At 42.7% G+C, this 288,358-nt stretch overlaps 6 protein-coding genes and 2 long non-coding RNA genes across 12 annotated transcripts; 3 read left to right on the top strand and 5 right to left on the bottom strand.

Moving 5' to 3' along the window:
* The first annotated feature begins 18,310 nt into the window (after positions 1-18,310).
* On the top strand, positions 18,311-27,313 carry adgra1a (adhesion G protein-coupled receptor A1a). The gene is made up of 6 exons (XM_080872451.1): positions 18,311-18,402; positions 20,518-20,645; positions 21,946-22,069; positions 23,111-23,262; positions 25,562-25,657; positions 25,735-27,313. The coding sequence occupies exons 1-6, from the start codon at positions 18,385-18,387 to the stop codon at positions 27,215-27,217; spliced, it is 2,001 nt and encodes a 666-aa protein (XP_080728577.1). The 5' UTR covers positions 18,311-18,384; the 3' UTR covers positions 27,218-27,313.
* On the bottom strand, positions 24,209-26,751 carry LOC308390451. The gene is made up of 3 exons (XR_013970446.1): positions 26,642-26,751; positions 26,448-26,534; positions 24,209-24,428 (listed from the first exon to the last, which is right to left on the bottom strand). It is a non-coding gene; the product is annotated as an uncharacterized lncRNA (long non-coding RNA).
* Positions 27,314-68,436: 41,123 nt separating the features above from the next.
* On the bottom strand, positions 68,437-96,599 carry LOC308390386 (zinc finger protein 518A). The gene is made up of 3 exons (XM_080872332.1): positions 96,244-96,599; positions 77,068-77,135; positions 68,437-73,201 (listed from the first exon to the last, which is right to left on the bottom strand). Exon 3 carries the CDS (start codon positions 73,179-73,181, stop codon positions 69,138-69,140), a length of 4,044 nt encoding a protein of 1,347 aa, XP_080728458.1. The 5' UTR covers positions 73,182-73,201; positions 77,068-77,135; positions 96,244-96,599; the 3' UTR covers positions 68,437-69,137.
* On the top strand, positions 82,705-89,581 carry LOC308391109 (uncharacterized protein; the record flags this gene model as incomplete). The annotated part of the gene is made up of 5 exons (XM_080873575.1): positions 82,705-83,413; positions 86,995-88,017; positions 88,260-88,415; positions 88,733-88,825; positions 89,258-89,581. The coding sequence occupies exons 2-5, from the start codon at positions 87,001-87,003 to the stop codon at positions 89,579-89,581; spliced, it is 1,590 nt and encodes a 529-aa protein (XP_080729701.1). The 5' UTR covers positions 82,705-83,413; positions 86,995-87,000.
* Positions 96,600-138,604: 42,005 nt separating the features above from the next.
* On the bottom strand, positions 138,605-220,384 carry fmn2b (formin 2b). Of its 5 annotated transcripts, XM_080872618.1 has the most exons (23): positions 218,457-220,384; positions 216,284-216,534; positions 213,416-213,594; positions 211,782-211,932; positions 208,089-208,138; positions 205,250-206,265; positions 204,579-204,723; positions 197,566-197,653; positions 195,362-195,423; positions 194,401-194,492; positions 189,079-189,208; positions 188,523-188,669; positions 186,711-186,770; positions 160,285-160,405; positions 159,912-160,004; positions 156,647-156,698; positions 148,320-148,469; positions 148,127-148,208; positions 143,258-147,684; positions 143,038-143,095; positions 141,271-141,388; positions 141,125-141,183; positions 140,618-140,960 (listed from the first exon to the last, which is right to left on the bottom strand). In XM_080872618.1, the coding sequence occupies exons 1-19, from the start codon at positions 220,055-220,057 to the stop codon at positions 147,658-147,660; spliced, it is 4,497 nt and encodes a 1,498-aa protein (XP_080728744.1). In that variant the 5' UTR covers positions 220,058-220,384; the 3' UTR covers positions 140,618-140,960; positions 141,125-141,183; positions 141,271-141,388; positions 143,038-143,095; positions 143,258-147,657. The 5 variants fall into 5 exon arrangements, with proteins under 5 accessions (XP_080728745.1, XP_080728744.1, XP_080728743.1 ...); XM_080872617.1 differs by having other exon boundaries at positions 141,125-141,388; XM_080872619.1 differs by lacking the exons at positions 140,618-140,960; positions 141,125-141,183; positions 141,271-141,388 and adding an exon at positions 138,605-139,050.
* A 16,454-nt stretch (positions 220,385-236,838) lies between these two features.
* On the bottom strand, positions 236,839-240,889 carry chrm3b (cholinergic receptor, muscarinic 3b; the record flags this gene model as incomplete). The annotated part of the gene is made up of 5 exons (XM_080872901.1): positions 236,839-237,353; positions 237,470-238,173; positions 239,458-239,753; positions 240,282-240,379; positions 240,784-240,889. 5 exons carry the CDS (start codon positions 240,887-240,889, stop codon positions 236,839-236,841), a joined length of 1,719 nt encoding a protein of 572 aa, XP_080729027.1.
* A 5,129-nt stretch (positions 240,890-246,018) lies between these two features.
* LOC308391108 (ryanodine receptor 2-like) lies at positions 246,019-265,860 on the bottom strand (the record flags this gene model as incomplete). The annotated part of the gene is made up of 6 exons (XM_080873574.1): positions 246,019-246,213; positions 257,411-257,462; positions 258,046-258,146; positions 258,330-258,394; positions 260,832-260,988; positions 265,789-265,860. The coding sequence occupies 6 exons, from the start codon at positions 265,858-265,860 to the stop codon at positions 246,019-246,021; spliced, it is 642 nt and encodes a 213-aa protein (XP_080729700.1).
* Positions 265,861-282,650: 16,790 nt separating this feature from the next.
* LOC308390761 lies at positions 282,651-287,540 on the top strand. Its single transcript, XR_013970484.1, has 4 exons — positions 282,651-283,463; positions 283,978-284,708; positions 285,692-285,910; positions 286,518-287,540. It is a non-coding gene; the product is annotated as an uncharacterized lncRNA (long non-coding RNA).
* The last annotated feature ends 818 nt before the right edge of the window (positions 287,541-288,358 follow it).

Genomic DNA, 288,358 nt, shown 5'->3' with positions numbered 1-288,358 from the left:
AGAACCAGCGCATCAATGAAAACCAGATCTAATATATCTGGCTCCTCCAGGCATACCAGGAGCTCAGCTGCAAGTAAGGCAGCCGCTGCACAAGCACGTGCAGAAGCTGAGGCGGCTAAGGCTGAAGCAGCATTTGTGGATAAAGAGAACGATCTGAAGCTGCAGCAAGCGGAACTGGAAGCTTCTATGCAGCTTCGAAAAATACGTCTTGAAGCGTCATTAGATAAAATACGCATGGAAAAAAGGGCTGCAGCTGCAGAAGCAAAAGCAGAAGTTTTGGAGGCTGCAGCGATCCAAGATGATGGCGAGGGTCTTAGTGAGATAGATGTTCCTGCTGACGACCCAGTAACGCGCACAAGAGAATATGTGAAGGGTGCCTCACACGGCAGCCAAACCACGCCCATTCTAGAAACCTCCAATGATAACACGGAGACGAAACTCCTTCAGCATTCACCGACCATAGACTCCTACTCCAAGATCTTTACGCCAGGATCTGATGTACATTTTCGACCAAGCCTCAAGCCAGTTGCGACACCACACATCCAAACCCAAACCACACCCATAATAGCAAATCTAAAGGATCATTTCCCAGGCAAAGCTGATCAAAGTGAGACCTACACCCCTAAACAAGAACCAACGGTCAATTATGCACGACAGCCTCTGGACAGCGGCTACACCGGCGCGGCGTATATCACAACCCCAGACAACTCCGGTCACCCACATGAGACCACATGCCGGGAAAGGGGCCCACTGTACACTCCACTAGAAATGGAGCAGAACATGTCAGACCTTGTTAGATTTATGGCTCGACGTGAACTGGTGACTACAGGGCTCCTTCACTTCAACGACCGTCCCGAATGCTACAGAGCCTGGAAAGCATCGTTTATGAATGCCATCAGAGGTCTCAACCTCTCACCAAGTGAACAGCTTGACCTCCTCGTGAAATGGCTAGGTAAGGACTCAGCTGAACATGCCAGACGAATACGATCCGTGTATGCGAACCAACCAGCTAACGGACTCAGAGCTATGTGGGACAGGCTTAATGAGTGCTACGGTGCACCAGAGGTCATCGAGGGTGCCTTTTTGAAAAGATTAGACAACTTTCCCAAGATTCCAAACAGAGATGGTCGTAAACTAAGAGAGCTGGGAGACTTGCTGTCGGAGATACAGGCTGCCAAAGAAGATGGTGACTTGCTTGGGCTTAGTTATCTGGATACCCCTCGTGGTGTTACCCCTGTCGTCCAGAAGCTGCCATTTTATCTCCAGGAAAAATGGCTTTCTTTAGGCTTTAAGTACAAAGAAGATCGCGGGGCTCCCTATCCCCCATTCGGTTTCTTTGTAGACTTTGTGTGTCGGGAAGCACGGATGCGCAACGACCCTGGCCTCACACAGACAGCATACAGTAGTGAGTTATTAGGCAGTAAGCAATCGTCTAAAGCCGAAGGTCACAAAGCTGTGGCAGTTTTTAAAACGAGGGTCTCGCCGGATCCTCGGCCCCTTTTCAACGGTACAAGGACTGCATCGTTTCGCACCCAATCTGGAAGCGAGTCATCCACTAGAGATGATCCAGCAGAGCGCTGCCCGCTACACAACAAACCCCACCCCTTACCCAGGTGTCGCGGGTTTAGAGAGAAGCCAATGGAAGAAAGGAAAGCACTCTTAAAAAGGTACGCAATATGTTACAGGTGCTGCAGAGCCACACATTTGGCAAGGAATTGTGAAGACGACATCTCCTGCTCAGAGTGTGGAAGCAAGAGCCACATTGCAGCCCTCCACCCTGGATCTGCCCCATGGTCCACCAACACAGCACATTCCGCACCAGATCAGGGCGGGGAGGGAAATTCCAACCTGAATGAAGGTGATGTTTCCACAGCATGTACTGAGGTCTGCGGAAATTATCCCGCAGGGCGTTCCTGCTCAAAAATATGTCTGACCAGGGTGTACCCAACCGACTGCCCTGAAGCTGCAGTTACGGTATACACAATATTAGATGATCAGAGCAACAGATCACTTGCACGTACCGAGTTTTTCGACCTATTCAACATTGCAGGGCCTCCTTCACCATACACTTTGAAGACATGTGCCGGAACACAAGAGACAGAAGGCAGACAAGCACGTGGCTTTGTGATCGAACCCATTAACGGGAGTGTCACACTCTCTTTGCCGTCACTGATTGAATGCAACGAGATCCCAAATAACCGCGCAGAAATACCAACACCAGAGGTAGCATTAAACCACAGTCATTTGAAGGCCCTTGCAAAACACATTCCAAAGCTGGACTCCCAAGCTTCCATCCTGCTCTTGCTAGGCAGAGATATCATCAGAGTTCATAAGGTCAGAAGACAAGTGAATGGCCCACAAAACGCACCCTATGCCCAGAAGTTGGATCTGGGTTGGGTTATTGTAGGAGATGTGTGCATTGGAGATGTCCACAGACCTACGGTTATCAGCTCTTGCTACACTAACGTACTGAAAAATGGACGTCCTTCTCTCTTTCAGCCATGCCCAAACGATTACTATGTAAAAGAGAAGTATAGTAGTGGTAGCTCCCCCTCATTTCCCCTAACATGCAAACATCTCCCTGCTAGTGAGAAATGGGCCACCTTAGACTGTAATGTGTTCCAGACAACAAAGGACGACGACAAAGAAGCTCCTTCAATCGAGGACGGACAGTTCATCCACATCATGGAGCAAGAGGTCTATAAGGACCAAGAAAACAGGTGGGTGGCTCCCCTGCCTTTCAGATCTCTACGACCAAAGCTCCCTCATAACCACGAGCAAGCACTTGAACGTCTCAAATCTCTACAGCGGTCCTTCAGAAGGAAGCCTAAAATGAAGGAAGAGTTTGTCTCGTTCATGGCAAAGATCTTTCAGAATGGGCACGCTGAAGAAGCCCCACCTCTGAAGCCTAATGAGGAGCATTGGTACCTACCTTGTTTTGGGGTTTACCATCCCAAGAAGCCCTCCCAAATAAGAGTCGTCTTCGACTCCAGTGCCCAGCACAAAGGTTTGTCTCTGAACCAAGTACTCCTAACGGGACCAGACCTCAACAACACCCTGGTAGGAGTCCTCCTTCGGTTTCGGAAAGAACAGATCGCCTTCACTGTGGACGTGCAACAGATGTTTCATTGTTTCAAGGTGCGTCCTGAAGACCGGAACTTCCTCAGGTTCCTCTGGTTTAAAGAGAACAACCCAGAGAAAGAGATTATGGAGTTCCGTATGAACGTGCACGTCTTTGGAAATAGTCCTTCGCCGGCTGTGGCTATCTACTGTCTTAGACGTGCAGCACAGGAAGGCCGGAAGGAGTATGGGGAGGACGTAGAACAGTTTGTCACTCGTGACTTTTACGTAGATGACGGGTTAAAGTCCTTGCCCACAACAGACGCAGCTATCGACCTGCTCAAAAGAACTCAAAAAATGCTGGCTCGCTCTAACCTTAGGCTGCATAAGCTGGCTTCGAACAGCAAGGAGGTCATGAAGGCCTTTCCCAGTGAAGATCATGCCACAGACCTGAAAGATTTGGACCTTACTGCTGACACTCTACCAATGCAGCGTAGCCTTGGGCTGTACTGGGACTTGGATTCAGACTGTTTTACTTACCGCGTCCAGGACGAGAGAAAGGCATTCACTCAACGAGGAGTTCTCTCAACGGTGAACAGCCTGTACGATCCTCTAGGATTCGTCTCCCCCGTGACAATTCAAGGGAAACTGCTGCTTCGAGAACTGGCCTCACAATCTTCAGATTGGGACACCCCATTACCAGCAGAAAAGGAAAAGGTGTGGGAAAGTTGGAGAGATTCTCTGCAGGAGTTAAGACATCTGAGGATCCCCCGACCATACTCAAACATGTCACCATCTACTGTCAAGTTAACAGAACTCTGTGTCTTCTCAGATGCCTCAGAGAAATCAGTAGCTGCCGTTGCCTACTTGAAGACTGTGGATGCAGATGGGGGATGCTGCACTAGATTGGTTGCAAGTAAAGCCAAACTGGCCCCACGTCCAGAGCATACTATACCTCGGTTGGAGCTTTGTGCAGCAGTCATGGCAGTAACTCTGTCTGAGGTCATCACCTCCGAAATAGACATTGTATTTGACGCAGTCACCTACTACACAGACAGTAAGGTGGTGCTCGGATATATCTACAATGAGAAGAGAAGGTTTTATGTATACGTGAGCAACCGAGTCCAGAGGATCAGACGAAGCACTACGCCACAGCAGTGGCGATATGTCTGCTCAGAAGACAACCCCGCAGACATCGCCTCACGGTCTATCACAGCAGACCACCTTGAGAACACAATATGGTTCTCTGGACCGGCATTCTTGTCTCGACTTGAAGGGGCGTCACCGGTGGTACAGAGGTTTGACCTTTTGGAACCAGATCAAGACAGTGAAATCAGGCCTCAAGTCACAACACTGTCGGTCACTGTCCTCAAACATCTCGGCTCTGGGCGGTTCAATCGCTTCTCATGCTGGGGTTCCCTCATAAGGGCTCTTGGTACCCTTATTCACATTGTTCAGAGCTTCAAAAAAGGAACGGAGTGTGTCGCTCAGAAATGTGAGGGTTGGCACCAGTGCAGCACACCCCCAACCAGGGATATTCTTGAACAGAGTAAGCTAGTCATTATCAAAGCAGTTCAACAAGAGGTCTATAGGAAAGAACTGGAGTGTCTTGCATCAAACGCCAACATTCCCAAGAGCAGCCCACTCGTTGCCCTGGATCCTTTCATTGACTCAGACGGGCTGTTAAGGATCGGGGGTCGCCTCATTGAGGCAAAAATAGGATTCCACGAGAAACGGCCACTGGTCCTGCCTGGACGGCATCACGTAACCACTCTCATAGTGCGTCACCTTCATGAGCAGGTACGTCACCAAGGACGTCTTTTCACTGAAGGGGCTGTCCGAGCTGCAGGTTACTGGATCGTTGGTGGCAGGAGATGCATTAATAGACTCGTTTTCGAGTGTGTCACTTGTCGAAGGCTGAGAGGGAGGTGTGAAGTCCAAAAGATGGCAGACTTGCCACCTGACAGGCTCAGCATGGAACCACCCTTTAGCAACGTCGGCATTGATGTGTTCGGGCCCTGGTCTGTATCAGCCCGTCGCACGAGAGGAGGCCACGCCGAAAGTAAGAGGTGGGCTGTCCTCTTTACCTGTCTGTGTGTCAGAGCTATACACATTGAGGTAATTGAGTCATTGGATGCCTCCAGTTTCATAAACTCATTCAGAAGGTTTATGGCGATTCAAGGACCTTTGAAAAGCATACGCTCCGACCAGGGTACTAATTTCACCAGAGCTTGCAAGGATATGGGGATTCCCTCGAATCTTGATGGGAAACACATGGAGAGGTTTCTGTCAGAACACGGATGTACGTGGACCTTCAACACACCACATTCCTCTCATATGGGAGGAGCGTGGGAAAGGATGATCGGCATCACACGTCGTATCCTGGACTCGATGCTTCTTCAGATGGGCTCCTCCAAACTCACGCATGAGGTACTCACAACATTCATGGCTGAGGTCTCGGCCATAGTGAACAGTCGACCATTGGTGCCCGTGTCAAATGATCCTACAGATCCTTTCATTCTTACACCGGCTTCATTGCTTACTCAGAAAGTAGGTCCATGCCCAGTACCAGAAGGAGATTTTGGACATAAAGACCTATTGAAGCAACAGTGGCGCAGGGTCCAAAGCTTGTCTAACACATTTTGGGACAGGTGGCGGAAACAGTATCTGTCAACACTACAGTGTCGAACAAAGTGGACTTCTGACCGGCCAAACCTTAAGCAAGGAAGTGTGGTGCTTCTTAAGAACAGTCAGTGTAGCAGGAACGACTGGCCCTTAGGTATCATCGTCGATGTGTATCCCAGTAAAGACGGAAGGGTGCGCAAAGTGCAAGTGAAGGTCATTAAGAAAGAGGGACCAAAGCTTTACGTCCGACCCGTGAATGAGATGATCTTGCTCATTCCTCCAGATGACTGAAATGTGTTTGACCTTGTCATATTAATAGGTGAAACCTGCTGAGTTTCAGACGGGGAGTGTTCTGTCACCATGTAACCGTATTCTGTTTAAATAGATTTTCCCTGAGAAAGTTACTCTTTAGTGCCCCCTTTTGGCATGACCTGGTGTAACATGCTCAAATCCGTCTCTGTTCTATGATGTCATCAGAAAGCGCATGTTATTGTTTGGGGAAAGGACTTCTCCCGTTCTCCCGTCCGCTGCTGTAGTGGCATTTGTCTCCCTTAAGACGGTCTTTAAGGGCATTGTCGGTATGTAATTCTGTTCCATCTTTACTAATGAACAATCTACTTGAAGAAATGTGATTGCAGTGTTTGCTTAATAGAAACGTTTGTAAAGAGGGAATTAGCTAACGCTTTCGGCTAAACAAGTCATTGTACTGTTATTGTGTATTTCTCCTCATCTATGATTTCTAAGAGCATTTCATGTCATGTTGTTTCTCAGTTTTATCCTACTTCAACTGGCCTAAGTAAAGGGAGTGAAGTCAAACCCTCTTGTCTGCGTGGTCATTTTGAAGAGGAGTTTAGTCTGAATGTCGACTCTAGCAAGGCGTTAGAGGCAGAGGACATTACAAAGTCAGTCAAAACTTTAGTCCACATCGTCACTCCATCACAGTCCAGTCACACGCATTCATTCACACACATCCATACCAGATATTGCTGATAGTGGAGTCTCACGTGCAACCAACCTATTCCAGTCTCCATCAACAGCAAGATGATGTCATAATTTTTAAAAGGAAAACAATTCTTTATCATTTTGGACTGGATTGACTCGCTGCAATCCTTTTAGACTCAGGACTTACCATCTAATGTGGTCAGTGTCCCATATAAGTGAATTTCTCCAAAGCCCATTATAATCATGGAAAAGCACTTTGCACACCGGTGGGTCACACCTGTCAGATTTCTTATCTCAGTGCACTGTAACAAAAGCAAAAACAAAAGTAAACCATAAAATAATAATAAAATAACAAATACTAGGGCCAGTTCCAGACAAGTCCAAGCATAAAACCGTCTCTCTCTCTCTCATAGAGGAAGAAAACAACCCAAACCTCACTGATAAAATCAACCTACTGTTAAGAAAAATCAACAGATAACTCACAGGAGTTCCTCATGAAACAATATTGTTTGGGAATTAGAACCTCAGGTGCCGTAGCATGCAGAGTTGCATTCACTGCTCCTGGCTTTAATTAGTTATTAATTAGTTTCTGATACTTTCTTGGTCTGAACTCAGACTTAAGTGTCACTCCGTGACTCTCCAATTGCGAGCTCTGTTACAATCGTCCACAAATCTGCCCAGGTCTTTCCACCTGCTGTCACTAGACCTATCAAGGGGAAATGCACCTTCTTTTGTTCCTCCAGGAATTAAATCTCAATCATAGAAAATGCAGTGCCCCGAATTAAACACTACACAGTTAGTTTATCTTTTTCACTCTGTACCACTGCTCCTCATATCTCTCACCAGGCTGTGTGAGGCACAGTGAACAATTCAGTCCAGGCCTTAAGCAGCCATAAACATCCTGAGGCATGCAGTCACGTGCAAGAAACTCCACTCTCTCACTACACACAGACAGACACAGCAGAGAATTATAGACCTTGTTTGTTAAATGTACTCTCTGGATGTATATGTGCTCTCTGGATGGCATAAAATATATTATATTATATTAATATTATATTTATTCCCAACAGTTTACATTTTTGCAAAAACTCAAATCCTCGATTTACAATTCAATTCAATTCAATTCAATTTTATTCATATAGCGCCAAATCACAACATAAGTCGCCTCAAGGCGCTTCATAGATACAGAGAAAAACCCAACAATCATATGACCCCCTATGAGCAAGCACTTTGGCAACAGTGGGAAGGAAAAACTCCCTTTTAACAGGAAGAAACCTCCGGCAGAACCAGGCTCAGGGAGGGGCGGGGCCATCTGCTGCGACCGGTTGGGGTGAGAGAAGGAAGACAGGATAAAGACATGCTGTGGAAGAGAGACAGAGGTTAATAACAGATATGATTCAATGCAGAGAGGTCTGTTAATACATAGTGAGTGAGAAAGGTGACTGGAAAGGAAAAACTCAATGCATCATGGGAATCCCCCGGCAGCCTATGTCTATTGCAGCATAACTAAGGGAGGATTCAGGGTCACCTGGTCCAGCCCTAACTATATGCTTTAGCAAAAAGGAAAGTTTGAAGCCTAATCTTGAAAGTAGAGATAGTGTCTGTCTCCCGAATCCAAACTGGAAGCTGGTTCCACAGAAGAGGGGCCTGAAAACTGAAGGCTCTGCCTCCCATTCTACTTTTAAATACTCTAGGAACAACAAGTAGGCCTGCAGAGCAAGAGCGAAGTGCTCTAATAGGGTGATATGGTACTACAAGGTCATTACGATAAGATGGGGCCTGATTATTTAAGACCTTGTATGTGAGGAGCAGGATTTTGAATTCTGGATTTAACAGGAAGCCAATGAAGGGAAGCCAAAACAGGAGAAATCTGCTCTCTCTTTCTAGTCCCTGTCAGGACTCTTGCTGCAGCATTTTGGATTAGCTGAAGGCTTTTCAGTGAGTTTTTTGGACATCCTGATAATAATGAATTACAGTAGTCCAGCCTGGAAGTAATAAATGCATGAACTAGTTTTTCAGCGTCACTCTGAGACAGGATATTTCTAATTTTAGAGATGTTGCGCAAATGGAAGAACGCAGTCTTACATATTTGTTTAATATGTGCATTGAAGGACATGTCCTGGTCAAAAATGACTCCAAGGTTCCTCACAGCGTTACTGGAGGCCAATGTAATGCCATCCAGAGTAGGAATCTGGTTAGATACCATATTTCTAGGCTTTTCAGGGCCGAGTACAATAACCTCAGTTTTATCTGAATTAAGAAGCAGAAAGTTAGCGGCCATCCAGGTCTTTATGTCTTTAAGACATTCCTGCAGTTTAACTAATTGGTGTGTGTTATCTGGCTTCATGGACAGATAGAGCTGGGTGTCATCTGCAAAGCAGTGAAAATGTATGCTATGTCTTCTAATGATGCTGCCTAAGGGAAGCATGTATAATGTAAACAGAATTGGTCCTAGCACTGAACCCTGTGGAACTCCATAATTAACCTCAGTGTGTGAAGAGGACTCTCCATTTACATGAACAAACTGGAGTCTATTAGATAGATATGATACAAACCACTGCAGCACAGTACCTGTAATACCTACAGCATGTTCTAATCGCTCTAATAGGATATTATGGTCGACAGTATTGAACGCTGCACTGAGGTCTAGCAGGACAAGCACAGAGATGAGTCCACTGTCAGAGGCCATAAGAAGATCATTTGTAACCTTCACTAAAGCTGTTTCTGTGCTGTGCTGAGCTCTGAAACCTGACTGAAACTCTTCAAATAAACCATTCCTCTGCAGATGATCTGTTAGCTGTTTGACAACTACTCTTTCAAGGATGTTTGATATGAAAGGAAGGTTGGAGATTGGCCTATAATTAGCTAAGACTGCTGGGTCTAGAGATGCTTTTTGAGTAAAGGTTTAACTACAGCCAGCTTGAAGGCCTGTGGTACATAGCCGATCATTAGAGATAGGTTGATCATATTTAAGATCGAAGAATTAATTAATGGCAGGACTTCTTTGAGCAGTTTTGTAGGAATGGGGTCTAAAAGACACGTTGATGGCTTGGAGGAAGTAATTATTGAAGTTAACTCAGAAAGATCAATTGGAGAAAAAGAGTCTAACATAACATGAATGGTACTAAGAGTAGCTGTAGATAATATTACATCTGTGGGATGATTATTGGTAATTTTTTCTCTAATGATTAAAATTTTATTTGTGAAGAAGTTCATGAAGTCATTACTAGTTAACGTTAAAGGGATTGTTGGCTCAAAAGAGCTCTGACTGTTTGTCAGCCTGGCTACAGTGCTGAAGAGAAACCTGGGGTTGTTCTTATTTTCTTCAATCAGTGATGAATAGTAAGATGTTCTGGCTTTGCGGAGGGCTTTCTTATAAAGCAGCAAACTATTTCTCCAGGCTAAATGATGATCCTCTAAATTTGTGACACGCCATTTCCTCTCCAGCTTACGAGTCATCTGCTTTAGGCTACGTGTTTGAGAATTATACCACGGAGTCAGGTACTTCTGATTAGAGACCTTAGTTTTCACAGGAGCTACAGTATCCAGAGTCGTACGTAGTGAGGAGGTGAAATTATTAACAAGATAATCGACTTCTGTTGGGGTAGCGTTCAGATAGCTGCTCTGCTCTATGTTGGTACAGGGCATTGAAGATGATAACAGTGGGTGGATTATATTCTTAAACTTAGTTACAGCGCTTTCAGAAAGACATCTACTTTGATAAAGTCTACTCTCCACCGCTGTGTAATCAATTATTGTAAATGTAAATGTTATCAGGAAATGATCAGACAGGAGAGGGTTTTCAGGAAACACTGTTAAATGTTCAGTTTCTATGCCATATGTTAAAACAAGATCTAGAGTGTGATTAAAGTGGTGGGTGGGTTCTTTTACATTTTGAGAGAAACCAATTGAGTCTAATAACAGATTAAATGCCATGTTGAGGCTGTCATTTTTAGCGTCTACATGGATGTTAAAATCACCCACAATAATTATTTTATCTGAGCTGAGAACTAAATCAGATAAAAAGTCTGAGAAATCAGACAGAAACTCTGTGTAAGGCCCAGGTGGACGATAGATGATAACAAGTAAAACTGGTTTCTGAGTTTTACAGCTGGGGTGGACGAGGCTAAGCATCAGGCTTTCAAATGAATTAAAAGTCTGTCTTGGTCTTTCATTAATTAATAGGCTGGTGTGAAAAATTGCTGCCACACCTCCCCCTCGGCCTGTGCTTCAAGATTTCTGGTAGTTAGAATGACTCGGGGGTGTTGATTCATTTAAACTAACATAATCATCCTGCTGCAACCAGGTTTCTGTAAGGCAGAGTAAATCAATTTGTTGATCAATTATTAAGTCATGTACTAACAGAGACTTGGAGGAGAGAGACCTAATATTTAATAATCCACATTTCACTGTGTTACTCTTTGGTTCAGATGTGGATACTGTATTGTTCTTTCTTTGTAATTGTTTATGTTTAAGTTGTTTGTTGCTGGTTTTTAGTTTGTTATTTGTCTTTTTGGAAGCTGACACAGTCTCTATGGAGATGGGTTTTTGGGGGGGTAGCAGGAGGAGAGAAGCTGCAGAGAGGCGTGTAAGACTGCAACTCTGCTTCCTGGTCCCAACTCTGGATAGTCATATTTTGGGGGGTTTAATAAATTTGTCCATATTTCTAGAAATGAGAGCTGCTCCATCCAAAGTGGGATGGATGCCGTCTCTCCTAACAAGACCAGGTTTCCTCCAGAAGGTTTGCCAATTATCTATGAAGCCCACATCGTTTCTGGGACACCACTCAGACAGCCAGCAATTTAAGGAGAACATGCGGCTAAACATGTCACTCCTGGTCTGATTGGGGAGGGGACCAGAGAAAACTACAGAGTCCGACATTGTTTTGGCAAAGTTGCACACCGATTCAATATTGATTTTAGTGACCTCCGATTGGCGTAACCGGGTGTCATTACTGCCGACGTGAATTATGATCTTACTGAATTTACGTTTACCCTTAGCCAGCAGTTTTAAATTTCCTTCAATGTCGCCTGCTCTGGCCCCTGGAAGACAATTGACTATGGTTGCCGGTGTCTCTAGCTTCACATGTCTGAGAACAGAATCACCAATTACCAGAGTTTGACCCCCGGCGGGTGTGTTGCCGAGTGGGGAAAAACGGTTAGACACATGAACGGGTTGGTGGTGTACCTGGGGCTTCTGTTTAGGACTATGCTTCCTCCTCCAGCCGCCCTCTTTCCCCAGCTGCTTGGGGTCTGCCGGGGAACAGCTAGCGAGGCCTACGCTATCTTCGGCTGCACCAGCTACAGGGGCCTGGCTAGCTACGGGTGAACGAAGGGTGCGAAGCCGAGTCTCCAATTCAGTAATCCTGGCCTCCAGCGCTGTAAATATGCTACATTTGTTACAGATATCATTACTGCTAAAGGAGGCCGAGGAGTAACTAAACATCTGACACAATGAGCAAGAAAGTGCAGGAGGGACAGGTGAAGTAGCCATGGTGCTAACGAGTCGGCTACGAGATAAGCTAAGCTAGCGAAACAGTACAGAGACAGTGAGTGAATACTTTGGCTATAAATTAGGTAGTGAGTACACAGAAAGTGTGCTTCGGATGAAGCACGTGAAGATTATACTATGAAAGAAGAATGTATTTAAAAGTTGTTAATTAAATTGCTAAGCAAATAAGCTACTCAGAAACACCACTGTGTTTGAGCAGGAACAGGAAGTGATACTCTACCGCAGAGCGAGCGAACACCAAGTGACATTACTTTGCTTTGTGTAGGTTGAAGATGTGTAAAGTGTGAAGGTTGATCTATAGGCTCTGTAATCAGCAAACTGTGTCGTTGGCCACTTGCACAGCAAGATACAGATTCAGACCGGATCATATCCAGATCCAAAACTGTACTGAAGTATCCAAAATCTCTGAAAGTTGAGACATTTGTAATATATTCACCTTTTCCTGTGGTTGTCAGGAAGCCATTATCTACCATTGAATGCTAATATTAAATATAATTATAAATGCGTATGTGGCGCCCTGAGTATTTTGCGCATTAAGAACAAGTCTCAGATGTGTTCCTTATGTGTTCGTGCCCACCCCCCATCATCATTTTTTGCTATTTGTTGTGACAATAGTTTGCATCATAACACAGAGCGAAAAGCTCATTTGCTCCCACCTGATGTGATGTTAGGGCGATATTTAGTTTCGCCAGTAGGTGGCAGTGGCGGCTCAGCCAAACGGGTAACTGGCAAAATAATCCTTCACAAAAGTAACGCAGGCCAGTTATTACAATGGAAGCCGCCAGTAACACTGAATTGTTTTGCTGTGTTTCAGGTGAGAGCAATATACGAGAACTACATACATTTATGTAAAGTTGATGCTTATTTAACATGTTTGGAGTGTAATTCTTGTTTATATGGTGTTTAATGTGAGCGAATAAGGGAGTTGTTTCACGTTATCTGTGGGTAAGGCTAGTAACATTTGTGCGTTAGCTAAGTCATGTTAGCCTCCTGCATTAATCTCTGTAACCGTGTTGTCCCATCAGTAAGGTGAAAGGAAACTATTAGCTGGTTTCAGTTAAAGTTATAGGAGATAGACCAGCCAGTACATGTTATGTTGTCTATTGTTACTGGTCATTTTCTCTGTGTGTTAAGGGCTGATTAATACGTGGCCATTACACGTAATGCCACAAAAGTAACGCAGGCCAGTTATTACAATGGAAGCCGCCAGTAACACTGAATTGTTTTGCTGTGTTTCAGCGCAATAAATCTTCATGTGCACCTGAATGAACCCTGTCGTCCTTCAGTGTGTAACACGTACAATGGGAACATTATATACGTAAACATTTTTAACCAATAATGGCAGAAATTATGGAATTTTTCATTATTTCTCATTATTTTTTATTTCTTTATTATTATGATTACTGGAATTGTAGAAAAAATGAAATGAGCAGTAGGAAACAGTTTTTTTATTTAATAAAAAACAGAGTTGAGGGAAAGTGTTGCTATCTGGGTAACTAATGTCAGAGGTCCATCTGTAACTGCATCTAAACTGTTTCTCCAGATTTTTTCACTTTCTGTCACTGACGTTTTGTCCCTTTCAGGTTACAGCTAAATAATTAATACTTATTTAAATCAAATAATGAATTTAAAATAAAATTAGGATTCAAGCTTCATTTAACGATAATGATAAATTCTAATTTATCATCTAATGATAAACTCAACTAATTCATGATAGCAGACACTGTAATAAAATATATATTTGATGACAAACCTGTGATCCAACTTTTTTTGGTGGATGTTGCTTGGAAAACATGGCTCTGTCCCGACTGTTTTCAGAGATGTGCTGCTGCCCTCAAATTCAAACAGTAAACATTTGATATGATTTCTATTTCTATGGTGAATAAAGTATGAGTTTATTAGTTTATCAAATCATTGCACTCTGTTTTTATTTACACTCAGTTTAAAGTCAGAGTTTTCAATGACACAAAGTTGATTTCCTTTTTAAAGATGGCTACATCATCAAGTTATGCTGAAAAGACATAACCAAGACCAAGTTATTTCTTACTTGCAGCACCAGTGTTGCTTTTTATTGTTTTATTTATCATATTCTATCTCTATCACCTGTTCCTCTCATGTCTGTGGCTGCAGTATGACACACCCATTTTATGTGGAAAAGGAGTCAAATGATGTGCTAAATGACACATTTATGTGAGCATGCACAGAGTCTGAAGCGGAGAGCATGGGTTAACAAAGAAAGTTGCCAAGCATCATTGTAATACCTGTTCTCTGTGAATGGGCTTTTAGGGTTGACAGTATCGCCGAGGCAAAGAAAGCCTGGCTGTTTTGAGCTTGCTTCCTATTAAGTTCTTCATATTTACTCTGCTCTATTTGCAATGTTGCGTCAGTGAAGCACGCAGTCAGAGTGGCCTTGTCATCCTAACAGACCAGCACATAGTTATGTACCATGAACGTGACATGAATAAAAGTGCAGTTTGCTATTGATGAAAAAATAATGTCTTTGTGTTAATTCGTTTTCATTTTTCAAAAGATACTGTTGCCATGTTGTACATGTTTCATGATGTTCACTGAGTTATTTTAAGGTAGTGATGTCAGTGCAGTCAGGCAGCACTGCAGCTACAGCAAGGAGCTGTGCGATGACTTAGAGACTTATAGTTGTTTCACATCTTATTGAATCAAAAAATAATAAACAAACTAGAACTCACAGAATCGTTTTTAATTAGTTTTGGTCAGGCTAAAAGAATTAGCATTAAATTAAAGACTAATTAATGTTCACAGCTTGACTCTGGATTTACTTAGTATTGAAACCAGCTCTACAGAGGTCACACACCTCAAATTCTTTAAGCAGTTAAACATACAAAATTTTCATTATTGATGAATATTAATCGTGTCGAATCAATCAATCATTTTTAATCTTTTATAAAAAATTTTGATCTGCAGAAGGTCCTTTTTCACAGATATGAGTTAATTGAGCTGTTAGAAGAATGATGGGTAAGACAGTCTATTCCATGTAAATGATGTTATTTATTTGAAAGACTCAAATTAGTCTTATAATCTCAATATTTCTAACTCTGACTTTGTGGACAATAATTCTCTCAGTCAGTTTCCTTGCTTCTGTCAGGACAAGCAGGGCCAAAGTAAAGTGATCTCCCTCCTTTCATCTCAGACAATGCTGTCATGAAGCTCATCACCTGTCAATTAATATCCTTGTGGTCACAGTTAGCTAGTCCGCTATTGTCACTCTGTGCTTATTTCGGTCCCATACGAAGCTGCAGATACTCTGTTTTGTGGGCGTATCAAGCTCCTGTTAACAATGACTGGAGCTGGGCAAGCAACTGCAAAAGATGAGTCTGAATGCTGTGTTTCGCATACATGTATAAAGTTTGGCACACGCCTATAACTTCCCAAGATGCACAGATCTTTGAATGATGCCAAAAATCAGTGAGGAAGGCAGATGTTTTGAATTGAAAATGACATTTTGGTGCAGATTTGACCATTTACCAGATGTTATACTTTTGCAAACTCCTCCTACGGATTTTCTCAATTGTGATAATGTTCCGCCCCAGAACACATTTCGGTTGGAATATTTACACACAGTGTGACCTAGCAGGAAAACGGAATTACATATTTTACACTTTGAGGTATAGTTTCAAGGTGGCTGATCCGAGCAACCTTAAATTTCTGAATCCTGAAGGAGTTGTTCTTACTTTATCTTCAAAACTGTGAGTTTTCACCAAACGGTGTGAACCTGGCAACATAGTGAATTTAGATTTTTCACCATGAAGCAGGAAATTTCTACATAGTGGCTTGCAAAAGTATTCGGCCCCTTGAACTTTTCCACATTTTGTCACATTACAGCCACAAACATGAATCAATTTTATTGGAATTCCACGTGAAAGACCAACACAAAGTGGTGCACACGTGAGAAGTGGAACGAAAATCATTCATGATTCCAAACATGTTTTACAAATAAATAACTGAAAAGTGGGGTGTGTGTAATTATTCAGCCCCCTGAGTCAACACTTTGTAGAACCACCTTTTGCTGCAGTTACAGCTGCCAGTCTTTTAGGGTCTGTCTCTACCAGCTTTGCACATCTACAGACTGAAATCTTTGCCCATTCTTCTTTGAAACAGCTCCAGCTCAGTCAGATTAGATGGACAGCGTTTGTGAACAGCAGTTTTCAGATCTTGCCACAGATTCTCGATTGGATTTAGATCTGGACTTTGACTGGGCCATTCTAACACATGGATATGTTTTGTTTTAAACCATTCCATTGTTGCTCTGGCTTTATGTTTAGGGTCATTATCCTGCTGGAAGGTGAACCTCCGCCCCAGTCTCAAGTCTTTTTTAGACTTTTGCAATCTTTCTTCCAAGATTGCCCTGTATTTGGCTCCATGGTTTTCTGTTAACAATGGCTTTCTTCTTGCCACTCTTCCATAAAGGCCAACTTTGTGCAGTGCACGACTAATAGTTGTCCTATGGACAGATTCCCCCACCTGAGCTGTAGATCTCTGCAGCTCGTCCAGAGTCACCATGGGCCTCTTGGCTGCATTTCTGATCAGTGCTCTCCTTGTTCGGCCTGTGAGTTTAGGTGGACGGCCTTGTCTTGGTAGGTTTACAGTTGTGCCATACTCCTTCCATTTCTGAATGATGGCTTGAACAGTGCTCCGTGGATGTTCAAGGCTTGGGAAATCTTTTTGTAGCCTAAGCCTGCTTTAAATTTCTCAATAACTTTATCCCTGACCTGTCTGGTGTGTTCTTTGGACTTCATGGTGTTGTTGCTCCCAGTATTCGCTTAGACAACCTCTGAGGCCGTCACAGAGCAGCTGTATTTGTACTGACGTTAGATTACACACAGGTGCACTCTATTTAGTCATTAGCACTCATCAGGCAACGTCTATGAGTGACTGACTGCACTCAGACCAATGGGGGCTGAATAATTACGCACACCCCACTTTGCAGTTATTTATTTGTAAAAAATGATTGGAGTCATGTATGATTTTGTTCCACTTCTCACGTGTGCACCACTTTGTGTTGGTCTTTCACGTGGAATTCCAATAAAACTGATTCATGTTTGTGGCTGTAATGTGACAAAATGTGGGAAAGTTCAAGGGGGCCGAATACTTTTGCAAGCCACTGTAAGTCAAAGACACCTTGTCCAATCTCTCCCAAACTTCACAGTCCTGATGAGAGTGCTTGACAAATTGATATGCCAATTGTCAGCATTAGTTAATACCAAGTAGTGGGAACCAGAAATGTCATTTTTTAAATGGTTGACAACATCCACCTCAAAATCAATCTGAAAGAACATCAGACCTTGATGAGTTTAGTGGGAATTAAAAAAAAAAAAAGAGGTCTCTGTTCTGCCTGAGCCCGAGCCTGGTTTGTTCCAGCCAAAGGTCTCTATGCCGTCTGGTCCTGCTTCGTCCGCACCAGGATTCCTCCGCCACCAGCCTTCAGCCAAGCTGCAAACGGTGGTCACGCAGCCAGCCCCCTGACTTCCACCATCTCCATTGCTGTCCACGCGGGCAGCCCCCTGAGCTCCACCGTCGCTGCTGCTGGCTTCAGAACCTCAGAGTCTCTCCCTGTGGCCGAGTAGTCCCCTGGAACAGTTTTTTGAACCTTTGCTCCTTGTTATATTGTTTTGAACTTACTCTGATAAGCTCATCAGGAACAGGAAACTTGTTGCAGATCTCAGAGTTAGTAAACCCAGAGTTTATTTTCAAAGTGATTGGCCCTGATTTCAATTACTTTGTTTAGTTGTAGTTGCTGTTTTTAGATGTGTCCTTGATCCATCACAGCTGATTCAGATGGATAAATGACCTCCTCAACATGTCCTGAAGTTCTCCAGAGACCTGGTAATGAACTAATCATGTGATTCAGGTGTGTTGACCCAGGGTGAGATCTAAAACCTGCAGGGACACCGGCCCTTGTGGACTGGGATTGGGGACTCCTGATCTAAGACATCGAGATGGGGTGGTGATCTGAACCAGATCAGAGAGATATGGAGGAGAGAGATGATGAATAGCCTTAAATGTGTACAAGAATATTTTGAAATTGATGCGATATTTGACTGGGAGCCAATGAAGCTGCTGCAGGTGATGTGGTGGACAGAAGGGGTCCTGGTGATAATGCGGGCAGCAGAGTTCTGGATGCGTTGGAGCTTGTGGATGGATTTTTGAGTAAGACCAAAAAGAAGTGAATTACAATAATCAATCCAGGAAGTAACAAGGCTATGGACAAGAATGGCAGCGGCATGTGGGGTGAGAAAAGGACGGAGACGATTAATGTTGTGCAATTGAAAATATGCAGACCGAGTAACATTATTAATGTGTGAATTGAAAGATAGAGTACTGTCAAGGATAGCACCCAAGCTTTTCACAGAGGAAGAAACGAAGATAGTAAGTTATTGATAGTAACAGAGAAACTGTTGGTTCTGGATAATGTTGATTTAGTACCTACCAAGAGAAGCTCGGATTTATTACTATTGAGTTTGAGAAAATTAGAAGAGAACCATGAATTTAGTTCGGCTAAACAGAGGGTGAGGGAGGAGGGGGGAAGAGCAGAATCAGATTTTAGCTTGCACAGGTTGCAGGTTAAGGCAACTTGTGACCTACATCTACCATTTATATTATCAGAATCAGAATACTTTATTAATCCCGAAAGAAATTAGGAAATTATCTACCGTTTATATAGCGCTTTTCTAGTCACATGGCCACATAGTGCATTAGAATACAATAATAATACATTTTATTTAAAAGCGCCTTGCAAAACACTCAAGGTCGCTGTACGGGTCAGCCCCCGACTATGAGCATGTCAGAGCTTCTCCTCCAGCTCCGCGAGAACCACCTGCTCCCGTTCAGCGACGTCCCGAACAGTGATCTCTGGGGACATTTCCTCAGAGCCACAAAACACTGCAGACACGGACTCAGAGACAGCTTCGGCCAGCGGTTCCAGCCCAGGCAACTGCTCTGACGATACTCCGGACTCTGGCTGTGCCGACGTGCGTCGGCGACGAGGGCGCCACTTTTTCCTAGCAGCGGCTGTTAATGCGACATTGATAGCTGTGACGGCTGGCTCCTCATCCTCCGACCACATCCTCACCAGAAATGAGGCTGGAGAAGCGAAGTCCGAACGGAATGGTGAGGGTGAGCAGCTTGTGCATGATGGAATTGATGGAGGCAGCTCAGTGAGCCAACCCTAATCGCCTCGGAGCCCCAAGACTGTGGAAACGGCGATGGGGAAGTTGCGTGACAGCGGGACGGTGGTGACACAGCGGCTGCTGCTGAGGACGGGGTTTGGAGGATGGTGCGGAGGTAATCAGAAATCGGGGGGGTAACGCCTCCCATAACCAGGGAAACACAGTGATGCTCACCCGCAATGGGTGGAGTAACTCCTCCGTATCCTCCTCCCCGGAACGCTGCATCCACTTACAGCATAGCGCTTCCACTGTCTGAATAATCTCTCTTCTCTGTGTTGCTGGGTCCATACTGGTTGTGTCGTACTGTCACGATCTGAGGAGACAGACCGTGCGGTGGTGCGTGTGGTGAACCCAGGTGCGAACACAAGAGAGTAGACCGAAGTAACTTAAACTGAAAGCGAGCCTTTATTATGGCTGAAGACAGGTCTCAAACAAAGCAGAAATACCGTGACTAAACTGAACTAAACTAAACTGGGGAACGGATACTGATAAACTATGAAGACTCAGAAAGCTATGGCTAAGAATACGAAAGACTGGGCATGAAAACATGGAGGGTGGGAAACACAGATGACGCGACACAGACTGCATGAAACACAGAGACTAAATACACATGAGGGATGATCAGGATCACATCAGGGGAAGTGGCCACACATGGAGCACAGCTGACACACATGAACCTAACGACAGGACAGGAGAGGTGAAACTAAATACACTGACATTGAATACAGACTTTCAAAGTAAAACAGGAAACATGGAGATTAGACATGACATGAACTAAACATAACCACGCAGACATGACGCATGAACCAGGGAGACTTAGTACAGGGGGAGATGACATAAACAACTAAGAAACAAAGGGCTAAACAGCACCCTAGAAATTAACTAGACAAACTAAGCTAAAGCATAAATGAATACAAAAGATACATAAAACTCAACACTGGGTCACACGACCCAGGACCATGACACCACCGTTTGAGAAAGACTGTTGTAGAAGATCCTTTTTCTTCAAGGTCCTTTAATATGCTGATAGGGTGATACTGAATAAAACATTCAGCACCTTCCTATTCAAAGGATACTTTTTATGTAACGTCACTCTCACTTAGTATGTGCAAAACAGAAGCAATTTAACTTTTTTTGCCATCTTTGACAAAACATAGATTGTGCACTTCTTTTTCAGGATCTAAAGAGAGTGCTATCCTTCCCCCCATACCCCGGGGATTACCTACATCCAGTGGTGTATGCCTGCACCGCAGTTATGCTGCTCTGTCTGCTTGTCTCCATCATGACTTACATTGTCCACCACAGGTGAGACCTTATTACAAGATAATTTCACACTTTTCATTGCACAAAATATTCACATGCCTATATGTATGTTGTGACTTTATATCATAAAGGTGTCTGTATATCTCATAATGTTTCTTTATCCTCATCTTGTGTCTGTTAAAAACACCCACCTTCATCCAGAATGAATGTGCAGAAGCAGACAGGTTTCAAGTACAAAGTAGAACTGTCCACTTCAATTTAAACCTCCCAAAACTTTTGTGTTGCTCTGCAAAAACAGCATATTAATTAAGATCAAGGAGCTGAAGCTGAAGGACAATCCATCTGCTCTGATACAAGGCTGGATTTTTCCGTTAGAAATTGATAGGGACTTTTAGAGATATTGAGTTATTTTATGAATGAACTGCACAGCCCATCCTGTTACAAAGGAGAAATTTATTACAAACACGTTTGGTTTATAAAACTAGTATTTGGTGCATTTGGTTCTGTCCTCATGACAGAAATGACTTTATTTTATATAAACATGTGCCATTACCTAATTCTAAAAGCTTGTGTTACACAATTAACATTTTTCTACCATAGAAAGCAATTATATGTGTCAAAAAAATTTATTCATTACAATAATTACTGATTTTTCTTTTTTCTTTCTTTTTTTTTTTTTTAGCACTAAAGCGCTAAATTACTTAAAATGTCATGTCCCAGGTCAGCTACCAATATCAAAAAATCAAAAAACTTTTTATGTTGTTTCTTACTATTGCATGTGTTTACTTATAATATTATGCACATGTTATTTTTTCCTCCCCAAATTTTGTCCCAGGTCAAAAAATAAATACATAAAAAAAAACCTCTAACTGACACCATTCAGTTCATCTTTAACACAATAAATCCCAACAGTACAGTCTCTTAATACCTAAAGAGGGTTTTGTGCTGGTACAGAATGTTGAAGGACCAGATTTACTAATAAAACTGAGAACTTGAGATATCAAATGGTCTTTGATGCAGTCTGCAAGCAGCCAAAGCAATGAAAAGGTGCTGTTTAGTACAATGTTTTGTGATTGATTTCTCCTAATGACAGTCAGCAAAGAAGAAAATACATTTTTCCCTATTGACCAGATGTTATGTGGTGCTCACTGACCGGTCTTCAGACCTGTGAGATTGAAGCCTTAGTTAACATATTCTTTTATATGTGGATTTAATACTTTAATACTTCTAAATTATAGTCCAAAGGTGACAGTGTGACTCCTGTGTTCATTCCCACAACCTTCTACCTAATTTAAGCTAAGACACTATCTTTCTGATGTTTAAATTTTCTCCTTGTTTACAGTGTGATCAGAATCAGCAGGAATGGCTGGCACACACTCCTCAACTTCCTCTTTCACACAGGACTGACATTTGGTATTTTTGCTGGTGGAATCAATCAAATCAACTTACCTTTTGTGTGTCAGATTGTAAGTGTTGTGTTCTTGGTTTCTTACTGTGGTGATGTTTCAAAGTTCTGTTAAGGGCACTTAACTCTTAAAAGAATGTTAGCTTTTATTATTTTTTGGAATCTGAAGATATTGGTTATTTTATATTAGACTGGCTTCCAAATTGTGTGACTGAGTATAACATGAAAAGCCCTCTAGTCGGTTAAAGTCAGGTTAAATGTAAACACTTCACTTTATTAGGTACACATTGCTAGCACTGGCTTGGATCCCCATTTTACCCTGGGAACTTCCTTAATTCTTCATGATTTCACAAAGTACTGTAATTATTCCTCAGAAATATTGGTCTCCATAGACATGTCAGCAATACACAGTTGCTGCAGACTTCTTGGCTACACAACCGTAATGTAAATCTCCTGTGTTCAGAGATGCTCTTCTGTATAACGTGGATGTAATGAAAATAATTGTACTGGTTTTTGCGTTACTGTACTTGGAGCTGATAGGAAGGCACACCTGTTCTATAAACCTCAGGGATGGTTTTATGGAAAAATAGACACATTGGCTGTAGCTTGCCAAGTGTTACGATCATCTCTCCAAAACTTTTATGGTTGAAAGATACAATAAAAGAGCGGCTTTATAGTTCCACCTCTGGTACTGAATATTTTTTACATTCAATATGAATGTAACTTTTTTTGAATAAGTAGCATAATTTAAAAGATTGTAGCTGATATAACAATGCCTCCCATTTAACGGCACACACACATAAACAAAGTTATTTTTAGATCATATGTTTTCATGAACCTTCAAAGGTTCTGCTTCTGCACCGTTTTGCTGTTTTATCACCAAAGTGAATCATGAATTAATTATAATCACAATATGACTGAAGCTCAGTGCACGCTTTTGGAGCTTTTAATTTATTCAGTCCTTAGACATTGGAACTGTTCAGTGTGCAGCATATTGAACACCTAATAGAGTGCATTTTTGTTCTGTGATGATTCCCAACTACACTCTTAAACTTACTCCAGTTCACTCAATTTTTATGATGTCTATTTCAACCTGTGTTAGGTTGGCATTGTGCTCCACTATGCTTCTCTGTCTACCATGCTGTGGCTGACCTTCACTGCTAGAAACATCTGTAAAGATGTTTCCAAAGACCCACTTCAGGCACAGGAGAGGAATAGGGCTTCCCAGACTCGTACCAAACCAGCCATCCTCAGGTAAGCTGTAAACAGGTGCCTGCGGGTACAAGCAGGGCTGAGCAGTGTTCATCAGTCATCAGTATGTGAATGAATCATGACTGTCCTTGGGTCATTTTCTCACTTTTATATTTTTCTGACTTTTATCATAGCTAATTACTAATTTTTACAGTGTTGAGTCAATTGCTTCTTATCTGCTCTTGCATATTTGAGAATACTGTTGACAGCAAGAGCACTCAGAGAGTGCAACTCCCCCCAAAGGGCAAAGGCTTTACTAAAACTTCTATGTCTTATGATGTTTTTATTACAACATGCTGCCTGTTATGGCATCGCTGTGACATCACAGGGTGTCGTATTGAAAAAAGCTCTCTTTCACTTGATACATTATTCAAAAAATTTCTTGAAATTTTTCTTGAAATTTTGACCTGATTAAAATAAAAAAAATAAATAAAAATTAAATAAGCTCTAGTTGTTAGTGGTATCTAGCTTCACACAGTATTTGAGGATACCAGCAGCACAGAATATTTGAAAATGATATTTTCTACCCCTCAATTTTATCTGCACCTCAGACATTGAGGGTTTTGTCCAGCAGTTAGGTGCTCGTGTCACATATGTGACATGCTCGCCTGCACTATGGAGAGGGGATCGATATGTGTGCATCTGTGACTTTGTTAGTGGGTGGGTATGAATGAGTGAATGGCCTGTGTGTGTGTGTGTGTGTGTGTGTGTGTGTGTGTGTGTGTGTGTGTGTGTGTGTGTGTGTGTGTGTGTACCAGGCCCAGACACACACACACACACACACACACACACACACACACACACACACACACACACACACACACACAATTATAAACATATATAATTTCTCTCTCTCTCTCTTGCTCTGTCTTTATAGAATACATATACATATTCAATTCACTTCAGTTTTATTCATACAGCACTAAATCACAACAATAGTGGCCTCAAAGTGCAAATATTGTTGATCCTACAATAATACATGCAGAGAAAAACCCAACAATCATCAACAATCAATATGACCCCCTATGAGCAAGCACTTTGGCGACAGTGGGAAGGAAAAACTCCTTTTTAACAGGAAGAAACCTCCAGCAGAACCAGGCTCAGGGAGGGGCGGGGCCATCTGCTGCGACCGGTTGGGGTGAGAGAAGGAAGACAGGATGAAAGACATGCTGTGGAAGAGAGACAGAGGTTACAGTTTTTTACAGCCGCTAGGACACATGTCTCAATACTTAGGTCACTTTTGCAAAACTCTTCACACAATCCTCCTAACTGACCGTCAGCTTGGCAAAGCAGTTCATTTTACATTCAAAATGCACTACAACTACCAAAACACTTCATTCAGGTCTCAAATAAACTCATTCTTCCAGAACACTAGCAAAGGTTGACAGCCGACAAACACACTTTGTCACCCACAAAACAATGACCTAAAAAACACTAACAACATGTAGCATTACACAGTGTTTTCTTGTGTAAAACAAGGACACATCTCGGTTTATAATTTCAATATATGTTACTGGAATGAATCAGACATCATGCAGAATTCGTTAATATTTGTTTATGTATTTTTATTTTTTTGCACTAAGTAATCCCAAAATACAAGAATTTGTATACACACCATCCACTGATACACATACAATAGTAATGCTAATCTACTCGGTCTTCTCCATTTGGCCACAGGTTCTCATCCACATCAGATCTTATGTCATCTAGGGCAACACACCTAGGAAAGAATCTTCTGGCTGCCAGAATTGAAGGAGTTGAAAAATTGAAGGAGTAACACCTGTGCAGATGTTCATCTACAATGAGAATCAGCTGTGGCTGGTTAAACTGCATTTTTAGATTTAAAATATGTTTCAATAAAATATTGCTGTTGCATTTTGCTGTCTTTTTAAGTTTTGCATTGTGTTATTGTTTTGGCCATAAGTTTAACAGTTTTGAAAACAGTATGTAAGCACATGCAAAATGTCCTGTACGTACAAAGATTTTTGGCAGTTGTTGTGTCTGAGTGAGAAGATAATTCATGAAATTTGAGAGATGTAGTCATTGAATGCATTTTGTGCCAAAACAATGATAACTGGTTCTCAGTTTAGCCCACATAGACTTCTGTTGTGCTCACTGTGTGAGGAGTTTTGCAAACGTGACCTAAGTATTGAGACATGTGTCCTAGCATCTGTAAAAAACTGTAATAACAAGTGCGATTTAATGCAGAGAGGTCTGTTAACACATAGTGAGTGAGAAATGTTCAGTTTCTATGCCATATGTTAAAACAAGCTCTAATTCTTCATGGTGAAATTTTTTTCAGATTTTATCTTGTAAGTGATGGAATCCCTATCATAATAGTTGGAGTTACAGCAGCATTTGGTATGGATAACTATGGCAGCAGAGATGATGCACTGTAGTAAGTATACTCAGATTATTATTTGTTGTTAAATATAGAACATTAAAAAAAAAAACTTTCTTTTTTCATTTTTTTAGTTGCTGGATGGCATGGGAACCAAGTCTGGGTGGTTTCTATGCTCCCATGAGTCTTCTGGTCTTAGTCATGTGTGTGTACTTCTTGTGGACTTACGTCCAGCTGAAGCGCCACCCAGAAAGGAAGTATGAGCTGCGGGTTTTAAGTGAAGAGCAGCAACAGCTGTCATCAAATGAGTCGCACCATCACTGCCACACGGACACTGGGTCTGCTGGGGACTGCCAGCCCTTTGCTGCTGGCGTGTCAGTTCTGGCCAATGAGCACTCTTTTAAATCTCAACTCCGGGCCACAGTCTTCACCCTCTTCCTGTTCCTGGCTACCTGGACTTTGGGAGCATTGGCTGTTTCACTGGGACATTTCCTGGACATGATATTCAGTTGTCTCTATGGTGCTTTTTGTGTCACTCTGGGACTCTTCCTTCTCATCCAGCACTGTGCTAAGCGTGATGACGTGTGGCACCGTTGGTGGGCTTGTTGCCCATCCAGATCAAAGACAGAGGATGGGCCTGGAGAAGGACAGAGCCAGAGGCAGGAAGTCCATCAGCCACACTGCCATTTGAATTCCCCACTCTCAGTGAAGCAGCAGATGCTTTCTCCTTACCCTATTCAGAGTTCTCACCACAGAACAACACCACCTCCCCAAAGCCCAACATTAAATCACACAGGTCCATGCTGTGTGGCTGTAATGACTCCTGTTAGCCCTTCCCCCATCTCACCTCATGCTGACCAAATGCCTTCACCACGTCCACAGTCACTTCCTGATGAGCTCCCTCATCCAGCTCTTCCCCTGCAGAGTTGCATTGCTGATAGGACAAAGACACGCTCTTTCAACCGTCCACGCCAATGCTTCCAGGATTACCGGTCTCATATCACTTCCACCAGTATGGATGGGAGTGTGCACAGTACTCACCTGGACAGTCCTCATAATGTGCACCACATTGAAGCCTCACCACTGGTTTCTAATAGTCCACACCCAGATCTCCAGCTTCCGTACATCAGCCCTCATTTAGATAGCCAACTTGTAGTGTCCTGTCACAGCTTGGAACGCCAGACCTCCTGCCACAGTGTGCAAGACTCGGTTGCTTCCTGTCACAGTCATGCCCACAACATGCATGACAGTATCTCTTCCTGCCACAGCCTTCTTATGCCTTCTCATGGGGTCGACACCAGCCAGTGGCACATGTACTGCTCAGTCGATGACTCTTCCAGCACAAACTGTTGTGAGAGAGCTGATCCCGTCACCTTGCAGTATGAACAAGACCCTGACAATTTGAGCTGGATGTCAAAGACGGCAGACAAAGAAAAGATCTGTCTAGAGCTGGAACAGAAAGGTTTCCCAAGGAACACCCTACCTCGGCAGCATGGCACTGTGAACCGACGGGGACCCATTGGTAGAAACAGGAGTCTGCAGGAAGATAGCCTGTTTGGTTCAGATGCCACAGGAAACATACGGACAGGCCCCTGGAAGAATGAAACCACCGTATAGTCTTGAAATCCTTGGAGCAGTCAAACCTACCAGCAAATGACTTTTTGTTTGGGTCCCTTTGCCTTCCAGGCCCTAAGACCACAGGTTGAGTTTTTACATCCCAGTAACATTTCAGATCTCTTTATGTCAAAGTTAACATTTTATTGTTTCAAAAATCAGATCTGAATAAACACACACACACACACACACACACACACACACACACACACACACACACACACACACACACACACACACACACACACACACACACACACACAAAATGATCAGTTAATGTTAAATATTTTTTCTGCTCCATGAAATTTAAATTGCAATCAGTATTATATATTGATCCTAAGGAGCAGCCTGAAAACATATCAGTGTTACTGAAAGAAGTTCACATTCCTCCTATAGTCCAAGGATATGCAGACAGGCAAGAAAAACTCAGAAAGGCCAGTGACAGTCATGCATCGACTAGACGTGATCAAAAAAGAACTGAAGGGTTATTTTTTGAATGAAACAGACCCAAACTTTGATACAAGACAGCGGTGATAGTAAGATTTATTGGATAAGTTCATTTACCACAGATATTAATTAAGAGAACTGATACAAGCAAAAATTTAAAAAGTGAAAATCCTTAGAATTCTTACCACTCAACAGATACTGTGAAATGTTTCAGAGCATAAAAACTTACTTTTCTTAAAAAACAAACTCTGGAAGGTGTACATCTCTCAGTAACTTTACTGTTTGAGAATTCAACAATCTTGTTATCTTGTTATCGTGTATGCCCTGCCCTTCCCAGGCGCCTCTAATCCTCCTATTGCTCTTGAACAGTTCAACTTTATTTATACAGTGCCAATTCACAACAACAGCTGGCTTAAGTCACTTTATATTGTTGTGTCTTACAATACAGATGTTTTTAATATTTTCCTTGTGATTGCTTTGGTTGCTACCAGATTGCTGTGGTCGCCTGTAGTTTGCATGCATCAGAGGTGAATTGTCTCCATTTCCAACGTGTGTTGCACTTTTCACAGTTTTACTACCACTTATATCAAGTACTTAGCAAGTGTTGTCAGACAGGTCTGGCTGTTTGGCGACTGTGGCAATCTGTTACTGAATAAAACATTTGCAAGGAGGCTTTTTTGTGCAGCACTGTATACCTCTTTGTGACCAATTTTAGCTTGTGAGAGCAAATTAGTTCCCGCATTTGCCAAGTGGTCGGGCAATACACGACTGCGAATAACCTCTACTGGGAAATTTTGTCTAACAACCAAGGGATGAAAGGCAGCTTCCAATCATTCACTAGTGGTGTGTGACAGGGGCCTAAAGATGTGCAGGTTTGCATGGACACAGATATTAGTGCATATTGTGTTAGAAGGAGCTTGTTTTTCAGAGTGCAAAGTGTTGTGAGAAAATATTTATTTGAATTAAGGTTGACTTGCAGAATTCTATTAATTTCATTCTAAAAAAGCACATAGTATTTCACTACTGATGTGGTGAAATAAACTCAATAATAATAATAATAATACTAATAATGATAATAATGAATAATGATAATGTGTCTGTGAGTGTTCATTCCTTTGGAATAGAGTATAACTTCCCTGAAATGAAATGTCTTTTCTCAGCAGTGCGCTTGCACAAAACCCTTTTTTCACTTTTCAATTAGGATATTTTGGATTCATATATCCAATACCAGACAGAAGTTGTTGTTTTTTTAAGTACAGCTGTTACTGAGACTTTGTTGAGACTGTCTAATGTTCTTCTAATTAGTGTTCTTCTAATACAGGTCAGCTCTTACGCACAGATTTCAGGTTTGCAGGATGGAATATGGTTTGCAGTTTTATAAATCCTGGGATTCACCCAAGTCTTAACCTATAGGACCACACGCAGTCCTCAGCAATTTCCATCAGAAAAGTTATTCCTTATATTATAAACATCCTTCAGCAGCTGTGGCTCACGAGGTAGGGTAGGTCATCTACCAATCAGAAGGTCAGTACCTTAATCGTCAGCTCCTCCTGTCTGCATGTTGAAGTAGGCAAAATAAGGAACTTCAAGATGTCCCCTATACATCTGTGCGAGTGTGTGCGTGAATGTTAGACAGATTCTGGGTTACAATCCCTGGATCTCCATGCATTCTGCATGGGGTTTCTCCCACAGTCGAAAAAACATGCTGTTTCCCTTGGCTTGCCTAATACAGTCCCAGTGTGGGGAGTTCATAAGGAAAGCCAAAGCCCTCAGTGTTTGTGGGGGCAAATGTTATTATAAAACCAAACTAAAGAAACTCTTTAAGATTCTTACCATTCTAAATTCTTTACAGGCAAATCACTCTGGAATTTGGAGAGGCTATCATCCACATCTTCAAACAAAGTGCAATATACAGTTTTATGCAAAAAGGCAGTAGATGGTCAGTGATTGCACCTTTAAATACTTGGATCACTGGACAATTTTTTAAAGTTATATATTTGTTAATGTTATATTTCTTATTGCATTTACAAGATATTTACACGTGGAAACCCATGGAATCAGAGTGAGCATGTGTGTTTTCATGTGTGCAACAGTGCATGAGTAGGTACATAGAAATTTAGTGTGTTTTTGCTACATCTGTTTATAGGACCACCCTTGCAGAATGAGTTTAGTGAATATCTTGGTGAAGATTCATTTATAAAGTCTATGGGTTTTTTATTGAGACATTTTATTTATACTGCCAAACAGAGTCAAACAGACTCTGGCCTGACAAGTATTGCACTAATGTGTGACCCTCACATTGTGAGATAATGATTCCAAAAAGTACAATGTGCTACAAAGCACAAACTTTGTGCCAGAATTATGTGCCAATTTTCACTGTGATGATAAACTACACACAACACCTTCTCAAAGAGTGATTACATAGTTTGTAGCACCATATCAACTCAGGTTTTAAAAGATCATCAGCAATCCTTTAAAGCAGAACACAGACTTCTTTCTATATGATTCCCCAGTGAGGTGTTTCATAAAGTAGTGTTGGCAGTTGAGCAAAGCCTTCTTCAGTAATTCAGGTTCCGTTTGAGTTTCACAGAACAGATAAAATAACCCTCCAGAACAGTCCAGTTCTGGCAAAATAAGTTTTAACCCCTAATTCACCACTGGTGCTGTGTAAATACCTTATTAAGAGGTATGATTCTACAATATGACCGAGAACATTCCAAAAATCAGGAAGTCCACTTGGTGACACTTGGTGAAACTAGATTCAGAGTGGGGCACTAGTCATCTGCATGACCGATTTGGAGTGAGGGGGAAAGGAAAAGAATGAACAATTTGGACACTGCAATGGGAAAAGAAAAGAGAGAGAGAGAGCATACAGACCATGAATTAAATAAATGAAAAAACACAAACTATGGGTGGCAGTACCTGAGACAACCAGGTGGGGTTACATGAGTGTTCTCCAGAAGTACAGCTGATTTCTTTCTGAGTAAGAGTTGAAAAGATAGTTTTAACCCAATGTCCATATTAAATATGAGCTAGAGTCCAGATGATTTACAGCCTTGGTTAGAATTTGTAATGACTGTCATTTTTGTCTATCAAGGGACAGAAATGACAATATATGTAATAGCCTGTGTTTCCTTGACTCATTACTGAGTGGTGAGAGGTGTGTCTTTTAGAATTTAGACTGCATATAAAAGGTGGACTTGAAGCCTCAAGGTTAGTTTTGGTGCAGCAGCCATCTTTGTTTTTTGGAGCGAAAATAACTATTTGTAAGAGAGGGCAGAGTGCCAAGTTGACAGTGACAACATTTTGTGTCCTTTGTGTATACTTGGTTTCATTTTTTAGTTTGCACTTGCACTTTTACTGTTTCAGTGTGTTTTAGTTTATTTTAGTATTCCATTATATTTTTTTGTCGTCTTCTTTCTCTCTGTTAGTTACTTGCTTTTCTATTTTGATAGCATTTTCTCTCTGTTGCTTTGTAGTTTTACGTGCTTTGTCTCGTTGTTCCTTTTCCTACTGCATTCCCCACCTGTTTCTTCTCCCCTCATTATCTTCATATTGTGTCACTCTCCCCTTGTCCTCTGTTGCATTGTGTATATAGCTGTGTCTTCCTAGTGTTCCTGGATGTTTGGATATCCTGGCTTAGTGCCTTACAGATCCCAAGATTTCTGGACTTTTTCATTCCTGGGCTTAGAAGCTTAATGTTTTTCCTGTCTTCTGCATTTGGGTTTGTAAATTTTCAAGACACACAATGGGTCATGATTAAAAAAAAGCCATAAGGCCTGCTTTTTTAAAACCAAATTTTTATCTATGAAACACCTCTCTGGCTTGTGTTATTTAGGATGTGGCACATTGTGTAGAAATTAGAGTGCATAGATCTTTTCAGTTTTATCCAGTGAAGATCATTTCACTCATATTCTGGTTTTGGGGTGAAACTGGTGTTGATTTGAAGAATTTGAGTCATACCACTCATAATGTCACATGTTGAAGGTTAAACACATTTTCACTTTTATGGCACCATATCCCACTCTGATCGAGTGACACTAACTTTTAGCCTGATGTCGATCACTGTGCATGTGTTGTGTTGTCCTGTCCCAGTGTTTCAACAGCTTTAAGTGTCTTCCCGGGTGGGGTAGGAGGATAGTCAATGTTAAAATGCCACTGACACCAGCTGTCAAATGTGAGATCCTTTTAATGTCACATGAAATAAAAAATAAACAAATGGATAAAAGGGGATGCCAATCTGAGCACTGAGTGTTGCCTGAAATAAAGATTTACTGTGACATGCCTTACGAGTAATTGTTCTTATTTTGTGCAGGGTTCTCCCACTGAGGATCCTGTGCTCATCTTCTCATTATTTTGTATTAACTTTTAAAGGTTAAAAAAAAAGACATGACACATGAGGGATGCTTCAGACAAAGCTGACTTGATAAAACAACTGATGCTAGATCCATGTTGCACAACCAAGCTATCCAGCTCATTGCCCCATATTGGCTTTTACTGCAGAAAACAAATGCAATACAATGTGCTTTGTGTAGTTAAATTATTATGGCACAAAAACACTACCGTCTCAAACTATACATAATTTACAATGGTGAGTCAGATTATCTAATGAAGTAGTCTGACAAGTCAGCTTGTTTGCATCTCCACTAAGTTATGAGTTTGCTAAAATATGGTTGCATGTTGTAACCATGAATTTTATCACTGTATCTTGATTTTGGTCACTACATCTCAAACACATTTCTGGATGTAGAAAAGCATAAGACAGGTGTGGACCCATCAATGTGTGTCTGAATACAGCAATGTTTTACAATAATGTCTGAATATAATAATGATTTTCTTTTTAAAAGCACTTATTTAGGTCTGTGAATAAGCTGTAAGTTTTATATTTAGCACAAGAGTTAGGAGAAAAGGAGATAGCAATAGTGTTCTTCAATATTTAGGGGGCACTGCTTGTCAAATCAAATGCACAGCAATAATTATTTATTAATTATTATAAAATATTTATATTGTGAAGAAATATCTTATTTATGATGTTGCGTTGTAAATGACAATCAGTTGAGATTTTTTAAAAAGCCCTCACCTAACTCCTGTGTTTGTCTCAGCATCTCTGATACATAATGTATCATCATCGTCTTCATCCATCACATCCCCCACACAGAGCGCTCCTCTACAGCCGTAGCTGGACTGGACTGACCCACTCCAGCAGCAGAGAAGTCAAAAAAAATTATGCGCATGTCTCTGATGTGAACATGACCTATTTTGATGTCCTACTGAGATCTGCAGACATGGCTTTCTTCCTGCTACCCTGTTCTACTACCTACACCTGCCTGGACAGCCTGGTATGTGTACAGCAGCTCTTTCTGGGTGTGATGCGGCTTATAAGCATACATTTTTAGCTAATTCTAACAAATCTGCTGGACAAATGTCCAGTCTTTCTGTTGCCAGCTTGGAAAATAAAGCAGTCCTAGTATCATCAGAGCTGGGGTTAATTGTCTCTAGGGTGAAAGCCACAGCTTTAACAGACTCTGGGATAGCTGATACGGGGTTAACAGGCTCAGAGAGAGTTAATCCAGGCTCAGAAGAAGCAGAAGAAACGCAGCCCTTTGTTTTGTCAGAAGTCTTAAAAATACCAACCTGGGAGAGGCCAGTTACGACAAAGCTAGATAAGCTACGCGTATTAGCTCTCATCGACACACCCTGAACAACCCCAGAAGAAAAAGTCTCAAAGTTCAAACCAGTAATATTGTCCTTTTTACTCACCACAGTCGGCCGCTCTGATATCCCGAGGTCCGACTGTGGTGAGGGGCGTTGACGGCGTGAGCGCCATTTCCCTTTCGAAGGCTGGGCAGAACAGCCTCCGTCGGGCCAGGCAGCGAAGCATTAGTTGCTGGGTGGGTGGTACCAGCTGGGGGGTGAATGCGAAGCTCGTTCAGAATGACATTCTGTGCGGGTGAAGAGAGCTGAAAAGCCAGGGGAGACCGGAAACCAATCGCTGTAGCCAGTTAGCCACAGCTTGGCGAAATTCTTTCTCCTCATGCTCCAGCCACAAATTAATCAATTTGTCCACAGAGTACACAATATCCTCACGGATCTCCTTGGGCGGGTCGAATGCTGCTTGGTCCATGGATGGCTGGTTCATACTGTCAAGGCCAGCGGGGCAAGCCGTTTGTAAATGATTAAAGGACCCAAAATGCAAGCACTGTTTCTGATGAGAGTGAGCTTTATTGACTGGGGCTCGGTCACTCAGGCACGGCTGGCTGCCGGCGGAGCTCACGGGCGCGTCACTGCAACTCCCCCTGGCTTCTGCTCCGCGGCTGCTGAGTGAGCCCTCATCTGGGACTCTCCTCAGCTCTTACTGGGACAGTGGCGCGTCCATGCTCACAGGTGTACACACGGGTGATCACACCCACAAACTACACCCTTTTTGGCTCCTACCTCAAAGCACACTGTGTTCTGTTGATCTTATGTGCTGCACAATAATGTTTAATATTTAGTATTTACTGTCATATTCCCATATATCATTGTGATGCTGTTTATTCTATTACTCTTGTTCTCTTCTGCTTGTTTTCTTTTTTCTTTCTCAGCAGGTGATCCAGGTGATTGATATATGCATTTTTTTTTTTGCTGCCCATTCTGTTGGTTTTTGTTTTTTGCCCTTCTCCCCCGTCCCTCTTCTCAGCTGTTTCTCTTTCCCTCTTTCTTTCTCCCCTTCTTTCCCCCAGTCAAGTCTGTCCCGTATTCAGTAAGTGAAAATAAAATAAACAATAAAAGGTGAATCAAATGGACCATTACGGCAAGGCTGGGATGGTCAATTTGGTAAAGTAAATCCGTTGGGCATCTTTCTTTGCCTTTAGACAACAATTCTGATGGTAAAAGAGCCAAACGGGACAGGCAAAAAAAAAAAAAAAAAAGACAACAAAAAAAGGGTGAGGGTGGCGAGAACAGAACTGACAAACCTAAACTGGGAAAACTAACAAAACTAACCCGAAACCGGAACAGAGATGACACAGACCAGAGAACAAAACACCATATAACACAGACAAACCAGCAACTAACAGAGGCAGACACAAGGCTTAAATACACAGAAGGATAACGAGGGAATGAGACACAGAAGGAGGGCACAGCTGGGAGTAATTAGACATGACGGGACAGGGGAAACGAAAACTGAACACACTGACATCAGACACGGACCTTCAAAGTAAAACAGGAAAACACACACAAGCAAAGACACAGACTCAGAGACGCGGGCTTAACACAGAGACCTGACTACACTAGAAGGGATATACAGGCAGGGATGACACAAAACAGAGGGAGCAAAGAATAAACACTGGGAAACCAAAACACAAACAGTCATAATTCATAATAAAATCAAAAGTAAAATTACAAAACCAAAAACACATGGTCACCGACCCAGGACCGTGACAAAACCTATTATCCTGATTGGATCACATCCTGTTACTCCTGTTTGCCCAGTGATCCATTGACCACCTGGAGGGCCTGTAGAAGTCTGTACTGAGTTGTGGGTGTGGGTGCTGCAGGGACCCGTCAAAAGTCTACCACATCCAGCTGATGGAGAGGCATGCTTACACTCGTCTTTCATTACACAGACACCAGAGCTCTACAAAAAAGCTAAACAGCTCCTGTACAAAATGAGACAACTACGAGCTACTGGAGGATTTGAGATACAGCAGTGGGCCAGTAATGTGCCGGAGGTGGTGTCCCACCTGCCTAGTACCACCGGGTCTGACAGTTGTGAGCTCTGGCTGACTTTTAACCAAGCTGATCCACAAGAGTTGATGTTTGGGTTACGTTGGCATTGCCCTACTAATACCTTGGGGTAGAAGCATTGCCCAGTCTTCTGCATGGCACCAACTCTCCGCAATGTGTACAAGGTGCTTGCTAGCCAATATGACTCTCTAGGGTTTATCATTTCCTATACCACGAGAGGGAAGATTCTTGTACAGTCTATGTGGCAAAAGGAGATAGGGTTGGGATGAACCTGTCACCGGTGTCCTTCTTCTCACCTCGTTAGAATGGGAGAAGGGACTACCTTACCTGCAGAACATTACCTTACCAAGATGCTATATCCCCCCTGCTACAGACTCTCAAAGTTTCACCTTTGAGCTGCATCTGTTCTGTGACGCCTCAGAGAAAGCATATGTATCTGTAGCTTATCTGAGGACCACAGATTGCCACAGAAATGTCAGCACTTCCTTTCTGATGGTGAGATCCCGAGTCGCTCCTTGGAACAGATTGCCCATGCCCCATCTGGAGCTCAGTGGTGCTCTCACTGGAGCGCAGCTTGCTAAGACTCCCCAAACCAAGCTTACTCTACCACTGCAGAACACCATCTTGTGGACGGACTCTACTATGGTGCTGACTTGGTTACAGTTTCAGTCTTGCCATTACAAGGTCTTTGCTGGGACTCAAATTGCTGAAATCCAGGAGCTCACCAGTTTTCACCAATGAAGGTAGGTCACGTCAGTGGAAAACCTGGCTTATGACATCTCAAGGGAGAAGGAAACCAAAGTACAGAGGTAAGCTCTCAAAAGATGGCGCCGGTGTGTATGGCTGGCCGTCTTCCTCCTCCCTGCTTTAGACTCCTTTTTCTCGACTTTTGCATAGTACTACTCATTCTTTTAACATTATGTTCATCTGGGGTTTTTTTCTGCTCTTGCTCTTGACGAAGGCGGACGCACTTTTCTCCTCTCCTCCTCTCCCTTAGCTTCCCTGTTTAGCCTCTTATGTCCTTGTCTAGTCTCGTGTTTTTTTGTATTACTTTTCCCTGGAACACTCTCTCACAGTCTGTTCTCTAAAACCTAAAAGAGGAATTATGGATTTGATCAACTGGTCCCTAAATGCAATTGACACCCCTTTCTCAAGCTTGGGTGAGCCTGAGTGCTGAAGATATCTACCTATTCGGAACCATGATAACAGGGTCCTTGCTGATCGGAGCTGGCTTGGCCCTGACTTATCGAAGAATTAAGAAAGCGGAACCGGCTGTTCAAACCCCCACAAGGCTGCCTGCTGGGATTGAAACGATGGGAAGAGGCGTGAGTTTCTCAAAATGGGCTCATTGAGTGCAGCACGGATAAGATCTTGGAGAGGCTCCGGCTGCCATGAATACTCAGAATAAGATCTCTGAGTGCAGACTGGATTACATCTTGGAGGGGCTTGCTCGGAATAACATCTCTGAGCGCAAATTGGATGACATCTTGGGGAGGCACACTGTCGTGAGTTCTCAGAATTGGCTCTTTGAGCACAAGAATGACAACATCACAGAGCGTAAGTTTGATAACATCATGGCGAAGCTCGCGGTGTTGGACTGTTAGAACTGTTTTGAAATTCATATGAGTTGTTCACACTAAAGTAAAAAGCACCATCACTTCATGCGGATACCCTTTCGGCGCCAGTTGCGGTTGCAAGGCTGGAGCCGAACAAAAAAACACCCTGATAACGACTGTGTTTAGTCTGTTCCTTCCCATTTCATGCAAGGCCACCTGGGTTGGCTAAAAGACTGTTTACTTAGCCTAGCAGGGCGAAGGACACTGTCTCAGCTGAATTCTGGACACGCACACACATACATATACACTAATATGCACACACTCATCCCCCCTCCCTTTCCAAACGCCTTCGATGCTTGTTCCCTCCTGGGAACACGGCGGGTCTGAGCCCGCGCTGGAATGGTAGCACTGGGCAGGATGGCTGCTGTGTTTGCTTCGGATTACTCCTCACCCCCCACCCGACCCTGTGGCTTGTGTCATGTAATTAATATCCTTAGTATCCTTATTTTCTTATTATATTGTTTTATGTACTTTAATAATGAAGGCTTGTAGAGCAAGGCCACTTTTGACTCACAAACTAAGTGCTCAGCCAGACTGAAAAACAGGAAGTTTTAGTGCACAGCCATATTAATAGATAAGACACAGAAAAAAGGAACTTTGCCATATAAGCAATGTTTGAAACTGTGTGACGTGTAAAGTACCAAAATAAACCTATATGAGGCACAGTTTATGATTCTAATGTCAGAGATCCTGCAACTGGCGTTTGGGCTGTGCAGGGGTCTCTCTCTTCCGGAAGATAATTGAATAAAAAGAAATATAAAATGTTTTGACCACTATGACTCGGGTTTTCTCTGTTCTATCATGGGGACAAAAGAATCGGGGTTTAATACTTGTCACGTGTTCCATAATGTTGTGTTGTGTGCCTTGATTGATTGATTGATTGATTGATTGAAACGCACTAATTACCTATGACCGGCAAATGCTTTTGGACCTTCGTTTTTCTCAATCTCATGACTCGGACCCACGATGGACCTTGGGAGGCGCCAGATTGATGCGCTCGGTCTCCTCCACCAGCATATCCTGCCTGCCTTTACCCACCCTACACAAGAAACGCTAAAAGAAGCGGGGTAAACGGAGCGGCATTTGTGTCCGCCTTAAGGCTTATTTTCGAGCTCAGGCTATGGCTGATCCATATGCTACCACGGACCTTCTACCTACCTCTTCCTGCTCCCGGCACCGGCTTTCTGTTCGATCACTCAGCCGTTGGTGGATTTCGTCGGGCAGCAAGACTACCCTGCCCTCCCATTGGCATGCCTACCCGTTCGGACCTGGATATCGTCTTCCAGAGGTGGTGTGTGCCGCAACAATCTAAGTCATCTGCGCCGCGCTATGAGCAGAGACGCAACTATGACGCGGATGGCTCTGCTGAATATAAAGTCACTCGTGAACAAGACTTTTATTTTAAATGACTTCTTCCTCTCTTCGGGGCTTGATATCTTGTTCCTGACAGAGACATGGATTCCCCCTGATGATTCCTTCTCCTTCTTGGAGCTTCTTCCCCCTGACTGTTCCTTCTTTAGCTCACCAAGGCTTACGGGTAGAGGTGGTGGCTTAGCCTCAGTTTTTAAAAATATACATAAAGCTCGGCAGCTACCTTCTCCTACCTATGGTAGCTTTGAAGTTCAATTGGTGGAACTGGTCAATTCTTCTAAAACCTTGTGTGCCCTGGTTTATCGACCGCTGAAGTATAATACATTTTTTATTCATGATTTTACTGATCTGTTAGGATCTATTTTTGTTGACTATGACTGTGTTCTTATTACTGGTGATTTTAACATTCATATTTGCTGTAAGGATGACCTTTTAGCCACAAACTTTCTTACCTTAACTGACTCTTTTAACCTTGTTCAGTGGGTTAATGAGCCAACCCACTTCAAAGGCCATACCCTCGATTTGGTTTTCTCATATGGCTTGGATTTGTATTAAGCATATTGATAACGTTGGGATCTCTGATCACTTCCCAGTTATCTTTGATATTGATTTGTGTAAGATTGAACTGTATCCTGAGAATCCCCGACGCCCTATGCGTATTATTAATCATGAATCTGTGACAAATTTTTCTTTGGCTTTCCTCAACTCTGCCTCTACTTAACCAGCTTTGACTGCTCCAAACATGCTACGATTGACGACATCGCTAATTCTTTGCTGTCCATGTGTTCTTCCATCCTTGATACTGTAGCTCCGATCAAAATGAAATCTCCTAGAACTAATTCTCAACATTGGTTTAATGATTCTACGCGTGCCCTGCGGCGTGTATGCCACCGAGCCGAGAGGAAATGGAAGAAAGATAATCTCCAGGTATCTTTTGATACTTTGCGTTCTAGCCGCCTGGAGTTTCAAAATGCTGCTAAACGTGCTAAAGCGGCCTTTTTCTCTGATATTATTGTGACCAATGGCCATAACCCTCGATTGCTATTTAAAATCTTTAATTCAATTAATTCAATTAATCCCTGCCTTGATATGCCGATGGTCCCATCCTCAGCAATTTCTAAAATACTTTACTGATAAAATTCTATCTCTCAAATCCTCGCTCCCCCTAGTGGTGAGCCCTGCTCTCACTTGAGAATGTGCTTCAACTTTTCATCAGTTTGAGCCAGTGTCACTCTGTACAGTTTCCTGTCAGCCTGTGACCTAGTCTCAAAGCTGCCCTTGTTCTATACATAAAACAATCTAATGAGCAGATACGCATTAAAACATATTTTTCTATTTCATAACATAGTGCAGGTGGAGCCCTGATGACTTTGGCTAAGAAAATTGTCAGGAGGTGGAAGGATTACTTCGAGGACATTCTTAATCCCAGTGGCACGTCTTGGGTAATGATGAATTAATGATGAGTTTTTATGGACAGAATTTCTAGGTGCAGCCAAGTGGTGGAAGGCTTTCACTTAGGTGTCTCAGAATCTCATCTCTGCTTTTCGCAGATGATGTGGTCCTGTTGGCTTCATCAGGTGGTGGCCTCCAGCTCGCATTGGAACGGTTTGCAGCCAAGTGTGAAGCGGCGGGAATGAGGATCAGCACTGCCAAATCTGAGGCCACGGTTGTCAGCCGGAAAAGGGTGGAGTGTCCACTCTGGGTCGGGGAGGAGTTCTTGACCCAAGTGGAGGAGTTTAAATATCTCGGGGTCTTGTTCATGAGTGACGGGAGAAGGGAGCCGGAGATTGACAGACGGATTGGTGCTGTGGCTGCAATGATGTGGATGCTATACTGGTCCGTCGTGGTGAAGATAGAGCTGAGCGTAAAAGTGCAGCTGTCAATTTAATGGTGAACCTACGTCCTTACCCTAACCTATGGTTAAGAGCTGTGGGTAGTGACCGAAAGAACGAGGTCGTGGATACAAGCAGTAAAAATGGCTTCCTGCGAAGGGTGGCGGGCCTCTCCCTTAGAGATAGGGTGTGAAGTTCAGCCATCTGGGAGGGGCTCAGAGTAGAGCAGCTGCTGCTCCATATCGAAAGGAGCCAGTTGAGGTGGTTCGGGCATCTAACAAGGATGCCTCCTGGGCGCCTCCTGGCTGAGGTGTTCTGGGCCTGTCCCACTGGGAGGAGGCCCCGGGGCAGACCCAGGACACGCTGGAGAGATTATATCTCTTGGCTGGCCTGGGAACGCCTTGGTGTTCCCCTGGACAAGCTGGAGGAGGTGGCTGTGGAGAGGGAGGCCAGGGCTTCTCTCCGTAACCCAGCCCCAGATAAGCAGAAGAAAATGGATGGATGGATGGATATCAGAAAAAGAGAATTGCACATGGACTGACTGATTCTTATATAGCCCGTTTCTTCTCTCCTGGAGTACTGAAAGCGCTTTATACAACACGTAGCATTCACCCATTCACACAAGCACTGTTTTCTATACTTTTCAGTGCTTTCTAACTAACATTAGACATTCATACACATATATACTCCAATCGATGCTTCGGAGAGCAAGTCCGGGGTTAGGGGATTAATTATTTCACATGTGTGTGTTTGGTCAGCTATGAAGTCCTTTTTGTGGAGTCTGACAGCAGTAGGAAGGAAAGACCTGCGGAATCTCTCTGTCCCACATCGTGGGTACCGCAGCCTGCCACTGAAGGAGCTGTTAAGTGCTGTCGGGGTATCCTGTATGGGATGGGAAATGTTGTCAAACAGGGATGACAGTTTAGCCACCATTCTCCTGTCACTGACCACCTCCACTGGGTCCAGAGAGCATCCTAGAACAGAGCTGCCCCTCTGGGTCATTCTGTTCAGTCTCTTCCTGTCCCCAGCAGAGAAGCTGCCACCCCAGCAGACCACACCGTAAAAGGTGGCTGAGGCCACCACAGAGTCATAGAGGGTCTTCAGGAGTGGGCCCTTCACTCAAAAAGACCTGCGTCTAGAGGGTTTCTGAATTGTGAGTCCAGTCCACTTCAGATAAACACCAAGGTACCTGTAGCTATCCACAGCCTCAACGTCCATACCTTGAATGTTCAGTGGAGGATGTTTGTGTCTGCGGAGGTCTACCACCAGCTCCTTGGTTTTTCTAGTTTTTATCTGGAGGTAATTTAGCTGGCACTAGTCCACAAAGTCTTGGGTCAGTTCTCTGTACTCCCTGTCCTCCCCATCAGTGATGAGGTTGACTATTGAAGAGTCATCAGAGAACTTCTGAAGGAAGCACTAGATGGAGTTGTGGGAGAAGTCTGCAGTGTAGATGGTGAAGAGGAACGGAGCCAGAACCGTTCCTTGTGGGGCCCCTGTACTGCAGACGACCCTGTCCGACACACAGCCATGAGTTCTAATGTACTGTGGTCAGTCGGTGAGGTAGTCCAGTATCCATGTTGTGAGGTGATGGTCCACTCCTGAGTTTCCAGCTTGTCCTTCAGGCCTGGAGAAATCAAAGAACATGATTCTCACAGTGCTCCCAGCGGTCTCCAGGTGAGAGAGGGAACGATGTATTAGGTGAATGACGGCATCATACACTAAATGCCAGGTTGGTAGGTAAAGTGAAGTGGGTCCAGTGCTGAGCTCACCAGGGGCCATAGCTGAGCCAGGACCAGCCACTCCAGGGTCTTCATCAGGTGGGATGTCAGAGCCACCGGCCTGTAGCTGTTGAGGTCCTTGGGGCGTGAAGTCTTTGGCACTGGTGCAACACAGGAGATTTTCCAGAGCTGTGGAACTTTCCCCAGCCTCAGGCTCAGGTTGAAGATGTGCTCCGTTACCCCATGGATGATAGACTAAAGGCAGTGAGTGTTAGAAGTAACACATGTGGACTGTGGTAGCAGGTCACTCAGACTTGGTAGTAGTAAAACAGATTCATTTACAGTTCAAATAATGCAACCACAATACAAGGACGAGGGAGCATGTTGACAGAGACAATCAAGTGTTCTTTGGGGACGGAGAGACTTAGAAGAAGTTAATATAAAGGCAACAGTCAAAGAGGAGATGAGAGTTACACGAGGAATTAAATCGCAGACCTTCCTTGTCACATTTACTGAGGACTCAGACTGGGTGCGTGTAGCTGGTGGCTACTGAATATGGGGTTGGCGCAGGTTAGTGAAGGTGTAATCGGGCAGGGTAACTGAAATCCAAGGGAGGTAAATCAAAGAACCACAGTAAGGCAAACTGGCATGCGTGCTTCTCAGGCTGTGGATGGCCGGGTTAAGTGCAAAGCAAGCTGGCAGGGAAACACGTGAGAATGACTCCCATAAACACTTTAATTACCGCAGATTTTATACATGAAACATGACTGACTTGTTACCACCTGTGCCTGAGACCATATTCCGACACCAGACATCTGCCATGCTGCTCCTTAAATAGCCTAGCTCATGACGCCTGATGCACCACAGTTGTGTGAGTGCAACTTCGATCGTACGATTACAGTTTATGACAAAATGGATGACAAAAGGACCTAGGGAGCATGGGGCCAGTTTTTTGGACATGCACTTGAGAGGAATATTCATTGTTGATAACCAAACCTGTTGACCGATGGTGTAGTGTGGAGACAGGGTTCTTCTCCGATCTCCGAGATGACGGGTTCTTTTCATAGTCCAGAGCAGTGCCAGAGTAGCCTGAAGACAGATTTACTTTAGCTCCCAAGGCAATGCAGAATGCCTTCCAAATGTCAGAAACTAACTGGGGACCTCTGTCAGACACAATGTCCAGGGGGATCCTGTGCTGTCTAAAAACGTGATTAACAAGCAGAGTGGTGGTTTCTAGGGCCGATGGAAGCTTAGAGAGAGGCACGAAGAACCTGTCGACTATAGTTAATATGACTGAATGATTTAAGGAGAGTCTAAAGCTATGTGTGACCATGAACAACTTAGAACCAGAAAGTAATGTAAAAAACCAGGAGGCACTTGATTAAGGCTCTTGTAGCGTGCAAAGGTCTCACGTTGAGGTTAGTGTTGCATAAGCCGGGCTGGTAGGATATAAAGAGTGGAAAATATATTATTAGATAATAGGGCTTTTATCAGCAGTGTTGGGGAGTAACGGAATACATGTACCGCCGTTACGTATTTAAAATACAAAATATGAGTAACTGTATTCCGTTACAGTTACCGTTTAAAAAGGTGGTATTTAGAATACAGTTACTTTGTTGAAATAAATGGAATACACTGCGGTACTTTCCTGTTTCATTTTGTTGCGGGTCAGCACTGTTTGGGTTTTGTTTGACAGCTACGTTCTTTTGTTCCAGGCGGCAGCGTTACGGTTGCCATGGTTACAGGGCGACGCTCTCTCTCTCTCTGCGACTGTGTGTTTCCTGGGTGAGAGAGCGCCTTTTCGTTGTTGTTGTTGTTGTGCTAAGCTAACAGGCAGAATGCTACAAGCATAGCTCTAAAGAATGTAGCATCATGGGCAGTGTAGTCCGTGTTGCAGGGAGAATGCACTGCCATACACGTTATGTGTCTGTGAGCGAGGAGGGAGGAAAAGGGGAGTGGAAAGGTACGAGTTGTCATCGAGCAAAAACGGGAGCTGGAAGCATGTAAATATAATAATAACCACTGCAGCCAAGAAGAGTGCCTGACGAGCCCAGTTGTAAGTAAGCTATTAAGACTCGACTGTACGCTGTGTTCATGTTTTCCTCCGAAAACAATAAGTTCCGTTGGAGCAGCCTTTCAACGCCTCTCTCTGTCTCTGCTAGCAAAGTTGACCCACACAACAAAGTAAAGCTATTTTTCGGCTACAAGCCGACAGGGACCCCGCCGTATTAGTCAGAGGTCCCTTTACTACAGTTCGGAGTCGCGGACCTTCAGTAATAGTAATAAATCACACAGCAATAGTACATTCACATTGTTGTAAAAAGCATGATAATATATTAAGTAATCCAAAGTATTCAGAATATGTTACTGTCATTGAGTAACGTAACGGAATACGTTACAGAATACATTTTGGGGCATGTATTCTGTATTCTGTAATGGAATACATTTCAAAAGTAACCTTCCCAACACTGTTTATCAGTTAATCTAGAAGCTATTGGATGTGCAGGGCCTTAGAAAAAGTATTCTGCTTGTAACTTGTAGATGTGCCTGCTTAGCTGTAGTTAAGTACAAGATGTGCTCCAGATGGGCCCCAGACGGGTACGAAAAGAATAGAGCAACAGGAAACATTTGCAGTCTAAGACGACTGAAATAGTTCTTTAAGCGGGCGATCGTGGCTCAAGAGTTGGGAGTTCGTCTTGTAATCGGAAGGTTGCCGGTTCGAGCCCCGGCTTGGACAGTCTCGGTCGTTGTGTCCTTGGGCAAGACGCTTCACCCGTTGCCTACTGGTGGTGGTCAGAGGGCCCGGTGGCGCCAGTGTCCGGCAGCCTCGCCTCTGTCAGTGCACCCCAGGGTGGCTGTGGCTACAATGTAGCTGCCATCACCAGTGTGTGAATGGGTGGATGACTGGATGTGTAAAGCGCTTTGGTGTCCTTAGGGACTAGTAAAGCGCTATATAAATACAGGCCATTTACCATTTAAGACATACAGACAGGAAGTGTCTAAAGGTCACTAACTGTAATAGGCATATGATATGATAGGTTATTTGCTTACGCACAAAGAGGCTGAACCTAATATACAAAAGCAGTGTGGTGTGTTTTTTAGTTGAGATCTATGCAGACGGTGACGTTGTGTACTTCTCCCACACGTGTTTAATAAATCATTTTTGACTTTACTTGGCTGGTGTATTGGTGGTTTTGTTCTCAACCCCACATCAAAGAATCAGAACAGAAGTTAAACCGGTGGAAAAACAACTGCAACCCAGTCTCCCTGGAGTTCAGTCCCTTGGCTGTAAGGGTAAGGGTTATTGTGATCAGTCCAGACTATAAATGGCTGTTCAGATCTCCCCAACCAATGCCTCCACTCTTATAGGTCTTATTAAATTGCTAGGAGTTCCCGGATACCTGTGTCTCCAAAATAAACTGCTTGAAGGTGTCGGGATGGATAAGAATAGGAGAGGTGCTGAAAAGCTCTTTTAATTTTGAAAATGCTTGATGGGCCTCAGGTGATCACTGGAAGGTTTCCCCCTCTAGGGGCAAGGGTACCTAGACCTGGGGTATAGAGTACGCCTGGGGAATGTGATTGTGTGTACAGTGTCTATTTATGTCTGTCTCCACATTGGGTGAGTGTTGAGTATTTGCAAATGAGAGCATGAGGGTGTGAATGGATGTTCGTATCTGTGTGTGCTTGTTTGTCTATGTCTATATGTCAGGTCGGGTATCAGACGCCACCTCTCTGGGGACATCTCAGGACCTCCAAGGTATGGAGGCCTATCTCCCCCCACCACTCCCCCTGCTGGTCGCAGACGCCCTCAGACATCAGTGCATTGGTGGTTCTTGGTGTCCGGGGATGGGTGTTCAGATACGCACCGGCTCACTCCTGGTGGCTGCTTGTCGGGGTCTGGAGAACTGGGCCTCGCTGGGGCCCCTTCGGGGGGTGGGGTACCCTCGTCCTCTGGCCCTGGGGCTTGGTCCACTCTGGCAACACTTGGTGGGGACAACACTCGGTGTATAAATGCTCAATCAACAATCATTTTAATCCATACAATTCTCATTATTCCATACAACACTGTTGCGCACAAACCATCTGGATGGGGAGATATGCATGAAGAGGGTCACAGCAAATCTCAAAAGCATTACTCAGACTCTTATAGCCTCTGGTGGCCCCCACCTAGTCATAAAAGCCTAAACATCCACATACTTTCTAACTCTCAGTGAGCCTAAGTTATGACCTTGGCTTCCTGTGCAGTATGTTCTGTTCTTTCTTATCATAAATGATATATGATTAAAATTTCGATTATTAAATTTAAGTACCTGGGACACTTTATGTGACTCTTAAAGGATAGTATTGGGTCTAGAATGACCCCAAGATATTTAAATTCTGGAGCTAATTCAAGCTCTACTCCATCCAGAAATATGTTTGATTGCTTCAAATTTAAGGGACATTTTGTGAAGTACATGCAAACAGTTTTTGAGGTGTTCAACATTAGGCATGAGTTCTCCAGCCAGCTATGCATTAATGCCAAAGCAGCAGTAAGGTCCTTTGCCACCTGCTGGACACTTTTGGCTTGCGTATATATAACTGCATCAAGCCCCACAAGCCGACACTGACCGTGCACTCAGGGAACTGTACAGCGCGATCAGCAGCGAGGAAACCGCACACCCAGAGGCAGCGTTTATCACAGCCGGAGACTTTAATAAGGGAAACCTGAAGAAAGTCTCACCAAAACTCCATCAACACACGTGGAAACCGGCTACTCGACCACTGCTACACCTCTTTCCGGGATGCGTACAAAGCCCTCCCCCGCGCCCCATTCGGCCAATCAGATCACTGCTCCATCCTGCTCCTGCCCTACAGGCAGAAGCTGAAACAGGAAGCTCCAACCCGGAGGGCGGTGCACTGTTGGACGGACCAATCGGAGTCTGCGCTGCGGGACTGTTTTGATCACGCGGACTGGGAAATGTTTCACGTGGCCGCCAGAGACATTGATGAGTACACAGACAGTCTGTGGATTTATCAGGAAATGCGTGGAAGATGTCGTCCCATCCAGAACAGTTAAATCCTTCCCAAATCAAAAACCCTGGATTAACGGAGATGTTCGCGCGGCACTGGCGGCACGGAACACCGCCTTTGCCTCCGCGAACACATCGGACTACAAACACGCACATTACCAACTCCGGAAGACGATCAAAGCAGCCAAACGTGAGTACAGGGACAGGGTGGAGCAACAGTTTGACAACCCTCGGAGTATGTGGCAGGGACTAAACACGATCACAGACTTTAGAGGGAAAACCAGCACACCGCAGACCACGGCCTCTCTGTGTGAGGATCTAAACGTATTCTACGCTAGATTCGACACAGCGAACACCATGAGACCGGACAGTGTGCGCACCGCGGATGACGTCAGTGCGCACACTGTGTCTGAGGAGGATGTGTGGAAGTGCTTCAGGAAGGTGAACGCACGCAAAGCTACTGGTCCGGACGGGATTCCCGGCCGCGTCCTCAGGTCATGCGCGGCTCAGCTGGCTGGAGTGTTCACGCACATCTTCAACCTTTCCCTCTCTCTGTCTGTAGTCCCAGCCTGCTTCAAAATGGCCACCATCGTCCCTGTACCCAAATCCTCCACCATCTCCTCATTGAACGACTGGCGACCTGTAGCCCTGACCCCCATCGTAAGCAAATGCTTCGAGAAGCTGGTCAGGGACTTCATCTGCTCTGCACTACCCGACTCACTGGACCCTCTAAAGTTCGCATACCGTCACAACAGGTCCACTGATGATGCCATAGCCCTGACACTACACACTGCCCTGTCACACCTGGAGAAGAGAGACACGTATGTGAGGATGCTGTTTGTAGATTACAGCTCAGCATTCAATACCATCGTTCCCTCGAAGCTGGACAGGAAACTGCAGGATCTAGGACTGAGCAGCTCCCTCTGCAGCTGGATCCTTAGCTTCCTGTCTGATAGACGCCAGGTGGTCAGACTGGGCAGCATCACCTCATCCCCCATCACACTGAACACTGGTGCTCCACAGGGGTGTGTACTGAGCCCTCTCCTGTACTCACTCTACACCTACGACTGCACAGCCACTAACAGCTCCAACATCATTGTGAAGTTTGCGGACGACACTACAGTGGTGGGTCTTATCACCAACGGTGATGAGACGGCTTACAGGGAGGAGGTCAGCGCCCTGACCCACTGGTGTCAAGACAACCATCTCACCCTCAACGTCGCAAAGACAAAGGAGTTGATAGTGGACTTCCGGAGGTGCAGAGAAGTACACACCCCCATCACCATCAACGGCGCTGCTGTGGAGAGAGTGAGCAGCTTCCGGTTCCTTGGAGTACATCTGGCTGAGGATCTTACGTGGTCAGTACACACAAACAAAACAGTGAAGAAGGCGCAGCAGCGCCTCTTCTTTCTCAGGAGACTGAAAAGATTCGGCATGAGCCCCCGCATCCTCAGGACCTTCTATCACTGTGCCATTGAGAGCATCCTCACTGGATGCATCACCACCTGGTATGGCAACAGCACCGCCTACAACTGCAAAGCTCTCCAGCGAGTAGTGCGGTGCTCTGAACGGATAATTGGAGGTGAGCTTCCCTCCCTCCAAGACATCTACAGGAAGCGCTGCCTGAGGAAAGCGGGGAGGATCATCAAGGACTCCAGTCACCCCAGCCATAAACTGTTCAGACTGCTTCCATCAGGAAGGAGGTTCTGCAGCATCCGGTCCCGTACCAGCAGACTGAGAGGCAGCTTTTTCCATCAGGCCATCAGACTGCTGAACACGTCATAGACACCTCAGCTTCACTACTGGAACTTCAACATTATGCACTCCACACTGTATATAAATGCCACTTGTTTTGCACATATTCAACTCTGTATATTTTATATATTTTATTATTATTATTATTATTTTTTTACTATTTAATTTGTAAAAATGTGTACACACACACACACACACACACACACACACACACACACACACACACGTAGGAAAATATTTAGTATACACATCCAGAAATGCATACACTATTATATATTGTACATATATTTATTAGTTTCAGGTTGGCCATTCTTGTATTTTGCTCGTTTGTGTTGTTGTGTTTGCACATCTCTGTTGCTTGTGGGGCTCGCACACAAGAATTTCACTCGCATGTGCTGTGCCAGTGTGCCTGCACATGTGATGTGACAATAAAAGTGATTTGATTTGATCATCCGCATACATTTGAGCAAATATATTTGGACAAACTTCAGGTAAGTTATTGATGAAAAGAGAAAACAAAGGCCCAAGAACGGATCCTTGAGGGACCCCTGTATCGCAGTCTGAATATGGAGATTTAACCCCGTCCAACACTACACACTGTTTCCGCTGTGAGAGATATGAGGCAAACCACTGAAGAGCCTGACTGGAGATATTAAACTGAGTCAATCTGGAGAACAATATCTGATGGTTTACAGAGTTGAAAGCCTTCTTCAGATCTAAAAATACAGCTCCAACACAGGGACTCTTGTCCAGCAAGCTCTTCAAGTTCTCCACTAACAGACACAGGGAACTATCTGTGGAGTGATGGGCCCGAAAGCTGAACTGCAATGGATGTAATGAGGGTTGGGTGTTTTCTAGGTGAGCAGTGAGACCACTTTTCAGCTATTTTAGATATAACCGGAGTATGCTTATGGGGCGATAATTAGACATATTCAAAACATGAGTTGTTGGACGTACAAGCAGATCCATATGTTCCTTTAGGAAATTTGTATTAATACCAAATGCATCAAGTGCTTTGGAATTTTTTAAACCTGTAATTAGTTTAACAACTTCAGTGTCTGAAATATGAGTGATGGTGAACAAATTTTGACCAGCATCATTCACATTATCAGAGCATATGACTGGGTCTCCTTAGCAGATGAGATAAAGAAAGTGTTTAAGTTACTGGCAATAGATAGAGGCTCTCTAACAATGGAGTTATTTACATAAAGTTCAATTGTATTTTTGTTTTTGTTTGAATGATGGCCAAGTAATTTATTTAGATGTTGCCAGCTAACTTTACAATTACCTTTGCCTCTTTAAATTGTATTTATAAAAAAATTAGCTTTGGCCTGTCTCAAAGTTGTTGTTACCTTATTCCGCATTGAAGTAAATCTCTGTCTATCCAGAGTTAGACCTGTTTTCAGAACTGTTTTAGTAATTGATCTCTTGTTTTCATTAGATTCTTGCACTCTTTGTTTAACCAGGGCAAATTAAATGTTTTCTTTATTTTTTTGTCGACCTCTAGTGGAGGATGTTGATATAACATCCTTGACAATGTCAGTAAAATGACTGCTACAGAATTGTGGATCATCACTACTCAATAAAGGCTCCCAGTTAACTGATGCTAATGCTTCTGCTACATTTTGTCGCTGACTTCTTGGTATAAATTCATAAAAGGATCTCCTATTAGATGAACTATAAAAATGATGATTCTTAACCCGTGATTTTATAAGTTTTCTAGAAAATAATATGAAATTGTGATCTGAAATACCAGTGATGAGATTATAAGATTTAATAATTCGCTCTGGCTTATTACTGAAGACCAAGTCTATTTTAGTTTTAGAGTGTCTCGTTATTCTTGTGGGTTGTTCAATGTGTTGAGTATAGTTTAAAGTCTCCATTATATCCGTGAGTGTTTTTCTGTCCTTTTCACAGTCCCAGTTGACATTAAAATCTCCCATTATATTTAAGTAATATCTGTAGTTGTTCATAAAAATTATTTTTTGCTGAAGGAGGGTGATATAAACAAATCAGCGTAAATGACATTTCTGCAGAAAGAGTGATTTTAACAGAAATGTGTTCTATGTCAACATCTTTTGGTGAACCAAGTAAAGAAGAATCCAGATGTTTTTTTATATACACAAGTATTCCTCCTCCTCTTGTTCCAATTCTATCCCTTCTGAATACTGTGTACTCTGGAAAGACAACCGCAGACTCTGGAGAAGAACTTGTGAGCCAAGATTCAGAAATACCCAAAATGGAAATATTGGAATTGCTTAGAATATGTTCCAGTTGCTCATGCTTTGGTATCAAACTGCGGATGTTAAAATGTCCACATAGAAGCCCCTTTGGTTTATTTTTAATGTCCCAAATTACTTTAGCCTGATTAAAAGTCTTGCAGACCTTTGTTCCTCTGTAACTTTTAATAGCAGGATTTCTTGCCTATTTACTGACAATGCCATGAGCATTTAATAATGGAAAACCCTTTACCGGAGACTGTGGTTGAGGCACAGCAACTGAAGTGGAGACCCAGGCAGCCAAAGTGGAAGCCCAGGCAGTTAAGGTGGAGGCCCAAGCAGCTGAAACGAAGGCCAAAGCAGCTGAGGTGGAAACCCAAATGGCAGAAGCGGAGGCCCGGAAAACAGGGGCGCATACTCTATATCACCAGCCAAAAGTAGCATAAAAGCAAGTTTCAGAATCTCCAGGGACAATTGTGATGTATTTAATTGTTCATGTTTACCTGGGGGTGGTCAAGCATGACCAAAATCCAAGAATCTTGTGAACAAAAGATGTTGACTCCATTTGGCTGGGAAAACGATATTATTGTCCAATTTTCTTGGATATGTCGAACTCCATAGAAGATAAAAATGTATAAAAACAAAAAGACAAGTTGATGTCAAGATCCAGGGGTTTTTAGATGTTTTTTCGGTGATTTTTTTGGCAAAAGCTTAGGGCCTACCAAGCTGCGTGTCTGCACCCTAGCTGCCATCTTTGGAAAGATGTAAGCTCATGAATTAAAATACATATTACTTTGCATCTTTTTCTGCCTCACAACACCAATGAATCCTGAACATGATTTGGTTTCTATCACTTTCACATCTGGTCTGTCACATGTGTTACGTTCTTAGTCTAGGCGAGTAATTAAACGCAACAAGACGTTGGCCCACTCACACACCACCCAAGCAAGAACACCAACAACGATACCTTTTAAAGTGCTAAGCAGCCATTTATTTTCTTCAGCAGTGAGCAGTGCCAAAAACAACAAACAAAACTCCCTAGTGGTCCCTACGCTTTCCTACACAAAATGAAAACCAAACAAAAAACAATTCACTTACCTAACTTTCTAAATGAAAAACAGGAGAAAGCTTAGTCAACAAAAATGGCTTCTCACGCCTACTAAGCTGCTGCAGTGAAGGATATATACAAGGTGAACAAAACGTACGATCGCTACTTGACAAATCTATTTACAGCTATTTACAAAATTGACATAATAACGCCAGACACACACACACACACACGAGGTTATACTGGCTAACCACTTTGTCAAAGAAAACTCTACACTGCAACAAATCAACACACAGGTTCTTGGTTGAGTGGTGGAGGTTAGGAGAGAGGGGGGCCAGGTGGCTGTCATCCGGTAGTTAAGTACTGGAGGTGATCAACCAATTATCCAATCCGAGGATAGGCAGAGACTCCACCCAGATACCTAGCAGGCACGCCCAGGTGTCCACCTCCTAAGAGAGAAAAGGGGAAAAAACCCACAGCCATTCTCTGGTGGGAGGAGTAACACAAAACAAACACAACACTGGATCATAACACATGATTGTCTCCTCAAAACACTTCCGGTGTGTTTGATCGGATCATGGCCAAGCTTGAAACCTGGACCCCCTGTAGCCAGTTACCAAAATTACATGAAGTACCCTCAGAAGGTCTGCTAGATGATGTTAATGCAGCACTACGGATGATACCTACAGCTACAATTCCTGACACTAACAAGCTGATCTATATCTACAATACGGCAGCAGTGATCAGTGAGATGTTTGGCTACAAGTTGAACAGCCACAAGGGGCAGTACCCTCCATGGAGAAGGAGGCTAGAGGGCAAGATCAAAGTAGCACGGAGGGAGGTTAGCCAACTATCGGAGTTGCAGAAAGGCGCGATGAGGAAGGTGCCTAAGAAGTACAGGAAGCTGTCCATACCTGAGGCCTTGGAAACTGCCAAGCAACGACTCACAGCCTTGGCCAGCCGCTTGAGGAGGTACAGATTGCCAAGATGGCGCCGAGTATGGCAGCCTCGTCGTGAGCTCCCCCAAGCAACAGCTTTTTTCTGTGTTTAATTTTACTTTTCCTTCATTTTTTCGCGAGTAGCACATGTCTCCTTGTGTACGACCGACAAACCTTACTGGACATAAAAGACGGTTTTTCTTATAACTTTCCGGAGTTCAAGTTTTGCAACACGGACCCTCCGTTCGCAGACCCCCCATTCATCTCACCTGAGACGCCTTTGTTCTCTGGCCCTGGAAGCCGCAAACGCCGACGCAGAGGGAGAAGATCTGGCGTTCTGGTTCGACTGAGACGGCACACTAACAGACCACCGTTACCCAGTTTATTACTGGCTAATGTGCAGTCTCTGGAGAACAAGCTGTGCGATCTTCGGGCACGGATCTCATTCCAGCGAGAGATGCGGGACTGCTGCGTGATCTGCCTCACAGAAACCTGGCTATCGGACAAGGTACCGGACTCCGCAATACAACTACCGGGGTTCTCCGTGCATTAATCGGAGCACTAGGTGCGGTGACTCCCAAGCTAGGCGAGTGGCTCCAGCAGATCCCGGGAATAACATCGGAGATCTCTGTCCAGAGGAGCGCCGTCCTGGGAACAGCTAAGATACTGCGCAGGACCCTCAAGCTCCCAGGCCTCTGGTAGAGGACCGAGCTTGAAGGATAAACTGCCCGCAGGGGACGAGCGTTGATTTTTAAAAAAATATGTACATTTGTATATATATATTTATATATAAAGAAAAATGTGGTATTACTTTGAATTAAGACTCACTTTATTTAGAACAGAGCTAAAGTGTTTTTTTAAGGTCCTTTGCTGCCCTCCAGTGACTTATAGAAAATACTGGGAGACTGATGTTGTCAAGCATTTTTGCTGAAGTCAAATTCAATATAACCATAAAAAACCCCAAAACAACAAAAGCTAATATGTTTTTTATACTCTATTATAGATACAATATAGGTTCATGAGATTTACTAATCATTGCATTCTGTTATCATTTATGTTTTACACAGTATCCAAGCTTTGTTGGAACTGGGGTTGTAATTTAAAGACCAGGACCAAATGCTCAGAAAAACCATAATATGAATACTGAAAATCTGTGTGATCTATGCTATTAAAATTATTAGTAATATAATAAGCAAGTCAACCTATAAAGCCACAACTGACACTTCAGTGGATATATGCCACGATTGCTTTCTGTTTATATGGGCATTTTTTTCATTGAGTTAACACTTGTTCTGCTACCTGATGTGTTTTGAGTATGTCAAACCAGAAGGACTAAATCATGGCCGGCTGGACAGATTGTGTCTTTTGGTTGGCTTAGAAATGCCTCATGCTGCAAAAATAAATATGCACTTAAAGGTGCAAGTCATGTCAGAAGTATGGGGACAATTTCACAGCACACAACTGGGGGAACCATTGATCCAGCATGATTTAAATTCATATAAAAGCAATAAAATACCATCTGCAGTGTCTGTTCAGAATGTAATAATTTCTGTTAATTGAGGAAAAGTTTGTTAATCAAACACAGTAAATCACAGGGAACATTGCCATCATCTTAACAGCTGAAAGACTGCAGTAGCTGGTTACAGTTAGATGCTGTTTTAGACTTCTTGTCTTGATGCATGCACAATCATCCAGGTATGGAAATCCCAAAAAGTTAATTCTGTTCATCTGTACGTAGCGTTTTAGTGGGAGAAAGCTTTCCTGACTCATCCAAGTGACTTCTTCAGTCTCAGCTGACCACAGGTTTCCCCAACCTTTAGACAGTACATTTACATAATGACTGAAGTCAAGTTATCTTTATTTATATAGCACATTTAAAAGACATCAAGTGTCGGCCAAAGTGCTCAACAGAGGGATAATATAATAAAAAGAATTAAAATAAGTAAAAGGAAAACATTATAGAAAACACTGTAAGACATCCATATGTTTGTAAAAAATATGTGTACATGCAAATATGAACATACATATACAAAAATGTACACATTCACACACAATGACACATACGTGAACATAAAATACATGTATAACAATGGGCTGTGAGCTTTCCGCTCTTCAGGAACTCTCTCTGCAGGAGGGGGAGATACAGGAGAGGTGGAGGAAGATCTCAGCCTGGGCGTCCATTCAGAATCAGAGAATCAGAATCAGAAACTTTATTGTCATTGTCACGAGAACAACGAAATGAAGAATGGTCCCCGATCATTGCATCATCCCTAGCAATATCAAAATATAAATAAAATAATAATAATAATAAATAAAATTTATAATAAATAAAACAATAAAATTCAATAAATAAAATAGATAGAATACTTAAAATACTAATAAGATGTAACAGTAAAACATTTACATACGTTCCCACACACATGCTTCAGACCGTGCATAGATTAACACCAGAGTGGTGTGATGGACATTTTTTTGTAGTATTCAGATGTGTTATTGCAGTTGGATAACAGCTGTGTTTGAGTCTATTAGTCCTTGCTCTGATTGCCCTGTACCGTCTGCCTGAGGGCAACAGTTCGAACAGGGAGTGGCCAGGATGTGAGGTGTCTTTTATGATGTTTTGGGCCTTTTTAAAACAGTGGGCGTTGTGTAGAACTTCCAGTGTGGGGAGAGGGCAGCCAGTGATCTTTTGGGCGGTGTTAATGATCCCTTGGAGTGCTTTCCTCTGAGCCCCTGTGCAGCTAGTGTACCAAATACATATGCAGTAAGTTAGAACACTCTCAATGGTGGCTCTGTAGAAGGACACCAGCAGTCTCTGTGTGATGTTATTCCTCCTGAGAATTCTCAGGAAGTACAGTCTCTGTTGGGCCTTTTTCAGCAGCTCGGAGGTGTTCACACTCCAGGAAAGGTTCTCCTCTATATTGACTCCCAGGAAGCGGAAGCTTGCCACCCTTTCTACACAGTCCCCATTTATGAATAGTGGTTGGATCTCTGCCTTTTTCCTTCTGAAATCTATTATGAGTTCTTTGGTTTTTGAAGTGTTGAGGAGGAGGTTATTGGCCTTACACCATGACGTCAGCTGCTCCACCTCGTCTCTGTACGTAGACTCGTCTCCCTTGGAAATGAGCCCCACCACTGTGGTGTCATCTGCAAATTTCACAAAGATGTTGCTGTGGTGGTGAGGAGTGCAGTTGTGTGTGTAGAGAGAGTAGAGCAGTGGACTGAGCACACAGCCCTGGGGTGAGCCAGTGCTGAGACTCAGGGCTGAGGATGTGTGATGGCCAACTCTGACTCTCTGTCTACGGCCCGAGAGGAAGCTATTGATCCACATGCAGGTGCTGTATGGAAGCCCCAGGTCTTGTAGCTTGGCCACCAGTTTGTGTGGAAGGATGGTGTTAAAAGCTGAGCAGTAATCCACGAAGAGCATCCGCACATAGCTACCATGCTCTTCCAGGTGAGTTAATGCAGCATGGAGTGCTGTGGCTACAGCGTCTTCCGTGGACCGGTTTGCTCTGTAGGCAAACTGGTGTGGATCCAGGCTGCGGGGCAGGGCTGCTGTGATGTGTCTGCGGACCAGCTTCTCAAAGCATTTCATTACCACTGGGGTGAGTGCCACCGGTCTGTAGTCATTCAGGCCAGTGATGTGGGGCTTCTTACACAGCAAATTCAAAAGTGTTAAATGTTTGGTGTTAATAGTCTTCTTGCAAAAGTAGAGTTAATTTTACTCTAAGAGACGAGGTGGAGCAGCTGACGTCATGGTGTAAGGCCAATAACCTCCTCCTCAACACTTCAAAAACCAAAGAACTCATAATAGACTTCAGAAGGAAAAAGGCAGAGATCCAACCACTATTCATAAATGGGGACTGTGTAGAAAGGGTGGCAAGCTTCCGCTTCCTGGGAGTCAATATAGAGGAGAACCTTTCCTGGAGTGTGAACACCTCCGAGCTGCTGAAAAAGGCCCAACAGAGACTGTACTTCCTGAGAATTCTCAGGAGGAATAACATCACACAGAGACTGCTGGTGTCCTTCTACAGAGCCACCATTGAGAGTGTTCTAACTTACTGCATATGCATCTGGTACACTAGCTGCACAGGGGCTCAGAGGAAAGCACTCCAAGGGATCATTAACACCGCCCAAAAGATCACTGGCTGCCCTCTCCCCACACTGGAAGTTCTACACAACGCCCACTGTTTTAAAAAGGCCCAAAACATCATAAAAGACACCTCACATCCTGGCCACTCCCTGTTCGAACTGTTGCCCTCAGGCAGACGGTACAGGGCAATCAGAGCAAGGACTAATAGACTCAAACACAGCTGTTATCCAACTGCAATAACACATCTGAATACTACAAAAAAATGTCCATCACGCCACTCTTGTGTTAATCTATGCACGGTCTGAAGCATGTGTGTGGGAATGTATGTGAATGTTTTACTGTTACATCTTATTAGTATTTTAAGTATTCTATCTATTTTATTTATTGAATTTTATTGTTTTATTTATATTTTGATATTGCTAGGGATGATGCAATGATCGGGGACCATTCTTAATTTCGTTGTTCTCATGACAATGACAATAAAGTTTCTGATTCTGATGATTCTAAGCAGAGTCACATTCTTTTAATGTAACTCTGAGGTGTAAAATGATAGTAGTTAAAATCGAGTGTTAAAAATGAGTGTTTCTCTGTCAAATCTGGAGGTGTTACAATGGAAACATTAACTCTTGACCTCTTAACTCTGAACTCCTAGAGGGGCTATGACACCAACAGAGTAAATTCACAGACTCCGCCCCCAGCACGGCTCCAATCGAAGCTGAAGTGAAGCCGTTTCAGAACATTTTGCTCTACATATTCGAGTTGTTTGCCATGCTTGGTAAGTCATTTTTTCAAATATTGTTTCAATTATTATTATGAGCTTTTACTTCTGTGGCTCTTTGGAGTTGAGACAAAGCTGTGTGGAAGGCAGTAGCCATGTTGCTCGGTGATAGCATAATATTCTGTTTTAGCTAGCTGAAAGGTATTGTTTGCAGGCAAATACCACAGCCTTGAAAAAAAGCTTGCATGTGAATTTTCAGTCAAACTTTTGGTCAAATACACCTAAAACAATGTCTAGAATGTGAAATGTTGGTATAATGGTGCTACTTGAAGCCTGAAAACGATCGCCCATAAAAAAAAAACGAGCAAACAGCAGTAGCAGACGTCCTGACTGGATTCTACGTTAGCATAGATCCCTCCAGAGTTTTGTGCACACGGTTTAGGTAAAAATGAAAAAGGTTGAGGTTTTACATTTAGTTCAGTATTACCTGTTGCCTGTGTCCTTGTCTTTTGGGAAAATACTTTACACAAGTAATGGCTCAAAGAGGATTCCTTTTTTTTTTTTTTTACTGTGCTGCAATTGTTTACTGGATTATTTGTGCCGTTAATTAGTGTCAACTAATTTGTATTCAATCTCCGCACAGGATATGCTTGTGAAGATGGAATATGAGGGAGAGCAGAAGTGCGTTGAAGTTCCACAAAGGGATGAATGAAGGACATGCATATTGTATTGAAGAAATAAGTGATGAGAATGCTGTTATTTGCATTTACCATGTCAGACCTTTTGATAAACAAAATTCTAATGAAAGTGAGAACATGTATACTGTTACATCTTTCAGAAAATGTTTTGAAATTGTGGTGCACAGTTCAGAATAAATGTTTTTCAAAAACCATTGCATCTTTTTAGTAAATGTTTATTTCCAAAAGAAATTTCTAGAAGTTCAGAACAGTAAAATTCCTGCTTTTTAGAATGAATTAGAAGATAACTCTTACGTAGTTAAACTAAAATACTCTTTGAGAGTTAATATATAAACTCTTAACACCCAGTGTTAAATTATCAACTCCAGACAGATTTGGTGTTTAACACTAAATCAGAGTTAACGTACCAACTCTCCAAAAAGAGTTAAATTAACACTCTCTGGTGTGGACCCATATAGACACTTTAATAGTGTTGAAATCAAATCCGACAGTGTTAATTTGGACATGCTGGATTTGCTGTGTAGGCAAGGGGACTATGGTGGAGGACTTCAGGCAGAGTGGGACAGTCGCCTGTGCGAGGGATTTGTTGAAGATCCTGGTGAAGATCCCAGCCAGCTGTTCTGCACAATCCCTCAATATTCGACCTGGCACACCATCAGGACCTGCCGCCTTCCTCGGGTTAACAGCCTGCAGCATGCGCCTCACCTCGTGCTCTTCCAGGGTGAGGGTGGTGCTGCTATGGGTGGCGTGTTGCTGCTGTGGCTCCAATACCTCCGGTACCCTGGTCTCAAAGCGGGCGAAGAAGATATTCAGCTCCTCTGCCAGCTCCAGGTCACCGTCCGCAGCTCCGAGATTGATCTCATAATTATATAGTGTCTTATGTAGTCTGGAAGATGAGTGGATGGTGGGGTGGGTGCAGTTTTCTCTGTGGTGGGGTTGGGTGGACTGTCCCGGGCTCTGTGGGGCCGGGCGGCGCTGCTGCACTGGGCCCCGGTCTGGATGGGCCTGGGCCCCCTTTCCCTGGCGGGTCGCGGAGTATGGGGGTGCCTACTGGGGTCAGCGGGGGAGCTGGCCCCAGGGAAGGGTCACTTGCCCCTCCCTTCCTTCCCTCCCTATCTCCAGCTGCCTCCCTCTTCCCGCTCCACCACAACCACCCACACATGCAGGGCCTTGGAGTAGGGGTGTGTCACCAGGGTGCAGAGGAGGCTACCCCCCCTCTGTCCCCTTCTGGCTGCCCCTGCCTCAATTTTATCCCACAACTTAGACATTCACATTACTCACACTCTCATTACACATACATATAGGATCTTGGGGGTGGGCACGATGCACGGAGTCCAAAGTACCATCAGGGTGTACACGTCACCCCTGGCGTCGTTGCCCACCTCTCAATTTTAAATACATGTAGACATTGAGGGCTAGCAGGAGGGACCATGCGCTTACCTGCTGCTCTCTGGCAGGTAGCTCCATGCCCTCCTGGGTTTAAATGCACCTTAGAACACACATGCATCAACACTACATATGAGCGGGTGGAGGGAGGTTTGGAGTCTTCTCTCACCCCCGTTCTCTGCAGCCTGTTGGAGTGGGGGTGCTAGGAGGAGGAGTTGGCTGTCAGATTGGGGTCTGGAGTGTGGGGCCTCCCTGCTGCTGCGGAGTCGGGGCGGTCTGCCTCCCCCCACCGCAGGGAAAAGGGTAACACCACCTGGGTCTGGGTGCAGTTCCCCCCTCCAGGGGCAAGGGTACCTAGACCCGGTTCGTAGAGTACGCTTGGGGAGTGTGATCGTGTGTACAGCGTCTCTTCATGTCTGTCTCCACGTTGGTTGAGTGTGGAGTAAGTGCATATGAGAGCATGAGGGTGGGAATGGATGTTTGTGTCTGTGTGTGCCTGTATGTCTGTGTCTATATGTCAAGTTGGGTATCAGACGCCACCTCTCTGGGGACATCTCAGGCCCTCCAAGGTTTGGAGGCCTATCTCCCACCACCACCACTCCCCCTGCCAGTGGCGGACTCCCTCAGACATCGGTGCGTTGGTGGTTCTTTGTGTCCGGGGATGGGCGTCCAGGTACACACCGGCTCACTCCTTGGTGGCTGCTTGTTGGGGCCTGGAGCCTGGGGCTCGCTCGGGCCACTTCGGAGGTGGGGTGACCCCGGCCTCTCGGCCTGGGGCTCGGTCACTCAGGCACAGCTGGCTGCCGGCGGAGCTCACGGGCGCGTCACTGCAACTCCCCCTGGCTTCTGCTCCGCGGCTGCTGAGTGAGCCCTCATCTGGGACTCTCCTCAGCTCTTTCTGGGACAGTGGCGCGGCTGCCCCTCTGTTGGTCTTCCTTGGTCTCTTGTGTTCTGGGGGCCTCTGGATGTCTGGAGTTTTGATCTCCTCCATACCTGCTTCATGCCCTGGAGGACGGGGCTGTGGCCCCCCCACACCCTCTATCAGATCATTACATGAAGGAACCTTTTATTTATTTATTTATTTATTTATTTTACCTTTTAAAAACAAGCGCGTCCATGCTCACAGGTGTACACACGGGTGATGACACCCACAAACTACACCCTTTTTGGCTCCTACCTCAAAGCACACTGTGTTCTGTTGATCTTATGTGCTGCAACAGTGATCACAAAACGGTGTATAACTGAACACAATAGTGCAATTTTTAACCAGGTCTTCCCATTAACACCTGACCTGCCCAGAGGGTCAGTCAATGAGCTCGTCAATAGCTTCAATGCTAACATGTTAAATGTAATGGACACTATTGCTCCCATTAAGGTGAAGGTTATCTCTGGAAGGAAAAAGTCTCCATGGAGAAACTCCACACTGGTGAAAAATGAAAAAAGAGAGTGTAGGAAAGCTGAGCGCAGATGGAGAAAAACAAACCTCCAGGTTCATTATGACATTTATAAAGAGAAACTTCACAATTATAATTTACAACTGAGGAATGCAAGGAGGTCCTACTTCTCTGACATCATCACTAAAAACAGCCATAATGCTCGGGTCTTATTTTCTACAGTTGACAGGCTAACAAACCCTCCTGTGTCAGTGGCAGCTGAACTTCATTCGACCATGGCCTGCAATGACTTTGCCAAATTCTTCACTGAAAAAATCCAAAAAATTAGACAAGCAATTGGTACATCAACAGCAGATCCAGGATATGTACTGTGTCCACCAAAAAACTGTTTAAACACCATGAAACAGTTTCAACCTATTAACAGCAAAGACCTGGAGGACATCTTAGGTCAACTGAACTCCTCCTCCTGCTGTTTAGATGTCCTGCCAACAAGTTTTTTCAAAAAGGTCTCAAAGACTTTAGAGTCAGACCTGTTACAGATCGTCAACTTTTCTTTATTATCAGGTGTGTTTCCAGAATCACTAAAAACTGCTGTAATCAAACCTATACTGAAAAAGGACAATCTTGACAAGACACAAATGAACAACTACAGGCCGATCTCAAATCTCCCATTTTTAAGTAAGATCATTGAAAAAGCAGTTTCCCAACAGCTCAGTTACTTCTTAAAACAGAATAATTGCTACGATGCCTTCCAGTCAGGTTTTAGACAGAACCACAGCACTGAAACCGCTCTGACCAAAGTGTTTAATGACATATGTCTGAATACAGACAGTGGAAAAATGTCAGTCCTAGTTTTACTGGATCTCAGTGCAGCATTTGATACAGTTGACCACAACATATTACTCAAACGACTGGAGAACTGGACAGGTCTTTCAGGAACTGTACTAAACTGGTTCAAAACATACGTAGAAAACAGGAAATACTTTGTATCAATAGGTAACTTCACATCTGAGCAGACAAGTATCACATGTGGAGTTCCCCAAGGTTCCATCTTGGGACCCCTTCTGTTTAACATCTACATGCTCCCACTGGCACAGATTATAAACAACAACAAAATAAACTATCACAGCTATGCAGATGACACACAAATATATATCACAATGTCACCAGGAGACCGAGGCCCTGTACAGGCTCTTGGTAAATGCATTGAGGAAATCAATGACTGGTTGTGCCACAATTTTCTCCAGCTAAACAAAAACAAAACTGAGGTAATAGTCTTTGGCGCCAAAGAAAAACGATTACAGGTCACCAGAGAACTTCAATCTATACATCTAAAAACCACAAACCAGGCGAGAAATTTGGGTGTAGTGATGGATGCAGACCTAAACTTAGAAAAACACATTAAGACAATAACAAAGTCAGCTTACTATCACCTCAAGAATATATCAAGGATAAAAGATCTGATGTCTCAACAGGACCTGGAAAAACTAGTCCATGCATTCATCTTTAGTAGGCTTGATTACTGTAACAGCATCTTTACAGGTCTACCTAAAAAATCAGTCAGACAACTACAGCTCATTCAGAACTCTGCTGCTCGAGTCCTCACTAAGACCAAAAAAGTGGACCACATCAGTCCAGCTCTGAGGTCCTTACACTGGCTGCCTGTCCGTCAGAGGATAGACTTTAAAGTTCTGATGCTGGCCTATAAAGCTCTGAATGGTTTAGGACCAAAATACATCAATGACCTCCTGACCCAGTATGAACCATCCAGATCCCTCAGGTCATCTGGATCCGGTCTTTTATCAGTTCCCAGAGTCAGAACCAGACACGGAGAAGCTGCATTCAGCTTTTATGCTCCTTATATCTGGAACAAACTCCCAGAAAACCTCAGATCAGCTGAAACACTCAGTTTATTTAAATCCAGGTTGAAGACTCACCTGTTCTCAGCTGCATTTGAATAAAGCACCAAATCCACACTTTAAGCTTAAATTTCAAAACTTACATTTAACTACTGATTTTATCTACTGCTCTGATTTTATCTGTTTTGATTTTATATACTGTTGTTTGTTTGTTTGTTAATTAGTTAGTTAGTTTATTTGCTTGTTTTATTCAATTTTAAATCATGCTTTTTATTTGTTCTTGTTTCTAATGTCTCTGTAAAGCACTTTGAATCACCTTGTTGTTGAATTGTGCTATACAAATAAACTTGCCTTGCCTTGCCTTGCACAATAATGTTTAATATTTAGTATTTACTGTCATATTCCCATATATCATTGTGATGTTTATTCTATTACTCTTGTTCTCTTCTGCTTGTTCTCTTTTTTCTTTCTCAACAGGTGATCGATATATGCATTTTTTTTCTCTGCTTATTCTGTTGGTTTATGTTTTTTGCCCTTCTCCCCCGTCCCTCTTCTCAGCTGTTTCTCTTTCCCTCTTTCTTTCTCCCCTTCTTTCCCCCAGTCAAGTCTGTCCCGTATTCAGCAAGTGAAAATAAAATAAACAATAAAAGGTGAATCAAATGGACCATTACGGCAAGGCTGGGATGGTCAATTTGGTAAAGTAAATCCGTTGGGCATCTTTCTTTGCCTTTAGACAACAATTCTGATGGCAAAAGAGCCAAACGGGACAGGTGCAAGAAAAAAAAAAAAGGGCTGTGAGGTCAGTTTCTTGATCAACAACCACTGATTAAAGACCACCTTTACAACCAATTGTCTGTATGATCAACTCAGTCACCTATAACATCTCAAAATGTCGGGCTTCGATCCTCAGTCTGTTAGTAGGCAGGTCTAAACACCACATCCAGAACACCTTGGATTTTGTTGAGAAGGTGAGAAATGTTATTATGGAGACAGATGAAACAATGGTCTTGTATGAGATTACATCTCTCTTCACTTGTGTTCCAGTCACTGAAGTAGTGGAGGAAGTTCGTAAGGGTCTTGAGTCATGCTCAATCATCCAGTAACTAAATTCCAAAACGTTGATTCTGTTCATCTGGATGTAGTGTTTTCAGTGGGAGAAACGTTTTGTCCAGATGAACAGAACCAACTTTTTGGGATAGTTTGTAAGAGATTACAGAATTACCCAGACCTCAGCAACAGGACCACTCTCAGTACTGACCAAGTGTTTTTTCTCTTGTGAACTGTTGTCAGAACTGTTCCCATACAAGGGTCAGTACTACAGGCAGAAATATGGGTGTACAATAGTTTCCCCAGTTTCACCCATTGTGGCCAACTTGTACATGGAAGAAGTGGAAATGTTTGTTCTGTTATCCTGAAACACCACCAAGTCATTATTTCAGGTCTGTGGATGACATACCTGGATGGAAATCAAATCTCAGGACGTACCATAATTCAATAATCACAATAACGCGGCAGACCAATACATCAACTTCACCAAGGAGGATATGTAAAATGACAGGTTAGTCTGCGACTGTCAGATCTCCATCAGTAATGTGAGACATTTAAAAATGATGTGTACTGTAAACTAACACATACGGAGGAGTATTTAAGGTTTGACTGTCATCACAAACTGGGTGTCATCAGGACACTACAACACAGAGCAAACACCATCCCCACAGACACTGTGGCCAGGGAAGCAGAATAAGATCATATCAAAAAGACCCAGAGTAAATGTGGTTATCCAAGCTGGATATTTGTCAAAGCTGGGAAGGCACCAAAAGAATGCTCTTGGCGATCCAGGAAAGAAGGAAAACTTCTGTACAGCCTTTAGTGATCCCTTATGTGTCAGGAGTATTGGAACAACTGAGACACATTTTCTCTCAACGCCACATCTCTGTGGTTTTCAAACCCCAAAACAGGCTGCACCAAAAATGAGTCCCAAGGATCAGGTGGGGCACCCTGTGGCTCCTTGTCAAAAACGGCAAAAATATTCTCTGCTCAGGGAATTGAAGGGGAATGATAAAACAGGAAATGCTAACACTGTGGTACACTCAAACCCAGGCCTGGTCACCTGTTTGCCTGTCGGTGACCTAAAGTAACATAGTCAATTCTGATAGTTGAGAAGGAGACTGACCATCACTCAGCTCGCTGCAAAACATTCCCATCAGTAGCCAGCAAGCTGCAATATATGGATATCAAGAAATGTTGAAATTAAATGGTCCAGAAATGAGCCACCCCACATCCTAGATGCTATCTAGAATGCGGATACGCCCCTCCTCCTTTCTTCACTTCCCCTTAGTGCTGCCCAATTCTTGGCCTCTAGTCTCCTTTTTCATGGAGGGTACTGCTCCTTGTGGCTGCTCATCTTGTAGCCAAGCATCTCAGGGATCACTGCTGCCATGGTGTAAATCAGCTCCGGGGTTTTGGTGACGATCGCAGCAGTATCAACTCAATTTATTTTGAGTTGTTGCCCATCTTAAGGGCGATCATACCAAAGCCAGTTACTGCGGTCACAAACATGACCTTTGTTCAAAATCTCGTCAGAACAGTGCATGAGACCAGGGGATTTGCTAGGAAGCCCTGAAAACCCTTATAGATAGACAAACAAAATGCATGGTATTTGATAGGTGCGGGCAGTATGACAGATGTTCTGATAGTTAAACATAATTCACATGCTAGAGAGAGTTCATTAAAAGTGAAGCATAATACTGAGTTCTGGTTATACCTTGGGGGTATTAATTTAGAGTCATTTAGATTAATGTAGTTAATCCACCACAGGTAGCATAAATAGAGCTAATTAGCCTGGAGGTTGTTATCATGTAATCTTTATTTTGTACTTATTTGATATTAATTCAAGGTATCTGTGTACTTTTGCATGGGCATATTTTAGGTCATCGCATATGTAGTTGAGGAATTTAGGATTAATAGTTGCAGAGTAAGGTGAAAGGACTAAGACAAAATAGTGAAAAACACAAACAAGGGGGAACTGTTGGGGTTATTGTTCTTTACCTTTTATTCTAGATAAACAAACACACACATACACACCTAAACACAAATATAACCTCATATAGGCACGAGCACACAGACAGAGATATGCACCCCCACCTATACACACTGCCACACATCACCTCATATCAGCATAGAACACACAGGATTGACACAGGCGTCAACATACTGTTAGACATATAAAGAACTTTCATCTTTGGGCATGTTTGAGGTTCAATGTAGAGTTCTGGTTTCTGTAATCATAAAGTTGTTATAAGAGGTGAGCATACATCATATTACATGTGGACTTGCAATGTCTCTGTAATGGCACCAGCAGGTCAGGTCAGGAAGCACCCACCAAAGAGTAGTGATGCCCTATCTTAGAGATAACTTTATGTGTTATCAGATGTATGGAGGTATAAATGTGCAGAGGCTTTTTTAATTAATAAATAAATTTTTTAATCAGTGGTGCCATAAGGGTTAGGATGCGTGTTTTAGGGTTAGCACCTTGTATCTTTTTTTATGTACCATGTGGACACTCCAGAATGTTATATTCAGATTGGACAATCTGCAAAGTGCCTGAAAATAGGTGGATGGATCTTTGTTGGGAAAAAAAAAATCAAAGTATTTGATATATGAAGCTAAAATTCCAAAGCAATCATGCATGTTCAAGAATCAAGCTAGTTTAGAAAACATTCTAAAAACATGATGATTGGAAATGGTGATCCAGATGTTGAAAATGAAAAATATGCATTTTTTTACAAAAAAAAATTTCTGAGTTATCAGTACTATCTCGAATCCTCTGATATTTGTTCCATTTGCCAAAAAAAATTTAAGTGGGTTGAAAATCATTTCTTGAAAAGTTGATATTTGAAGCTTTAGAAAACTTTTTTTTTTGCAAATCTGAGACCGTCAAACAGAAGGCCCATGCTGATTTGATATTGACCCTGCTGTCATTTTCTATTTTTATCTATTTTAGTCTGATGTTACTTACAGTAAAAGTAGGTTTTAGGCATACATTTGTACAACCTTTTCTTTCACGAAATGCTTTTCATGTGATATCAGCCCAGGGTGTTAACTTAAAGAAGCTTATCATGAATGAGGAAAAACCCCCAAATAAAATAAGGATAAGTAAGAAGGATCAGAGCTTTATTCCATTACTATTTGAAGCTTATTTTATTCCAATTTGCCACTTTAAAGTAATACGTAAACCATCCATATAAAACACTATTTTTAAATTCCTTGAAATTTTATGTGGAAAGATTACTGAACTAGATCTAAAACAACCGGGGGTATAATTGATAAAATGTTTTAAAAAAAAAACCCTCCTGAAAAAACACAAACAGGGCGAACAACAACATGAATAAAACAGGTTTTGGTCTGCATCTTGGACCCATTACCTCCATCACTAATGAACTAACAGACTATATTAAAGAGGCCAGTCATTTTGGAATTTTTGGAAGTGAATGTCAAACTTGACTGTCAAACCACGCAACACTTGACTGACATTTTTAGCTTTTTTGGTAGCAACATAGTGCACCAAAAGCTTCATTGGCTACGTTCACACTGCAGGTCTTAATGCTCAATTCCGATTTTTTGATCAAATCCGATTTTGTTGTCTGCTTGTTCACACTACAAATAAAATGTGACAGCAAACGCGCTCTAGTGTGAACCCTCAAAGCGGCCACATGCGCAAAAGAAGACGTCACACACAATGCGCTCTGTTTAGACCCAGACCAATAAGTATTATTTGACTGATGGACCTTAATATAAAGACTTGTTTCGGACTTTACGTTTCCCAATTTTGCTTTACGTTATAAAGTTATTTTGTTATTTACATATGGCCTAATAATTACACTTATTGCTGTTTTAGAGAGGAGCGGTGGTTCTAGCTGCAGATTTCTGTCAGAATCTGCAGATTATACAGTACAAATAAAATGTTCACATTTCTCCAACGTTGTCTTCCCAACAATTTCACTAACATCTACACAGGATGGCCAGGAAGCGTTCACAATGTCTTCTCGGGTGCTTCTCCAGCGCTGATAATTGGCGTCTTGTCTTGTGTCAGTGACGTAAAAGACGGATTTAATGCGACGTGACCATCAAACAGCAGTCGCTTTCTAAAACATCAGATATGTATCGGATTCAGTACCATATACGAAAGTGACCCAGGTTGGATTTGAAAATATCGGATTTGCACTGTTCACACTGTCATACCATGATCGGATATGGGTCGCATAGGCTCAAAAAAGTCAGATTTGATGCGCTTTCGCCCGCAGTGTGAACGTAGCCTTTGAAAGACCGAAGAAATAAATGCATAGGCTGAAAGAAAAATCATCCTAATGATTTGTCATTAAATTTAGACTCAAACAATGACTCACAACAATTTATTCTCTTGGGTGTTTTAGACAGGTAACTATGAAAAGGTGCAGCTCATGTTATGGTACAGGGAAATCCTGATAAAACTGTAAACATTATAGTATAGAATGATACACTTTTCAATTATAACTATATTTTTTGGGCGGGGGGGGGAATCATTCAGACCAAGATCTTTTCCCCCTTCCTTCACAAACATAAAATAATGTAGGTCGTTTATAAGGTTTATTGTTAACTATACAAATAACAGCTTCATGTCCTTGAGTACAGAATAATAAAAAATACAAAAGTCCCTTAAACTAGAACTATGATTTACAAAAATGACACATGACAAGCCAAATGAATTCTAAAATTACCTGAGGAATTCAATCCAACTCGACATACAACCTTTGCTTATGTTTTTTTTGTTCAGCCAGTGCTCTTAACACAACCCTAATTACAGTGTACCATTTTCACAGTTCAATTAGACATCTGCATGTATGACAAATCATGCATGCAGTGCATCATTTACCAGAATATGCACCTATTAAAAGAAACTATGACTCAAGAATATATATTTAAATTTACAGAGAACATACAGAGAACAAACTAATAGTGGAAGGCTGTTAATGCACAAATATACAATATACAACCAGCAGCAGAACAACAGTTCCACTCAGGAGAACATGTCCACCCATCTTAATGTGGTAGAAAAATTTCAGAATAGTTTATTCCAGTCTCTAGTTGCCTCCATGAGATGCCTCTGACCGTGGCCAATCCAATCCTCTTGACTGCTGAAGAGCCGACCACAAAACCAGCAGTCAAACATTACTTGCTCTTCTCTACAACCTGATAACGTTTTTACAACCTCATACTTCTTTTTGCTTTTTTTTTTGAGTTTCAATTTAAGGAGGAATCGCTCCCGGACAGAACTTTGAACCGGTCGAGATTTTGGATTGTCGAAATGAGATGCGTCTTTGGTTGAGGAATTCTTCCCTTGGGTGCCAAGCTCTAAGAGTGCTTGGACTGTTTTTTGAGACAGAGAGACCTTCGTGACAGCACCTTTGTACCTATTTACTACCTTCATGATGTTGGCCACTTCAGGAATGTCAGCATCTGGATGATTGAGCACCACTACAGGCTGGTTTCTACTAGGGCATTTGATCTGCTGTAGAGAATTCAATGGGGCAAGTCTAAGTGTCCGTTCTACCTCTTTGGCTACAGGTTTCCATAACAGAGTCTCTTTCTCAGTTGGTGGTTTACTCAGGAATCTTCTTGCCTTGTGCACTGCTCCTGGAAGTTCGTCAAATAATGCTTTCCTGCGCCTTTTCCTTTGGCTTGGAGGCCGAATTGGCCTTGGGGCGAGGACAGGTTTCTCTGAGTCACACAGTTGTTGTGCCTTTATAGTTGTCTGAGAAGGTGCACTGCAGGAATCAATGACATCTTTTTGTTTGGTATTGTGAATGGTGATCAACTTTTTTATTCCAGTGGAAGCAGCTGCATTAGTTTTGTTTGTCGACACCAGGAAACACTGAGTCTGGGGTCTGGTGGCCAAAAACAAAGGTTGATTATTTGAGGTGGGAGTGCCATTTGTAAGAAGGCTACTAGTGGGTGTGACAATTTTAAATATAACTTTGTTTCCAGAGCCCTCATTCGTCTGGCTGCAATGAGTTCCATTGTTTGGCTCTTGGTTGTTCAAAAGTAGGCTTGATTTGGGTTGAGAAATGTACCGCAGCAAGAAGGCTTGCCGACCAGTCTGCAGTGCGCTGGGTTTGTCTGCACTACTCACTGGCATCGCTAGCACTGGCCGTGAGTTAAGTGGGAGCTGGGCACTTGCCAGTCTGAGGGCAGGAGTATTAGCGGCCTGGACAAAAGGAACAGACCTTTGTACTAAGTAGCACGTTGACTGAGACTTTGCAGTTTTGTCTGAAGTTGTATTTTGTGATGTGCTTGAAAAGAGTACAGGGCATTTTAAACCTGCACTGTTAATAAGGTAGTGATTTAAACCAGTACCAAAACCTGGTTGAACACCAGAAAGAAGAGCGGTCCCTTTTTCAGCAGTTCCAGGTTTTATTGCTTGTACACCTATCCTTTTGCTGTCTGGATTTAGACCTGTGGTTTTACTTGAACTTTCAACGTAAGACACATTGATTTGAGGCTTTGCAGAATTTGCTATGAGTTTAAAGCCTGGGGTAGCCTTGACCTGCACTGGCATTGCAAATTGGTTCTCACTAGCCTTAGTCAGGAGTACTGGCTGATTAGCCTCTGGTAGCTGAAGAATTCGCACAGTTCTTTTTGTTGGTTTTAAAGAATCATTGTTTGCACTTGAAGAACCCGTTCTTTCCTTGTTAAGCTGTTGAGTAATGATTGCATCAGAATGTTCTTCCACAAAATTGCCAAGGGATGTTAAACTACTCGTAGGCTGTCTTTTAGATATCGGAATGGTCTCTTCCTCAATTTTGACAATATTGAAGTCTTGGAGCACTACATCGGGATTTTCTTCTGTCAGAGGACCATCAACATTAGATATACACTCATCAACTTCAGTGTCACTATTTGCACTTTCTGTGCATTGTTCTGGTAATCCTGCTGATGTCAAGTTGAAGTGTGATGATTTAGAGGTATGTCTTTTATTTGCAGAGTTATCATCCGAATTATTCTCCAAGTTTGGGGTGATGTTTGATGAAATGTTGAAAGCATCCTTCGAATAATTGTGAAAAGTAAATACTTCTTGGTTTGGTGAGTCCTGAATACATTTCTCCGAGCCAATGGCATTTTCTCTGCAGCTAACTGAATTTGGTGGAGACAGCTGTGATGGGCAACACGATGTATGTTTTGCATTTTCCTGTCTGTTTTTATGTACAATCTCAGTTCTAAACCTATCATTTTTATCTGATGAAATGTGGAATGACTGATGTCCATTTTCCATAGTGTTAAAAGCAGAATTCCCTTTGTGCTCATCAGTTAGGCTGCAAATGCTGTCAGGTGTGGATAGCTCATTTACTGCTTTAGGCTCCTCGTCGATTTTTCTAAAGATGGGTTTGGGAAGCAGTGTATCTTGAGCAAACTTTGAAGGTGAAGATAAACCACTGACCTTAACAGAACACACTGTTGCAGGGTGGCTGGAAACACCATGGCAGTTACAAGGACTGGGAGTTTGGGTAACTGACTTACTTTTCAAGTTCATTTCTTCCATAGAGCTTGTTTCATTTGGATGATGTGCCTGATCCAACTCATTTCTTGTGGGACATGAGACATCTGCACAATTTAATGATGTATCTAATATAGCATTTGTTTGTTCTCCAACACTTTCAATATGTGGAGTTGAACTTAGGGCCCCAACTGATGTTTCCTCCTCCTCAATTTTTACTTTAACTGCCAAAATATCCTCTTGATCTATCTGTATGCAAGATCCACTTCTTGGTGAAACAGCTAAGCACTGTGATGTTAAGCTCCTGCTATCAGAGCAAAGCTCATTCTCAGAGTTTTTACTTTTATCAAACACAGAATTTAGTGTGGAGAACCCCCCTTCAGCAACGGAATGATTCTGATCTTGCTTTGTTGTTGGGATTACTTTGAGAACTAAATGTTTTTTTCCATCGACCATCTTGAATCCCATAACTTTAGTTGTACAGTTAGGGGGGAGGGAGATTTTGTTCTTAACCATTAGAACAGTCAGTCCGTTAGCATTGTTGTGACTTCCACTATCAGAGGCTGGACAATTGTCACATTCCTCCAACGTGATTGGTGTTGACTGTTCTGTATTATGGGAAACTTTGCTCAAAGTTTTGTCCTTTTTTGCTACAGTCCCATCAACAAAGTGCTGGGTGTCCTCTAAGGATTTGTCTGGCTTAATTGCTTTGCCACTTTGATATTGTTTCGATATCCTTTGAGTCTCCTGTGACTCACTATTCTTTTTAAGCATCAATTTCAAGTTCACAGATGAATTTGCTGGTGAGCCATTGTCTTCTATCGCCTTCCATGCATTTTTTCTTTCTGTCACCTCTTTGTGAACAGCTGCCATGTGTTTTTTAAGGTACTCACTTCTTGCTGCACCATATCCACAGACTTGACATGTGAAAGGAAATGTACCTGTGTGAGCTTTCATGTGCTTCTGGTGATCCTCTTCATTCAAGCTAATATGTTTGCATTTCAAACACTTCCAATGACTTTCATTATGATGATGGATATGCTGGACAAATGTCCCTGCATCCACAGTTGTAAACTCACACCAGTCACAGCTGAACTGTCCATTTACACTGTGGCACATGATGTAGTGTCTAGTAAGCAAAAGAAGAGAGTACTGCACATCATCATTACAAAGTTCACATGTAACCAAAGTATTTCTGTGCTCAATCCGATGGCGCTGAAGAGCAGGAAACTCATTTGTGACAAAATCACATAAATCACAAGGGTATGTAGGAAGGGTTCCTCTGTGAACTGCTCTAAAATGTTTGAGAAGGTCATTGGGGCTAAAAGTACAGTTATCTTTACAAACTGAGCATCCAAAACTCAAAATTTTGCCAGAGAATACAGCCCCTTGTTGAATTTTACAATGGGCTTTGTTAAGAGGGTTTTTATCTTTCCTAGTGGAAGTCCCATTATCCTTAATGGCAGATTCTTCTGAATTGCTGAAGAGCGACCCATCTGTTACATCTCTGAAATGTTTATACAGAAAGTCTTTTACTTTTTCCTTTTCATCCTCTATTACAGATCTGTTGCAGTTTTTTGGAGAGTCATATGGTAATCCATCTTCTTCCATTGTTGCAAGTATGAAGGTTTCTGTAAGACATCAAATATATTCTTGATTAATACAAGTGGAGAGATGCACCAACACACACACATACACACACGCTAATCTGGGACTGGGTAATGGCAGCTTTGCTAACTGCTGCAACCACATTTAAAAGAAACTTTGAACTTTATATTTATACCTGCTGTTATGGCAGAGGAAGCCAGAAGTCGTCAAAAACCATAAGCCAAGACTTGATTTTTTCCACAAACAGTTTTCAAAGTGTTCCAAAGTCTCCCCCTGTATATCTGTATGTCTTTGAGGTCCTGAGGTGGAATATCATTTAAATCCCAGTATGAAATCAACATCATCATACACATGTCTTCAATCCACATGCAGTAGATCTGGTGTGACATGCCAAGTTACAAAAATTGAGAGGTGCACGACTGGCTGACACACCACAAAGTGTTGTGTGTTCTATGCCCGCTGAGATATATGTAATCTCTCCACTGTGTCCTAGGCCAACCCCAGGGCCTCTAGAACACCTCACCCAGAGGAGTACCGGTTCTACTCTGAGGTCCTCACCCTTTCTCTAAGAGCGCGAGGAGCTCAGCCAACCGAAAGAGCCCAGCGAACCTTCAGAGAAAGCCAATTTCTGCTGCTTGTAACCAGTAAATTCACAGCTTCACTTTCACACTAAGCTCTCTTTTCACCACGACAGACTGGTGCCATGACCACATCACTGCAGCTGCAGCCCCAATTCGTAATCTCCTGTTACCCTCTTCCCTCACTTGTGAACAAGATCCCAAGATACTTCTCCTCCACTTGGGGGCAGGAACTTGTCCCTGACCAGGAGTGGGCACTCCACCCTAATCCAGCTGAGGACCATGGCCTCAGACTTGGAGGTCTTTCACATTTACCTGTAAACCACTCTAGTGTGATCTGGAGGCCAGTACCAAACTATATCATCCACAAAAAGTAAAGATGAGGTTCGGAGGTTACCAAGGCGGAAGCCTGCCACCACTTGGCTATGCTTAGATATTCTATCCAAACAATTTATAAACAAACTAATGACAAAGGGCAGCCCTGGAGGAGTTCAGCACCCACTGGAAATGAGTCAGACTTTTTGCAGTCAATGTGGACCGAGCTCTAGCTGTGGTTGTACAGAGATTGAATGGCTTGTAACAATCAGCCAGACACCTCATACTCCCATAAAACTCCCCACAGGATACCCTGAGGGATGCAGTTGAATCCAAATCTAAAAAACAAAACAAAAAAAAACAAACACATGTAGACTGGCTGGACAGACTCCCAAGAAAAGCCCAGCCACTCGCCTAAATGACTAGACCAGTTGCACTCACTCCAATCATTACAAAGTGCTTCGAGAGAGTGGTGCTGGCCTACATCCAGAGCAACATCCCAGACACTCTCCCCTGCAGTATGCCCACTGGCCCAATAGGTCCACGTCAGACACCATTGCTGCTGCCCTTCACTATTCCCTCACCCACCTGGAAAACAAAGGCTCATACCATCAAGGTACTTTCTGTTGATTACAGATCTGCCTTCAATACTGTCATTCCACACAAACTCACTCACAATCTGGCAACACTCGGCCTACACCCCACCCCTATGTGACTGGCTACAGGACTTTTTGACTGGCAGGCCCCAGTCCATCAGGATTGGCAACAGGACTTCAGCCAGCATTATTACTAACACTGGAGTTCCACAGGGTTGCGTCCTCAGTCCCATCCTCTACACCCTGTACACCCACGACTGTGTCGCCTCCAATAGGGATAACACCATACTGAAGTTGGCGGATGACACTGCAGTGATTGGTCGCATCACTGGAGGAGACGAAGTGCCTTATAGGAGAAAGGTGGCCGATATGGTGTCATGGTGTGAGGACAACAACCTCACCCTCAAAACTGATAAGAGTGAAGTGGAGAGGGTGAGCAGCTTTAGATACCTAGGCATCTACATCACTGAGGACCTCACCTGGACACTGAACACCACACAGCTGGTCAAGAAGGCTCAGCAGTGGCTGTATTTCCTGAGGAGGGTGAGGAAATTTGGTATGTCAGCCAAGATCCTCAGCAGGTTCTAAGGCTGCACTGTGGAGAGCACACTGACCAGCTGCATCACTGCATGGTACAGCAGCACTGCTGCCATGGACTGCAAATGCCTGCAGAGAGTGATATCAACTGCGGGGAGAAGATCATCAGGACCCCGCTGCCGTCTCTGCAGAGCATCTACCATCGCAGAGTCCAGAGGAGACCTACCTCCATCCTCAAAGACCCCACACACCCTCAGCACGGACTGTTCACACTTCTGCCCTCGGGACGAAGGTTTAGAAGTGTGAAATCTACAACATCCCGACTCAACAACTCCTTCTTCCCCACTGCTATCAGAGTCTTGAACAGCTGACCTATTTTAACAGTAATAATTATTTTTGCACATCAGGTCATCTCACATAACCAGCATATTAAGCTCTTTTGCACATAAATCTATTTGACACTTATTTTTTGTCTCCACTTATTTATTCCTGGTATTTGTATTTAATCTATGTGTACATATTAACCGGCATCTGCATATGGACAGCAGAGAAAGAATTTCACTGTACAGAGAAATGCTTTTTCTTTGCACACATGACAATAAACCCTTTCAATCTTGATCACTCGAATATCCTCAAGAGGATAAAGAGTGTTGTCATTAGTGTTGGGCAATATGAGGAAAATCCAATATTGCAATATTTTGGGATATATCGCGATACACAATTAATATTGTGATGTGTCTTGAGCCCCAGCACCCTCGGATCATGAATATTTGAATCTCTTAATTTTTAGTCTTCTCCCCACACAGTTATATCCTCGAATTTTATACTCTTAGTGTGGTTATATTTATTTCAGGATGGCATCAAATAGCAGTTTTTTTAAAGTACTGGTATACAAAGAGCAAATAAATCCAATACTGTGACATCACTGTGACCGGGGCGACCGTGGCTCAGGGAATTGGGAAGCTCATCTGTAACCGGAAGGTTGCCGGTTCGATCCCCCTGCTGTCCTGGTCGTTGTGTCCTTGGACAAGACACTTTACCCTACCGCCTACTGGTGTTGGCCAGAGGGGCCGATGGCGCGATACGGCAGCCTCGCTTCTGTCAGTCTGCCCCAGGGCAGCTGTGGCTACACCTGTAGCTGCCTCCACCAGTGTGTGAATGTGAGAGTGAATGAATAGTGGAATTGTAAAGCACTTTGGGTGCCTAGAAAAGTGCTAAATAAATGAAATCCATTATTATTATTATTATTATTATTATTATTATCATCATCATCACTATCACACAATGTGTCTCAAAGCTTATTAATGACATTAAACCTATATTTCTTTGGACATTTGCTGCGTTTTCACTTATTTTTCCACTTACCTATGAATAATCATCGGCATGATATACTGCCCTGAAATTCATGTTAAGAAATATTTTAGAGTTTACGTGGTGTAAGTAAAATACAGCTATATAACTAGCAAATTCCTTACATTTTTGATGCATCAATTCCAATTACAGATACCATTTGTTTTGTTTTTTGAGCAGAAAATGCATTCAAAAGCATTTCAAGAGCCTGGACATCATCAACATTTATGAAGCACTGTGGGATTGTCCAGGATGACTCAGATCTTAGACAGACAAACCATCTAAATTCACATTATGCTATTTGCATCTCCATTATATAGTCTGTGGATCGCAATAACGATTACTCCAAAAATATTCTTTTGCAAATGAGAAAATTATTTCAACAAAAACTGATAGTCAATTCATTAAGCACTGGGAGACAAACACAAACCAACAAATAAAACATGTCATGCCTGAAGTTAACAGCATTACTCAGGTAAGAATTAATGACATTATATAACCAGTTATTGTTACCTGTGCTCCTTTGGGAAAACCTTAACCAGTGTTCTGAAGAAAAGGAGTTTGTAGTGTGATCCCAATGTCTGGAAGACAGAGGCATACAATCACAAAAACAATTTCAACAACAATCCTTACTATTAACTGTAATAGTGTTATTAATAACCATGCATGCTCTGTATATCACAAGTATACATCAGTTGTTAAAGGTTTTTTTGGGACTTCTTCACATTAAAAAAATATTTTATAAGAAAAAACAATTGTCCTACTGACCATGAACTGCTGTTTGTATTCTTCTACATGGCATACAGTACAGGCAAACATGACACCCCACAGGTAGTCAAAGTGAAACACAAATCTAATCTCTCTCTTTAGACCTACGTCTATGCTTGTGCATGCATTATTCTGCATTACCCCACCGCCAACTCTAATTCATCTTCACATCCTCCCTCTTGTCATTGTTCATACAGCCCCAGGGTGGTGGACATCAGGTGAAGACCCCCAAAAAACAACAAAAAACCCCAAAAACAAACAGCTGCTACAATCAGAAATCTACTGAACTGCTTTGTCCAGGAGTGTTGTCTATTGATTGAATCCTGGCTCCCGTCAAAAATCTCAGATAACTCAGTGGAGCTACTGGGCCGGACATTACAACCCCAGGACTGCAATAATGTCTCCAGTAAGGGAAGGGGCGGTGGACTCTGTGCTTATATGCTTCAGGGCTGGTACCATAACAGCAGAATTATAGACAGTCACTGCTCACCGGACTTAAAACACCCTGATAACGACTGTGTTTAGTCTGTTCCTTCCCATTCCATGCAAGGCCACCTGGGTTGGCTGGAAGACTGTTTACTTAGCCTAGCAGGGCGAAGGACACTGTCTCAGCTGAATTCTGGACACGCACACACATACATATACACTAATATGCACACATTCATCCCCCCTCCCTTTCCAAACGCCTTCGATGCTTGTTCCCTCCTGGGAACACGGCGGGTCTGAGCCCACGCTGGAATGGTAGCACTGGGCAGGATGGCTGCTGTGTTTGCTTCGGATTACTCCTCACCCCCCACCCGACCCTGTGGCTTGTCACGTGCTCCATAACGTTGTGCTGTGGACATTTATGTGCTTTTTTGTGCAGAGGAGTTTGTTTCCTGTTCTCATGCTGTCCTCCCAGGAACCCAGCATGAGTGGAGGTCTCTTTTTTCCTCTTGTACTTTCCCATTGTAGTGGGGGGGGGGGTTCCTATTTCACTGCAGGGCAACCTGCACGTGCCGATTAAAGCCTTGATTGATTGATTGATGGATAGATTGATAGACATGAGGAAACAAACTTCTCCAAGCACCTGGGTCATTAAGACATGGCCAGATGATGCTCTTCTCCAGCAATAGAACTGTTTTGATCTGACAGACTGGTACATCTTCGAACAGCACGACCTGGAGACCTTCACTCAGTTCTCTATACAGCACTGCCAGAGCCAGGCTGAGGAGGGGCATAAAACAGGCCAAATAGGCCTACATGAGGAGTATTCCTAACTGACAACCCCCACCATGTGTGGAGAGGCATCCAAGCCCTCACCAACTGCAAAAGTCAGAGACTCCAACTGCCAACAGCATCCTCATGATCATAGAAGTGTTCAACACCCCCCTGGATTATGATGTCAGGAGGACACAGAGTGCTGAACCCTAGGAGAGCTTTCAGCCAGCCCAACACTGTGGGAAAAACCTGTGCGGACCAAATGACAAGGATCCTCATCAGGTTGTTTAACCTTCCTGACCCTATGCCACCATTTCCACCTGTCTGAAGGCCTCCACTATCATTCCCATCACCAAAAAGACTGGTATAGACAGCGTCAATGCCTACAGATCTATAGCCCTCACGTCTGTAGTCATAAAGTGTTTAGAGCTGGTAGTTCTCAGCACATCAGAGGCAGTCTTGCCCGTCCATTTCTTCATGTGTTCAATAATTCTTTTCCTGTGTCATGTAATTGGGTGTATTATTATACATAATTTATGGACATTGCATGGGTGGATTGGATGGTAAGAAAAAAAAAAATATATATATATATATATATATACACAAAATTGGTGACATATTCAATACTTATTAAGTTGTGGGCAAAATACAACCCGGGAGCCACATATGCCTAGGCTGATTATGTCACAGCAAGGAGACAAAGGCTGTCCAAATTCGTAGGCTGCTCCAAATGCAGCCCACAAATGCGTCCTCCTTTTCCCCAGATTTGAAGGACGGGTCTGTGTATACTTCATGGTCCACCCTATTCCAGGATTCATTGTGAATCAAGGGTTGAAGAAATTTTTGGGGAAAAATGGCGGATGGTCGAAGAAGCGCGGTCCAGAAATAAACTTTTAAAAGTAAATACTAGGTTTTATCTCACCAAAATATCCAGCCAACCAAATGTTAGCATAGCAAAGAATCTTAAACAGTTATATTCAACTAACCTTCGGCTAAGTTACGTGATGTTAGTGATATCACCACTTAATGCGGCTTGGGTCATATGAGCTTTGGTTGGTTAATCAGTTCAGTTTTCTACTGAAGCTGCGTCTGTTTGGCAGTGTGGAGACAAACGTACTTAAAAATTAATAAAACGAGCAGACGGTTCACTCTTTAAGCTAAGTGTATTTACAGGGATCAAACATCTAATCCGTGAACTGTATTAAGGAAACAGACTAAACCATGCTGTGCTGAAGTTTAGAGTTAAAAGAGGTCTCATCCTGTATAAACCACTAATAATAAGACAGTACATGGAGAGGTCCTCCTTCTGTTCCTGTGCCATTTTTGTCATGCTTATATCATACAACCTGAGCCTGTCACCTTTGTTATAAGCCCAATATTTCTGCAGGATTTTATGTCCTTTATCCAAAATATATTTAGTTAAAATATTTCTTTTTTAGTTGGATTGTACTTGTGGAGCTCTTTTAAATAAAAAGCTGAAAGAATTGTGAAAAGTTGTAAATTCAGAAAGGGTCTAAGTATTTTTTTAAGGATGTCATGTTTCTGTATCATCTCCTGTTAGACCCTCTTACCCAAAAATCAGCATATTTAATGCTCTGATACCTTCAACATCTTAAATTATATTGAACATTTTCTCTTCCAATAAATATTCACTGCAAAAGTTTGTCTTCCATTTTATCTGAAACATATAATGTTTAAATCTTTTTAGTTTATTTTCGGGATATGGGATATTGTCCTTAAATATAACTAAAGCCTTCAGACAATGGTCGCTGTATATTAATATTTGTCTGTTAGACAGTCACACAGGTATAAATGACAGAAGCTGGACGTCGTAGGCTAGCCCCTTCAATTTAATGGCCTTGCATTTCTGGTCTTCGCGGCCTACCTGGTCTACGTAGGCCGGGTTTTTCGAAGGATTTGGACACAGCGCATGTGTTCATCTTTTTTTGTTGCATAAAGAAACGGCGGGTGGAACCATCAGACCAAAGCACAGATTTCCACTGGTCTAATGCCATTCCTTGTTTTTCTTGGCCCAAAACAAATCTCTTCTGCTTGTTGCTTTTCCTTAATCTTGGTTTCTTAGCAGCTATTTGACCATAAAGGCCTGATTTGCACAATCTCCTCTGAACAGTTGATGTAGAGATGTGTCTGGTGACTGAAACTATCCTCAGCAGCAGAGGTAACTCTTGGTCTTCTTTTCCTGTGAGCTAGTTTTGCTGTAGCGCCTGTTTTTCGTCTGCACTTGGGGACACATTTAAAGTTTTATCAATTTTCTGCACCGACTAACCCTTCAGTTCTTAAAGTAATGATGGACTGGTGTTTTTCTTTACTTAGCTGACAGAATTCATATTATGGCAAGAACCAAAGAGTTGTCAGATACGGCTGTCATCTGTGTACCAACCCGACTTCTGCACAACATAGTTGATGGTCTGAACCCTGATAGTTCCAACCTCATTAAGAAGGCAAGAAATTCCACAAATGAACACTGGCAAGGCACATCTGTGAAAACCATTTCAGGTGACGACATCATGAAGCACAGTACGTATTACTCCACGAGGCTCCAGACTACGGTAGCCGTAATGCTCCGACAATCCATCAAGCGCTGCAGCTCCGTAGCTTACCAAAGTCGTACTAAAACATTTTAAGGCACACTGTCAATTTTTGAGAAAATGAAAGGAATTTAGGCGCTGCATGTCGTTAGCGCGGTTAGCTCGTTAGCACGGTTAGCTCGCTAACACATTAACGCCGTCCAGCCCCACGCACGGGGCGATCCGCGGTAACTCGTTAACGGAGATTTGCCGTGTCCATCTTGTCGCTGCCTGCAGGTGAAGCTATGGGGGAGTTGTGTTCAGTGAACGAGAGGCGACAAAAGTGGACGAAAGTGAGGCAAACTTGGGGGTACACAAGTATAATTATAACGTAACAGACTATATCGATATAAACGATATTGTCACATCTTATATCTCGTATAAAAATATATTGATATTTTTAAAAAAAAACTCGATATATCGCCCAGCTCTAACAATGACACATCTGGATCACTAGTATGTACAGCCTGGGGGCACTCTGTGTGATGTGATGGTTAGTAATACTGGAGCAGCAGAGGAGACAGTCCTATCGCCATTCCTGATTACCTTGTACACCCTCAGATTTCAAATTTGAAACAGTGAAACATGCCACCTGCAGAAGTTCTCTGATGATACTGTAGTGCTTTGGTGTATTAAGGGTGGGCAGGAGTCGGAGTACAGGGAGTTGGTGAGAAACTTTGTGGAGTGGTCTGGAAGAAATCACCTCACTTGAGAATGTTAGCAAGCCAAAAGGTTGACTTCCGGTGGGGGAAAAAAAAAAACAAAAAAACAAAATGCTGCGTCTAGGCCAATCAAGATCATGGGTGAAGAGGTGCAAACAATGACAGCTACAGGCACTTTGGCGTTCACCTGAATGACAGACTGGATTGGAGGACCGACAGTGATGCTGTGCACAAGAAGGTGATGAGCAGACTTTATTTTCTAAGATCGCTTAGATCCTTTAACGCAGGGGTCGGCAACCTTGGGCACGCGTGCCAGGGTTAACTGATGGCACGACCAAATGCCCAATGGTGATTTTTCGTTTTTATGGGCTGATGAATTCTATTTTTTTTGGTAACGGTATAAACAATGAAAGGTGGTGGATTGGCCAGATGCTGGCAGATGTGTAAAAATAACTAAAATAGAAAAATAGAAACCACCACCAAAGTTGTTTGGTGGTGGTTTCTATGGCGGAGCTTCCACAGAGGCCAGCAGGTGGATCAGGGAGAGGGGAGGCAGGAGGAGCAGAGACCCGAGGCGGCCGCCGGTCCGAGTGTCAGGTGAACTGAACTTCAGGTAAGAAGTTACGACCTGCAGTCTATCTGGGTCAGATATAAACCAAGTTTAGGTGGAGTTTATTTTCGTTGTGCTGACTTTTTACAGTCAGTTACAATAACTCGTACTGCGTGCTAGCTAGCATGACGGAGTTTATATACAGCTGGGCGGGTGCTATGATGTTACTGATAGTGAACTTCATTTTATTCATAAGGTCAGTTAGTAGAGTTGCCATCCGTTCTGTAAAAAATGGAAACGTCCCGTATTCAGAGAAAATATCACGCAATATTAGCACATTATAGCGGCAAGCTGGGCCGCGGTTCTCTTCAGAATACGTTACTTCGGGCGCGCGCATTTATACACGAGTGGTTGTTCGCAGTATGCCTGTCGGCGCGAATAGTTCACGCGGTCACGGCCACGGGTGATGTAGGAGGTAAAGTTTAGCTGTGGTGGCTCCAGGAAGCATGCATTTACTGCCGCTTGCATTGCTTTCAATGTACATAACGTTAAGAAGGCGAGGAGAAAGGGTGCGTGCAGCGCTCGTACACGCACGGATCAGCCGTGTGAGAGGGAGATGGTGTGCGGCAGAAAATCAAAATTAGAAATCATAGAAGAAAGTATTACGCTATTGAACACAGAAAATACAGCCATCAGATTTCTTGTAGACCTAGCACACTTCTGGTCTGTGTCTGAATACATATATAAGTACATAGATGCAGATGAACACTGTAAACATGATGAAAGATCGACAGACTAACTCGAACATATCTTTAATCTTTAGGACTTTGGGTAGCGCTTCCTTTCCTTCCTGTCAACCTCTCCAGAGGGGTGTCTGCTGATGGCAGAAAGATTACATCACCTCTGGTTGGAACCCTGGACAGTGCCACAACCTTTGGCTTGGTGTCCAATGTGATGCCCCATCGCCACCTTCTGACCTAACTTCTTCTCAGCTCTGTGACTACTTCAAGAGGGGCATTCCTGTGTGGAGGCGTGCCAGGCAGCTCGTTTTACCTGTGAACTTGCGTACTTTCAGTTTATCAACAACAAAGGTATGCAAGTTCAAAATAGTAATGTCTCATTTAAACTTAATTCAGTTTTACACTGAACAGGAATCGGCTTTATATATAAAACAATTGCAAAAAAAAAAAATGTACCTATGGGCATTTGGGTTTTGTTTTTAAACTTTTGTTTTGAACTTATCCCTTTAAAATCTAATTAGAGAGGGCTGGCTACATTTGATGAATACATTTTGTGTTTAAATGATTCGCTTTGTGTTGGGCAATGTGGCAAAAAGCTGAGATGAGATCTAGTCTCATATCACCATATTGATATATTGTAATATTGCCCAACTCTCCCTCTGTGTTTTCTCAAATTATTTATATACACCCAGTAAAGCGTGTCTCTTTGTTCCTCCAGTGCTATGCTTCATGTGGAGATGCAAGGACTGTGGGACAACATTAACAAAAAGATCTGAATTGCTCAAACACTACAAACTGATTCATAGGCATTACGGACGAGGCCACTCATATCCATGCACTTATTTAAATTGTGCATGTAGGTTCAAGACTTGGAACGCCCTACTGAGCCATCTATCAAGAAATCACCCTGCCCAACAAGCAGTCTCCAAAGCTGCGTCCACATTCACTTGCCATATTTGTGGCCATAATCAACTCTCCACAGAAAGAGAATATTTTCAACATATCTATCAGCATCTTAAAAATAAGGAGACTGTAACATGTGTGTTCCAAAACTGTGAATATAAAACCAATGTCTATGAGAACTTCAAAAGTCATAAATACAGAAAACACTCTGGTACAGTGAACACATTTAAGCCTGGAATAAGTTCTGTTGATGAATCTTTTGCCAGTGTTGCCAGTGATATTTCAGATGTGGAAATTATAGAGAGTGATGTAAATTTAAATTCTGCTTTTGACAATGGGTATTCTGAAAACTTAGAGAAGGATATTGAGCTTAAAATTGCTTCAGTGCTCCTTAAGTTGGAACACATCTTTCTTGTGTCTAATGCAGCTGTAGATGAGCTTTTGCAGGAGTTAAACTATTTGATTGGTTCTGTTTCTGTGGCGATTACCCAAAAGACTATTAGCCAAGTATTACAAGACAACGGATGCCAATTTGACCAGTCAGTTGTTGAAAAGCTAGCCAGTGTACTCTGTGAGACAAACCCTGTAAAAAAAGCAATTGGAGATAAAGGTCCACTTTCCAGTCCTTGGAGACGAAAAGCATACTATAAGAGCCACTTTAAAGTAGTGGAACCAGTGGAATATATACTTGACCGAAAAAATAACAAGTCATTCCAATATATTTCAATTTTAAAGTCTTTGCAGCATATTCTTGACTGCCAGACAATCTTGGATCAGGCTGTTAATTTGAATACTGTAGATAATCAGCCTCAAAAAACTTATGTGCACTACAAAACTATCTTCGATGGTGACTTCTTCCATGAAAATGGACTGTTGTCCAAGCAGGAAAGCATTTCATTGATATTATACATTGATGAATTCGAAATATGTAATCCCCTTGGTACATCACGGAGGAAGCATAAAATTTGTGGATTGTACTGGGTTTTGGGTAATTTGCCACCAGGCTGTAATTCTGCTTTAACCTCAATCTATTTGGCTGCTTTAATCAAAAGTAATGATCTGAAGTGCTATGGGTATGAGAAAGTGTTAAAACCTGTAATTAATGATCTTGTAATTTTGGAACAGAGTGGGATATTTCTGTCAAAGTTGGGCAGAACAGTAAAAGGCACTGTTCAGTGTGTTGTTGCCGACAACCTTGGTGCACACAGTATTGCTGGATTCTTTGAAAATTTCTCAGGGACATACGTATGTAGATTTTGCACTGCAGAAACATCAGAGTTCCAGACTATTGAAGTCAGAAGTGAAGTCTTTACTTTAAGAACAAAAGACATTCATGCAGATCATTTACGAATTATCGAGGAAAACAAATGGCCCAGTTATTATGGTGTGAAATCAAAGTGTATTTTGTCAAAGCACCTCTCACATTTTGATGTTACCACTGGGTTTCCACCTGATGTTGTACATGATCTTTTTGAGGGAATTGTTCCTTTTGAACTTGCGCTTTGCCTCAATTTGTTAATCAAAAAAAAAGTATTTCACATTATGTACATTGAATGAAGCAATATCATCTTTCAACTTTAAGTGGGCTGACAAAACAAATCGACCTCATCCTGTGGCTCTCAGTTTTGCATCCAAAAAAAGTGTAGGAGGGAATGCACACGAGAACTGGAGTCTTATCAGATTTTTGCCTTTGTTCGTTGGGCAGAGTGTACCCTGTGAGGAGCCTGCTTGGCACATCTTAACAGACTTGAAGGACATTGTTGATCTTGTTGTCAGTCCTGTTCATACTGAGGACTCCATTGCATATCTTGGTTTTAAGATCTCCGAGCACAGAATCAAGTTTCAAGAGGTTTTCCCAGATGTTAATCTTAAACCAAAGCACCACTACTTGGAACATTATCCATACTTGATCCGTAAGTTTGGGCCACTGGTTGCACTATGGACTATGCGATTCGAAGCAAAGCATAGTTTTTTTAAAAGAGTTGCAAGGAACATCAGATGCTTCAAAAATGTACTTCTTTCCCTTTCACAGAGACATCAGTATCAGATTGCATATCATTTGCATGCAATTAGCTTTGCCAAACCCCCACTGGAAGTAACAGATGTTTCCACTGTTCACATTGATGTTCTTAACAAGGACATCTCAAATGCACTGAGACAGAAGTCTCCAGATATGGACAATGTGTGCTTGGCTAAAAGTGTAGCATATAATGGAATAATCTACAAGTGTGGGATGATCTTGATCCACGGCTCACTGGGAGGACTGCCAGAGTTTGGTGAAATCATCCAAATGGTGATACTGCAGGACAAACTAATCTTCATTCTGAAAAAGCTTAGCGGATGGTATATGGAACACTACAGAGCTTATGATCTCAAAACATCACCAAGCAAAGAAGTGGAACTTGTTGAGCCACAAGAACTGCATGATACCTACCCACTGGCAGACTACAATATTAGAGGGATGCGTCTTGTCACCTTGAAAAGATATGTCCATGTTTAAATGGTGAGGCCTCAAAATATGATAAAGTATTTTCTTAAGTGGGAAAACAAAACCCAGACCCATACAATACTAATGTGTTCTCAGAACATATTTATTTTATACTGCAAGCCAAAGTGGTGTGATGATGTCATTGGCAATTCATCAGTTATGTCATTTTTTTTAATGCAGGTCACTGGATTCCAGTCAGTGAATGCTAATCCTATGCTCTCCCCCCTTCTGCTTCTCTTCTCTTTTTCTTCTTTCCTCTCCTTATTGTCTCCTATATTCTCCTCACCTCCTCTCCTTCTCTCTTCTCTTCAATGTCTCCCATATTCTCGCCATCTCTCTTCTCCTCCCTTCTCCTCTTCGGTTTGCCTTCTCTCCTCGCTGCCTCAGCTGATCTCCACCTCTCCTCTTCATTTTCTCCTCCCCTTTCCTCCTCTCTTTGCCTTCTCTCTTTTCCTCAAGTTTGACATTAAATTCTCCTAATTGGAAATGTCAGTGGTTTACATGTTGATCCTCACTAACTGTGCTTGTGCTTTGTTCTCAGACCACCATGGCTGGTTCAACACCTGCAAGACTGAAGGTGATTTTAGGAGAGAACAACATTGAAAAGCTGACTCTTCCAAATGGCATCCCAGAGTCACTTGAAGACCTTCTCAGCACGATAAAGACTACCTTTGGGTTAAAAGGTAACTTCAGACTGCAATACATGGACCAAGACTTTGGCAACGACTTCTTTAATCTGAATTCTACCACCGAACTTCGGAATTTGGGGACAATCAAAGTGATCCACCAGCAAACAAATCCACCTTTGATCAGTGCCGATCAGTCCACTTCATCTCTGTCTCTTTCATTTGAGTCTGATGACGGTATTTCGGTGGCATCAAATGACACAATTATCCTCTCATCCCCTGAATCTATGTCATCTCGAACACAACAGTGGCCAGAAGACTTTGCAATTCCCCAATTTTCATATGACACAGAGCTACAGCTAGAGAGGGGGAATACTGAGTACCGTGTGAGCCAAAAAATGTTGACTTTAAGCGCCCGAATGCTGTCTGATATCCTGAAAAGAGTTGCAGAAGAAATTTACCGTTACAAGGCCTATCCAGAGGATGCACATTTCTGCGCAGCTGCAGAGGCCCTTATCAAAAAGCACCCATGTTTGAAAGAACCTGGATCATTCAATGGCTGCTACGGTTGGAAACAACGACTGAAGTACAAAATGGCAAACTACAGGACCCAGCTCAAATTACAGGGGTGTCCAGAGCTGTGTGTAAACTCACTGAAATCTAAAGCTACTACAGATGCTTTCCCTGCTAAAAAAGTGAAGAAGCCAAAACGTTCTGAAGCTAACTTTTATCCATCCTTTCCTACTGGTGAGACTCTGGACAGCATGGAAAAAGTGAGACTAGAACTTCTGACAGAGATCGGGATAAGGGACAATGAAAGGGTCATCGCAGACAAAATGGCTAACACGTTTGCCTACAGACGACATGAGGTGGTAAACCAAGAACCAAGCATTCAGGAACTGAAGGACAGATGGCCTGCACTCTTCACACAGAAAGAGGTAAGAATGGAACTGAAGTGATCGAAGTCTGTATGCTTCGGGATTTATTGCAGTTAACTTTCATGAATCGGTCATAACTTGATTTGGTTGAGATTTTATAACACTGAACTTAATGAAAGAATTTACATTTTGAATTCCCATATATGTTATACTTTTTGGGATATAGACATTTTGGCATACAATCAGTTTCAGCATTTTGTTCCATAATACAATATCTACTGTCATTTGTGTTTTGTTTTTAGATAAATACAGAGTTCCAGAGGCTCATGGCTGTTCCTCTTGAGTGGAAGCTCATGGCCCAGTTAGACATGCACTCAAGTCAGCTGATCAAAGTCATACGTGCCAAAGGAGGAGCAACACGCCAAAAGATTGCGAACATCTTGGACACATTGGACCAGGTAAATCTGTACCATCAAACAAGATGCTTCGTAACTAAGAGGGCTGTCAAAATATATCTGAATCCAAAAAAATATATATATATTTAACTGAATCTTTCATAAAGACAATATGGGCAGGCCAATGCTAATCATGGCTTTCATATGCATGAATGTTTTTAGCGACTCCACTGAACTCATCCCCTTTTCTTTCTGTAATGAATCTCTGGGCTTGTGAATTACTGTTTTTAAATAAAGTACATGTAAGTTAAGCAATAAGAGTAAGGATGTCTGTCTTATGAAATTTAGAGTTTAAAATTACTCAACATTTGTTGTTCTAGACTGTGGACATTAATCATCGGAGGGAATGTGTGCTGAAAGCCCTCACCATCTTCCTGGGAGAAGATGCAGATGGCCTGATCAAGGAATACCTTGTAAGTTTCAACAGTTTGTCAGCACATCTTGTCAAAGGGACACAAAAAAGTTAACTGTTAGAACAAACATAACACGTGAACCCTAGTTGGATTGCTGACATGTATTTATTATCATGACCATATTGGACATTATGTAATTCCCAGCAACAACACATTACATATCGGATTGACTTTGTTTTAAGTAAGACGGGCTTACTTGATTATTTAAGTTCAAAGGAATAGTTTGACATGTTGGGAAATCTTATCTTTCTTGCTTACAATTTGATTAGAGTCAGATTGATACACCTCTCTCTGCTGTTTCTGGTGTGTGATGACACCCAGCCAAGAAATAGCCCAGCACATATCACATATTGGTACATCACCCAAACACTTAATCACAGTAAGAAGTGAGGCTAATGATGATTTGTGTTTGTGTCTTGTACCCCTCTGTAGGACTGTGGAGCAGATGATGTTCAGAGGGACCTGGAGGAGGTCACCATGGCAGTGTATGTGATTCGGAAGGAGGGGGAGGGACTGCAGGAGCCACCTGAAGACATTGGCATTGTCATTGAGGGTGTGGAAGTGTTGCATGAACTAATTTCAGTTGCCTCAGCTTGTGCCCTGCTTCTAGGTTTGATCTATGCACTCAACCTAGCTTATCCAAAACCCTTTCGCTTCACTTTTGAAGTGCTCCAAAAAATCTTCATGCAGCTTGATCAGCACAAGATGTCCCCCAAAGTCCAAAATCTGTATATCAAACTTCAAAGCTCCCAGTAATGGCACAGAACAATGACCAACAAATGGCCCTGTGCCATAATGCGAAGGAACAACTGTGTTTGGACATATAGCATGTAAAATATGTAGTCTCTTTTGGATGTTGGGCCTTTTTTATGCTCCAAGAGACCTCAAACCCCAATTTAATGTGCTTTTATGGTATTTTTATTTATTTTTTAATTTTTTTTCAGACATATTTGCCTTCGTTTCAAGGGAAAGGTTGCATTTCAGGTTTGATGTGCTCAGTTATACAACAAACTGTTGTGACATTCTAAAACTCTAGAGGAGTGTTTATATTTTTTCATCCCCATTGGTCAGCTACACTGTTCAGATATTTATTCATTGGCTATAGCTGAAGAGAAGTTTCTGTATACTCTTGGGGCACTTTTTCATAGTTGACACTGTATGTGTTAAGATTGATATTTGTGTAATACTGTGTTGCACTTTACACTTTGTTGACAACTTTGTGGTCCTACTAAGCATTACTTGCATTTTGTGCATATGTGTTTCAAAAAGGACAAATGTGTAATGTATTTGACCAAAAGCTGTGTTGGTTGCCATAAAGGTAATACTTTATTACATTTATACAATAAAGCATTTAAAAAAAAAAACATTGGATTTTGAATTTTTGAAAAATATTTTCAGGCAACTTAAAATTTTGATTTAAGCTTTATTATACAAACTAAAATTTCATTTTAGAGTCACTACAAAAAGTAATTTACACTAAACCACATTATTAGGTTAGCAAAGAGCAATATTTTACTTTTGGGTTATGCAAATTATTGGGTTGGAAAAACTGAAAACTAAGTTGAAATGTCTTAATTTTAAGTTGGATTAATGCAAAATGTTTATTTGACAGCAATTAATTTATTAAGTACATGTAACTTAAATCAGTTGTGTTAATTTAATGTATTAACTTAATTTCAAAGAACTTAATTAAATTTGGTGTTACCAATTGAAATAATTCAATTAAGTTGGTTCAACTATTTTCTTTTTTCAGTGTAGCAAAGTTTTGCCAGGGGGGCCAGGTAGGGCATTAACAGGGAAAGGGGGGCACAAAGAAATACTTTTCTTCCCTATTCTCATTTAAAATGTCTCACTTTTAATAAATAATTATCTGAATCTTCCAACCAAAGTTTTTATCTGATGTAAAATGTATAGAAATCATACATATACCAACAAGACGGCGTACATCACTGTCACAACAGCATCTGTTTTAATTCAAAGGCTTTATGGCTTTTCCCATACCTGGTGGGCCGGTCTCTAGTCAAAATGCCTGGGCCCGTTTTTTGTCCCAGTCCAGCCTTGGGCACGGCATGCAGTGAGTTAATCTGAGAAGGTGCATTAAAAAAAATAAATGGCCGGGCCAGCGGTGCACATTGCAAATGAGCTCGAATAGACACATTAGTTGTGCTGCTTCTTAATGACGGTATCTTAGCTAACAACCCCAACTACCAGATTCAATTTGTAATTGGCTAAAAATAACTTTGCCTACTGGTGAGAGGGACGTTGTTAGCTGTCAGTTTTTTCAAGCGATGTTGAAATTTCCACATTCAGACACTTCAAATGCTTCAGGAGCTGTCCGCTCAGCGCAGCATCAGCACCACGGAAATACACGGATACATTTGTACTCGAGACAGTATGAATGCTGGACACTCGGAGACCTGTGTCTCTGAGTGGGAGACCAAAGATCACATTAACATGTGTGTCTCTGTATTAACAAACATGCCATATTGGCCCAGTTTATTTTTCTTATCATTGTTGTGAGGAGACCATAAATAGCATTTGCACTCTCTGTTGTATTTGCTGTTATGGATAAAAAGTGTATTTTTTTGTTTCAAAATAGCTGATAACTATTCGCTGATAGCTGCCAACATCTGCAAACAAATATAATTCTATAAAGTTGTTCTATATTGTGTGTAACTGTTCATATAGAGCGTTATTAAATTTATTGCTAATGCAATCATATGGCACATTGACTTATGAGGAAATTTTAGATGGCACTCATCAGAAAGGTTGCCTACCCCTGCTTTAATGGGGGGGGGGGGGGGGGGGGGGGGGGGGGTCAGCAATGCCATCAGAATAAAGAAGGCTGGAAGCATCATTGGTCAGAATTTGGAGATGTCCGAGTCAGTTTGGGACAGGGAGGTCATTCAACTAACTGCACTCCATCATGGACAACCCATTACACCCACTCCACTTCATACTTCTGAAGTGGAGCAGCAGAACTCCTTCTCGCTCAAACTGACTGAAAATAACGGCCACGCTCTGCATGGACAAGCACCAACATACATCTGTGATCTTTTACATCCCCAGCAGGTCCCTGAGGTCATGTGATCAGGACTTGCTAGTTGTCCAAAAGGTGACAGAGCTTTTTGTAACTGTGGCCCCAGACTTTGGAACTCCCTCACATTGAGTTTTAGATTTGTGGACTCAGTCATGTCTTTCAAAAACACACCTAAAAACTCATCTTTTTAAACTTGCTTTTGGTTGATTTTTGTTTTTATGTTTTAGCTTCTGTGAAGCACTTTATGATTTTATCTTGAAAGGTGTTGTATAAATAAATTTTACTTACTTATAGAACACTTCGGGAAATTATTTGTACCATTCTCTAAAAAGCTTTATAACTTAATTTTGTGACAGGTGAGGACATCGGTTAGGCATGAGATCCCAAATATATTTTTGTTTTATACGTTCATGCAGCTGTTTTTCTTAGATTTATTGTTTACATGTTATTTATTAATGAAATTTGCACTTCCCTCTTGTAAAATGTCAGTCTTAGTTTTATTGTTTTTAAACCATTTCATTTTTACTTCCCTGTTTTCAATTACTAAAATTCCTGCACAATCTTAGTATAAGGCCCTTACCAGGTGCCTGTGAGACTTAAACTGTGTTGCTTCTTTGTTGTATGTAGTAGACTGTACAGAGATTAAAAACACATCATGTTTTAAAAAAAAAGTTAACTCAAAAGCTGACAGTCCAGGCAGGCAGAGATTGGAGCGTGTGTTATGCTAGTAGCAGCTAACGCAGCCTATAAAAGAGAAGTTGCATCCAACAATTTACTTTTTTGCACAGTGCAACTGTTAAAACGAATGCATTCTTCAACATTTGTAATGAACTCTTTTAAAATCCAACAGAATTCTTCTTCACTTATTCCTGATATACACTACCAATCAAAAATTTGGACACCTTCTCATTCAATGTTTTTTCTTTATTCTTACATTTCTTTATTATTTTTTTTCTTCTTATGTAGCAAAGAAGGAAAAAAAAAAGTATAAATAACTCTAAATACATCTTCTATTTTAGATTCCTCAAAGTAGCAACCCTTTGCATTGTTGACAGTACTGCAAAACCCTTGATGTTCTCTCGATGAGCTTCATGATGTCGTCACCTGAAAATGGTTTCATTTCACAGGTGTGCCTGTCAGGGTTCATTTGTTGAATTTCTTGCCTTCTTAATGAGGCTGGAACTATCAGGTGTGTTGTGCAGAAGTCAGGTTGGTACACAGCTAGCAGCCCAATTTGGCAACTGTTAGAATTCACATTATGGGAAGAACCAATCAGCTACTGTAAGTAAAGAGAAACCTCAGCCCATCATTACTTTAAGAACTGAAGGGCAGCCAGTCTGGAAAACTGCTAAAACTTTAAATGTCTGTGAAGGTTCTCAGTCATCCAGGTCATCGTAGTCAAAGGAGCTTGCAAAGAAAAGCGTCTGGACTTCTTTAAGTTGCTTGAAGACGTTTCACCTCTCATCCGAGAAGCTTCTTCAGTTCTGAAGAACTTAATGATAACTTAATTTTGTGACAGGTGAGGACATCGGTTAGGCATGAGATCCCAAATATATTTTTGTTTTATACGATCATGCAGCTGTTTTTCTTAGATTTATTGTTTACATGTTATTTATTAATGCAATTTGCACTTCCCTCTTGTAAAATGTCAGTCTTAGTTTTATTGTTTTTAAACCAGAACTGAAGAAGCTTCTCGGATGAGAGGTGAAAGGTCTTCAAGCAACTTAAAGAAGTCCAGACGCTTTTCTTTGCAAGCTCCTTTGACTAAAACTTTAAATCTGTCTCCAAATGCAGTCACAGAAACCATCAAGCGCTACGATGAAACTGACTCACATGAGGACCGCCCCAGGAAAGGAAGCCCACCTCTGCTGCTGAGGGTTAATTCATACAAGACACCAGCCTCAGAAATCACAAGTTAACAGCACCTCAGATTAGAGCCCAGATAGATGCCACACAGAGCTCCAGTAGCAGACACATTTCTACATCAACTGTTCAAAGGAGACTGTGTGAATCAGGCCTTTATGGTCAAATAGCTGCTAAGAAACCATAACTAAGGAAAAGCAACAAGCAGAAGAGATTTGTTTGGGCCAAATTTCTATGTTGTAGATACATATAAAAGATATAAAATATATGAAGCAAGATACATGGAATTATGTAGCAAAAAAAGTTGATAAACATGTCTTTATTATTTATTTTTTTGACACCACTGGAAACCCGTGGCCTTCTCTCAATGAACATCATGATGTAGTCACCTGAAATGGTTTTCACTTCACAGATGTGCCTCGTCAGGGTTCATTTGTGGAATTTCTTTACTTCTGAATCGGTTCGAATCATCAACTATGTTGTGCAGAAGTCTAATTGGTACACAGATGACAGCCGTATCTGACAACTCTTTGGTTCTTGCCATAATATGAATTCTGTCAACTAACTAAAGAACTTTGAATGTCCCCAAGTGCAGACAAAAAACAGGCGCTACAGCAAAACTAGCTCACAGGAAAAGAAGACGAAGAATCACCTCTGCTGCTGAGGATAGTTTCAGCACAGTCACCAGACTCAGAAATTGAAAGTGAATAGCACCTCAGATTAGAGCCCAGATAGATGCAACACATCTCTACATGAACTGTTCAGAGTAGACTGTGCAAATCAGGCCTTTATGGTCAATCAGCTGCTAAGAAACCACGACTAAGGAAAAGCAACAAGCAGAAGAGATTTGTTTGGGCCAAGAAACACAAGGAGTGGACATTAGACCAGTGGAAATCTGTGCTTTGGTCTGATGAGTCCAAATTTGAGATCTTTGGTTCCACCAACTGTCTTTGGCGACGCAGAAAAGGTGATTGGATGGTCTCTACATGCATGGTTCCCACTGTGAAGAATGGAGGAGGAGGTGTGATGGTGCTTTGGTGGTGACACCATTGTGGATTTAGTCAAAACTCAGGGCACACTTAACTAGGATGGCAACCACAGCATCCTGCAGCAACATGCCATTCCATCTGCTTTGCGTTTAGTTCGACCATCATTTATTTTTCAACAGGACAGTGACCCCAAACACACCTCCAGGCTATCTGACCAATAAGGAAAGTGATGCGCCAGATTGCCTGGCCTCCACAGTCACCTGACCTAAACCCAATTGACATGGATTGGGATGAGATGGATCAAAAAAGGAAGCCAAAAGAGCCAACAAGTGCTCAGCATCTCTGGGAACTGCTTCAAGACTGTTGTAAAACCATTTCTGGTGACTACCTCATGAAGGTTATTGAGAGAATGCCAAGAGTGCGCAAAGCAGTAATCAAAGCAAAGGGTCGCTATTTTGAAAAATCTAAAACCTAAAACATCTTTTGAGTTATTTCACACAGTTTGGTTTACTACATAATTCAATATGTATTCATTCATAGTTTTGATTGCTTCAGTTAGAATCTACAATGTAAATAGTCATAAAATAAAGAAAATCCATTGGATGAGAAGGTGTGTCTAAACTTTTGACTTTTACTGTATGGGCAGTGGTCTAGGGAAAATAATACAAATTAATGTAACCTTGTTACTGCCACTACAGCGTTACATCAGTGTGCAGCTGACCAGGTCTCACTCAACCTTGTGGATGAGGAAGCCATGTTGGGAGGAAAAATGGCTGCCGTGATTTTATGACTTAGTTACTTCAGTCAAAAAAAGGAGAAAAAAAGAAAACCTTTTTGTATTAACACTATACTGTCACATACTTTAAAAAAACGTGTATATAGCCCTAGCATAGAGCATGGAAAAAATAGTATCAAAACATAATATGCTATACATATAAACCTAGTCAATTTTAATTAAGCATTATAAAGTGGACACATGAAAGTAATTCTAATGCCATTTAAAGTGACCAGGATTTCGTTCAACATCATGAATGCAGAGAGGTAGGCTGCTCTATGCTCACAACCCCTTGATGGGCAGATATAAAAGAAGCTTGGGCATGAGAAAAAAAGTTGCACCGTGTCAAAACTATATAACATAGGTAATATAACACGCCGATATGTACAAAATATGAAGCTGTACCACAGCTAGAAAGTTCGACATCTTAATATAATTTCCGCGTACTTTTCCGGGTAACTTGCTCTATAGTCGTTTAAGTTTAGGAAACGCGAGGGAGAGCTGCACCAGTGGGAGAATTAAAGGCTGCAAGACGAACAACAACAAAGGAGTCTGCGGTGTACGCGGTGACAGTTCAGCGTACTGTGCCCGATTTTTTTAAATTATTTTTTCCCATTTAGTCGGAAATATACGAGCCACTTCACGACAGGGTTAGTGTCGGTGGAGTTTAATAAGCAGTTATTTTACACCAAAATAAAGCCCCCACCCACGCAAAGACATTCAAAGTTACGGGAAACCAGTTATTTCTTACTATGAACTCGATGGAAGTTCAGGCGGCGTCCCGTCTACGTCCAGCATCATAAAGACAATGTTCAGCTTGAAAAAATACACAACAGAAACATTTTCCTTCTTCCTCTCCTCTCTGTGGATCCACAGCGACGGCGGCCATGACAGTCCATCCGGGTACTGCTGTGTTCTTGACACTCACGTAGAAGCGGATGAATATGTATTGCTTGTAAAGACAGAACTAGTGCCATAAGGGAGGATTTTTTTTTATTCGTATAAAACCGTGTTCAATAAAATGGAAATGTATTCCACTATACGAGACGCCCGTAGAGGAACCTGCAGCATGAGCCTTACGTCATCTTTGGCCTCAGTGTGTGTGTGTGTGTGAACCAGATAGGGGGAAGAAGAAGCAACGAGCAGCAATGGCGGATACACGCCATTTCCTGTTCAGTGTGTTGCTTGTTGCTTGAATGCCTTTATTTTCTCCGACACGAGAATGTTTTATGTATAATTCTAAATCTGCAGATGAATCCGTCTCTTTATGATCTCAGTATGATGCACAGATTCCATGTAGGTTATTGACACAGCAGCCCATACAGACATGCAGTAATGGATGAAGCTGAGAAGCTTACAAATGGTTACTTCATTGCCCCCCTGGCACAGGAGCACGGAGCACTGTGTACCGAGCATGTTTCAGATATTACTGTACAGAAGCTCAGTGTGAGGGGTGTAAGTGTGTGGGACTAACTTGTGTCAGCAGAAATAGGTGGATTATTTATTTGTTGATAATTTATGTATGTATGATGCACACTAGCTACATGTATGAGAATATAAACAATTTATCAAATAAGACCACATTATTATCAGCATTAATATACAGTATATAATATATATACATATAATATAGCTTTAAGGTGTTAAGGAGGATGACTGTTGTTTATAATTTTTAAAGGGTTTTCTTTAGTTAGAGGGCTCTGTGACATTTCAGATAGTCTTCTTAATCTCACACTTGATTCTGTCAGACTGTAAGCTTTTCTGTAAATTAGTTTCTTGGAAAACAAAAAGTTACAAATTAACCACAAGCTTAGTAGTTTTTGTTTGTTTTAAGCCATTTAACACTGACCTATTAATCATTTCAGCAAGAATCTTATTTTAAAACTTGTTTCTGTCTTGTTTCTTTAAATAACAAATAACTTTCATTTAGTTGAATATACAAAAAAGAAGCCAAGAATAACAATTTGAAAGACCAATATAATGATTCCCAAAGAGTTATTTCTAAAAATGTATTTATGAAATTTATTAAAATTTATTTTACTAGGAACTTTGGAAATATGTGTAGAGAGTTTTTGAAACACGAAAAAGGCCTGATCACCCATTCTTCAGGAATAGTTCTTTATTCTTCCTGAAGGACATTCTGCCTCGTTGGTGTCTGACCTTCTCTGATGAAGGGTCAAGGGTAACCACGTTTTAAGGGCTGTGTTTTCCTTTTCCTTCCCTTTGCCTTGGAATGTGTTCTACCCAGTGTTGAAGAGTCCTGATTACCTTAAGTTTGTATTTTAGAGTGTGGTGGGAGTCAAAGAATAGGTACTGGTCTTTGTGTGGGCTTCAAATAAACTTTAATGTTGAGGCTTCCGTCCTCCTCGATGCCCACAGCACAGTCTAGAAATGGTAAACTATTAGCTTTTGCATTTTCACTGGTAAAATGTATTTTTCTGTCCACATAGAAACATGAACACTGAGAAGCAGAGAAAAACAGAATGACAAAAGGAAAAACATTGTCATCCTTTATGCATCAGGTTTATCCATAAGACCCACCACGACAGGACAAAATTCAGCTGTACATCTGCACCTGAAGTGTAAAGGCCATGCTTTTGAGGTTGCTGGTGTTTGCATTTAAGACAGATGTTTTGAAGGAGAAGTCCGCTATGAGTGGCCATCATTGAACAGAGTGGGTGGCCATCTACTGTCTGCCATCTACAATGCAGTCTTGATGTAATTAGGTCACATGACAGGGTGAGGCAAGGGCTCCCAGTGGTTTCACCCAAAACCCCTGGTGGTAATGTCCCATGACTCTTTTCACACCTTGGCTCGTGTGATGAGGCACATGACTAACAGTGAATCAACAACCCTCTTAAAGGACAACCCTCGCTAGGGTTGAAATAGCTGGGACTCTCCCCCAATTTGCTTTAAGTACTGAAGAATCATCTTAGATGAGAGGTGAAATGTCTTCAAAAAGAAGTCAAGTTGCTTTCTTTCCAAACTCCTTAGAATCTTCTTTGGATGTTGACCTCCTTTTGTTCTGATGAGCAGTTCATAAAGATAGCCTCATAGGTAACCTAAACATTTAAAACAAAATGTTATTCTATATTTAGGACAGTACTTTCATACAGGGTAGAAAATTGGGAAGTTGAGAGCAGGCTGGTCAGGTTAGTATGAGATTAGGGTAAACCTTATAAAATAAAATAAAAAATAATTCAATTCTAGTCTTTGTAATTAATTTATGGGATTTAAATAGAAGCCCTGCGACAAACTGGCGACCTGTCCAGGGTGTATCCTGCCTCTCGCCCTATGGCAGCTGGGATAGGCTCCAGCACCCCCCGCGACCCTGAAAAGGATAAGCGGAAGCAAATGGATGGATGGATTTAAATAGATATGTCTTTTTAGCTTTTATCAGCTGTCTCAGTTTACTCCATTTACTTTCATATTGTTAACAAAACTGAATGTGGAACAAGCGTTGAAACATATCATACAAGTATTGTACAAAATCAGCACAAACATTGCCTAAATAACTAAACCTCTAACTGGACCTGGAATTATTCTAAATATACACTAGGACGCCGGGCATTAAAAAAACAATTTATGGGGAATCCATGCAGAGCCCTCGAACACAAAGTTGTGTTTGCTTCAATGGAGTATTGTTTTTTTTTTTACATCAATGACAGATCACAGAACCCGGAAATAATTAGAAGATGTAGCTGGATGTTTTTGTCAGTGCCACCATCTAAAAACCATATGTCATAGGATAGTACTGAAGGCTCTGTAGAAAAGAGGAGTGAAAGTGAATAAAGGCAAGGCAGAATGCAATGAATGCGTGAATGACAACGATGAAATTGTAATGGACGATAGAAGGAATAAAGGTAATGAATGTGGATGAGTTTTAATATCTGAGGCCAACCATCCAAAGTTGTCACGGCTGCGCTGTGTGTGTGTTCCTCCTCCAAGGGTGTGGCCAGCCTCCCAACGGGACACACCCACCAAGCCTGGTGGCCCAGGAAAACCAGGACTCCACACACATGCACACTCACAGGAGAAAGGGAACCCAGAGATACAAGCACAACAGATAATCATATTACACACCAACAAGCCCAAAACTGCCCATGGGCCCTGGGTCATCAGGACCAGGTTCCTGACAGTACCCCCCTCTAAGGGCCGGCTCCTGAAGGCCCAAAACCAACAAAAAAATATATAGGACAACCAACCCAGGGTGGGTGGTGTGAGGTCCAGGACGGAGGTCCAGAAAAACAACTCCGCCAAAACAAAAGCAGTCTGAGCCCAATAGCCCCCCCCCCCCCCCCCAAAAAAAAGAAGAAACCAACCACAGTCCCAGTGGGCAGAAAATAGTTCTGGCAACCCGCCATGGGTCCAGTGGCAGCGAAACAGCAACATAGCGGCTCAGGTGGCCGACCACAGGTCCGGTGGCAGCATCGCAGCTCTGAAGACGTGCCACGGGTGCGATGGCGACGTTGAGACAGTTCTGGCAGCCTTCCAAGGGTCCAGGGGCGGCAACGAAACAGTTCAGGTACCCGCCCATGACGGGGAAGCTCCTTCGCTGATGGCTGGGGGGTGGTTGCTGGATATGGACATGCTGGACGTGGATGTGCAAGGCAAGGCAAGGCAAGGCAAATTTATTTGTATAACACAATTCAACAACAAGGTGATTCAAAGTGCTTTACAGAGACATTAGAAACAAAAACAAATAAAAAGCATGATTTAAAATTGATTAAAACAAGCAAACAAACAAACTAACTAAACACACACATTTCACACCTGTTCGCGCGATCTGAACCCTTATCGTAAGGGGAGCTACCAGTCCTTCTGTGGACGAGCTACTTTCTATTTTAAATTCCCTGAATTTAAAATACTCTCTAGACCCAGTCTAGACCCAGCTGGGGAGCTACCCAGAGCTCTAAACCCACTTAACAAACAAACAAACAAACAAACAAACAAACAAACAAACAAACAAACAAACAAACAAACAAACAAACAAACAAACAAACAAACAAACAAACAAACAAACAAACAAACAAACAAAACAGTATATAAAATCAAAACAGATAAAATCAGAACAGTAGATAAAATCAGTAGTTAATGTAAGTTTTGAAATTTAAGCTTAACAAACAAACAAAACAGTATATAAAATCAAAACAGATAAAATCAGAAATAGATAAGATCAGTAGTTAGTGTAAGTTTTGAAATTTAAGCTTAAAAGTGTGGATTTGGTGCTTTATTCAAATGCAGCTGAGAATAGGTGAGTCTTCAACCTGGATTTAAATAAACTGAGTGTTTCAGCTGATCTGAGGCTTTCTGGGAGTTTGTTCCAGATATAAGGAGCATAAAAGCTGAATGCAGCTTGTCCGTGTCTGGTTCTGACTCTGGGAACTGATAAAAGACCGGATCCAGATGACCTGAGGGATCTGGAAGGTTCATACTGGGTCAGGAGGTCACTGATGTATTTTGGTCCTAAACCATTCAGAGCTTTATAGGCCAGCATCAGAACTTTAAAGTCTATCCTCTGACGGACAGGCAGCCAGTGTAAAGACCTCAGAGCTGGACTGATGTGGTCCACTTTTTTGGTCTTAGTGAGGACTCGAGCAGCAGAGTTCTGAATGAGCTGTAGTTGTCTGACTGATTTTTTAGGTAGACCTGTAAAGATGCTGTTACAGTAATCAAGCCTACTAAAAATGAATGCATGGACTAGTTTTTCCAGGTCCTGTTGAGACATCAGATCTTTTATCCTTGATATATTCTTGAGGTGATAGTAAGCTGACTTTGTTATTGTCTTAATGTGTTTTTCTAAGTTTAGGTCTGCATCCATCACTACACCCAAATTTCTCGCCTGGTTTGTGGTTTTTAGATGTATAGATTGAAGTTCTCTGGTGACCTGTAATCGTTTTTCTTTGGCGCCAAAGACTATTACCTCAGTTTTGTTTTTGTTTAGTTGGAGAAAATTGTGGCACAACCAGTCATTAATTTCCTCAATGCATTTACCAAGAGCCTGTACAGGGCCTCGGTCTCCTGGTGACATTGTGATATATATTTGTGTGTCATCTGCATAGCTGTGGTAGTTTATTTTGTTGTTCTTTATAATCTGTGCCAGTGGGAGCATGTTAAACAGAGGGGGTCCCAAGATGGAACCTTGGGGAACTCCACATGTGATACTTGTCTGCTCGGATGTGAAGTTACCTATTGATACAAAGTATTTCCTGTTTTCTAAGTATGTTTTGAACCAGTTTAGTACAGTTCCTGAAAAACTGCAGGCCGTGGATGTGCAGGCCCCTCTGGTGCGCTGAACTCCAGCTCGGACTGAGTGGGTCCCTTCGGTGCTGACCTCCCGCTCAAACTGAACGGGTCCCACCGGCATGCCCACCTCCGACTCGGGCTGAGCGGGTTCCAGGCGGCATAGCGACTGCTGGCGGCGGAGATGACGATGATGAAGCAGGCAGGTTAGGTGATGGTGACGTAGGAGCTGCAGACGGACGAGCAGAAGATGGCAGCGTTGCTGCCACAGGCATTTTTGATGGTGGTCGAGAGGCAGCTTCAGGCGTTTGAACAGATAATGGGGGAGCAGCAGTTGCAGATGGTAAAGCAGAGAGCGGTGTGGCAGCTGCAGACAGTGGAGCAGACGGTGGAGTTGATAGCTGGACGAGCTCCTCAGACCCTCCAGCGTGAGCAGACACAGGACCAGAAGGTGCGGAGTCCTCTGGCTGAAGCGACGCTAACTGCAACTGCACAGGGCACACAGCTCGCTCAGGGATGCTGTGGCTGGGGCTGTGCAGTGCAGACCGTCTGTTCAAGTAATGGCAGTGATATGCAGTCCTCAATTGGCTGAATGAGCTCTTCAGAGCATCCAGCAGAGGATGAAAGTGGCTGAACCGGTGACTGAGCTACTGACTGAGCTACAGGCTGGGCTACAGCAGGCTGAGCTACAGCAGACTTTACTACCTCCAGGGGTCCTGAGTGCTTTGGCTCTGAGTCAACATTTTCACAGTCCACCAACTCTGGAGTATCCTTCAAAAATAGTCCACTCACACTTCAGTTATTAACTGTTTCTGACACTCCCCACTGGAAGGAGGCTGTGGTCCATCAGAACCAGCATGCATAAGAATACTTTCTTTCCCCAAGATGTCAGACTACTTAGTTAATGTGTTACAATACCACTTTACTTAAGCTATAAAAACTTTGCACACAGAACTCAGTAAAAGCCCTTTCCACATCATGTCCTATCTATATTTTCTACTACCCCCGCTCATAATTGTACATATTTTTTATTTTCTAATTGTATTCCATATCTGTAGTTAGTTATATTCCTTGTGTGTGTGTGTGTATTTTTTAATTATTTTAATATGTATATACACACGACATACTCTGTTACTGTACCACAGTTTTTTTTGGCTTTGTTTCTTTTTTGTACCATGAGAGTGCAACAAATTCATTGTTTCTGTTCAAAATTGGCAATAAAAGTGAATCGGATTCTGATTCAACAGCCAACATACACGTGCACACATCTAGAAGGAAGGAAAAAGAGCTCCACACACCTATACACTCGAGTGTGAGAAGCCAAAAATATAAGCAAATATGGATAATTTCTACCCAATCAAAAATAAAAAAAGTTGGTCCCCTAAAAGAATGACAGAGGCACAGTCACGATGTTTTCTAATCCTTCCTTATAGCAAACTTTAGAGTTGAAATCGTAGAGTAACAAAGACCAACGCATGCTCAAAAGATGGCGCCTGTGTGTTTGGCACGCCGTCTACCGCTCTTTTTTATCTGTCTGTTTTTATTGTTTTGTAATAATAATTATTGTGCAACATGTCAGTTCAATACTGTCTTATGATCGTCAGACATTATTGAAAATAGGCTCATCCACCAAAGTTTCAGTTCGGTTTGGTAAAGTTAGCCAAGGTTCTCTGCGTCCCTACCTGGAAGCAATGCCATTGTGCTGGCATCCCCCACCACCGCCATCAGATATGCAGAAGCGACGCAGGAGACGGGGTACCCGTGGAAGTCGCCTCGTTAAGCTGTGAATCCCGATTTCTTAACTTCTTCACAATCTCCGCTCCGTTTGTCAATCTTTTCCACGACTCTTGGTACCATCGCATGCTCTGGCTCCTGTGGATTCCTGGTCGGTTCCCGTTGTCGGCTCTATCGGGAGTAGCCCTGTGAAATCCTTCCTTCTTCGGCATCTGCTTTGGAGGGGAATAGACCGATCAAACCTTCGACCGGTGGATCTGGTTGTCACTGCTGCGGAGGTCTCCGAACCAGCTCTCCTCAGGTTGGGTTTAATAAATGCCAGATCGGTGGCAAATAAGACCTTCATTTTGAAGGATTTCTTTTCTTCCTATGCATTGGATTTCCTGTTTGACTGAAACCTGGACTTCACCCGGTGAGTTAAGTGCCTTTTCTGAACTACTGCCCGCTGGCTGTGCTTATTTTAGCGCTCCGAGAGCTTCTGGTCATGGCGGGGGGATAGCAGTTGTTTTTAAAGCACACTTTGAGTTTAAGCAACTATCCTCATTGACACACCATACCAGCTTTGAACTTTGTTTGTGTGACAGCAATGAAGACCACTCGCTTTCGTTGCTGTGTGCAATAGTTTATCGGCCTCCTAAATATAACAAGGAGTTTTTATCGGAGTTTTACTCACTAGTTCGCTTAGGAGATTAAATGGCGAACATGTCCAGGCTTCAAGGGGATTCTCTGTCTCTTTTAGATATGCGTGGATCCATTCATGTATAACATACACGACATGACCAGTTATACAGCAAAATGTTAGGAAAGGCAAGACCCCCTTTATCTTTGGGCAGCTGTAACGTTTTCATACTTAATCTGGGTTTCTTACCCCTCCAAATAAACCTTGACAGATCTTTTTCAATTTCTTTTACAATTTTTTTTGGTAAGAGTTAATGGGAGCATTTGTAAGGGATATAAAAGCTGTGTCAACACATTCATTTTAATTAAGTTTATTCTTCCCATCCAAGAAACCGGGCGATCCATCCATCTAGAAAGATCTTTTTTGACTCTTTGATGAACTATGTCTATGTTCTGTTTCAATATACTTCTTATATTAGGTGAAATGTGTATCCCCAAGTCCTTAAATCCCAAACCCGACCAGATAAATGGAATATTGCATGTCATAGGCAGATTTCCCAGTGGCATAGCAATAGTTTTGTTCATATTAACCTTATACCCGGACAAATATCCAAAAGTTTCTATAATAGATAATACAGAGGGTATAGAATCCTGGGGATTGGTGACAAACAGCAGATCATCGTCTGCGTATAGTAAAATTTTAAATTCAAATCCTTGAATTTGGTATCCAGATATACTTTGATTATTTCTAACGGCCTTTGCCAGTGGTTCAATTACTAAAGCGAAAATTAATGGGGAAATCGGGTCCCCCTGTCTTGTTGATCTCTGTAAACAGAATTCTGATGATCTAATACCATTTACTAAAACACATGCTCTTGGGGTGACATATAACAGTCTGATCATGTCTATAAACCCCCTGCCCAAGCCAAATTTCTCCATCACAGCAAACATATAAGTCCACTCAACGTGGTCAAAAGCTTTTTCTGCATAAAGTGACACAAGTCCTTGTGTTTTGGTTACATTGGAGTGCTCTATAATATTCAGTAATTTTCTCATGTTTGTAATTGATTCTCTATTCTTGATAAAGCCCGTCTGATCTGCCTTAATAAGCTTGGGTATATAATTTTCTAGTCTGCTAGACAATATTTTGGACAAGATTTTGCTGTCAACATTTATTAAACTAATTGGGCGATAGGAAGCACATTGATCAGCTGGTTTGTCCTTCTTATGGAAGAGCGATATGTTCGCAGAGTACAATGTATCTGCACTTCCCAATACATAGAGTGCAGATACATATTTAAGAGGGGTATAGCTACTTGATCCTGGAAAACTTTATAGAAGTCTGGACCAAAACCATCTGGGCCAGGGGCTTTCCCTCCTTGAAGAGATTTAATTGCTGTCAGCACCTCTTCTTGTATTATTTGTTCACCAAGACGAGCTCGATCGCCTTCAGACAAAGTTGGTAAATTGAGTTTATGTAAAAAATTTTGGCTATCACTTAATGTGGCTGTATTTTCAGATATATATAATTGTTTATAGTAATTTTCCATTAATTTAACCAGTTTATTATTTTCATATTGATTCTCTTTCATCTTTTAGTGATGTTATAGCATGAGATTCTAGTTTCCCAGCAGCCAAACATGCCAATAACCGTCCAGGTTTATCTGCCAACTCAAACAGCCTATGCTTAGCATAGAATATACTGGCCTCTGCTTTTTCAGTCAGAAATTGATTCAGAGCTGATCTAGTGGCTTCTATTTTTTTCAGTACGTCAGGTGAAAAATGTATTTTGAGGGAGTGTTCTAGATCTGCTTATTTTTTTTCCAGGTCCATTTGATGTTTTAAAGATTCTTTCTTTTTCGCTATACTGTATGAAATTACAGTGCCACGTAAGTATGCCTTCATTGTCTCCCAAAGGACAGAAGGATTTGTGTTTTCATTATCATTTGTCCATAAAAAAAGATCCACTTGTTCTTTTATATAACTCCGAAGCATAGAATTATTTAAAAGTGATGGATTTAATCGCCAACTATGTAGAGTTGGGTGAGCTTCAGGAGGTGAAATATTTAAATGAACATCTGCATGATCAGAGAGTATACACGTGCCAATATCACAAATGCTAATTCTGTTGAGGACCTCCCTCGAGACAAGGAAATAATCAATACGGGAATAACTCTTATGTGGATTAGAATAAAAAGTATAATCTTTTTCACCTGGATGAAGAGTTCTCCAAACGTCTATCAGCTGCAAGTCAGAACACAGTCCCTTGATAGCTTCTTGCTTTTTGGATACTGAATTGTTGGGTGGTGGATTTTGATCCATTTCTGGGTCTATGCAACAATTAAAATCTCCTGCCAGAACAGTAAATGTTGTCAAATTGACAGATATTTCTTTTATAAGTTCTGAGTATAAGTTTTCCAGATATACATTCGGAGCATAAATACGGCCTATCAGAACAGATTCCCCATATAAACGTCCTATTACAATAACAAATCTACCCTGATCATCTTTAATACACTTTGTAAGAACAAATAGGGTATTTTTATGAATTGAAATTGCAACCCCTCTCTTACTTGATGAAAAAGAAGAAAAGTACACCTGCCCCACCCATTCTCTCTTTAGTTTTAGGTGTTCCACATCTGAGAGGTGAGTTTCTTGCAGGAGAGCAATGTTAGTTTTCTCCTTCTTAAACCAGGTCAAAATTTTCTTATGTTTAATAACATTGTTTATCCCTTTAACATTCAGGGAAACATACTTTAGATCACTCATTGCAGGATCAGTTTACTTAGATTATGTATTGTGCTAGCGACAACAGAAGTATCAGCCTTGTAGTTTAACTTATAAAACAGATTATGCTCAGATCTGCTCAAACACCAACAAAATATAGACAAAAACAAAAATCTGGGTACTGAAAAATAATATTCCTACAATAAACATTTATATCGTCCCAAGAACAGGGTTAGACCAGTCCCAGAAAATGTTCCTTGCTCCCGAAGATTGGGAGGAAACTTCACCCGTTGCGGGCGCACCTTGTGGAGAGATGATACACCTCGCATCCACGTATGCGCCTAGCAAAACCCCAACAAGACTTCCAATGTACCAATAGGTGTTGCCACATTTCTTCTACTTCTTTTCTTCCCAGAATATCATAATACAACATAGTCACTGAGTGTAATAGTCAACTGTTCGTCAGACCACTTGAAACAAGGGACAGTTATTATTTTCTGGGTAAACCTCATGATTACTCACGTAATGCTCCTATTGCTGATGCCACTTTCAATGCCTCTTCTGCAGAGTCAAAGGAAAATCTTCTGTTTTCGTATGTGAAACGCAGGGTTGCAGGAAACAGCATCCTAAATCGTATTCCTTTGGTAATCAGCATCTGGCAGACGTCGTTGAAGCTTCTCCTCTGCTGTCGCACATTTTGTGGAACATCCTGACGAATGGTTATCAGTGCTCCTTCAAAGAAAATCTGTTTGTTCTTGCCACTTAAGGCTAACACTTCCCTTTTATCGGTCAGGTAATGGAGTTTCATTATAACAGCTCTTGGGGAACCTGATGTTGGTTCCCCCAAGCTTCTGTGGCAGCGGTCCAGTCGGATCTTTGTCTTCATATTAAGAAGAGAGGGAAGCCACTTTTCAAAATATGTAATAGCATTCGTCCCTTCCACACCTTCCTTGACACCAAATATGCGGAGATTATCTCTTCTGCTCCGAGCTTCTTGATCATCTAACCGGTTCGTGAACGTGCACATCTTACTTTTGTGAGTGTGGACCTTTTGTGAGTGTGGACGCTTCATCTCTTTGCTTTTTAAATGCTTTGCTTCTTTTATTGATTTTTATGCTGATTTTTTCCCTTTTTTCCGTGTGAGCTTACCTGCGATAGCTTCTGGACACTTATAGATCATTAGGACTAAAGTGTTCTTAACAGAAACAGCAACATTTTTATAGTTACCTTATCCTCAGCGCTCCGTGTGTCTGTGGCCTAGACACAGCTGAAGCCTGATTACAGCGTCTGGGCACCGAACAGCCTCAATAGCCTGGAAAGGTGCTAACCACTAGGCTAACTAGCAACAAGATGCCTTCCCTCTCAACAGATGACTACCACAGCCTCCTACAGAAGATTGCAGTACTGGAGACAAAAATTCATCGCTTAGAAGTAAACGTGGAGCTAAATGGACTGTGTGGAAATGAAACAACCTTGCCTTTGATTCAAAACAATGGCGATGAGCAAGCTAGTACACAGCTAAGGAGCACAGATAACATGACCAAGAAAGTAGTCTCTGTGCATTATTATAAATCCTCAAGCGATAATCCCCCCTTGGACTGTCTTGGTGCAAAACCAAGACATAAATCATGTCTCCTGGAAGGGGGAGGACGTATCACGGGCAGAGCACAGCGAGCTGAAATCTCTGAAACCGACTGGCCTTCACTTCCTACGAGACAGAGAAGCTCTTCTACCCCTGTATACGAGAGGAAACAGGACTCGACAACCGTGAACAGGAAGGTTAACAACAAACCTTCAAAACAACTGAATGTGAAACTGCAGAACAGATTTGCTCCACTATCAAAGGACCCTGGATCTATATCGGACAACCATCCATCTAAAAGTAGTGAAGTAAGGTCTGAAAATCTGTTGAAAAGTAAAAGGCCACAGGGAAAGCTAAAGGCTAGGCCTGAAACTCTGATTGTGGGTGACTCTGCCGTAAAGGATGTACAAAGGATGTGCGGTAAGAACACTAAAGTCCTCTGCTTTCCTAAGGATATGGTCAACAACCTGAAGGAGAGAATTCTTCAAATTGCAGATGAATATCCAACTGTGACAAACATTGTTCTGCATATAGGGTCAAACGATGTGTGGATTATGCTTCTGCAACCATGGGAAACCGAGGATTACTGGCGCGTCAAGGGAAGAAGTGGTAAAGAGGGTTATATTTTCCTGATGATTGCCTGACGTGATTAGTTTGACAGGAGCGGTCTGGTGAGTGATCATAGCGAATACCTCATTATTTAAAGGAGAGGCTGGAATTGGAGGCTCGAGATGAGTGAGAGGCAGATTCAATGATTTAGCCACCTCAGTGTCTATTAAATTTTGCTCTGACACAGAGTCCATGATAGCACAAAAAGAATGAGCCTTAGCACTAGTTATTAAAGAAACTGACAGCAAAAGACAGGGTTTATCTCCTCTGAAAACACTGCCCACCCTTAACCCCGAACTTACCGGCGGGCCCCGCCTTTTGGCCGGACTGGGCAGACAGCGATGTGATGGCCGCTTCCTCCACAGTAAAAACACTCTCCGGCTCGGGAACGCCGTTCCCACTCCTCAGGAGTGACCTGAGCGGCCGATCTGTATATGCTCAGGGGAAGGAGAGCGAGGACGGGCGGATGCTGTTACCGGAAGCGGCAGCGTTAACACGGAAGTGGTCGCGGGCCAAAACAGAGACAGACAGGGCTTGGAACGTCTCTCTGCGTCTCTTTCCCTCAGTCGATTATCGATCTGAGTGCAAGAGAGGCGAGCACTTCGAACGTGGCCGGCTCGTCATGTACAGCTAGCTGATCTTTCATCTGTTTGTTAAGCGATGCTAGAAAAATACCCCGCAGTGCAGCATCTGGCCAACCCGCTTCCGCAGCGGCGGTGCGGAACTCAATCGAATATTCCACAACACTGGGTCTCCCCTGACGGAGTCCCAACAGCCTCTTAGCTGCAGTGCCCTCAGAGATCGGGTGAGCGAATGTCGTCTTAAATTCCTTAAAGAACTCATCATAAGGGCACGAGGCAATCAGGTGAGAAGACAAAAACGCCTCAGCCCACACAAGCGCCTTACCCCTTAGCAGCCCTACAAAATGAGAAATCTTGGCAGCATCACTGGGGAAAGCAAGCGGCATGCGGCTGAAGAACAACGAAAACTGAAAAAGGAACCCCCCACACTACCCCAACTCTCCGTGGAAGGGTTCCGGTGGAGGAGAGGAAATGCCCCTATATACAGCAGCGGGTGCAGGCAACGGTTCCAGGTGACTGGGGGGAACAGGTGGATTCGGCTCACTGATTTCTGAAAGCCTGGTGAGTATTTCCTCTTGCTTTTCACTAATAGCATTACACTGAGACAAAGGAGACAAAGGAGTTGATAGTGGACTTCCGGAGGTGCAGAGAAGTACACACCCCCATCACCATCAACGGCGCTGCTGTGGAGAGAGTGAGCAGCTTCCGGTTCCTTGGAATACATCTGGCTGAGGATCTTACGTGGTCAGTACACACAAACAAAACAGTGAAGAAGGCGCAGCAGCGCCTCTTCTTTCTCAGGAGACTGAAAAGATTCGGCATGAGCCCCCGCATCCTCAGGACCTTCTATCACTGTGCCATTGAGAGCATCCTCACTGGATGCATCACCACCTGGTATGGCAACAGCACCGCCTACAACTGCAAAGCTCTCCAGAGAGTAGTGCGGTGCTCTGAACGGATAATTGGAGGTGAGCTTCCCTCCCTCCAAGACATCTACAGGAAGCGCTGCCTGAGGAAAGCGGGGAGGATCATCAAGGACTCCAGTCACCCCAGCCATAAACTGTTCAGACTGCTTCCATCAGGAAGGAGGTTCTGCAGCATCCGGTCCCGTACCAGCAGACTGAGAGACAGCTTTTTCCATCAGGCCATCAGACTGCTGAACACGTCATAGACACCTCAGCTTCACTACTGGAACTTTAACATTATGCACTCCATACTGTATATAAATGCCACTTGTTTTGCACATATTCAACTCTGTATATTTTATATATTTTATTATTATTATTATTATTATTATTATTATTATTATTATTATTATTATTATTATTATTTTATTTTTATTTTTTTTACTATTTAATTTGTAAAAATGTGTATACACACACACACACACACACACACACACGCACACACACACACACACACGTAGGAAAATATTTAGTATACACATCCAGAAATGCATACACTATTATATATTGTACATATATTTATTAGTTTCAGATTAGCCATTCTTGTATTTTGCTCGTTTGTGTTGTTGTGTTTGCACATCTCTGTTGCTTGTGGGGCTCGCACACAAGAATTTCACTCGCATGTGCTGTGCCAGTGTGCCTGCACATGTGATGTGACAATAAAAGTGATTTGATTTGATTTGATTTGATTTGGTCCACTAGGGACGTCAATGTCTGTTCATGCCGTCCTAACACCGCGCCCTGTTTATTTATGGCGGCGCGAATTGGGTCCGCTGAGTCCATTATTGGCCAGTTCGTTCTGTCACAAACAAGAATGCTGTGGACTCAAGAGCAGGCTCAATTGCTCGAACTATGTACAATTTATTTGAAGGGAAAAAGTACTTAAACAAGGCTGGGTCTAACAGAAACTATACACAGGAACTGAGGGAGACCAGAGGACGGAGAAACGGACATGGAACACACGGAGAACACGGGCGGGTACTACTGCAAACACAGGAGAGAGGTTTTACTGATCTGGAAAACAATTAAAGGGCTGAGGCGAGTGGTACTAGTGGAGAGTCTTGTGCTTACTTGGAAACACCGGCTATTAGGCAGAGGAGGGGTTGCCGTGGGAGCGTCCCAGGGATGGCTGAGAATGCGGGGAAGCTGGTCCAGGTTCCAGGGTGTCCAGGGGAGAGAGATCCACTGTTAAAGCACGGGCAGGAGGGCAGGCCGAGGAGATGGTGAGTATATAGTCCTAGGGTTCTAGGCAGACTGGAGAACGGAGTGAAAACAGAACCAGCGCTGCTGATGAGCACGACGGGTGATGTATCTGGAGAACACTGGAGACAGAGAACACATTAATCCAAGATCCAGGCAGATGGATGCCAAACACAGTGGAGGCCAAGTTTACCACTAGTGGTAGCAGGACGAACTGGCGAGGAGTGGCAGGCAGTGCTGGCTTAAAAACCCTCCAGATGGAGGCCCGGAAATTGGAACCAGGTGATGAGCTGGCCAACTCCACCCCAGGGGATGGGCAACTGGAACCTGGACCACATCCAGTTTGAGACCCTTCACTTAATCTTCTGTTTACCTGGCTGTGCATGTTCCCTGTTCAAATTTGCTTATTGCTTTCCAGCCAATTGTTATTTAGAAGCTTGTGTTAACTGCTAAACTGTGTGGTTCTCTGAATTATGTCGCTCATCCCTGTTTTTTTTTTTTTTTTTTTTTTTTCTAAATGACATCAGAAACAGCAGTATGCGACATTACGTGATGGCAGAGCTTCAGTTCATCCTTTGTCATTTTTTTTTTTTTTTTTTTTTAATAGATAGGACAGGGGGAATGAATGAGAGAAAGAGGGGGAGAGAAAGAAAGAAAACCAAAGGGGAGAAGAGACGGTGAGAAGGGGGGGGAAGAGAGAGAAAAAAAAAAAGAACTCCTGGGTCACCTGTATGGAGAAAAAAAAAAAACAAACAAAAAAAACAAACAGAGGAGACAGCAAACAACAAAGAGCAACATAATAATAGAGAAAACAAAGCACCATCACAATAAACTAGCTAGTCATAGATATCAATATTTACTAAATAATAAACGATATTGTGCAGCACGCAAGATAGACAGCGCACAGTGTGCTTTGAGGCAGCAGCCAAGAAAGCTTTAGTCCACGTCTGTGAATACCCATGTGTGCATACCTGTGTGGATCAGCATGCTTGCATTCCAAAGGTTTCTCCATGTAATGATCTGCTAGGGAGTGTGGGGGGGCCACAGCCCCGTCCTCCAGGGTGTGAAGCAGGTATGGAGGAGATCAAAACTCCAGACATCCAGAGGCCCCCAGAACACAAGAGACCATGGAAGACCAACAGAGGGGCAGCCGCGCCACTGTTCCAGTAAGAGCTGAGGAGAGTCCCAGATGAGGGCTCGCCCAGCAGCCGCGGAGCAGAAGTCAGGGGGAGTTGCAGTGACGCGCCCGTGAGCTCCGCCGGCCCCCAGCTGTGCCTGAGTGACCGAGCCCCAGGCCGAGAGGCCGGGGGCACCCCACCTCCAAAGGGGCCCGAGCGAGCCCCAGGCCCCAGGCCCCGACAAGCGGCCGCCAAGGAGTGAGCCGGTGTGTACCCGGACGCCCACCCCCAGACACAAAGAACCACCAACACACCGACACCTGAGGGAGTCCGCCACCGGCAGGGGAAGTGGTGGTGGGTGGAGATAGGCCTCCAAACCTTGGAGGGCCTGAGGTGTCCCCAGAGAGGTGGCGTCTGATACCCAACCTGACATATAGACACAGACATACAGGCACACACAGACACAAACATCCATTCCCACCCTCATACTCTCATATGCACTCACTCCACACTCAACCAACGTGGAGACAGACATAAAGAGACGCTGTACACACAATCACACTCCCCAAGCGTACTCTACAAACCGGGTCTAGGTACCCTTGCCCCTGGAGGGGGGAATTGCACCCAGACCCAGGTGGTGTTACCCTTTTCCCTGAGGTGGGGAGAGGCAGACCACCCCGACTCCGCAGCAGCAGGGAGGCCCCACACCCCAGACCGCAGTCGGACGGCCAACTCCTCCTACTAGCCCTCCCGCTCCAGCAGGCCGCAGAGAATGGGGGTGGGAGAAGACTCCAAACCTCCCTCCACCCGCTCATTGTAGTGTTGATGCATATGTGTTCTAAGGTGCAATTAAAACCCAGGAGGGCATGGAGCTACCTGCCAAGGAGCAGCAGGTAAGCGCATAGTCCCTCCTGCTAGCCCTCAATGACTAAGTGTATTTAAAATTGAGAGGTGGGCAACGACGTCAGGGGTGAGGTATACACCCTGATGGTAATTTGGACTCCGTGATTGTGCCCACCCCCAAGATCCTATATGTATGTGTAATGAGAGTGTGAATAATGTGAATGTCTAAGTTGTCTACAAAGAATTCTGGACAATTTTGGCACCAGTATTCCACAGCATATTGCAGGAAATCGAGGAAAAGGGCAGACTACCACCAAATATGAATTCTGCCAACATTAGTCTCCTGCTAAAACCAGGCAAAGACCCTTTATTTCCCTCAAGCTATCGTCCAATTTCTCTTTTAAATGTAGACCTTAAAATAATCTGCAAAGCTCTCTCAAAGAGATTAGAGAAAATGACCCCCCTCTTAATTCATCCTGACCAAACTGGTTTCATAAAAGGTCGGCACTCCTCAACAAACACTCGTAGATTACTTAATTTAATAGACTACTCATACGATAAAAACATCGAAACCATAATATTATCTCTAGATGCAGAAAAAGCATTTGACAGAGTTAATTGGAAATTTTTATTCGCAACTTTACACAAATTTGGTTTTGGAAACTCTTTCATAAACTGGATAAGAATATTATACAATTCCCCAACGGCTCGTATCAGAACAAATGACCAGACATCCTCCAGCTTCTGTCTCCTGAGGGGCACCAGACAGGGATGCCCACTCTCCCCTTCACTTTTTGCAATTTTTATCGAACCTCTAGCAGCAGCATTTAGACAGGCTACAACAATTAAGGGCATAAAATGTAAGAACATAGAACATAAAATCAGTCTCTATGCGGATGATGTGTTGCTTTTTCTGCAAAACACACAAACCAACCTCTCTGAGGTAATTACTTTAATAAACTGGTTTTCAAGAGTTTCAGATTATTCAATTAACTGGCCAAAATCTACAGTTCTCCCCATTAACTGCTCCTTCCATAATTCTTCCTCTGCCCCACTGCAATCCGGAAATATTAAATATTTAGGTATTAATGTCTCTCCTAAGCTTTCAGACTTAACTAAACTAAACCACATCCCACTTCTAAAGAAAGTAGAAGGCGATCTGACTAGATGGAAATCTTTACCCATATCACTCATGGGAAGGGTCGCCACTATAAAAATGATGATCTTGCCAAAAATAAATTACTTATTTTTGATGATCCCTAACAAACCATCACAAGATTGGTTCAGATCTCTGGATTCATATATTTCCAAATTCCTTTGGAAAGATAAACCCCCGCGTATTAGCTTAAAAACGCTACAAAGAACCAAGGATAGAGGAGGATTAGATCTGCCTAATTTTCACCAATACTTCTTAGCCAACAGGCTTCAGTTCATCTCAGAATGGTTAAAACATACCTTCTTAGTTGAGCCCTGGCTAGATGTTGAACAGGCACTATGCAAGGATCTAGAGATTTCAGACCTACCATTTATTAGCTCAAACATCAAAAGACATGAATGCTTTAAAAGTATCAACATCAGCTTTTCTCTAACAGCATGGTGGGAGTTTCTAAAAATAACGGAGTCTTCATTAATCCCATGCAAACGTACACCTATCTGGAATAACCCTGACATATTACAAAACAATAATATGATTAATTTCACAGAATGGAGTTGTAAAGGAATTAAATACTTAGAACATATATTAGAGGGAACAGAATTTATTCCATTTGACAGACTAGTTGAACAATATGGGATCAACAAGACAAGGTTTTTAGAATATCAACAAATTAAATCCATAGTAAAAAAGAAATTTAACCTCAGTCAAGTTGAATTACAAACACCACTAAGTGCGGCACATTTTCTTACTCTTAAATCCCCCAAATTATTATCTAAAATATACAGAACACTTTCTAAATTAGATGAATCAATATCCCTTCCTACTGCAAAGTGGGAAGCAGATTTATCAGTCAACCTAGACCAAAACTTCTGGTCTCAAATTTGCTTAAAAACTTTTAAATTAATTAAAAATCCCAGTCTGCAATTAATACAATACAAAATACTTCATAGAGTGCACTATACAGGTCATCGGATGTTCAAGATGGGCTTTACATCTTCCAACAACTGCTCACACTGTCAAGGCAATACACCAGACAATTACATCCACGCTCTTTGGTTCTGTCCACCAGTGCAAAAGTTTTGGCGCGAGATATGTGAAGACTTATCAAAGTGTCTGAAATGTAACATTCCAACTTCCCCCTTAGTGTGTCTACTGGGCAGCTTAGATAATGTCACTTCAGAAAAGAATATAGCCCATATGATCTTCACTGCCCTATGCATAGCCAAGAAAACAGTCCTCATGAACTGGAAAAATAAAAATAATCTTAATTCTAACCAATATAGAAATTATCTATTAGATTACATTAGTCTTGACACAGCCTCTGACACCACATTAGATCAATTGCTCTGGGCCCCTTTTATCAGCTCCATCACCTAGTGGGGGTGGGGGGTCATAGTTTGGTCCCGCCTTCACTGTTGTGATTGGTGAGGGGGTAGGGACAGGCTTAGGGCGTCGGGGGGTTCCCCGGAGGCATCTTCCTTGGGGGGCTCAACCCGGGGTAGCGGTCACGTCCGGTTGGGGGCTCTGTTGGCTCTCAGGTGACTGTTTCCTCGCGGCTGCGTGCAGCGGGGCTAGGGGAGGGTCTGTGCTGACGGACGTGGGTTACTGACCTGGCAACCTGGCTGCCCCTGGGTGGGTCCGGGATGGGCGTGAGGTTCTGGGGGCGCTCCGTCTCTGGGCTGGGGCCCGGGCCGGGCCTCGGGGGCTTGGGTCCTGGTTGGTGTGTTGCCGGGGTTGTGGGCGGGTGGGTGCATGGGGGCCCGGCCCTGGAGCAGGGTGCCGCCGGTGCGTCGAGCCGCCTGGGGGGCTCTTCAACTGGTGGGGGGGATGGTCACATCTTGCAGGAGCTTTCTTCTCTTCAGGAACTCTCTGCAGGAGGGGGAGATACAGGAGAGGTGGAGGAAGATCTCAGCCTGGGCGTTTACCGTCTTATGTAGTCTGGAAGATGTGTGGATGGTGGGGTGGGTGCAGTTTTCTCTGTGGTGGGGTTGGGTGGACTGTCCAGGGCTCTGTGGAGCTGGAGGGCGCTACTGCACTGGGCCCCGGTCTGATGGGCCTGGGCCCCCCTTCCCTGGCGGGTCGCGAAGGGTGGGAGTGCCTACTGGGGTCAGCGGGGGAGCTGGCCCCAGGGAGGGGTTACCTGCCCCTCCCTTCCTTCCCTCCCCATCTCCAGCTGCCTCCCTCTTCCCGCTCCTCCACAACCACCCACACATGCAGGGCCTTGGAGTGGGGGTATGTCACCAGGGTGCAGAGGAGGCTACCCCCCCCCCCCCCCCCGTCCCCTTCTGGCTGCCTCTGCCTCAATTTTATCCCACAACTTAGACATTCATCCCTGTTTTCTAAAAAAGGTGTTTCCTACTGTTGGACCACATATTCTGAACATAATTAATACCAGGTCAAGTACCAAGCGAGTTTAAGCATGCAGTTATTCATCCCTTACTCAAGAAGCCAGGCTCACATATTTCAGTTATGTCAAACTCTAGACCTATCTTTAAACTTCCTTTTCTGTGTAAGATCTTGGAAAAGATTATTTACACTCCGCTGATGGATTATCTAAATAACTCTCAAATGTTTGAAGTTTTTCAGTCCGACTTTAAGCCGTTTCACAGCACAGAGACAGCTTTCATAAAGGTTATGAACGATATTCTGGTAGCAATGGACTGTGGTAAACATGCAGTGCTTATACTACTGGATATGACTCCCGCTATTCGACACAGTGGATCAGGACCTGCTGATCTCTCGATTACAGCATTGTGTGGGCAATTCTGGCTTGGCACCCCTGTGGATAAAATCATATCTCTCAAACAGGAGCTTCTGTGTTAAGTTGGGTTTGTCATCATCCTCTGCCTCTGCTGCGGCACGGTTTGGCACAACTGGTAGAAGGAATTTTGAGCACATTACTCCGGTTCTGGCCTCCCTGCACTGGCTTCCAATTGAATTTAGAATTCATTTTAAACTCCTTTTATTGGTTGAGCTGAGCAGCTGTTGCTCTCAGTGCCCAAATCACGGCTGAAACTGAGAGGAGACCAAGCGAATTATGCCTGTGTGTTTCTGTTTTCAGTGTTCACGTCATGTTTTGTTTTCGTACCAGCAATAAAGCTAAGGTTCTCAGTTTCAATTCAGTCTCAGAGTCTCGCATTTGGATCCTCCTCTCCATCCGCCTGCACACAGAGCCCTGACACAATATGTGTCTGGATCATTCATAGACTCAAGAAAAAATACAATAGATCATCATATATTGTTAAAAATGGAGTGTTATGGCATCGGGGGGTAGTTTTAAATAGAGTTGGGAGCTTTTTAAGAGAAAGGCAACAGTTTGTGAAATGAAATGACTGTAATCCACTGTAAATGCTCAACGTATTTAATAAGCTAGGTAATGTAAACTTATACAAAGCTTAAGTTCATCTAACATTTTCTTCCATTTGAGTTAGTTCAACTTATTATTTTTGATCAACTTCAGCTATTTTGCATATTAAGTACCTGCTACTTACAAAAATGTAACGAAATGTTACCATTTTATTTAAATTATATGGCGGATGAGTTCCTTCCCCAAGTGGAGGAGTTCAAGTATCTCGGGGTCTTGTTCGCGAGTGATGGGAGAAGGGAGCCGGAGATCGACAGACGGATTGGGGCTGCAGCTGCAGTAATGCGGACGCTGCACCGGTCCGTCGTGGTGAAGAGGGAGCTGAGTGTAAAAGCGAAGCTCTCAATTTACCGGTCGATCTACGTCCCTACCCTCACCTATGGCCACGAGCTGTGGGTAGTGACCGAAAGAACGAGATCGCGGATACAAGCGGCAGAAATGAGCTTCCTCCGAAGGGTGGCTGGCCTCTCCCTTAGAGATAGGGTGAGAAGTTCGGCCATCCGGGAGGGGCTCAGAGTAGAGCCGCTGCTGCTCCACATCGAAAGGAGCCAGCTGAGGTGGTTCAGGCATCTGACAAGGATGCCTCCTGGGCGCCTCCTGGGTGAGGTGTTCCAGGCATGTCCCACCGGGAGGAGGCCCCGGGGCAGACCCAGGAAACGCTGGAGAGATTATATCTCTCAGCTGGCCTGGGAACGCCTTGGTGTTCCCCCGGATAAGCTGGAGGAGGTGGCTGGGGAGAGGGAGGTCTGGGCCTCTTTGCTTAGGCTGCTGCCCCCGCGACCCGGCCTCGGATAAAGCGGATGAAGATGGATGGATGGATATATGGCGGACATCTTTGGAAGGTTTTGATTCCTGAGATCAATTTGACCCCAAATTAGTCTTTAGATTAATATAACAGCTGGATTTATTTAGATTCTGAGACTAGACAATGGAGTAAAAGTAAAATGTACTCGTCTTTTAACGGTTACTCACTGGTTCTGAGTCTAACAAATTGTTTTTGTTGCATATATTTCTTATTTTTTGCAATACATTTATTGGGGCGTCGACTGCAAGCCTTAAAAACAGTCAACGGATGATTTTGTTTTTATACTATAGACAGTGTGTTATTCTGAGGTATTTGACAACCCCAAGGAAAAGAGAAGTTAACCTTTAGTGATATGACAATGTAGAGAAATGCACGTCTGCCTTTTGAAAGACAAAATTCTAGTTTCAGAATTCTTGTTTCTGTTACAGTGATATTCGTTCCCATACAAATATCACTGTATGGAGAAGCGCCATATCTATTACTTCATCATAGTTCAATTAATTTTGAGTTTTGCAGTATCATTTTTTTCTCCTCTAGTGTAGGTGTACTCAGAGCCGGGTCCTGTGGGGCTTGGCAGTGCTGCTACCGTAGGCCCCGGTCTGGATGGACCTAGGCTCCCTTGCCTTGGTGGGTACCAGAGGACGGGGGTGCCTACTGGGGTCAGCGGGGGAGCTGGCCCTAGGGAAGGGCATCCTCCCCCCTTTTCCTCCCCATCCCCGGCTACCTCCCTCTTCCCGCTCCACCACACTCACCCACACAGGCAGGGCCTTGGGGTGCGGGTGTGTCACCAGGGTGCAGGGGAGACATTCCCACCCCCTCTGTCCCCTTCTGGCCACCTGTGCCTCAATTTTATCTCACAACTTAGACATCCACATTACTTACACTCTCATAACACACACATATATATAGGGCCTTGAGGGTGGGCACGTTAACGGCGTCCAGTGGACGGTCTGTGTACTCAAACCTACCTCTGGCGCCGGTGCCCACCTCTCAATTTTAAATCCATGTAGACATTGAGGGTTCTCGGGAGGGGCCGTGCTAACACCTGCTGCTCTCTGGCAGCAGCACCATGCTCTCCCTTGTTTTAAATGCACTTTAGAACAACACGCAGCAACACTACACATGAGCGGGAGAAGGGAGGTATGGGGTCTTCATACACCCCCGTTCTCTGCTAGCCATCGGGGCGGGGGGGCTGGGAGGAGATGTTGGCTGTCCGATTGGCCTCCCTGCTGCTGCGGAGCCTGGGATGGTCTGCTTGCCTCCACCCCGGGGGGAAGGGTAACATCTCTTGGGTCTGGGTTCTGTTTCCCCCTCTGGGGGCGAGGGTACCTGGACCTGGGGTATAGAGTATGTGTGGGGAGTGTGATTGTGTGTACATGTCCATTTATGTCAATCCTTACGTTGGGTGAGTGCTGAGTGTTTGTATATGTGTGCATGAGGGTGGGAATGCATGTTTGTGTCTGTGTGTGCCTGTTTGTCTGTGTCTATATGTCAGGTCGGGTCTTAGACTCCACCTCTCTGGGAACTCCCAGGCCCTCCAAGGCCTATCTCCCCTCACCACACTCCCTGCCGGTGACTGATGCCCTCAGGGGTCGGTGCATTGGTGGTTCTTGGTGTCCGGGGCTGGGCGCTCAGGTATGTACCAGCTCACTCCCGGTGGCTACTTGGCGGGGCCTGGCGCCTGTTGCTCGGTCAGGCCTCCTCCGGGGTGCGGGGGGCCCTCCGGCCTCTGGGCCTGCAGCTCGGTTCACTCTGGCACAGCTGGCTGCCAGCAGAGCCGGCGGGCCCGCCGGTGCAGCCCCCTCTAGCTTCTGCTCGGTGGCTACTGGGTGACGCCTCGTCTGGGGATCCTCAGCCCTTCCCATAAGGGTGGCACGGATGCCCCTCCGGTGGTCCTCCGTGGGCCCTCGCACTCTGGGGCCTCTGGATGTCTGGGGTCTGGATCTCCTCCATGCCTGCTTCATGCCCTGGGGGACAGGGCTATGGCTCTCTACATCCTCTTGCAGACCATTACATGTGGAAACCATTTGAATACAAGCGCGCTGACCCACACAGGTGTGCACACGGGTGTTCACTGCTCGTAGACTTAAATTACACCTTTCTTGGCTGCTACTTGAAAGCACATTGTGCGCTGTCTGTCCTGCGTGCTGCACAACAACATTGAATATTTAGTATTTACTGCTGTTTACACTTAGCTAGATTAATGCGATGATGTTGTGTTTAGCATGTTGCTTTGGGTTTTTTTTTGCTTGTTTTCTATTCTTTCTCTCTCAACAGGTGATCCAGGAGATTTTTTTTCCCCCCTTTCTCACTGTCCCTCTCCCCTTCTGTTTTTCTTTTCCTTCCTCTTTCTCTCTCCCTTTCCTATCCCTCACTCATGTCTGTCCCGTCTGTAACATCTGAAAATAAAATATAATAAACAATAAAAACAAAGGTCGATCAAATGGACCAATACGGCAATGCCACGATGATCCATTTGGCAAAATAAATCCATTGGGTATCCTTGTTGGTGTCACGGTCTGCAGAGACAGGCCGTGCGGTGGTGTGTGTGATGGACCCAGGTGCATACACAAGTGAGTAGACGGGAGTGAACTTAACAGAAAGCGAGCCTTTATTATGGCTGAAGACAAAGTGCACAAACAAAGCAGGGATGGCGTGACTAGACTATAACTAAACTGGGAAAACTAATACTGCGACAAACTAAGAAAACTCAGACTATGATGATCACTGCAAGGACTGACCGTGAAAACATGGAGGTGAGAACACAGACGACGCGACACAGACTGTACGAAACACAGAGACTAAACGAACCAAAAACAAGGAGCACGAGAACAAAACTGAGTCCACAAATACACAAAAGAGTCCAGAACAGGAAGGCGAATGTCCAAAGAGGCCCGAAGGCCAACTCGAGAGGCGACAACACAAAAGTCCAGTCCAACCGTTCCGGAGGCCGGCCACGGGAAAGGTGGCCACGGTGACAGAACAGATCCGGAGGCCGACCGCGCGGAAGGCAGCGGCGGCGGCGAAGGCGGAGCAGTTCAGGGGGCCGGCCGCGCGGAAGGCAGCGGCGGCGGCGAAGCAGTTTAGGGGGCCGGCAGTGCGCAAGGCAGCGGCGGTGGCGAAGCAGTTCAGGGGGCCGGCAGTGCGCAAGGCAGCGGCGGCGGCGAAGCAGTTCAGGGGGCCGGCAGTGCGCAAGGCAGCGGCGGCGGCGAAGCAGTTCAGGGGGCCGGCAGTGCGCAAGGCAGCGGCGGCGGCTCTCCAGTGTCAGGCGTACTGGCCGAGGCCCGGTGGGCACAGGACCAGACGAAGCACAGGCTGAGGCGGGGCCAGACGAAGACTCTGAGGCTGCAGCAGACGAAGACTCTGAGGCTGCAGCTGACGAAGCACAGGCTGGAGCTGCAGCTGACGAAGCGCAGGCTGGAGCTGCAGCTGACGAAGCACAGGCCGGAGCTGCAGCTGACGAAGCACAGGCCGGAGCTGCAGCAGACAAAGCACAGGCCGGAGCTGCAGCAGACGAAGCACAGGCTGGACCAGTGCGAGCTCCCAGCAGGAGCTGATGCAGAGCCAGAGAGATTTGAGACCCCTGGCTGAATGTTAAGCTGACCAGCGGACCGTACTGCTATCGGGGACTGGGCTACAGGAGCTACTGGGGCCTGCGCTACAGGCGGCATTGGAGCTACTGGGGCCTGCGCTACAGGCGGCACTGGAGCTACTGGGGCCTGCGCTACAGGCGGCACTGGAGCTACTGGGGCCTGCGCTACAGGCGGCACTGGAGACTGAACTGAGGGTGGCTGCGAGGGAGCTAACTGAACTGAGGGTGGCTGCGAGGGAGCTAACTGAACTGAGGGTGACTGCGAGGGAGCTAACTGAACTGAGGGTGGCTGCGAGGGAGCTAACTGAACTGAGGGTGGCTGCGAGGGAGCTAACTGAACTGAGGGTGGCTGCGAGGGAGCTAACTGAGCTGTGAAGGGCTGCGAGGGAGCTAACTGAGTTGTGAGAGGCTGCAGACCCTGGCGGCTCCGAGGGCCCCCGAGAGCCAGGCGTGTTCCCCGAAAGATGTGCTGACAATCGGGGGTAGGCCACGGCTTTCCCCGGAGCTCCTCCTCTACGTGGGTGCAAGCTGCTTGCTGCTGCTCACAGAGACCGGACTCCATGATTTCCTTAGTAGGTCTTTCTAAACAACTAAACACTGTACTGTCAGTCTCCGAACACGATTCAGTCATAGTGTCCGGCCCCGGCAAATCAATGCTCATCTCACTCTGCTTCATAGAGGGGACGTGAGGCACGAAAACGCAGTCACTCACCGGAGTTAATGCGGTGCCACGGCGGCGCCGGCGCCGCCCCCTTCTGGTAGCTGGCGCGATGGGCGCTGATGGCACCAATGCAGGGGGTGATGTAGCGGCGATCTCCCGGTCGTCCGCCCACATCCTTGCCAGAAATGAGGCAGGCGAAGTAAAGTCTAAGCGGATTGGAGACGGCGAGCGGCTGGTAGGCTGTGCAGCAGGTGAGAGGTCCTCCTCCGGGATGAGCCAGGGCTTCCACCGGAGCTCGTCCTCCCGATAAGCCCGTAACACCTGCTGCCGCTCTTCCTCGCCAAAGTCTATGGCCTCCGTCGTCTCCGTGTGCCACGCCGTGCGGCCAGACCGCGGTGAAGACGCGGAAGCCGACGGGGCGCGAGCGGAGGGTGTGTCGGTGGCGAGCCTCACCGTTCCAACCGCAACTGCTTCTGGCTCGCGAAGCAGCGGGGAAACGGGACAACAGCAGGGCTCTGGCGGCATAGCCTGCACACTAGGCAGCCGTGGCTGCGGACGGAGTTGGAGAGCGGTGACGAGAAGGTCGGTGATCAGCGGGTGTAGTGCCTCCCATAGCCAGGGAAACACAGACACGCATACTCCCACTTGGCGGGCCAACTCCTCCCGTTCCTCCTCTCCGGAGCACCGCAGCCATCTCCCACATAGCGACTCCACCGTCTGGAGGATCTCCCTCTCTTGTGTCGCTGGGTCCGACATGGTCGCGTCGTACTGTCACGGTCTGCAGAGACAGGCCGTGCGGTGGTGTGTGTGATGGACCCAGGTGCATACACAAGTGAGTAGACGGGAGTGAACTTAACAGAAAGCGAGCCTTTATTATGGCTGAAGACAAAGTGCACAAACAAAGCAGGGATGGCGTGACTAGACTATAACTAAACTGGGAAAACTAATACTGCGACAAACTAAGAAAACTCAGACTATGATGATCACTGCAAGGACTGACCGTGAAAACATGGAGGTGAGAACACAGACGACGCGACACAGACTGTACGAAACACAGAGACTAAATACACATGAGGGATGATCAGGGGAAGTGGATGCACACGGGGAACACAGGTGACACTGATAATCATAACAAGACACGGCAGGAGTGAACGTAACACTGATGGGAGATGGGCAAAGTAAAGCAGGAAGTACACAGAGGTTCAAACAGGAGGAGAGAGAGCACGGGGAGAACGCAGACATAACGGGCTGGGGAAAACATAGAATAAAGCACAAAGAGAGACGAGGGCTCATAAATACACAGAGGGGCACACAGGGGGTAAGAGTCACGAAGGGAAAACACATAAGGAACAACGTAACAGATCAACCCAGGAAGCATGGCCTAAATAAAGAACAAAATACAAAAATACATGAAAACTAAGAATACTGGGCCCACATGGCCCAGGACCATGACAGTTGGTCTTCAGACAACAATTCTGACGGCTAAAGAACCAAATGGGACAGGCAAAAAAAAACAAAAAAGGTGTACTCAGAGCTCCAGCCTTCAAAGGGGTTCAAACAGAGCATGCCCAGGATGTTCTGCGCCATAGCTTGACAGCCCTCTTATTCAACCGACTTTTTTTTCGAATCGAAGGCTTCAGTACAGGTAAGAAAGCAAAAGTTTTGGTTGATTGTATAACTTCTACAATGAAAAGAGAGTTAATACTGGGGGCCAGCGGGGGGGCTTCTTTCCCTCCCCATCTCCAGCTGCCTCCCTCTTCCCGCTCCACCACAATCACCCACACATGCAGGGCCTTGGGGGAGAGGTGTGTCACCAGGGTGCAGGGGAGGCATCCCCCCCCCCCCCCCCCCCCCCCCCCGTCCCCTTCTGGCTGCCTGTGCCTCAATTTTATCCCACAACTTAGACATTCACATTACTCACACTCTCATTACACATACATATAGGATCTTGGGGGTGGGCACGATACACGGAATCCAAAAGACTATCAGGGTGTACACCCCACCCCTGGCGTCGTTGCCCACCTCTGAATTGAGGGCTATCAGGAGGGGCTATGCGCTTACCTGCTGCTCTCTGGCAGGTAGCTCCATGTCCTCCTGGGTTTTAAATGCACCTTAGAACACACATGCATCAACACTACATATGAGCGGGCGGAGGGAGGTTTGGAGTCTTCTCTCACCCCCGTTCTCTGCAGCCTGTTGGAGTGGGGGTGCTAGGAGGAGGAGTTGGCTGTCAGATTGGGGTCTGGAGTGTGGGGCCTCCCTGCTGCTGCGGAGTCGGGGCGGTCTGCTTCTCCCCACCGCAGGGAAAAGGGTAACACCACCTGGGTCTGGGTGCAGTTTCCCCCTCCAGGGGCAAGGGTACCTAGACCCGGGGCTTAGAGTACGCTTGGGGAGTGTGATCGTGTGTACAGTGTCTCTTTATGTCTGTCTCCACGTTGGGTGAGTGTGGAGTAAGTGCATATGAGAGCATGAGGGTGGGAATGGATGTTTGTATCTGTGTGTGCCTGTATGTCTGTGTCTATATGTCAGGTTGGGTATCAGACGCCACCTCTCTGGGGACATCTCAGGCCCTCCAAGGTTTGGAGGCCTATCTCCCCCCACCACTTCCCCTACCGGTGGCAGACGCCCTCAGACATCGGTGCGTTGGTGGTTCTTTGTGTCCGGGGATGGGCGTCCGGGTACCCACCGGCTCACTCCTTGGTGGCTGCTTGATGGGGCCTGGAGCCTGGGGCTCGCTCGGGCCACTTCGGAGGTGGGGTGCCCCCGGCCTCTCGGCCTGGGGCTCGGTCACTCAGGCACAGCTGGCTGCCGGCGGAGCTCACGGGCGCGTCACTGCAACCCCCCCTGGCTTCTGCTCCGCGGCTGCTGGGTGAGCCCTCATCTGGGACTCTCCTCAGCTCTTTCCGGGACAGTGGCGCGGCTGCCCCTCTGTTGGTCTTCCTTGGTCTCTTGTGTTCTGGGGGCCTCTGGATGTCTGGAGTTTTGATCTCCTCCATACCTGCTTCATGCCCTGGAGGACGGGGCTGTGGTCCCCCCACACCCTCTAGCAGATCATTACATGAAGGAACCTTTTAAAAAAACAAGCGCGTCCATGCTCACAGGTGTACACACAGGTGCTCACACCCACAAACTACACCATTTTTGGCTTCTACCTCAAAGCACACTGTGTTCTGTTGATCTTATGTGCTGCACAATAATGTTTAATATTTAGTATTTACTGTCATATTCCCATAGATCATCGTGATGTTGTTTATTGTATTGCTCTCGTTTTCTTCTGCTTGTTTTCTTTTTTCATTCTCAACAGGTGATCCAGGTGATTGATAGATGTATTTTTGTCTGCTTATTTTGTTGGTTTTTGTTTTTTGCCCTTTATCCCCGTCCCTCTTCTCCGCTGTTTTTCTTTCCCTCTTTCTTTCTCCCTTCTCTTTTCCTCATTCAAGTCTGTCCCGTATCTAGCAAGTGAAAATAAAAAATAAAATAAACAATAAAAGGTGAATCAAATAGACCATTATGGCAAGGCTGGGATGGTCCATTCGGTAAAGTAAATCCGTTGGGCATCTTTCTTCGCCTTTAGACAATAATTCTGATGGCAAAAGAGCCAAACGGGACAGGCGGGGGGGGGGGGGGGGGGGGGGGGGGTAGAAAAAAGAAAAGAGAGTTAATATGAACCATTTTGAATTCTAGCATTAGCCCACTTTGTTTTCATTTTTTGCTTTCCTCTTTCTTTTCTCCTGCCTTTCAGCTTAATGTTCAATATCCTTTGTCCTCTATATCCACTATCCCTCCACTGCACATATCCAAACCATCTCAGCCACGCCCCCTCCATTTGTCACTTTGGTTTGGTGGTCCCAGAACCGTTTACTGTCTAGAACACAGATCATCTGTTTTTACCACCAATATGTAGTTTTTTCTCAAAACCTCTACAGAAATACAGAGTTGTACCTGGAATAATACATAGCTTTCAAACACAGACACACCAAAAGTTGCTATGTGACCCTTAAAGACATAAAAGTATTATGACGATTTGTAGAAACTTCTGGTCAGAACTAATATAAACCACCTTTCAGAGAGATGATTTGTCATAAAATTATCCTGTGAGTTAGTAGATTAGTTTGTGATCACTCTTTCTCATTCATTCAGGACAAGTCTGTTGAGCCAGATCTGAGATGGTGGAGCAGCCCTAGCTAATAGTAATCTATGACAATGACCCAGGTCATTAAAGTGACTTTGTGGAGATCTCCCAAGAAAAGCTGATGAACCTCTTGGTAATGTTTGGAGTGATCTATGCACAGCTAGTGCTACTACAATTATTACCAAGGGACTGAATAACACTTTGTTGATTCAGAGTACAGTAGTCTGGAAGCTGGTAAACTATTCCCAAACTTAGAGACTCAAGAGACTGAATCATTGTATCAGAGCACAGTGTCTTGGTTTGTTTGTTTGTTTTTTAAATTTTATTTATTTATTTACTTAATTGTATGTATGCCAAGAGTGAACGAGACATCGATTCACTGATCCACACTACCAGGCTATACAGCAATGACATTGGAATGTCGTTCGGACTGGAGAAGTGTAGTCGGATGGTAACAAAGAGAGGGAAGGTAGTCAGAACTGAGGGGATCAAACTACCAGAAGGCAACATTGCAGACATAGAGGACAGTTACAAGTACCTGGGGATCCCGCAGGCAAATGGGAACCATGAAGAGGCCGCTAGAAAGGCTGCAACCACCAAGTACCTGCAGAGGGTCAGGCAAGTCCTGAGGAGTCAGCTGAACGGTAAGAACAAGATCCGGGCCATCAACACCTACGCCCTGCCCGTGATCAGGTACCCTGCTGGGGTAATAGGCTGGCCAAAGGAGGAGATAGAAGCCACTGACATAAAGACAAGAAAGCTCCTTACCATGCATGGAGGGTTTCACCCCAAGTCCAGCACCCTGAGGCTGTACGCTAAGCGGAAGGAAGGGGGCCGGGGACTGGTGAGTGTCAGCACCACAGTCCAGGATGAGACAACGAACATCCAAGAATACATTGGGAAGATGGCCCCAACTGACCGAGTGCTCAGTGAATACCTCAGGCAGCAGAAACCCAAGAAAGAGGAGGGAGACGAGGAACCATCATGGAAGGACAGGCCCCTGCACGGTATGTACCACCGGCAGATAGAGGAGGTGGCTGATATCCAGAAATCCTACCAGTGGCTGGACAAAGCTGGACTGAAAGACAGCACAGAGGCACTAATCATGGCAGCACAAGAACAAGGTCTGAGCACAAGATCCATAGAGGCTGGGGTCTATCACACCAGGCAAGACCCCAGGTGCAGGCTGTGTAAAGATGCCTGCCCCAGAGACAATCCAGCACATAACAGCAGGGTGCAAGATGCTAGCAGGCAAGGCATACATGGAACGCCATAACCAAGTGGCCGGCATAGTGTACAGGAACATCTGTGCCGAGTATAACCTGGAAGTCCTGAGGTCAAAATGGGAGATGCCCCCAAGGGTGGTGGAGAATGACCGAGCTAAGATCCTGTGGGACTTCCAGATACAGACGGACAAAATGGTGGTGGCTAACCAACCGGACATAGTGGTGGTAGACAAACAGAAGAAGACGGCCGTAGTGATCGATGTAGCGGTTCCGAATGACAGCAATATCAGGAAGAAGGAACACGAGAAGCTGGAGAAATACCAAGGGCTCAGAGAAGAGCTCGAGAGGATGTGGAGGGTGAAGGTAACGGTGTTCCCCGTGGTAATCGGAGCACTAGGTGCGGTCACTCCCAAGCTAGGCGAGTGGCTCCAGCATATCCCGGGAACAACATCGGAGATCTCTGTCCAGAAGAGCGCCGTCCTGGGAACAGCTAAGATACTGCGCAGGACCCTCAAGCTCCCAGGCCTCTGGTAGAGGACCCGAGCTTGAAGGATAAACCGCCCGCAGGGGCGTGCTGGGTGTTTTTTTTATTTTTTTTATTTTTTTATATAATGATTTTGTTATTTTTGTTTTATTTATATATTTATTGTATCTTGTAGGGGTATGAACGAATTTCTAAACACAAAGCAGTTCAAAGACGTATAAACAGATGATCTTCATAAGATAAGATAAGATAAGATAGAACTTTATTAATCCCTCGGGTGGGTTCCTCTGGGAAATTCGATTTCCAAAAAAGCACAGCACCGACAGAAGTAACAGAGTTACAGAATATTATATATATATATATACACACACACACACACACATATATATAATACAGAGACAATATAAATAAAATATACGAAGGGGATAAATAAAATAAATAGGAATAAAAAATAAAAATACAAGTGAATTGCACATTTCAAGTATTGAGGTCTATTGCACTGTTGACTATTTACAAAAGTATTGCACAAAAGGTATTGCACAGTGAGGTGAAGAGGCACTACAGCTTAGTTGTTCCCCCCTCCTTTGTCCTCCTGTTTCCCCTCCCTCTCCCCTCCAGAGAGGAGTTAAACAGTTTGATGGCGTGTGGGACAAAGGAGTTTTTAAGTCTGACACAAGAAAGACACAAGAAAAAGAAAATTATGAATTTCAGTGATTGTCTCAGTTTAGAAAGTTGCTAAATCATGCTTATTCAGATTGTACAATTAACTTTCCAAAAATGGAGTTACTGGCTTTGTTGTTTTTTGGAACGTTATGGAATTGCAAAAACATGATGACATGATAATAACTGTATTTTACATAGTGTGTATATTATATTAGAAATATGTTGGGGGGGGGGGGGGGGGGGGTTGTCAATATTGAGGTTTTCGATTCTAGCCAATCATTTTATGTTTCCGAGGATAGTAGGCGGGTCCAGGTACGTACGTTCTTTTAGAGCAGAGCTACAGATTAAAAATGCCCAAGGCGAATCGATCAAAAGTCTGGCTGTACTTCACAGCAAAATATGCAAACTCAGCAGCCTGCAACAAGTGCTTTTAAGGTGATAATTTTTTCGGCTTCCATCGAACCCGATCGAACCACAGAAGTGAAGGTAAGCTATTTACATCGTATCATACCCACGATTACAACCACCAAAGGCCAGCACTGTCAGTGTCCCAGAAGACTCCAGTGGCAGTCGATGTTCTAAAAGACAGCATTAAGGAGTCCCTTGCAAGGAAGTTCTCCAGGGAAGACTTTGTGAACATGACAAATAAAGCAACCATTTTAGGCACAGACTATAATATTGGCATGATGCTGCCGTTTGGCTCAACAGGAGGCCTACCTGACTTTGCAGAAATCCATCAAATAATCATTGTGCACAGAACTCCTGTGTTTGTTCTGAAGTTGCTTAGAGGCTGGTACTGTGAACACCTGAGGAGTTTCAAAGTAGAGCCCACAGGAGAGACAGAAATCCTTAAACATTCTGAACTGAAAGAAACATGGCTGCATACAATACAGCAGATGGCCGTATGGTGTCCCTTAAACACTTCATTTGCACATCAGAGTAAGTGTAATGGGTTGATTATTTCTGTTATATCAAATGTTTGTGCACTTATTGAAATTATTGAAAAAATATATTATTTTACCAACAACTATATGGGCGGGCGTCCTGTCTTATTTGTTTATTGTAATGTTTATTTAACAGGAACAACACATATAACATTGAAAAAGAAAATGGAAACATGTGATGCATACTTAACCCTCCTCTATTCTATTGCCCTTATCTCCCTCTTCTTAAAATGACAATCAAAAATTATTTATTCAAAATTCTACTGAACTAAATCTCTGCTTTTATTTCTCTGGCAGAAGATAATGAAGAAAATATATGCATGTAAGCTTATCAACTATTAATAACCTGTCTCAATTTCTTTTCTTTCTCTGTCTCTACAGCTGAGGAAACACAAACCAAAAAACAATGGCAGTCCAGTTAAGAGTCGTTTTAGAAGAACACAGCATTCAAAAGTTGACACTTCCAACAGGAATTCCTAATACAGTGGACGGGGATACATGGGGAATTTGGACTGCTATACCAAGACAAAGACTTTGACAATCAGTTTTTCAGTGTCATCTCGACTGCTGACTTGTATGACAAGGCCATTGTTAAAGTGATCCTTAAAGAGCCAGTAATCACCCTTGACTTACAACCAGCATGTGAATCAGGATCATCGTCTGCATTGAACCCTTCGACTTCAGTGAGCACCCATCCTGCAAGTACTACTGAAACGGACATCTGCCCTGCCAGTCATGATGCACCCTCACAGGTGTCCGACTGCGCATCGTCAAGGTCCAGTGACACCATCATTCTCCCTGATTCATGTCGCCCTGCTGCGTGGCCAGTGCCATTTCAAGTACCGGAGTTTTCCCGAGACATACAACTAATCCTCGCTGAGGCAAACAACTCATATCGCAACACTGGAAGACCTTTCATGGATGCCAGTGTTAAATCAGCAACAATGCAAGACCTTGCAAAAGTAATTTTTTCGTACACTGCTTACCCAACCAATCAGCAGATCCTCTCAGTGCCTGAAGCCTTGGTTTCAAAGTTTGCGTGTCTTAAGGAGCCAGGATCATTTGCCGGCTTATATGGCTGGCAGCAGCGCATAAAAAACAAGATGCACAATTACCGTGCCAAGCTAAGATCTCGAAAATTTTCTTACCCGGAAATTGAAATTAATGCCTTAAAAAGGAAGCATCCAGCTGATGCAGTGCCATCAAAGAATGTAAAAAAGCCAAAAAAAAGCAGAGGTTAATTATCTCCCTCCGCATCCTACTGGAGAAACCCAAGAGACACTGGAGAAAGAGAGGCTGGAATTAATTTATGAAATAACAAAGAAAAACAACGCAAAGATAATTGCAGAAAAAATGAATAAAACGTTCTCTAGCCGAAGACTTGGAGTGGTCAGCCTCTGCCCCTCTGTGGGTGAGTTAAAAGAAAGGTGGCCAGCATTATTCACTGAGGCTCAGGTGAGTATGTGAGATAACTATTCCTATCCACCAAAAAACAAATGTCAAACAAATGTCAACAAATTGAAATGTCATTTTTTTGTCCCCTTACTTCTTAGCTCATCGAAGAGTTCAGACGCATCACCACAGTTTCTTTGGTGGAGACATTCATGCTGAAACTTGATGAGTACACACCAGGTCTTTTGCAGCTTATGCCTGCCAAAGGAGGAGCTGCTGGTTCCAAGATGAGACCTCTGCTGGACACTTTGAATGACCTATGTTATTTGACTTTTTTCACAAATATGTAATTATGGAGGGCTGCAGTGGGTAGCAAGAAGGTCCTGGGTTCAAATCCCGGCCCAGGGTCTTTATGCATGGAGTTTGCATGTTCTCCCTGTGCATGTGTGGGTTCCCCCCAGGTACTCCAGCTTCCTCCCACAGTCAGAGAGCATGGCTGTCAGGTTAATTGGTCTCTCCAAATTGTCCTTAGGTTTGAGTGTGTGCGTGGTTGTTTATCCTGTCTGTCTCTATGTTTCCTTGTGATTGGCTGTCCAGGGTGTACCCAGCCTCTCACCTGTTGAAAGCTGGAGAGAGGCATCAGCCATGTTTTTGTTTTTAAGGAATTCAGTCTTAATGTAAGTAAATCACTCGACTTAGTCTTTTCACTAAATTGTATCTCCCTACAGACACAGAGCATCGAGAAGAAAAGGGATCTCCTTATCTGCTGCCTCATTAGCTACCTCGGGGAAAGACAAGAAGATCTTTTTCATGACTGCCAGGTTTGTCATATTGATAACAGTTCACTTATTAACTCAAGGGATCCTAATGTTCTTCTCTCCTGTCCTCTCCTATCCCCTGTTCTCCCCTTCTCTATCCATCGTGTCCACTCCCCTCTTCAGATCAACTGAAATATATTGAAAAAGCATCTTAAATAAAATAAAACATGTGTATGCTTTTTGTTTCTTTCTTTTTAACACGTAGGAATGTGAGGATTACACAGACAATATGATGAAGGTGATCGTGATCCACAACATCATGGCTGAGGAGGATCCATCAGATGTGTCCATTGTGATTGAGGGAAACCAAGTGATGGAGGGATGTGGAAGCCGAGCAAAGGCATGTGTACTGCTGATGGGACTGATATATGCCCTCAACCTCGAATATCCGAAGGAGCTGAAGAACACATCTGACACTTTTCAAAAACTGTTTTTGGAACTTGACGGGGCGAAACTACTGAAAAGGGTCCACGGCCTCAAAAATAAGCTTATGCAATGCACACACCTTTCCCCTCTTGTTCCCAGAGGACATAGCTTGGTGGAGCTGTAATTTTTCTTCTGACAGCAAGCACAGAAACTATTGCATGTTGGTGTTAGTGTTCTGTTCTATCTGTTTGATAACGTACATGCACAGAAACAACTTGTAGAGTTTCTGTGCTTTTGGCTTTTAAAATGGACTGAGTGGCCTTTGAAAGTGTTGTCTGCATTAGCTGTTGTGTTGCACTTTATTCTGTATTTTTATGGAATAAAAACTTTGAGATGAGGAACCATTTTTTTTTTTTTGGGGGGGGGGGGGGGGTGCATTTTACCTTATATGAATAGGTAATGTTTATCAACTGATAATAATTAAATTTTATTAGTAATTATCAGGTATTACCAACTAGCAAACATGAGATAATTTTACCTCATTTCAATGAGTAAGCAGCTGTTGAATGTATACATAAATATGGGGTAAATTTTACCCAATTTAATTAAGTATTTCATAGCTTTTTATTGAAGTTATTTTATACACAATATATTGAACTAAATCTACCCCAAAAAAGTCAATGCAAATTGTTACCTCAGATTTATTGGGTAGATTCTATAGATGACTTCTTACAGTGTACTGTCAAAGGAGGTAACACCTCAAATCTGATGAAACACCTGGCGACGCATAGTGTTTTTTTAAAAGCCGAGAAATGCGCCGTATTTGATAGCTTGCTGCGAGACCTCACACCGAGCACATCTACTGCGGGTGTGGTGCCTGTTATCGGACCCGGAGTCAGCAACATCCCCCAAAAACCCGAAGAGGAGAGTCCTGGCCCCTAGCCCTGCCAGTGTAGCAGAAATGATGAGGATGATGATGCAGCAGCAGCCGTTCTTCTCTGCGTGAGTAACTTCATGTTGTTCGTGTGTAATTTACGTTGAGTAGGCTAACCACGTTATTACATTAATGCATGTAAGGTGAACTAGCAAACATCATCATAGCTACATGCGGCTGTCTTCTTGTTTGATGGCAGATGCTCCCTTCACCCTGGCCAAAAAGGCTAAAATGACCAAAGAAAAAGTGGAAAACAGTTAAACATGAGAGGTTTTTGGACAAAGTTTGTGTTTTTCCATTGTTTAAGCACTGCTTCCAGCCAGGAGTGATACCATATATGCCCTATAGCTGCAGAGAAGACTAACATTGTTATCTTTTTACAAAAAAAAAAACAGCTGAACATGAGAGGTTTTTGGACAAAGTTTGTGTTCTTCATTCTTTAAGCACCAGTTCGAGCACCGTTTAAGCACCGGCACCGTTTCAAAAGTACCGTTTTGGTACTGGTATCGGATAAAACCTAAACGATACCCATCCCAGGCGTGAGTTAGGATTTGCAAGATGGTAGTGAAACCTACTTTAATTTATGGTTTGAAATGATAGCACTGTGCTTGTGGCAGCATAGCTGAAGATGTTAAGATTTATATTGGGAGTGACTAGAATGAAAAAAAAATAGAAATCAGCATATCAGACAGACAGTTCACGTGGAGTAGTTTTGGGACAAAGTAGGAGAGTCAAGGCTACGATAGTTTGGACTTGTGCAGAGGAGAGATAGTGGATATAATGGACAACGGGTGTTGAATTTGGAGTTGCCAGGGAGGAGCCAAAGATGAAGAACAGATACATGGATGTTGTGAAAGAGGACATGCAGAGGGTTGGTGTGACAGAGGAGGATGCTAGGGAAAGCGGATGATGTAGGCAGATGATATAGAGACCGCTGGAAGAAGAAGGTGTCATATACTGGGTTATGTTAGTGCCTGTGTTGAGCTGTGGGGGGCATTGCGGCTTTACGCCATCTGATATGCTTTTGCGTTAGGGCTGCCTAGTGGGAGTTTTATTCTTAGCTGTCGTACCTGTTGTTGTGTTGTTAGAACTGATGCTGAGCACATATGGAAGAAATATAGTATCATCAGAATTCAAGTATTTTTAGACATTGAATTTATGACACTGAATTTTTATCCTCCAAATTTCCCTGCAAAAATATTCACCTGCAAAAATTCACCTGCAAAAATTCACCTGCAAAAAATTCACCTGCAAAAATTCACCTGAAAAAAATTCACCTGCAAAAAATTCACCTGCAAAAAAATCACCTGCAAAAATTCACCTGAAAAAAATTCACCTGCAAAAAATTCACCTGCAAAAAATTCACCTGCAAAAATTCACCTGAAAAAAATTCACCTGCAAAAATTCACCTGAAAAAATTCACCTGAAAAAAATTCACCTGCAAAAATTCACCTGCAAAAATTCACCTGAAAAAATTCACCTGAAAAAAATTCACCTGCAAAAATTCACCTGCAAAAATTCAACTGCAAAAGTGATGAACTTTAATGACCCAAGCCAGAGCAATCAGCACCAGATCGAGTCGAGTGGCTCTCAGCCAATTAAATTACGCTGTTTGATCACATGACACCGTTAGCCAGCAGTGTGTCTCCTAAAAGAGAGCTGTTTAAAGGTGAGTGATTAAGTTTTTCTCCTAAATAGAGATCATTACAGAACGCCTAGTCCTACTTAAAATCCCATTTATTATTATTTTTTTTTTTATCATCTACTCGAACTAAGGAAAACGTTTGACTAACTCAAAGACAATTTCCACGCCTCCCCTGCCTGACTGCAGAGGCAGTTTTGAATTTAGGAGCGCCAAGATGGCAGCGGCAAACCCTGGCGGCTCTCCGGTGAGTATATATATTTTTTTATCTTCAAGTTTGTCTTTTGAAACCTTAATTTTATTTAAATCCGTTGCTCACGTATAAAGTACACAGACGGGGTCTTTGCTCAACTCGTCTGAGGCGTGTCTCACTAAGCGCTACATGCTAGCATCCTGCTAACCGAGCTACCCTTTACATGCTGTGCTTTAGAAAATAGGATACTCGTTAAAAAAAATACTCCGCAGATATTGATAGATAGACGAACACTGCAAATATAATGTTGGAAAAGAGAACGGCCTTTGGTGAAGGGGTAAAATACACCATGAATAAAGCCATAGAGTGAATGGCTGCCATGGTTGCAGAACAGCCTGATTTAATGACAAGAATGGGGAAGAGTGAGGTGAAGTGAACCACAGCCACAAAACACGGTCAGACAAGGCGGCAAAAGGGCAGTGATCTGTCCGTCAGTATGAAGTTGGTGTGTGCTTTGGTGAACAAAAACTCCAGACTGGTAGCAGGAAGATGGGAGACTCGTGTTTCACTGGAATAGTGGTGAATTAAAACATCCTTTGTTGGGGACATTTCGGTGTAAATGCATCCATACAGGCAAGACAGAGGCAGACTAGACAGTGAAGAAAACAAGGCAAACATTAGAAATATAAAAACGGAAATATAGGATGAGTCGGGGATGAGTTCCTGCCCCAAGTGGAGGAGTTCAAGTATCTCGGGGTCTTGTTCGCGAGTGATGGGAGAAGGGAGCCGGAGATCGACAGACGGATTGGGGCTGCAGCTGCAGTAATGCGGACGCTGCACCGGTCCGTCGTGGTGAAGAGGGAGCTGAGTGTAAAAGCGAAGCTCTCAATTTACCGGTCGATCTACGTCCCTACCCTCACCTATGGCCACGAGCTGTGGGTAGTGACCGAAAGAACGAGATCGCGGATACAAGCGGCAGAAATGAGCTTCCTCCGAAGGGTGGCTGGCCTCTCCCTTAGAGATAGGGTGAGAAGGTCGGCCATCCGGGAGGGGCTCAGAGTAGAGCAGCTGCTGCTCCACATCGAAAGGAGCCAGCTGAGGTGGTTCGGGCATCTGACAAGGATGCCCCCTGGGCGCCTCCTGGGTGAGGTGTTCCAGGCATGTCCCACCGGGAGGAGGCCCCGGGGCAGACCCAGGACACGCTGGAGAGATTATATCTCTCGGCTGGCCTGGGAACGCCTTGGTATTCCCCCGGATAAGCTGGAGGAGGTGGCTGGGGAGAGGGAGGTCTGGGCCTCTTTGCTTAGGCTGCTGCCCCCGCGACCCGGCCTCGGATAAAGCGGATGAAGATGGATGGATGGAAATATAGGATTAATATAACATACAATTAGGGAAAATGTAAGGAACACAATGTAAATGATATTGTAAAGTCATTAAAACAGCATACTCTGATTAAAAGAAACACATAATTGGGTAGGATAATAACAATAATAATGTTAAAAAACATGTACAAGATGGGTATGTATACTTGTAGCCAGAATACTATAAAGTTGTAGCATGCCAGACCATCTTGATTGAATGTAACTTCGCTCCACACAAGTTTTATGGTAGACATATTCATATTGGTATCTAATAAATGATTAATTCTTAGATTTTATCGAACGTTAATTTATAAATTGTTTCTGTCTTTATGTGTTTGTTTCAGATTATACAAGATGAAATTATTCAGTCAGCAAGACACTTGCTGCAGTTGCTGACATCATCCAACTGAACTGCTGCTGTGATGAATCAGAATACAAGATTTACTTTAGCAAGACTTATGAGTTAATGCTACATTTAACTAAATTGTTATATATTTTTTGTGTCCAATATTGTCTCCATATGATTTTGTTTTTTGCAACATCTTGCAGAGAACAGAGTCAAGGTACCAGCTTGGTCAACCCTAAAAGACCATCTGTTCAATGACCAGGTGAAAAAGTCATAAACTAAACACTCTGCATGAGCATGGAATTTAGGATGCAACTTTATATCTTACCTGCTCTACACTCAGGGCTTGAATTACAACAACAGTCAATCACATAAAAAAAATACTTTTGGTAGTTCTGTGTCTCTGTCTCTCTCCTCCAAACCCAGATGGCTGCTGGTACTGAACCGGGTTCTGGTTCTGCTGGAGGTTTCTTCTTGTTAAAGGGGAGTTTTTCCTCTGCACTGTCACTTCATGCTGCTCAGTGTGAGGGATTGTTGAGGTTGAGTCCATATGTCCTGCGAACAACTGCTGGGCAATGACACCATGCAATCTTCTGGGATTCCTTGGATAGAAAACCTGTGAGCTGCACTTGTCCTTGGTCTTCACAGCTCACCTTTTTACTGTTTATTGAATCAAAATGCTCCAGTGACATGGATTCTACATTGTAACTGATGTGATGTTCTATAAAGTGGTTTTAATAAAAAAAGGCAAAAATTAGTTTGTTTCTTTATTCAATTTTTGAACAGTGATACTCATTCAGTAAACGCAAATTATTTACATGGCAGTGCACTATAGGCATAAATCTAGACCCCTAGATAAAACATGATGGCATTATAGCAGTGACAACTCCTCCACAGTAGCAGGTGGGATTTCTTTTTTGAGGACGGCTCCTTTTACCTGTCACTACAGATGGTCTGTTTGTTTTGATCAAGAGCCTTTTTTGGGCAGCTGAAGAGGAGAAGTCTATCTTATGGCCAACCTCTGACTGTATCTTGGTCACATTACCCAGCAAAACCCAGTATGCAGGTTCACCTGTAACAGTCCTTGTGCCACAGATCAACACTGTTGCTTCTACATTAAACAGAAGAGCAGTGACGTGGGTGCAGGTCTCCGTGACTCCGGCCTTACAGCTGGAGTGGGCGGCTTCAACCTTCCCTGTGATGCTCACAGTGACCCATGGCTGCAATGCTGGTTCATTCAGTCTTTGAGAGTGCAGTACCTGAAACACACACACAAAGTTCTTGTCTTTAAATGAACTATGAGCCAAGGCTGACATAAATGTTTTATCTACTTAATCATTAATGTAACAGTGTTTAGAAAGTTAGCACATACATGTAATTTTTCATTTCTTTATGTGTCCATCTATAGAACGCTGCATGTTATATTCTAAATCTGCCTGTTCTGTCAGAAACCTGCCTGCAGAAAATGAACCTAAAGGATGTAATCACTTTCAAGATGGAGAAAGCATAAAGTGACAATTATGAATCACTTAATATGATAAGGAGATTCTGCAGGTCATTAATCAATGTATAAAATTAAAATAAAATGCATTTTTAGTGACACAAGATACAAATATGGAAGCAAGATGTATAATCGCTCAGTTTGGGGAAATTGTGGGTAGCCTGCAAGAGCCTCAACTTCTCCATACCCACAATGTGCAACAAATGGGCACAGCTGATCTTCAACAGTGGAACATCGGCCAGTTACTTCCAACTTTAACGCAGCTTGTAGTCTTGGAGAGCAGCACACCAAAACTGCATGCACAACTACTGCTAACAGTGGAAACGGATTAAGAAATCCATGCAAACAGATTCATAAACCGAAAGAATATTATTTTACAGGATTAATGATCATATCAGCCGCTGGCTGATCACAAACCCTGAGGGTGTATACGAGAAGCAGAAGAAGCAGAGGGAATATCCCGTTTAAGTTTAGATAGTATTTGTAAAGATATTGACCATATCCTTTTCTGAAAGTGTGGATACAATGGATGGGGTAAGGTACTGACATGCTACAACTTTATAGTTGTTAAATTCTGGCTACAAGTATACATACCCATCTTGTACATGGTTTTTTTTTTTAGTTTTTTTAATTATTAATTATTATCCTACCCAATTATGTGTTTCTTTTAATCAGAGTATGCTGTTTTAATGACTTTACAATATCATTTACATTGTGTTCCTTACATTTTCCCTAATTGTATGTTATATTAATCCTATATTTCCATCCATCCATCTTCATCCGCTTTATCCGAGGCCGGGTCGCGGGGGCAGCAGCCTAAGCAAAGAGGCCCAGACCTCCCTCTCCCCAGCCACCTCCTCCAGCTTATCCGGGGGAATACCAAGGCGTTCCCAGGCCAGCCGAGAGATATAATCTCTCCTGCGTGTCCTGGGTCTGCCCCGGGGCCTCCTCCCGGTGGGACATGCCTGGAACACCTCACCCAGGAGCAACAGTGTTGATCTGTGGCACAAGGACTGTTACAGGTGAACCTGCATACTGGGTTTTGCTGGGTAATGTGACCAAGATACAGTCAGAGGTTGGCCATAAGATAGACTTCTCCTCTTCAGCTGCCCAAAAAAGGCTCTTGATCAAAACAAACAGACCATCTGTAGTGACAGGTAAAAGGAGCCGTCCTCAAAAAAGAAATCCCACCTGCTACTGTGGAGGAGTTGTCACTGCTATAATGCCATCATGTTTTATCTAGGGGTCTAGATTTATGCCTATAGTGCACTGCCATGTAAATAATTTGCGTTTACTGAATGAGTATCACTGTTCAAAAATTGAATAAAGAAACAAACTAATTTTTGCCTTTTTTTATTAAAACCACTTTATAGAACATCACATCAGTTACAATGTAGAATCCATGTCACTGGAGCATTTTGATTCAATAAACAGTAAAAAGGTGAGCTGTGAAGACCAAGGACAAGTGCAGTTCACAGGTTTTCTATCCAAGGAATCCCAGAAGATTGCATGGTGTCATTGCCCAGCAGTTGTTCGCAGGACATATGGACTCAACCTCAACAATCCCTCACACTGAGCAGCATGAAGTGACAGTGCAGAGGAAAAACTCCCCTTTAACAAGAAGAAACCTCCAGCAGAACCAGAACCCGGTTCAGTACCAGCAGCCATCTGGGTTTGGAGGAGAGAGACAGAGACACAGAACTACCAAAAGTATTTTTTTTATGTGATTGACTGTTGTTGTAATTCAAGCCCTGAGTGTAGAGCAGGTAAGATATAAAGTTGCATCCTAAATTCCATGCTCATGCAGAGTGTTTAGTTTATGACTTTTTCACCTGGTCATTGAACAGATGGTCTTTTAGGGTTGACCAAGCTGGTACCTTGACTCTGTTCTCTGCAAGATGTTGCAAAAAACAAAATCATATGGAGACAATATTGGACACAAAAAATATATAACAATTTAGTTAAATGTAGCATTAACTCATAAGTCTTGCTAAAGTAAATCTTGTATTCTGATTCATCACAGCAGCAGTTCAGTTGGATGATGTCAGCAACTGCAGCAAGTGTCTTGCTGACTGAATAATTTCATCTTGCATAATCTGAAACAAACACAAAGACAGAAACAATTTATAAATTAACGTTCGATAAAATCTAAGAATTAATCATTTATTAGATACCAATATGAATATGTCTACCATAAAACTTGTGTGGAGCGAAGTTACATTCAATCAAGATGGTCTGGCATGCTACAACTTTATAGTATTCTGGCTACAAGTATACATACCCATCTTGTACATGTTTTTTAACATTATTATTGTTATTATCCTACCCAATTATGTGTTTCTTTTAATCAGAGTATGCTGTTTTAATGACTTTACAATATCATTTACATTGTGTTCCTTACATTTTCCCTAATTGTATGTTATATTAATCCTATATTTCCATCCATCCATCTTCATCCGCTTTATCCGAGGCCGGGTCGCGGGGGCAGCAGCCTAAGCAAAGAGGCCCAGACCTCCCTCTCCCCAGCCACCTCCTCCAGCTTATCCGGGGGAATACCAAGGCGTTCCCAGGCCAGCCGAGAGATATAATCTCTCCAGCGTGTCCTGGGTCTGCCCCGGGGCCTCCTCCCGGTGGGACATGCCTGGAACACCTCACCCAGGAGGCGCCCAGGGGGCATCCTTGTCAGATGCCCGAACCACCTCAGCTGGCTCCTTTCGATGTGGAGCAGCAGCTGCTCTACTCTGAGCCCCTCCCGGATGGCCGACCTTCTCACCCTATCTCTAAGGGAGAGGCCAGCCACCCTTCGGAGGAAGCTCATTTCTGCCGCTTGTATCCGCGATCTCGTTCTTTCGGTCACTACCCACAGCTCGTGGCCATAGGTGAGGGTAGGGACGTAGATCGACCGGTAAATTGAGAGCTTCGCTTTTACACTCAGCTCCCTCTTCACCACGACGGACCGGTGCAGCGTCCGCATTACTGCAGCTGCAGCCCCAATCCGTCTGTCGATCTCCGGCTCCCTTCTCCCATCACTCGCGAACAAGACCCCGAGATACTTGAACTCCTCCACTTGGGGCAGGAACTCATCCCCGACTCATCCTATATTTCCGTTTTTATATTTCTAATGTTTGCCTTGTTTTCTTCACTGTCTAGTCTGCCTCTGTCTTGCCTGTATGGATGCATTTACACCGAAATGTCCCCAACAAAGGATGTTTTAATTCACCACTATTCCAGTGAATCACGAGTCTCCCATCTTCCTGCTACCAGTCTGGAGTTTTTGTTCACCAAAGCACACACCAACTTCATACTGACGGACAGATCACTGCCCTTTTGCCGCCTTGTCTGACCGTGTTTTGTGGCTGTGGTTCACTTCACCTCACTCTTCCCCATTCTTGTCATTAAATCAGGCTGTTCTGCAACCATGGCAGCCATTCACTCTATGGCTTTATTCATGGTGTATTTTACCCCTTCACCAAAGGCCGTTCTCGTTTCCAACATTATATTTGCAGTGTTCGTCTATCTATCAATATCTGCGGAGTATTTTTTTTAACGAGTATCCTATTTTCTAAAGCACAGCATGTAAAGGGTAGCTCGGTTAGCAGGATGCTAGCATGTAGCGCTTAGTGAGACACGCCTCAGACGAGTTGAGCAAAGACCCCGTCTGTGTACTTTATACGTGAGCAACGGATTTAAATAAAATTAAGGTTTCAAAAGACAAACTTGAAGATAAAAAAATATATATACTCACCGGAGAGCCGCCAGGGTTTGCCGCTGCCATCTTGGCGCTCCTAAATTCAAAACTGCCTCTGCAGTCAGGCAGGGGAGGCGTGGAAATTGTCTTTGAGTTAGTCAAATGTTTTCCTTAGTTCGAGTAGATGATAAAAAAAATAATAATAATAAATGGGATTTTAAGTAGGACTAGACGTTCTGTAATGATCTCTATTTAGGAGAAAAACTTAATCACTCACCTTTAAACAGCTCTCTTTTAGGAGACACACTGCTGGCTAACGGTGTCATGTGATCAAACAGCGTAATTTAATTGGCTGAGAGCCACTCGACTCGATCTGGTGCTGATTGCTCTGGCTTGGGTCATTAAAGTTCATCACTTTTGCAGTTGAATTTTTGCAGGTGAATTTTTTTCAGGTGAATTTTTGCAGGTGAATTTTTGCAGGTGAATATTTTTGCAGGGAAATTTGGAGGATAAAAATTCAGTGTCATAAATTCAATGTCTAAAAATACTTGAATTCTGATGATACTATATTTCTTCCATAAGCACATGTTCAATAAAGCAGCATTATAAGGAAAGAATCACAAAGGAAACTGCTGGAAAGTGTCATGGCACTGGGTCACAGACCCAGTGTGTGTACTTTCTGGTGAAAGTTAGGTGAGCAACGCAAGTCAGGCTCTAACTGACAGCACAAGGTATCTGGCTTGACAATGAACAACAGGAAAGGGCAAAATTCAAACTGGGTGAACAGCAGTGTCCACCTGGATGGGATGGAAGTTGAGCCTTGGATTGATCTCAGATATTCCAAGTTCTTTTATTTTTCCACATCAAAAACAGTTGCTTGACCCCCCTGCACGCAGTGTTTCCACTCCTCCAATGTTTGCAAGCCACTCACAGTTCCCACATCATACTTTGTGCTAGATCAGCCTGATGCTGGAACAGCACTGCCCCAAACTAGATTGCAATTGTAAACATCATGCTGATGCTCATATTATTTCTTTAACATTTTATTACTTTACATTAATTCTGCAACACCTGCAAAATGCTGCCTGTCAGATTTGGCATACCAGCTGTACAAATGTATGCTGACTTGGATTTTCTGCTAAAAGACAGTCTGAATGGTGTTGAGGATGCAGAATCACAAAGTGAGAGGTTTATTGAGGCGAGATGATTTAATTTACAAGGATGTGTCTATGGCTGTATTTCTGTTGATTTTAAAAGATGGCAAGTTACAGTCAGAATCTACACATTAAAGCCCAGTATAGCCATGAGTATCTTCTAATGCAATTATCAGTGCCAGTCTTCAGCACAGGCAAGCTGGTTGGCTCTGTGTAATCTCTGGAAATGGTTTACACTCTCACTCACAGTTACAAGAAAACCAAACCTACAGTAAACAGCAATCATAGTGATATCATCTGATAGTTACAAAGAGTTCTGTCCCAGTAAATACATAAGAGAAGAAATGAAATATCCAGATGCATATGGGTGTTTTACAAAGACCGATCATGAGTTTTTCTTTGCAGGCTTACATTTTCCTGAAATGTTTTTTGTGAACCAAACATAATGCCATACAGTGTTTGCAGATCAGTATTCTCTCTTTCTTTTTCCTAAACCACAAAAAAAGAATGTTCACAAAAATAAAATTGAAGTTGTCAGATGAGAGAACTCTGAATGCTGGACTGTTAAAGGTCTTGATTTTGATATTATTTTTGACTCCAGTGTTTAATACTTTCAATAGCAGAGTCCATGACTTGAGTCAATACATTTAAAATACCAAAATTGGAGTTCATTAGAATGGGATGCAGAAGTTGGACTGATAAGGGTCACAAGTCATTGTCAAAAGGTCCTTAGTCAATGAGACTCCTGTAGACACAGGATTTTGTCTTATTCAGGTAACCTGGGGGGTTAACCCTATGTGTTCTGTGTTACAAAGGTGGTTGATTTCTTACTGGGGTACCTCACTATGGTAACCTAACCTTATCCAGAGCAGGTTAGGTTCCAGATTGGATAGCAACAAGTATGAAACTACTATTGACCAATCAAGTGTCCAAAAGACAGCAGCACCATTCATAGAGCATGTACCTGTGGAACTCTGTGCACAGAGAACAGAAGGGTTTAAAATTTTAAACTAGTGTCTAAAAATAATATCTAAAATAGTGTCTGTTATTGGGCTGGGTTTTTTTGTATTTATTCTTTAATCGCTCTCAGACCATTAATCGTGACTGGGACTAGAGCCGAAAGAATAAAAACTAAAACTGCCCCATGCCAATTTGGAAATAAATGTTATTGGAATACTTGACTATAACCCATCAGATTCTCCTGTGTCTTAATGATAAAGTTGTGATATTGATAAGTGTAACTCACACAACTGGCATTGTTGCCAGTTTTCTTCCTGCCTTCAAACAGGCTAAACTTTATAAATAAAGTAACTCTTTTCAAGGCTTTCTGATCGAAACGTTTAAAGCACGCACACACATTCACACAGTGCTTTTAATACTAAATTGCCACCTACAAAGTTTCCAATTTCCTCACCACCATCCTGGCTCCCCTCCTGTGGAACACCCCCCTTTCATATTGAAAACTACTGACTTCATCCACTAGATTCAAAAACTTACACTGGATCATAGTGTTCTTTGGTGTGGTCTCATTTTCATCACTTACATACCTATAACCCAGGCAGTGGAGACTGTCTGAAGAAGACTACAGCAAGACAGCTCGTTACAAAACAGAACCAGCTTCACTGAAGGCCTGTTTGGATGAACTCTCCTTTCCAGTACCCTAGCATAGACCTTACCAGGAAGACTAAGGAGTGTGATCCCCCTGCAGTTGGAGCACACCTTCTGGTACCCCTTCTTAAAGATGGGAAGCACCTCTTCAGTTTGCCAATCCACAAGCACCGACCCAGCTCTCCATCTGATGTTGCAGAGGCATATCAACCAAGACAGCCCTACAACATCCAGAGCCTTTAATAACTCAGGGCACACCTTATGCTGCGTTATCTAACTTACCACACGGTGGTGATCAGTCCAGCTCAGTTCTGCTTTTCACCCGAGTGTCCAGAACATACGGCACATGATCAACCCTAGTTATCTCTTGAGAGATAACTACCACTAGGGTTTAAATACCTGGGACTCGGGAGTAAGGGTACTCCCATCGCTGCACGCCATTTGGGTCCCTGTAAAAGCATTTCATGAGCTCATTGCCAGCAATGAGTCAGATTCATTTCCGGTGGGTGTTAAACTCCACAGGGACTGCCCCTGTAGCCAGTTGGTGGAAGGCTTCCACTTTGGTGGCCTAAGAATTTTATTTCTGCTTTTTGCAGACATTGTTGTTCTTTTGGTTTCATCAGGTAGTGGCCTCGTTCGTACTGGAGTGTTTCACAGCTGTGTGATGCGATGGGAACTAGAATCGGCATCTCCAAAATCTGAGGCGATGGTTGTCAGTGAGAAAAGGGTGAACTTGTCACTGACCCTCTGCGGGTGAGTGACAAGTTGCTGCTCCAAGTGGAGGAGTTTAGGTAGTGAGGAGAGCAGACTGGTGCTGCAGCTGCAGTGATGCAGATGCTGTACTAGTCCATCGTGGTGAAAAGAGAGCTGAGCATAAACATGATGCTATGATTTAGCAATCAGTCTACTTCCCTATCCTTACCTATGGTCACAGATACGAGCGACAGAAATGAGCTTTCTCTGAAGGGTGGCTGGCCTCTCTCTTAGAGATAAGAGGGTAAGGACATGAAGAGGGGCTCAGAGTAGAGCTGCTGCTACTCCACATTGAAATGAGCCGGTTGAGTGGGTTCGGACATCTGATGAGCATGTCTCCTAGAGCTCTACTAAGTAAGGTTTTCCAGTCAGGATGTCCTCAGGCAGACCTAGGAGTTTACATCTCTCTGCTGGCCTAGGATTGCCTCAGTGTTATCCCGGATAAGATGGAGGAAGTGGCTGGCAAGAGGAACGTCTAGGCGTCTCCATTCAGGCTGCTGCCTCCGCGACCCAGCCCCAGAGAAGCAGAATGGATGGATATTTGAACAAAAAATTGTTCTATTGGTTCACAGTCATTATGGATTACTGCTTGGAGTATAAAAACAAGAACCCAATTTTTTAACTGAAAATTAGATAAAGTCTGCAACAACAGTACTTTCCATAGTAAATCCAATACCATCATGTCACTAGTGCTTAATTTCCATCACATCTTACTGGCCTCATTTGCTCTTAATAAAGGTCAGTGTCGTTAGGAATAATTGCTTATTGTTTTTAATTATTTTTCAAATACTTATTTAGGAAACTTGATGGTGTTAATGATTATGAGTGTATTACATTATCAGTTAAACCTGGGCTCCATAGACAAGGGATGCTGATGATTACTGTAAATATTTTGCACCTGATGGCCCTGAAGGAGCATCTTTTCATGATTCTGTTGAATCCAATAGTCATCTAAAGCAACAGGCAGACAGAGCAGGCAAATGTGACCAAACATAAAAATAACGATGAGAAAAAAAGTCCAGAGATCGCTTGTCTGCACATATTGTAGGTCATTCTCATTTATTCTGTCGCTTAATTCTCTTGTCGGTCATCTTCATACTTTTGTGGTTGATTCACTGCTGGTGTCCAAAGTCATGAAAACAAGCGTGCCAAGCCCACTATGTCAAATTTTCATGCCAAGCTTGGCTTTCTGTAGAAAGACAGAGAGAGAGATTAACTGAGTATTATTCATCCATCCAGTTCCATAGGAAACACTTTGCAGGGTTCCTGTGTTACTGCATTGACAAAAAATAAATAAATACAGAAATACAAATAAATAAAAAAATTTATAATATACAACTTTACAGCAAAAAGCTTAATATAAGCCAAAATCATTTGGGTCTTAAAACTAAATTTGAAAAGGAGTCCCTCAGACAGACTTATGCAGATTCAATGATGTGGAGTAAAGATAGGAAGAGCTGCCAGTTTTTCCCAGTGGATACTCCCAGCACAAAGACAAAAATCCTTATGAGATGTATTTAGTGTATTAATGAAGAAAAAAAAATGTTATACATTTTAAAACTTTAGTTTGTTAGCTAAAGAGAACAAACTTTTGATTAAAGAGAATAAAGAAGAGCTTAACGTCAACGTACAATTCCCGATGATTGTTTAGGTTTGACACTGTAGGATGCCTTCTCTTTGGCCTGTCGGAAACTCTCTTCTGCTGCTTTTAACCTGCAAAACATACAATGTTAATGCAGTTACACAGTGCATATTCAACAGCTAAGTTTAATGACACGATGCAAGACAGAAAGCTGAAGAGAATGGATAAAGAAACAACTGTACCTCTCTTTGAGAATGGTTTTGTTCTCCTTCTTCCACTGGTCCTTGAAGTCAGAGGAGAACTCATGCCAAATGGAGAAGAACATGTTAGGTGAAACCTCTTTCTCTCCTGCTTTGGCCTTCACTGAGAAAAACACTGTAAGTTCCAGGAACCTGAAAATACACCAGTTGTCACCTTAATATATATCTGACACAAAATTTGTTCTGTGTGAGTGGTTTCAGGACTGTTTTACTAATAAACTTTGTTCATGTTTCTATGAGTTTATCAGAATTGCTTTATAATGTAGCTAGTAATTCCATTTTTGTTATCAATGCCAGTAATAAGAAAGAAGAACAATAACAAAAGCAATCCAGTGCGGAGATGCATTAATTGAAATGTAACAGCATTTTATGTTCAAAATGTAATGGATATTAATCTGATGTTTAAATTTTTCACAGAGTTGAAACCACTAACGTCAGTGACTATGAGAGAGGCTGAAAAAAAGAAATGCAGTGTTCATGCTCTGATACTTTTTTCTTTATATACTATACTGACGTCTACTATACGTCATCATGCTAAGCATTGAAAAGCATTCATTACAAGTGAGATATTTCAGTTGACGGTTATAGCCTGTAACTCATGAAAATAAAGAATACAGCATTTCAAATATAAAAAAAGAAATGTCCAACTTCTTGCTACTGGTAGCATGAGGCACCCGTAGCAAGAATACCTGGACCCTACAGACGCTGCACAGGTAGTTTAATTCATCCACGATGGCATATTATTAAGTGCCATTCCGGAAGATTTGCCATGCATTACTTACTCAAAATTTAACTCTACTGGTTTATTATCATAGTCTCCTGCATTTTTGAGTTTCTGCCAGAGTGAAGTGTCTTCATGGTGGCCAAAAGACTTTTCCCGTTTTTGACAGTTATCACTAACTCTCCTGCACTCTGATTACAATGCTTCCTGGAGGAAGCATCACTGTTGGTGCAGGCGACACAGCGGTACGCTGGTGAGGCTGAAGGCCTGTCTGGTGCACCTTTCTATGGCATCTTAAAAACAAAAAGTAAGGCGCTATCTCCATCAGTGTCTCCATTCTCCAGCTCTGAACTGAGCTTATTTGAGCTGGGTCACTCTCACCTTGTGTTATGTGCTGAGATCTGTTGACCACATAAATGTAATAAGGACTTTTTAAATGACTTTTCTAAATTATTGGTTGAAGTCATGCCTAAATTTAACCCTCCTGCCATCCTTTAAAAAACTCACACCCATCACCCTAGGGACCATTCTCAGCCACGCCATAAAAAGACCATATATCCATATTTTATTCCACTTTAAATTAGCCAACCTTGTAAAACTACTTCTCCCTGAAATATTCATGTAAAGTTTTAATTATATTTTCGTTGTTTTAACCCTTCAAATCCCAGTGTTATTACATGAGCGCCCTGTGTTATAAGCCCCAAAAACCAAAAAACGAAACTAAATATTTCCACAAAAAACCAGTTGAAGTAATATGTGATTGTCATTATAAGTAGGCCTTTAGATGGACCAAAGATTGGCACCAACATACATTTTGACCTGCCATTATTTTTTTTGCATTTTTTTTGCAATTTAAAAATTAAAACTTCAAGGCCCTGAGTCTTCATTGACATCCAAGAAAAGAAGAAAAAATAAAATCATATGATGATAATTTGGGGTTGAAAAATAGCGTTTATAATGGAAGTCAATGGGCAGAAAATGGTCCCCAGGGTGATGGGTGTGGGGATTTCTGCTGCTCAGCCATTTTAGGCTGATTTAAGGAATTCACACTGGAATATTAACATTGACAGGTAAAAACTATCCTGTGGCAAGTTTGGTTATATTCCACTGAACACAGTGGAAATGGCAGCCATTTAACACATAGCAGTGGCACAAAAAGGTCCCAAGAAGGCAGGAAGGATAATCAAGTCTTTAATATTGGTGATTTTAATGTACATATTTGCTGTCCTGACAAACCAATGGTTAAAGGACTTTTTAAGCCTAATTGGCCCTTAATTTTATACAGTTGGTGTCTGGACTAACACATGGTTTGTCTGTTTCAGACTTAACCATCTGTGATAAAGTGTTTTCAGATCATAAGCCTGTCTTATTTGACATTGCCTTGCCCTGTTAAACCTGTTAAACCTCACACCCCTGCGTGGCACTGTCATATTATTGAACTGCGCATTTCTCTGCTTATTTCAATCTGAAATCTGGGATTCCCGAGTCTGTGTCTTCAGATACAGAGACGCTCTGCTCCTAGTTTCATTCACCCTGCCAAATTGTATTAGATACTGTGGCTCCATTAAAAACCAGGCACCCTGAAACCAAATCTGAGCCCTGGATAATTGACACAACTTGTGCTGTCAGATGTGAATCCCGAAAAGCTGAAAGACAGCTGAAAAAGGGCACACTGCAGGTGTTGTTCAAATATTAAAGAATTGTTGGCTTAGTTTGGTTCAGAAAATGTTACTGGTTGGGCTACCTGTACTCAGGAGCTGTTCCTAAACCTTTTAAGCATGCAACAGTGAAACCACTGATCAAAAAACCTGGCCTGGACAGTTGGATACTGAATTATTTAACTTTAGGCCTATTAGTAATATTTCCTTTTCTTTCAGAAATTCTGTTTACAGTCAATTGAAGGTGTTTTTTAATTAAAACAATGTATTTTTTAATCTGGTCTCTAGCACAGAATCTGCACTGCTGAGGGTATTTAATGACATACTCCTGGCTATAGATTCAGGAAACTATATGATGCTAGTTCTCCTAGACCAGGGGTCGGCAACCTTTCTGATGGCGAGTGCCATTTAAAATTTCCTCAGAAGTCAGTGTGCCATATGATTGCATTAGCAATAAATTTAATAACGCTCTATATGAACAGTTACACAATATATAGAACAACTTTCTAGAATTATATTTGTTTGCAGATGTTGGCAGCTATCAGCGTTATCAGCTATTTTGTTATGTTATGGATAAAAAGACACTTTTTCTCCATAACAAGAACTCATAACAGCAAATGAACTGTACAACGGAAAATACAAATGCTATTTATGGTCTCCTCACAACAATAATAAGAAAAATAAACTGGGCCAATATGGCATGTTTGTTAATACAGAGACACACATGTTAATGTGATCTTTGGTCTCCCACTCAGAGACACAGGTCTGCGAGTGTCCAGCATTCAGAGGCTACCTGAGGACTCATGTGAGAGGAAATCTGCTCACACAGATATGTAGAGCCAAATACTGTCAATAAGGCCTCTGCAATGTTCTGAAGACAGTTAAACTTGTCAGGTAGTGATGTCCAGCAGGTGAACATGCAGCTCCATGAACACTCAGAGCTGTGGATTCCAGCTGCTTCGATGTTGCATTAACTGGCATTAACTCAGCCAGTTAATGTGAGACAAATCTAGCTGCTCATTAAAGATTTCTGGTTTGATCAGAAAATAAAACATTGGTCCAAACACCTGAAAGTCCCAAAGACGCCTTGTGTCTCGAGTCTACGGATGTATCCGTGTATTTCCGTGGTGCTGATGCTGAGCTGAGTGGACAGCTTCTGAAGCTTTTGAAGTGTCGGAATGTGGAAAGCTAACAACGACCCTCTCACCAGTAGGCTAAGTTATTTTTAGCCAATTACAAGTTGAATCTGGTAGTTGGGGTTGTTAGCTAAGATACTGTCATTAAGAAGAGGAACAACCAATGTGTGTAATGTGAGCTGATTTGCAATGTGCACCGCTGGCGCGGCCATTTATTTTTTGATGCACCTTCTCAGATTATTTCACTGCGTGTCGTGCCCAGGGCTGGACTGGGACACAAAAAACCAGCCCGGGCATTTTCACTAAAGACCGGCCCACCAGGTATTAAAGCCATAAAGCCTTTGAATGAAAACAAATGCTGTTGTGACAGTGTTGTTGGTATATGTATGATTTCTATACATTTTATGTCAGATAAAAACTTTGGTTGTAAGCTTCAGATAATTATTTAATAATAGCCAGACATTTTAAATGAGAATAAGAAAGTATTTCTTTGTGCCCCTCTTTCCCTGCCCCCCTGGCAGAACTTTGCTAGACCCGCCCCTGCACAGTTACCAGCCGTCAGCTACATAGAAAAGGATCCTGGTGTTATTTGTCTCTCAGAAACAGTTCATAACTTCCCTCCAACTTATTCATGTCACCTAAAAGGTAAACCTGTTTCTAGTGATGTGACGTTCTGTATCGAGGCTGCGAAGCTTGTGTTGAGAAATTGAGGGGGCGTTTCCGCGATGCGCGTATCGAGGCTTGCTTCATTTATGGGAGGAGCTGAAAATGATGACGCTTTGCACTGGGGTGAACCAATTGGATGAAAAGCTTCAGTGCTTCATGAAGCTTCATCTGCCCATCACTACCTGTTTCTCCATCACCTGTTCAGCTCTGATGATTCAGTAACCAAACCGACATTATGACCAGCAGCTTTACAGCTGTGGCTCCAGCAAACATCAGCTGATACTAGAAACTAATATTAAATAAATTCTAACAACAGCTGATCAAGCTTAAACATGCTGCTGTTGTTTAGCGCGACATCTGGCGCAAAGTGGGCGATAAACAAACAAGAGAGAAAAGCCGATCAGCTGACCTTTGATCAGTTTCATGATTAAAGTAGCAACAGGAGAGGGAGAGAATGAGAGGAGAAGAAGAGGCCGCTGTGCAGCAGAATAACTCCACCTTTGTGTCTTTTTCCATCCTAGCTGAAGTCCGGGACAAACTGCGTCCCTTCTCAGCTCAACACAAAACGCGTAATAATTTCTCTGAATGCGGGACGATTCTGTCTTTTTACAGGACGGTAGGCAACTCTACTAACTAACCTTATGAATAAAATAACGTTCACTATCAGTAACACCGTAGCACCCACCCAGCTGTATAGAAACTGCTAGCAATAACATATAACATGCTAGCTAGTACGCAGCACGAGTTATTGTAACTGACTGTAAAAAGTCAGCACAACAAAAATAAACTCCACCTAAACTTGGTTTATATCTGACCCAGATAGACTGCAGGTCAGAACTTCTTACCTGAAGTTCAGTTCACCTGACAGTCAGACCGACGGCTGCCTCGGGTCTCTGCTCCTCCTGCCTCCCCTCTCCCTGATCCACCTGCCAGCCAGCATCTGGCCAATCCACCACCTTTCGTTGTTTAAACCGTTACAAAAAAAAAGAAAGAAAATTATCGGGCCACCAAGCAAATGCCCGGTATGCCCGATGGCTAGTCCAGCTATGGTCGTGCCATCAGTTAACCCTGCCTAGGGTTGCCGACCCCTGTCCTAGACTTATTTTAATATCTCATTTAGAGCACTGTGAGGGCATTTGTGGCACTGCTCTGGAATGGTTCAGATCCTACACGTATCAGAAAACTTTATAGGTTGGGCTACATGATTTCAGATCTTCCTCTGCTCCTTTTCCTTCCATGGAGCTTGATACTTGCGCCTCTAGTATCTTATTTGTATCTGCTGCCCCTTGGTTTTATTTTTAGAAAGCACAAAATTGTTTTCCATGGTTATGGAGATGTTATACAGGTTTACGTACCCCTAACACAAAACCATGCCTACTCAATGAAAACTTTAGTTTTAGCCTTGAGGGGTTAAAAGTGTGGATGGCTCTAAACTTCCTAAATTTTAATAAAAATAAGACAGAAGTTGTTGTGTCAGGTCCAGAAAAGCCCGTCAGCGTCTCTTCTTCCTCAGAAGACTTAGAGACTTCCATCTGCCACTGAAGGCGCTCAAGAACTTTTACTCCTGCACCATCGAGAGCGTCCTGACGGCAAACATCTGCACCTGGTTTAGGAACAGCACCAAGCAGGACAGACGAGATCTGCAAAGGGTGGTGCGCTCAGCAGAACGCATCATTCAATCAGAGCTCTCTGACCTGCTGTCCATCTACACCAAGCGGTGCAAGTCCAAAGCTAGGAAGATTATGATGGACCTCTCCCATCCCAACAATGGACTCTTCTCACTGTTGAGGTCTGGGAAGCGCTTCCGCTCCCTTAAAGCCAAAACAGAGAGAATGAGGAGGAGCTTCTTCCCCCAGGCTAGTCGGGCCCTGAACCAGGTGTAGGACTGGACTCTCCCACACACGTCACTATAAGACTGGACTCTCACACACATCACCACACGCACCACCACACATTTCCTATGATTTATAATCCTTATAATCTCTTTCTGCTATTTGCACATTTTTTACTGTAAATTTCTAAGTTAATTTGTAAATTTTGTAGTAAACTGTAAATTGTAAATACTGTAAAACCTTTTTCTGTCATTTAATGGTCGGGCATTGTACAGCTACAAGCATTTCACCCCCATGTCATACTGTGTATGGTTGTGTGTGTGTGACAAATAAAATTTGAATTTGAATTTGGTGTCACTGGTGGGTCTTTTCCTGTAGACACAGGCTGCTAGCACAGTATGTAAAGCTTACTGTTACAAACTTGGGTTTTAGGATGGACAGTGATTTTAGATTGAGCAGTCAGATCAGTGCAGGGTTAGCTTCTTTTAGCTGAGACAGCTGGCTAAAACAAAACAAAACAAAAAACATGCTGTTAAAAGATCTCTTTGAAACACTCCCCTTCCCAATCACTGAGATCAGCTGACCAACTGCTCTTAGATGTGTGAAGGACATAGTGGTGGTTCAGAGACAATGCTGTTGCTGTAGTGGCTCCCAAATTGGGGAATTCATTGCTGTTTCACATTAGACAGGCCTCTCTAAGACCCACCTCTTCTGCTTGTCATTGGACGCAGTGTGAGATTTGTTGATTTTATTTATTTATTAAATTAAATTATTTTTTTGACTGTTTTTATTCATTTTAATTAGATCTTGCATTTGTCAATGCTCTTATTTTGTGTTGTAATTTTAATTCTAGTCATTATTTTATATGTACTTATTTTATTTATTTCAATTTTATTTTTTATTGCTATGTTCCACACAATGGTCACTGGTTGCTGTTTTTAAAGTGCTTTATAAATAAAGTTGACTTGGCTTGGCAGGTCAACCGCTGGCACCAGGTGATGTTAGCACATGAGAGCGGTTGCCCCCCTGAGCACACATGACAGATGTGAAAGGGTTTGAAGAGACCATGGAGAACATTATGCTTCCTGTGACATCATTCAGCTGACCGGTTTGGTGGTGGGTCAGTGATAGTCTGGGGAGGCATATTTATGGACAGACGCACAGACCTCTACAGGCCAGGCAGTGGCTTGCACCTGTCTTGGAGCTTTCTTCTCATTAGGAACACGCCCCAACATTGTGAGGCATGCATACAAGCACGTGAGGGGGCATACATCTTGCTGCATCATTTTTTCACTTTTATTTTCAGGATGTCTTTGAATTCCACGTGGAGGCCACATGAAGTTTGTAGGGATCTACTCTGCAGAAAGTTGGCAGAGCTATGAGTCTATGTGTCTCAGCATCTGCTGATCCTGCTCTGTGATTTTACATGGCCTGTCACTTTGTTGCTGAATTGTTATTCCCAGTCCCTTTACTATGTTACAATACCACTAACATCTGCTACTGAAATATTTAATAGTGAGGATATTTCATGAGTGGACCTGTTGACAGGTGGCATTTTATCACTGTACCATTATGGATTTCACAGTTCCTGAGAGCAAGCCATTCTTGATTTTATGTACCTGTGGCCATGGAAGCTGATTGGGACACCTGAATTAAATGATTTCGATGAATGAGTGAATACTTTTGGCAATACAGTGTATATAGTGTTTATGCTATTTGAATAATAAACTTCTGGCACTCAAAATGAAATATTAAAATAATTACTGATGAATCATAATCAAAATTTAAAAAGGCCTGAAATATATGACACTTCATGTCTAATGAATAAAGATTATGAAAGGAACTGTAGGGTAGGGTAAGGAGGAGAAGGCAAAGGGAAAGGGATGGCCTACAAATTCTATCCAAGTTTTCAATTTGTAGGCTTTCTCAGGTGATTTGACATATTTTACTCCTAACCAATAGCTTTTCCTATATGTAAACAGTGAGTACAAAGTGCCAAATGCAGTAATTAAAAAAGGATTCAAACCAGGTTATCTTTGTTTACAAACCTATAACTTGTGTCATTAATGCCTCTTTAGGATAGAAATGCACACTTTATATGTGAAATGTAGTCTAAAAAACATTGCTGACTTGCGTCTGTTACACAGCGGTGGGGATAACTGGTTGGTACAAACCAGTCAAAATGTAATGGTATTGGAGTTCTGTGCAATGTTTTAATGTTTTTCTGAAATTAGATGATATATGTTAAAGAGACAGTACTGTCACAAATATAACAAATAAAGAAGGTCGCTCTTACAGTTTATGAGTGCTGCTGAGTTGAGAATCCAGCATCTCCAGTTCACTTTTAGCTAAGAAAGGAGGAACAATACATGAAGTCAATATGTGTGTAAATCATGAGACAGTGATTGGATTTGCTATCATGAATGTCCATTTATTACAGTAGAAAATTATATGCTCTGTCCTCAAGTGTACTCATACTATAGACACTTTCAATTTCAATTCAATTCAGTTTTATTTATATAGCACCAAATCACAACAACGGTTGCCTAAAGGTGCTTTATATTTTAAGTTAAAGACTCTACTTGGTGAAGTGGGATGGATAAACTCCCTTTTAACAGGAAGACACCTCCAGCTGAACCAGGCTCAGGTAGGGGCAGCCATCTGCCTCAACCAGTTGGGGTGATGGGAGCAAGACAGGATAAAAGACACACTGCGTAACAGAGCCAAAGATTGATAACAACAACTAATGATTAAGTGCAGAGTGGTGTGTAACCACACAGTGAATGAAAAACTAGTCAGTGCATTGTGGGATGCCCCCATCAGCCTAAGCCTAAGGGTCACCTTAGGCTTAGGCTGATGCTTTAATCTTAAAGGGTTGTTTAAAATTAAAGCATTAATTGATGGTAGGACTTCTTTCTCCAAAAACACAAGAAATCATACTTATAGCACAAGAAAATTACTGAAAACACATTAGAAAGGGTGATTTGAGGCATCTTATCCCACTCACTAGATACACTCACCATGCAGTTTGTTAGGTACATCTGTTCAGTTGCTCATTCGTGCAAACAAATCAGTGAATCACATGGTATATAGACACAATCAAGATTACCTTTTTAAGTTAAAAAGTTAAAAAACAGGAAATTAAGGCAACAAATCACATGAACTCACCAAAGTTGGACAATAGTTGATTGGAAAAATGCTGCCTGGTCTGATAAGTCAATTTTCATTTCAATTTTATTCATGTACAATAACAATCAGTTCCATCTATCCATCTTCTTCTGCTTATCTGGGGCCACTTTGCAGAAGCAGCATCCTAAGCAAAGAAGCCCAGACCTCCCTCTCCCCAGTCACCTCCTCTAAATTGTCCGGGGGAACACCAAGGCCTTCTCATGCCTGCCGAGAGATATAATCCCTTCAGCGTGTCCTGGGTCTGCCCCAGGGCCTCCTCCTGGTGGTACACGTCTGGAAAACCTTACCCAAGAGGTGCCCAGGAGGCATCCTTGTCAAATGCCCGAACCACCCTACCACCCGCCTAATTACATTTGGCCCGCGAAGCCATACAAAATTACCATTAGAGCTGGCCTGCCAGTATTATACAGTGCATGTACTGCTAATACTACAATTCCCAGAATGCTCTGTTGGTGTTTTGGCACATCAGTCATGACAGGACCCATTAGCACCCTCTCCTCTGTTAACCATAGTCATAGCAACCATGCAAATACTGCCATGCTACCTATCCCAAAATGGCAAAAAGAAAGGCAGAAAACAGGAGCTTTCTGGACAGGTGGGAGAATATGATGAAAATTTGATAAATGATAAAATGATAAAATTTAATTCAGAAGGCTGCAAATACAAATTTAATTAAGAAATTAATTCCACTGATGTGTTATTTAATTGGAATTTTGATTTTGCATGTGTGCAATATTAAATTATATATACGTTTATATAAGTTATATATATTGTTTAGTATTAAGCTTTGCTTGTTCCATATTCAGTTTTTCAGCAAAACTTGTTTGAGTCCATAAGAAAAGATTCCTTGTTATATTTGGAGGAAGAGTTTTTTTTCAATGAATATTAATGTTAGCCTGCGACTTTGATCCAGTTTTGAATTTTGGCCCACTGTGTATTTAAGTTTGACACCCCTGCTTTAAAGGAAGCCCATTTCTGCCGCTTGTATCCATGATTTCATTCTTTTGGTCACTACCCACAGCTCGTGACCGTAGGTGAGGGTAGGGGCATAAATCGACTGGTGAATCAATAGCTTCACTTTTACACTCAGCTCTCTCTTTACCATGATGGACCAGTACAGTGTCCACATCACTGCAGCACCAAATCCACCAATCCGTCTAAGAAATTTAAGCTCCTCCACTTGGGACAGGAACTTGTCCCTCACCCAGAGTGGGCGCTCCACCCTTTTCCAGCTGAGGACCATGACCTCAGATTTGGAGGGGTTGATTCTCATTCCAACTGCTTCACACTCAGCTACGAACGGTTCCAGTGCGAGCTGGAGGCCATCACCCAATGAAGCCAACAGAACCACATCATCTGCAAAAAGCAGAGAAGACATTCTGAGTGAAAGCCTTCCTCCACTTGGCTACACCTAGAAATTCTGTCCATGAAAATTACAAACAGAATCAGTGACAAAGGGCAGCCCTGCTGGAGTCCATCACCCACTGGAAACGAGTCAGAATTATTTCCAGCTATGCAGAGCAAGCTTCTGCAATGGTTGTATAATGATTGAACGCCTTGTAGCAATGGGCCAGACAACCCATACCTCCCACAGGAACCACCTCCCACAGCACACGGTCGAATGCCTTCTCCAAAGTACACAAAAAAACAAACTCCCATGCACCGTCAAGTATTCTCGAGAGGATAAAGAGCTGATCCAGTGTTGCATAACCAAGACGAAAACTACATTGTACCTCTTGTATCCGAGGTTCCACCAACAGACAGACTCTTCTTCCTGGCATAGACTTTCCCAGGGAGGCTGAGGAGTGTGATGCCCCACTCCCTCTGGTCCATCTTCTTAAAGATGGGCACCACCACAAGGGAGGTTACCACAACAACAGGCACCAACCACCTTTGGCTTTGGCAATGGAGATGCTGAACATGGTCCATTTGGACCATGTTCTGAGGGAGACTGTCCCCAGTCTCCCTCCCACGGACTCCTAGAAGGCTGGGTACTCTAAACCGTTGTTTAGCGCATAAGCGCAGATGACAGTCAGGACCCCTTCCCCGACCCTCGCACAGGGAACAAACCCTCTCGTCCACCGGAAGAAACCCCAAAGTACAGGCAGCAAGCCGAGGGGATACTTGCTTTACGTGTGCTTATGCTTTATGTTGTACTGTAAAGACACTACAATACCATACTTTCAGACTGTACTACCATCCAATATAGCACCTGCTTGACAGGAACACAATATTTACACCACGGATGTGCAACCTGCAAATCTACAGCAACTGCATGGTGATATCATGTCAATAAGTGTATGTATGCATGTATGCATCTATGTATGTATGTGTGTATGTATGTATGTATGTATGGGGGTTACATAATTTACCTTGTTTGAGGAAATCATCCATCTTTTCTTTGAAAGGTTCCAAGTTCTCCTCATCTGAAATCTTACACACTTTTTCTACTTCTGATATGCATGCTGAGAAAATGAAAACAGTCAACCATTGAATGAACCATTTCAGCTTTATCAATATATTTCATGCACGCATGGAAGTATGAATCATGTTAAACCACTATAATGCCCCCAAATGGTTTTAGTTTGATTTTTAAATGGACTCAAAAACTTGCAAATCATCATTTTCACCTTTGAATGATGAGAGGTAGTCAGGTAATGGGTATTGGTCAGTTTCCAGGAAATGAATGCTTATACAGTAAATGTATGTCCTTTAATCTGATTGAAATGCAGCTACATGTGTTACCTCTCAGATCCTTCCTGAGTCGTGCCAGATCTTTCTGAAAATCTTCAAATTTCAGCTGCGAAGCCTGAAACAGGTCATGAGGCTCAGGGAGAGGATACACACATGTCTCCCTGCCAGCATCCTGGAAATGGACAAACCAATTAGGGCACAATACAATTGTTCAAATGAATCATAGATATCCTACTGTTGGAATAACCATCCCCAGCATGCTAGATGTTAGCAATGCAATGATAGATAGATAGATAGATAGATAGATAGATAGATAGATAGATAGATAGATAGATAGATAGATAGATAGAGAGAGAGAGAGAGAGAGAGAGAGAGAGAGAGAGAGAGAGAGAGAGAAATTCCCCTGCGGGCAATCTATCCTTCAAGCTTGCCAGGACGCCAGGTCAAGGGGGAGATATCATCACCCCCACCTGAGATTGGGTACCAAGCCCCAAGTGCAATAGAAGAAGGATCATTGAGTGCAAGAGGAACTGACCTGAGAGATAGGATCATGGTAAAGCTTGAAACCTGGATCCTCCGTAGCTGGCTACCAAGACTGCCACCATTCCCGGGACTAGCAAGCTGATCTACACCACGGCAGCAGTGATCAGTGAGATGCTTGGCTACAAACTGAACAGCCACAAAGAGTAGTACCCTCCATAGAGAAGGAGACTAGAGGCCAAGATTAAGGTAGCATGCAGGGAGGCTAGCCAACTATCAGAGCTGCAAAAAGGTGCAACAAAGAAGGTGCCTAAGAAGTACAGCAAGCTGTCCATACCTGAGGTCTTGGAAACTGCCAAGCAAAGACTCACAGCCTTGGCCAGCCGCTTCAAGAGGAACACCAGAGAGATCAAAGGCAGGAGAATAAACCAGCTGTTCTCCACAGAACCAGCTATCAGTGGCAGGGGAACAATATGAGAACAGCACCACCAAGGCTGGAGACAGAACAATACTGGAAGAGCATATGGGAGAAGGACGCAACCCATAAGGGCAATGCTCAGTGGCTAGTGGATCTAAGAGCAGACCACAGCAACCTCCCTGAACAGGGTCCGGTAACAATCACATTGGCAGACATCCAAGAAAGGGTCTGCAGTATGAAGAGTTGGACATTACCAGGCCCCGACATGATTCACGCCTACTGGCTGAAGAAGCTGACTGCACTCCATGAGCGTCTGGCAGCACAAATGAACCAGCTGCTAGTTGACGAGAGACACCCGGAATGGCTAACCCAAGGTCGGACAATCCCGATCCTCAAGTACCCCCAGAAGGGGCCGGTCCCATCCAACTACCGACCAATAACCAGCCTCAACACCAAGTGGAAGCTTCTGTCAGGCATCATAGCGGCTAAGATGAACAGGCACATGGCTCAATACATGAGTGGGGCACAGAAAGGGATGGGCAAGAATACCAGAGGCGCACAACACCAGCTACTGGTAGACCAAGCAGTCAGCCGAGACTGCAGGACCAGACTGACCAACCTGTGCACTACCTGGATTGATTACAAGAAGGCCTATGACTCAATGCCCCACACATGGATCCTGGAACGCCTAGACCTATACAAGATCAACAGGACCCTAAGAGCCTTCATCAGGAACTCAATGGGGATGTGGGGGACAACACTAGAGGCCAACTTCAAGCCCATAGCACAAGTCACCATCAAGTGAGGGATCTGCCAAGGAGATGCTCTGTCCCCACTGCAGTTCTGCATAGGCCCGAACCCCTCAGTGAGATCATTGACAAGGCTGGCTACGGATATTGATGACAGAATGGAGCAGTTGTAAGCCCCTCCTGTACATGGATAACATCAAACTGTATGCCAAGAGTGAATGAGACATTGATTCCTTGATCCACACCACCAAGATATACAGCAATGACATCAGAATGTCGTTCGGACAAGAAAAGTGTAGTCGGATGATAAAAAAAGAGAGGGAAGGTGGTCAGAACTGAGGGGATCAAACTCCCCGACGGCAACACTGCAGACATAGAGGACAGCTAAAAGTACCTGGCGATCCCACAGGCAAATAGGAACCATGAAGAGGCTGCTAGGACAGCTGCAACCACCACCTGCAGAGGGTCAGGCAAGTCCTGAGGAGTCAGCTGAATGGTAAGAACAAGATCCGGGCCATCAACACCTACACCCTGCCCGTGATCAGGTACCCTGCTGGGGTAATAAGCTGGTCAAAGGAGGAGATAGAAGCCACTGACATCAAGACGAGGAAGCTCCTGACTATGCATGGAGGGTTTCACCCCAAGTCCAGCAGCCTGAGGCTGTACACTAAGCGGAAGGAAGGAGGCTGAGGATTGGTGAGTGTCAGCACCACGGTCCAGGATGAGACAAGGAACATCCAAGAATACATCAGGAAGATGGCCCCAACTGACCGAGTGCTCAGTGAATACCTCAAGCAGCAGAAACCCAAGAAAGAGGAGGAAGAGGAGGGACCATCAATGAAGGACAGCCCTCTGGACAGTATTTACTACCGGCAGAAAGAGGAAGTGGCTGACATCCAGAAATCCTACCAGTGGCTGGACAAAGCTGGACTGAAAGACAGCACAGAGGCACTAATCATGACAGCACAGAAACAAGCTCTGAGCACATAGAGGCTGGGGTCTATCACACCAGGCAAGACCCCAGGTGCAGACTGTGTAAAGATGCCCCTGAGACAATTCAGAACATAACTGCAGGGTGTAAGATGCTAGCTAGCAGGGCATACATGGAACACCATAACCAAGTGGCCAGGAAAGTATACAGAAACGTGTGCCGAATATGGCCTGGAAGTCCTGAGGTCAAAATGACCGAGCTAAGATTCTTTGGGACTTCCAGATACAGACGGACAAAATTGTAGGTGGCTAACCAACCGGACATAATGGTGGTAGACAAACAGAAGAAGTCGGCCGTAGTGATAGATGTAGCGGTTCCCAATGACAGCAACATCAGGAAGAAGGAACATGAGAAGCCTGAGAAATACCAAGGGCTCAGAGAAGAGCAAGAGAAAATATGGAGGGTGAAGGCAACAGTGGTCCCAGTGGTAATTGGAGCACTAGGTGCGGTGACTCCCAAGCTAGGCAAGTTGCTCCAGCAGATCCCAGGGACAACATTGGAGATCTCTCTCCAGAAAAGCGCAGTCCTGGGAACAGCTAAGATACTGCGCAGGAACCTCAAGCTCCCAGGCATCTGGTGGAGGACCGAGCTTGAAGGATAGACCACCCGCAGGGGCGAGAGGGAAATTATTTTTTCTTATATGGTCAATTAAGTATGATTCTGAGATCATAGCTCCTAAAATTTTTGCATTAAACAATTACATGTATCAGAGAGTGAAATGACTTTGCTTTTCTGCAACAAATGACACACCAGAAATGTAAATCACTGTCATCACTAGGGATGGGTACTGATATCCGGTGCCATTATGGCGGTAGTAACTAGAAAAGCAGCGCGCATCTCAGTGCTTTATTTCGGTGCTTTTTTTCCCCCCTGAGATGTCATACACTTTGGATTGTAGCCAATCATTTTACCTTTCCAAGGATAATAGACGGGCCCAGGTACGTATGTTCTTTTAGAGCAGAGCTACAGATTAAAAATGCCCAAGGCGAAGCGGTCAAAGGTTTGGCTGTACTTCACAGCAAAAGATGCAAACTCAGCAGCCTGCAACAAGTGCTTTTAAGGTGATAATGTGCAAAGGAGGTAATACCTCGAATCTGATGAAACACCTGGCAACGCATAGCGTTTTTTTAAAAGCCGAAAAATGCACCTTATTTGATAGCTTGCTGAAAAACCTCACACCCAGCACATCTACTGCGGGTGTGATGCCTGTTATCGGACCCGGAGTTAGCAACATCCCCCAATACCCGAAGGGGAGAGTCCTGGCCCCTAGCCCTGCCAGTGTAGCAGAAATGATGATAGATGATGATGGCAGCAGCAGCATAACTACACCATCGTAGTTACATGCGGCTGTCTTCTTGTTTGATGGCAGATACTCCCTTCACCTTGACCAAAAAGGCTAAAATGACCAAATAAAGAGTGGACGAAATTCATAGGGCAGTGACAAAATTTATAGTCAGAGATCTCCATCCAAAAAGAGACTGCTAAAAATAAAAACATAAGAGGTTTTTGGACAAAGTTTGTGCTCTCCATTCTTTAAGCACCAGTTTTAGCACCGTTTAAGCACCGGCAGCGTTTCAAAAGTACCGGTTTGGCACCGGTATCAGATTAAACCTAAACGATACCCATCCCTACTCATCACAGGCACAAATGTCATAGTAATTTGGGGCTTTTTAAAACTATTTCAATAGAACTGTATATACTGAAGCATACTGTGGTACTGAAGGTTTTCAAATGACTCAATGAATTTATCAAAGCTCTAAGAAGCAGAACTGTAGATTTAAGTTAGTTAGGTCTCTTGGAGGTTTGTTTAAACAACTGCAGAGTCCAAGATTATCAAACAGTCATATGTAAGTTATATGAATGTCACTATCCGGTCGTTAAGTCTGACGTTACTAGCCGTGTCTGGGCCTAAACTCTGCTGCAGGTCCATATATCAAACGATCACTATGGCAGTAGTAAGAGTTGAAAAACTGTCTAAAGTCTTTCATCTTTAATAAAATGATCAGCGTTCTGCTCTACCAGGTGTAACAATTGAGTTTAACATCCAGGCATCCATGAAAACTGAATTTATGACATTTAACGGAGTTAGAAGTTAGCAGGAAGTTAGTTCGCTAGCTTCTATCTAAATACAATATAGCATGTCCTGACTGCGGGGTTTTGGAAACAAATTCAAACGTACAGCTCTGTTATCACTTGCAACATAAATGAAGACAGAAAACTAAACAGCAGTGACGTTTGTAGGGTTACTGAAGTTTGGCTAGCTGGTATATAAAGATGTGCTACGTGACCGCTAGCGACACAGCTATGTTAGCATAATATAAACAAGCTAACTTTTTTCCACTCGATAAAAGTTAACGTGAGTGTTCTCGGTGGTCAGGAACAAATGTAATCGCATGGCAGGATGCTGTAAAAGGACCAAACTTCAGCCAGGAGAACAACTGAGATAATCCATCCACAATACGAGGTTAGTCATTCATATACAGCTGCATGGGCTGGGCTGTAGTTACGTCCTAAGGTTTTAAAAACTGAACTTAAATAAATGATTAGCGGTAATAAAAGCCGAGGGAGGTCAACAGTGATCACTGACTGTTTTAGGAGCTTTTTCGAGATTAAGTAGAAGAAAATACAAAACATTAAACATGTTAACAACACAAAAGCCATATTAAACGCAGACTACTTTAGGCCCGGAAGTAGGATTCGTCACGTCATCAACTTAACGACCGGATTTTGCCAAGGACTGGAATAAGACTCAAACTATCACCCTCAGGAAATTAGTTAGGATGTTCAGAAAATGTTTGTCAGCTACCAACTACCAAACTGCTGTAACACCAGCATCTGCAGTATGTGAATCTTATATTGCATCTGTGTGAGCTAACCACGCCTTATGTTCTAGGCGTGGGTCCTTATCCTTTTCTGAATTAGAGCTTTTGTAACTTGTAATTGGGCACTCCTTTTGTTGTTATCTGTTATAGTTCAGATAACTATGAGTTGTACTCATGCTTCTGACAGTGCCAAGTTGGCTTTTTCACTGGAGTTATTATGCAATTGTGTGCTGAGATGGGCGCAGGCTGTTTTAAAGACCTATACTAAGCTCTCTTATAATGAATTCATTATCAAATTTAGGGTAGTGTTCTGCCTCCAGTTGGCCAAGGTAAGCACATTATAGCAGCTGATTTTTGTTCCAATTTGTCCCAATTGTTTTTGGATACTGGCAGAGGAGATACATTGGGAGGACAAGGTTGTGATAATAACTTTTGTTCTTGGTGTGTGTGATGATCTGAAATGAGAACTGGCCTAAAAGGGTTATATCACAATGTGGTTGAAGTTTTCAGAAAGGATTTGGCTCCTTTTTTTTTCTTTCCATCACCCATATGACTATGCCACAGATCTGCTCCCAGTCCCAGTACTCCCAGTTCTCACTAGTCACCTTTACATCTTGACTAAAACTGAATGCAAGGAATGGAGAAACACATCACTGACTCCCTAGCGCCTGGTATCATTCGACCATCCTCATCTCCCCTTGATGCAGGGTTCTCCTTTATTGGGAAGAATAACAAGACCCACTAAACACTGGACATCAGATAGATGTGCAGATGATGTCGATATTGGGTCCGTCTGTCCATGATCAATTCTGAACATCTATACAATGTTCAAACTAGTTCCACAATTTCAACATCCAACCATAACCCAGCTCTGACGTCACTATGACGCTCAACATTTCCACTTTAGACCGGGTCCTTTTTTTGGATGTCATGTGGATATCTATGACAGATGCAGGTAATTTACATGATTAATAAATGTAACTTATCAACATTGTTATTATTAACATGATACATATATATATATATATATATATATATATATATATATATATATATATATATATATATATATATATATGTGTGTGTGTGTGTGTGTGTGTGTGTAAAGATGCCCCAGAGACAATCCAGCGCATAACAGCAGGGTGCAAGATGCTAGCAGGCAAGGCATACATGGAACGCCATAACCAAGTGGCCGGCATAGTGTACAGGAACATCTGTGCCGAGTATAACCTGGAAGTCCCGAGGTCAAAATGGGAGATGCCCCCAAGGGTGGTGGAGAATGACCGAGCTAAGATCCTGTGGGACTTCCAGATACAGACGGACAAAATGGTGGTGGCTAACCAACCGGACATAGTGGTGGTAGACAAACAGAAGAAGACGGCCGTAGTGATCGATGTAGCGGTTCCGAATGACAGCAATATCAGGAAGAAGGAACACGAGAAGCTGGAGAAATACCAAGAGAAGAGAAGAGAAGAGAAGAGCTCGAGAGGATGTGGAGGGTGAAGGTAACGGTGGTCCCCGTGGTAATCGGAGCACTAGGTGCGGTGACTCCCAAGCTAGGCGAGTGGCTCCAGCAGATCCCGGGAACAACATTGGAGATCTCTGTCCAGAAGAGCGCAGTCCTGGGAACAGCTAAGATACTGCGCAGGACCCTCAAGCTCCCAGGCCTCTGGTAGAGGACCCGAGCTTTAAGGATAAACCGCCCGCAGGGGCGTGCTGGGTGTTTTATATATATATATATATATATATATATATATATATATATATATATATATATATATATATATATATACAATGCTTTTTTCTGAATACTATTGGCGTCTTTAGTGCAAACAAAAACACTGACACCTCTTTACTGTTGGTAGAAAAATATACCATGGCAACCAATAATATGTGAACACGTGACATTTGGTTATTTAGAAAGAGAAGAAAGTTTTAGAAGTGACAGTGACGAGAGAGTGAGCGAGCGAGAACGCAAGCGATATCGCCCTCCTTCCAGTGGGACATGCCACTGGCCCAACCTTCCTTGTCAGATGCACGAACCACCTCAGCTGGCTCCATTCAATGTGGCTAAGTGGATGGCTGAGCTTCTCACCTTAAGTCTAAAGGAGAGGCTAGCAAGCCTTTGGAGCAAGGTAATTTCCACCACTTGTACTCACGATCTTGTTCTTTTGCTCACTATCCAGTGCTCATGACTATAGGTGAGCGTAGGGATATAGGTGGACTGGTACATCAGAGCTCAGCTCTCTTTTCACCATGATGGACCAGCACAGCATCCACATCACTGCAGCTGCAGCCCCAGTCCGTCTGTCAATCTCACGCTTCCCTCCCCCTTCACTCATGAGCAAGACCCCGAGATACTTAAACTCCTTCTCTTGGGGCAACAACTCATCCCTGACCTCCAAAATTTTCCAGCTGAGGACCATGACTCCGCTTCACACTTGGCTGCGAACCATTCCAGTGTTAGCTGGAGACCACCACCTGACGAAGCCAACAGAACCACATCATCTGCAAAAAGTGGAGATGAGATTCTGAGACCACCAACATTTAAGCTCTCCGCCACTTGATCACACCTAGAAATCCTGTCCATAAAAATAATGAACAGAATCTGTGACAGAGGGCAGCCCTTATGTCCAATACCCACTGGGAATGACTTCTGTAGCAACTGGTCAGACACCCCATACACTTGAAGCACTACTGACAAAATACTCAGAGGGACAGTGTCTGATACCTGCTCCAAGTCCACAAAACATCTAGACTGCTTGGGCAAACTCCCAGTGATTCCTGAAATATTCTCATGAGGGTTTAGAGCTGGTCCAGTGTTCTGCGACTGGGACAACACCTGCATTGTTCTTCCTGCATCTGAGGTTCAACTAACAGATGGACTCTCCCCCCCCCCAGCACCCTGGCATAGACTTTCCCAGGGAAGCTGAGAGGTGTGAGCCCCTTATAGTTAGAGCACACTCTCCAGTCCCCCTTCTTAAAGATGGGAACCACCACCCTGGTTTGCCAATCCCGATGTACTGCTGGTGATCTCTATGAACCATTGTAGAGGCGGGTCAACCAGGACAACCCTACAAAACCCAAAGCTTTTAGGAACCTCATCCACCACAGAGGCCCTGCTACCAAGGAGTTGTTTAACTGAAGCCAAATAAATTAAGGTGCCACTTACAGACATTACATCCCAGTCACACTGATAAACCACTTGAGTTTTTTCAGCGAAAATGTTCTGAATATTGCCGACAATCATCTTTGTGAAAGCTCCTTCAGTAAACCAGCGAGCAAGGTTAGCATCAAACAAGGTGGCATACCAAATAGCTCAGTGCAAAAACCCTCACACCATAGCAGAGGAGTCTGCCTGCAGCATTAGACATGGTTTCTGGCATGCTGGATGACACGAGTGCTGCAAAAATAAAACTATCTCTCTGTCCAGTGACACTGTCACCAGACGCATAAATGACATTGGTAACGACCTTAAAAAACAGCTGGTAGATAAACTCAAAGACAAACATTTTGCCTTACAGTTTGATGAAGCAACAAAGACTGTTTGTTTATTGCTTATGTACGTTGTGACATGACAAAGTTCCTGTGTGAGGATCTACTTTTTTGTAAACATGTCAGAGACAGAGACACATCTGCAAAGCTATTCAAAATGCTGGCCTGCTTCCTGACTGAGAACGGGCTAAAGTGGGAGAACTGCATTGGTATTTGTAGTGATGGTGCACAGACCATGGCAGGGATGAGAAAAGGGCTTCGGGCGCTCATCAAGAAGGTTTCGCCTAATGCTGAATGGACACATTGTGTTATACACAGAGAAGCACTGGCATCAAGGCGCCTTTCCTATTTTTTCTAAGTAAGGTTATGACTGATATTGTAGGTGTAGTCAATTTTATAAAGACCAGACCACTAAAAACAAGAGTATTCTCTGCTGTCTCAAGTCAAGTCAAATCAAGTGCCTTTATTGTCATTCCAACCATGTGCAATGGTACAGTACACAGTAAAACGAGACCATGGTGCTACCTATGACATGTAACAGACAATCAACACAGGACTACACATGCAATGTGCAAAAAACCCCAAAAAGACAGTGCAAAACCAGACAGAACAGAACAATAAGACACAACCGCGCAAAATAACTGTGCAAAAGACTGAGCGTTGTGCAAAAAGTAACTTGGTGTATGAAGGTGTGCGTGTGTGTGTATGTGATTGTGCAGATAAGTGCTTGGTATGAAGGTATTTGTGTGTGTGTCAGTGTTCAGGAGTCTGACAGCTTGGGGGAAGAATCTGTTTCACAGTCTGGTAGTGAGGGCACGAATACACCGGTACCTCTTGCCAGAAGGCAGCAGGGTGAAGAGTGTGTGTGAGGGGTGCGTGGGGTCCTCCATTAAGGCTTTGCAGAGGCAGCAGGTGTGATAAGTGTCTGTGATGGAGGGAAGAGAGGCTCCAATGATCTCCTCAGCTGTTCTCATTATAAGTTGCAGAGTATTGCAATCTGATATGGTGCAGTTGCCATACCAGACAGTGATGCAGCTGCTCAGGATGCTCTCGATAGTCCTTCCATAGAAGATGGTGAGAATGAATGACGGAAGATGGGCTTTCCTCAGCTTCCACAGGAAATAGAGACGCCGTTAGGCTTTCTTAGTTATGGAGCTGGTGTTGAGGGACCAGGAGAGGTTCTCTGCCAGGTGAACACCAAGGAATTTGGTGCTCTTGACGACCTTCACAGAGGCTCCATTGATGTGAAATGGACAGTGATCTCTCTGTGCTCTCCTGAAGTTAACAGTCATCTCTTTTGTTTTGTCCACATTCAGACACAGGTTGTTGACTGTGTCCTGTTGTTGACTATATGTGACGAGATGGGAGCTGAACATCAAGCTGTGCTGTTTTACAGTGAAGCGAGGTGGCCGTCATGAGGAAAAGCCTTGTCCCGAGTTTTTGAGCTCAGAGAGCAGATGAGAATATTTTTGGAGCAGGAGCACAAGTCTGAAGTGGCTGAAAAATTTAGTGATGAGAACTTTCTGGTGAAACTGGGCTATCTTAGTGGCATATTTGGAAAGCTAAACGAACTAAATCTACGGCTTCAAGGGAAAGATAAACACCTCCCTCAGGTCACAGGCAAGATCAGCTCTTTCACCCAAAAGCTTGCAATGTGGGACAGCAATCTTGATGAAGGAAATACTGATTTATTCGAGAATCTGCTTTAATTTGTTGATACTGGCTATGATGCCACCTCAGTGATTCCATGTATTAAGCAGCACATTTCAAAACTGATCGCATACTTCCCTGAAAACAGTTCCCAGTATGACTGGGTGAAAGATCCTTTCAATGCACAAGCTCCAACTGGTTTCAGCTATGCAGAGGAGAACCAGTTCACTGACATGACATCTGACTCCACTAAAAAACAATGTTAATAAAATTATTCTTTGTTTTAAGTTGATCTATATTTCTTTTTAGTTTTCTTTAATGTTAATAAGGATACAATGTTTTGCAGAGATGTACTTATAACAGCAATTTGGGTAGACCGAAGCAGATATGACTCCTTCAGCCTGATGACTCCCTTCACCTCCAGTGTCCACCATTTGTCAAAGGAGCTTGCAAAGAAAAGCGTCTGGACTTCTTTAAGTTGCTTGAAGACGTTTCACCTCTCATCCGAGAAGCTTCTTCAGTTCTAAGGTCAAATGGTGGAGAGTCCCAGATATAAACTTAGTGGGAGTGACCCCCCACAGAGGGACAAAAGGACCCCCTGATGATCCTCTAGTCGCCTGAGCCAAGGTGGGAAACTGGGCGTGGGTCCCAATCAGCCAGAGTTTCGGGTGTGTTCATTGTGAAACCTGGCCCCACCTTATCATGCGAATTCCTGAGGTCAGATGGCCCAGGATGTGAGTGGGCGTTAAGGCGTCTGGGAAGGGATCTCAAAACTGGATTATAGATGGCAGAGAGTTGGTGTCGTAAACCCCGCCTCTGTTCAAAGATGGTCGCTCACAGTGGACATAGATGGCTTCTTTCACTCCTCTTTCAAACCATCTGTCCTCTCTGTCCAAAATGTGAACATTGGCATCCTTGAAAGAGTGTCCTTTATCCTTAAGATGCAGATGGACTGCTGAGTCTTGTCCTGTGGAGGTGGCTCTTCTGTGTTGTGCCATGCGCTTGTGAAGTGGCTGTTTGGTCTCTCCAATGTAGAGGTCTGAGCATTCCTCGCTGCACTGTACAGCATACACCACATTGTTAAGTTTGTGTTTTGGCGTTTTGTCTTTCGGGTGAACCAGTTTCTGTCTGAGCGTGTTGCTGGGTCTGAAATACACTGGGATGTCATGCTTGGAGAAAACTCTCCTGAGTTTTTCTGATACACCGGCTACATAGGGGATGACAATGTTGTTGCGTCTGTCCTCCCTCGCTGGTGTCTGATCTTCTTTTCTGTGCCTCTTTGCTGACTTTAAGAACGCCCATTTAGGATAGCCGCACGTTTTGAGTGTTTCCTTTACATGTGTGTGTTCCTTCTTTTTCCCTTCAGGCTTAGAGGGAACATGTTCTGCCCGGTGGTGTAGGGTCCTGATTACTCCAAGTTTGAGTTCCAAAGGGTGATGGGAGTCAAAGAGGAGGTACTGGTCCGTGTGTGTGGGCTTCCGGTAAACTTCGATGTTGAGTTTGCCGTTCTCTTCAATGTCCACCATTTGGTTACAACATTGACCTCTAGGTCTCACTGTCCCACAGAGCATTGAAGTCTCCCAGTAGGATAACAGAGTCTCCAGGTGAAGCACCCTTGAACCCCCTGCTCAGGGACTCCAGTGGACTCTAGCCCACTGGGAAAATGCCAACGTACAGGCAGCAGGCCAAGGGGATACCAAGATACCCACTCCAGCCTGCCGCCTCTCATCAAGGGCAACTCCTGACTGGGACAGAGTCCAGCCCCTCTCGAGGAGACTGCTTCCAGAGCCCAAGCTGTGCATTTAGCTTAACCCGATTTTATCTAGCCGGTACCTCTCAACTTCACATTCTAGCTCAGGTTCCCCATCAGCAAGGGGACATTCCATGTCCCAGTCATCAGCCTTGGTGGCCAGGGATTGGGATTGGTCTGCCAGAGTCTCCACCCTTGGCCGCCGCCTAAAACACGCTGTGCCTGACCTCTACAGCTCCATTAAATCAGTGATTTTAGCGTGTTAGAGAAGAAAAATGGTGGATTGATGCAAATTGCATCCAGAACAGAAATTATACTGGGAATGCAATTTTGGTTGAACAAACACCTACACAGACAGCATGCTTAAACAGGCAGACCAGACCCTGAACTTCAGTAGATAAGCTGATGAGCAGTCAGGGTTGCAGGGTTGTCTCCATTTCTACTGTACATGTTTCTACAGTAAAATCACTGTGGCAGTTGCTTTAAATTCTCTTTGGGCTGGTTTCCATATTTGCTTATTGTTGTTGCTTTGTGTTAATAGGTAAACACTAAAAGAAAGATCATATGTTTGCCCTTATTAGGACAGGGATTTTCTGTTGGTGTGTGGGAAACTGTAGCCTATAGTTTATATTGTTAAATGTAACTATGTGGCAGTGCGTTTCAGGTCATTTTATCGTTTAGTGTAACAAATAAATTTCTCTGGCAAGTAATAAAGTAGCATACTACAATACTTTTAAGAAAGGTAATGAATAATGTGTTTTACTTTTTTTGATTAATGACCCCAACGATGCACAGCACAGCCCTGCTCCCTGCTGCCTTTGTTTTAAGCTCTCTGTCTTGACCCACTGTTTTTCTTTCTATGTTTAGGATGATGAAGTGGTCTTACAATGCTCAGCTACAATCCACAAGGAGCAACAAAAACTTTGTCTTGCTGCTGAAGGCTTTGGGAACAGACTCTGCTTCCTCGAGTCCATTTCAAACTCCAAGGTACAGTATTGACATAAGTAATAATCCTTTATTTCACAAGAATAGCCAGATCACCATCAAATGAGTGGGGAAAAATGATTTCACTGAAGAAAAAAATCCAGAACGTGTTGGCTGTAGCATGTATTTATGTGTCATGTTCATCAAACCCTGATCATCAGATCACAAACCAAAATGCTTTTGGAGAAGTTGCCTAATTAATTAAATGAGCGTCACAGCTTCCACAATAGCATTACAGTTTGAAAACTACTCTATACCTCATAGCTTTCATAGCTCCATTCATGCTATATTTTATAGGATTCACGTGTTTACTAAGAATTGTGTGTGCACAAAGTCAGAGCTGTACTCATCATAGATTTAATAAAGTCTCCTGTGCCACACAGGATAAACCGTGGCTCTTTTGGTGGTATAAAGGTGGCCTACACAACAGTGGACAGGAGGTTTTAATTTAGATGTAAATTTATAGCTGTTTTCTTGTTGTTTCAGAATGTACCTCCAGATCTGTCAATCTGCACTTTTGTGCTGGAGCAGTCGCTGTCTGTACGAGCCCTGCAGGAGATGCTGGCCAACACCCAAGAGAAGGCGGATGGGGTGAGTGTGGGCATGCATACACACACACATCAGAGAAGAGAGTATTAATAAATGTACTGTAGGTGTTGTTCACATTAGGGTGAGATCTTCTAGGGCAGACCTAGGGTAAGGTCATCTCCCAGCAAGAAGGTTCCTGGTTTGAACCCCAGCTGGGTCCTTTCTGTGTGGAGTTTTCAGGTTTTCCATGTGTCTGGGTGGGTCCTCTCCAAGTACTCCCTAAGCTGTGTAGGCAGACACAGGGGTGGACTACACAATATTAGAGAGTTTCCTATCACAGTTCAAAGACATTCATGTTAGGTTTGTTGGTGATTTCAAATTTGCTCATGGATGTAAGGAAGGGTTTAAATTGTATAGACTAAAGCAGCCGTCCCCAACCACCAGTCCGTGAGTCGTTTGGTATCGTGTTGTAGTTGTGTGTCTTATTTTGAAAGAAATATTTACGCGTTAGTGTAGTGACCAGAGAGCATTAAGGAGCAGAGAGGAGGATGTAGTTGGCGCATTTCAGAAGGACACTGCTAATAAAGTAACAAACTCCCCAGATGCCCTAAGGCCGTCCCTAACCCCATATCAACCACTTTAAAATAAACTTAAAGAATAGTGATGACTACCAGGAAACACCTGAGGCAGTTTCTGTTTTGATAGACCATGTAATACCAGAGTTATGATTAAAATATATATATATATATATATATATATATATATATATATAGCAGCTGGATAGCGTAGTGGTTAAACTACACGCCTTTGGAACAGAGGATCGCAAGTTCGATTCCTGCCTGGGGCGTCTGTATCCAGTAAGGGTCCTAAGGCTAGACCCCCTATGCTAAGCAAGCCTACCGCAGACATGAGCGAGACAGATAAATATGAAGGCATGCCGGCTCGGACGTCGCCCGGATCAACAAGGTCCGCGTCAGGTGTTGAGGAACCAGGGCACCCTGACGAAAAGTGGGCTACTGGAACAAGAAGGCATCGGTGGGCAAGGGACGAAAACAGGGCGTTGTTGGAATGCTACTACGCAAGTAACCCCGGCGGAAGGGGCTACATGAATAGGATGAGGGACCTATGGATTCTTCGATACCCAACATCCACAATGACGGCGAAACAACTAGTAGCTCAGTGTTCCAACATTCGAAAGAAGGGACTGCTCTCACAGCTAGAGATTGACGAGGTACAACACAAATGCTACGGCAAGGAGGAGTCAGGACGCCAGGTCAGGGGGGAGATATCATCACCCCCACCCGAGATTGGGTACATAGCCCCAAGTGCGATAGGAGAAGGATCGTTGAGTGCGAGAGGAACTGACCTGAAAAATAGGATCATGGCCAAGCTTGAAACCTGGATCCCCCGTAGCCGGTTACCAAGATTACGTGAAGTACCCTCAGAAGGTCTGCTAGATGATGTTAATGCAGCACTACGGGCAATACCTACAACCACAATTACCGACACTAACAAGCTGATCTACAATACGGCAGCAGTGATCAGTGAGATGCTTGGTTACAAGTTGAACAGCCACAAGGGGCAGTACCCTCCATGGAGAAGGAGGCTAGAGGGCAAGATCAAAGTAGCACGGAGGGAGGTTAGCCAACTAACAGAGTTGCAGAAAGGTGCGACAAATAAGGTGCCTAAGAAATACAGCAAGCTGTCCATACCTGAGGCCTTGGAAACTGCCAAGCAAAGACTCACAGCCTTGGCCAGCCGCTTGAGGAGGTACACCAGAGAGATAGAAGGCAGGAGAATAAACCAGCTGTTCTCCACAGAACCAGCAAAGGTGTACTCTCAGTGGCAAGGGAACAATAAGAGAACAGCACCACCAAGGCTGGAGACGGAGCAATACTGGAAGAGCATATGGGAGAAGGATGCAACCCATAACGGCAATGCTCAGTGGCTAGTGGATCTGAGGGCAGACCACAGCGACCTCCCTGAACAGGGTCCAGTAACCATCACAGTGGCAGATATCCAAGAAAGGGTCTCCAGTATGAAGAGTTGGACAGCACCAGGGCCCGACATGGTTCACGCCTACTGGCTGAAGAAGCTGACTGCACTCCACGAGCGTCTGGCAGCACAAATGAACCAGCTGCTAGTTAACGAGAGACACCCGGAATGGAACTGAAGGCCGAACGGTCCTGATCCCCAAGGACCCCAAGAAGGGACCGGTCCCCTCCAACTACCGACCAATAACCTGCCTCAGTACTACATGGAAGCTCCTGTCAGGCATCATATCGGCTAAGATGAACAGGCACATGGGTCAATACATGAGCGGGACACAGAAAGGAATTGGCAAGAATACCAGAGGTGCAAAACACCAGCTACTGGTAGACAGAACAATCAGCCGAGACTGCAAGACCAGACTGACCAACCTGTGCACTGCCTGGATTGATTACAAGAAGGCCTATGACTCAATGCCCCACAGCTGGATACTGGAATGCCTAGAATTGTACAAGATCAATGGGACCCTAAGAGCCTTCATCAGGAACTCAATGGGGATGTGGCGTACAACACTAGAGGCCAACTCCAAGCCCATAGCACAAGTTACCATCAAGTGCGGGATCTACCAAGGAGATGCTCTGTCCCCACTGCTGTTCTGCATAGGCCTGAACCCCCTCAGTGAGATCATTAACAAGACTGGCTACGGATACCGACTACGGAACGGAGCAGTTGTCAGCCACCTCCTGTACATGGATGACATCAAGCTGTATGCCAAGAGTGAACGAGACATCGATTCACTGATCCACACTACCAGGCTATACAGCAATGACATTGGAATGTCGTTCGGACTGGAGAAGTGTAGTCGGATGGTAACAAAGAGAGGGAAGGTAGTCAGAACTGAGGGGATTGAACTACCAGAAGGCAACATTGCAGACATAGAGGACAGTTACAAGTACCTGGGGATCCCGCAGGCAAATGGGAACCATGAAGAGGCCGCTAGAAAGGCTGCAACCACCAAGTACCTGCAGAGGGTCAGGCAAGTCCTGAGGAGTCAGCTGAATGGTAAGAACAAGATCCGGGCCATCAACACATACGCCCTGCCCGTGATCAGGTACCCTGCTGGGGTAATAGGCTGGCCAAAGGAGGAGATAGAAGCCACTGACATAAAGACAAGAAAGCTCCTGACCATGCATGGAGGGTTTCACCCCAAGTCCAGCACCCTGAGGCTGTACGCTAAGCGGAAGGAAGGGGGCCGGGGACTGGTGAGTGTCAGCACCACAGTCCAGGATGAGACAAGGAACATCCAAGAATACATTGGGAAGATGGCCCCAACTGACCGAGTGCTCAGTGAATACCTCAGGCAGCAGAAACCCAAGAAAGAGGAGGGAGACGAGGAACCATCATGGAAGGACAGCCCCCTGCACGGTATGTACCACCGGCAGATAGAGGAGGTGGCTGATATCCAGAAATCCTACCAGTGGCTGGACAAAGCTGGACTGAAAGACAGCACAGAGGCACTAATCATGGCAGCACAAGAACAAGCTCTGAGTACAAGATCCATAGAGGCTGGGGTCTATCACACCAGGCAAGACCCCAGGTGCAGGCTGTGTAAAGATGCCCCAGAGACAATCCAGCACATAACAGCAGGGTGCAAGATGCTAGCAGGCAAGGCATACATGGAACGCCATAACCAAGTGGCCGGCATAGTGTACAGGAACATCTGTGCCGAGTATAACCTAGAAGTCCCGAGGTCAAAATGGGAGATGCCCCCAAGGGTGGTGGAGAATGACCGAGCTAAGATCCTGTGGGACTTCCAGATACAGACGGACAAAATGGTGGTGGCTAACCAACCGGACATAGTGGTGGTAGACAAACAGAAGAAGACGGCCGTAGTGATCGATGTAGCGGTTCCGAATGACAGCAATATCAGGAAGAAGGAACACGAGAAGCTGGAGAAATACCAAGGGCTCAGAGAAGAGCTCGAGAGGATGTGGAGGGTGAAGGTAACGGTGGTCCCCGTGGTAATCGGAGCACTAGGTGCGGTGACTCCCAAGCTAGGCGAGTGGCTCCAGCAGATCCCGGGAATAACATCGGAGATCTCTGTCCAGAAGAGCGCAGTCCTGGGAACAGCTAAGATACTGCGCAGGACCCTCAAGCTCCCAGGCCTCTGGTAGAGGACCCGAGCTTGAAGGATAAACCGCCCGCAGGGGCGTGCTGGGTGTTTTTTTTTATATATATATATATATATATATATATCCATAGGTCCCTCATCCTATTCATGTAGCCCCTTCCGCCGGGGTTACGGAAGGGGCCTATGGAACAGAAGAAGACGGCCGTAGTGATCGATGTAGCGGTTCCGAATGACAGCAATATCAGGAAGAAGGAACACGAGAAGCTGGAGAAATACCAAGGGCTCAGAGAAGAGCTCGAGAGGATGTGGAGGGTGAAGGTAACGGTGGTCCCCGTGGTAATCGGAGCACTAGGTGCGGTGACTCCCAAGATAGGCGAGTGGCTCCAGCAGATCCCGGGAACAACATTGGAGATCTCTGTCCAGAAGAGCGCAGTCCTGGGAACAGCTAAGATACTGCGCAGGACCCTCAAGCTCCCAGGCCTCTGGTAGAGGACCCGAGCTTGAAGGATAAACCGCCCGCAGGGGCGTGCTGGGTGTTGTTGTTATATATATATATATATATATATATATATATATATATATATATATATATATATATATATTAGGGGTGCAACGATATTCGTATCGATATTGAACCGTTCGATACAGTGCTTTCGGTTCGGTACGCATATGTATCGAACAATACAACATTTGTAATTTATTTTATCAACTTTCCTTCTGACGATGCTGTCTGTGTTGAGCGCTCAGTGGATCTGCGCTCGACAGTGCAGCCTAGGCGGAGTAGTCGAGCGCAGATTCACTGAGCGCTCAACACAGACAGCATAGTCAGAAGGAAGAGCGCAGGGCAAGCTAGCGAGACAGAAGTTAAGCTCTCCTTGCAACATGGACCTCCCCCACCCTCATTCAGATCTGGCGTTTGGAATTATTTTAGTTTTCATGTGACGTATGACCCTGAAGGTAAGCGAGTCATGGACTAAAGTAAAACAGTATGTTGGATGTGCCATGCAATGCTCAATTACATGGGTGGGAGCTAGTGTGTTAGCGCAGTTAGCTCGTTAACGTGTTGGCCGTCTAGCCCCATGCACGGGGCGATCGGCGGTAGCTCGTTAACGGAGATTTGCCGTGTTGTGGCGTTAAGGTCATTTCAACGAGATTAAGCACTAGTGGGAACACAACGAATATGACACATTTACGCTGACATCATCCTAGTGCAAAGACAAAAACAACAAGCATGCTACTAACTTTAGCCGAGTCATTTAGACAGCTGTTAGCACATGATTCTCCTTATATGTTTAATATGCTGCTGAGAATATAGCCCAGAAGAAGCGGATAGTATAGCTTTTATTTTGGAAAGAGACATTTCTCTGTAATAAACTCTCTTTTCCAAAGATGAGTGATTCCTCAATCAGATACAGGGCTCGCAATATCGCTAGCCCGACGTCCTGGGGCTAGCGACTTTTTCAGTCGGGCTACCAAAATCTATCTCTTCCCTGCCCGTCGGGCTATTGTAGGAAGGAAAAATATATGTCAATGCTTTTGCATTCTTTCAGAAATGTAGCTGGGTAATTATGTCATTGGCATCGGTGAGCCACTGTCAATATGTGACATATTGAAATCGCGTTTGAATTTGCGCTTGTTTTTTTGCTTTCACTTTGCAATCGCGCGAACTGTGTATAGAGAGCGACAGCACTGATCTGTGAGTGATGATAATTTGCGCACCAATTCCTCTGACATCGTCTTATTAATCGTTAGCTTACTATGCAAACATGACAAGTGAAATCTCCCGCAGCAAGCTTAAACATGTGAGAGGTTGATCGCGCAGAGAATCGCTGAGCTTATATGAGTGCGTGTGTAAAAGCAGCAGGATATATATTTTAGTTCTGCTGAGCCAAATAAGACAGGTCAGGGTGAAGAAGTGACAGCCAAAGAAAAGCTTACCACAAAACGGAGAAGTTATGACAAATCAGACTATAAGGCAAAAAGAAAGTGCAGCTTTATGGTTTCATGGACAAAAGAATTTCTGTGGCTGCAATATGACGAGCTAAATAACCAGGGCTGCACATAAGTGGTCCGCAGGTGTGCATTCGCTGTCAAAATAAAAAACACGCACAAGGGTTAGGGTTATATTTAAAAACTGTACTTTTGAGTTAAAATATATATTTATAATTTTAATAAATGACAAATTAAAAAGGCATGAACATTTTTTTTGTATCGAAAAAATATCGAACCGTGACACCAAAGTATCGAACCGAACCGAACTGTGAATTTTGTGTATCGTTGCACCCCTTATATATATATATATATATATATATATATATATATATATATATATATATATATATATATATATATATATATATATGCGAGAGGAACTGACCTGAAGAATAGGATCATGGCCAAGCTTGAAACCTGGATCCCCCGTAGCCGGTTACCAAGATTACGTGAAGTACCCTCAGAAGGTCTGCTAGATGATGTTAATGCAGCACTACGGGCAATACCTACAACCACGATTACCGACACTAACAAGCTGATCTACAATACGGCAACAGTGATCAGTGAGATGCTTGGCTACAAGTTGAACAGCGACAAGGGGCAGTACCCTCCATGGAGAAGGAGGCTAGAGGGCAAGATCAAAGTAGCACGGAGGGAGGTTAGCCAACTAACGGAGTTGCAGAAAGGTGCGACAAATAAGGTGCCTAAGAAATACAGCAAGCTGTCCATACCTGAGGCCTTGGAAACTGCCAAGCAAAGACTCACAGCCTTGGCCAGCCGCTTGAGGAGGTACACCAGAGAGATAGAAGGCAGGAGAATAAACCAGCTGTTCTCCACAGAACCAGCAAAGATGAACAGGCACATGGGTCAATACATGAGTGGGACACAGAAAGGAATTGGCAAGAATACCAGAAGGTAGTCAGAACTGAGGGGATTGAACTACCAGAAGGCAACATTGCAGACATAGAGGACAGTTACAAGTACTTGGGGATCCCGCAGGCGAATGGGAACCATGAAGAGGCCGCTAGAAAAGCTGCAACCACCAAGTACCTGCAGAGGGTCAGGCAAGTCCTGAGGAGTCAGCTGAATGGTAAGAACAAGATCCGGGCCATCAACACGTACGCCCTGCCCGTGATCAGGTACCCTGCTGGGGTAATAGGCTGGCCAAAGGAGGAGATAGAAGCCACTGACATAAAGACAAGAAAGCTCCTTACCATGCATGGAGGGTTTCACCCCAAATCCAGCACCCTGAGGCTGTACGCTAAGCGGAAGGAAGGGGGCCGGGGACTGGTGAGTGTCAGCACCACAGTCCAGGATGAGACAACGAACATCCAAGAATACATTGGGAAGATGGCCCCAACTGACCGAGTGCTCAGTGAATACCTCAGGCAGCAGAAACCCAAGAAAGAGGAGGGAGACGAGGAACCATCATGGAAGGACAGGCCCCTGCACGGTATGTACCACCGGCAGATAGAGGAGGTGGCTGATATCCAGAAATCCTACCAGTGGCTGGACAAAGCTGGACTGAAAGACAGCACAGAGGCACTAATCATGGCAGCACAAGAACAAGCTCTAAGCACAAGATCCATAGAGGCTGGGGTCTATCACACCAGGCAAGACCCCAGGTGCAGGCTGTGTAAAGATGCCCCAGAGACAATCCAGCACATAACAGCAGGGTGCAAGATGCTAGCAGGCAAGGCATACATGGAACGCCATAACCAAGTGGCCGGCATAGTGTACAGGAACATCTGTGCCGAGTATAACCTGGAAGTCCCGAGGTCAAAATGGGAGATGCCCCCAAGGGTGGTGGAGAATGACCGAGCTAAGATCCTGTGGGACTTCCAGATACAGACGGACAAAATGGTGGTGGCTAACCAACCGGACATAGTGGTGGTAGACAAACAGAAGAAGACGGCCGTAGTGATCGATGTAGCGGTTCCGAATGACAGCAATATCAGGAAGAAGGAACACGAGAAGCTGGAGAAATACCAAGGGCTCAGAGAAGAGCTCGAGAGGATGTGGAGGGTGAAGGTAACGGTGGTCCCCGTGGTAATCGGAGCACTAGGTGCGGTGACTCCCAAGCTAGGCGAGTGGCTCCAGCAGATCCCGGGAACAACATCGGAGATCTCTGTCCAGAAGAGCGCAGTCCTGGGAACAGCTAAGATACTGCGCAGGACCCTCAAGCTCCCAGGCCTCTGGTAGAGGACCCGAGCTTGAAGGATAAACCGCCCGCAGGGGCGTGCTGGGTGTTTTTTTTATATATATATATATATATATATACAGATTTATTTAAAAAAAATTATTAGGTTTTAGCCTATTGATTTATTCAGTACATGTGGGTTGGATTTTTTTGTTGTCATAATTCAACATTTTACTGTTTTTCTTTAACTGGTTTATTTACTTAACTTCTATGTTTGTAACCAGGTTAAAACTGTCATTCATTAAATTGTTTAAATATGTTGAAATATTAAAAATGTTAAAATACATGTTAATATGTAAATGGTTAAATAATGCCTGATAATGGTTAAAGTATTTAGAAAAGTCTTCAAATTCCTTTTACATGAAGCACAATGTGTTAAATATGTTTAAATGACCATTTGCATTAAATACGGTCATTTTTACAAGTATCCTGTTTTATCATGAAGAGCTAATGATTGTATGACAAAGTGAGCATGGTTGTGATCGGTAGCTGGGCTGAGAGAAGCTGCAATGGAAAGTACAGTGGGGCAAAAAAGTATTTAGTCAGCCACCGATTGTGCAAGTTCCCCCACCTAAAATGATGACAGAGGTCAGTAATTTGCACCAGAGGTACACTTCAACTGTGAGAGACAGAATGTGAAAAAAAAAATCCATGAATCCACATGGTAGGATTTGTAAAGAATTTATTCGTAAATCAGGGTGGAAAATAAGTATTTGGTCACCTCAAACAAGGAAAATCTCTGGCTCTCACAGACCTGTAACGTCTTCTGTAAGAAGCTTTTCTGTCCCCCACTCGTTACCTGTATGAATGGCACCTGTTTGAACTCATCATCTGTATAAAAGACACCTGTCCACAGCCTCAAACAGTCAGACTCCAAACTCCGCCATGGCCAAGACCAAAGAGCTTTCGAAGGACACCAGGAAAAGTATTGTAGACCTGCACCAGACTGGGAAGAGTGAATCTACAATAGGCAAGCAGCTTGGTGTGAAAAAATCAACTGTGGGAGCAATCATCAGAAAATGGAAGACATACAAGACCACTGATAATCTCCCTCGATCTGGGGCTCCACGCAAGATCTCATCCCGTGGGGTCAAAATGATCATGAGAACGGTGAGCAAAGATCCCAGAACCACACGGGGGGACCTGGTGAATGACCTGCAGAGAGCTGGGACCAAAGTAACAAAGGTCACCATCAGTAACACACTACAACGGCAGGGAATCAAATCCCGCAGTGCCAGACGTGTTCCGCTGCTGAAGCCAGTGCATGTCCAGGCCCGTCTGAAGTTTGCCAGAGAGCACATGGATGATGCAGCAGAGGATTGGGAGAATGTCATGTGGTCAGATGAAACCAAAGTAGAACTTTTTGGTATAAACTCAACTCGTCGTGTTTGGAGGAAGACGAATACTGAGTTGCATCCCAAGAACACCATACCTACTGTGAAGCATGGGGGTGGAAACATCATGCTATGGGGCTGTTTTTCTGCCAAGGGACAGGACGACTGATCCGTGTTAAGGACAGAATGAATGGGGCCATGTATCGTGAGATTTTGAGCCAAAACCTCCTTCCATCAGTGAGAACTTTGAAGATGAAACGAGGCTGGGTCTTCCAACATGACAATGATCCAAAACACACCGCCCGGGCAACAAAGGAGTGGCTCCGTAAGAAGCATTTGAAAGTCCTGGAGTGGCCTAGCCAGTCTCCAGACCTCAACCCCATAGAAAATCTGTGGCGGGAGTTGAAAGTCCGTGTTGCTCGGCGACAGCCCCAAAACATCACTGCTCTCGAGAAGATCTGCATGGAGGAATGGGCCAAAATACCAGCTACTGTGTGTGCAAACCTGGTGAAGACCTATAGTAAACGTTTGACCTCTGTTATTGCCAACAAAGGTTATGTTACAAAGTATTGAGTTGTATTTTTGTTATTGACCAAATACTTATTTTCCACCCTGATTTACCAATAAATTCTTTACAAATCCTACCATGTGGATTCATGGATTTTTTTTTTCACATTCTGTCTCTCACAGTTGAAGTGTACCTCTGGTGCAAATTACTGACCTCTGTCATCATTTTAAGTGGGGGAACTTGCACAATCGGTGGCTGACTAAATACTTTTTTGCCCCACTGTATGTGAAGTTTGTGCAAATTTGTGCGGACTATATGCTCAACAGTCTTTGTCAAAAAACTCCTTTTGCAAACTGCCTGTGAGCCGGGGACATTTTTTCTCTAAATCCACTGTGCATGTTTACTTTTGTTTAAGTGTCAAGAGCCTGAGCTGTTTTGGAGATGTCCACTGATCACTTTGGATTCCTTCACACATAACTGTTTCCCATGTTTCCAAAGGGTGGAGAACATGTTTTCTGTACCAGTTATTTTCCTGTAGGTTTTTGGCTCAACAGCTAGTTTGAACTGGAAATACATTTCACCTTTGTATGTGTCTCTAGTTATCAAAAGATGTCTGCACTGACCACATTTGGGCTACAAATAGCCCACACTAGTAATTCAGTAGATGTTTAAAAAGAGACGTTACTTGGTGTTACAAAACAACTCTTTCAGTGGGCCAAATTGGACGTTCGAAAGTGACATATTAAAGATGTCACTCCACTCATTTTACGTAGTGGGGATGCTATGGCCGTGTATCACCTTCCAAAGTCATAATGATAAAACCATCAAAACAAATATCCATTATCACTATTATCATTTTGAACTTTTGCAGGGAGCCACCATCTTTCCTAAACTTGACCTAAAAAATGCTTACCACTTTGCTTGCATTGAGGAGAGAGATGATTACAGAACTGAGACGTTTTGAAAGTCATATCATGCCATTTGGTCTCAGTAATGCTCCCGCTGTTTATCAGGTCCTTGTTAATAATGTACAATTCATGACTACCTGAATTGTTGTGTTTTTGTTTGTCTGGATGATCTCCTCATTTTTTCCAGCAAACTGTCTGAACATGAACCTCAAATCCATCAAGTGTTGCAGTGTTTGCTGGAAAGTAAGCTTTATGTCAACCGTGAGAATTGCAAATTCCGTGTTACAGTTTCTTTCCATTGTTCTGAAAGAGCAGATCAAAGCTGACCCTGCAGACTTTCAAGCTGTTTTGGACTGACCCATTCTACAACTTGTAAACATCTCCTGGGGTTTGACACTGGTTTACCTCAAACCTGCTCATTCTGTTGCCCTCTCCAAATTCCCTTCTGCCCCAGAAACAGCTCAGCTCTTAGTGGACCATGTCTTCTGTCTTCATGTGATGCCTCTGGACATTGCCTCCAACTGTGAGCCACGGTTTACATCATGAGTTTGGAAGGAGTTCTGCTCTATTCTAGGTGCCCAGGCAAGCCTCTCTTCTGGTTCTCACCCACAGACTAACCGATAAATCAAAAGGCCAAATCAGGAGTTGGAAGCAGCTCTCAGTCGTGTTGCTTCTTTAAACCAGTCCACCTAGAGCACATAACATACCTGGTAGAATACGTCCATAACTCCATAATATCCCCGGCAACTGGTCTCTCATTTGAGGCATCCCTTGGTTGTCAGCCACCACTGTTTACCACCACAGAACATGAGGTTTTGTTCTGTCTGTTCAACATCATTTTCGTCATTATCACAGCAACCCACGCTGCACTGTTATGGACGAAGGAGCAAAACAAACAACTGGTGGACTGTTGTTGCACTCCTGATCCAAACTACCTGCCCAGTCAAAAGGTTTGGCTTTCTACTAAGCACATATCTCTTAAGACCGACTCCAAGAAACTCACTCCTGGTTACTCTGATTCTTTTGAAAGAGAAGCTCAAAAGGATCAATGTCTACTTGTTTAAGGTTACCTCTCAACATGAAGATATAATATAATCCATGTATCTCAACTAAAACCCAGTTTCTCCAGTCTCAAGGCAAGAAACCAACCAATTTAAATAAACTACCAATTTTGGTTAAAGGGTTAAATGGTTAAATATTCATCCAGAATTATATCAGAAGCTTGCTGGCTCTCACAAACGTCTGGTCAAGGTACGACTTGCTAAATGAAATTAAATCAAATATTGGGGGAGGTATGTGTATATAATTTTGACCGTGCGCATTAGAGAAAATAAAAAATAAATTCAAACTTGTGCACCCAGTTCTTGTTTGTCAACGTCAAACATTCCATCCCATAAAAAGAACAGTTCAATAAAATCATTAAAAGCATCAGAGTTCATGCCCATGATGAGTTTATGTGAACATCTGACCACAACTACGTGTGTCAGAATTGACAGCACAAATCAGTCAGTCTTGACAGGAGAAGGGAAAGAATGTGTGAAAATTTACCTCATCAAAGTGTCGGAGGTAATATGCAACAATGTAAGACAGAAGACTTTTCATGCCGTCCTGTATGCGGAAAGAACACACATAAATTTAAAGGAGTGAAGATGGCAATCAAACAGCATCATTATACAATTTTCCATTAATGCACTGGTCATAACTACATGGCTATAGAAAGAGTGAGCAGGAAAAAAAAGACACAACCGAAACAGAAATATACCAATATACCAAGACCAAGAAATATACAAAGTCTGTCCTAAAAGTCTGCTGAAGTTCTCATTATCATGATTAACTCCTGTCAATATTTGTATTGCTTTTTTTTTGACACCATTTCAATTGTCTTTCCATACTCTGAGGATCATTCTTGTGACCAAAATTGCCCTCACTTTCATTGCCACAAAACTGTATTTGGGTGCAGTGGGAAAGACTGATTGGTCTCTAAGTAAACATAACCTTGGTGATATTGCTATTTCAAACATAACAATTTACCTATCTCAATGTAGAGCTTTTTTCCCTGAAAAACCTAAATCTGCTTACATTCTTGAATAGCATTTGTATATGTTCCTGTACCTGATTTCCAACATAGGTCATTGGTTGTTACACTGCGCCTATACAATTTAGAAGGGGTAAAATAAATCCTATGTATTAATTTAAATTATACTAATTTTTGCTGGGCTTTTTGTGAATTTATCAGGATTTGAGAGTATTCTAGACTACTCCTGTTTTATATCAAAGCCTAAGTCCGTTTGTTAAATGATCCTCAGGTTATTAAAGTAATTATTTGCTAAGTATTTTATAAAACACAGCTGCCTTATACTTCATGTAAGAAAGATCCAGAAAGTCCCTCACTGGGGACTTTAAATTGGCTTTTAACATTTTAATCTCAAATATCTACAAATATCAGTTGTAGATATTTCAAAAACATCACGACTCAAAGGTCCAATTTTATGCTTGCCCCTCTTTCAAGCTATTGTATCCAATACGACCCTCATCTGTACAACAGGACTGTTAAAGAAAAAATCTTCTCTATTAGTAACTGTGTCATGTAAGAGAACACCCCAAAATTGAAACAGGCTTACTAATTCCTTTTCAATTTTGATCCAGCTTAATTTAGAATAATATCCTCTACCATGTTTAGACCCATTCCTCTTGACCTGTGGGAGTATTTCTACAGGCAACATCACTGAGACATAGTTGAACTACCATTTTAATCACAGTAATTTTTTCCACAAAATAAAATTCCATTTTTAATTAATAATCTAGATTTATTATTTATTTGAGTAGGTTTTATACTTGAGGTACTAATTTTTCCAAACCCGGGTTTAAAAGAATCCCTAAATATTTCAAAGCTGAAGATAACCAGTTGAAACTTAATAGAGCAACATTTTTACAGGAGCTGATATAGGCATGCATTTAGATTTGCGCCAGTTATTTTACAGTTAAGATCCTAAATGCATTCAATCGAAGGCAACAAAAGGATCCCAGTGCAGGATTTAGGAGATGAAATGTAAAGTCAAAGGGTATATTTATTAAAGAACTCCTCATCAAAGAAATTGCAAAACAAAGGTGTCAGCTGAGCTGAACAATTCAAGATTACACGGCTCAATGAATATTAACTTTTATTCAGTAAGTTGTAGTTTATTACCTCATAATGGACTACACACATAACATTAGAGTAAGCTTCTATTAAACTGCATTGCTGAATACTGTGAATATATTACATTTAAAAGGCATGGATGCAATCTACAGGACCAAGACTCTTTATTTTAGGATACAGGGACAAAATTATACTTTGTTTTCAGCATTCTGGTTACTTACACTGCTTTTTACATCTTTAAGTTTGGGCAGGATGTCAAGGCTGAAACCATCAGCTTGGCCTCTGGTTCGATTGCCACCATTCATGAAGTTACCAAAGGCCAGAATCAGACCTAGAATCTTCTTCACTGTTTCACTGTCCTGTATTACCTGTAAAACGAGATCAAACAGACAGAAAGAAGAAATCATGTGACTGTACTGATTATACATTAGGTAGAATTATTACTTTTCACAATTTTGAAAGCATTTTTTCAACAAGAAACACTTTTCAGGCTTTTACGCTGCACTGCTTTTTTTATACGCGCAAAGTTGTTCTGTTTAAGTTTCCTCATTTCTGACTTTATGCTAATAATGAAAACACCTTTTCATGAATGTGTATTATTCATTATCCTGAAACAAATGATTCATAACCAGATCTAATAGCCCTGTTCTTAAACTATATAAATCTATGGGTATATACATGGACTTGGAGCATGTTTGTCCAAACTTCAAAGATTTGGACATACATGCATACATGGGTATGCAGTTATTGTGTTTTGCTCTTCACAGTTTGACTCACCTTGCATACCCTCTGCAGTGTGTCCAGTTTTCTTGTGATAGATGACATGCACTCACAAAAGCTGGACTGGAAAAGGATGCAGAAAACTCTACTGTTGAAATTTGGGATCAAGGTGAGCTGGTAGAGAAATCTTTAATGCAGAAGAAGCAGAAAGAGCATAGCATTAGGGGTAGTTTTTCGTGATCGATTTATCGATTTAAATTGATTCTGGCTTGAATAACGTGATATCGATTCATTAAAATCCTGAATCAATTTTTAAATATAAATTTATTTTGCCCGAAACAGCAAAATCTCAGGTTAAACCTTGCAAAATTTCTACAACCACCAAACAGCTAAAACAGTATATAAGAGCAGGTACACAGATTCTGCACAAAGAGGTAAACACAAAACACGGACCCGAAGCATCCGAATCAGACAGCATGTACACGGACACGCCGTTGGGGCTGAAAGCCGACAGCTCACTGATTTTGAAGCGTCGGCGGGCGCTTTGTGTTTACGTCCTTTTTGTGCTAGATTCTGAAGCTGCAGGTTTTATCTCTCTCCAAACAATATTGACTTAACCAGCAGCCAAAGACAATCCAAACTACGCTTCACATTTCGCTTCACATAAACATCGTCACGAATTTCCTCTTACTTTTGCTGCTTTGCTTCCACCACGATAAAATCACAGGAATTTCCCATTTAAAAATCTCTGTTTTTTGCATTATCCGCTTACTTATTATCCACCAGCCGCTGTTTTTTTTTAACTTACTTCCGACAAGAAAGCCTCAATTCTGCTGTTCAATACTGAACAAATGTAAACAAATTATGCAAAATTGCAAAATGCTTAGCTGTGTCTCTAATCAAACCTCTGTAACTTTGCTCTGCTTCACTTCGTTTTTGACTGCACAATATTTTTAAGGTCATCTGCTATAAAAACCCAGACCAGGAAAGTCGCCTTCATGTTTTTCTGTGTTTTATCCTCAGTTACTTTGACACAAAGGCCTCTGCTGTGATGCTCACACCTTTGATAAAGTCTCACAAGTGTCAGCTTTCTTTTTATAGATATAAAAATATCGCTATGTACTGATAAGTGATCAGAATTATAATATTTCTGACTGTCTGAGGCAAAATTTCCCCGATTCAAATCAAATCGAACCGAATCGTGGATCGAATCGATTCGGGACCTTGTGAATCGGAATTGAATCGATTCTAGAAATCAGCGATGATACCCAGGCCTACATAGCATTTACAGTACCTATATAATTACTTGTAAACTTGGTACAACCCTGCCCTTATATACTAACAAGTGAGAATATTTAATATTTACTGTAATTTGTCTAAGAATCTTGTGTTTGAGATGCGTATCAGTGTTTTAGTTTTGCAGGTAAAGCAGAGGATTCAGTGCTGAACTTTGGAAGTCTTGTGTATCCTGCCCCGTTTCAGATTATCTGGCTGGCATTTAAGGATTCAGCAAATAATAACAATAATATCTATCAATTCAATTCAATTCCACACATTCTCTTTCACTTATCCTTAACCGGGTTGCGGGGGGGCTGGAGCCTATCAGAGCTGTCACAGAGCGAGAGGTGGGGTGCAGGTCATCAGTTTATCACAGGGATAACACATAGAGACAGACAATCACTCACATTCACACCTATGGGCAATTTAGAATCACCAGTTCGCCAGTCCAGATTAATATATTACTCCTAACTACAGTTTTTAAAACTCTGCAACTTCCATTCTAACCAACATGGCATTGTCCCTGAGAGGCAAGGGACAGGACCCAAACAGGATCACAATAAAGATAAAGGCGAGAACTTTGCTAGACCCGCCCCAGCCCAGTTACCAGCCGTCAGCTACATAGAAAAGGATCCTGGTGTTATTTGTCTCTCAGAAACAGTTCATAACTTCCCTCCAACTTATTCATGTCACCTAAAAGGTAAACCTGTTTCTAGTGATGTGACGTTCTGTATCGAGGCTTCGAAGCTTGTGTCGAGTAATTGAGGGGGCGTTTCCGCGATGCGCGTATCGAGGCTTGCTTCATTTATGGGAGGAGCTGAAAATGATGACGTGCGAAGCCTCGCTGCCCGGCTGTACCACATGACTGGTTCATGAAGTGGTTCGAACTTTGCCGCGAGATATGACAGCGATATAAACCCCTCAGACTTCATTCAAAATGTGGGTGTTTGATGGAGAGTTGCGGTTAGTGAGAGTTTGGAGACAGTTTGGAGGTTTATGAGAGTGAGGAGAGAAAGTCAGGAGAGAATGGAGCCAGCTAAGAAGAGAAGGATGTCCTCCCCTGTGTGGGAACATTGTGATTTTATTCCTCCCAACAAGGTATGTAAATTTCTACAGAAGATGTATTTTCATAATACTGATGCTGCAATAAAACTTATGTTAAGCTGTCTCTACTTTTGTACAAGGTGAAGTGTTTGCTATGTGCCAGGGAGCTGGGATATAACAACAACACCTCATCCATGCTTAGGCACTACAGAGCTATGCATGAGAATAAGGGGAACACCGATTGTGGAGCAAGACCAGGTGAGCCATCAAATGCCATGATAATATAGCATGCAGTAATGTTACTAAATGATATAACAATATTATACAACTGTTATAAGTTACGTGTGTGATATTTATATTTGTGCTTTGTCTTTATTGTCTTTCCTCAGGAGAACAATCTCAAATAGATGAAGACCTGGTTACCATGGTGATTGAGGACTCCCAGCCATTTAGCATTGTGGAGGACAAAGGATTCAAAAGATTTGTTAAATCATTAAATCTTAGCTATGTTCTCCCCACTAAAGGTTATAAAAGCAGTGAAAATTTAGTTTTTACAGAATAAAATGTGAACAGGCAGGACTGTGTAGCTGTCCATACCTCAATGTTACAAAAGCACAACCACTGTCCACACATTACCTCACAGTAAATGATCGTTTCCATTTTAAGCATTTCCAAATGATCATTTTCCATACTGCCAGTATAAATATACACAGTATACTGCATCACTGCAATATAGATGCTTTACACACTCCTTTTGTTGTTGACATTTACAGGCTGTGTGCAAAAGGCCACACTCTTCAAATTCATGCCAATTAATATTTTTACGTCCAGTAGGTGTCCTACTAGAGTAAATGAAGCTTCAAGAAGCTTTGCGCTGGGATGAACCAATTGGATGAAAAGCTTCAGTGCTTCATGAAGCTTCATCTGCCCATCACTACCTGTTTTTCCATCACCTGTTCAGCTCTGATGATTCAGTAACCAAACCGACATTATGACCAGCAGCTTTACAGCTGTGGCTCCAGCAAACATCAGCTGATACTAGAAACTAATATTAAATAAATTCTAACAACAGCTGATCAAGCTTAAACATGCTGCTGTTGTTTAGCGCGACATCTGGCGCAAAGTGGGCGATAAACAAACAAGAGAGAAAAGCCGATCAGCTGACCTTTGATCAGTTTCATTATTAAAGTAGCAACAGGAGAGGGAGAGAATGAGAGGAGAAGAAGAGGCCACTGTGCAGCAGAATAACTCCACCTCTGTGTCTTTTTCCATCCTAGCTGAAGTCCGGGACAAACTGCGTCCCTTCTCAGCTCAACACGAAACGCGTAATAATTTCTCTGAATGCGGGACGATTCTGTCTTTTTACAGGACGGTAGGCAACTCTACTAACTAACCTTATGAATAAAATAACGTTCACTATCAGTAACACCGTAGCACCCACCCAGCTGTATAGAAACTGCTAGCAATAACATATAACATGCTAGCTAGTACGCAGTACGAGTTATTGTAACTGACTGTAAAAAGTCAGCACAACGAAAATAAACTCCACCTAAACTTGGTTTATATCTGACCCAGATAGACTGCAGGTCAGAACTTCTTACCTGAAGTTCAGTTCACCTGACAGTCAGACCGACGGCTGCCTCCCCTCTCCCTGATCCACCTGCCGGCCTCCACCACTTGCTAATGTTACTGAATCTGTGGAAGCTCCGCGATGCCACCACCAAACAACTGAGTTATTTTTACACACCGGCCAGCATCTGGCCAATCCACCACCTTTCACTGTTTATACCGGTAAATGCCCGGTATGCCCGATGGCTAGTCCAGCTATGGTTGTGCCATCAGTTAACCCTGCCTAGGGTTGCCGACCCCTGATTTAAGTAAACTGATAACAAATTCAAGTTCAACACTTGTAATCAGCGCTAGATGTTTTTAACCTAATCGTGAAGTAATGGTTGAATACTCGTCACCTTATCATTCAAACTTTCCAAACTCTTTTGGGACTCTCTGTTAGGATGCCTGGGTCGTTGACCCAGGGTTTTTGAGTTTATTATATTATTTATAATTTCTAGTCTTTGGGTTTTTGTTAGAGTTCTGTCTTATGGTTTGTCTCTGTGTAATCCTTAGTTGCTGTCTCCCCTGTCCACTATATCCCCGTGTCCAGTCAGTGTCTGTGTCTGCCCTGGTCCCACATCTCTGTTCCCTCTGTTCCCCAGTGCGTGTGAGTCTGTGTCTTTAGTTCAGTCTGTGTCATGTTTCCTGTTTTATTTTGAAGGTCCTTGTCTGATGTTAATGTATCTGGTTTCGCTTCCCCTTGTCTGGTTAGGCCTGATTTGCCCAGCTGTGTTTCCCTCCTGTTGTCCATTCCCTGATTGCTCCCTCTGTGTATTTAAGCCCTGTGTTTCAGTTTGTCATTGTCGTGATCTACTCTTATCTACCCTCATGTATGCTGTGTGTTTTGTTTGTTAATGTTTGTTACTTTGAGTTCACGTCTGTCTCCGGAGTCTGCACTTTGGGTCCTTTTCCTGCCTGCACACAGCCGTCACATAACACTCTCAGAATGGAGGACTATACACAAAAATGACCTTAATTCCCAATCAGTTAAAAAGATGTTTTTTTTGCTAAATCCCATGAATTAATGTTTAAAGCACTTCAATCAGTGTTCAGTATCTGATTTAAAATCAACTGTGGGAGTATACATGGTAAATGGACTGGTTTTTATGTAGCGCTTTTCTACTGTATCTGAGTACTCAAAGCGCTTTTACACAACTTGCCATATTCACCCATTCACACAAGCACTTTTTTATGTGCTTTCTATGTAACATTCACACACACTCACAGTGGATTAATCGGAGAGTAACTTAGTTAGTATCTTGCCAAAGGATATTTGGCATACAGACTGGAGCAGATAGGATTTGAACCACCAACCTTGCCATTAGTAGATGACCTGCTCTGATGAAAAAAAGTCTGCCTTCACCATAATTCTTCCTGAGTCAGTGAGATTGTAACTCATGAAATAAACCTTCTCATTATCGTGGAAGTGTTAGAGTAATCACTCACTGTTCTGGTTTGTCCAGGGGCTTGGCATTCTCTTTGTCTTTAGTGGACTTTATGTGCTTTTCGATCTTGTCCAATTCTTCCTGTTGTGCTCTCTGTGGGAGAGACACAAGAGATCTGGCTCCATGTCTTCTATAATTTATATAGAAAATAAAACTAAGGCAACATCTGAGCAGATCTAAAACAAACAAAAAAGGATGTATGACTAGAGTCTAGACTCTTTTGAAAAAAAGTTTGATACTCAGTGAACTCTTCTGGCATAATAATAATAAAATGTGAATGACATGCATGAAGGCACTCAGTTTAAACTTATACACCCTGTTTTAACTCATAGACATCTTTTCTGCTGACTGTTGAACTGGTAGCAGGAAATACACATCTGCAGTCTTTTTCTATTTGTTTGGTTAGTTTTAAGCACAGACACACATAAATATCAGGTTAACATTATTTGGGGTATATATGTAATATCAATCGATTTGACATACCAAATAAACATTTTTTTCACAGCTTATCTGTTGGATGTTAACAGTTATTTTAGAGCCTGTCCATCCACTTTGACTTACATCTGACTCTGCATCACCTCACTACCGCTCTCGTTTTATCATGACTGGGACATCTAGTAACATTAATGATTATGATCGGAACAAAAGTAGAATAATAAACTGCCCTTCAATGGGATTAGATTATCTGAAAGATTTGACAAGCAGTAATGTAAATATAACATTAAGGTGTGTCCCAGAACAGTGAACTACCTGGTGTATTTGACAATATGTTGGAAAAATCTGTCCCAAATACACAGTCTTCCTTGACAGGTAGTGTTCATCATTGCAGACCTGGTCTGGTTTAATTGCTGCATTACTAGACAAGAAATCAACATTCAGCCTTTTGTAGACATTGGACCAATAAGGATTTAAGGGCCTCAGATCTCTAGAAGCAAACAATGAAAACTGAGTGTGAAGCTCACATTTTCATACAGGGCCTGCAGGGTCTCCAGGTCAACTACAGTGTTGTCCAAGTTCAGGATGGCTAGGAGACAAAGAGCAATTGGTTACTGATCACCAGTGTTGGGGAGTAACGGAATACATGTACCGCCTTTACGTATTTAAAATACAAAATATGAGTTACTGTATTCCGTTACAGTTACCGTTTTAAAAGGTGGTATTCAGAATACAGTTACTTTGTTGAAATGAATGGATTACACGGTGGTATTTTCCTGTTTCATAAGACTATGAACTCCATATTTTTGAATTTCCACGCCGGTGGAAACCCAAACAAAACACGCATTAAGAGGCTCTAATGACTGTGTCTCAATCTCGCAGCCCATGTCACCTCTACTTGTGGCTCGCATAATGATGTGAAGAAATATTTTTAAAAATTCATCCATCCATCCATCCATCCATTCGCTTATCCTTTTCAGGGTCGCGGGGGGCGCTGGAGCCTATCCCAGCTGTCATAGGGCGAAAGGCGGGGTACACCCTGGACAGGTCGCCAGTCTGTCGCAGGGCCAACACACAGGGACAGACAACCATTCACACTCACTCGCACATTCACACCTAGTGGCAATTTGGATTATCCAATTAACCTATCCCCACAAGCTGCATGTCTTTGGACGGTGGGAGGAAGCCGGAGTACCCGGAGGGAACCCACGCAAACACGGGGAGAACATGCAAACTCCACACAGAAAGACCCCGGCCTGATGGTGGAATTGACCTCAGGACCTTCTTGCTGTGCGGCAACAGTGCTAACCACCGTGCCACCGTGCTGCTATCTTTAAAAATTATTCACAAAAATTATTTAATATGAAGGCAATAGGCAGAGTGTTACAGGCATAGCCCTAAAGGATGTAGCCTCATGGGTAGTGTAGTCCATGCTGCAGGGAGAATGGCCTGCCATACCCGTTATGTGTCTGTGAGCGTGAGGGAGGGAGAAAAAGGAGAGTCAAAAAGTACGAGTTGTCACCGAGCAGAAACGGGAGATGGAAGCATGTATATATATATATATATATATATACATACATACATACACAAAGTTGACCCAGACAACAAAGTAAAGCTAGTTTTCAGCTATGAGCCTGACATGGAGGTCCCTTTACTACAGTTTGGAGCCGCGGACCTGTTTTATATACGCGTGGAAGAGTTTTCTATACGAGATCGCTGCAAAAAGTGCAGCCTTACCTAATGTCCACCTACTGTTGCTCATTTTATATTAAGATTTAAAAATCTAGTCGGTATTGGTATGGCGAGTAACCTTCAGTAATAGTAATAAATCACACAGCAATAGTACATTCATGTAATTGTAAAAAGCATGATAATATATTAAGAAATCCAAAGTATTCAGAATATGTTACTCTCATTGAGTAACTTAACAGAATATGTTACAAAATACATTTTGGGGCATGTATTCTGTAATCTGTAGTGGAATACATTTTAAAAGTAACCTTCCCAACACTGCTGATCACTCCATTCAAAACTTGACAAGTTGAGGAAAAAACTCAAACTCCCAAGAACTTAAATAATGCCCAGGAAATTTTTAAACAACTAATTATTAACTAAAGATGTATTTCCTGCATTTTCAAAATTCACATTTACAAATGTGGCCATTTCACTATTAAACATATTTACTTAGGGATCAATAAAGTATGCTGATTCTGATTATCATTATTGTGCATGAAATAAATTAACAAATGGCATGAACATTTTTACTACCAAGTACAAGTTTTAGAGAAGCTTGCACCTTTGTGTGACTGTTTTCTGAGAGAGAAAAGTAAAGTAGGCTCTTTTTACCTTACAATATAAAGTGCCTTGAAGCAACTGTTGTTGTGAAATGAACTGAATTAAACCAGATGCTTCTGAACTCATTTGAAAAACCACCTGCTGTATTTGACATAGATTGCCATGTTTGAAAAAAAAAACAACAAAAAACTAGCAACTAAATTGAAGCACGTTGAGCCTAAGAAGCAAAAAGGCTAAAAGAAAACTGTTCCTGCTACCTGATGCCTGGAAAGGTTATCTGGAAAATCATTTAAAACCTGCATACCACACTAAAAAAATTTTCTAGATTGTTTTCTAAATCTAAATTGTTATAGGAATTAGACAGTAAATGAACCCAATATACAATGGCTAATTGCATTATTTGAATTAACACTGCCCAATCAACTGTGGAACTCACCATGGTGGATATCTTTCATGTCAAGGTGCAGAGATGACATGAGGATTCCTACAGCCTGAGAACGCTTATTGTTTAGGAGCTTAACAACCTAAAACAAAAATAAAACAGGAAAATCAGACAGGTTAGATGCTTTCATAGGAAGTGGAGTGTAACGTAATGTACTATATCTATACTATATAATCTAAGAATAAATTGAAAGAATTATTAAAAGCTCCAGAAGAGAAGGCGTTTGGAAAGGGAGGGGGATGAGTGTGTATGAGTGTGTATGAGTGTATGTGTATGCATGTGTGTGTCCTGAGTTTAGGTGAGAGAGTGTCCTTCGCCCTGCCAGGCTAAGTAAACAGTCTTCCAGCCAACCCAGGTGGCCTTGCATAGGGGAGGAACAGTCTAAACACCGTCTGTTCTCAGGGTGACAATTTGTTTTGTTTGCCTTGAGACCACAGCTGGCGCCGATATACAGGGTGGGCCATTGCTATGGATACACCGTAATAAAATGGGAATGGTAGGTGATATTAAAGTCCTGTTTGTGGCACATTAGTATATGTGAGGGGGCAAACTCCTCAAGATGGGTGGTGACCATGGTGGCCATTTAGAAGTCAGCCATCTTGGATACAACTTTTGTTTCGTTAATAGGAAGAGGGCCATGTGACACATCAAACTTATTGGTAATGTCACAAGAAAAACAATGGTGTGCTTGGTTTCAACGTAACTTTATTCTTTCATGACTTATTTACAAGTTTCTGACCACTTAGAAAATGTGTTCAATGTGCTGCCCATTGTGTTGGATTGTCAATGCAACCCTCTTCTCCCACTCTTCACACACTGATAGCAACACCGCAGGAGAAATGCCAGCACAGGCATCCAGTATCCGTAGTTTCAGGTGCTGCACATCTCGTATCTTCACACCATAGACAATTGCCTTCAGATGACCCCAAAGATAAAAGTCTAAGGGGGTCAGATCGGGAGACCTTAGGGGCCATTCAACTGGCCCACGACGACCAATCCACTTTCCAGGAAACTGTTCATCTAGGAATGCTCGGACCTGGCACCCATAATGTGGTGGTGCACCATCTTGCTGGAAAAACTCAGGGAACGTGCCAGCTTCAGCGCATAAAGAGGGAAACACATCATCATGTAGCAATTTCAAATATCCAGTGGCCTTGAGGTTCCCATTGATGAAGAATGGACCCACTATCGTTGTACCCCATAAACAGTTTTGGAGGGATCCATTTAATGTGGGTTAGTGTCAGACCAATAGCGGTGGTTTTGGTTGTTAACGTCACCATTCACATAAAAGTTTGCCTCATCACTGAACAAAATCTTCTGCCTGAACTGAGGGTCCTGTTCCAATTTTTGTTTTGCCATTCTGCAAATTCTGTGCGCCGATCTGGGTCATCCTCGTTGAGATGCTGCAGTAGCTGGAGTTTGTAAGGGTGCCATTTGTGAGTAGCTAATATCCGCCGAAGGGATGTTCGACTAATGCCACTCTCCAGTGACATGCGGTGAGTGCTACGCTGTGGGCTCTTGCTGAATGAAGCTAGGACAGCCACTGATGTTTCTTCATTAGTGACAGTTTTCTTGCGTCCACATTTTGGCAAATCCAACACTGAACCAGTTTCACGAAACTTAGCAAGCAGTTTGCTAACTGTAGCATGGGAGATGGGTGGTCTCGTAGGGTTACTGCGTTCACCAGATATCAACACAATTTCGATCCGCTCCTCACGTGTTAACCTCTTCGACATGTCAATGGCTGTGAACAAAGAGAAACTTGTAAATAACTCATGAAAGAATAAAGTTACGTTGAAACCAAGCACACCATTGTTTTTCTTGTGACATTACCAATAAGTTTGATGTGTCACATGGCCCTCTTCCTATTGAAAAAACAAAAGTTGTATCCAAGATGGCCAACTTCTAAATGGCCACCATGGTCACCACCCATCTTAAGGAGTTTGCCCCCTCACATATACTAATGTGCAACAAACAGGACTTTAATATTACCAACCATTCCCATGTTATTACGGTGTATCCATATAAATGGCCCACCCTGTAGTAGCCACATGAAATGATGGTGGTATTCCTTTATTGCGAACAACTGCATGTCAATTTCACAGTCGATCAAGCAGTCCGACACTGGTCTCTCAATCTCCCGTTGGAGAGCCGTGAGCTTCTCCGAGATGTTATCCATTTTTTGCTCAGAGATCTTAGTCTGAGTGCTCACGCTAGCCTCAAGCTTCTCCAAGATCTTATCCGGGCTGCGTTTAATGAGCCCATTTTGAGAAGTCACGACTCGTCCGATCGCTTCAGTCACAGCGGGCAGCCTTGTGGGCTTTTGAACAGCCCATTCCGCTTTCTTTAATCTTCGATAAGCCAGGGCCAAGCCAGCTCCAATCAGCAAGAACCCTGTTATCATGATTCCGAAAAGGTAGATGTCTTCAATGTCCTCGATTGACAGTCCCGCCAGGCACACGTCCCTCCAGTTATGCCACCGGCCCATCGTGTATCAGGCAGGGGACGTCCCTCCAGGACACTCAGGCTCACCCGAGCCCCGGCTTCTCGTTGAGAAGAGTGTGTCAATTGCATTCAGGGACCAGTTGATCAAATCCATAATTCCTCTTTTAGGTTTTAGAGAACAGACTGTGAGAGTGTTTCAGGGCAACAGTAGAAAAGTAGGTGAGGCTAGACAAGGACACGAGAAGCCGGGAAAGGGAGAGGAGGAGAAAAGTGCGACCGCCTTCATCGAGAGACAGAGAAAGAGGGACTTCTGGATGTCAGCCACTTCCTCTATCTGCAGCTCGGACGTCACCCAGACAAGGTCTGCATCAGGTGTTGAGGAACCAGGACATACTGATGAAAAGTGGAACAAGACAGCATAAGTGGGCAAGAGATGAAAATAGTGTACTGTTGGAATATCATCATGACTCCCACCCGAGGTTGGGTACCAAGCCCCAAGTGCAATGGAATAAGGATCAATGAGTGCAAGAAGAACTGACCTGAAAGATAAGATCCCTACCCTGCTGGGATAATAAGCTGGCCAAAGGAGGAGATAGAATCCACTGACATTAAGACAAAGAAGCTCCTGACCATGCTTGGAGGGTTTCACCCCAAGTCCAGCACCCTGAGGCTGTATGTTAAGTAGAAGGAAGGAGGCTGGGGACTAGTGAGGGTCAGCACCCCGGTCCAGGATGAAACAAAGAACACGAGTACATCAGGAAGATGGCCACAACCAACCACGTGCTCAGTGAATACCTTAGGCAGCAGAAACCCAAGAAAGAAGATGAGCAAGAGGAGGAACCATCAATGAAGGACAGGCCCCTGCATGGTATGTACCACCGGCAGTCGCTGACATCCAGAACCAGTGGCTGGACTGAAAGAAAGCACAGAGGCACTAACCATGGCAGCACAGGAACAAGCTCTAAGTAAAAGATCCATAAAGGCTGGGGTCCATCACACCAGGCAAGATACCAGGTGCAGGCTGTGGAAATAAGCCCCTGAGAGAATCCAGCAGATAACAACAGCAGGGGACAGTAGAATGTCATAACCAAGTGACTGGCACAAATTACACATGGCCACACTGAATATGGCCTGCAAGTACTAAGGTCAAAATGGGACACGGGACAAAATCACCAAGCTAAGAAACTGTGAGTGTGTGTGTGTCTAAAAACGATGTGCCGGGAGTCTGCTGTTCTCGCCGGCTCTAGTGACCCTTGACCTCCCAGCTAGCTATCGAGCTGGTGGGTAACAGACGTCTCCGAAAACGTTGGAGCACTTTTGCAAATATGTGATGTCTTGATAAACCAAACAGATATTTGAAGTTTGCACAGCTACATTCTCACCTGAAAATATGTTAAAGTTTATTTTGTGACCCAGAAACAGTAATAAGAGTAATATTAAAACTAAGTAGCTGCCACCATTGTTGGAAACTGGACTTGGCCAGGCTGCACTATGAATTCTGGGATAGGTTGGGCCACGAAGGATACACCCGACCCATCCTTCAAATCCAGGGAAAGGAAGGATGCATTTGTCGGCCACATTTGGAGCAACCTTCTAATTAGGACTGCCTTCGTTGCCTGGCTGTGACATAATCAGCCTTCAAATGTGGCCTCCGAAGGATGCAACCTAGGCACTCACCCCAGTGGTAATGAAATGCTTTGAGAAGCTGGTCCGCAGACACATCACAGCAGCCCTGCCCCGCAGCCTGGATCCACACCAGTTTGCCTACAGAGCAAACCGATCCACGGAAGACGCTGTAGCCACAGCACTCCATGCTGCATTAACACACCTGGAAGAGCATGGTAGCTATGTGCGGATGCTCTTCGTGGATTACTGCTCAGCTTTTAACACCATCCTTCCACACAAACTGGTGGCCAAGCTACAAGACCTGGGGCTTCCATACAGCACCTGCATGTGGATCAACAGCTTCCTCTCGGGCCGTAGATAGAGAGTCAGAGTTGGCCATCACACATCCTCAGCCCTGAGTCTCAGCACTGGCTCACCCCAGGGCTGTGTGCTCAGTCCACTGCTCTACTCTCTCTACACACACGACTGCACTCCTCGCCACCACAGCAACATCTTTGTGAAATTTGCAGATGACACCACAGTGGTGGGGCTCATTTCCAAGGGAGACGAGTCTACGTACAGAGACGAGGTGGAGCAGCTGACGTCATGGTGTAAGGCCAATAACCTCCTCCTCAACACTTCAAAAACCAAAGAACTCATAATAGACTTCAGAAGGAAAAAGGCAGAGATCCAACCACTATTCATAAATGGGGACTGTGTAGAAAGGGTGGCAAGCTTCCGCTTCCTGGGAGTCAATATAGAGGAGAACCTTTCCTGGAGTGTGAACACCTCCGAGCTGCTGAAAAAGGCCCAACAGAGACTGTACTTCCTGAGAATTCTCAGGAGGAATAACATCACACAGAGACTGCTGGTGTCCTTCTACAGAGCCACCATTGAGAGTGTTCTAACTTACTGCATATGCATCTGGTACACTAGCTGCACAGGGGCTCAGAGGAAAGCACTCCAAGGGATCATTAACACCGCCCAAAAGATCACTGGCTGCCCTCTCCCCACACTGGAAGTTCTACACAACGCCCACTGTTTTAAAAAGGCCCAAAACATCATAAAAGACACCTCACATCCTGGCCACTCCCTGTTCGAACTGTTGCCCTCAGGCAGACGGTACAGGGCAATCAGAGCAAGGACTAATAGACTCAAACACAGCTGTTATCCAACTGCAATAACACATCTGAATACTACAAAAAAATGTCCATCACGCCACTCTTGTGTTAATCTATGCACGGTCTGAAGCATGTGTGTGGGAATGTATGTGAATGTTTTACTGTTATATCTTATTAGTATTTTAAGTATTCTATCTATTTTATTTATTGAATTTTATTGTTTTATTTATATTTTGATATTGCTAGGGATGATGCAATGATCGGGGACCATTCTTAATTTCGTTGTTCTCATGACAATGACAATAAAGTTTCTGATTCTGATTCTGATTTTGGGACATAGCTGTTGTTTCAGAGTTTTACGTTAAGTGGTTAGGTTTGTTTACATTTGGCTTCCAGATGCTGCACAGATTCAGAATTTTTTTACCACCACTCAACACCACTGATCGGCACAATAGAATCTAGACTTTACTTTTGTATATTCTGTTCACTCTGTCAGCTGTTTAATGACTGCTGCTGATTTATGAAACATGCCCACATTATTCTGTGATAGTAACAGTTTAACGTGGGCAGCTGCCTGCTTAATATAATGTAACATTGCTGCAATATTCTCCACAAAACAAGCAAATATACTTTGTTTCCTTAGCTCACAGCTTCTGGACATTGTGTTTAACCTCAGATCGACTTATCTGAATAAAAATTGACAAATGGAAATGCCTTAAAAGGAGTTAAGTGTTAAGTCAGAATTTTTGTACTGTGTACCCTGCCTCCATCTGACAGCAGCACCCTGTTCCGCTTTAAGTGGAATTTATGGTCGGGCAGAGAGAGCATGTTTGCTCTCTGCTCCACTCCAGGGCCTGCCCATTTACCAGCAGTGAGCTCTGTTGTCAGACAGAGGCAGTGTACACGGTATGTTTTTCAGCTAATGACTGTGTGAAAGATAATATAGATATAAACATTTTCTACACTCATTGGTTGCAACCATGAGTGCAACCGCAAAGGGCAACAAAGTTATAACATCCAAAGAGCTGAAGTGAAAACAAGTGTTTAAAAAAAGAAAAGTGTGCACTCCAGCCAAGGTCTGTGCTTTTCATGATTTTTTTTTTTTGAGCTTTCCCTGTTCCCAGTGAACTCTGCTATTGCTCCCCTTTCTATTCTGGCCCACTTGTCAACCAATCAAATTTTGGCTGTCGCATACATCATCCGATTCCAACTGTGGTTACTTTTTAGAAATAAAAGACAAAATTAGATTTTAGTACTTTAAAATAGTATTTTGTTAATACTGATACTTCAATATCTTGATGCTGAAATCTTAGTTGGGCCAACAGTGTAGTGACAACAAGAGCTGTGGACTATAATGTACATTAGGGGTTAAAGTGAGCCAAATATTGGATCTGGTGCATTTATGTTACATTATATCAAGGATAGCAGACATTAGTTTAAATTCAAGGTGATAATGCTGATCAGATTCAGTCACTTTGTTCTACCTTTTATAGTAGCTGATGGGGTGGAAATCAGCCATATAGCTCTCTGTTTAAAACCTAATGAATTCACTAGGCAACACAGGTCATTAAATCCCCTTACAAATATGTGACCTAACAGGATTTCTAAGATGTACAAATTGTAGAACACAGTGTAAACTATGAAGTGATAAGATAGTTTCAAATTTAGTGAAATACAATGTTTTTGTTGTTTTTTTAAAGATGCGTTTCAAAAACACTATAATATGGCTTAAGTGAGTTATTGCATGTTTCTGGATTATGTACGTTTAGATTCATCTGAAGACGAGGGAGCACGTTTTTCAGCTCAGAGGATTTAAAATGTAATTAAACACAACACCTGTTTAGCCTTGGATTTGGTTATGGTGTCAGACAGTGGCTGCTTCTTCTCCTTCACGGCTGTTTTCGAGAACAATTCCACAAACTCTTGAAAGTCTACGTTGGGCTCCTCAATTGTTTCCCACACAAGTGAATATGACATGTCCCTGAGAAACACAAAACAGCACCACTTATTATGTCAATGAAGCACTTTGTTTGATGTGTTTTGAACAGTGAAATATAAAGCAAGAACACTGTTGTGAGCATTTTGATCATGAAATAGTGAGTCATGATCCGGGAATACAGAAGTTGTGCTTGATCACAGGCTTGGTCATGTAGTAACAGGGTTGTCACAATAACTTTGTTGATAGCATATGTGCAGTTGAAAATTAACTCTTTATACTATGTCAATATAGCGCATAGCTTTGGTCTTTTCATGAGTTGGCAATTAAAACACCATCATCATCATATTGTTGAGATAATGATGTCTAAGAATGTCTTTACCAGAATAAAAAAAAAACCCAAAACATAATGATAATGTATCATAATGATTTTTTCATCATTATAACACAGTTAGGCCCATAAGTATTTGGACAATTGACCATTTCTTTGTAATTCTGCCTGGGTATAGCAATCAACATGTATTAATGTCACAAAACATATGGACCTAAATGTACATGTTACTTTCTTTACTTCTTGGTGTGGAGCTGGATCCTGGTCCAATAGAGAGGCTTCATGGGTCTTGGTGGCTCTAACAAGGCCTTTCTGGGTGGTTTCTCTTGTGTCAGACCCAGAGAATATAAGCCCAGTGGTAGTGGAGGAGGCAGGGAGCCAAGAGCTCCTGGAAGAGCTGGGGGAACACAGATGTTTCCTGGTGGAGGTGGAGGAGGCGGAGGAGGAGGCACACAAGCTTGAGGTGGAGGTGGGCCTTTAACTCCTGGTAATGGAGGAGGAGGAGGAGGGGGAGGCACACAGGCTTCAGTTGGAGGTGGGCCTTTAACTCCTGGTAATGGAGGAGGAGGAGGGGGAGGAGGTGGAACCATGCCACGAGTAAGGGGTGGGACTAGGGCAGGAGGAGGAGGTGGGGGTGCAGCAAGACCATGAGGGAGAGGTGGAGGTAAGGGAGGAGGTGGGGGTGGAGCCAGACAACCAGGGAGAGGTGGAGGAACTCCTAAACCTGGTGGAAGAGGGGGTGGAGGAGGTGGAGGAGGTGGGACTATTTCTGGTAATGGTGGAGGAGGAGGTGCTACAGTCTGCCCTGAATAAGGAGGGCAGACTCCACTTTCACTTCCCCCTAGAAGTGGGGGTGGAGGAGCAGGAGGCTGTAGCTGACACGAACACAGGTACCCATCATGACTGGGGGGAGGCTCCAGGAATCTGTCGACTCTGTCTGGCTCACTACAAGGCACTTTGAACTTTGAACTGTCATCCATTGGTGATGTCTGCACAGACTTTGCCTCCAAGCCTCCAACAGAGAAGGCCTCAGTCTGAAGATGAGCATCGCACACACCCCTTAGTAGGTCCTCTTCTCCTCCACATTCCCTGTCTGTGGTGGAGGTGGTGACTTTCATACTGTCCTTGTCCACCAGAGGGGGCAGTCGCTCCAGCTCAGCAATCTTAGTCCTGAGATCTTCTATGGTTTGTTCCAGTTGCTGGATGACATTAACATGTTTTTCCTTCAGTTTTATTGAAGGAAAAACACATTCTTCCTGTAGAAAATGCAAAACCATAAATTATTCCAGAATTTAAAAAAAAAAAATCATTAGTAAAACTAAAATTAGTATGGATTTTCTTTCATATTTATTACATATAAAGTGAAATAGTTAATGACTTTTTTATTGTAATTTTTATTTAATTGTTGTTCATAGGCTTAAAATGGGGGTGACTGTAGCTCAGGAGGTAGAGCATGTCATTTATTGATCAAAAGGTTGGTGGTTCGATCACTGGCTGCCAAATATCCTTGGGCAAGGTACTAACCCCAGTTGCTCTCCGATGCATTCATCAGAGACTGAATGTGTATGAATGTTAGGTAAAAACATTGAAGAAAGTTAATGTGGCATGTTGTATAAAGTGCTTTGAGTGCTCCCGAAGAGTAGAAAACATGAATAAGTCCATTTACCTATTTTAAATCTGGCATATAGTGTATGAAAATCCAACATTTCAAATTATTAAAATAATTCCTACAGGCAATCAAAAAAGTATTTACTGTACGATGCAAAGTTTTTGTTTTATAAGCCACCATCAAAATTAAAACAAGAAAAGGTTTAAATGTTTAACTTATATGTAATGCATATAGAGGTTATTAAAGTTTACCTTTAGTATAACATTTTTTTAACACTTAAACAACTTATTACATAGTAAGATATAGGGGAAGCCAGGAATCGAACCACCAACCTTCCAATCAGTAGATGACCTGAGCTACAGCCACCCCAAGTGGACATGACTTTGGTTTTTACTGCACTAAAGAACGAGAGATGGTAAAGTTGAAAGGGCATCCAGGACAGAAACAGCAGCTACACAGAGAGCATTTTAACAGTAAGCTGGCCAGAGGGCAAGTTAATGCCAAGCTTCTTTTTTTAAACAAGGTTTTAGTGAAATATCTTTGTGAGAGCATCAAAGACATTATTCTAATATGCATTTCATTTTGGATATGTGTATATAAGCCCCAGATATTTGGATAACCTGGGCATATTTTTGCCGTCTGGTATTTGAAATTTTTTTCTCTTCATGAAGTTAAGTTTGTTATTGTGTGGGCTTCACTGCATATTTTTTGCCCCATTAATATCCCATTATTATCACCTCCATTTCCTCTGACAAGTACATTTTCAAAACGTACTTTGAAGTACTTGATGTACTTGTCAATTAAATTTAATTCCATAGCGTTTTTCCATTCTTCATGTCTTGTGAAAAAACGTTCTTAATTATGAAAAAACAGAAGTCTGCGTTGCTGAATTTGAACTCTTTTAACTGTTCAAATGATTTAATGCTTTTATTGTCATGAAACTGGTATAATGTATTGTTTGAACATGGTTATCGAACCCCATTTAGTTAATTATGTCTTAGTCAATCACTTATTAACATGATCAAGTAAACCATGATTAACTAAACAGGGTTTAGATAATTTATGTCTCTCACACTGCACCACATTTAAAAAAACGTACAATCCAAATCTCTTTGCATGTGTTTCGTTGTACATATACAATGACAATAAAGGGTTATTCTATTCTATTCTATTCTATTCTATTCTATTCTATTCTATATGTGACAGTATATGCATTACATTATGACACTGTAAAACATTTACTTTTACGTACTTTGTGATGATCTTAATTGCGTGTTATTTTTTATATTATGACCATAGTAATGGCATTGATGTTTTTAAGCTCAAATTTGTAATGCTCTCTAAATTCTCTTAGAGCTGTTCTTGCTTTACTTATAAACCAAAACTAATTTTGGATCATGTTGGAGTTGGAAAATCAAACAGCGTAGCCTTTAGTTCTTAATTTGAAAGAAAGAAAGAAAAGTGACTGACCTCTTTGTTTACATGTTGCTGCCTCAAACCCATGATATCTGCATGGAGCTCTGGACAAACAAACACACATAGGTCAGTGCAATACACAACAGAGGCAACCTAAGAACAAATGTGTCCAAATATCTATGGATCTAATTATATCTGTTTGAGTCAATCAGCTGCATGTTATTTATTTTTGTACAATAGTGATATAATACCAGTATTTTGTTTGTTTGTTAACTGCTTTTATTAGTTTTTATTTATATGTGCATTTTGGAGCATTTTCATTTAATCAGTTTGTCTTTCATTCAGTTTAGTTAAATTCTAATATTTTATTAGTCTGTTAATTGCCGCTAAGTACAAAGCAGTATCTGTTTCTGTGAATACAATTTGACAACGACGTTTGTTAGCGTTAAAACCTAAAAGTTTGAAAATGCAGTAAATCAAGAAACTTGTGCAGGACAACCAGAATACACCTGACAGCAACTCTGAATCCTTTTTTAATCATTGGATTTCATATTCTACAAGCATGTTTTGAGTTTTCAAACATTACAAACATTTTTCAGAATGACATTGCCTGAGCTCTTTTCCTGGCGTAACTCTTCAAGTTTCACCAAAGCAGGTCATCTGCCTCCATTTCTCGCCATCTCTAGTATTCTGTTTTGTTACACAAATCCTTCACATTTTCTTCATATCTTTTTTCACTATATCCATGAATCTTCTCTGTGATCTTTCTCTTTTCCTTCTGCTTGACAGCTCCATATTTATACATATGCATTTATGCATCCTTTATCTAGTATATTCAGTACTCCTCTTCTGCACATGTCCAACCCATCTCAGCCTTGCCTCTCTAACTTTGTCTTCAAAGCACTAAACTTGGTCCCTCTCATTCACACACATGCAGTCTGTCTTGCTTCTAGTGATTCTCATTCCTCTTCTCTCCAGAGCATTTTCCCACCTCTCCACGCTCTCTTACACCTGCTCTCAAATCTCACTACAGATCACAAGTAAGTAAAGTTTATTTTTATTAAGTGTTTTTCCGTATACAGGCAATCACAAAACGCTGTACACAAAGGCTAAAATAAGCAAAATGTTTGGCACCAAAATACACAATATAGACAATACAAAAGTTTAAGATTAAAAAATTGTCAATCAACAGAAGGCTTGTTTAAACAGATTTTTTTTGACTGCTCTTTAAAAGATTCCACAGAGTCAACCAAACGTAGCTGTGGTGGTAGACTGTTCCACAGCCTCCACACACTGATGATCCCCTTTTGTCTTCAGTCATGTTCGGGGAACAAACTCTGTGAGCAGAGACAACAAGCAGCTTGGCCATAAATGGGGCTTGGCCATTTAGTGATCTGTATGTTCAAACAAGGATTTGAAAACACATTCTAAAATCTATTGAGAGCCAATGTAAAGAATATAAAATAGAAATAATGTGAGCACTCTTGCTAGAAGGTGTAAGCAGTCTGGCCGCTGCATTTTGTATAGCTTGGAGGCGAGAAAGAGATGATTTGTCCAAATAAACAGGGCGTTACCATAATTTAAACACAACACAAATGCATGAATAATTTTTTTCCAGTTCAGCTGAGGAGACCATTTTTCACAGTTTAGAAATTTTTCTTAAATAAAAGAAACAGGAACGAGACAGAGATTTGACATGTGAGTCAAGGCCCTGAGAAGAATCTAATATTACTCCAAGATCTCGAATGTTTGGCTTAGCAGAAGGACAGAAAGAAGCAAGAACCTGACTGGTTTTAGAATGTAGTTCAAGAGGAGCTGTGATCATGGTCTCAGTCTTGCTTGTGTTTAAAACAAGGTAACTGCTAGAAAGCCCAGTAGAAACCTGAGTTAAGCACTGGACTAGGTTGGAAAACCTATCCAGCTGATGAGGCTTAAAGGAGACACGCAGCTGAATGCCATCGGCATAGAAATTATAAGAAATGTCACTAAAAGATTGAATAAAGCCAGCTAAAGGAAGCATGTAGAAAGAAAATAATGATGGACCCAAAACTGAACCCTGTGGAACCCCGCAGGTTAAGGGGGCAATGTCAGAGGAGAAGCTGTCAGTCCTAGCAGAAAAGGTCCTGTCTGATAAGAAGGAAAAAAAAACAGTCTAAGGCACAGCCAGTTATACCCGCCAAAATCTTCAGCCTGTTAAGTAGCTGATCGATGGTATCGAAGGCTGAGATTCCCTGCATCAGAAGCCATTAATAGATCATTATAGACCCTTAAGAGAGCAGTCTCAGTGGAGTGCTGCTTTTGAAAGTCAGACTGAAAAGGGTAAGCAGTCTGTAATCTGCATAGTAAGGACCTGAACTGATTTTCTGCAATTTATTCTAGTAATTTGCTTATAAATGGTCATTTTAAATAGGCCGATAATAGTAGAGCTGGGATCTAGATTCTGTTTTTTCAATAGAGGAGTTACCTCGGCATGTTTAATATGTCTAAGGAGCATCATGAGGATTTCATTTTACCTACAGTATTACTGTAATTAAGTCATTGAGTCTGATTGGAGAAAAAGAAGTAAATGACCCAGACACCAAGGGCCATCTTCATAAGGGAAGGCACTTAAGGAGAATTTGGATCTCGAGTCCATCACCTTATTTACAAAGTGATTGAGAAACGTGTCTTGATGCATTCTCAGTCATCCAGGTAAGTAAATCTCCAAAAGTTGATCCTGTTCATCTGGACGTTTCTCCCACTGAAAACGCTACGTCCAGATGAACAGAATCAACTTTTGGAGACTGAGAAAAGTATCATCAGAAAGTAACACAGCATGCTGAGATGGAGGAGAAACAATACTATTAATAGTCTCAAATAGTACTTGGATTATTCTTATGATGATTTATACGTTTATTGAAATAAGAGGATCTAGCCTCTTTCACTGACTCATTATATAAGTGAAGAAGTTCTTTGAAGTGTTCACGATGAATAATCAGACCAGTGGACCAGTGAATAAACACAGTGGACCAGACGGTCTGCTTTTCGGCAGGAACGTCAAAGACCACAAGTTTGATCATTTAACCAAGGTGTGCAGGAACTAACAGAGCAATGCCTAGTTTTGAAAGGAGCAACCTGACTGAGAATGACTAGTTATTGGTCAGTAAAAGAGTTAAGAAGGAGCTTGACATTGTCAGAAGAAGTTTTACAATTAAAAAGGGAAGAAAACTTAGAAATCATAGCGTCATCAATAAAGTGCCTGCGCTCAACAAAACCTTGGGGAAGAGACTCAAATGTCCAACCTCACATACTTTTCTGCCACTCTTGGCTTACATCATATTCTTACATCATAATCATCTTCTGAGTAATAGCTTTTGTGAAGCAAAAAGCCAGAAATGAATAAACACGAAGAAAGTGTAAAATGTTTATATGCATTTTTATATAAGCGAGATGACAAGATTGGTATCTTTCACATGTTTGTGTGTTAGCCTACCAAATCATAAAGATTGTAAAACAATCAAAAGTGTAAAGCTTACTTCGCAAAAAGTAAGAGTAAGAGTTTTTAAAAATTGTAATATACAGAATTCAATCCAGCTGTAACAAAAGGGTTAGTTTGTTTCAGTGTTTGGTATAACCTTATGGTAATAATGTGTTTTTTTTTGTTTATATAGAGCCAGGACCACAGAATAAACACTGTATCAGTTTTAGGGCATGCACAAACCACCAACAAGAACTACAGATTAGACTACAGAGCAGTGCTATTCTTACCTGATTGTGCAGATTGAAGTCCATTCCTGTTATCTCCACCTGGTTTGGCTTGAGGCCAAGGGCCTTTAATCTGAATTGGTTGTTTCCCCTCACAGAGATCCAAAGAGTGTGGTGGCTGGTTGACAGCTGCCCATGTGTAAAGCTGGTCGTGCTAAGTAAACATATTTTTTTTAAAAAACAGTTACAGTTGCACTTATCCTCATTTCACAAATAAATCTCCACATTTGGAAATGTCAATCATAAATACTTGTTTTTAGAGAGCTGTGCAACTCCAGTCTTGTGTACAAAGTCCAGTCAAACAGCAGTCACAGTTACAGCTTAGAAATCACAAAATTTGTTTTCCTTTTCTTGTTCATGAGTTGATCCTGTGTGGAACACTTAGTACCTTTGTGCATTATGCTTTCTGTTTATTCTTAAAACATGTTTGCTTGTTCATATTAAAGCCAGTATTACTGGTGACCCTAATTGTAAGGACAACAACAAGTCCAGCTTAACTAACTCATCATTTGCTATATAGTATGCTTAGTACAGACAGTACAGTTTTCTTAAAAATCACAAATTTTACACGCTCTTCAGTACCATTTCATTAAAAGTAACGTTTTGCAGCTGTTTTCATTGAGTTTGACCATTTCTATGCCAGAAGTCAGTGCAGCTGGATGAACTTTGTCTCTGTTTTTAATCAGCGAAAATCACTGAGCACAGACGATTCAAACAAGAGGCTGTTCTTCATTTCTTTCGCATTCCCTTTGATACAGTTAAAAAATATTCAGGTTGAATAAACAACAGTGGCACAGTCTCTATGCTATTCATCAAATATGCAGGTGCATCAGGTTGCCTTTGTACTTGTTAATGTTGTTGGCATCAGCTACACAATGGACCTAGAGCGAGCACAACAGAGCCAGCAGTGCACGGGCAGGAATGCATTTCTTACTTGGAAATTCCGACACCACTTAAAGAAGCAAGGAATGGGCGGAATCTGACCCTTCAATGCAAACTCTGTTTGCCAGCAACCAAGCTGCTCTTAAAAGAACCCAACCTTAACAAACATCTGGAAGTAATTTCTTTTTAAAAACTAACGTTAGCCTACTGCAAATACCTTGTTTTAGTTGTGGTAGCTACCTGGGTTATGTGTCACTTCAGTGTCTTCCATGTACTATTGCTGTGTGATTTATTACTATTACTGAAGGCTACTCACCACCGAGCTAACACTGTTAGCTGGCGTTACCTGAGGTTAGTTCATAGACTGCAGACCGTTAGACTTGATGAATAGCATTAACAACCTGCTAGCTGCAAATTGTCATGTGCAGTTCAGTAATAGTAATAAATCACACAGCAATAGTACATTCATGTGAGAAGCATGACAATATATTAAGCAATCCAAAGTATTCAGAATACGTTACTCTCATTGGGTAACCCAACAGAATACGTTACAAACTACATTTTGGGGCATTTATTCTGTGATATGTAGTGGAATACAAGTTTAAAGTAACCTTCCCAACATTGTCTATCATTTAATATAATGATAGTGCCAACATATGCCCTTTTTCATCTGAAATAGCCTCCCATAAAATATGACAATGAAAATAATTCACTGCTAACATGAGAAGATAGGGGTGTGGTGTAAAACTACATACATCGAACTTGGGTGATGCGGTGGAGGTGATGTGGGTAGTGCTTCCCCCCAGCTGTTCTCTGAAGCAGTCTGTGAATGGCAGCAGGAGGCCCATTGCTAAGATCCTAGAGCAGAGCCTCTCAGCCTCCTCTGGCTCATCCGCTTGCTGTTGCAAGAACAGCTTCTCCAGAAGAGTTCGACCTGGACATCAGGGAGAAAACAGAAAAACAGAATTTTTTGTGGGACGTACAGTGGCACAAAGATTCGTATCAGGCTACCATAATGTGCACTGGCTACCTACTCCTTCTAATCCTTAGGATGGGCGAAAGGCAGAGATGGATCAAAAGGGATATTTTAACTGAAACTGTTCACTGATCAATTGTGTACAACTCCCGGCAAAAATCGCCATATTTGTCGGATGGTCTTTCAGTTTTGTTTTGTTTTGTTTTTTTACTTTATTTTTGTTATATAGCAGAATATTTAGATTTTTGTGACGTGTACCTCACAAACTTTTGTATATAACAGGATATTTTTAAAATGGTTTAAAATGGAGCACTGTAACAAAAAATAATTTCCCCCAGGGATCAATAAAGTATTCTGATTCTGATTCTGATTCTGATTCTGATTTTCCAGATTAAGTCGAAGAAAAATATGTATTCACTTACTGTTCAGCAAAAAAGTGGAATTATCATTTTAAAAAATCACAATTATTATGATACCTTTTCCACCTCCTGGCTCAGCTTTTTCACTAATAAAACCAACCTGGTTCCACGTTTCTCAGCTAGTAGCTGACATCAGCTTTGCTGCGTGGAGCTTTGTCATGGAGTCTTCACTTCACCTTCTTTAAAAAGATATGTGTTTTTTAAAGAAGTGGTTTGACACTCTCATCGACAAAATCTATTATTATCCTGAAAAATGACATCATCATCACCAAACCCATGTTCTGAATTTACTGATGTGATGACAGCATAATTTTGACTAGCGCATATTTGTGACTCAACAATGGCACTCAGCAGTCTACTTTTCCTTTGAATTTTTTGAATGTCAATAGAATTTTATTCAGTGTAATTCTTACAGATCTGTCACAAACACTGACATCTCTGTCTACACATTTTTGTTTGGATGGTTTGTGGGGTTGTTTGTGGACTTTCTATTTTCTTTGAGTTTTCTCTCCTGGTGCTTTGAGATCTTCCATCTAGCCAAACATTTTCCTTTTACAATGTCTGTTGTTTGTTTCCATCCATCCATTGATATTCTTCTGTTTACACAATTAAGGGTTGTGGGAAACTGGACAGCTCACCAGTCTGTCACAAACATGTTTTGTATTGTGAACCAGAATGACGTTTTTCACATTTTAGTATGAGGCTGCCATATTAAAGCAAAGTACCTTCATGTACCACAACTGCTACAGCACCTTACTGAGGTTACTGAGACATTACCCACTATGTCCAATGGTCCTGAGTCGTTGCCCAGATGCTGCTGATGTTTTGGACTTTGTAGTTTTTTGATTCATTGCTGAGTTTTTACCTTTTTTTACCATATATTTTCCTTAGTGCAGTTAGTCTTGTTTTCACTTTCTGGTTGTGATTAGTTTATTTCTTGTTCTGTCTTTATTTGTGAGTTATCCTATATTAAGTTGTGTCTGTGTTTCCCTGTTTGGTTATCACATATCACTCCCTGTTTTATTTGGATAGTTATTTTTACCTTTTGCCTTGCTTTTAGTTTTACTTCACCCTTGTCTCGTCTTCTGATTCAGTGTGTCTTGTTTTCTCTAGCTGTTTCCACTGCCTTATAGAGGTGGGAATCACCAGATACCCCATCATCTGATAAGATACAATACCACTGCATTACAATCAGTGTATTACAATAACATATGTAAATGATAAATGGTCTGCATTTGTATAGCGCTTTTCTAGTCATTAAGGACCCCAAAGCGCTTTACACTACATTCAGTCATCTACACATTCACACACAGGTGATGGCAGCTACATTGTAGCCACAGCCACCCTGGGGCGCACTGACAGAGGCGAGGCTGCCGGACACTGGCACCACCGGGCCCTCTGACCACCACCAGTAGGCAAACATGGGGTTAGTATCTTGCCCAAGGATATTTGGCATGCAGCTAGGAGGCAGCCTGGGATCGAACCACTGACCTTCTGATTAGTGGCTGACCTGCTCTGCCACCTGAGCTACAGCCATGTATTGTGGGATATCACCTATTATGTCTTCACAGTTAAGCATTCTCAATATCAGTTTTATCCAATAATATAAAGTGGCATGCCAGCACTGTCAGTAAAGCCTGAATAAATGTTGTTAGAATATGAAGTCAGTCTGCTCTCCAAAAGTTGATCCTGTTCATCTGGACGTAGCGTTTTGGGGAAACCTGCAGTCAGCTGAGACTGAAGAAGTCACCTGGATGAGTGATGAAACGTTTCTTCCACAAAACGCTACGTCCAGATGAACACAATCAACTTTTGGAGATTTACTTTCCTGGATGATTGAGAATGCATCAAGATCTGATTTGCCAGTCATGAGATGTATTTATCTCAGAACTGCCACTGAAAATTTGGTTATGATTTGCCTGTCAGATTTGATCCAAATGTAGCCCAATAAGGAGTCTGTTTGCTTCATAATATTGCCATAAAGTTCCCAGTTGCATCAGCAGCACCTCACTAGCACAAGCAGCAAGCAGAGCCATCTGGCCTTTACTGATGTCAAACAGCTTGACAGAAGTTCATATAGAGTTTTTTTTAAACTCTTTAAATATTCCCAGAGTGATATAGGGACCTGATATAGGACCTTGCATATAGTATTAACCCTTTTGACTAAGTAACAAGTTAAATAATTCCTGCTTACACCCACACATGTCCACACACTGTTTAATACTCACCTGTAAAGACATCCTGAAAACCACAAGTAGATACTTGTCCACATGAAAATCTTCTCGTTCCACAGATGGGCTGGCTGCCTCCTCCTGTGTGGCCCCCCAAATATTCTCCTGAGCTCAGTAAGCCACCTCCATCTTCCTCCTTGCCTCTCAATCGCCTGTCTAGTTCCTCTGTCCAGTCAGCTGAGCGACTCAAAGGGCTAGCAAGGCTTCTGGAGCGTTTTCTGCGCACCTGCCAACCTTCAGCCATCATCCTGTAACATTTATGTTCCCGGTTAGCTTAGCTTTGCAAGTGCATTTCTTGCAATGTGTTTACAGTTAGTTTTACTTTTCCACAGTTTTCTGATTTCTTCCATTTTAGGCAAACTGACAGAGCCTTCATCCTCTCCATAGATAAAGTGCTCAACTAAACATTAAAACGCATGTTTACGGCTTAGTACAAAAGCGTTTAGCCTCTGTGGACCATTTCCTTCTTGTAGACACAGTGAGATCATCCAAAATATCACAGAAAGATGATTTGCATCCAATAATCAGTGAACACATTAAACTACTGTATTACTTCACAATCGTTTGTTGAGAAAAATGTTATTACAGAAACACTCAGATGTTTGTGTAATAATGTAATGTTCATCTTGAGTTTAGCCATGAGTTCAGGAATTGACATGAAATTCTTACATATGTCAGTAACAACTCATCCAATCTATACATGTAAAGAGAAATCAAACCATAGAGTTCCATAAATTATCTGCAATACTGAAAAATGACCCAAAGAAAACCTATTAAATACATGAACAAAGAGAGTGTGGAAAAAGGCACAGAAGGTTACATTACACCAGCTAAACTCTATGAGTGATTAAAAAGCAAGTCTGCCACTTAGTGCAAATTAATACGAGTGAGTTAGATCCAGACTAGACAGTGGAGTGAAAAGAATCATCATAAGAGTTCTCCAAGTGCCAAGCATCACTTGTGGAGCGCTAAGGTGCAATTGTTTTAGAAAACAATAAGCAATGCACTCAACTGCCATGACAGGCATTGCTCACCATGCAAGACTCAATTACTGAAGAAAAAGCATCTTTAAGCACATTTAAAGTTTGCTTAACAACATTTAGACGAGTGGAATACTGGGAGAACTCTTTAGATGCCATAATACACAACATGTTTGAGGGTCAAATATGCTGCATATCACCCCAAAAAACCACCAACAGTGAAGTTTGGAGGGGGGAACATCATGGTGTGGGGCTGTTTTTCAGCATACCACACTGGCACGTTTCATATAATTAAGGAAGGATGAATGGAAATATGTACCAAGATATTCTTGACCAAAACCTGTTGCCATCTACCAGGATAATGAAGATGAAATGAGGGTGCACATTTCAACAAGACAGAGAAGAAAACAAGAAAACCAAACGTTTCAGAGAAAGAAAAGAAAATGGCTAGAATCCTGCTGACCTGAATCCAACTGAAAAGAACTAAAGCTCTGAGTTCATAGAAGGGTCCCATCGAGCACTCAAAATTTGAAGACTGTTTGTGTGGGCCGAAATCACACTTGAGCAATGAATTTCCTCCATGCAACTGTACAAAAGTCCTTGTTAGTGATGACAAAGTATTAAAACGTTTTCAGTGTGTTCAATACTTTTTTTCCTGAGTCATTTCTCATTATTATAAATACCCTAATTTATGCACAACTATGGTTTGATTTCATTGCATGTGTGAATTGGATGGGTTGTTACCAACATCTGGTGAGAATTTCATGTCAATAGCACCTTTAGAAATATATATTTTTTTAGAATACTGATGACGTATACAGTACTTATTTTAAACACTAAATACGTCCTTGATCTAGTGGTTTGCTTACAGTCTAGCAGATCTCTCATTATTAATGCCTTTTACTACAAGAAAATTGCTCAGTGCCACTTTGCCACAAACCTATGTTTCTAAAACAATGAAAATAACAGCGAAAATGTTGAGATTATTCTTGAAAATAAGAGAAATTATGAAAACGAAAAGAATATAGTCTGTTTTAATCCACGTGGGGCTAAGATTTGAGTTTTTTGTATGTGCTAAATAGGCTAATCTTGTTAGATGTTACGTTTTAAATTAGGTCTCATATGATCATTTTGACATTACAGTGCTTTAAAATTCTAGAACCAGTATCAGCCATGCAAACAACCAGTACCTGTGAAAGTTATGGTGAGCTCTGCGTGGGGAGAGGGGGCTATGAGATGGTGAGTGCCCTGGGGAACTGAGCTGTCTTGTAGTGGTTTTGATGTAGGACGGGAAGATGGGAGGGTAAGGTTTCACCACAGGACTAGAGCAGGTGGCGGGGTGGGCAGACTTGAGGAGGCGTTTGGCCAATGTGGGGCTCTCCTGAGGAAGTAGTGGGCTAAAGCAGGCGCTGCTCCTCCTAAACTGCTGGTTGGAGGGGGAAGCCTTGGTGCTGGTAGAGGGGCTGGGTTCAGAGTCAGCACTTAAGCAGTCCTCAAGAGACTCAGCGCTGGTACCTGAGCCTAAGTGAATCTCACCTTCTTCAAATACAGTTCTTGAACTCAGTCCCTCTAGTGGCTCAGGACTTCTATGGTTGTCGTCTGGCAGTGGAAGACTGAGATTAGCATCCATCTCAAGCTCCCTCACCTGCTCCTGCTGGGTTTCAGCACTTGCTCCCTCCTCTTCCCCTGTGATTTTCCCAGTGCTGTCAAATGTAAAATCGTGGAAACTGTTACCAACAGTTGTCATGGTCACCGGGCAGACTGTTGCCCCCCCTTCAGTAGCTATGGAAATATCTGTGTGAGGGCGCTGCTGAAGCAAAGCATGCTGGTCTTTTGTGCCTGTGGAAACACAAAGAGCAGCTTCTCTTTGCCCCTGCCCCTTTAGCTCCAGATGCCTGTCCTCATTCTTCTCAATAACCTCTGCGTTGAAGGGGCTATTCTGTGTGGGAAGTGGCTCGTTTTGCTTGACAGAGCCAATAATAGATCCTCCCTCCAGGAATGACAAGGCATCAGACCCCAGCTCTAATTCTGGGGTCAGGTCAAGCACCTCAGGAGGAGTTAATTTAACTACCCCATTACTCTGTTTCCTCCTATCCTTTCCTTCCCCCCAAATTAGATTCCTTCCTCCCCCTCCTTGTGTTTCCACAATTGAGGTAACCCCCCCATGCTGCTGTTGCTGGAGCCTTATAGCGAGCTGGATATCCGCAAGCAAATCCTCATGGTCAGCTGCTGAGTGGAAACTGTAGATATCAGTGTCTGATCCTGAGCTCCCTCCCTTCTGCCCTCCATCTTCTGCAGGAGAGTTTGCGGTCGATGCTTTCTGCTGCATCTCATGCTTCTCGTCTCTCTCATCTCCATCATCCCTTTTCCCCTGCTTCTTTCTCTTCTCAGGAAAGGCAGCCTCAGTGTCCGACTGCCCCAGCTCATCTGCAGACAGATCAGGTGTTTTTGTGCTGTCCAGCTCATCGTGCTGAGATGCTAAAACATCCTCTTTTGAGCCTTTCACTGATGAACACACGTCTCCTTTTCCTTTAAGGTTACCCTTTCGCTTCCGGATGGAGAAAACAGAAGACTTGGACTCTGATTTATTTTTATTTTTTAGTCCTGTGCCGTCCGTCACTCCCCTTCCTCCTGCACTGCCTGTTCCTTTACCTCCATGTTTACCATGGAGTTTCTTTCCTCCTTTTTTTACGTCCCCTCCTCCCTCTCTCCATCCTTCATCTAGCGATGGGTAGCTTCCGTTGCTTGATGCTGCTGCTGCTTTCTTTTGCTTTGTCTCTTGGTTACCCATGTTGATGGAGCAAGAAAGCTCGATGACTAGCTGCCACTTCCTCAGGTCATGCCTAGAAGAGCTTCTAGGACAATATTTAGATGCTCAATTTCAAGCTTCTTGCCCAATTTGTGGATGCACGTCTGGTGAAGGAGGAGCCGCTGCTGCGGCTGCTGCTGCTATTGATGATTGTTCTTTTAAGCTCTCCTGTGTGACGATCTTCCTTGTTGTTTTCCGGTGACGAAGGCTCGCGTGGCAGTGATGTTGACACTGATGCAGAGTAGACATATGGCTCCCTCTTCTTCCACCCCTTTCTCACTCTGTGTTACCCTCCCCCTCATCTCCATCTGCTGAAAGGAATGACGCAGGCACTGTGTGCTCAGTAGAGTGCTTTTTTGTGAGGTAGACTGGGAGAAATGGAAAGACTGGGATGGAGGCACAAATCTTTCAGGACCTGGGAAGAATAAAGGTGCTGCTGGTAGCTCACACACTGTGCAGCTGGGGATAGGTTATAAGGGCCTTCATGTTGGTCTTTGAACTAAAAACCAACATGAAGGATAGATTTTTCTTAATAAAAAAACCAGTTATTAAAATATCTGTCAGAAATAGTCAAAGCTGAATAAGATTACAGTTTATAAGCTGAAATGGATCATATTCTGTGTGGTTCAGACCATATAAATATATTGTCTCATAGCAGTTAGCCCCACTAACTATAATGTCAATGTAAAAAAGAGCTTGCAAATGAAAAGGAAGATTGTGTTTAAAATGTGTAGTGGCAGAAAAAAAGGTTCTTTCATTCAGTTGATGAGCTGAACTGAGACTTTTAACTTACTATAACAGAAAAACTTGAAAATAGAGACGACTCTGAAAGGACTTAATCAGATTTAAACCTGTGCATCTGTGAATACTTTCAGCCTCAAATGCACTTGAATTATCCATTCAAAGAGAGTTGTTCACAGTGGAAACACATGGGCTCTTTAATGACTCTTCTTTGTGAAACATCTTTAGCAAGCAAGCAATTTATTTATATAGCACTTTCAGAACAACACAGCTGAACACAAAGTGCTGTACACTTGGCATGCCACAAATGATACATGAATAAGTTTAAAAAAGGAGAGAGAGATTTACTCAAAATAAATAAATAAAATAAATAAAAACTTAAAATAATACAATTAGCACAAAATAAAAAGTATGCAATGATAATTAGAATTAAAAACAATAAAATGAGCACAATAGATTAAGAACAATAAAATCAATAAAATCAGGGTCATACTACAGAAGCGTAGAGCTGCCACCCAGGCAAAAGAAAAATACAAGTGTATCACGTTATAACGTGAAAAGTTTATTGTTCTAACAAGATACTTTTCCTGTTTGTACAATATACTATCATGTTTGTACAATATACTTTTCACGTTTGAACAACATAATATCACGTTATTACAATATACATAATTATCACGTTCGTACAATATGAATATTATATTGTACGAACGTAAAAAAAATACCATTACAATAACATTTTTTATTGTAAGAACGTAAAACGTGTTGCGTTCGGAAACCCAAATCCATGGTAGTTGTGGAGAGCTCACGCTCTTCAGAACTGGCACTTAACTTTGAATGCCCTGCTTTCAACATGGACACAAACACTGATAGCCCACTTCTGAGATTTCTTCGGAATCGTGGTGTACCTGAGGACTGTCTCTTACGAATGCTACAAGAACACTTAAGCGCTCTCTTGAGGGGGAAACTTGTAAAACTCGCTTTTTACGAAGTTACAGCGTCTAAAAATGTGACATATTGCTAAGTTAGCAACCACAGCGGTTTTCGCTTCTCTCGCTTTGACTGCGTAAGGACGTAACGGTAGGCTGCATTGGTGTGGATCTATATGGAATGGAGAATGTAAAACAAATTAACCCGCTGTATAAAACTGGGTCGTTGTATGACCACATGTTACTACTTAACCCGTATGCAGATTCCAGGTTTCTTAAATATATCGCTATATTATGTGATGCACAATGTTTCCTTGTTTATCTAAAAACAAATGAATTAAACTTTGTTTATATTGATATTTGGCTTCAATTAAAAAAAAACAGTGAGTTCAACCCTTTGTGCTCTGTGCAACTGAAAGATACGTGAATACTAATTTACTTTTTCAAAGGTGGGCGTTGTATATACTGTAATATTTCTATTAATAACATGTTAGAGAATCTCATTAATGTTGCTGGCATAGAGAGAGGAAAAGAATAAATGCTAAATATTGATGCCTGCCACTAAAATAATAACAGACAATTATCAAAACACATGTTAAATGTACATACATTTTTTAGTGAGGTACCTCATGTGGTGTGGCAGCAGGTATACCTTGTACTTCTGTATAGTAATAAATATCTCTGTTATTACAGATTGATGTCACAGTGATTGATTTCATGGATGACAAGACCCTGTCTGGTTACATCCCAACATATGGTGACCGGATAGCTGCCAGACGGTTCTGCTTGGAAAACAGTGGTGCAAGTACTAAGGAATCAAGAAAAAACTCATTGCTCGAAAAATTAAAGGAAAAGATGGGAATCAATGAAAATGAGAAGAAACCTGATCATGAGGAGGCATTTGTTTCTAAGAGAAAAAGAACATATGCAAAAAACAACAAATGGGCTGAGAAAAAGACTCGAAAAATTGAGTTAGGGTGGATCCATGAAGGTAAGCAAGTGAGAAAGCGCAGAGGAGGAGGAGGAACAAGGACCTTTGATGTGCCCAAAGACTCCAAAAAAGCTGACATATTACAGTATGCTAAAGATCTTTTCTTTCCAAGTGGAAAAAGCAAATTTGGAAGATGGGAGGTGTTCAGTCATGACATATTAGACTATCAGGAAGAGGCCGTATTTGATGAAGATGTCACAGTTGGAGAACTCTATTCAGCACTTAAAATGGGAATGTTGAGATTTTACTTGTGCACAAGAAGATTTTCCAATGATGAAAATGGAGATGAAGAAGCTTCTCACACTGTTGTGATCTCATCATCAGAATCTAGGAATGCTGATGAAGATGTATTATTAGACACATCTGAGGTAATGATTGGACCCTACCTTGGAGAGCCTCTGCCTTGTCAACTTGATGACACTGTAATAGATGAACCATTCCTGCAGTTTGAGGAAGATGATCTGGTCATCACATCCATTACACTTCCTCCAACAAACACAGCAGTCAGTAGTCCAGATACATCTATAAGCAATGAAGCAATAAGCTCTGCAGGATCATATGATGTTGTCTGTGTTACCACCAAACTTCACAGGGTTACTATTCTGGAGGAGATGATCAGCCAGTTCAAAGATCCAGCACTCCTCATACACCCTCTAAAATACACCTACATTGATGAAAAAGGAGCTGATGCAGACGGTGTATCAAGAGATGTGTATGCTGCATTTTGGTCAGAGTTTGTGGACAACACAGCTGAAGGAGAGGAGTTCAGAGTGCCATCACTGTCTCCTAAATGGCAAGAAGAAGAGTGGAAATCCATGGGTAGAATTTTACTGAAGGGATTTCAAGACCATGGATATTTCCCTTGTCGCCTTGCTCCTGTTTTCACAGTGGCACTCATCTTCGGTGAGAATCAAGTATCAGATGATCTGCTGTTTGAAAGTCTTCTCTTTTACCTAAGTCAATCAGATAGGGATCTGATAACAAGGGCACTAAAAGAAGATCTTTCAGATGAAGACAGGGATGAAGTGCTGGATCTCATGGATCGCCTGGATGTATCAGTGCTTCCAACCAAAGAGAACTTAAAAGGCCTTCTTCTGAAAGTCGCACACAAACAATTAATCCAAAAACCAGCATATGCCGCAGAGAAAATGTCCTTAGTTGCAAGCTACTTCCTAAAAGAAGCTTTTCAAAGCCCACAAGATGTCCTACAAATGTATGAGGATAAAAAGCCAAAAACGAGAAAGCTTTTGAAGTTGCTTACTGCCTCTCCCACCACTCAAGCAGAGAAGCAGAGCTTCAGATTTCTGCACCAGTACATCAGAGGACTTGATGATACAGGGCTCAGAAGGATGTTCAGGTTTCTTACTGGGTCAGATGTCATCTGTGTTGACAAGGTTGAGGTACTGTTCACGCCTGTGGATGGACTGGCACGACGACCTGTGGCACACACATGCGGCCCTCTTCTGGAACTACCATGGACATACACGTCCTACCCAGAACTACGAAATGAACTGGACAATGTTTTGGCTGCTAAAAGCTCTTATGAGTTCAGCATAGCTTGATTAAAGTCCATCATGTTTAAACCAAAGAATGAAAGGTTTGCACTAACAATGACTGGCTATGAAGCTCTAAAGTTTGTTAAACCCAAAAACAGGGAACACATCATTGTATAAAAAAAGAAAGAGCTTAAATTTCAGGGAAGTGTTTTATTTCATATTTGAATTTATTTTCAAAAATTGTGGATAACATCAATTTGTTTCCACCATGAAAAATGTAAATTTCAGTTTAAATTTTCATACTTAAAAGTTTTACTAGTTTAAATGTTAACTAATTATGTTTAATAAGTTCATATGGTTAGCAGCAAGAGGTGAACTATGCTGATTATTAGTTCTTATCATGTGTCAAGGTCCTTTTCCACAGGTCTGTGGTGCAGTTTTGTAGGATACAAAATGTCTGCTATAGAGGGGATGTTTTGTTTAGTAATAATTCAGTTCAATTATTTTCAAGTATATTTTTTTTACCTTTCCACCAGTCATTTGTTTAGAACATATTTTAAGGGAATAACTTTGGAAGGCAATGTGTTTGATGCAATAGTTGACTGGAATAAAAGACAGAAAATTGGCACATAAGTTAAGTTTTGTAGTGTTTATCAAGAGTCCGTGTTTTCTTCTCCTTGAACACAAATAAAAGGGAGGTTAACATCTAACAGTGTCTGTTAATTATTAAATAATGCAGAATTTTTACATTTACCAGTTTACAAGAAACTGTTCGTGGATGAATAGCAGTTGCACAATGTGTTCAGTAAAATTGAAAACAATATTTCATGAATGATAATGTATAGGATCAGCAGTTTAAAAAATGTTTTTTTGACAGTCTTAAAACAGAAATCAGATATAATAGAAATTCCGTTAAAAAATAATTGGAAATGCCAAAAGGTTGGAGTACACAGATTTGGTTAAATATATTTAGACATGCTTGCTTGCTACTATCTTCAACCGAAAATCCAAACAAAATAATAATGAATGTCTTTTCTATTGTTTATTGCACAAATAAAACATTGTACCCAAAAATATATGCGTAAAAATTCCCAAAGCCCAATTATATTTAGGTTTATAAGTCCTTCAGTATATAGGCTCTCAGGAAGAGATACAGTTCAATGGATTCATCTGCTGTGCTTGGTGGAAGTAAGAAGTTCTCTGACATTATAAGGCAACACAAGCTGAAAACGGTTTCATCACAGGTATAAGGTCCTCTCTGTTGACATTCTTGCTTACAAGCATCCACTGCCTCCCGAGAAACCTCTTTCAGATGATCCTGTCCTCCAAAGAGATGAGGGATGGTGTACATGAGAATCGGACGTCCACTTGGAGCAACTGCATTTCTGCTTCTGCGTATTATGTGGGTGTTCCACATATGTGCAACTTGCTGCAGCTCTTCCTATTAAATATTAAAAATTAAAAAATCTCATATCAGTAAAAGAACACATTTCTCTTGGCTCAACATGTTACCCAAAACGGCGCTGGCACGGCTGGCAACCTTAACCCAATTTCCCTCGGGATGAATAAAGTATGATCAATCAATCAATCAATCAATCAATCAATCAATCAAAAGCACCACACAGTGACAGTCGGAAAAACAGAGTTCATCAAAAATACTCAACAACAAGAATAACAGTGGTAGACACGTGATACTTTGGAAAATTTTAAGTAATTTTCACATCCAATGGAGTGAAGCGAGCATGGGAGTTATGTGTTCTCTTTTACGAGTTCTGGTTAAAAGTCATGTAGCAGCATTTTGGACCAGATTAGAGGGTAAAAGTAGTTGACATCCAGTGTGTGTGTACTTCTGTGATTGGATGGTTTGTGCCCATGGAGAATGTAAACATGGACCCCTAGATCTTATCTGAAGCTTTTAGTGCTTGGTCAGAATCACTAACCAAATGTTCACAGAATGTCATATGATTTCATAAAAAGTTATGATTATATTGTGATAGACAAAATCAGAATCATGAAGAGAATGAGTATTGAGATCATGTTGGAATCATACAGTCAAGATATTGACAAGAGATTCAGCTAATGATAAATCCTGTTGAAATAAAACATGTAAACTAAATTAGACATGAAGGATAATGTGTTAATATTCAATTGAATATTCATATGTGATAGAGTTAATGATAGCTCAAGGTAAAGTACAAAATGGGAAAAAAGAAATTTTTATTTAATAATTGTAATGTTTGAATTTAAATCATATATATCAAAAGTCAGAGAGAGAGAATCAATAGAGTATGACTTAAAATAAGGCGGTGTTGGGGAATACATGTACTGGCGTTACGTATTTAAAATAATATTATGAGTAACTGTATTCCATTACAGATACCGCTTAAATAAGTGATAATTAGAATACAGTTACTTTGTTATAATAAATTCAATTCAATTTTATTTATACAGTGCCAAATCACAACAGTCACCTCAAGGCACTTCATAGCGAAAGGGCTTGCTCACATGACCCCCTATGAGCAAGCCCTTTGGCAACAGTTGGAAGGAATGACTCCCTTTCACCCAGAAGAAATACATGGATTATATGGCAGTGTTTTCCTGTTTCATATGGAATACTGGTAATTCTTCGCATTGCCGGAAACCTAAACAGAACACTCAATAAGCTCTGACCATGCAATGCAAACTCTGTTTGCAAGCAACCAAGTCCAAAACAAAAGGTCCCTCAAAGGCACTGGAACTCAGGAAATAGTTAAAAAAAAAAAAAAAAAACAATTCAGGAGGCCGACCCGGAGGTCGATGGCACAAGAGTCCCTCACAAAGAAGTTCCGGAAGCCGCCCATGTGGATTGTAGGGGCGTCGTGAAAACAGTTCAGGCGGCCAACCACGCCAGCGAAGAAGTCCAGTCAGCGGCCTGGATAAAGCGGCAGCGTGGCTACCGCAGGACCAGAAGAGGCAGGACCAGGCGTTGACAGCACTGCAGGCGACGCCGTGGAAGCCGCAGGTGGTGACACTGCAGGCGACAGCGAAGGCTGGACGGGCCGCTCAGACCCTCCAGCGGAGGCTGAAGGCGGCTGAACGGGCCCCTTCGACCCTCCAGCAGAGGCAGACGGCTGAAACAGTTTTCTTGAACTGCCAGCGGAGACAGACATGGGAGTGGCATGGGAGCCGCGGAGTGCTGGATTGGCTCACTCGAGCCTCCAGCAGGAGCAGAAGCTGGGCCAGTAGATATTGGGACCCCTGGTGGAGTGACAAACAGAATTGGTGGGTGAGCTAACAACCGGATGTTTAACTGAGTTGCTGGCTCTGCTGCTGGTACCTGAGCTACAGGGAGCAGAGCAGGAGACTGAGCTGATAACCAAAGTGATGGTTGAGGTGAGAGTGGAGCAGATGGTGGAGTAGATGACTGAGCTAGGGGCTGTGTTAATGGTTAAGCTGCACACTGGGGAGATGGCTGAGCTAAGGGCGACTGAGCAGGAAACTGAACTAGTGGGGACTGAGTAGGGGCAAGTTAGCAGGAGGCCACGCTTCAGGGGACGGAACAGGAGACTGAACTGGAGCCTGAGCAGGTGACTGCAGTGACAATTGTGGTAGTGGAGCTGGTGGTTGGGAAGAAGGCTGAACTGTAACCTCAGTAGGTGACTGAGCTGATGGCTGCCGGGCAGCGGACTGAGCTGATGGCTGCCGGGCAGCGGACTGAGCTACAGGCTGAACTAACAGCAAAGCTAATGACTGAGCAAACTAAGCTGCGAGGGTTTTTAGAAGGGTGGCTGAGTCCTCCTTTCCTGGGCCACCCATGCCAAACAGTTCAAAACAGAGGCTTGCTCTCAAGTCCATGATTATTTGTTTTAGTGCTTTAATGTCCAAGAAACTGACGGGACACGTAGTGGATGACAGGAAGTGATCAACAAACACTACCTCCAGTTAGTGATGTGTCCTGTGTGTCGAAGCTTCGAATCGCGCGTTGGGTAATCGCGGGGGCGTTTTTCTGAAGCGCGTATCGAGGCTTGCGTTGATTACGTATGCAGTGACGTTCGAGGCCTCGCGGGCAGTCCGTACCACGTGACTGATTCGGGAACTGGTTCACCGGTTCGCGCCAGATTCGAAATAAAATGGGCAGCAAAACACAGCTGATTCCCCCATCACATCGTGTTGTGGAATTGGATTACGTACGTGTTACATAGCTACTGGAGTACTGGACACAAATTTCTTTATCCAAACTTGTATAAACTTGCTGTGGTTTTTCTTGCAACCCCTGCTTCATCTGTGCCCTGTGAGAGGATATTTTCAAAAGCAGGAGAAATCCTCTCAAAAAAGAGGAACCGTCTAAAGCCCAGCACTGTGGAAAAGCTGCTATTTTTGAATAAAAACAAATGAAAACTTTACCCTAGTGTCATGAGCACTGTTATAAAGTCACAAGCACATTCACATCACAACTCCCTCCCTTTTTGTTTCCATGTACATTCCTGTGTTAAGCTGCCAATTTATTATACACAAACATTAATTAAATTAATATAATATAAAATTAGTATAGTATTAAATATAACTAATATTTAGAGTTCAGTTATTGGTGTCATGAACAATAGTAATTCCTTTATTCATTCAACTTGAAGTGCCACACACTAGTTTGTGTCATTATTGAGATGTACATAAGCATGATTACGCAGTTACACAATCATCCCAAAAACTGTGTACTGATAGTTTCCACTTTCTCTTTTGTATCAGACATACTGAGACAATATTCAGGATAAATAACCATGAAAAACAATTTATTTATTCAGTTTAGCGGTTTACACATCACATCACTATAATCATTGAGCCCGTTTCACTTGAATTGTCCACTTGATGACGCAGTAGAGCAAATGAATCATCACAATGCTTCGAACCATGAGTCGACCAGTTGGATGGGAAGCTTCAGTTCATCATGAGGCTTCATCTCACCATCACTACCTCCAGTTGCTTCTTGTAGGGATCCGCAGCATGGATTATCCTCCGGTAGAAATTCCCTAGTTGCTCTAACCATTCCTCCTCCAGGCAAAATGTGAGTCTACTGAGTCAATTTTGTGGTCGTGTCCTTTGTCTTGATTCAGCTGTGTGCAGGCAGGAAGAGGACCGTAAATGCAGAACTCACAACACACGGGAATAACTCAAAATGCAGCTTTATTGCTGACACATGGAAAAGATGCAGAACTAAAGTAAACTGGAAAATATAAACTAAACGTCTCCAAGAGGAACACACAGCATGAGGGAGGACACAACACTGACACAGAGAAACACAAGACTTAAATACACTGGGGAATAACGAGGGGAATGAGACACAGGAGGACAGCACAGCTGGGACAAATCAGACATGATGTGACCAAAGGGAAGCAAAATTCAATACATTCACCTAGGACACAGACCTTCAAAGTAAAACAGGAAACATAACACTGAGCTGCAGAGTTGACTAGGGGATAAAGCTGACAGGGGAGACAGAAACACAGAGACCAAAGACAAGAGAGGCACATAGAATACTAAATACTGGGTCAGTGACCCAGGACCATGTCAGAAAGTAAACATATTACTGATACAGAAATAGTTTTCAATACGAGATCACTGCAAAGAGCGCAGCCTTGCCTAATGTCCACCCTGTTACTCATTAAGTGTGCCTATGCCAAAAGGCACACTTATTACTATTGCTCGGATTTATTATTCTTATTATTCTTATTATTATTATTTTCCTTTTTCAGCCTGAAATTTTCGCGCGTATATATGTTATATCATTTTGTGCGGCTGGATCAGGAATAGTGTGCTATGACTTTTGGTGTTTATTACTTCTATAGTTTTTTAAATATGAATATTTTAATGCAAGTTTTTGCCCATTGAAATGAATGGGAAGGAAAATGAAACTTACCGGTAAGTGAAACTTAATTTGTGGTGTGTTGGCTCACTCTAGTGGTATGTCCCCGTATTTGGATTACCATAATGACAACAATATCAACGGCGCGCACAGCGTCGGTGCTTTCAGGAACCATTGGAATTCTTAAGGTTGCGCGAAGCATTGAATAGTTACGGTAACGGCAAGGGTGTATGCTTGATGGAAAACTGCATATCCCACAATTCATAGCATGCCTCTACCCAGTCAAACAATGGCGGCTGCCACTTCGTTTAATATATTCCTCTTATTCGTGTTTCTAGGTCACAAAGTAAACTTTTAAGATATTTTCAGGTGAGAATGTAGGTGTGTAAACATCAAATATCTGCTCGTTTTGTCAAAACATCCCATATTGGCAACAGATTTTTCACGATGTTGGCTAGCTAGCGCGGCTAGCTAGCCGGCTAGCGCTGCTTCACTCAAAAGCACCCAGGCTTGGCTTTCAGTGAGGCGTCTCTAACTCCTTTCATCCCCGATCGCTCCGCAAACAGTCTTTGTCTTAGCTGGACTTATTTTTCGTTTATATGGGCCGATGATGCTGGTCGATGAGGAAAAACTAACTGAGTTGTTTGGTGGTGGCTAACGCGGAGCTAGCTAGCTAGCCAGCCACCGGTATGTGTCTCTTTCCCCTCGTATGTGGGGAAAGAAACATGCGAGGCGGCCGCTGATCGACCGGTTTTCAGGCGAGAATGTAGGTGTGTAAACTTCAAATATCTGCTCGTTTTATCAAGAAGTCCCATATTTTATCAAGAAGTCCCATATCTCTCACGATGTTACTGCTAGCGCCGCATGGCAGCTAGCCGGCTAGCTGGCTAGCGCGGCTTGTGTGACACCCAGGCCGGGCTGGCTCACACATAGGCCGGCTCACGCTCTCGTTCCATCCCCTAGTCTTTCTTGATGACTCTTGGTTGGCTGCTGGATTTATTTTTCATTTATATGGGCTGGTGATTCATTTATTCATTTTAGTAACGGTAAAAACAGTGAAAGGTGGTGGATTGTCCAGATGCTGTTCGATGTGGAAAAAATAACTCGGTTGTTTGGTGGTGGCTAACGCGGAGCTACAACGGAGGGCAGCGGTGTATGACAGAAAGGAGATGGGGAAAAAGAGAGATGCCAGGCGGCCGCCAAGCGACTGGCCCTGGCTTACACCGAGAGTGGTTCTCTGTCTGGTTTCACCCCCCTCACCCTCCCTCTCACGCCGCCGGTACGAGTGTCCGGTGAACTGAATGTCAGGTAAGACGTTATGTATATTTTCGTTGTGCTGACTTTTTACAGTCAGTTACACTGGTCGTGTCCAAATTCATGGGCTGCATCCTCCTGAGGAGGTCGGGTAAGCCGGAAGTAAACGGCCGTGAAATTGGACGGTCTAGCCTTCAGATTAGCGTCGCCGCTGTCTCGGTGGAGTTTAATAAACTCAGCTGTCTGCTCCTTGCTATCTAAAATATAACAGGACATTGGCGTAAATTCTCGACTGTCTCATACTTATGTTTAATCAGGTTTCTGTTTGACGTTTAGTCAGCTGTGTAAAAACCAAGGAGGAGGGAGATTAATAAAGTTTTATTTTATCTAATCTAATCTAATAACTTTAATCTCAGCCAAACCGATTTACTCACGAACAAACAAAACACTGAAAAAAGCCCAACAATAACATCTGTAGGTTGTCTAAGTGAATTATATATTACATTTAACCCGAGTAGCGAAAGTCCGCGATGGTCTGAAAATGATGTGCCAGGAGTTGTGCCGTTCTCGGCCGCATCAGTAACCCTCGAGCTCCCGGCTAGCTGTCGAGCTGGTGGGTAGCAGACGTCTCCGAAAACGTCGAAGCACTTTGGCAAATATGCGATATCTTGATAAACCGAGCAGATATTTGATGTTTACACAGCTACTTTCTCGCCTGAAAATATGTTAAAAGTTTATTTTGTGACCCAGAAAGATTAGTAAGAGTAATTTTAAAACTTAGTAGCAGCCGCCATTGCTGGAAACTGGAGTTTGAAACTGGAGGCAGGAGGCTCCGGTCCATTCGCACCAGAACCTCTCGCCATAAGAACAGTTTCTTCCCCTCTGCTGTTGGACACATGAACAATAACCTTATGACTGTTCTCACCCCTAACACATGACCCTACGCTGTGTTGACTGCATCATTCCATGTTTGGCACTGATCACCACCTGCACTCATGTATATATCATGTATATACCTATCTATTTAGCACTTTTAATTTTTAACTTTTAATTCTTATTCTTATTTTCATGTCTATTTAAGCATAATTTATGACAGTATGTTTGCACTGAAGCAAACGAGCGGTGTTTGGTTTTACCATAGTTCATGGTGGAGAATGGCTGCTCTGCTGAGTTTTGCTCTCTGTAGCCGTTTGAATGGCAAACTACACTGATTAGCGGCGGCATAGGCACACTTAAAATTTCTTCAGAAATTTTCGCTTTCTAGTTTTATATTAAGATTTAAAAATCTAGTTGGTATTGCTTTCAGAACTGCACATGATTATTTGCAGCTAGGAGGTTGTTAATGCTAGCTGCAAATTGTTAATCAAGTCTAACAGTCTACAGTCTATGAACTAACCTCAGCCAACACCAGCTAACAATGTTAGCTCGGTAACAATGTTACCGAGCTAACATTGGTAATAGTAGTAAATCACACAGCGATAGTACATTCATGTTGTTGTAAAAAGCTGGACAATATATCAGGTAATCCAAAGTATTCAGAACACGTTACTCACATTAAGTAACTTAACAGAATACGTTATAAACTACATTTTGGGGCATGTATTCTGTAATCCGTAGTGGAATACATGTTAAAAGTAAGCTTCCCAACACTGAAATAGGGGGACCTTATATCTGAAGAATGTTGGCATCATATCATACAATTGTTTTATAATTTGCTCATATTTGCTCACTAGCACTTTATATAGCCTCTGTAGAAACTATCTACACCCTCACTTATCTTAACTGCACTACTGTATAGCTCTGTGTAAATAATCATTCTGTACAGTCGATAATCTTTAATCCTACAACTGTTTACAACTTGCATAGTTCCCATTTCTGTATAGCTGTATATCTCAGATTCTGTAAAGTTATTTATTTCATATTCTGTATAGTTTTTCATATTTATATCCTGTTCATAGCCTGTACATAGCTTGTACTCACTACAGCCTGTACATACTTATAGTTATAGAATATTCACAACATACTTCATACCGTGTACATTATAACATACCATAATAGACCCATTTCTGTAATATACTTACATATCTATATTATTGCTAATATATATTGTAATATATCTATATCACTAAAGCACTTCTGGATGGACGCAAACTGCATTTCGTTGCCCTGTACCTGTGCATGTGCAATGACAATAAAGTTGAATTCTATTCTATTCTATTCTATTCTATTCTATATGAGCAAATGAGTATAAAAGGGGGGTGGAGGCCATTATAAAGGGCAATTGTGAAGGGCAATAAAGGGCAATTGTGTGCTATAGGATATGTCGGGCTTTGTTTGATCCCCTACCTCGTGATAATTAATGTCTGTATTTTTTTCCCTTGACTTTAAATGTGGAATACTGTACATATTTTGACCCAGATATTGATATTTGTAACTTATGTGCCTGTGTTTTTTTCCCTTCTGTTTGTATTTGGCTCTGCTAATTTGTTGTTGTTTGTCTTGTTTCCAAAAAATTCAATACATCATTGTTTTATTCACTGAGGAGATGATGGAGCGGGTCAGTGCTGGGCTCAGATCTAACCCCCGGCCCAATCCCTTTTTGTCCCCCATAAACCCCCCACCAGAGCGGCCAAAGGTTCGCCCTAACCCTAACCCTCAACAGAGCAATCGAAGTTACATTGCCCAGCCTTGCCCCCCTTAGTTCCTCCTTACCACCTTCATGCCCTGTCTCCGCTGTGTGATGTGTGGAGGGTCCGGGCTGCGAGGATTATGGCAGTGGCGACTTTTCCCAGGAGAAGCTGGGACCCTGTTTACTAGAAGGTTTTAAAATCTCTGTACTTTCAGGTGACAGAAGGAGACATGTGGCCTGGTCAAAACACAGAGAGCTGCACTCTCAAAGATCTTTAAACATAGTAAACATACCTTGTGTGCCACAGACTGCTCCCAAACACGAGGGGACAAGTAATACCTCTAAAACACTTAAGTTGGCTTTATTAAACGTTAGATCTTTAGCTGGGAAAACATTTTTAATTAATGATTTAATCACTGAGCACAGCCTTGATTTTATGTTTTTAACTGAAACTTGGTTGGACCAAAGTAACAGTGGAGCTGTTCTCATCGAGACGACCCCTCCTAACTACAGTTTTATCAGTGAGGCCAGGGTGAGCAGGAGAGGAGGAGGGGTTGCTGTCTTATTAATGAATCATTTCAATGTAAGCAGCTATCTCCTGGAAGTTTTCAGGCTTTTGAATATGTGGCTTTACAGCTGAAGGCCCCATCCATTGAATTGTGCTATACAAAAAAACTTGCCTTGCCTTTATAAAAAGAAGGCTTGTAGGAACATTTGAGGTTGTTCTTCTCGGTCTTCTGGGGATGAGCAAAACATTGTATTTCAAGGTTCATCGGTGGACCCAAAAATTGGTTTTAGATTTTTTGTACATTTTAGGTTATAAATTCAAGAAGACTTGAATTTCCTTTTTTTTCTTCTGGATTACAACTTTCAAGGATGTCTACTGTGGTCCTGTGGATTATAACTTCAAGAAGATCTGGATTTTTACCTTATTCCTAGGGGACTGAATTTCCAAAGGGAGCTACTTTCCTATTAGATGATATCAAAATGGATGAGAGATAAGGGCATCATGGCCAAGGCTAGGGATGGGTATCGAGGTTCCCAGGAGTCCAATTCCTTGGAATCTTTACTCGCATTGAAGTGCTTTATTCTTATCAATTCCCATTTCTAGCCAATGCATACCCATTCTCTCTTCAACAGCTCTCCTTTCCAGATTAGTATTAGAAATGAGCATTAACTCAGGTTAGATTAATTGGATAAGTATAATTAAATATGATTTGATTATGTGATCATTATTTTTTGGTTGTGCTTTTGCTTTGCTTCTGCTAAATTGCTTTAATAAAATATCCCACATTAAAATAGTCTAAATTGTGGACATTCCTTTTTTAAGCCTTTGTGAAATAGTAGTGGTAAAAACCTGTTTATTTTTATAACATTTACAGTGTTCTTAAAGGTTACTGTAACCTTACAAATAACAAATCCTTGAGGACTACTGAAGGATTTTTCAGCTCACTCCAATAAATAAATTGCTGATAAATAAATTTGCGGGTCACTTAAAGTTTTCTGCAAAACATTTAGACAAGCCAATGATCTACTGGGTGAACATAGTCTTGTCAAATGAGACCAAAATTAAACTCTCTTGATCTCACTGCACACATTGTGGAGGAGGAGGAGAAATGGCACCTCAAAAACACCATACCAACCAAGTTTGGAGGTGGAAACACTATGGTGGGGATTGTTTTTTGTAGCATGTGGTCATGCTCAAACTTGGCAGACTTCATATAACTAAAGGGAGGATAAATGGAGTGATGTACCAAGACATCCTTGACCTGTTGCCATCAGCCATGATGCTGCATGTAAAACAAGGGTAGACAATGCAAGACAATTCCCAAACACACAGAAAGAAAATTCTCAATTGGAGAAAGAAAATGCATCTTGTGAAATGGCCCCGCCTTGAATCCATTTATAAATCTTTGGAAAGAACTAAAAATCCAAGTTCACACTCTGAAACCTTTAAGATTTGAAGACAGTTTGCGTGAAAAAATGGATCAAAGATCACACCCAAGCAATGCAAGCAGCTAGTTGTACTAAGTATTATATAAATTTCAGTAAGCATGCTCAATACTTATTCCCTGTATCATTCTGTATTATTACACATTATTATTTGAATTGAATCCAGGAAATTATAAATCCTTCAAGATTGTCATTTCATAAATGAAACTAAAATTAATCTACTTGAACATCGTAGTTATTAAGACCAGTACAGTGTGTCATAAAGTAAGTGTGAAAGTGAAGGTCAGAGATTTTACACAAAGTCATTTTATGGGCTCAAACTTTGCAAATATTCAAGTTTCTGAAGATTTTATTTTTATTTAATTTTTTTTAAGTTAAACTGAGAGTTGTTTTTTCACTGAAACTGATTATTTGGCCTCAGGGTGGAGAAACTGTTTAATCCATGAGTTATTTGGACATGTGGGCAATGTAAAGATACACCCACCAAAAACACTGAAGGTGATATATTCTAGTGATTCATCTGTATTACTATGTAATATCTGGTGACCAGTTTTTTTTATGGATATGACGCTAAATACATGAAACGTGATTATTTGGAGTATCTGTGGAAGATAATTATCCATTCCAAATGAAGCAATGAAGATACAATATTTTGGACGATAGGTTTTTCTACTACAGTAGCTTGGTAAAAAAGCAAGAATACAATAACATTCAAATTAACTGTATTTATATATAGCACCAAATCACAGCAACAGTTGCCTCAAGGGGCTTTATATTGTAATGTAAAAACCCTACAATAATAACTACACATAAATTAATAGAACACAAAAATATTTGTGAGGGTGAATTTCAATTAATTATGCTTCCATTAAAGTTAAGGCATCCAACTCTGATTGTGGATTAGAAAGTGCAGCTTTAAACAAAGATCCACACTCTACATGGGGTCTTTCTTATGGAATGCCACAGCCTGTCTCTGATAAAAATGAGGCTTGTTCTTTCTTTGATTCCACTGACACATTAAAATATCTCTAAAGGTTGTCCTGAAGGTCTTGTTGCATAAGGCATAGCACATGGGGTTGACTGTGCTGTTAACATAACACAACCAGTAGCCCAGAGCCCAGAGAGTTTCAGGGATACAGTCCTGACAAAAAGTATTGACCAAAACCATGATATTATATGGTAACCATGTTGTAATGAAGGCAAACAGAATGGCGCTAAGTGTCCTTGCAGCTTTTTTCTCATTTGCCTTTTTTTCGTTCTTGCGCTTGCTGATCTCCGTCTTGGCCTTGGAGGCAAAGCGTTTGGCCACTGCAGCGTCTTTCATGGTGATAGCTGTAGGTGACAGGTCAGCAGAACAGGAGGTTGCTGCATTTGATCCTCTTGGACTTATGTTTGTAGACAGGGGATATTTTTCCTTGTTTTCCTTCCCCTTTCTAGACTTCTTACCATCTATATAGATATATTAAACATCAAAAGGGACATGTAATGAACATTAAACATCATGTAGTAGGGTATTTATTAATATATTATGAAAACAAAGACCACTAAATAGGTCTATGTCCAACCTTTTGAAGATCTTGCATCGACTTCTGCCTCTGAACCTGACTGGTCTTCTGAATCCCAGGCCTCGTTATTGTTAAAGCTGTCACAGCTACTCTGTTCTGCTGGTGGTGATGTGGCATTTAATCTCTTGGATGCATGGTGAACTGGCAGAAGAGATGAAATCTCAAAGCAGAACATGTTGCATTTCCCTCTACTTTCTACGCCTCCTGGTAGGCTTGCGTTGTTCTTCTCAGAAGACAAATGATTTAGTCCATAGCTGCTGTAGTTTTGGGACCTCACCTGGTGCAGCATAGCTGCTGAGATATTCTGGTTGTTGGGTGTACTTTCTCCACCTTTTTTTCCACTACTACCCCTTTCATGTGGAGCCTGATTTGGGTTATTCCCTGACCCAGATCCCTTGAGACCCTGTACATCTTTAGCTCGCTTCTCTGTCTCCTGATAGATCTTCCAGAACAGGATTGCCATAATAGTTACTGGCAGGTAGAAGGCAGCAATAGCTGTACAAAATGTAATTATAGGCTCAGACAAGAACTGAATGTAGCACTCGTTTGGCTGTACTGTCCGCTCACCCACGATGTACTGCCAGAACAGAATGGCTGGGGCCCACAGAATAAAAGAGATAGACCAGGCTAATCCAATCATGGTCATGGCCCGCTTGGTTGTTCGCTTGGCCCGGTAAGTCAGTGGTCTGGTCACAGAAAAATACCTAAGAGGATACAAAAAGAAGGCAGGCAACTATTTGAAGCTGTTCAGAGTCAAAAGAATTAGATATTTTCAAACCCATGACGCTCATGAAAGCTTTGTCATGGCTATGGATACATTTCAATCATAAAGCATGGAAATGTTTGCGATTCCAATACATGTTTTATGTATTTATTTTTAAATCATTAAAATTTATACATCAAAATACATGACCGTAGATAGTAGGGGTGCAACGATACACAAAATTCACGGTTCGGTTCAATACTTTGGTGTCACGGTTCGATATTTTTTCAATACAAAAAAAAATTGTTCATGCCTTTTTAATTTGTCATTTATTAAAATTATAAATATATATTTTAACTCAAAAGTACAGTTTTTAAATTTAATGTTGCTGAAACAATAAAGGGATAAAAAAAAAAAAATCTATCTGATGGAGAAATCACTCATCTTTGGAAAAGAGTTTATTACAGAGAAATGGCTCTTTCCAAAATAAAAGCTATACTATATGCTTCTTCTGGGCTATATTCTCAGCAGCATATTAAACATATCAGGTCCCCATAAGGAGAATCCTGTGCTAACGGCTGTCTAAATGACTCGGGTAAAGTTTGTAGCATGCGTGCTTGTTGTTTTTGTCTGCTTCCACTTGTCTTTGCACGAGGATGATGTCGGAGTAAATGTGCAGTCATATTCGTTGTGTTCCCACTAGTGCTGTCAGCGTTAATCTGAAATGACGTTAACGCCACAACACGGCAAATCTCCGTTAACGAGTTACCGCGGATCGCCCCGTGCCTGGGGCTGGACGGCCAACACGTTAACGAGCTAACTGTGCTAACACACTAGCTCCCACCCATGTAATTGAGCATTGCGTGGCACATCCGACACATTGTTTCACTTTTGTCCATGACGCGCTTACCTTCAGGGTCATACGTCACATGAAAACCAAAATAGTTCCAAACGGCACATCTGAATGAGGGTGGGGGAGGTTCAATTTGCCATGTTGCAAGGAGAGCTTAACTTCTGTCTCGCTAGCTTGCCCTGCGCTCAGTGAATCTGCGTTCGACTACTCCGCCTAGGCTGCACTGTCGAGCGCAGATCCACTGAGCGCTCAACACAGACAGCACCGTCAGAAGGAAAGTTGATAAAATAAATTAAAAATGTTGTATTGTTCGACACATATGCGTACCGAACCGAAAGCACCCGAACAGTTCAATATCGATACGATATCGATCGTTGCACCCCTGGTAGATAGATTTACTTTACTGAATTTTTTTTTTTAAATTCAACTTACCTGTCAAAGCTGATGACTAGCAGATTCATGACAGAGGCATTACTGGCCACATAGTCTATCGCAAGCCACAGGTCACAAACAACTGGTCCCAGGGCCCACTGGTCCATGATGATGTAGGTGGTATACAGATTCATAGACAGCGTTCCAATGGTCAGGTCAGCAAAGGCTAGGCTCAGCAGATAGTAATTGTTCACTGTCTTCAGTGCCTTATTTACCTTGAACGACACCAACACTAGGATGTTGCCAACAATAGTGACAAGAGAAAGTGATCCAGTGAGGAGGACAATTATGATGACCTGAAGGTGAAGACGTAGGCAAAAATCAAAAACGAACTGCTTCCTTAAACTCAACAGCCATTGTGCAGTAAATGACCTATTACTCTATATAGTTCCTCCAAACCTATAACACCTTTAGGATAAATGAGGAACATACAGAAAACTATTCACTTGTCAAGCAATGGTTCAAATGACGTGCTTTCACTGCAGATGTCATCCTGCATCACTGTCAGTTTAACATTATATTACATGTGGAACAGTTTTGTTTGGCAATAATATCTCAATCTGAACAAAACAAAAATGTAACCATACTTGTAAAAAGTCTCTTTATGAAAATAAATTTTCATGTATGCAAAGTTTGCCCCGGAATATCTACTGTACGCAAAACTTTCACAGGAGCCATCAAGCCCCTAGACCCATGAGCTGAATTTTTGGTGGTAGTTAGAGTTCCATGGCTTGGTACTGAAGCAATGGAATTTATACAGTGAAGCCCTAAAACAGATCAAATAAGATCAAAGTTAAAAGTAGAACTGTTGCCACAACAGTTACCTGCCAGATTGTATGCCCTCCTAATGGATTAAACTCATCTGGAGGCAGCATTAATGTTCTGTTATCTGCTGAATTGCCCATACTCTGGTAGGAGCCACCTGAAAATGTGGAGAATATTATTATTGTGAATCAATTTTCTCAACTAATAAAATAACCTAATTTGGAAAAAACAAAGCAATGATTTGAAATTATTGTGCCTACAAATCATATTTCCATTTCAGATTGCCACAATTCTTTTCGCAGCCTTACATTATTATCTCTGTCACCAGCCTAAAGTCAAGTGGCTTTCTGTTACATTTTGGTATTTTTTGCTTTTTTAGTTCTTTGACTGTCCTTCGTATGTCTTCTTTTTCCTCCACGCATTGTCCTGCAGGAATATAGGCATAATCTTAAATTCTTTTGTTTTCTTTAATTTCCTATTCCCTGCACGTGTTCTTTCAGATAGAATATCATTTAACATGTACACATATAATTTATACAGCTTTACAGTTGTGCATAGTACCTAAGATAGCAGAGTCAGCTTTGATGATGGTATCTGGCTGGTCTCTCATACCAGGAAATCTGCTGGTAAGGAAGTAGACAGGATCAGAGCTGGAGGTCAGGTTCATTGTGACCATGACACATCTGAAAGAAAAAACAGAATAAATCATTTTAATACATAAAAATGAACGATTAAGGAATTCAGCTGATACTTTTACAAATGACAATAAGGTACCATTTCAGTCAGCCAAGACATGTTACTTTATCCAGACTATCCAGTCCAGCTTGTCAGCATTAGCAAGGTGCAATCATATGATTTACTGATACACCTGATCACTGGTGCAAAGTGACAGACTAATAAATTACTAGCATTCACTCACCAAAGCACATAAATGTCTTGGACTGTTGGTACCTCATAGCAAGCCATAATATTTCTCAAATCAATTAGATTGCTCCAAATATCACAAACCAAACTGAGAGGTCCAGTTCAGTGACTCCAGTTGACTGAGATGAGTAGTGGTGTGCCATACTACACATTCTGATGCTGATACCAAATAAATACAAAGATGGTATTGCCTATACCAATACAGATACAAACATTTCATATCAGCTTATAAAGTCAGCTTAGGGAAGAGTATATATCAATCGCGCTGATATCAGTCTGATACCATTAACATCATTGGTATCGATATTGTCAATGTTTAGATCGATCCACCCACCTACAGAGTGAGTCCTAGCAAGCAGTTTGGAAATAGCTACATGTCAATCACACAGAAAAGTCTGAAAAGTAATTGATTGCCCTATTGTGATTACCTCAGTTTTGGAATCACCCTCAATTTACCTTTAGAGGTACCAGTGTTATTGGCACTTTCATGTTGGCTTCATTTTTCAGCCTTAGAGGTTACGAGGTTACTTGGTTGTTCCCAATTCCTTAAGTCACACCGAACATCATGTAAGGAGGTACAAAGTAACAAAGTAAATAATTATCTAAAGGTCATAAGCATTACAAATATCTTTACAAACTGGTTACTTTGGATAGTTTCTCTCTTCATAAGGACATTATAATGGTCAGATTCTTTTTAATAACTCATCCATTTAGATACTAGTAAGGTATAAACTTAGAGCGGTGGCTGCTTTGATTGGCTCTTGCACAACGTTTTTCTACTCCTACTTAAATCTAAAAGCAGTTTTGCTAAAAGTCATTCACTAGTTTACACATAATCACAACTGTTTATTCTATATGCACAGCATATGTGTAAGGCATTTTCCCAATCACACATACACATGGATACATTAAGAGTTTAGTTTCTTGCTCAAGTCTGCTTTAATGTGCGGACCGGAGAAGCCCAGTGTGAAACTGTGAAAAGAGCTTCCTAAAAGAAATTCCTGTATTGGAACCATAGCTTTTCTTTCTTTGGTACTGCCTTTGGCACCATCTTGTGGTCATTGTAAATAGCAGTATTGCAAAGGATGTGAGCCTGTAATAATCACTGTGGTTACACATGGGGGTCACTAAGGAGCTTCCTTTTTGCTCAGTGGTTCATAGACCGAGCATCGCAGTGCAATAATCCTTTTAATCCTTGCTTAATATGGCTTCATTTCTAAGCTGCTAGCTTTTTGACTATCTTTTGGGACTGAGTACTGTATCTGTGATCATGGTTATTTGCAGACAAATTAAATGTGTCTGTACAGTACTGTTTCTCTAGGCTGCTCATATGTTACAGTTATTGTTATTTTACTTCTGTAATAATACACATACAATTTGCTTTCTTTTATGTTTTACAAATATTTGCATATTTTTCACAATTAAACCCTACCAAATACAACAAACCATCTGTGCCTTAGAGGATGCATTGATAAAGGATATAACAAGTTAGCTATGTAGTTGAAAATACATTACAGTCAAAAACTTGTAATGAGGACAGCATAAATTCAGTCAAGGCTGTTGTGAGACAAGTGAATTGCCTTAGAACTTAAAACGTTTTTATTGTCATTGTACAGTTGAATGCACAGCAAAATTAGGTAGCAAGACTACAAAGGTGCAGAAGTAAAGAAAACAATATACAATAAACTCCCACACTGTGGGAGTTTGTACATGGGCATCATAATAGGATATAATAAATAAGGGTAGAATGGCTATGGTGATTAAGGATAGGGATGGTAATTGCACATCTGCCAAAATATTGCACAGGGAATAGTGGCAAGTACTTCTTAGTAGATGTATAAGAGGTATAAATTTAAACATGCTTCTTTATGTATGAAAAACATAGTCAGCCATCCTTTGTTCACTGAGTGACTGCAGACATGTAGAACCTGCTACCAATCCAACAAGAGCCCAGTAAAACAGTAAAACAGTTCTCTTAATAGAAGAACAAATTCAAACTCCCCAGCTTACCAGGTAAGATCCTTCATCATGTTTGACCTCTGTCTGTCTGCCACAGCATCCTCTTAACCTGCCTCACTGAAACCTGAACTTATTTTATCAACAGGACACTGTAATGTAAAGTCAGAGTGTAATCTTGCACAGGATCAGTGTGCAATACCTACATACTTTCTCCTGTTCAAATAGTTAAACATCACATTGAATTTTAGTGCTACACGTCCGACATACAATGGTCGACCTAATCCATAAACTATTAAATGGCATCAAACACGGCCACACTGAAAGCCAACTAAACGAAGCTGCTGTTTACGTGAGCAAACACAGTGTGGAGGGTTGGTGGTTTGTAACATCAGTTCTTATTTCATCTTTTCTATAACACAGTTTTAAAAAACTGTGAAAACAGAGTTGTTTACTTATTTTCGATACTCAGTTGAACGTGAAAAGAACAAGTGACATATTAAATGTATGTATTCACATTTACTATACATTTACGTTTAAATCCTTTTGCTTTTCGCAACCCAAATTACATGAAAAAGCAACCCCTCTCTTCCAAAGCATTCCTGGCATCCTTTTTAGATTTTGACACTTTTTGCCGCATACAAACTGCGAGTCACCTTGTATATGTTGACTATAAAATTAGAGCAAACCTTCTCTAGATACATTTTGATTGTCCTTAGTATTAAATACGCAAGACAGCACTGCATTTCCACAAAAGCTGACAAACACTGAGAAATCTTTGAACAGTATTATAGCCTCACCATCCATCGCATTGGTGATTCTGGCATAGATTAGCATAGCCTGTAAAGAATAGATGACATTACTAATACAGGCTGTACTAATTAAAGCCAGAAACATCATTTCGTCACAGAAAATCTCTTTGGCTGGTGTTCTTAGAACTGATGATAATCTTGTAGAAGAGAAACATTTTAACCTTTCAGCTGAAGAGTGACTTTTACATAAACAAGTCAACAAAACACACATTAAAATAGAAGAATCAACTAAAACGGTAAGTACTTAATCTTAAAGAAAGTACATGAAAATACTCTGCACATGCAAATCCTTTCCAATAAGTTATGAATGAAATCAAAGACAGTCTCCTTGACTTTACTTTAAAAATTTGCATTTAAAAACAATGAGAAACCTCTCACTAGTTACTTAAGGAATAGTAAATGACTGTATTTATAAAACCCTAACTATTAGACATTGAATTACACATTGAATTGCTCTTACCTACCCACTCTTGTCTCAGTATCTACTGTGATATCCTGATGGGAAACTTAGCTCTACTCATGCAGCGTAGAGTTTTCTTCTGTAGTTCAGTGGGTGAGTGACGGAATCCTCCAGCTCCGCCTTTGACCAAAGCTTTGCTTCTTTCTGCAGGGGAGGTTTTTAGAAGAGTACTTTTACAAGTTAGCGTTAACTAGAAGATGTTGTGAGGGATCTGACCAAGAAACTGTCAGATAATAAAATGACCTTATGAACTAAAAAAGATACAAACTGAGAATTAAATGGAATATATCTTTATGCATGATCAGTCATCCATCCCAAAAAGTTGATTCGGTTCATCTGGAAAATGCTACATACAGATGAACAGAATCAACCAAATTATAGGAAGATAACACTAACTTTTGAAAGGACAAACGCCCCTTTTCCATTAGTACCTATTCACACCAACTAGACACAGCTTGCCACGACATAACAATTTAGAACCACCTTATGTCCGTGGTCATTGTCATAGCAACATATGTGAGCATCCCACATGAACAAAGCAATAAATGTGGGCGTCGAGGCAAGAATATACCTGCTGCTCGGTCTGTGGCTTTTTGTCAGACCTGGAGACCTCTGTGTGGTTTTTTGTAGCAATTTTCCCGTTTTTAAAAATGGCAAACCGTGGCGAGCCGTGCCGAGGAGGTACTAATTGGAAAATGGGCTAAAGATTAGTTTTCTGTTCTCTTTGAGAGGTTGAAACTACTGAAACTGACATAACCTGATATTTGTCCATAACTTTTTAAGCAATTTACTAGAAAAAAAATGTAGTCAAAAGACAAAAAGTACACGACCATCTATTATGGGTATATCTGACTGGTGGTAAGTTGCATTAAACTGTAGATATCTGCAGTATAAAACACAGGACTGGATACACCTTAAAACCAATTATTTAAAACATCAGCAATGTAAAAAAAAAAAACAAATAAAGGAAAAGTAATGTAATATAAAGTAACACAGTGGCTTTGAACCCATGTGTGAAACACTTTTGTCGAAGTGGAAAAAATGACAGGAAGATCTTACTTTGTTCTCTCTCTGTCTCTCACACACACACACACACACACACACACACACACACACACACACACACACACACACACACACACACACACACACACACACACACACACACACACACACACACAGTCCTTCCAATTTGAAGACTGTCCTGACCATATAAGGACATATGAATGTGTCACTTTCATATGGCAAGCGAATGGCTGCATTCTCATGACACCAAACACGCAAGATCTGTGTCCAAAATAAAATTTAGCTGTAAATAACAATCTGACTTCCAACACGATCGTGGCTCAAGAGTTGGGAGTTCGCCTTGTAATCGGAAGGTTGCCGGTTCGACAGTCTCGGTCGTTGTGTCCTTGGGCAGGACACTTCACCCGTTGCCTACTAGTTGTGGTCAGAGGGCCCGGTGGCGCCAGTGTCCGGCAGCCTCGCCTCTGGGCAGCTGTGGCTAGGAGCTAGCCTTCACCAGTGTGTGAATGTGTGTGTGGATGGGTGGATGACTGGTTGTGTAAAGCGCTTTGGGGTCCTTAGGAACTAGTAAATATACAAATACAGGCCATTTACCATTTAGATCAGCACGCAGCAACATCACATATGAGTCTGTGGTATGAAGGGGGCGGGGGGCCAGGAGGAGGAGTCGTCTATCTGGTTGGGGTCTGAGATGCTGGACCTCCCTGCTGCTGCAGGACCAGGGACGGTCTGCTTGTCTCCATCCCACGGCAAAGGGAAACATCTCCTGGGCCTATGGCCGGATTGCCCCTCTGGGGGTGATGGTATCTGGACCTGGGAGTATAGAGTATGTTTGGGGAGTGTGTGTACAGTGTTCATTTCTGTCTCCATGTTGGGCAAATGTCGAGTATTTATATGTGTGCATGAGGCTGGGAATTCATGTTTGTGTCTGTGTGTGTCTGTTTGTCTATATTTATGTGTCAGGTTGGGTCGTAAATTTCACCTCTCTGGCAACATCTCAGGCCTATTCCCACATAACACTCGGCCGGGCCGCTTCCGGGGGGTGAGGTGCCCTCGGACCTCGGGCTTCTGGGCCCGGGGCTTGGTCTGCTCTGGCATGGCTGGCTGCCGGCAGAGCCTGCGGGCATTTCACCGCAGCCCCCTGTGGCTTCCCCCTGGTTCGATCCTTGGATTCCCCAGTCTGCATGCCAAATATCCTTGGGCAAGATACTAACCCCCAATGACCAAGTTAGTATCTAGTATCAAGCCTCCGAAGCATTCATCGGAGTGTGAATGTGTGCGCATGTTGGTTAGATTGCACTCGAGTTTAGAAGTGCTTGCATGAGTGAGTGTGAATGGGGTGAATGAGACATATTGTAAACTGCACTTTGAGTACTCAGGGAGAGTAGAAAAGCGCTTTATAAGAATCAGTCCATTTACAATTTACATAAAGGCAGAGTAATGTGAGTTTCATGCAAAAACTGTGTCCATTCTTGGATATATACTCAAGAGTGGGCAGTTGAAGACTGACCCACAAAAGGTAAGAGCAGTGGTGGAGTAGCCCACCTCAACTTCTCACAAGCACTTGCAAAGGTTTTTGGGATTTGCAAATTTCAAGAATTACAGCCAAGATCTGTGGTAAATGGTTAATGGACTGGTTCTTGTATAGTGCTTTTCTACTCTATCTAAGCCACAGGTGTCGAACTCCAGGGCCCTGTTTCAGAAAGCCGGTTTAGTGCAAACTCTGAGTAAGTATACCCTGAGTTAACGAAAACTCTGGGTTTTCGGTTTCACAAAGCGAGTTCAGATGAAGCCTCAGTGAGTCACTATGACGACACACTCCGTGAAGCTAACCTGCCCCCTAGCAGGTTTACTACAACTAACCCTGACTGTCCCCGTCTCTTTGTCGGAAACCTGACAGTAGGAAGTGTCAGACATGGCGTGTCCCTTCCTTGAAGAGCCAGTAGATCTTGAAGCCCAAATACTCCGCAGAGCTCTCCGCCGGGAGAGAGTGATCAGAGCACGTATGGACATTTTATCATTACCTGATGATTTCCTGTGCGAACGTTACCGTTTCTCAGCACAATCAATAAGTTATTTGAATAACATCCTCAGGCCATATATTGCGCATGTGACACATCGCGGACATTCTCTCAGTTCTGTACATATTATTTGTATTGCACTTCGGTTTTTTGCAAACGGGAGCTTTCTGTATAATATTGGTGATGCTGAGCACGTTCCCAAGGCTACCGTCTGTCGGGCAGTCAGGAATGTTACAGTTGCACTGAAACGTCTCCTGTACTCGTTTGTGGTGTTCCCCGGTCATAGACCCACAAGATTTATCAAAGAGGGATGCCACAAAATTGCAGGTAGCAGGATGAACAAAACTTAATACATGATGTGGTGATACTTGAACTACTACTTAAATTTTACATTTATTCTCACGGTTCCCAGGCGTGATTGGCTGTACAGATGGCACTCACATTCCAATCATTGCTCCTTCAGTAAATGAAGGAGACTATGTGAACAGGAAGTCTTTCCACAGCATTAATGTGCAGGTACATAGTTCCCTGTAGCATTTCAAACTAACAAATTATTTCATTATAGTAATGGATGCTAATTTGTGTTCTCTGCACTGTGAAGATCATATGTGATGCTGCCAACATTATCACAAATGTGGAAGCCAAGTGGCCAGGCTCTGTGAGTGGTGGTGGTGGAGGACCCCCACCTGTTTTTCAGGCCTCCGCTTTTTTTCTAGTGGCCATAACGGGTCACATTTGAGCATACAGAGTAAGCAAATATGTACTTGTAACGTGCTCAGATAATTTCAATAAGTGCTTACAGAGGGGAAATTAATGTAGCCTCTAACTGCAATTGATTTACATCGGACAAACTGACCAAGCACTATGGCTCATAATACAATTACACCTTACCTGTTTGGACTATATTTTTATATTTCATTTTTACTTGCTACCAGGAACGTTTGGGGCCTGTTGGGTTGCACCTGCGCTCAAATCACATCACAAAATAAAATGTATGAAATAAAAAATAAAATAAAATATAATGAAATATAATAAGATAACGTGTTAAATGGGTGGAAATCCCTAGATCAATGTTTAAATTAACACTCACGCATTGACTCTGTCGGCTATGTTTTGCCATGCATGCTCCCTTTCTTTTGCAGCTGAGGCTGTGTTACTTTTTTTCTGCAAAATTTGCATGTTATCAGCATATGCTGCCATCAGAATTTCGGCCTCAAGCGCTGTAAAATACATTGACCGCGCCTTCTTTCCCTCCTTCTCCATGGTAATTCGCTTAATCTGTGCTCCACTAATCAGGGCTTTATGTATCCTCGTGCGCGCGCTTAACTTGGGGTTGACGCAACTCCGCGTTGATTGAACTAATTGTTATCAGCCTTTCTGAAACCGAATATTCCGAGTTGGACAGTTCGGGGTTACTCAACCCTGAGTATCGTTTTTCACTCTGAGTTTTCTAAACCGGCTTCCTGAAATAGGGCCCAGGCCTCGAGGGCCGCTGTCCTGCTTGTTTGCCAACTAACCTGCCCTGTTAGCTTCTTCTTAGCAAAGCACACCTGATCCAGGTAATCAGCAGCAGGTGGGCAGGGATGTCACAAAAACAAGCAGGATACTGGCCTTCGAGGGCTGGAGTTTGACACCCCTGATCTAAGCACTCAAAGCACTTTACACAACATGCATCAATTATCCATTCACACCCATTTGCACAAGCATTTTTTTCTAAGTGCTTTGTATCTAACATTCACATGCATTCATACTCCAATGAATGCATCGGAGAGCATCCATCTATCAAGCATCTGCTGACAATCAGCCAGGAATCAGCCAGGCATCCACCATGGCCCTTTAAAGGGCCAGGCAACCATGAAGTGGCTACATCTATATACTACATACTATCGCCTCCACAGCCTCCATTATTATGGCTTTTGTGTTGCCTACAACATCATTCCTGCACCAAAAAAAAAAGTCTTAGAGACTACAAACCTGTCACTCTGACCTCTGTCATTATGACTATATTTGGTGCTATTTTATCTAAAACCTATCCTTGCAGTTTGCCTACAGAGCCCGGTAGCACTTTCTATTACAGCTCTGGAATAAAGTAGGCTAACAAGAGGGAAACAAGAGGGAAATAATGTGGCCATTTATGAGTTATTACTATGCAATTACCAAAATAATAACAATGTAAAAACAAGTAATATCATGGTAGCTCCGTAATAAAGTGGTAATAGTAACAATGATAGGGTAACAAGAAGGAAACAAGAACTTAATAATGTGGTAAGTTATTATCACTCAATTATCTGTGGTATTTTCTGTGTAATAAGCACAAAACAGAGCTGCAAAACGCAAAACTGTCTGCTTCTAATAGCATATTAAGAAACTATTAAAGAAAACCTAAAAAGTTTGTGATTATTTCCTAGACCAGGGGTCGGCAACCTGCGGCTCTTTAGTCCTTACAGTGCAGCTCCACGTGGTTTGGGAAAATAAATTAGAAGTGTTTAGCTGAAGTGTATTTTATTTATATTAGTTCTTTTTTAACTTGTAGTTCTAAATTGGAAGATTATTGTGATATTGAAATCTATAAATAAAATTATATTCTATTATTTTTTCATCGCTCAAAATAAGTGTCACACTCGTGGAACCCGGTATACCCGCCGAAACGGCATGCATTTATCGAGACTTTCAACCCCACGTAGGCCAATTATGGACCTTCGGGTCCACATTATGTCAGCAGCTGTTCTCCATTGTGAACTATGTTAAAACAAACAGCGCTCACGCCTCACAGACGACAGCTTACAGTCCTGCGTAAACTGACTTCGTACAGCCCCGATTCGCAGACGCTGTGCGCAGAGGTTCAGGAGCAGAAGTCCCGTTGTAAACATATCACGGCAGACCCGACGATGTTTGCATGAACACGCTTTTCAGCATCTCTTTAATGACCACTTTTCACACACAGCTGCTGACACATACAGCCGGCTGTAGCTTTTCAGCTCACAGCCCAACACATACCACCAGACGTTAAGGCGGCGAGGCGTGATTGCAGGTGCCGCTCAGGTGCGTCCGCCTCCCCTGCAGCGGCGCTGCAGACCACGCCCCGCCACACACATTAACCAGGTAAAATGCATATTTAAGCAGAATTTTGCAAATATATATTTTTCATTTTTTAGCAGCATAGAGCTTTTTTTCCCAGTTATTTTTTAAAAGTCAGGTCAAGGCTCCAAAAGCCCAAAGGCGATATGAGGGGGGCGGCTCACAACAGTTTTTGTTCATTACATAAATAAAATGTAATTTTCTCTGTAGAACTTCATGGATGTCATAAGCAACATACCTTAGTTGTTCACACAAAGCAGAAAGGTAAAAAACAATATATACAGTGTTATCTTCATTTTAGATGTCACAAAGTATTTGCAGCTCCCACTGTTTTCTTTTGCGTGGAAACAAATGGCTCTTTGGGTGTTAAAGGTTGCTGACCCCTGTCCTAGACACACCTGTGGTAGGTTCTGTGTAATAAGCATGAATAGAAACTGCTTACAAAGTGCTCGCTGCCAGTAGGTGGCAGATTGCTGCCTAGTGGGAGTCTTCACTTTCAATTTTATCCCTGGATAACGATAAAGAAGAAGTGGGGTGCCAACTGCTAACTTTAGCCACCATTTGCCTCCTTTTTGGCTTGCCTTGAATCCATGCTTGCATAAACCAGTGGATTATAACAATGCATTTAGAATCAAACCCATATTTTAGCTACTGCTGTAGGATGGCAAGGTAAGTAAAACCTTTTTTCATTCCTTTAGTAATATTTAGGACCATGCAAGTGGGCGGCTGGGTGCTACTTGCTGCAGGAGAGGCTGGATCTTTGGATAGTACATAGTTTCTCCATTTCTGCTCATAAAAGTAGAGGAGGAGCAGGATTGGCAGACTGGTTGCCCTGGTGTTGCAATTGACCACTGCGGTAAAGAGAGAGCTGAGCCAGAAAGCACTTTACCCACACCTTTGGGCAAGCTCTGTAGCTAGTGCTCTGAAGAATAGTGTTGCAGATACAAGCAATCAAAATAAGTTTCCTCTCTAAGGTGGCTGGGATCCATTTAAGAAAGGAATGATGAAGACCTCAAACATCTAAAGGGAGCTTAGAGCAGAGTTGCTGCTAGTTCACATTGAAGGAAGCTGGCTGAAGTGGTTCAGGCATCTGATGAGGAGGTCATCCCTGTGCCTCTCCTCAGAGTGTTTTTTTTTTTTCAGGACACTCCCAGGAGGAGGCCAGAAGATCAGCTTAGGCTGCCACTAAAACTCATCTTTGGATAAGGAAATGGATGGATGTAAGTGCCTACAGCCTGTATATATTATGTAACAAGTTACCACAGAAAAGAAATTATCTTTAGAAATAAATTTAACAAATTCAGCTGAATTAAGAGCATTCTACAATTAACAAGTTAATAAATAAAATTTTATTTTCAAAATCATGCAAATCTATCATTGCTTATAGATCAATTTCCTCTTTACACATTCGTCTCTCAGAAGTAGCAATAGCCTACTCATAATTACTACATGAAGTAGACTTTGTGGCAAACTAAACATTCCCCCTTCATGATACATATGGAAAATATTTATTTTTACATGAGCAAAATGCCACTTGGTAATGGCGTGGTTCAGTCTGAAAAGGGATTGGAATAAATAAAAATGAGGCATCGCATCAGCATGGTATAGTGAACACAATTCAAGACACTTACACTGGTTGATTGCAGTTGTGACATCCACTGTGTTATCAGTGTTAAAGTCATCAGTTATCAGTTACACATGCACCAGCACTCACTTAAAGGTGAAACCAGTAAACATGGCTCTTTAGTGGCCTCTAGTGCCAGCCTAAACACAACAGCATTAACAACAAACATGTTCCTACCAATGCGTCTCCATCAGCAAAGTCTAGAGTTTCATTTATAGGCTTCCTGACATTGTATTCTCTGACAAACTGCATCATACTTTAAGCTGCCTGATTTATTATCAAACACTTTGCATCAAACAGCAGCTTAAATCTGTTAAACAGTTTATACAAGTTGAACTGATATTCCTTTCAACTTTCTCACACTCTACTACTGACAGTTTTGGGTTTTAGAGATAAAAGGGTGACAGATAACAAAATCTATAGGTTAGAGCCAGTGAAATATTACGCTACTTGTTGCACCTTTAAGATCGAGTGAGACAAATATAACAAAACCTCAGTTTACTTCTTTATTATCTGAAAATAAAAGATAACTGAATAAATATAAAACTTAAATTACTTCTGAGACAAAGTTAAGTAAGCTTTAATTTGTTCTACCTCTTTCTTTGAGATATACAATGGTAAAAGTGATTCGTCTCTTAAACTCACTTAAGGTCTTTTGCTTGACCTCAGAACCAACTTAAGCAAACCTTTACAAACAGAGATGGTTAAATGACAGAAAAGCAGGGCCTACTGTCTTATTTTTCAAATACAATTGTGGTAAAATTTCTTAATGAGTAGTGATGTGCGATACCACTGATTTCCTTTCCGATCCAATACCAAGTAAAACTCAGGGTGGTATCGACGATCCTGATCCGATACGAAACTTTGTACAAATACTTATTTTATTTATTGTATCTCAAATGATAGCATCATAATGACATGACAGGACATCAGATTACTTGTTCTTATCACTTAATAATGCAGAATTCATCACATAGAAATAAAAAAAACTGAAGTTTGAACATCTTGCCTGCCTGCAGCACTAAAGGACTCCGTGAGAGACGTCTTTCTCGCCCTAGAAGCACCTGTCCCTCTCCTCCTCTTCTGTTCGCCTCAGCATAAGCTCGTCATATTCTGTGATATGATTTACTCTGAGGTGTTTGACAAGGTTAGTGGTGTTGCCACAACACCTCACTTTTTTGCCACATATATCGCAAACCATGTCTCGGCTGTTTGTGGAGGTAACATTGCTTATATGGCAAAGTTCCTCTTTTCTGTGTCTTATCTATTAATATGCCTGTGCACTAAAACTTCCTGTTTTTTTAGTCTGGCTGAGCACTTAGTTTGTGAGTCAAAAGTGGCCTTGCTCTACAAGCCTTCATTATTAAAGTACATAAAACAATAAAATAGGAAAATAAGGATACTAAGGATATTGATTTCATGACAATATCGATATTTTAATGTGAGAATCGATTCTAAAACACAAATGACTGGTATCGGAGGAATCGATATTTCAGCATCGATCCGCACATCACTATTAACTAATTGTAATTAACTATTACAATTTCTAAGAAACTGAAAATAGTAGCCCACAGACTGTAACACATGGCTGCTGATTTCTAACCAAAGCCACGACAAGTGTTGATCTTTAAACTTGGTTGTATAGCAGTATCAGAAATTATACAATAAAAAAAATATATTTATTCTGCATCATATAGCTGAACAGAACCTGCAGCATACACTCAACCTGTTGTCTTATTAGGTCCACCGAGCAACATCTGTTGTATTCTGATGAGTAAGCTGGTGTCAATTTAAACATATTTTGTATATTTCCCCAAATGTGTTTTTATAAAGACAGATTAAATATGAAAAATTTCATTAACCTTTTAACATCCACCAACTTACTTACAGCCCACTTAAAGGTGAGGTTAGGTTACATTTTAGCTACATGCTAAACATAACATTACTGTTCTCAAGACATTACCTTAGGTCTCATACATGCATCTTACCTTCAGAATTTCTGTTATTAGACTTCAGCTGAATATATTAAATAGGTGAAAATTCCAATTGAATTTACAACCTGGTAAATATGAACTTAATGCTAACCGTACCCCTAATCTTAACTCTAAATAGGCTGTGATGGTTGTTTAGCGTTTCAACTGAACCCTTCAAGATGATGGTAACTAATGGAATTAGAAGTTCTGTAAAACAGAAAAAAAGGATTTACTGAAGGAATGTTGTACAAAACGAAATGTGGTTAAAATGTAACCTAGCCCTAAGTTTATCTACTGTACCCTGGTTTGAGGCTAGTTACAGTCTGGTCAACCTAAGAACCCCTGAGCCATAACATCTGTGATATCCAAAGTCCTTCTCTTCTTCTACTTCTATAGAATATTATTCTGTGGTACTCTTAGCTTCATATGTTCTCCTCAGTTTGTATATGGTATTATTATGAAGCTACTTTTCTTGTCTAGCTTTCATAGATCCTCCCCAGTTAGATAAGGCACTGCAACCTCCCGTCCCCCCTTTCTGTCTCCTCATGCTTTGTTGTGCTATTCTAGTACTGCAGGAAACCCATCTGATTGCTCCATTCTGGCTGATTATTCCTCTTAGCTAACAAGCATGCAGCTATATCTGCAGCCATAAACTTCTAGAACAAATAAATGTGGTAAGCCATGAGCATATAATTAAGGGTCCCTTCACACACAGTGCTGGCATGGTACAGTGTGTGGACACAGCATGATCAACAGTGAACTTACAGTCCGGTCCAGTGCCCAATGACAGAATGTTTTTGTTTTTTCAATTTTGCCTCTTACAACCCCACAGTGGATTTTTAATCACATGACCAAACTGTCGTTTACCTTTAATTCCAGGAGTTTAACAAAATACTGCTTTATTTATTTAGATATTACAACAATTTTTATACTTAGGTCCATAAATCCATCAGTAATTTCGGTCAGTAACTGCCTGAAGTCTAGAACCCAACAGACATCGCCAAATGTTTCTTCCCTTGAGATCCACCATCAGAGATGGGCAGTAACGCGTTATTGGGTCTCCTTCAGCGTATGAAAAAGGCAAGCCTTCATCATTCACCACTCCTTACACGTTGTTGTTTAAACTTTGGATTCCTGGACTGGAAACTGCTGAAACTGCCCTGTTGTAGCACTCCATTCCCAGTGACGATACGCTACATGGACTTCGGGCCATTTTGAAAGTAAAAGTTGTCTGTGAATGTCCACAGTGTAATCTCAGGGTTCACAGAGCAAGTGGTCAAAACAGGACTTCTAGAACGTGATCCAGAAATAGCACCCATGATGATTATCATCAGTATATATCCAACAAAATGATCTTGAATGGGAGACTGGCCAGTTTTTAGCTTTTAACAAAACTCATTACTACAAAAACATTTATGAATAACTTCTATAAAGTATTCTGCTTTAATCACAATTAAGATAAAAACTGATAACAAGTTTGTTTTGAGGCCCTTGTTCAGGAATTAGTTAACCATTACAGGAAATGTTATCCTTTGTATGTGATCGAACATACAAATATGACCAGAGGTGATTTTCCATGTTCCATACTGAGGCTTTAACAATGTTAGCAGTAGAGCTGGGCGATAGAACGATAACGATATGTATCGCGATATAACTTTTTCTCGATAGAAAAATTAAACTATCGCGATAGACCTTGCCGCTCTTGTCCTCTTAAAAAAAAAGAAAAAAAAAAAAAAGAACAGCCAATCCAAATTAAGTAGCGCAGAGCCGAACCAATCACAGCCGCAGCGTCACGTCACGTGACTTGTTACGTACAGCACAAGTGCCAAGCCGCACATGTGTATTTGTTTGGGAAGCAGCCAGCCACCGTACCGCCCGGGTAATGGAGGAAATGAGTGTGCTGACTAGAAAAATCAACCGAGCGTGACCGAAGAGAAAACAGATGATGGTTCCAATGCCGGAGAGATTGTCGAACGGAAGAGCCACAGAAGTTCCGTAGTGTGAAGGTATTTCGGCTATTTCAAGTCTGACAAAAAACAGAGTAGTGCGCACTGTAAATTGTGCCGAAAGCAAGTCTGGAAATACAATAAACTGGTGCATGCGCTACGTCCACACATACCCGGGTATTTTTGAAAACGCAGATTTTTCTATGCGTTTGCACCTTTCGTCCACACGTAAACGGCGTTTTTGGTCACTGAAAACGAAGATTTTTGAAAACTCCGTTTTTGCATTTACGTGTGGACTAGAAAAACGGAGAAAACGCAGCGTCAAAGGTGTGCGCATTTTTTGACGTCACACTGTGCGCCACATTATTGTTTCAGTGAAATGAATTTCTACAATACTGTTAATTCTACTCTCTGCAGTGTTTAAATGCTTACATATACACAGTTACTGTCCCTCCACACATACGACTCGGTTCTGCTTCTATGCCCCAGCTTTGTTTACTTTTTCCCACCGAGGCTTCTAGACTTCTGATTGGCCAACATTTCTGCACGGTTAGGAATCTAGCGCCACCTGCTGCTTTGGCATGTTCATAGCAGCGTTTTCCTTCATTTCTGCCTTTATGTGTGGACGGGATTATTTTTTAAAACGAAAACGGAAAATCTCCGTTTTCAAAAATACCCGTGTACGTGTGGACGTAGCCTCAGTCTCTGACTGGAAGCGCTAATTCGTCATTCGGCTTTTGTCAGACTAAAGTAACTGTTAAAACTGTTTGAAAAGCTCAGCTATACAACAAGGAGAGATTGAGAATTTCCTTTTAGTTCTCAGTTTATTTGATATTGACAAAAGTTAGTCAGTTTTGTCTGTTATTCTGTAAAACAAACTAAGATTTATTTTTAGAATTAATATTTTGTTTCTAAGTGAAATTGACAATTTAGTCTGTTTCGTTTGTTCTATTTTGAAACTTAAACGCTTTAGCGGCTGCCTTTTGTGTAGTTTGCAATATTTGCCTTTATTTATCTGAAAAAGTCTCATGTTCCTTAAGTACATCTACCCTGTTGAACTTATTATGGGAAATAAATATTTAAATAATAACAAGCTGCTGATTATTTCACATTTTACTTGTGAGCAACGGCACATTTAAATCTTACAAATATAGTTATTTGGCTTATATCGTGATAGATATCGTTATCGCCTGAAATGAAAAAAACATATCGTGATATGAAAAAATCTTATATCGCCCAGCTCTAGTTAGCAGCCATTAATAAACTGTTAGAAACACTTAGAGAGAGTTTGAAGCTAAACTGTACTGACCATGTAACAGGATGACAGTCTTGTATATTTACTGGCAGAGAGATTGGAAAGGTGTTTACCTGGCCTGTGTGCTCTGTTTCGTCTTTGTTGATGAGATACATCAGAAAGAATCTGAAGCAGACACACACACAGACAGACACACACACACACACACACACACACACACACACACACACACAGTTGTTAGAAAACACAAACAGTATTATCATTGCATATATTAGTCACACAGCATCAGTGCCAGATGTTACAGTGGCACTTGCTGGCTGGGTAACAAGGCAAAGACAAGAACGTAACGTGGTCATTTCTAAGTCATTAGGACTCAATTACCAAAGTAACAAGCACTTAATATCCAAGTAGTATCATGGTAGCAACTGTGGTTACAGTTGAGTAATACCACACTGAAATGTATGTAACTGGATAATAAGTGTCCAAACACTGGGGATAATAATGTGGAAACACACCTCAGTGTAACACAAATGCTGTGGTACAAAACAAGCCAGGACAAATATCATAGATATCATCGCCCACCTGAGATTGGGGACCAAGCCCCAAGTACACCAAGATTGGGTACCTATCTTTCATTAACTGACCTGAAAGACTGTGTACTATGTAGGTGTGATGATCTATGATGATGTAGGTGTTAAAAGGTACAATAACACACACAGAAATACAGACACTCTCCAGACGTACTTACAGGTAGTTGGCTAAGTTGTGCTCCTGTAGAGTGTGCGTTTCAAAGCCGTGTGGCACGGTGTCAAAGTAGTCATTACCTATTCCACAGATAAAACATTTGGTCTGCAAGAGAAACACGTGATAGTTAGGTGGTTGTCATTTATTGTAACCTATTGGCAATCTTCATCTATGCCTCTGTTGGAGGTACAGCTATACAAAACAAAAGAACCACAAAATCTATATTTTTACATGTTCATATGCCTGAATTTAAAAAAAACTGCATTGAACTGTTGTGTGTGTTTTCACCTCCATGTCTTCTTTCACTTGTTCCTGCTGATCCCTCAGCTCTCCAAAAGCATCAATGATTAACCCTAGGATTTCAGAGAGGGTGGAGCTTAAACATGCTGGTCCACATTATTACACTGAATACAACAATAGATATGAAAACCACAGGCTATCTACTATATCTACTATAATACTTCTAAAGGAGTCTTTTTTGCTATTCAGTTACATTCTCTATATTACGTCCAAAGTGTGTATGTCCCTATAGGGAAGGATATAAATACTAAAGACAAAGCCTACACAGATGCAAAATCCTGAATGTTCCAGGACCCATCATATTTTAAAAGCCTCATAATATCATATTAATCCAACTGAGCACTGTAGTGTCAGAATGTAAGCCAACGCTTGGTTTGTTTCCAAAAGTAGAATGGGAGGTAGAGCCCTCAGCTCTAACCAACTCTTCTCCAATGAAACCAGCTTCCAGTCTGGGTTCCTGAGACAGACACCCTACTTTTACGATTAGGCCCCAAACTTTTGTTTTTGACAAGCTTAGTTATCATCATTGTCAATATGTGTGGCAGAGGGAAATAATTATTTGGTCCCTACTCAGTTTCTACTACCACTAACGTTTCTCACTGGAAAAGAAATGAACAGTTTCTAATTTTTATGGTAGTTACATTTTAATGGAGAGAGAAAGAATATCAACCTAAAATCTAAAATTTCATTGAAGTTATGGATTGGTTTGCATATCACTGAGTGAAACAGATGTTTAATCCCCAACCAAAATATGACTTTGCACTTGGTGAAGAAACCCTTGTTGGCACACACAGTGTTAAGGCATTTCTTTTAGGTGATCACCAGGTTTGCACATCTTACGAGTGATTTTGGCCCATCCCTCTTTACAGAAATTCTTCAGATTACTTGGCTCCTTCTTGGGAATTCAAAGCCTCCACAGATTTCTGTAGTCTATTGATACTAGATAGTGGAAAAGGGGTGGGATTAAATAAGCATATGCTTCTTCCTGCTCCTTTTTGAACATGAACGTTATTTGGAGTTGTGGTTGCTCGTTTTCCTTTTGTTTTGCTTTGTTCATTTGTCTCTTTTAATTCTATTTTGTTGTACTTTTTCAACATGTTCAAAATAAAGATTCAATCAATCAATCAATCAATTTTCTATTGGACTGAGCTCTGCAGACTGGCTCGGCCACTCCATGGAAGGCAGCACAACTAATGTGCTGCTTCTTCTTCCGCCACTGGTCCGTTGCCTTGGTGGTATATTTTAGTTCACTTTCATGCAAGAAGACCCATCTAAACCCATCTTAGGTGTTCTGATTGAGAGTTTACAGTACAGTACACCCTCTTCTGTGGAACCAGCTTCCAGTTTGGATTCAGGAGACAGACACTATCTCTACTTTTAAGATTAGGCTTCAAACTTTCCTGTTTGATAAAGCATATAGTTAGTGCTGGACCAGGTGACCCTGAACCTCCCTTAGTTACCGTGTTGCACTGTTTCTTCTTTAGTGACCTTTTTCTCTCACTTTGTGTTTGTACACCGCTCTGCATTTAATTATTAGTTACTTTTAATCTCTGGCTCTCTTTCAAAGCACGTCTTTGTCCTGCCTTCCTTCCCCCAGCCCAATCGTGGCAGATGGCTGCCCTCCCTGAGCCTGGTTCTGCTGGAGGTGTCCTTCTGTTAAAAGGGAGTTTTTCCTTCCCAGAGTGGTTCCTCGTAGGAGGGTCATATGATTGTTGGGGTTTGCGCTTGTTTTTTTGTATTATTGTAGATAAAAGGCACACTGTGGAAGATAGGCAGAGTTTAATAATAAGTAATGTTTACGTTTTTTTATGGGAAGAGGAGGATTTTAAATTCAGTTCTGAACTTAACAGGGAGCCAATGAAGAGACGTTAGTATGGGAGAAATACAATATATCTAGTTCCTGTCAGGACTCTTGCTGCAGCATTGTGGATTATCTGAAGGCTTTTCAGTGAGTTTTTAGGACATCCTGACAATAATGAATTACAGTAGTCCAGCCTAGAAGTAATAAATGCACGAAATAGTTTTTCAGCGTCACTCTGTGACAGAATATTTCTAGTTTTAGAGATGTTGTGCAAAGAAAGCAGTCCTATATTTTGTTTAGTATGCACATATCCTTTCCCCAGAGTTCGTATCTGGTTAGGCACTATGTTTCATTGAAGTTTTTAAGGCCAAGTACAATAAGCTCAGTTTTATCTGAATTTACAAGCAGGAAACTGTTTAAGGTGGTGTTCAAGTGTACTCCACTTTGGAGAGACGTCGCGATTATTTAGTCTAGTCAATTTGAAATAAACAGAACAACCAAAATATTGGAAACCAAACAGAACCAGAAATGATTGCTCTCAAAATAATTATACATTTGAATCACCACTTCCTGTGGTGTTTACTCTACTTTACAATATTAGAATGTATTCATTTGGCTAATAGTTGCCTAATTAACTGCTTGTGTTTCCATTAAACTGTTTGTGTGCATGTATGTGTAGGATGCCTCACCCTGGATGATAGCCAGGAGGATTACAATGACAAAGAAGAAGAAAGTGATGTCAAAGATGATCCGGTAGATTTCGTACTCATCACCAGCTGGATCCTCGATCTGGTCACCAATTCCTCCACCTGCTCGCACTCCCACATACATGTGGAACATGTAACACTGAGGAACAGAGAGAGATACACAGGAAGGGGGGTACAGGGGTAACAGAGGTCAAATCTTTTGCATTGGGTTTTTAATGGGCAGAACCATGACTGTCACAAACAGCTTGAACACACTAATGTTTCTGAAACATCAGAAGACATGACATCTGTAAGTCTCTTTGCAGTAAAACAGGCATGATTCTAGTCACTGTAGAGGTCCAGTAACATTTTGAAAAATCATTGTTAGTGAATGCAGTTCACAGTGCCCTCAACTCTGCAGGTTACAAAGAAGCCATATGTGAATATGATCTAGAAACGCTGCTGTCTACCTTCTGCGGACCAAAGCTCATTAAACCAGGGACCGAGGGAAAGTATAAAGCATGTTCTGTGGTTGGACAAATAAATATTTTAAATTCTTTTTGGATGATGCATCCTCCAGACTACAGAGGAAACCAAATCAATGCTGAAAGGTGTGTTCAGTTTTTAGGAGAGCATATGCTTCCATCCAGATTTCTTCATGAAGGCGTTGCAAAACAATGCGAAACCACAAAAAAAGTTTTCTTCTATCTTAGCAAGGCAGAGCTATTAATGCATCAGTAACAACACAGCGCAATGTTTGTGTTAAAAGCACCGCAGCACATTCGCAGACAGAACCTGCCCGGTGCTGTGCATATGGCTTATGTAGCGAGTCATAAATAAACAGCTGTAGCAGCACAGATCACAGGTTTTACAGTTTTACTAATGTTTATATACAGTGGTTCCATGTTGGATGGTTAAGTTGGGCTGATTAAGGCTGTTGGTTGATGCGATGTTCAGAGCTGGAAATCTGACTTGAGGGGACACTGAAAAATTCAGGAAATTCCGACTTCTGCTTTCACATGGAACGCACCATCTGACCATTTTTTGCTACTATAAGCCTTATTGTAAGGAAGGAGACCAATCTTGCTAGGGCAGTGCCATTCATTAGTGCATCTCACCATCCTACTAAGCGCCTGTCACCTTCTTGAACTACAGACAGGCCGAGCTGCAACACTTAGCCCCTAATAGGAGACAAAAGAGCTCTATGGAATGCAATGGGTGGCTGACTATAGGGGATTAGTGTGTGTTTGTGTGTCCTGAAATTTCCGGGTGACAGAAGGCTTCCTTCTACCCTCAGAAAATACCATAGAGCCCTTATATAGTATTTCTTTCAGATGGCTTAGCAGCAGAAAACATTCTCATCTAAGCTGAGTCTGTTTGTACTTGGCATGTCTCTCATCACTGACAAGATGGTCTAATGTTTGGCTTTGCGATACACTTATCTTTCACCCCGACTCACACTGACCTGCATTAATGACACAGGTGCTTATGTATAGGTAATGGCTTACACTTCCAACATTTAAATTCATCATAATTGTTCCATTTCTGTTTCATGGCCACATCTTTGGTTAGACTTTACTATGTCACAAAGTTGTCTCTTTTAAACTGGCTAAACAATGGAAGCTTGTGCTGCATAGGTAAGGTAGGTAGGCACCGCTATCATGAAACTGGTATATCAGCTGATTCTGATACTCCAAATGCCCTTATCCAGCTCACCAATTTTGGATAGACTTCCTGGAGCCAAATAAGGTAACCCCCAAAGACAGTCTTAAATTGAGCTTAAATCACAGTAAAGGCTCAGGTTAGTAACATATAATTATTTATATTACTTGCACTGTTGCTATTCCCAAAAACGTAATAGATGCCTGAAAAAGAAGCGGACAAAATAAGTAATCTTCTTACTGCCTGAGGGTAACACTGCCGAGACTAAAACTACTGACTCAAAGCTCTCTGTCCATAAATGGAAGTGTGTGCTCTTTACAGACAGCAAAAAATGAAGTTTTAGTGAGACAAACTTGATGGGAGCAACTTCCCACAGCCAAGAAAGTGAACTGCAGCAGTGCATACCAGACATCCCAGTATTAGCTTTGGGTACAAAAAAGTATTTGAGTCATCCTGAGAAGCCTCACAGGTGTTTTTTCATTTATGAATAATGGCTCTCACCCATCATTCAGTGGAATCCTAAAAGCCTTAGACATGGCTTTGTAACCTTCTATGATAGACGACAGATTGACAGATGATACTAGATGACAGACAGACTGATAGAGGTCAGTTACTTTGTTTCTCATCTCTTTTTGAGTTTCTTTATATTCTGGCTCATCAAACTGAAGGGCCCATACAAACAGGACCCCCTCAAACTGACTTTTAGTTTTAGTCACCTTGTTTTCCAGCAAATTAACTGTTCTGTCACTAGTTATAAACTAGGAAATTAGCATAAACTAATGTAAGTGCATCCAACCTAATGACATCCTGCTCTGAACAGGCACAGGATGGTGCTAAACATGTTCTAAAACCTTTCAATTTAAACAATTTTTTATTAAATCCAGTTTCACAGACAGTGTTAAATCTAGGACCGTTTCTGAGAGCAGGGCTCCATGGTGTAAGTTAGTATTTATATATGTAATGTTTCCATTTTAAGGCCGACTCTATAGCCCTGTTCTTTCATTTTAGATAACTTAAAGAACAGGGCTATAGACAACCATGAACAATTACTCTCTGGATGTTAGGGACCAAATCAGCCGCTGTAAACTGGCAGGACTTTAATGCCACCACAGCAGATTGCATCACAGTTTTGCAGCTGGGTGCGGTGATGGATAGGATGTTACGTCACTTCATCCCTCACGACAACAACACATCTGAGATGCACACTGACATTTCAGAGAGTAAGCTGAATGTTTATTCTTTAACCTGTTGCATTACAAGGCTTGAAAATTCTGTTTTCTGTGTTATCTGTCTTTATCTGTATCGCTAATGCACACGCAGACTTATATAAACACCAACGTGATAAACTCGAACCGCTCTTTTGTATCTCTGAACAGATTGCAAGTGTTTCCTGTTGGGTTGTTACTGTCAGAACCATGAAGACCGCCTCACCCTAGAGGAAGTTCAGAATCATCCCTGGCTCAAATGACTTATTGATGCCAAGCAAAACAGGTTTACAGAGCAGAAGCTCTAACAGAGAAGTATTTGGTCACATTGAAAAGCTATGGCACATTGCTGTCCATGTTCTTCATTTCTATCTTTTTTACAAGGCCCGCCCCTCTGGAAGCACAAGAGCAAGTGGGCCATGAGATCACAGTGGAACTTCCATTCAGTCTTTAGTCTTGCTCCCATTGTATTTTCCAACATGGAAAATACCCCACCCACCCCCAGCAATCCGTGGAAAGGGGATCTCTCTCTGAATTGCCTTTCCCGAGGTTTCTTCTCAAGTTTTTGAGGAGTTCGTCTTCTTAGAGAGCTTGTGCTGCGTTAAAAACTGTTGCTACTATCAACCTGAGTTATGAATACAGTTGTGGTCTAATGCTTTGTCAGTGGTACAAAGTTTGCGTTTGCGCACTTTGCCACTTCAGCCTGTATTTAGAGCCACAACTGTATACACAACAGACCGAACATGCTCAGCTTTGCCAAAGCTCGCAGGAATTGGAGTTTAATTTGATCAATTAATTATTTCTGAATCAACTTAACAAAACATGGGCAAATGTAAAGAAATTTATCAATCAGGGAATTAGTAGCAACATTAATTGGACAATCTAAATTTGTTGGTTAATTATTAAATGAATCTGGATAACTCATCCTGCATCTCCTGTGTGTTTATGTCATTGATATTGATTTATTAATGATCATTTGTTTGTACTAATGCGTCACAATTTCCTTGAACGTTAAAGGGTCTGGATTTCTTCTCTTAGGTGCCTCAGTGTGATCATCCTGTCCTGTCATACTAAGAAATGTGAGTTTTTCATTGCTTCACCTGCACAAAATACCTAGGCACAAAAAATGGTCCAGCTCTCTCACGCTGTCCTGTTGTATAAGGCGCACAACATTCACCGCGATGAGAGGATAACTTTTGTCACTGCTCCTGTCCTTGATCCTCTGAGCCACTTAAACACCAAACTACTTGTGCGCTGTGTGGGCTTTTCTAATGGTCGTGCTAAGGAGTCCTTTCCCTCCCATCAGTTGCAGAATGCACTCAGAGTTGTACAACACTGGTGTAAATGTCAAGATGATGCAACTTTGAACATATTTAGGTCAAAAGACTTTTGACTAAAGTAAGAAGAAAAGTGAATCTAACAAATAATATGAATTGGTGTTAAATAGTTACTAGTTACTAGACAGTAACTAGCCCAGGGGATGCTAATCAACTGCCAAGGAATATTAGTGACTAACTTATTGATGCTAGTTAATAGCTTAGGTATTCTATGTGGTAACCTGGCAAGTAATCACTTGCCTTAAAAGTCTCGCCAGTCCTCTAGGGACACTTGTTGGTGGTATTTATTTGTTCATGTTACAGGCCTTGCTGTAGTGGGCGTGACCACAGATTACAATCCTGTAAAACAGGAGACATAATGAACAGAGGAAATCTGTTCTTGTTCAGTTTCCCTTACAGGTGAGGTGACTCTGGGTTGCTCTGACATATAATATGTGTATTTGTTTTCTGGGCTCTCTCTGGATTCCTCTGCGGCTGATATGTTGCTCTCAGATTCACTGTTTGATGCTGAGCTTGTGGTGATACTCTAAGACAGTACTGTACTCTGGCTGTTTCAGAGTTTTCACAGTCACTGCTTTCAGGCGTCTCCATCCAGTCACGTCTCCCAACACGATGACTTCTTTTCTTTTGGTTCCCTCTACGTGGAAGTGGTCCCCCAGTGGTCAACAGGTAGGTCTTGCACGAGGTGTAGGAGATTTCTATGAAGTAAACACATTACGTCTCTGAACACATTTTGTAAATGGGACTGTCACTCACTTGTTGTTTGACGACATACACAGTTTGCTCCCAGTAAGGTCTCAATTTTCCAGGTCCTCCCCTCTCACTCATGTTACAGACTAGGACACTGTCTCACCAGGTTGGAGAGTGACTGTGTTCTGTGTGTGATGATCATAGTTCTTCTTACCCCTTGCACTAGAGTGCTGGCTGTTCTCAGCTGCAGTACAATAAGCCTCTTCCATCCACAAAGCCCACTTTTTTGCATAGCTCTGAGGTGTTTCAGTCCCATCTCTGGCTAACAGGCCAAAAATTAAGTCTACTAGGAGATGGGGGTGTCGACCAAACATGAGGTAGTGGGATGAAAAGCCTGTTGCCTCATGCCTGGTGCAGTTGTATGCATGTACTATCTGAGGCAGATGCTCTTTCCAGCTGCTCTTTGCCTGCAGATGCTCTTAAGAGTGGCTTCTCCTTAAGCACTAGGAAACGATATTGTGCTGGCAGCACAAGCTGCCTTCGCTGAGCCGCTGTATGGGTACGCGTACGGATTTTCCATATGAAGCTTTCCCCACTCGTGCATAAGCTTTCTCACAGGGCCACTGGCTCTCCTTCTGCCATCATTCGTTATTACTGATTTTGTTTCTTTCAGTTTGATAAGTACTGATAGAGGGATCCTTCCTTTGGGATTTTACCAGGTCACTGTGACAGGCTGCAATGGTGACATGTTCACAAGGCAGCGACATATGCAGCATCTTGTCTCTTTGCAGACTCACAACCCTCCCATGTAGCCTGAATGGCCTCTCTCGTCAGCTCTTCAGTACACTTTGTGAAGTAGGTGTCAATGTCAAGTGGAAACCGAGAGAATGAGTCTCGGTTCACCTTCCCCAGCATGACATTTGACATCAAACCTGAAATCTGCCAGCTCACCTACCCAGCGGTGACCTACTGCATTCGCCTTTGCAGTACTCATCACTTATGTGAGGGGATTATTGTCTGTATAGACCAGTGGTTGCATGTGGCTCTTTCATCCTTATACTGCAGCTCCGTGTAGCTTGGGACAATAAATGATAAGTATTTAATTGAAGTGTATTTTACTTTTTTAAATTGTAGTTCTAAACTGGAAGATTATTGTGATCTTGAAATATTAAAATAAAGTTATATTGAAGTTATATATCAAAATATGCGTCACATAACGTGGAAGCCGGTGTACCTGCCAAAACGCCGTGCATTTATCAAGACTTTCAACCCAGGGTAGGCCAAGTATGGAGAAATGTAAGAAAAGAAAAATATCTGAAGAAAATAGAACATTTAATGATGCCTGGGCAGATTCATTTGCATTTACGTCTGACAAGAGTGGCCTACCAGTATGCCTAATTTGTGGAGAGAGACTGGCTAACAATAAAAGGTCAAATGTCAAAATTCAATTCAATTCAATTTTATTTATATAGCGCCAAATCACAACAAAAGTTGCCTCAAGGCGATTCATAGATACAGAGAAAAACCAACAATCAAACAATCATATGACCCCTATGAGCAAGCACTTTGGCGACAGTGGGAAGGAAAAACTCCCTTTTTTTTTTTTTTCCTTTAAATGACATCAGAAACAGCAGTATGCGACATTACGTGATGGCAGAGCTTCAGTTCATCCTTTGTCATTTTTTTTTTTTTTTTTTTTTAATAAATAGGACAGGGGGAATGAATGAGAGAAAGAGGGGGAGAGAAAGAAAGAAAACCAAAGGGGAGAAGAGACGGTGAGAAGGGGGGGGAAGAGAGAGAGAAAAAAAAAAAGAACTCCTGGGTCACCTGTATGGAGAAAAAAAAAAAAAAACAAACAAAAAAAAACAAACAGAGGAGACAGCAAACAACAAAGAGTAACATAATAATAGAGAAAACAAAGCACCATCACAATAAACTAGCTAGTCATAGATATCAATATTTACTAAATAATAAACGATATTGTGCAGCACGCAAGATAGACAGCGCACAGTGTGCTTTGAGGCAGCAGCCAAGAAAGCTTTAGTCCGCGTCTGTGAATACCCATGTGTGCATACCTGTGTGGATCAGCATGCTTGCATTCCAAAGGTTTCTCCATGTAATGATCTGCTAGGGAGTGTGGGGGGGCCACAGCCCCGTCCTCCAGGGCATGAAGCGGGTATGGAGGAGATCAAAACTCCAGACATCCAGAGGCCCCCAGAACACAAGAGACCATGGAAGACCAACAGAGGGGCAGCCGCGCCACTGTTCCAGTAAGAGCTGAGGAGAGTCCCAGATGAGGGCTCGCCCAGCAGCCGCGGAGCAGAAGTCAGGGGGAGTTGCAGTGACGCACCCGTGAGCTCCGCCGGCCCCCAGCTGTGCCTGAGTGACCGAGCCCCAGGCCGAGAGGCCGGGGGCACCCCACCTCCAAAGGGGCCCGAGCGAGCCCCAGGCCCCAGGCCCCAGGCCCCGACAAGCGGCCGCCAAGGAGTGAGCCGGTGTGTACCCGGACGCCCACCCCCAGACACAAAGAACCACCAACACACCGACACCTGAGGGAGTCCGCCACCGGCAGGGGAAGTGGTGGTGGGTGGAGATAGGCCTCCAAACCTTGGAGGGCCTGAGGTGTCCCCAGAGAGGTGGCGTCTGATACCCAACCTGACATATAGACACAGACATACAGGCACACACAGACACAAACATCCATTCCCACCCTCATGCTCTCATATGCACTCACTCCACACTCAACCAACGTGGAGACAGACATAAAGAGACGCTGTACACACGATCACACTCCCCAAGCGTACTCTACAAACCGGGTCTAGGTACCCTTGCCCCTGGAGGGGGGAATTGCACCCAGACCCAGGTGGTGTTACCCTTTTCCCTGCGGTGGGGAGAGGCAGACCACCCCGACTCCGCAGCAGCAGGGAGGCCCCACACCCCAGACCGCAGTCGGACGGCCAACTCCTCCTACTAGCCCTCCCGCTCCAGCAGGCCGCAGAGAATGGGGGTGGGAGAAGACTCCAAACCTCCCTCCACCCGCTCATTGTAATGTTGATGCATATGTGTTCTAAGGTGCAATTAAAACCCAGGAGGGCATGGAGCTACCTGCCAAGGAGCAGCAGGTAAGCGCATAGTCCCTCCTGCTAGCCCTCAATGACTAAGTGTATTTAAAATTGAGAGGTGGGCAACGACGTCAGGGGTGAGGTGTACACCCTGATGGTGATTTGGACTCCGTGATTGTGCCCACCCCCAAGATCCTATATGTATGTGTAATGAGAGTGTGAATAATGTGAATGTCTAAGTTGTGGGATAAAATTGAGGCAGAGGCAGCCAGAAGGGGACGGGGGGGGGGGGGGGGGGGGGGACGGGGGGGGGGGGGGGGTAGCCTCCTCTGCACCCTGGTGACATACCCCCACTCCAAGGCCCTGCATGTGTGGGTGGTTGTGGAGGAGCGGGAAGAGGGAGGCAGCTGGAGATGGGGAGGGAAGGAAGACAGGATAAAGACATGCTGTGGAAGAGAGACAGAGGTTAATAACAGATATGATTCAATGCAGAGAGGTCTGTTAACACATAGTGAGTGAGAAAGGTGACTGGAAAGGAAAAACTCAGTGCATCATGGGAATCCCCGGCAGCCTACGTCTATTGCAGCATAACTAAGGGAGGATTCAGGGTCACCTGGTCCAGCCCTAACTATATGCTTTAGCAAAAAGCAAAGTTTGAAGCCTAATCTTAAAAGTAGAGATAGTGTCTGTCTCCTGAATCCAAACTGGAAGCTGCAAGTTTTGTGGCCGCTCAGGAAATAGTCAGGCGTGGGAAGTCGTTCACGGACAGAGAATATATGAAGAAATCATTTATTAAGATTTCAGAACATCTCTTCGCTGATAGCACTAAAATGCCAGACACGGGGGGAGGACATCTGTGAGACTGTGATGATTGTTTAAGAGTCAAAGAAATAAAAACAAGCCACCTAGTGTCAGTGGCTACTGATGGGGCACCAAGTATGACTGGAGGGCACAGGGGCTTTGTGGCTCGACTTTTCTGAGCTGGAACAGCCAGAGTGGCGAAAGAGCTGCACTTTGTGGACATTACAGCGAACCTGAAGAAGCTGAATACAACTCTTCAGGGGAGAGGAGGCACAGTGTTACACATGCTGGAGGAGGTGTTAGCGTTTGAGTGCAAACTGACAGTTTTAACCAGAGATTCACAGAGAGGCACACTGTTTCACTTCCCCTCTTTAAGGGAGTTCAAACAAGCTTACAAGGTAATCAATTCAGAGCATTTGCAGTCTGCAATTACCACAATTATTTGGGAAATAATTCCACGAATTCAGAGAGGAAAAACCCACATTATCCTTCCCCGTCACTCCCCTGAACATCGATCCATCCCTGTTAAATGTGACTGGATTTTCAGGTGTAAGTCAACCTGATCTGGAGCTGGAGCTGGCTGACATAGCTGATAAAGATATGAGGGTGTCCGAATTCAAACGCTTGACAGAGGATCTTGAAGATGTTGCCCATCAGAAGGCCACTCTTGTTCAGAATCACAAATGGAGTGATGCGGAGAACCTTCCAAGACTGGACAAACTCGTGTTGGAAATATGGAATGCCATCCCCGACACATAAACATGAAGAAATATGCATTTGGAGTCCTGTCGATCTTCAAATCCACACACGTATGTGAGCAGCTATTCTCCACCATGAACTATGTTACAAACAAACACAGCTCACGCCTCACAGACGACAGCTTACAATCCTGCGTAAATGAAAGTGACTTTGCAACGCCCCGATTTGCAGACGCAGGTTCAGGAGCAGAAGTCCCATTAACCAGGTCAAATAAATAATGATGCAGATATTTTGCAAATATGTATTTTTCATTGTTTAGTGACATATTTGCTGTTTTCCAATTTATTTTTAAAATTCAGGTCAAGGCTCCGCTACATGCTCTACAAGTCCAAAGGCAATATAAGGATGACGGCTCACCGCATTTTTTGTTTGCTACATGGATAATTAAGTTCAGCTTTTTCCTTCATTTGAAGGAGACCTTCAACTCGGACTGTTTCCTTTTTGTTATAATTTTTTCAAGAAGTTCAAAATGTGTTCATTACTTCAATAAAACATAATTTTCTCTGTAGCACTTCATGGATTTTATAAGCAACACACTATAGTTGCTTATACAAAGGATAAAGGTAAAAAACTATATATACAGTGTTATCTTCATTTTACATGTCAAAAAGTATTTGTGGCTCCCAGTGTTTTCTTTTCCGTTCAAACTGGGTCCAAATGGCTCTTTGGGTGTTAAAGGTTGCTGACCCCTGGCCTAGAGTATTATAATTACAGACACTACACACCACAAAATCAACCTATTTAATTGTTGAATAAATTATGTTTATTCATGTATTCATTTAAATGTGTATTTGTGTTCTGTAAGCAGCAAATAAAGTTACAATTATAAATCATCTTCAGTGTTGGGGTTGGACTCAGGACGAGGGCTTCAATCATTTCTGTTTAGGTTAATGCTGACACCTGGTGGATACTTAATAATAATGGTGAGTAGATGCATTTGAACATGAAGGTAATGTAGGAACTCAGTCAGGTCTGAGCCATCGGTGAATTTATTATTATTTATTTATTGCATAGGCTCAGATTAAACCCACATGCAGTTCACGTAGAAATTAGTGTTCAGTTATGTTTGAATCAGTGGACTTTGAGGAGTTTTTATTACAAAAAAAGTCCAAATACTTTTACTGAACAGTGTTTGGCTTGCCTCTACTCCCAGAGCTGAACACAGAAGCATATGAGTACGTTCTGTTGTTACACTGACATGTTTAGAGGTTCACAGCAGTCTGTGTTTAATTGTATGTGTGTTTCTAAAAGGGACACGGATCAATTATCTGCTGTTCGTCACCACTTTCAAAGATATTTGTTTGAAAGGCCCAGTGTGTGCCTTTCAAACAAAGATGAACCTTAGCAGAGAAAGACGCAAAAAGTGTTTGCAGATAATCTACAAAGCACAAAGTGAAAGCAGGTTGACTACATACCGCAGCGCCGATGAAAAGTTTAAGATTCTACTAGAAATAGAGGCTCAAGATATGAACTTGCTGATGGACTGTGTGCTTCATACCCATCTGATTTAGATCAGAAGTTAGCTGATGAAATGACCCAAATTGTCCAATGCTACAAATTTTGTTGAAACATAACCTGCAACCATCTTTTCCAAATGTGTTTGTAGCCTTGGTATATGTTTTGACTCTGCCTGTAATAAACTGCGAAGGAGAAGACTGATTTCACCCATTACAAGATTTAGAAACAAACTGAGAATTGTGGCCATCAGAGTGTGAGCTTGTTAGGAACTTTATCTATTTATTTATTTATTTTTGCCTGTCCCGTTTGGCTCTTTTGCCATCAGAATTATTGTCTAAAGGCGAAGAAAGATGCCCAACGGATTTACTTTACCAAATGGACCATCCCAGCCTTGCCGTAATGGTCTATTTGATTCACCTTTTATTGTTTATTTTATTTTATTTTATTATAACCTGCTAAATACGGGACAGATTTGGCTGGGGAAAAAGAAAGAGGGAAAGAAAAACAGCGGGGAAGAGGGACGGGGATAAAGGGCAAAAAACAAAAACCAACAAAATAAGCAAACAAAAAATACATCTATCAATCACCTGTTGAGAAAGAAAAAAGAGAAAACAAGCAGAAGAAAAAAAAGAGCAACATAATAAACAACATCATGATGATCTATAGGAATATAACAGTAAATACTAAATATTAAACATTATTGTGCAGCACATAAGATCAACAGAACACAGTGTGCTTTGAGGTAGGAGCCAAAAATGTTGTAGTTTGTGGGTGTGAGCACCCGTGTGTACACCTGTGAGCATGGACGCGCTTGTATTTAAAAGGTTCCTTCATGTAATGATCTGATAGAGGGTGTGGGGGGGCCACAGCCCCGTCCTCCAGGGCATGAAGCAGGTATGGAGGAGATCAAAACTCCAGACATCCAGAGGCCCCCAGAACACAAGAGACCAAGGAAGACCAACAGAGGGGCAGCTGCGCCACTGTCCCAGAAAGAGCTGAGGAGAGTCCCAGATGAGGGCTCACTCAGCAGCCGCGGAGCAGAAGCCAGGGGGGGTTGCAGTGACGCGCCCGTGAGCTCCGCCGGCAGCCAGCTGTGCCTGAGTGACCGAGCCCCAGGCCGAGAGGCCGAGGGCACCCCACCCCCGAAGTGGCCCGAGCGAGCCCCAGGCTCCAGCCCCCAACAAGCAGCCACCAAGGAGTGAGCCGGTGAGTACCTGGACGCCCATCCCCAGACACAAAGAACCACCAACGCACCGATGTCTGAGGGCGTCTGCCACTGGCAGGGGAAGTGGTGGTGGGGGGAGATAGGCCTCCAAACCTTGGAGGGCCTGAGATGTCCCCAGAGAGGTGGCGTCTGATACCCAACCTGACATATAGACACAGACATACAGGCACACACATATGCAAACATCCATTCCCACCCTCATGCTCTCATATGCACTTACTCCACACTCAACCAACGTGGAGACAGACATAAAGAGACGTTGTACACACGATCACACTCCCCAAGCGTACTCTACAAACCGGGTCTAGGTACCCTTGCCCCTGGAGGGGGGAACTGCACCCAGACCCAGGTGGTGTTACCCTTTTCCCTGCGGTGGGGAGAAGCAGACCGCCCCGACTCCGCAGCAGCAGGGAGGCCCCACACTCCAGACCCCAATCTGACGGCCAACTCCTCCTCCCAGACCCCCCACTCCAACAGGCCGCAGAGAACGAGAGTGTGAGAAGACTCCAAACCTCCCTCCACCCGCTCATATGTAGTGTTGATGCATGTGTGTTCTAAGGTGCATTTAAACCCAGGAGGGCATGGAGCTACCTGCCAGAGAGCAGCAGGTAAGCGCATAGCCCCTCCTGCTAGCCCTCAATGTCTACGTGTATTTAAAATTGAGAGGTGGGCAACGACGTCAGGGGTGTACACCCTGATGGCCTTTTGGATTCCGTGTAGCGTGCCCACCCCCAAGATCCTATATGTATGTGTAATGAGAGTGTGAGTAATGTGAATGTCTAAGTTGTGGGATAAAATTGAGGCAGAGGCAGCCAGAAGGGGACAGGGGGGGGTAGCCTCCCCTGCACCCTGGTGACACACCTCTACCCCAAGGCCCTGCATGTGTGGGTGGTTATGGTGGAGCGGGAAGAGGGAGGCAGCTGGAGATGGGGAGGGAGGAAGGGAGGGGCAAGTGACCAGGAAGGGTCAGCACCCCCACTGACCCCAGTAGGCACCCCCTTACTCTGCAACCCACCAGGGAAAGGGGGCCCAGGCCCATCCGGACCGGGGCCCAGTTCGGCAGTGCCGCCTGGCCCCACAGAGCCCGGGACAGCCCACCCGACCCCACCACAGAGAAAACTACACCCACCCCATCATCCACTCATCTTCCAGACTACACAAGACAATAGACGCCCAGGCTGAGATCTTCCTCAGGGCTGGGTCCCCATACACCCACCCGCCCACAACCCCGGCAACACACCAACCAGGACCCAAGCCCCCAAGGCCCAGCCAGGGCCCCAGCCCAGAGACGGAGCACCTCCAGAACCCCACGCCCGTCCCGGACCCACCCAGGGGCAGCCAGGCTGCCAGGTCAGTAACCCACGTCCGTCAGCACAGACCCTCCCTTAGCCCCGCTGCACGCAGCCACGAGGAAACCGTCACCTAAGAGCCAACAGAGCCCTTAATAGGCCATGACCGCTACCCCGGGTTGAGCCCTCCAAGGAAGATGCTCCTGGGGACTTTATTTATTTTTTGACTGTAATGCAAAGAGACATACACATAGATAATGCCCAGACAGCAGTGGAGGAGGAAAACAAGAGAAAGCATCATGACAGAGTCTGCAACAAGTGTGAATTTGTGAGAGGACAGTCTACAGGTTAATGCCCCAATAACACACACACACACACACACACACACACACACACACACACACACACACACACACACACACACACACACACACACACACACACACACACACTGACATCATAGATAATTGGCAAACCTTCTGGAGGAAACCTGGTCTTGTTAGGAGAGACGGCATCCATCCCACTTTGGATGGAGCAGCTCTCATTTCTAGAAATATGGACAAATTTATTAAACCCCCCAAAATATGACTATCCAGATTTGGGACCAGGAAGCAGAGTTGCAGTCTTACACGCCTCTCTGCAGCTTCTCTCCTCCTGCTACCCCCCCAACCCCATCTCCATAGAGACTGAGTCAGCTCCCAAACAGACAAATAACAAACTAAAAACCAGCAACAAACAACTTAAACATAAACAATTACAAAGAAAGAACAATACAGTATCCACATCTGAACCAAAGAGTAACACAGTGAAATGTGGATTATTAAATATTAGGTCTCTCTCCTCCAAGTCTCTGTTAGTACATGACTTAATAATTGATCAACAAATTGATTTACTCTGCCTTACAGAAACCTGGTTGCAGCAGGATGATTATGTTAGTTTAAATGAATCAACACCCCTGAGTCATTCTAACTACCAGAAATCACGAAGCACAGGCCGAGAGGGCGGTGTGGCAGCAATTTTTCACACGAGCCTATTAATCAACGAAAGACCCAGACAGAATTTTAATTCATTTGAAAGCCTGATGCTTAGCCTCGTCCACCCCAGCTGTGAAACTCAGAAACCAGTCTTACTTGTTATCATCTATCGTCCACCTGGGCCTTACACAGAGTTTCTGTCTGATTTCTTTTTCTCTGCTCAGCTCAGATAAAATAATTATTGTGGCTGATTTTAACATCCATGTAGATGCTAAAAACGACAGCCTCAACATGGCATTTAATCTGTTATTAGACTCAATTGGTTTCTCTCAAAACGTAAAAGAACCCACCCACCACTTTAATCACACTCTAGATCTTGTTTTAACATATGGCATAGAAACTGAACATTTAACAGTGTTTCCTGAAAACCCTCTCCTGTCTGATCATTTCCTGATAACATTTACATTTACAATAATTGATTACACAGCGGTGGAGAGTAGACTTTATCAAAGTAGATGTCTTTCTGAAAGCGCTGTAACTAAGTTTAAGAATATAATCCACCCACTGTTATCATCTTCAATGCCCTGTACCAACACAGAGCAGAGCAGCTATCTGAACGCTACTCCAACAGAGGTCGATTATCTTGTCACTTCGCACGACTCTGGATACTGTAGCTCTGGTGAAAACTAAAAGCTCAAATCAGAAGCACTTCACTCCGTGGTATAATTCTCAAACACATAGCCTAAAGCAGATGACTCGTAAGCTGGAGAGGAAATGGCGTGTCACAAATTTAGAGGATCATCATTTAGCCTGGAGAAATAGTTTGCTGCTGTATAAGAAAGCCCTCCGCAAAGTCAGAACATCTTACTATTCATCACTGATTGAAGAAAATAAGAACAACCCCAGGTTTCTCTTCAGCTCTGTAGCCAGGCTGACAAACAGTCAGAGCTCTGTTGAGCCAACCATCCCTTTAACGTTAACTAGTAATGACTTCATGAACTTCTTCACAAATAACATTTTTATCATTAGAGAAAGAATTACCAATAATCATCCCACAGATGTAATATTATCTACAGCTACTCTTAGTACCATTGATGTTAAGTTAGACTCTTTTTCTCCAATTGATCTTTCTGAGTTAATTTCAGTAATTACTTCCTCCAAACCATCAACATGTCTGTTAGACCCCATTCCTACAAAACTGCTCAAAGAAGCCCTGGCATTATTTAATGCTTCAATCTGAAATATGATAAACCTATCTCTAAAAATCTGCTGTGTACCACAGGCCAAAATGCTGAGTATTGTTCAAAAGTAACTTGGTGTCTGTAAGTGTGTGTGTGTGTGTGTGTGTGTGTGTGTGTGTGTGTGTGTGTGTGTGTGTGTGTGTGTGTGTGTGTGTGTGTGTGTGTGAGATACTGCAGACGAGTGCTTGGTAGTGACGTGTATGAAGTTGTGCGTGTGTTTCAGTCCAGGCACTGAGTGTTCAGGAGTCTGATGGCTTGGGGGAACAAACTGTTCCATCGTCTGGCAGTGAGGGCCCGGATGGTCTGGTACCTCTTTCCAGAAGGCAGCAGGGTGAAGAGTGTGTGTGAGGGGTGTGTGGGGTCCTCCACAGTGTTGGTGGCTTTGCAGAAGGAGTGGGTGCTATAAATGTCTATGATGGAGGGAAGAAAGGCTCCAACGATCTTCTCAGCTGCTCTCATTATCCATTGTAGGGTATTGCGATCCGATACGCTACAGTTACCATACCAGACAGTGATGCAACTGCTCAGGACGCTCTTGATAGTCCCTCGGTAGAAGGTGGTAAGAACGGATGATGGGAGATAACCTTTAGTGAAAGTTACAAATAGGGATGGGTACCGGTATCTGACATAAACGGTAGTAACCAGACCGAAAAGCAGCGCACATTTCGGTGCTTTATTTCGGTGCTTTTTTTTTTTCCTGAGATGTCATACACTTTGGATTGTAGCCAATCATTTTACCTTTCCGAGGATAGTAGGCGGGCCCAGGTACGTATGTTCTTTTAGAGCAGAGCTACAGATTAAAAATGCCCAAGGCGAAGCGGTCAAAGTCTGGCTGTACTTCACAGCAAAAGATGCAAACTCAGCAGCCTGCAACAAGTGCTTTAAGGTGATACTGTGATACTGTGCAAAGGAGGTAACACCTCGATTCTGATGAAACACCTGGCGATGCATAGTGTTTTTTAAAAGACTAGAAATGCACCGTATTTGATAGCTTGCTGCGAGACCTCACACCGTGCACATCTACTGCAGGTGTGGTGCCTGTTATCGGACCCAGAGTTAGCAACATCCCCCAAGAACCCAAAGAGTAGAGTCCTGGCCCCTAGCCCTGCCAGTGTAGCAGAAATGATGACAGATGATGATGGCAGCAGCAGCCGTTCTTCTCTGGGTGAGTAGCTTAATGTTGTTCGTGTGTAATTTACGTTGAGTAGGCTAACCACGTTATTACATTAATGCACGTAAGGTGAACTAGCAAACACCGTCGTAGTTACATGCGGCTGTCTTCTTGTTGGATAGAGTGAAACCATATATGGCCTATAGCTGAAGAAAAGGCTAACATTGTTATCTTTTTACAAAAAAGAGAACAGCTAAACATGAGAGGTTTTAGGACAAAGTTTGTGTTTTCCATTGTTTAAGCACCGCTTCGAGCACCATTTAAGCACCGGCACTGTTTCAAAAGTACCGGTTTGGCACCGGTATCGGATAAAACCTAAACGATACCCATCGCTAGTTACAAATGATCTTCTTATGGCCTCTGGCAGTGGACTTATCTCTGTGCTTGTCCTGCTAGACCTCATTTCAGCGTTCGATACTGTTGACCATAATATTCTATTAGAGCGATTAGAGCACGCTGTAGGTATTACACGTACTGCGCTGCAGTGGTTTGCATCATATCTATCTAATAGGCTCCAGTTTTTCCATGAAAATGAAGAGTCCTCTTCACACACTATGGTCAGTTATGGAGTTCTACCAATTCTGTTTACATTTTTCATGCTTCCCTTATGATCCATATGACCCCCCTATGAGCAAGCACTTTGTGATTTTTATCTTGAAATTTTATCAATAAAATTTTACTTACTTTTACTTTACTTTACCCATCATGACAATAGTTTTAAATTCCTGCTTATTACCGAAAACCGCCACAGGTGTTTTGTGGTACTCATTACAATTCTTTAAGTGTGTTTTAAAAGGTTATCACCTGGTTATTAATAGGTTATTACATAGAAACAATCTGTTTTGCATTTTGCAGCTGTTTCCTGCTTATTACATAGAAACTACCAGAGAAATTTTCCAGGTAATGGTCAGTTTTTTAAGTTAGCATTAATAGGTTATTAATGTCTTATCAAATGGAAACAAGAAGTTTTGTATTTTGTAGCTCTGTTTCCTGCTTGTTACATAGAAACTACCATGGGTAAGAACATTATTATGTTCTTATTTCTTCCTTGTTACCCTACTATTATCCCTTTATTACAGAGCTGTAACAGAAAGTGCTATCAATGCACTGCACTTCATCCAACATTTGGACTGTGCAGGAACTTGTGCCAAGCTACTTTTTGTGGTCTACAGTTCAGCTTTTAATATCATTAGCCCAGTTCTGCTGCAGGACAAGCTGAATGGGATTGCTTCCACCTTCAGGTGGATTGATGTGCTATGATGGAAGTCTAAATCCTGATTAAAAGCTTCAATTAGAGCCGTTCCTGTATCAATGATCAAATCAATAATTCAATTTTTGAAAGAAATGCTGAAAACTGGTCTATAGTAGGCTAAAACACCCTCATGTAACTGCTTTAGAATTTTAGACAACTAACAAAACCTGTGGAACTTCCATCCATCCATCTTCTTCCACTTATCCAATTTAGGGACACAGATGGGATTGCAGAGTGACTGAGGAGGAATGATACACAGGAAATGGTCTGCAGTGCACTTGAACCATGCACCGTGGCGTGTGGATACTTCTTTAAGACAGTCCGTCTCGCCTGGCCACGCCCCACAGCTCACATATAAAGCAGCTGTGCAGACGTGACACCGGTAATAATTTGATCGGAACGCATTTCCGTGCGGCCTGATGGTGGAGAGATAATCTCTCTCGAAGAGAACCAAGAGAGTCGGCGCTACAGGCTGGAGAACTCTCACTCGCCACAGCAAGGTCCGACGGCCGGCGAAGTGAAGCCTCAAGAGTGAACTCGTAAACGAGACACTCGAGGTCAGACACAAAGGGTTAGGGTTAGACGCTGGGGAACACAGCCTGCAGCCACAGGAGCTCATATCCCAGAAGAGACTGGCTAAAGAAGCTGGAGAACACACACTCGCTGGCTGACATATCAGACACAGCAAGGTCCGACTGGCACGTAAGCCGGCGAATGCAGGCAACACGGCAGGGGAACACAGCAGCTGCCAGAGCAGAGGGCCAAGCCAGGGACGCGAGTCGCAGGTCGCCCCAGGGCCAAGCATCCATCCGTAGACAGGGGAGCCGCAAGAGTGAACTCAGGGACGAGACACTCATGCAAAGCTGGCGCCACAGGCTGGAACGCAACACACTCACTGGCTGGTGTATCAGACACAGCGAGGTACAGCTACCGTGTAACCGGCAAACCGCCTGCAGGGAGCCTGGCGCTACAGGCTGAAAAAACACTCACTCGCTGGCTGACCATCAGACACAGCGAGGTCCGGCTGGCGCGTAAACCGGGGAAGCATGGGCAATACGCACTGCTGCTGGAGTCAGAGCCGAGAAGCTGCCCCACCCGCTGGTCGTGTGAACCGCGCACTGCGGGCAACACGCCAGACAGAACAATGGCTACACTAGGCTGCAGAAGTCTCACTCGTCACAGCGAGGTCCGCCTGGCGTGTAAGCCAGCGAACGTGAGCAATACGCCAGGGGAGCACAGCCTACCAAGCCACTCAAGCACAGCAGCTGGCTATCGCCGAGACAGGAACCCGCGATATGCGGACAATGCTCCAGACGGGAAGTCGAAGCCGCCTGCTGGAGAAGCCGAGTCATAACAGATCCCCGCCTAGCACTAGGCAGTGACACAGTGCCAGGGAAAGAGAGCCTGCCGCAGCAGCTCGGCCACTCAATGGATGGCCGAGGTAGGTTAAGGCCCAGGGCCTGTCCCAGGAGCAGAGCGGCCGACCTGCACCATCCACGACAGGGGAGGGGCTGGTGGCTCAGGCCACTGAGGGCCCAAGAGGGGAGCAACCCAAGGTTCATCACCAGGGTATAGCAGACACTCTGCGCTGTACGCAACCAGGGGGCCAGCAAGAGTGGGCCTGACGAGACACTTGCGGTCAGTTGGGAAGTGTCAGCTCACTGAGCGGGCACCTGGTGGCCATGTGACCCGCGACACAGGGGCAATGCACTAGACAGAGAGCCAGCGCTGCATGCTGGAGAACACTCACTTGCTGGCTGATGTATCAGACAGATCAAACTGCCCCCTGGCAGTCTAGCCCGCTGAAGGCCAAGCGGGGACTTAACCCGAAGGTCCACCCAGGGGCCAAGCGGTCGCTAGCACTGTCCGCAGACAGGGGAGCAACAAGAGTGAACTTTGAGAACGAGACACTCATGCACAATGCTCCAGGCTGGAGAACACTCACTCGCCAGCTGAAGAATCAGACACTGCGAGGTCCAGCTGGGGAGTAAACCGGCGAATGCGGGCAATACGCCAGGGGAACACAGCCAGTAGCTGCAGCAGCTGATATGCCAGAAAGAACCCGGCTAAAATAGGCTGGAGAATGCTCACTCGCCGCAGTGAGGTCCAACTGGCGCGCAAGCTGTGAATGCGGGCAACACGCCAAGGGAAGACAGCCTGCAGCTGCAGTGCAGCCAGGGAGGTGACTCACCGAGGGTGTCAGCTCACTGAGCAGGCCCTGCCAGCCACGTAGACCTGCAACATTTGGGCAATCTGCCAGACAGAGAGCCAGCGCTGCAGGCTGGAGAATTGTTAACCGCTGGCCGAGGCGTCAGCGAGGCATAACTGGTGTATAAACCGGCGAAGCGTGGGCAATATGCCAGGGGAACGCAGCCTGCAGCAGTGCTGGCCACTAAGCCCAATTCAAAGGATGTCAGGAGGGAGGAGGGCGGCTTGAGGACAGCTGAGCCCAGGCTCCGAGTCCTCCCCGCCTCACCTGAACACGGCCATCTCCACACGCCTGCATAGGCCCCTCAGCACAGCGAGGTGGCCCCAGGGTAGACAGGCAGTTCCATCAGGCAACCCTGGTCGTCTGACCCGAGCCAAGCGTCATAAACATCAACCTCCTGACAATCAACATCCACCAGCCCAGGGCTCACAGAGGCGGGGCCATGGGAGGGAATGCTGTGGGAGGGGCCCGGAATCAGGCGACCCAGACATGGGTTCACCCGTCCGGGCCCCACTCCAGTGGCAGCCAGAGGGGATAGAAGTTTCTTCAACATCCACCTCACGATAATCAACCTCCACCAGCCCAGGCCTCACAGAGGCGGGGCCATGCAGCCATCATCCTCACTTTAGCCTGAGAGGCACAGGATGGGGGAGGGCTCTCCGTGTCCCCAGACTGCCTGCAGTTGACATGTCAAGCTTCATCCCTACAGAGGGAGTGACAATATGGCCGCCATCAGGGCATAAGTAACCCTTACGCCCCTGTTAGGGCATGCCACCCTGCCCAGGGAAGGCCCGAAGGGAGGAATGGCACTCAATCGCCTGCCACCAGACCAATCAGGCAGCAACGGCACCTGAGATGGGAGGCGGTGAGGCTGCGTGACATCAACCTTGAGGTCCACTCTACTAGACAGGACCGCAGGAAGGGCTAGTTCCCACACCTGTGATGCTTCAATCAAGAGCTGAAGGGACCCATCTCACCCGACACTGTGCACGGGGACCAGCAAGGGGCAGCCCAGGGACAGGGCGGCAACACCGGAGGAGAGGATGGAAGCTTCTTCAACATCCACCACCTGATAGTCAACCAACACCGGCCCAGGCCTCACAGAGGTGGAGCCATGGGAGGGATGCTGTGGGAGGGGCCAGCAGTGAATCAGCAACAGGTGTGGGAGGGGACCCAGCCCATGGCCTGCCTATCTGGTGTCCACAGCAGTGGCAGGCATTTTTTGGAGGCATGAGATGGGGGAGGGGTGGGCCAGTTAAATGCTTTCAGAAAACCAAGCACGGTCTGCCTAGTTCGTGTTGGCAACAAAGCAGTCCGTGCAAGTGTCAGCTTCTCTAGCCAGCATGCTATGGGCTGCTATCATGTAGTTATTTATTTTTCCCTTTTCGCCCAGGCACAGCAACACTGCTCGTTCCTATCGTCAAAAGGCAAAAATGCCATACACAGACATGTTTGGGATGTGTGGGCTGCCATACTTCTGCTACCAAGCAAGGGGGCGGGGCCACACGCTAACCAGGAAGTGCTAACAGGTAGCCGGCACTAGCCGCAACCGGAATTCCCCTTCCACCGTTTATTTGCTTCTGCGTCACAGTGCTGACAGGTGAACGTGTATGCTTGGAACTCTGACACCTTTCCCCAATGTAGCCGAACTACGAGCGGAGCCCTGCTGGCCGGGTTAACCCGCGAGCTGCGGCCTATATGCCAGACAGGCTAACAGGCTGGAATGCTAAACGCCGGCTGGCTAACGGTAAGCCGGTGTTCTGCCAAACCATCATACTTTAGGAAAACGTCCTACCGTAGGTAGTGTATGCACATTTCTGCAGTCACAGAGTAATTACAGCATAAATTTAAGTAGGTATGATGGTTTGCCACTTAACTTTGCCCATCAGAGTATGCTTGTAGCTCATATTCATAAAGCCTGGACTACGGTGGCCCTGAGAGGCCAAACGGACTGCAACTTCAGAAAACACTTGCAAAAAGAAAAATGCTGCAAAAAGGAAAACGCTGCAAAAAGAAAGACGCTGCACTGCAACTTCGAGAAAAACGCTGCACTGCAAAAAGAAAAACGCTACAAAAAGAAAGACGCTGCACTGCAATTTCAAGAAAAACGCTGCACTGCAAAAAGAAAAACGCTGCAAAAAGAAAAACGCTGCAAAAGCACACAAAGCACAACGGAAATAGGAAAAAAGACAACGGAAATGTTCCTGGGGAGACAATAACCCGACGGACCAGTTGCACGAACCAAAACATGCTAACCAGTGCGCTAGGACTGGGAGACACTTCAAAGAAGTGGAGGAGAGGTAAATATCTTGTAATCTCATGATTCTAATAATACTACAGATATCTGGAATATATATTCAAAGATAATTCTAACAAAGATAATGTTTAATGTAGCCTTAGAAATGAAGCTTTTTTAAACTCGAGAACAAATGCAAAGGCATGAACTGGTAGGTACTAAGAACTGTATTCTGGTTTAAGCCTGCCACCGGTTCTACGGCATAATTTTAAAAACTAGTTTATGACTTAATAGGGCATATGTACACAGTGACGAAATTCTTCTAACTTCTCTAATTTTGCTCATTTTGAGTTGTCAGCATAGAGGTCTTAATGAGAGTGATAAGTCCTGAATCCTGGTCCATGTTCTTTGAGCTTTTGCTGGCCTTTATTTAAGCACACATCAAGAAGATTAAATACTTGAGTCATGTTTATTGAGACTTGTTTCAGATGTGGTATTTTTTTTAAAAACACTTATTAAGTGCATTTGTGGATTCCTGCGGTCGTAATTATCTTTTCATGTTTTCTCTTCAACCTTAGGCCCAGTCTCAGTCACAGACATCATCAATAAGTATTTCTCTGAGGGCCATACATATGAAGTGATCCTGGATTTTCTTGAAAACAAGCATAATATTTGTATGAGTCTGAGAACATTAAAGAGGAGGCTAAAAGATGCTGGAATGACTAGAAGGACAGACTTTACTCCCACTGACATTGTCATTTCCACTGTTACACAAGAGCTGAGAGGCTCAGGTCAGCTTCTGGGTTACAGATCCATGTATCAGACACTGCGACAAAAGTATAATCTGAAAGTTAAAAGAAATGATGTAATGCACATACTCTCAAGACTAGATCCATATGGTGTTAACCGTCGCTGTAAACGCAGGTTTGTTCGAAGAGGATATTTTTCAGAAGGACCAAATCAAGTGTGGCATGTGGATGGTTACGATAAGCTGAAGCCCTTTGGTGTTTCTATTAGTGCATGTGTCGATGGATTTTCAAGGAAAGTTATGTGGCTCAGCTGTGGCAGCTCAAATAATGACCCAGGTATCATTGCAAAATATTATATGGAGTGCTTGTCACGGTTTGGTCAACTTCCAAGCATGCCTTCGTACAGACTGTGGCACAGAAAATGGCACAATGGCAGCCATTCACTGTGCTTTAAGATCAGACCATGGAGATGAACTTGCAGGAGCCCACAGTCATATGTATGGTACCTCAACTACAAATCAACGGATTGAAAGTTGGTGGTCTTCGTTCAGAAAGCAAAGGTACATGGCTTTTAAAATATATTCTGAAACTAAAATTGAATGGTTCTGAAGGTGTTTCGTGGTCAGCGATATACTTTTTTTTGTGGGTGGGGTTTTATACTCAAATATTAAATTACAGTCACAAACAAAGAAAAACATAGTCACCTACACATTTTTCTCATGTGATGCACAACTGCTTCAAAAAATATAATAAATGGTTTGGTATACCAGTGACATTTGTTTGTATTAAAACAACTCACTCAAAAAGAAAATCCTACTCAGACATTCCACAAAAGTCCTAAAAAGGAACTATAAAAAACAACAAACAAACTGACATTCAACATTTTAATAAATTATTATGAATCCTAGAGGCAATGGCATCAGTAAAGATTGATGTATTTAAAACTGAGTAAAATGTATTCAAATTTGTGTGCCTACGTAGTACCAAACTAACATCTAGATCAAATAGTTTACCTGTAGGGAGTCATAAATAAAAGAACAAGGGTTTCTTCAAATTTGAGAACTGTAATATGAGTAATATAAGAACATTGATCCAACATGACAGAAATTTGTTAGAGGAGGTCATTCGTTTCAGACATTTCTTCGACTTTGTGTGCCAAAAAAAAAATACTGATGTTTTCACTAGCTTTTGGATTTCTGTGTGGTATCTAACAAGTGATAACAGCTTCAGTGTTCATGGAGAAACAAAATAGTACATTTATATGGACAGACCTGTATATTACAACTTTTCTTAAGTTCAACCGCCAAATGTAGGAATAACAGAAGGATTAATAATTTTGTTAAATTTTGTTATTTGTGTGAAGTTGCTTTTTTTTCCTGCAGTGCATTGATGAAACACTTCAGAACATGTGAATAAGCTTTTCTTTGAACAAAATTGTGCACATTTCAATATTCTTAAGATTACGACTTTTTTTTAAAAGAGGACAATTACATTGAATTACTTGTGTTATTAAATTTTATATGCCTTGTCATTCCACCATTAGAACTCAGTTCTGGATTGAACTCTTCAGTGACCTGAGGGAGAGGCATCTTTTCAACGGCAGTCATGAACATAAATGCCTTCTACGATATGTCTTCCTCAATGTCTTGCAAAAAGAGCTTGACGAGTACAGAGATCTCTGGAACACTCACACCATCCGACCTGTGCGCCAATCTTGTTGTCCATCTGGTAAACCAGAAGCCATGTATCACCTGCCTCATAGGTATGTATTTAGTCCATGTATTTTATTTCATAGTTTTACTAAAATTTTTCTTCCTCAGTATAGTGTATTGTATGTGCAGGATACCTGTCCAGCTTGCTGTTATTAAACCTGTTGTTCATTTATAAAATGGTTCAGGAACAGTCCATCCCTTATGTGCACTCTTTTCTTTCTTGACCTAACCACTTGAGTTAAGTAAGCAGTATGCCATTTAGGTTTAACAATTTGCCCTAACTGTTACTCACAGCAGGTATTACACACACTTTTGCAATTGAATAGTATTTTTTGTTGTTTTCACCTTTTTGCTGAATAGAAATTAAAGCTGCCACTTGTGTTTTGCCATTAGTTCTGTTCTCTGACTTCATGCACATACGTTTTATTTTTATTTTTTTTTCCAAAAAAAAAAAAGTTAGACAATCATATTTTAACTTTGGATCACATCTTGGCTAAAAATGACAAATGTAGATATATGCATAATTAAGATTCTTTAAAATCACAATTTCCAGAACTGACTTTTAATTATAAGATTGACTTTGCGCTTTTGCTGTAACCTTGAAGGATAGTACCTGGAGAAGTGACTGAATTTGTTCATTTTTCTGACTGACCTAAGGTATGGTGGAAGAGAGTGTGGATTCCAAGTGCCTCAAGACATCCTGCACCAGTTTGATGACATTCTACCTGCTCAGTACAGTCTATGTGGGGACGACAATCTCCAGGTTCATTTCACAAACTTGGAAAGACAGAGTGAGCTCCCTCGACCAGTCAACTGGACTACTGCAGTTGAAAATTATATAACACTCAAAAATATGACTGGACTTTAGAAGTCAATGTAAAATCATCTGCTAGATGTGGGTACAATTACCACTGACACTAATTGTCACAAACCAACTTTAATGAGTATTGAAAAAAATAGTACCATAGTTTTTATATAAATAGTTTCACTACCGTCAACTTTTCAGTGTGTACGCTTTCGACCTGAAGAAATCAAAAGACCATACTGTACAAAATAACTTGTTCCTTTTAATTAGGTGTTGTAACAAACACGTTGATTAATTTGGAGATCTGTTTTACAAACAAAGGTTTACAAAAGCATTCAGCGAGACCTGTATTTATGTGGGTTTTTCCTATTTCTTTTTTTAACTCCAAGAACAACTTGCATATCTTACAAAAAAATGTAATCAAACACAGAAGTGTTTGATTAAATAAAGCCTTTTAACTGAATTTATCAGATTTTTTTTCCCTGTGTTATTATACTAGCGTGTCTCAGTACATTAGAATACTTCAGAAATGTTTTATTTTGTTACATTGGCAATTTCTTAATACAGTGAAATATGTCTAACTTGTTCAACTGTCCCACTATGATACTATGCTTTTGAAATTCCAAAACCTGATTGAACTTTCTGCGATGCATTAAACTTTATGTGATTTACACAAATTATAAATTATTAGAAAAAAAATTTCAGAGTTTAAAATCACAAACTTCAACTGTTTGCTAAAACCATAAATGTGGCTTAAAAGCAAAAGGACTTGGACCTTAGGGAAGCCCAAACCCAGGAGAGTTCTGGATGCCATAATCTATGGCTTCTTGGAAGTCCTCATAACTGTGTAGCACTGGGATTTTGATAGTATTTGCACAGACATCTACTACAAGGAAGCGTGAAGTGGTCTGGAAAAGAAGTTGTGGCTTTGGCTGAATTGCTGCAGGAGGAATTTCTCTCAGTCCAGTTGCAAACATAAGGATGTCTTCAAGAGACAGACTTCCATTTCTCTCTGAAAATGTAAAGAGAATAAAAGTTATTTCTAATGATAATAAACAGGAAAAAGGTGCCATTACACTTTGCTGACATAAATGTACTCATTTCAACATTTTCAACCAAATTTAATACCTTCTACAGAAAGCAGATAGTCTTGCCAGTAGCTTAGTACTCGTCTCCTCTTGATGCCTAGAGCTGCCAGGTGGACCAAATTGCACATGGAAGATGTTCTCAAGAAGATCAGCTGTCAGCCTGGTCTCATTGTAGCACATGAATGAGAAGAAGAGTGAAGGATGCTGTTCCAGAGCGTTTAGAAAAATACATGACTACATGAGGGCACATCCTTTATCGCTATGCCTGTAATACTCTGCCTATTGCCTTAATATTAAATAATTTTTTGAACAATAATTATTGAAAATATTTTGTCATGTCATTATACTGCCGCAAGTAGAGGTGGCATGGGCCGCGAAACTGAGACACAGGCATTAGAGCCTCTTAATGCTTGTTTTGTTTGGGTTTCCACCAGAGTGGAATTAACAAAAAATAGAGAGGGCATAGCCTAACATACGAAATAGGAAAATAATGATGTGTAATCTATTTATTTCAACAAAAAAACTGTATTCTGAATACCACCTATTTACACAGTAACTTTAACGGAATACAGTTACTCGTATTTTAAATACGTGACAGTGTTACA

This window comes from Rhamphochromis sp. 'chilingali' (assembly GCF_963969265.1).
Source record: "Rhamphochromis sp. 'chilingali' genome assembly, chromosome: 22".
Taxonomy (NCBI): Eukaryota; Metazoa; Chordata; class Actinopteri; order Cichliformes; family Cichlidae; genus Rhamphochromis; species Rhamphochromis sp. 'chilingali'.
The sequence above is the reverse complement of the archived record's forward strand: the minus strand, read 5'-3'. Positions and strand labels throughout refer to the sequence as shown.

Excerpts from the sequence above, each read along its gene's own strand:
- adgra1a (XM_080872451.1), top strand. Across the intron at positions 22,070-23,110 it reads TACCTTTTGTGTGTCAGATT|GTTGGCATTGTGCTCCACTA; the intron begins GTAAGTGTTGTG and ends AACCTGTGTTAG. Across the intron at positions 25,658-25,734 it reads AGCAGAGATGATGCACTGTA|TTGCTGGATGGCATGGGAAC; the intron begins GTAAGTATACTC and ends TCATTTTTTTAG.
- LOC308390386 (XM_080872332.1), bottom strand. The coding sequence starts at position 73,181 with ATGGAAGAAGATGGATTACCATATGACTCTCCAAAAAACTGCAACAGA.
- fmn2b (XM_080872619.1), bottom strand. The coding sequence starts at position 220,057 with ATGGGTAACCAAGAGACAAAGCAAAAGAAAGCAGCAGCAGCATCAAGC. Across the intron at positions 194,493-195,361 it reads TGCAGGCCCTGTATGAAAAT|AGAGCACAACAGGAAGAATT; the intron begins GTGAGCTTCACA and ends TCTCTCCCACAG. Across the intron at positions 160,005-160,284 it reads ACTCAGGAAGGATCTGAGAG|CATGCATATCAGAAGTAGAA; the intron begins GTAACACATGTA and ends TCATTTTCTCAG.